The sequence below is a fragment of the Hyperolius riggenbachi genome, chromosome 6 (genome assembly GCF_040937935.1).
Source record: "Hyperolius riggenbachi isolate aHypRig1 chromosome 6, aHypRig1.pri, whole genome shotgun sequence".
In the NCBI taxonomy this organism is placed as follows: domain Eukaryota; kingdom Metazoa; phylum Chordata; class Amphibia; order Anura; family Hyperoliidae; genus Hyperolius; species Hyperolius riggenbachi.
In genome coordinates this window covers 268,814,882-269,103,239 of record NC_090651.1, presented here as the reverse complement: position 1 = coordinate 269,103,239, position 288,358 = coordinate 268,814,882, and the positions used below count along the sequence as shown (strand labels likewise).

General features: G+C 42.9%; 1 protein-coding gene across 1 annotated transcript; it reads left to right on the top strand.

Annotated features, from left to right (window-relative positions):
• The first annotated feature begins 55,711 nt into the window (after nucleotides 1-55,711).
• ZBTB16 (zinc finger and BTB domain containing 16) lies at nucleotides 55,712-243,062 on the top strand. Its single transcript, XM_068242792.1, has 7 exons — nucleotides 55,712-55,765; nucleotides 76,825-78,125; nucleotides 166,769-166,866; nucleotides 192,083-192,169; nucleotides 222,188-222,358; nucleotides 241,726-241,893; nucleotides 242,583-243,062. The coding sequence occupies exons 2-7, from the start codon at nucleotides 76,897-76,899 to the stop codon at nucleotides 242,810-242,812; spliced, it is 1,983 nt and encodes a 660-aa protein (XP_068098893.1). The 5' UTR covers nucleotides 55,712-55,765; nucleotides 76,825-76,896; the 3' UTR covers nucleotides 242,813-243,062.
• The last annotated feature ends 45,296 nt before the right edge of the window (nucleotides 243,063-288,358 follow it).

Genomic DNA, 288,358 nt, shown 5'->3' with positions numbered 1-288,358 from the left:
CGGTACTGCCTAATAAATGTATGCAGGCTCTTTAAAATATTACCAAAACAAAGCCCCTGATGAGTAATACTCTGACGAAACATGTTAGGTGGAGCTAGAATGATACGCAGATGCTCAAGCTCATATCTCTGCACATACTGGTAAGCATTTTGGAGATAAGTTGGTTTTGTTCCACGGCATAGAACTGCGTAGAGATATGTTGTTTTTTTTCTGTGGCATAGCCCCAAGTCCACCACTTGGTTGGAGTCTTTCCAATGATATCCTGTAAGCATTATCTCGCTTAGATTTTTTTTCTATTAAAGAGACTCCGTAACAAAAATTGCATCCTGTTTTTTATCATACTACAAGTTCCAAAAGCTATTCTAATGTGTTCTGGCTTACTGCAGCACGTTCTACTATCACCATCTCTGTAATAAATCAACTTATCTCTCTCTTGTCAGACTTGTCAGGCCTGTGTCTGGAAGGCTGCCAAGTTCTTCAGTGTTGTGGTTCTGTGATGCATCTCCCCCCTCCAGGCCCCTCTCTGCACACTGCCTGTGTGTTATTTAGATTAGAGCAGCTTCTCTCTGCTCTCTTATCTTTTACAAGCTGGATAAATCCTCCTCTGAGCTGGCTGGGCTTTCACATACAGAGGAATTACATACAGGCAGAGCTGTCTGCACTCTGCAGGAAGAAACAGCCTGACACTTCAGTGGAAGATAGCTGCAGGGGGAAAGAAACACACAAATGATCTCTTGAGATTCAAAAGGAAGGGTGTATACAGGCCTGCTTGTGTATGGATGTATTTTCTATGTGTGGACATACTGTACATCAACCTACTTCCTGTTTTGGTAGCCATTTTGTTTGTTTATAAACAAACTTTTTAAAACTGTTTTTAACCACTTTTAATGCGGCGAGGAGCGGCAAAATTGTGACAGAGCTTAATAGGAGATGTCCCCTAACGCACTGGTTTGTTTACTTTTGTGCGATTTTAACAATACAGATTCTCTTTAAAGACTTTTATGCATAATGGCAAGGGATATTCTTTAATGTTCTGGATAAGCAATGGGCTTCCATTACAGTAGCGGCATTCTACACTAGCTATTTTACTGACTTCGGGGCACTGAGGAGTTGCCCCTGACAACAAAATATGGAGGTAGGAGCTAAGTTAGTGATGTGATCAGAGTGATATGCATGCCGGACACGGCACATGGAGATCACTCAAGGCATTTGTTTATAATCACTTTCCAAGTGGAGTTAGTACAGGGGCGCTGAGTTTAAAATGAGCCAATAGCCTGGGACTGCTGGTTCCTCTTAATCCGTAGCAAACACTGTACAATGTATCCACATTTAATCTAGTCTGCACCAGCACTTGTTTAGTGTACTTTGTTTAATATCAATAAAAGAAGATATTTTAAGCTATTATCAACAATTTGTACTCTTTTTGAAGCGCGCTGATAATATATATATATATATATATATATATATATATATATATATATATATATACCATGCTCCTAGGCAATGATAAAAGCCCACTTTCCTGGCTTGTGCCTATTCACAACTCTGTTTGAGAGAGTGAGTGAGTGAGTGAGTGAGTGAGTGAGTGTGTGTGTGTGTGTGTGTGTGTGTGTGTGTGTGTGTGTGTGTGTGTATATATATATATATACAGTGGGTTGCAAAAGTCTTCTGCCCCCTTGAAGTTTTCCACATTTGATCACATTACTGCCACAAACATGCATCAATTTTATTGGAATTCCATGTGAAAGACCAATATAAAGTGGTGTACATGTGAGAAGTGGATCGAAAATCATACATCATTCCAAACATTTTTTACAAATAAATATCTGCATAGTGAGGTGTGCGTAATTATTCGGCTCCCTGAGTCAATACTTTGTAGAACCATCTTTTGCTGCAATTACAGCTGCCAGTCTTTTTAGGGTATGTCTCTACCAGCTTTGCACATCTAGAGACTGAAATCCTTGCCCATTCTTCTTTGCAAAACAGCTCCAGCTCAGTCAGATTAGATGGACAGCGTTTGTGAACAGCAGTTTTCAGATCTTGCCACAGATTCTCGATTGGATTTAGATCTGGACTTTGAATGGGCCATTCTAACACATAGATATGTTTTGTTTTAAACCATTCCATTGTTGCCCTGGCTTTATGTTTAGGGTCATTGTCCTGCTGGAAGGTGAACCTCCGCCCCAGTCTCAAGTCTTTTGCAGTCTCCAAGGTTTTCTTCCAAGTTTGCCCAGTATTTGGCTCCATCCAGCTTCCCATCAACTCTGACCAGCTTCCTTGTCCCTGCTGAAGAGATGCACCCCCCGAGCATGATGCTGCCACCACCATATTTGACAGTGGGGATGGTGTTCAGAGTGATGTGCAGTGTTAGTTTTCTGCCACACATAGCGTTTTGCATTTTGGCCAAAAAGTTCAATTTTGGTCTCATCTGACCAGAGCACCTTCTTCCACATGGTTGCTGTGTCCCCACATGGCTTGTGGTAAACTGCAAAGGGGACTTATTATGCTTTCTGTTAACAATGCCTTTCTTCTTGCCACTCTTCCATAAAGGCCAACTTTGTACAGTGCATGACTAATAGTTGTCCTATGGACAGAGTCTCCCACCTGAGCTGTAGATCTCTGCAGCTCACCCAGAGTCACCATGGGCCTCTCGACTGCATTTCTGATCAGCGCTCTCCTTGTTCGGCCTGTGAGTTTAGGTGGATGGCCTTGTCTTGGTAGGTTTACAGTTGTGCAATACTCTTTCCATTTCTGAATGATCGCTTGAACAGTGCTCCGTGGGATGTTCAAGGCTTTGGAAATCTTTTTGTAGCCTAAGCCTGCTTTAAATTTCTCAATAACTTGATCCCTGACCTGCCTTGTGTGTTCTTTGGACTTCACGGTGTTGTTGCTCCCAATATTCTCTTAGACAACCTCTAAGGCCCTCACAGAGCAGCTGTATTTGTACTGACATTAGATTACACACAGGTGCACTCTATTTAGTCATTAGCACTCATGAGGCAATGTCTATAGGCAACTGACTGCACTCAGATCAAAGGGGGCCGAATAATTATGCACACACCACTTTGCAGTTATGTATTTGTAAAAAATGTTTGGAATCATGTATGATTTTCGTTCCACTTCTCATGTGTACACCACTTTGTGTTGGTCTTTCATGCGGAATTCCAATAAAATTGATTCATGTTTGTGGCAGTAATATGACAAAATGTGGAAAGCTTCAAGGGGGCCGAATACTTTTGCAACCCACCATATATATATATATATATATATATATATATATATATATATATATATTTCAGGTTTATGGATTAAAGTAAATCACACAAGTGTGCTCATAGGAATGGCACACCAAGGAAAAAAAAAACAAGGCTTGAAATGTTATGTCTCCATTTACACAGATTAAAAATGTACGTTGCTGATTTAAATCCTACAAAGAGATGAGGAGCCGACATTAGCTGTAAACATTAGTTCTTTAGATCTTGATGCTGATCAGCATTTCAAATCATGTTGCAAATTTGCACATTATAAGAGCACTCAGAACGACCAAGGCTTTGGAATGAAGTATAAAACAATAGCCAGCAGGGTAAACAAGTATTTCACAGTCCTGCTTCCAAGCGTAAAATATTATTTTAATGAGACTGTGACACATTTGCAGGTGATTATCAATCTGGATTTGCAAATTAAACAAATAAAACACATTGCTGTTTTTCATTATTTTGAAGACATCTTTTTTGTTCTTTCCAAATAAAGTTAATACAGAAATATACTAAAGGATGTGTTTAAAATTTGGCATGTTGCTTCCATCCCTGTTGCATCTAGATAAAATAAGTCAGCTGTAAGGAACAACTAAAAGTATAAAGAATCAGCGAGGAAATGAAAAGGATTTCTTTCATGTAGATGATAGATTACCAAATTACTGGAAAGCAGAAGCTAAGAAAGATATTTACGTTTGCTGATACAGTTTTACAGTGCAATAAGCAATGCATGCTGGGACTAAAATGGGGGGATAACTCGCCCTGTCGAGGTGCGTTGTATGTAAGTATGTAAAGATTCTGGTTCTGGTCCGAAGCATTTGGAACGCCATTCTGAAAACCGATCCCTATTCAAGATTAGGGAAGAACAGAACATTTTATTGACATTCTTATTGGCAAGAGATGGTGAATGACATGAGAATAGTTCTGCAAAGTTGCACATCTATGCATCTTGGTAATTTGAGTGCCAGTTGCATTTGACTGGTCCGTTTTCAAGTTGCATAAATGTATCACAAAATGTGCACCACCTCAGCATGTATCTCATTGACCATGTTTATTTTTGGCTGAGTCAGGAAGTGGATGCAATGCTAACAAATGAGAGCCACTAGCAGTGATAATTAATCAGCCACCAGCTACAGTAAGTAATTGACAGTTAGTGGTATTCATTTGGCAGCCTTCTGAATCTTTGGTTGGTGAAGATTAGGATAATTTTCACCTACATAGGGTAGGTTTACCTTAAATCCATTGCCATATGTATGGGGCACATTTCAACAGATTTCAAAGTTGGCCTCTCCCGGTATTGCATGTGTGTCAATGCCATTCTATTCATTCATAATGCAGGTGTGCACGTTGTCTGGTAGTGCACAGCTCAACTCAGGTTGCTACAACAGAATCTGACACTCTGTGGAGCCAACATACTGGTGTGAATGGGCCCAATGTGGTACCATTGCAGCACTTTGCTGTGCAATTATAACTTACATTATAACGCACCTCAATAAGCAAAGTGTGAACGCTCCCTAACTTATTGATCATTTGCTTAGTTTAAATAACACCTGCAACAGCCATTGCCAACTTCCTATTTTATTGAGAATTTTAAAGATAAAGCTATAAACATTAATGTGGATCAAAGCCAGGGATGGTCGTAGTCAAAAAAATAACAACAAAACCTGAACTCAGGTAAATACAACACAATATCCCTCTACGCTGAATCTAGTTAAAAATTTACTTTTATTGATCGCCCGCTGCTGTGATGTTATGAGCCTATAGGCCATACTCTATATCTGTATAATTATGTAATTTTGCACCTTATCACTAATTGCACTTTTATGTCACTTTACCCTTGAAAAAGCTCCGTTCAGGAGTGAAACATGTCGGGTTATTTGGTGGGGGTTGTGTGATTTTAAATAATTTGTTAGTATTGCCATTGGGCCTGGGTTACTTAGTGACCTCTTTTAACACTGACGCAGTAGGCCCGACAATACTTTAGAGTATGTATAGTGCCAGTCAGACCCTTTTTTAATCGATCAATGAAAGTTAATTTTTAACCAGATTCAGCGTAGAGGGATATTGTGTTATGGTCGTAGTCAGCCAACTTCGCTATGCTGGAACTACGCGTAGGTTTCCGCAACTACGCGTAGTACAAATACGTCTACGCGGGCAAAGATAAAAATTAGCGCCATATAATCAGTGCAGGCTTAAATAACTTTTTCACTTGAATTCTGGCATTCAGAATTACTGCTAGACTACATAATTAGTCAGCTGGTCATATTGATGGTCCTCTGGCTATAATATTTTCTGAGCTGCTCATCTGGAAATAAGTATGCAGCTAATAAATGTCAGAGCACCTGACCAGAATACTTGTTCAAGATGAGTTATTTAGAATTGATTATAGCCAGAAGACCAGAATTATAGCCAGAGAAGTAGCATTGTTTAGAGAGAGTCAGCCATGGTGGGGTCCCTCTGAAAGGTGTGCTTTCACCTTCCCATCTGAGTAGTGAGCCTGTGTGTCTAGCAGCTTCCAGCACAGCACAGGAGACTCATTGTAACAGATTGCAGAGGAATTGAAGAGACCTTCCTCAATAATTGTATTTAGTTATGTATAATATATAAAAGTGTTAGAACTTATTTTTGTTTTGTTTTTAATTGCCATCTGTGTCTCTCTTAAAGAAATGCTCCCTAAATTCCTTTCTCTGGGACTCCTATGACTTTAAATTTATATTCCACACTTAGTAAACGATTTCTAAAAAGCAGAGTGAGTGCTACACAAATATTTTTGCAGTTTACTGGTGCTAAAAAAAATTACCTCTCCATTACAATTTACAGTCAGCTATTAATTTCTAAAACCAACTGTAAGCCCATGTATTTCAGAATCAGAATCATTTATTTCGGCAAGTACAACGGGGGTTGTACCCGGAATTATTTTTGGCTCATACAGGGTCGGTGATGGTACAAATACATATGCGCGATGGGTCAACACATACAATCAGGTACAGTATAGTACATAAGTAAGCATATACATATATAATACAGCACATGACTAGTGAAGGATGCGTGGGGCGGTCTGGAGTGCTATGTGAGGGGAGCAGCTTGGTGCCCAGTCTGAGTTGGTCAGGTCCAGAATCCATTTAGATGGTGGTTGCAGGCAGAGGGGACCCGGTGCTCCTGGGAGCTGAAGTACACAGAGCCAGGTCTGATGGAGGAAAAATTAAGCCTTCCAAAGTCTATGGGGATCCAGGGCTAGGCTGGTCTGAGTGGCCTGGTGGATGAGAGCAGAGGGGACTCCAGAGCTGCACTGTGCTGCTGGTGACTGCAAGGCTTGGTGGTGAGGAGCAGGGTCTGGCTTGTAACAGTGGCATACATGGAGCAGGAGAGAGGAATCAGGGTGAGCGGAGGCGCACATACCCCTACGGGTCGCAGTGGTGGAGCAGCTGGAGCCCTGATTGTCAATGGTCGTGAGGGAGCAGGGAGAGCGGTGGTGCACATACCCCTCCGGGCCGAGGCGGTAGAGCGGCCCCGCATGTTTCTGTGATGGAATCTCCGGGTAGCGGTGGATTAGTGGCCCCACATGGAGAGAAACAGTGTGGATCAGGAAGCCCCTGGGTCCTCAGATCCTGTCAGGGCAGCTGCATGTCCCTGGCGGCGTCTTTTTACCCTGGCAGCGGTGCTGCAGCTGCGCCAGTGTGGGACAGGCAGTCACTGGGTCCTCAGATCGTTGCAGAGCAGCTACGTCTCCTAGGCGGCATCTGGTTGCCCCGGCAACAGAGCTGTGGCTGCACCCTGTGGGATTCTGCGGTTCTCTGTTCCTCCCATCGCGGCGGTCCAAAGGCGATGTGGCAGCCAGCGGAGATGGAGTCGGGATAATCGTTCGAATTATGGTGAGACAGATCGCTTTTCCATCATGGTGAGGGAAAACTCTTCTCCATCCTGGTGAGGGCAGGCATTCTACTAATCAACCGAATGTTTCACGATCAACTGATCCTTACCCTGCAATAGCTGTATAAAAAGGAACTACGAGCACTGACTATCATCCATTAGAGGCTGATGCTAGTGTAGTTAGGTGTAGTGCTGCTACAAGCTGTGGGTTAAGTTAGATAGAGTAGGAGACAGTGCTAGGAGGTTTGAATAATAGCACTTTTCCTGCTGCTGTGGTGTTTCCCTCAAAATAAGGTCTTATATTAATCTTTACTCCAAATGATGTGCTAGGACTTATTTTTTGGAGATGTCTTATTTTTTCATGTTCAACAATCTACATTTACAGAGAGTTTGGACTTACCAACTCTTATTGTTTAGGGTCTAGTGGGGTCTCTTGAGTGTGATTATTTTGGGGGTGTCTTCTTTCCTTGAAGGGTCTATCTGTTTTGCTGCATTGTAAACTGATTTCACTTTTTTACATGTATTCTGTAGCTGCCTGATCACTGTTTAAATAGACTTTTTTTATGAACTACTGTATAACGAGGGCTAATTTCTGGAGTAGGACTAATATTTCAAGCATCCTCAAAATTCCACAAAAATCAGGGTAGGTATTATTTTCAAGGAAACAGGGTATGTGCGTTTAGGGAATACGTTTTCAGACCCTTTCTCTGCAAAATGTTATTACTCTGCTAGATACCTCCTCTTCTGTGCAAGATGACTTAGAGTTTTAAAGCTTCATGTGAAAAAATGGCAAGCAGGTTCTACTGTCCAAACCACCTTTTTAGAGGCCTGGTGCCCACCAAGCGGTTTTTGTAGCGTTTTCCAAACCGCTTCCGCCTGTGAAAACGCTTGGCTAATGTATTTCAATAGGATGGTGCACACCAGCGGTTTGAGGTTTTTAGCAAACAGCAAACATGGCTCCTGCAGCACTTTTGCAGTTTGCAGAAGCGTTTCTGCCTCAATGTAAACTATAGCAAAAGCTCAAACTGCTCTGGAAAATGCTAGATTAGAGCAGTTTTCCAGGCATTTTTGTTACAGAAGCTGTTCAGTAACAGTAACGTCTCTAAACATGCCTAGAATCACTCTGAAATCTGCTCCAAAAACTGGGCCTTAGACACCAACCTTCTCTATTGACCTTTACTGCCTGAGTAGCAGAAGACAGTGGGCCCGATCCATTTCACTTTTTTCCCTAGGTTTCTCATAGGAAATAATTTTTCATCTTCTGTTTAAAATAACTTTTCAGCACTCTCCAATCGAAAAAGTACCACTTCCATTCCCGCCATGTGAGTCGCAGAATCTGTAAAAAGTACCGGTTGGTGTGAAACAATTGTTGTATTACTGGGGCTACCTGTCTGTGGGTCATCGGATCGGTGAAGTATTCATACAGTACTGTTATGTGCATTGGCGTTGTTGCTGTTACGCTGTTTAACACAAACTGTGCTGGAATAAACAAAAGTTGCTGGTTACATCGGTGCCCACGTGTTGTCTTGCTGCTGGGGATATAGTGTTGGACTTTGTTTCTTTGCATGTGGAGGCACGATGGTATGTACAGGAAAAGCAACATAGACAGTTTGAAGATTACCAGCCAGACGTTTGTGAGTGTGGAGATTGCTGTTTATCTTTCACTGTGAAACAAAAAATGGAGGGCATATGGTAGCTGCTGTTCTTAACTTACGTTTTTTAAGTTCTTTTAAACTCAAACTCGTTTGAATCGCATCCAGAAATCCGCATCAGTTTTTAACACGGATACATGTTACGCATACTCTTTTTTATGCGAAAAATACGCGTTTTGATTTGAAAACTGCCTGGCAGCTACACGTTACATGTCACGTGTCATATGTGCTTGCTGAGTAAAATTCCCATTCGCAATGCAAATTTACGCATTTGTAATACAGATATATGCGGCCCAAATGACTTACATTAGCCGGGATTTGCATCCAGATCGCTCCTGCATGTGAAATATTGCAGCATACCATCCAGATTTTTTAAGCACTGCATCGCATCCAAAAATTTGCATTGAATGGAAATGGCTCCTTTCAGAAACGTGTTGCATTTTGGATGCGGAAATTCGCATCCGAAATCCGTAGTGGATGTAGTGGAAATAGGCCCTTAATCCTATCGTGGAAGACTAAAGCAGCTGGCAGAGTAAAACAATTTCTGCCTGGAAAAAGCTTTACGCACATTGTTGATATTGATTTTCAGTAAGCCAACTTGCTGCCTGCTTCCGGATTGAGGGGGATCACCAGCTGAAACACCACTAGAAACGCTAGGTAGAAGTTGCAAGGACTAGCCATTCATTCTCAGAAATGGCACATAGGATTCCTCAACTACATACTTTCTGTTCTGTTCCCGAAAAGAAAGTAGGCTTCCCTCTCCCTAGGAAAGTATTTACCTTTTGACCTGAAGTTCACCTTGGGTACACTTTAAAGGACAACTAAAGTGAGAGTGATAGCGATATAGAGGCTGCCATATTTATTTCCTTTTGAGCAATACCAGTTGCCTGGCTATCCTGCTGATCCTCTGCCTCTAATACTTTTAACCATAGCCCCTGAACAAGCATGCAGCAGATCAGATCATGTGTTTCTGACATTATTCTCAGATCTGACAAGATTAGCTGGCATGTTTCAGGTGTTTTCAGACCCTACTGCAGCCAAATAGATCAACAGGGCTGCCAGGCAACTGGTATGGTTTAAAAGGAAATAAATATGACAGCCTCCATATTCTTCTCACTTCAGTTGTCCTTTAAGGAAATAGCAAAGAAAAAAATATGTATACACAATACATATTTCAAAGTACCAAGTAGTATTACAGTAATACAATTTAATATATACATACAGTATACGTATTATAAAATACTGATCAGTGGAAGAGATATTTTAAAATAATGGAAAGGTTTTTAATTATTTTTACTGTTCTTATTTTAATAATATAGCTATTATTTATAACCATTACGTAGGGTTAATTGTAATATATGTATTCCACAATGATCGCAAAGGCAAAGAAATGTCAGTCATATAATTTAATTGTTCTAGTCTATTGCCAATGGCTGTGTCATTTATTACAGACACTCCAACGTATTACTCAGTCCTTATAGCTTATAAGAGGCATACGTAATTTACTTCCTACATCTGATCCACACACTGGTCCTCTTATGTAAATGCAAGTGTAATGTCATACAAAAAGCCTGGCACAATTTCTGTTATAAACAGCTGATAGAATGGTCTGCTGACAGTGCTGTACTCCAGTCACACTGGCAAACTCCAGGGCATGGCAGATGCCAGCATTCACAATCACTTTCTAAATGCAAGGAGCACGCAAAAGACAGGAGACAGCAAAGCTTTGCACACGCCTAAGATTTCCGTGCTCAAAAATAATAATTTGTGATTATTTAGGTAAAAATCTACTGCTATTATGAAGTGTCCCTTAAACTTCCTGGTGTCCAAATACATTAAAAAAATTAAGCTCGGCTCCAGCATACCAAATCCATTTCCTGACAACTTGGTAAGCAGGGTGCCAAGATATAACCTTTTTGTAGCAAACCAGATGCATGCATGAAATAGGGGCACAAGGAAAAATGGGTGGCCGTTTTCGTTAGTAAAATTATCCTCGTTTTTAAAGTGTAAAATATAATCAAATATTGATATATTCTGTACTAACAATATTTTACTACAACGTATCCTAACCCTACTCTTCCACAAAACCCTTCTTTTCTGATCCCTAATCCTAATCCCCCCTTTCTGTTGCCTAACCCTAACCCCCCCACAACTTAACCTAACCCTACTCTCACATAGAAACCCTCTCTATTGACACCTAATCCTAACCCCCCCCCCCCTTCTTGACATCTAAACCTAAACCCCCCTTCCAAACCTTATAATAATGAAAATGATACATTTCAAAAAGATAACTTTCAAAAATGAATAATTTCTAAATACTAAACATTTAAAATGGCAAAAACTATAACGTTTTTTTTCAGACGATATTTATCGTGCACCCAATTTTCTACTTTTGGTGCCGATATTTGCATTAGTGCCTGTGGGGCGCCTAAATCAACCATTAGCCGCCTGCACCCAAATTTCATGCTCTGAAATAGACTACTTCAGGTGAAAAATTTCACAAATTTGTTCATGTCACCTGAAGAAGCCTAGCAAAATAGTTCACAGCATGCTGTGCTGCTGACTTACTCAGCACCATCCTGCAGTTCAGACTGCAAGAAAACAAAACTCTCTGAGCAGACTGATATCTGAACATCGGCTGGACGAAGAAATAATATAAATAGACTACATCTCCCAGCATGCATTGTACCGGGCAACCTCCTATACTACGGCACTGTGACAGAGAAGATGGAGGCCCTCCTATAGACAGTGGGCTATGGAGCAGCATCCCGTACGTAAGTAAATGCACGCTGCCCACCCAAACAACCCACCGCCTTTACAAACCTCTCTTAGGGGTAGGTTTGTTTTATATATGTGTTATATGTGGTGCTTCGGTCTATTTCATCAGAAAATCAAGGATCATATAAACAGATAAAATAAGCTCTTCCACTATACGCCTACGCAGGAATCAGAAAACAACTGTACCTAAAAGTGGCCATATACTTATTGATTTTTCCGTTGAATCCCAGCAGATTCAATCACTCTGATCAAATATGCCAGAAACTGATGTCCCAACGTGCTGACCCGATCAATAATTCCATCAACTTCTGGCAAAAATCGATTAAATCGGTCAATCACAGTGGACAGAAGATATCAGTCGATTGTTAGCGGGGCAGGAGCGATGGCAAATCAATGGTCTATAGCGTTGCTCTACATTGTACAGCGCAACGCTACTGTATGATATGTTTTTAATAGATCTCATGCTGAAATCTATTAATTTCAGCATGAGAGTCTGAGAGGGATTGCTATTTTGGCCACATCTGGTGCCAATGTATGATGGTGAATACTCACCTGAAGACGCAGGAAGATGGATCACAGAGACGCCACCTGACAATGAGCATTCCCGATCCATCTTCCTGCCCGTGGGAACATGCGATGCCACTTTGCGATTGAGGCACTTTGCGCAATAGCCATCGGGGATCTTAAAGAGGAACTGTAACATCAAACTGTCCCCTGGGGGGTACTCACCTCGGGTGGGGGATGCCTCCGGATCCTAATGAGGCTTCCCATGCCGTCCTCCGTCCCTCGGGGGTCTCGCTGCAGCCCTCCGTACAGCGGTGACGTAAATATTTACCTTCCCGGCTCCTGCGCAGGCGCTCTGGTGGCTGTCAGCTCCGAAGTAGGCGGAAATACCCGATCGTCGTCGGGTCTGCTCTACTGCACAGGCGCAAGTCTCCGGCGCCTGCGCAGTACAGCGGACCCGACGGAGATCGGGTATTTCTGTCTAGATCCGAGCCGAAAGCAGCCACAGCGCCCCCGCTGGAGCCAGCAAAGGTAAATATTGAAATTACAGTCGGGTCTGTCGCCGGCTGCAGCGAGACCCCCGTGGGACAGAGGACGACGTGGGAAGCCTCATTAGGATCCGGAGGCTTCCCCCACCCGAGGTGAGTACCCCCCAGGGGATCTTTTTAATGTTACAGAGTCTCTTTAAAGATCCAATCCACTGTGACGGTTGTTATATCCGCACATTGCAAAGCGCCATTCACCTAATTGTGCACTCGTACCTACGTCACGAGATCGCGGGAAAAATTAATCATCACTCATAAAATAGCTGGTTGTCGAAAGAATCATGCACAAAACATGATGTGAGTGTGAGCCTTAAGTGTATGAGCATCTTAATTGTTTAGTCATTTATGCTAATGCATAGCTGGGGCTTTGAATATGTTCATCATCATTTACTTAGAATAAAAAGTTCAGAGTGACTTCAATGTAACTCGCAGCAGTACGTCAGGAAACTACCAGCAAGAGTAATACTTCCCACAGGTTGTGAAACTTTCCTCTCGGCCAGTGAGCTGCCTCGAGTCACCAGCCAGGCAGAAACAGCAACCAAATGGCCTAGAATTTGTCTCAGCATCGATGAAATAAATGATAGTTTCTTAAAGGTCAGCCAGTGGAAAGACAGAACAGAGAATGGAAGAAAAATCTCTATTATGTCACTGACAATATTGTCATTCGATCATGACTAACGGTCAATATGAGTAGCTCTAGATGAAATGAATTAAAGGTGGAGAGAACAGAAGAGTGGGTGGGGACTGCCGGCAGCCTTGACTCTTACATCACTTCTTTTGTTATTAGCCTATGGCAGCACTTGTCTGGAACATACGTATAGACTGATTTGCTTATACTGTTAGCCACTGCCAGACATTGCAACATGACAGAGGAGGCCTGTGTTCTTCATAAGAATAGTATCACTTCAGTTATGAGGTGTAAATTTGCATTTTGTGTACATTTTAAAAATTGTGAGTTTCAAAAAAAAAAAATACATATATATTTTACAGCAACATTTTAATCTCCTAAAAGAAAATTCCAGTACGGAACAAAGTGGTCCTCATTTCCCTCGTGTTTTTAACGTAGATTTGCACTAGAAGAAGAATTTAATTAGGCTGTGGTTCACACTGCCAGGAAAACTTCCTGAGTTCACACTTCCTTTTGCATGAAGGATTCCCATTGGTTTAGTAGTGGACCAATGAAAATCCTCCTTGGTGCCCACACAGGATTCCCATTGATCTTTTGCGAACGGAAGCCTGATGGGGTTCTGGAAGTGCGTTTCTAGCATGCAGGGACTCAAATGGCCGTGCCAGAGGAACGCAAACATGGCTTTGACAGTTACCGATTGGGTGGCAACGCAAAAAAAGAATGGTCGGATGAAAAACTGACGCCATTGTAGAAAACTGATATGTTTAACCATTTCAGCCCGCGGGGATTTTTCACCTTATGCATCGGAGCAATTTTCACCTCCCATTCATTCGCTAATAACTTTATCACTACTTATCACAATTTATTGATCTATATCTTGTTTTTTCCGCCACTAATTAGGCTTTCTGTGGGTGGTAAATTTTGCTAAGAGCCACTTTACCGTAAATGCATTTTAACAGGATTAATAAGAAAAAATTGGAAAAAATTCATTATTTCTCAGTTTTCGGCCTTTATAGCTTTAAAATAATCCACGCTACCATAATTAAAACCTATGTATTTTATTTGCTCGTGTGTCTCAGTTTTTATACCATTTAAATTTTGTCCCTATCACAATGTATGGCGACAATATTTTATTTGGAAATAAAGGTGCATTGTTTCCGTTTTGCGTTCATCGCTATTTACAAGCTTATAATTTAAAAAATGTTTGTAGTATACCCCTTTCAAATGCATATTTAAAAAGTTCAGACCCTTTGGTAACTATTTATGTCTTTTTTTTTTTTTTTTTATTGTAATTTTTTTTTTTCCCATTAAAATTTTTATTTGGGGAATATTTTGGTGTGGGGCATAAACAGTTAATTTTTAATGTTGTTATCTGTGTAAATTGTAATGTTTTAAATGTGTAGCTGTAGTTTTACTATTTGGCCACAAGATGGCCACCTTAATTTTTGTTTTCCATCCTTGTACTTCCTGCTAAGCGGAAGTACAAGGGCGATGCGAAACTCTCTCCGGGCAGAAGAACTGAAGCCTCACAGGTGAGCGCTTCGGTTTTTCTGCACGGGAAAGGGATCGGTGATCGGGAACCATGTTCCCTTTCACTGATCCCAGGGCTACCGGCGGCACAGCGGGGATGCGGGGGCGCGCCCGCGATCGCGGGCGCGCCCAAGCGCGGGAGCGCTGCAGAGCTGCCGCCCGGACGTGAGCTTCACGTCCGGGCGGCGGAAATGGTTAAACAAAAACGGATCAGTTTTTACAAAATCAGTTTAAGGCTCCCTGCACACTGCAAATCCGTTTTCCGATTCCGATTCCGATTCCGTTTCCGATTTTCCTTGAATACATTCAACAGAAAAACGGATCAAAAAACGCAGCATGCAGTTAAGATTAAAAATCTGAATCGGAATCGGATGTAAAAACAGATTAAAAAGCGGAATCGGAATCTGAAATGCATGCAGTGTGCAAGAGGCCTTAGGCTCCCTGCATACTGCAAATCCGATTTGCAATTCCGATTTTCCATGGATGCTATCAAAACAAGAAGAAAAACGCAGAAAAAAACGCAGCATTCAGTAGCGATTGAAAATCTAGCCTTATGCATTTGTCTGTTTGCATTTATTCATAATGGTCGAACCGTGATCATATAACTATAATACACTGAACAGTTGTATGTAAAATGTAAACTATAGCAACCATTGATGAACTATTGTCTCAATGAGCAAAGCATCATGGCAGATCTGTCCAGGTGTTCATCATGCACATTAGGCACATTGCTAGCCCCATAGATCCATAGCATGTGCTACAGATCTATTCTGCAGTGTGCACCCCCAGCAGCACAGTCGTGCAGCAGACGTCACAGTATTCACCTCCAACGGCTTGGTCTCCGAGCCTGCAGACATCTTCACTTTTGGACTTCTACCCCTAGTGTCCGAGAATGAATCAGACTCTAGAGCTCCTAGGGTTTCACTCACAGACGCTAGGGGGAGAAAGGCGGAAGGGCAGAGTTGGCACCATTGTGTGTGTGTGTGTCACTACCAGCCAGAATAACTTCCAGCCAACCCACACACATCCCTGCCAGGCCAGCCAGCACAGCATTGCCACCAGGTCAGCTGTTCACAGCACCTAGACCAACACAGAAGCTAAGTGAGGGGACTCTCTGCCTATTATTGTGAAATGCTGCCTATTTATATTGTTATGCGGGAATACACCTGCCGCATTGTGATTGTTGCTGTAGGTAGTGCATTACAGTGGCACAAGCCACGTTACAAAGCATCCGCTATGCCGCAACACAGCACACCACTGTAAATGTAGCCTGGGTTACACTGCTGCTAAGTTAATGTACATTTGGCCACACCCATGACCATGCCCACTTTTTATCACATGGCCACCCCAGTAGTGCTCACAGGTGCCCTGGATCTCCCAGAACCCTAGCAATGTCCCGGGTTCATACAAATATTGCTAGATCGCAAACAACCATTGGCACACATAAGCATGCACAGCTTCTCGCCATCAATTTTGAATGAATGCCCCTAGTCTATTTCTCTGCATCTAAACAGTGTTGTGAAGGACCAAGTCATATCAGTACATACAGCAGCGTTGTATGTACTGTACCATTTGCAGATGCCGTCCATTTATCAGGAATACACAACGACTTTCATGTAATTCGTGTCGTAGTGTGTGTGCCTAGCTTGTTTTATGTAAGCCCAAAGGATTTATCACAGGCATAGCAGATAAGAAGCACAGCAAGCTGTCTACACAAGAGATGAGATAAAACTAGCAGTGTATCTGTCTGACCCTGAGAAACACACAAGTAAAGAAGAAACTGGGCTTAGTAAACTGTATGAAGAACTCCGCTCTCTGCACAGTGCAGCCTGCTGCTAGTGTTTTCATCATCGGCACAGCAATAACTCTGCATGGATGGGCTTCCCAGGAACGCTTCTGAATCATTTAAAGTGGACCCAAACCAAACATTTTTTTTAATTCAAAATATGTAGTTGCACCACTCTGACAAATACAAAGATAAATAAACACTCCTTCAAACCTGTGCATGCTTTTCACCCTTCTCTTTTCATAACTAGGGTTATACAAGTGGCAGCCATTACTTCTGAGCTTCTGTACCGGCAATATGCAAGTAAGGGAGGGGTTCCTCCAATAAATGTAAAATATTTTATATTTGTCATCATGCGGCTGAAAAAAGGCTGCTATTTATTATTGTAATTTAGAAAATAGATTTTATTTCTGAAATCTTGTATCTTCAATGTGGGTCCAGTTTAAGGAAAATAAAATTTAAAAGGACCAAAGATGTTTTAAAATGGACCAAAAAATGCTTTTACTTTGCACTTATAGAACCACAGTAAGGTATATGACACTTTGGGGACAATATTTATACAATATCTCACAAAAGTGAGTACACTTCTCACATTTTTGTTAAAGAGGAACTGTAACGTCAAAACGCCCCCTGGGGGGTACTCACCTCGGGTGGGGGAAGCCTCCGGATCCTAATGAGGCTTCCCACGCCGTCCTCCGTCCCTCAGGGGTCTCGCTGCAGCCCTCCGTGCAGCGGTGACGTCAATATTTACCTTCCCGGCTCCTGCGCAGGCGCTCTGACGGCTGTCGGCTCCGAAGTAGGAGGAAATACTCGATCGCCGTCGGGTCTGCTCTACTGCGCAGGTGCAAGTTTCTGGCGCCTGCGCAGTAGAGCGGACCCAACGGAGATCGGGTATTTCCGTCTATTTCCGAGCCGAAAGCAGCCACAGCTCCCCCGCTGGAACAAGCAAAGGTAAATATTGAATCTACAGTCGGGTCTGTCGTCGGCTGTTCGGAGGGCTGCGGCGAGACCCCCGTGGGACAGAGGACGGCGTGGGAAGCCTCATTAGGATCCGGAGGCTTCCCCCACCCGAGGTGAGTACCCCCCAGGGGAGGTTTTTAATGTTACAGAGTCTCTTTAAGATTGTATTATATATTTCCATGGAACAACACTGCAGATAGGACACTTCAGAGTTGATTCATTTAACCACAGTAATATTAATGTGCACACGCAGTGTCCAGCAATATCATTATTATTGATTTAGAAAGCGTCAACATATTCCGTGGCACTGTACAAAGTAAGACACAAACATGGGGTACAATATAATACAGACAATGATATACACCAATATACAAATACAGAGTTAGTACAAAATACAGAATCATAACAGTGACAGAATGAATATGAATAAATGTGTAATAAAATCTCAAACACAAAAGGGTGAGAAAGCCCTGCCCTTACGAGCTTACAAACTAAAGACATAGGGGGAAACAAGAGGTGGGGTAGTATACATTATTCATACCTAGAGGCTGTGTGTTTTAGGTTGTTTGGTAGGAAGTACAACTTGGCCAGAGGTCAAAGGGTGAACTGGCCTAAGGAAGAGCGTATGCTTGATGAAAAAAGTGAGTTTTGAGGGCACGTTTAAATATATCAAAGGTTGGAGAGTGACAGATTTGTTGTGGCAAAGGATTCCAGAGGAGGGGTGAAGCACGTGCAAAATCCTGTATACGTGAATGTGAGGAGGTGATTCTAGGGGAGAACAATAGAAGGTCACATGCAGATCTGATTGGTATTGGGTTGGTATCTGGAAACTAGTGAGGAGATGTACACAGGAGAGAGATTGTGGAGAGCTTTGTAGGTTAAGAGTTTGAACTGAATTCTCTGGTTAATTGATAGCCAATGAAGAGCTTGGCGGAGAGGAGCAGCAGAGGAAGAGCAGGAACAAAGATGAATGAGACCAGCAGCGGAGTTCAGTGCAGATTGGAGCAGGACCAGTCTGTCAGTTGGTAGTCCACAAAGTAGTATGATACAATAGGCCAGGCAAGATATAGTAAGTGCAAGTATTAGCATTTTAGTTGTGTCCTGAGTGAGAAAAGGTCGAATGCAAAATATAATTTTGAGATGGTGATGACAGGAGCTGTTTAGGGAGTGAATGTGAGGAAAAAAGGAGAGAGAGAAGTCAAATATTTCCCCTAAACTGAACTGAAGTTATAGGGGTGTTATTATTTTGTCAGGCTAGTCTGGTCAATGACTATAGGTCAGGCTGTATGCCCATATGACTGACCTCTAGCCCAGCCATAACACCTGCACAAACTCCTACCTAATGCAATTCTACAATACCCTGCAGGCAGATGTAGCATACAGACTGGCAGATAGTATTACCAAACAAGCAGTAAGGGTTAAGCACAGTATGCAATATATAGTCACCTGAAGCCTGGGGGTAGAGGCAGTCCAGATGATAGCAGACGACAGCAGGCAGGAGAGAATTGGTAGTAAGCAGTTCAGCACTGATGCGTCGTCAGTTCAATCCAGAGTCAGGCCAGGCAGAGTTCATGAGAGTAACCTTTAACAAGCAGGGGTCGATCCAGGCAGCAGTCAGGTATATCCAAGCGCAGGTAGAGTCAGCAACGGGTAATCCCATCAGAGAGCAAGGTCAGGAACAAATCAGGGTTGGCAACAGAAGATCAATCTGGAAATAAACTTGGTCAAGATACAATTGGCACAAGATCAGCAGCTGTGAGCACAGTCTCACCAATAAGCCCAGCAGAGGCTATCACAGGCAATGACTGAGGGAGCTCACCTTAGTTTTATACTAGAACTAACCAATCAAAGGAAAAGGAATCCAAATTGCCCAGTAGTTTTGCAGCGTGTCAGTAAGTCTGCTGACACGCCATGTACGCATGCTGTCATTGTTTACAGCGGCGGAGCGTGTACTGAGGATACATCCGCTGCTTAGTCAGTGGGGAGTGAGCTCCGTGCGCTCCACTGACATCAGATCCTCGCCGAGACCCATAGGCTTGCGCCTCAGCGTGGGTCTCTGCGTTCCGCCGCCATGAGCAGCGAAATGTTACACATTTATTGTTATATCAGGCAGAGTAGTGGACAGAAACAGTGAAAAGATGATTAGTTCCGTTTTACTCATATTAAGTTTTAAGAAGCAAGAGGTCATGAAAGAGGTTATAGCAGACAAAGAGTCAGGAACACGCGTGAGAAGGGAGTTAAGGTCTGGGGCCGAAAGGTACAGTTGTGTATTGTCTGTATATAGGTGGTATTGAAACTCAAAATAATAAAGTTACCAAGACTGTGCATGTAGATGGAAAAAAGGAGACGGCTAAGGACAGAGTCTTAAAGAAGAAAAAAGCAAGTTGAAATTCTGTTCACCACAGTTAGGAGTAGGAAATAAGGTACCCCACCTACCCACATAGCACATTCCCATGCTGCTGTAACTTCCTTTGGTTCAAGTATGCTATTACTAGCATTAGTTGTGCCGTTGACTAACCTAAATAGGACAACTACATTTTGACCCTGCAAAAGTAACGTTGGAACCATTGCTTAGTTACTTGTATGTATGTAACATAAAAATAAATTACAAAAACTACTGTAGTTTTTTTTTTATTAAGGTTGTGTGCTAATCAAATCAAACATGATGTGGATGTAAAAACTGCACCTCCAGAGAGACAGAATAAGATCTAAATCCATATAAATAGAGGGCATTTCAAAGAGGACGATATTGCAGAATGAACATTACATATCAGCAATTATGAAAAAATATGAGAAACATTCAATACCTGCTATGTGACAAATTCATAAGAAATATGTCTGAAAGTCTATTGCTGTATGGGTGTTCCTCCTTATCCCCCCACCTGTCCATGTGGGCATGGGGTACCACAGCCTGGAGATCCCTGTGGAGCTGTCATAGAGGCTCACTACCCTTGTGCTTGTTTTCCGTATGGGAGTAGGCTTCTCAGAAACTTCTGGTGAATTTACAATACAATGGGCACTGAATGTGTATTACTTAATACACACAACTGCTGACGCTCTTGATTATTTATTAAGTTCTATTTATGAAGTGTCAATTGATTGTTGCTTTATATCTTGCATCGCATACCTGCTGCTTGCAGCCGTTCTCAAAAAGAAACAGCAGCCTATTTTAAAACTTCGGTCAGATTTTGATGATAGTTTGTACCCCCAATGGAAATATTTCTTGTACCGGTATGACTTGGAGAGGAAGTACTTAGACATGTAACTGCTCTTTTTGCCATAAGTGCAGAATACTGCAAAATATGTTTCATTTTAAAGAGGGATTGACAGCCATAAATTACCCATTACTCTTTGTTTATTAACTAGTGTACATCCTGACTCTGAGTTGCAAGCATTCCAATATAATCAAAAATGTGTCTGCTGTAATAAATCTTGTCTCAGCCAGCCTGGCTCATTTCTCATTTCTGGTACTCCTTTCTGAAGAGGGAAGCTTGTTATCCCCCCTACCACATTCCTGCTTCTCACTGATTGGCTTAGGGCAGTTCAGTGTGACACAAGGCTGAGAAGGGAAACACACCTTGCCCCTCTGCAGAAGCTGCTGAAATATGATCTATGCTGTGCTCACGTGTTTAGAAAGCAAGCTAGATATGACAGAGCAGTTTTTATTACAGAGCGCAGTGGGGAGAAGGGCTGGCAATGCATTCACCATTTCAAGCAGAGGAGAAAAAAATAGTAAGGGAGTAAATGTCAGAGGCAGTAAAGATGGAAAATGCCTTGAACAGTTTTCTCCATATTTACTATATAAATTTCACTGAAATCAAAACATGGACAGTATAATACATATGTTATATAAGTAGAACAAGTATTTATTTACCTATTGGTGTTTTTCTTTTTTCTGGGATAGTATGGCTGACCCTAGTGCTTTAAAGTGTTACTCCATTTTCCCTAAGAAAATACATTTCTTATCAAATTATCCTACTACAGACCAGCTACTTTGACCAGTAGCGTTGCAATAGAGGTTGTAGTGATTGCAACTGCATCAGGGTCCTTGGAAATAGTAGCCACATGGGACCCTCCACTAGTCACTGCATTAGCTCTTTATTGGTAATAACAATAACAATAATATTTATATAGCACTTTTCTCCCTGGGGACTCAATGCGCTGTGACCCTGCATTATGCAGTCTCAAAGGCTAGGGAAAAGAGGTGAGTTTTTAGCCTTTTTTTTAAAGCTGTCCAGAGAGGGAGCCTCTCGTACTGATTGTGGAAGTGAGTTCCATAGAGTAGGGGCTGCGTAGGAAAAGGCCCGAGCACCAAATGTTAAGTGTACCCTGGGAATAACCAGCTTCATCTTGTTGGCAGAGCGGAGGGTGCGTGGAGGGGCATAAAGTTCCAATAGATCTGCTATGTATTTGGGTCCCATGTGGTGTAGAGCCTTGAATGTCAGCAGGCAGATCTTAAAATTGATTCTCCATTTTACTGGTAACCAGTGAAGAGTTTGCAGTACTGGGGTGATGTGTGAGCTGCGGGGGGCATTGGCTAGGAGTCTGGCTGCAGCATTCTGTACTAGCTGTAAGGGGCGCAGAACCTTTTCTGTAGATCCGATGAACAGGGCGTTGCAGTAGTCTAGGCGGGAGGATACAAATGCATGAACCAGGGCAGGTCGGTCTTCAGCTGGGATAAGGTGTTTGATTTTCGCTATATTTCTTAGATGGAAGAAGGAAGACTTGACGACAGCTGATATCTGCTGTTTGAGTTTTAGATTTCCATCCAGGATCACCCCAAGGTGTAAGGGGCGCAGAACCTTTTCTGTAGATCCGATGAACAGGGCGTTGCAGTAGTCTAGGCGGGAGGATACAAATGCATGAACCAGGGCAGGTCGGTCTTCAGCTGGGATAAGGTGTTTGATTTTCGCTATATTTCTTAGATGGAAGAAGGAAGACTTGACGACAGCTGATATCTGCTGTTTGAGTTTTAGATTTCCATCCAGGATCACCCCAAGGTTTCGCACAGAGTCTTTATACTGTACAGTATCTCCCCCAGTTGCTAGTTTGAGGTGGTGAGCGTTTTGAACTTTATCCATCATGTGTGGACCACCTACCACCAACACCTCTGTTTTGTCAGAGTTCAACCTCAGCCAGCTGGTGTTCATCCAATTTTGTAAATCCACTAGACACGCATTTATGGATGCTGATGGGTCTTGGGTGCCAGGCTTGAAGGACAGATACAGTTGTGTGTCATCTGCATAACAATGGTATCCTAGGCCATAGTTCTGGATTATTTTGCCCAGTGGGAGCATGTAGACTGCAAAGAGTAATGGTGATAGTACAGAACCCTGTGGAACTCCATAGGGAAGTGGCACTGGATTTGAGTAGTGTGTGCCCAGACATACTTGCTGTGTCCTGCCAGATAGGAAGGTCTGAAACCAGCTAAGAACACTACCCCTTAGGCCACAGTAATATGTTGGTGATCACCTTATATGTACTTCCAGTTTTGGCGGCCTGTATCATGTGATCATTTGGTGGTCTGTATCATGTAAAATCTACACAGAGGCCTATAGCTCTGTAGCTACAGAAGTAGGATGAGGCTGCTGCAATTCCTTCTGATCAATGATACCATTGGGGGAACATGCGTTACATGGAGGAGAATCCACACCCCTATACTGATGAGCTGAACACAACCCTGGCAACTGCATGGACATTTGTTCTTCTGCCCAATGTCACATTGGAGTCACTCCAGTGACGCTACAGACACTGCAATGGAGGAAGAGGAGATGTGACATTTTATTTCCTGCTTTGAGGAGATGTCTGGTTAAACAGACAAGCTCCAAAGCAATGTAAAATCTGAGGATGTCCTATATACCAAACCATACACTGTAGCCATGGTTTCCAGTAAGTTTACATGGATTTTTTTTTCTTTACCAGTAACAAGATTATAGCAACAACTGATTGAAACTGAAGGCTTATATTTAACGACAACCTGGAGGTAATTTACACAATAAAAAGGTAGAACAGTTTTGTACACAGAAAGGAATGGTGGCGCATCTAAACCAAGCTGCACCTGACTGACATTAGCTGCATGGAGCTGAAAGGCCTCTTAAAGACACAACTGCGCTCATTACAGATAAGTCAGGTGCTATACACCTACACTAATAGAGGATGTTTGTTTTCAAAATAATTTGTTTGGAAAGGATTTTGTACTAGACCCTTCTACCACGATGAGGTTATCCTATTGGAAGGGACTCTAACCACTATTTAAAATGACCCAAAAACTGACATGCAAACTTAAGTGTAAACCTGGAAGCAACTTGCCATTAAATGAAAGGAAAGGGGTGCAGTGTGGAACGCGTACACCCTTCCAGATTTTTTACACAATACAACGGTAGAACTTATAGTTTTGTACTCAGAGAGCAATGGCAGTGCATCTAAACCAGCTGAGACATTTAAGAGGCCAGATGAGTTGCGTCTTGAAGAGGCCTTGCAGCTCCATGCAGCTAATGTCAGTCAGGTGCAGCTCGGTTTAGATGCGCTGCTATTCCTTTCAGTGCACAAAACTGTAAGTTCTACCTTCTTATTGTGTAAAAAACCTGGAAGGGTATGTGTGGTCCACACTGCACCACTTCCTTCCGTTTTAATGGCTAGTTGCTAGCAGGTTTACACTCATGTTTGTGTCAGTTTTTGGTTCATTTCAAATAGTGGTTAGGGTCCCTTCCGATAGGATGACCTCATTGTGGTGGAAGGGTCTAATACAAAATCCATGCAGCTAATATCAGTAAGGTGCAGCTTGGTTTAGATGCGCTGCCATTCCTCTCTGTGTACTAAACTGGAGGTAAGACTGCACACAATGCAGATTTTCCTCTTTGCATTGCCATAAAGGGATCTACAGGATTACTTTAACAGCACTAAGTTGTAACATGGCTATACTTGGATATATAATAGGGTTCAGCTTAATTTTCTGTTGTACTCTAGGGGCACATAGACAACTGTATTTGTGTGTAGAGGTATCATTATGATTTAAGCATTCAGTGGAAATACATTGCTATGCTCATGAGTACAATAAGAGGGAATTAGAAGAAAATCAAGATTCATTATACTCCAGGAATATAGTTAGTAATACCCCCATCCAAGCCACTTATTCATATAAACAAGTCCTCCTTTAAAGAATGACACACGTGCCTGTGTTCTGCGGTGAATTAACCTAGAAAATAAACTTCCAGTTAATATTACTAATAATTACAGCCTAATCTTCCTTAGAAACACCGGCGTTAGCTTCCGTGTTTACAGCAGCTGTCAGGAATTCTTGCTAGCTCAGTTCATCGGGGGAATAGCGAGGGCAAGTCTTATTTGCATTACACATTACAGCATCAGGCAAACAACATAAAAGTTTTAACACATCACACAGTAAAGATAAACACATACACTTTTATAGTAGATTCAAATGAAACAGAGATCACTTTGAATTTCCGTCCTGAAGGGACATAATATAAAAACATACATCACTGTCACAGACTAGACATTTAAAAGGAGAACGCCACTAAAAATGTTCTTTTGGTGGATGAAGAAGTAAATTACATGAAATGAAAATAAAACCACCGTTGCAGAGGTGCATTATTAATCTGACCTTCTAGGCGAAGCGAGTCCACTGATGGATCATTGAGATCAGGGCTTCCTGTGTGGAAATCTGAAAAGAATATCATCAGATTTAAAAACATATTTTCTGATTCATAATCTACATGCACTGCAGGAATGAATGAAGAACTGATTGGTTGCTGTGGTCAGCATCACCAACTCCTTCAGGGCCTGAGCCCACTGACATAGTTGTGTCCGCTTTTCAGTTAAACATCAATGTTAGAGATGCTGAAAAGCGGACAACAGTGGATACGACTGCATCAGTGGGCTCAGGCCCTCAGGCAGGGATCACACTTGAGTCCATGGGAAATGGCAGTTGATTTCCGCACACTTCAGCCAGGGGACAGCAGCTGAGTGTCAGCAATAGGAATTGCATGCAGTGTGAAAAAAACGTAGAAAAAAGCACATTTTAACACTTGACTGTGAATGTCCATAGGAAAGCTTTACTTGTGTTTTTTCATGTGAATTTTCATCTTGGCAAAAACACAAGTGATTTCACCAGGTTTGATCCCTGCCTTACACATTCACAAAAGAGTGTTAAAGAAATATGAAGTGAGGGGGGTGGGGGAGGGTAATCACTTGTGGTCAGTACACCCCTGCAGTGATACATATTAAGTTACATATATATTTTATTAAAAAAAACAAAAAAAAAAACCCTTTGTTCTGTGTGTGGTGTTAATATGGAAGATTGGGTTCATATGCTGACCTCCACAGAGTTCCCAGATAGTTTATGGTGACCCAGAACCACTAGGAAAGTGTAACAGGTTAAAGGGAACCTGAAGCAAGTACAATTATTTAAAATAAACTCATGATTTAGCTGCAAATGAATATTACATACTAACCTCACCATCAGTTCCTCTCAGAAGCTCACCATTTTCTTCTTACAGTGATCCCTTCTCGTTCTGACAACATTTTGTCAGAACTGAAATATACCAGTTGCTGTCAGTTATATATCAGCAGCTGTCAGGCCTAGTGCACACCAGAGCGGTTCTGCTGCGGTTTGCGATCCGCTTGCGGGTTCGGATCCGCTAGGGTAATGTATTTCAATGGGCTGGTGCACACCAGATCGGGAGGCGTTTTGCAGAAACGCATACTCCCGGGCTGCTGCAGATTTTGGATTGCGGATGCGTTTCTGCCTCAATGTTAAGTATAGGAAAAACGCAAACCGCTCTGAAAAACGGCACTTCAGAGCGGTTTGCCAGGCGTTTTTTGTTACAGTAGCTGTTCAGTAACAGCTTTACTGTAACAATACATGAAATCTACTACACCAAAACCGCTTCACAAAACCACAAAACGCTAGCTGAAACGCTACAGAAAAAGAAGAAAAAGCGTTTCAAAATCTGCTAGCATTTTGCGGATCTGCTAGCGGTTTTTGGTGTGCACCAGGCCTTTGTTACAACTGAATGTGCAAGGTAATGTCCATGTTTCCCTATGGCTCAAGTGGGTGATATTACAGTTTAACAGTGTGCTGACCAGGAAGCTGTTATGGGGTAATGGCCATTTTTAAAATGGAGGACAGAGAATTTCATAGATCACGGTGGACAAATGGGACGCAGGAGAGGAGAAAGAGATTGAGGAGTAGATTACACAGGAGGTAAGTATGACCTGTGTATGGTTATTTTGACTCTTTATTTTCAATTCATGTTCTCTTTAAAAGAGACCGAAGTGTTCTCCTACTGCAAAGCAATGTAGAGTATAATTTGCCTTCTTGAAACAGAAGGTATTTGCGATAATTCAACTTTAAGTGACCAACTGTATGTTGACCTCTGTGATCCTTGGAAGTTGTATTAAATTTATAAAAAAAACTAAGCACTCTCTGGACGCTCTTGAGATGTATACTGAAATAATTCTGAAAACATACCTGGCTTTGCCTTATAGAAAATTAGGTAGATTAGCATAAAATTAGAACTAGCATTTTATTTTCAGAGATCCCCTAAAAACACTACAGTCATGAAGGATCACAGCAGTCCTGCCTTTATGCCACCCTCCGGTGGTTTCCTGTTGCACTACCCAGTGCCTTGTATGTAGCTAGGACACAAGGGGGTCGAAAAACAAACATCTGACTGGCCACTCCAATGACAACACAGGTGCTGATTACCTCGCAAACCAAACTGCTATAGAAGTCTCAGATTGAGTGACATACTAGTCTAGCAAGAATTTCAGTTTCAGCAAAGGCCTCTTCTTCTATGGTGTATATGAAGATAATAGCCAAACTCACCTCCACCCACATGACATGGCACTTAGTAGTGTTCTTCTTTAAACATCCCTATTAATAGTGCTGCATAATATGTTAGCATTTTATAAATAAAGTTTAATAATGATAATAAGAGTGTCGCCAGTAACGGGGAATAGGAATGATCAATGAGATGCAAATATTTCATTGCAGGATTATATAAATTTGTTTGCAAATATATACAGCTTGAAAAAGGACCAATCAAGTCCCACCCAGGTTTAAATGGATTGGTCAATTTTCAACCTGCATATATTTGCATACACATTTACATAATCCTGCACGGACTCAGAAATATTTGCAAATCATTGATCATCCCTAACTGAAAGGTAACACCATTACCGCTAGTTAGAGCAATATTGCTCCCATTGCTAACAGTACATCTGAATACAGTGTAAATAGCAACTGTGTAACCAGCAGCAAAATTGTCTCTGCTCAATGAATTATATGCAGCAGCAACAAAGTCTCCAGCTTCTGTAATTACAATTGTAAACAGCACAGATGCTCATTCATGTTCTAATGATGGCTGGTTGAGGCAACATCAGTATGTCTGTAAAGGTGCCCCTTGATGTATGAAGTTAATCTGCTAGAGAAAATGGCTCCCAACTGCCCCTTCTTGAGGAGCAGTCCCTCTTTCCTCCTCATCTGTCCCTCTTTCAGGAATGATGTACAGACATGTAAAATGTAAGCTTTTCTCTATTTACAAATGTTTATATGGCTCTAAACTTTATTCCCATCCTTTAGACTGATGTATTGCTTATTTTAAAATGTTAACATGAAGGAAAGGTAGTAACAATAGAAAGGTTGCAATTATAAGAATAATGTATTTTGCTCATGACTGGGGGTGTGATGAAGGCATCTTATAGCAATCCTGAAGCATCTAATAAAGAAAGTTAGATAGTCACCTATGTAGAGGGAAGAATCTGGATCCAATAGTGTCTCCCAGTCCTTTCTCCGTGCCCTCGTTCCAACACCGTCCCCCCTTGGGCAGGCTTTGGAAGTACTCGTGTCCCCAATAACTTTCTGAAGACAAGCAGAATAATACTGTGCAAGAGTGAGTCCAGGCTCACGTATATGCAGTATAGATGCACCAGATTTTGGAAGCATCCGGAACGCAATTGCTTCTGAAGCCTGTTGAGGAGTTCCAGTGGCACATAATTTCAACAGGGGACAGCGGTGGAACGAGGGCACGGAAAGAGGACCAGAAAGACTCTATGTGATCCTTCCCACTACATAGGTGAGTACCGTACATATATATTAGGGACCAAAAAAGTGGCCCAAAAGTGGGGGTCACCGCTTATACTTGAGTCACTACCCCCACTATGCCCGAATGTAAACACCTCCCCCTTCCCGAGTGCACCCCCGCCATAGGCACAGCGGGAACTGTCACCATCGCAGGTGTGATGGATGTAGAGCATGTGTTCCCTCTAGCATATGGAGATTAATGTGTGCTTAAGCTCACCGATCCACGCTGCCAGTCCCGTCTCATTGCTATGATGACCTTTAGTGGTGCCTCTCATCACATGTGCTACTGCAGGGGTCATAGAGATGTGACTGGACTGACAGGCTAAGGATTGCAATGCAGCGCAGATTGGTAGAAGCACTCACCACTCTGCATTTGCAAAGGCCCATCTCCCGACCACAGTGTTGCAATGACTTTGGAAGTTAAAGAGGATCTGTGGCATGGATGTGTGAGTCTAAGAACCATGGATAGATCTCCATATGCCGGAGGCCAGAAGTGTGCAGGCACTTACCCGGTGGTGCATATCCTTGATTGCGTGGCCAGCACCTGCACACTACTGCCTGGCATTTAGTTGAGAGTGCAGGGGGCAGAGGAGAACATAGAGCGTGCCCTAGTGGCTGCAGCTCTGGCGCTTTGAGTCCACCAGGAGAAAAGTGCAATATAAATGTTCTGTGTCTTGTCTGTAGTTTAACCTGAGCTGATTATCTATTTTATGCACTGGGTGGTGCTCTGTGAAGAAGAGGACCATTTACTGAATGTCCCTGTAGATAGACCCTAAAGGTGGCCATACACTGGCCCGATTCGCCGCCGTTTCGACAGCAGATTCGATCACTGGGATCGAATCTGCTGCCAATCGTTTGCGCTACACGCCGAATTTCGATCCTTTTCGTCCGATCCCGTCGATCGCTCCGTGCGGAAAATTAGCGTGGATCGCCCGCGGGTAGGTAGCCCGTCGCTAGCGGCGTTCGAGTACCCGACGACCGACGCAATAGAGCCGCATACATTACCTGCTCCGCCGGCACGACTACCCCCGGTCACCGCTGCTCCGTGTCCGCGCTGGTCTCCGGCATGCTTCAGTTCCTCCTGTCCGGCAGGAAGTTTACACAGTAGAGGGCGCTCTGTTTAAACTTCCTGCCGGGCAGGAAGAAGTAAAGCATGCCGGGGCCGGAGACCAGAGCAGAGATGGAGCAGCGGTGACCGGGGGACTGGAGTCGCGCCGGCGGAGCAGGTAATGTATGCGGGCAGGAGCGGCGGCAGCACCACCACCACCACAACAGATTGTGAACGGTTTCAGGCTGAAATCGGTTCACAATCTGTTTGCAGTAAAGGTAGCCATACGATCCCTCTCTGATCAGATTCGATCAGATAGGGATCTGTCAGTTGGTCGAATCTGATGGCAAATCGACCAGTGTATGGCTACCTTAAAGGGGCCCATACACAGATTGATGACCCATAGAGTTGCATTGGATCTAATGGTCCAATAATGCATTTAGATTAATTTCCAATAGATTTCATTCTGAAATCTATTGGAAATCTGTTCCTAGTGTATGGTACACATCAGATAGATTCCTGTCAAATTCGACCTGGCAGGCATCTCACAGATACAGGTATCTATCTGATGGTCGAATCTGCTGAAAATCTATAAGTGTATGGCCACCCTTACTCATGGCACGGCATAATCAGTTGAGATAAGGCAATTTTATTTGCACTTCTTGTACTTGTAACTATTTCTACTGATAAAAGTTTTAGAACCTCCCCGTGACACTATAGTACAAAGCAATTTACTAACCATCCAAGCTCTAATTATTATTATTATGATTCTCAAAGAACCCAGAATACTCTATGCATGTGTTGGCATTAGAGGTGGGCCGAACGGTTCGCCTGCGAACGGTTCCAGGCGAACATCGGGTGGTTCGCTTTCGCCGGCGAACTTTCCCGGAAGTTCGATTCGCCCCATAATGCTCTATGAGGGTCAGCTTTGACCCTCTGCATCACAGTCAGCAGGCGCATTGTAGCCAATCAGGTTACGCTAAGCCCTGGAGCCCCACCCCCCCTTATATAAGGCAGGCTCCGGCGGCCATTAATCTCACTCGTGTGCCTGCTAGAGACAGAATAGGGACAGCTGCTGCAGACTTGTTCTCCTAGGGACAGATTAGTCAGGCTCTTGCCTTCTTAGCTTGCTTAGCTGAATCTTATTGCTATAATAGCGCCCCAGAAAAGCTCTTTTCAGAGCTCATCCTGCTGTGATCAATTTTTTTTTCTGTGTTTGAAACTGACACTTGTGGTGTTTAGACAGCATTGCTAATTCATACTGTGTGTCCCACTGCCAGCAGCAGCAGCAGCACATTCAGTGACTAGTACTACCTGTGTGTGTGTGATACACTTGTGTTGTTTAGACAGCATTGCTAATTCATACTGTGTGTGTCCCACTGCCAGCAGCAGCAGCAGCACATTCAGTGACTACTACCTGTGTGTGTGATACACTTGTGTTGCTTAGACAGCATTGCTAATTCATAATGTGTGTGTACCACTGCCAGCAGCTCACCAGCATTCAGCAGCACATTCAGTGACACCTGTGTGTGTGACAGGGAGCTGCACATTGTACTACCTACCCAGTACTGCATTTACCTACTACTAGTATCTGTTGTGTTTAGTTAACCCACCTCATCACTGCATACACCTACGTTTTTGTTGAGTGAACCCACCTCGCTGCACATAACTACCTTTTGTGTTGAGTGAACTTGCGTCACTGCATATAACTACCTTTTAAGTTGAGTGAACTCACCTCACTGCATATATAACTACCTTTGGGTTGAGTGAACTCAGCTGACTGCCTATAGCTACCTTTTGTGTTCAGTGAACTCACCACACTGCATATATAACTACCTTTGGGTTGAATGAACTCACCTCACTGCATATACCTAGCTTCCCCCCGAGATGGACAAAATGGACAAACCAGGTAGAGGAAGAGGTAGAGGCAGACCCAGAGGAAGGCCACCTGGCACTGGCAGGTCTGTGCGAGGTGGTGTTGCTGTGATTTCGTGTGGACCTGGACCAAAGTACAGTGCTCAGAAGAAGGCACGTGCCATCACTTCCCAAAATTGTGAGGACGTGCTTGAGTATTTAACACAGAAAACCTCATCTCCCACAGCCACCAGCGCTACAACAAGCGCCACATCCGCTGCATTTGACACTTCGCAGGAGTTATTTGGTGGTGGTGGTGGTGAAATCACTGATTCACAGCCACTACTGCAACAACAAGAAGAAGGCGCAGGTACACCACCTCATACGTCAGAGTTAGGTGGCGATAGTATGGACGTAATGTGTGAGGAGGGACATGATGATCCACCTGAAATTGGTGCAGTTGAGGAGGTGTCTGAGGAAAGCGAAGCTGGGCAGGAGGATTATGATGACGATTATACAGATGTCACGTATGTACCCAATAGAGGAGGTGACCAGGGGGACAGTTCAGAGGGGGAGCCAGAGAGGAGTAGGAGGAGACGACTCCATGATAGAAGCAGAGGGAGCTCGTCCTCAGAAACAGCTGGGGGCAGTGTCCGGCGCCATGTATCGCCAGCTATGGCCAGCCAGCCAACATGCCCTTCAAGGTCAGCTGTTGATGCCACCGTAGTGCCATCACCCCAGGGGGCTCTGCGGTTTGGAAATATTTTACGGTGTGTGCCTCAGATAGGAGCAAAGCCATCTGTTCTCTCTGCCTCCAAAAATTGAGCCGTGGAAAGGCCAACACTCACGTAGGGACAAGTGCCTTACGAAGGCACCTGGAGAAAAGGCACAAACAGCTATGGGAAGAACACCTGAGGGAAAGCAGCACCCCTCAAAAGACAAGCCACCCTCCTTCTCCTTTTCCTCCTTCAGGTGCATCGTCTTCATCCGCTTTCTCCCTTGAACCTTCACAGCCACCCTCCTTCACACCACCTCTGCCCTTGAGCGGTTCCTGCTCCTCTGCCCACAGCAGTAGCCAGGTGTCCGTGAAGGAAGTCTTTGAGCGGAAGAAGCCAATTACGGCCAGTCACCCTCTTGCCCGGCGTCTGACAGCTGGTGTGGCGGAACTATTAGCTCGCCAGCTATTACCATACAAGCTGGTGGAGTCAGAGGCTTTCCGTAAATTTGTGGCCATCGGGACACCGCAGTGGAAGATACCAGGCCGCACTTATTTTTCAAGAAAGGCCATACCCAAACTGTACCGTGCAGTTCAGAGGCAAGTGGTGTCATCTATTGCAAAGAGCGTTGGGTCAAGGGTCCACCTGACCACGGATGCCTGGTCTGCAAAGCACGGGCAGGGCCGCTACATTACGTACACAGCCCATTGGGTCAACCTGGTGACCGATGGCAGCAAGCAGGGAGTACGTGGCTGCGCAGCGGACCGACTTGTCACACCTCCACGGCTTGCAGGCAGGCCTCCTGCCACCTCCTCTCCTTCTCCTCCAGCTACATCCTCTTCGCTGTCAACCTCCTCCTCCTCCTTGGCTGAGTTTCAGTTGAACTCTAGCAGTGCTGCCATCTCCTCTTCCACTCCAGCTACACAGCCCCATCTCCCCAGAGCCTACGCTGCATGCCAGGTACGACGGTGTCACACAATTTTAGAAATGTCTTGCCTCAAAGCGGAGAGTCACACTGGAGCAGCTCTCCTGGCTGCTCTTAACAAACAGGTGGAGCAATGGCTGACCCCGCACCAGCTGGAGATCGGCAACGTGGTGTGTGACAACGGCAGCAATCTCCTTTCCGCTTTGAATTTGGGAAAGCTGACACATGTACCCTGCATGGCACATGTGCTGAATCTGGTCGTGCAAAGATTTGTCTCAAAGTGCCCAGGCTTAGAGGACGTCCTGAAGCAGACCAGGAAGTTGTGTGGGCATTTCAGGCGGTCTTATACGGCCATGGCACGGCTTGCGGACATTCAGCGGAAAAACAACTTGCCGGTGAGACGCTTGATATGCGATAGCCCGACTCGCTGGAATTCCACCCTGCTCATGTTCTCTCGCCTGCTAGACCAGGAGAAAGCCGTCACCCAGTACCTGTACAGCTACAGTAGAAGGACACAATCTGGGAAGATGGGGATGTTGTGGCCCAACAGCTGGACACTGATGCGAAATGCATGCAGGACCATGTGGCCGTTTGAGGAGGTGACCAACCTGGTGAGTCGCGCTGAAGGCACCATCAGCGACTTGATCCCCTACGCTTACTTCCTGGAGCGTGCCGTGCGTAGAGTGGTGGATGAAGCTGTGGAGGAGCGGGAACAGGAACAGCTACGGCAGGAGGAGTCGTGGGACCAATTTTCAGCCGAACCACAGGTTTCCTCAACACCTGCGGCACCACAGAGGGGGAAGGAGGAGGAAGAAGAGGAGTCGTGTGGGGAAGGAGAGGAGTCAGACTCAGATGATTATGAGGAAGGTGTTTCTGTGGAGGAGGAAGAGGCGGCAGAAGAACAACCACAGCAGCTGTCACAGGGGGCTTCTGCTACTCCACGTTCCCGTGTTATTGTCCGTGGCTGGGGGAAGGAAGAGGAGTTGAGTGACGTCACTGTGGAAGAGCAAAAGGAGATGGAGAGTACGTCTGGATCTGACTTTGTGCAGATGGCCTCTTTCATGTTGTCCAGCCTGTTGAGGGACCCCCGTATCAAAAAACTCAAGGGGAATGACCTGTACTGGGTGGCCACGCTACTAGACCCTCGGTACAGGCACAAAGTGGCAGACCTGTTACCAACTCTACACAAGGCGGAAAGGATGCTGCACTTGCAGAACAAGCTGTCAATGATGCTTTACAATGCATTTAAGGGTGATGTGACAGTACAACGCAATAAAGGTACCACTGGCAGTATTCCTCCTCCTCCTCACCAGTCCACGCAGGCAAGGACAGGCCGCTCCAGCGATCTCGGGGTTATGTCGGACATGCGGACATTCTTTAGTCCAACGCCTCGCAGTAGCCCTTCGGGATCCACCCTCCACCAACGCCTGGACCGGCAGGTAACCGACTACCTGGCCTTAAGCGTGGATGTACACACTGCGACTGCGAGCAGCAAGGATGAACCCTTGTTCTACTGGTTGCGCATGCTTGACCTGTGGCCAGAGCTGTCACAATTTGCCATACAACTTCTCTCTTGCCCTGCCTCAAGCGTCCTGTCAGAAAGGACCTTCAGTGCAGCTGGAGGCATTGTCACTGAGAAGAGAAGTCGCCTAAGTCATGACAGTGTTCAGTACCTGACCTTTATCAAAATGAACGAGGCATGGATCCCTGAGGGCTATTGCACGACCGAAGACTAAGTCAGTCCCCACACACAGCATCTCTGCCTGCAGGCCGTTTGACTGCCTTCTCCGCCGCCACCACCACCAGGGTCCAGGACTGTAGGCGGATTCCAGAATTTTTAAGGCCGCTGCTAGCAGCGGCCGCTATACTAAGTTTTCTTGGGCATGCACATGCCTGCCTAATTTTTATGGCTGAACTGCAGGCGGCTGCAACAATAAACAAAAGGCATGTACATGTGCCCATCCCCCTTCGTGATCATTACCTTGCCGCGGTGAAGGGGCTTGCGTATCACAATGAAGCAATGACCGCCGGCTATATGAGTGTCTCGGGTGGGGGTGGCACACCAAAGATAATAAGGTCGTTGTTTCATTGTGGTCAGACCAAATTTGATCAGCTGGACAGTCGCTGTTCTGTCATTCAGCTACATCAGCCGGGCGACCATATGGGCTGAAAAGCCACCATCACCTGCACTCTCGTCATGGTGCGCACCAGTCCAGTACGGCCGTCACTACACAAACGGCTGTTTGCAGTCACTGCATACCTTTCACTGCATCTGTGACTGCACATTATACCTGGCAGTCAGTGCATAACTTGCACTTGAATGGATACAGTTTCACACAATTTAAAAATACAACCATCTAAAGTTTCAAACAATTTAAAAATACAACCATCTACATTTTCAAACAATTTACAAAAATGCCAACAAAAATTGCCCTCCGTAAAACATTCTTGGCAAATGCTTTCGACTTGGTTTGTCTTCCGCTGGCTCAAGGGTCCATCTGACCACAGATGCCTGGTCTGCAAAGCACGGTCAGGGCAGCTACAGCATGGGTTTTAGCAGGCTCCCACTTCGGGCCGGAATCCAACCTTCATTCCCCACGGTGACAATGGCAGACTTGCCCTCCATAACGGATTCCTGTTAAAGGATTTAAAGTTGATTCATTACAATTAGGGCCTCAAAGTCCTGTATTGCATGCCTGCCTGCTGCCCTCCTTGGATGTGCAGTGGTAGCCGTTGCTCAGGCTCCACACCGGATTCCATACCTCATTCCCCGGCCATTACCCGGGGTCACAAATGGCAGACTTGCCCGCCTCCATATGATTCTCGTGAAAGGAATGTGGTGTCATCTTTGCCCGCCATAACTGGTTCTCGTTAAAGGATTTAAAGTACATTCATTTCAAATACACAGCAGGGCCTTGAAAGTCTTCCTCCTGTATTGTTATTTTTGGTCACTACCTCGGGGCGGGCGTGCATGCCTGACCGCTGCCCTCCTTGGATGTGTAGCGTTGCTCAGGCTCCACACCGGATTCCATCCCTCATTCCCCGGCCTTTAACCGGGGTCACAATGTCAGACTTGCCCGCCTCCATAGGATTCTCATTGTAGCGGTACTGAACAAGTACACAGCAAGTAGAAAATGTAATTTAAAAATAAAACGTAAGCTTTTTAACAGTGCCATGGAAAGTTGAGAAGGAAGTCATACATTACCTGACATCACTGAGTGACTGAGGAAGAGCAATCTCGCCATGTTGCGCAGTAGTCCAGTACGGCCGTCACAACACACAACAAACAGCTGTTTGCGGTGCGTTACACAGTGAGTTTGGTGTGTCAGTGTGAAGCAGTACTCTAATTACACTCCCTGATTGATGTATACACATGCAAGATGTTTTAAAGCACGTTAGGCCTGCAATTTAGCATTCAATGTGATTTCTGTCCTTAATACGCTGCTTTGCGTCACATCCAGATTTTTCCCTGGGACTTTTGGCATGTATCCCACTCCGCCATGCCCACCTCCAGGTGTTAGACACCTTGAAACATCTTTTCCATCACTTTTGTGGCCAGCATAATTTTTTCTATTTTTTTAAAGTTCGCCTCCCGATTGAAATCTATTGCGGTTCGCGAACTTTTCCGCGAACCGAACCTTCCGCGGAAGTTCGCAAACCCGGTTCGCGAACCTAAAATCAGAGGTTCAGCCCATCTCTAGTTGGCATGAGCTGTGCATCACAGCTGAAACATCTTCTGTGCATGATGTACAAAACCCTTTTCATTCAACGGGCAGATGGAAACACCCTTTCACTGTGCCTGGACTATGGATCAGTTTGGTTTAGGCACTTGGTGAATGCTTCAGGAATAGAGTGATCTGATCTAAGATCAACCTGAGTATTTATTATTATGTTGTATCTACACTTTATACTACTTTTAGATCTCAAGTTGTAGAATCATACTTTGAAAGAAATATGGGTAAGTGTGTATTATACCATCTACTAAATGTGACTGTCTGCTATTTAAATGTACTCAATATACTATCTAAATGACTGGATAGTGTACTGGTTAAAGGCACCACCTTTGACAAGGGAGACCAGGGTTTGAATCCCGGCTAGGGTCAGTACCTATTCTGTAAGGTGTTCAAGGCAAGACTCCCTAACACTGCAGGGTGGCCTCTTGAGCACGTCCTTAGTGGCAGCTATTGAGCGCTTTGAGTCGGACAGGAGAAAAGCGCTATACAAATGTTCAGATTATTATTATAAATTACATTTACTCCCCTTTACAAATCTACATAGTATCAGCTTCCATTTGCACTTAGCCTTGCGTCGCTGTGATGCACCATTCCCCAGTTAAGGGGTATTAAACAAGGGGCGTCTACTTCTTTTAAAGTAATATTCCCCGCTTTACTGGAATCATTGTCCCCTTGCCTGCTTGCTGGGCTGTGGGCTTGGGCCTCGATTCGCCCAGATTTTTTATTTTAAATCTATGTCCACTTGGATAGTGGATATTGCACACAAGGGGGCATATGCAATTTACTTGTTCACCTGAGTTTTCTCCTAGGAGATAATTTTTCATCTTCGATTTAAAATAACTTTCCAGCACTTTTCAACTAAAGTACCACAACGTAGGTAAAAAAGTAATGCCAAAATGATTTTGAGTATGTTCTTGCTTTCTGGTGTCTTAAAAGGCATTGTATTGACAAGTTTTAAAATATCACCTAGAAGAAAACTCAGGAGAAAACCTTAATTGCATATGGGCCAAGGACTCGTTTCGGGCTGAAAACTCGGGTTGCCATGTTAGTGCTGCTGGCAGTCAGGTGCAATGGAAACACCCCATAACTCAGGAATGGTGCATCGTACCGACACGGGACAATTGTGCAAATGGAAGAAATGATTCGCTTTCCAAAAATATATACATTTTGGTAGGGGAGTAAATATCTTTTAAATGGGGCAGTCAATGTCAGTAGATAGTACAGTATAAGTATCAAAGCATGCTGTCTTCTCAAGACTTGGTGATTCTAGAAATCTGCTTAAGGCCTAATGCTGGGCATACATGGGTCGATCCGGCAGCCGATTAGCCGCCGGATCGACCCCCGCCGCGTCCCCGCTCATCCGCGTGTATCGATTCCCGTTCGTCCCCACCGGCGGTCCTTATCAGCCTCTCGATTCCCTGCCATTGTCCGCCGGCGGGAATCGAGCGGCTTGATCGGGCCAGCTGAATATTATCAGCTGGTCGATACACGGTACAGAAACGTACCGTGTAGCCCCAGCATTAGTCGCATTGTAAATCACCAGCGCAATCACTGAGCGATTTTGTTAACACTTTTCCCTGCACTTTCAGAGTGATTTATGCTTTGAAAAGCGCCTTTCAAGCACTTTTGTGCAGCTATTTTTTTTTAACTTCCTGACGTCAACCAGGAAGTGAACTCTTTGACCTGGAAATGAATAAATACAATGGGCTTGATTCACAAAGCGGTGATAACTCAGTTATCACGCCTAAAAGACTTTAGGCGTGATAAGCGGTGCAAAGCTGAGTTATCACCGATTTGTGCTGCTCTTCGCGCGAAGCTCCCGCGCGCAAAGTTTTGCGCGCGTAGCGCACCGCGCTGCGCGCGCAAAGTCCCATAGGGCTCAATGGACGCTGCGCGCGAAGCACGGCACACTGCGCGCGCAGCGCGGTGCGCTACGCGCGCAAAACTTTGCGCGCGGGAGATCGCGCGAGTTTCATCTTATCACTCCTAAACTGAGTTTAGGCGTGATAAAGGGCTTTTCACAGGCGTGCAAACACTTTGCACCGCTTTGTGAATCAAGCCCAATGTATTTATTCATAAAAGCGCTCAGCAAATTGCTTTTTAAAGAGCTTTTTCAAGCACTTTTTTGCTATACTTTGTATTGATTCACAAACGCTCTGGAATGGTGCAGGAGCCGTGTTTGCGATAGGAAAGAAAGCTCATCGTTTATGTGACTCACATAAGCAAACATTGCACAAGCACATTTTAAGTGATTTTTAAAATCGCCTGCGCTTAAAAAAGAAAAAAAAAAAAAACTAGATCTCTCCTAAGTGAACAAGCCCTTAAACTCCAAACCTTGAAGCCCCTTTTACACTTGGCCATTTTATTTGCGCTGCGTTAACCTTTCCACGAATATGGCAGGAAAGCTGGGAATCCCAGTGTTGTACTTCCTGTCCAGCACTTTCTCTGCACTGCGTTAACCTTTCTGCACGCAGGGTAACGCAACAGCAAATAAATTGTAAGGGGCCCAGTGTGTGACAATGTGTTGTTGGCGCTGAACAGTTCTGACACAAGCTAAAGCTTCGCTGGTGTTCACAGGGCTGACCACTTTCTCTCTTCCACATGGTTTCTTTGCCAGTTGCAAAGCTATACATTTTGCTGAAGACAGTTGTGCATGACAGGACACCTTGCCACATACAGCCACTGATGCTTATACTGTATATACATTATTGCCTTCCTTACAAAGGAGTGGTCCACCTCTGTCCATGATATTCTACTTCCATGCTTTGACGACTGCAGCCTACATAGTGCTGTAGTCACTCTAATGCTTGCAAATCTGATGCTTCTCCACAGGTTAACACCCTTTATTAACCTCCTTAGCGGTAACTCCGTGTGTGACACGGGGTAAGCCGCCGGAGGGTGCCGCTCAGGCCCTGCTGGGCCGATTTTCATAATTTTTTTTTTGCTAGACGCAGCTAGCACTTTGCTAGCTGCGCCAGCACCCCGATCGCCGCCGCCACGCGCCCGATCGCCGCTATCCGGTGCGGCGCGCGCCCCCCCCCCCCAGACCCCTGCGCTGCCTGGCCAATCAGTGCCAGGCAGCGACAAGGGGTGGATCGGGTCTCCCAATGACGTCGGTGACGTCATCCCACCCCGTCGCCATGGCGACGGGGGAAGCCCTCCAGGAAATCCCGTTCTTTGAACGGGATTTCCTGATCGCCTATCGTCGGAGGCGATCGGCGGGGCTGGGGGGATGCCGCTGAGCAGCGGCTATCATGTAGCGAGCCCTGGGCTCGCTACATGATTTAAAAAAATAAAAATAAAAAAAAAAACTGCTGCGCTGCCCCCTGGCGGTATTTTTCATACCGCCAAGGGGGTTAAATGCAGACATTCCTTTCCCTGCCATTCATAGGACCCGATTTGGGGATGGTCAATGAGATGCAAATAATTCTGAGTTGATACATGATTATGCAAATGCTGCCGCTTGAAAATGGATCAATGGAATCCTGCAAAGGCAGAATTTGATGAGACAAGTAATTTGGGTGCTGCACGGTACCTGGCCTCATAATATTTAAATGCCACCAACCAAGCGATCATAGTTAAGCTACATGAGTGAAGGCAGCAGCCTGAGCCAGGGATGTTACCGTAGCTCAGCGGCCAAGGGCTGCGGGCAATGGCCCTGGTGTGCAACTGCAGAGGCTTTGCCCCGCCCCCAAAATACCCAGTGCCTTTTTCACATGAACAAGCCCTGATGGCTGTTTCACAAGGGCAATTCACAGCAGTGAGTCTGCCGCCTGCTCGCATCAATATACCAGGCATTTGCAAGCAGACTCCAGTATCTGGTGTGGAAGGTGGTATGGCACCATACCCCTACTCTGTGTGTCAACCAGTGTTGCCAACTCTCTCCTTTAATTACTGACACGTGAATAATGCAGGTCTTGTGGCTAGCTAGATGTACTTAAAAGACTACTGTAGGAGGGCAGGGGGAAAAAGAGTTGAACTTATCTGGGGCTTTTAATAGTCCCCCACAGACATCCTTTGCCCGCGCAGCCACTCACTGATGCTTCTGTTCCCACCTCTGGTTCACTTCTGGAATTTCCGACTTTAAAGTCGGAAAACCAATGCGCCTGCACAGACGTGTCCTCGCTCCCGCTGACGTCACCAGGTGTGTACAGCGCAGGCTCAGACTGTACTGGGTCTGCGCAGTGTGCTCCTAGTGACGTCAGCAGGAGCGAGGACACGGTCGCAGTGGTTTTCCGACATTAAAGTCAGATTCCAGAAGTGAACTGGTGGCGGGGACCGGAGTATCGGTGAGTGGCTGTGCGGGCACAGGACGTCTGCTGGGGACCATTAGAAGCCGCAGGTAAGTTCAACTCTTTATCCCCTACCCTCCTACAGTACTCCATTAAAGCAAACCTAGGAGGTTTGCAATGCACTTTTCTTGATACTTACCTCGGGAGGAGTAAGCCTCCCAATCCTCCATTCCAGCATCAAGACCCTCAAAGTGTGGCCTCTCTGTGTAGAGAGGCCACACATCAATCTAGGGCTCTAGCGGAAACAGCCAAGCCCAATCAGATCCATGCTACTGTGCAGACACAGACAGCTCACGTCTGTGCTGTACCTCGGACCTGATCTGGCTGGCCTTTTCTGCAGAAAACCAAGCGGGATGTGGTCCCAGCTCTGGAACAGGGCTGTGGAGTAGGAAAAGGGAAGCCTCATTAGGATCCAGAGGCTGCCCCCTCCCAAGGCAAGTACCACTAAGGGCACTTTTTTCATTTCAAGGTCACTTTAAAGGGAACTCGAGGTGAGAGGTATATGAAGGCTGCCATATTTATTTCCTTGTAAAGAATGCCAGTTGCCTGGCAGTCCTGTTGATCTTCTGGCATAAGTAGTGTCTGAGTCAAAACCCTGGCACAAGCATATGGCTAATCCAGTAAAACCTGAGTCAGGCCAGAAACCCTCTAGGAGCGATTTTATATGCGATCTGAAAGCTCTTGATAATGTAATGTTATGGGTGTGATCCCACTTGAGTGATGTGAATTTATAAAAATCCCCTATAGCATTGCATTAGTAAGAGCTTTTTCAAATCACTAGCGATTATAAATCATTCCTTGTGGGGTTCTGGCCTTAGGGCCCATTTCCACAAGAGCAAATCTGCATGCAGATTCGCATTACCAATACAAGTGGATGGGGCTGTTTCCACTTGTGCGGGATTCTGTGCGGTCTGTTGTGCAGAAAAAATCTGCACGGCAGTGCTGTCAGAATTCGCATGCTGCAGACCCGCACGCGAATCGACGGTAATTTAATTGAATAGGTAAACCGGAAGCGTACTAGTCTTGCGGTTTTCCCGACGTTTCCGGGTGCGATTCCGCAGAAAAACGCATGTCAATGCTTGCCAGCATTGACATGGTTAAAATCGCATAGCGCAAACCGCGAGCGATTCCGCATGAAAACGCAAACGAATCCGCACCCGCATGCGGATTCGTTGACGTGTTTTCCGCAACAAAATCGCAACACACAAGTGGAAACATACCCTCAGAGTACCAGATCTGCTGCATGCTTAGAGCTGGAACCCACTAGAGCAATTTTTTGAGCGTTTAGGGAGCATGAGAAATCGCTAAACGCTCTGCCAATGTAAATGGATGGTGCAAATTCCACAGAAGCAATTGTGATTAGCGAAATCGCAAACGCAGAACATGCAGAATTTTGTTAGCGTTTGTGCTTCAATGTAAAGTATACAGTATAATCACTGGCGTAATCGCTCATCAAAACTTGCACGGAGCGATTTTGCTAGCGTTTTAAAGTTAATGTACACTGTAACAAAATTAAAAATAATTGAAAGGACCAATCAGATGTTAAAACGCTAATCGCTACACAACCGCTGGCAAATTGAGTACACTTTCTAAAATTGCTCCCTAAAACGCTCATGAAATCGCTTACAAACTGCTCATACAAATGCTAGCGATTGCGATTAGCGATAGCGTTTTGTAGTGAGTTCCAGGCCTGATTCAGGGTCTGTGGCTAAAAGTATTAGAGACACATGATCAGGAGGACTGCCAGGCAACTGGTATTGTTTAACCAGTTCACCCCCAAGGGTTTTTACCCTAACGGACCAGAGCAATTTTCACCTGTCAGTGCTCCTCCCTTTTATTTCCAAATAACGTTATTACTACAAATCACAACAAAATGATCTATACCTCGTTTTTTTCACCACCAATTAGGCTTTCTGTGGGTAGTACATTTTGCTAAGATTTTTTTTATTCTAAAATGCGTTTTACGGGAAAAATATGAAAATAATGGAAAAAAATAATTATTTCTCGGTTTTCGGCCATTACAGTTTTAAAATTAAACATTCTCCTGTGGGTAAAACCCGACACACTTTATTTGCCCAGTTATCCAGATTAATAAACTGTTTAAATTATGTCCCTATCACAATGTATGGGGACAATATATTATTTGGAAATATAGGTGTTATTCTTCTGTTTGTTTGTTTTTTTTGTCCAGTCCGTAATTACAAGCCCCTATGTAGTACAGTAAAGGTAATTTTCCCTAACAAAACATATATTAAAAAAAGCTCCCTAGGACAACTATTCATGTATTTTTTTAGACTGTGTTTTTTTTTTTTTGGGGGGGGGGGGAGCTTTGGAAGTTATTAATTTTATGAATATTGTGTATGTACAGTATGTATGTGCCTGTATGTGTAATTTTACTTTTTGGCCCCAAGATGGCGCTAGTGAACACTTTCCCGGTTTATAGGAAGTGTTCACTTTTTTTTTTTTTTTGCATTTAACTAGCTGTGACAGTTTCCTGTTTTATGAATGGACATGGCCGCTGTTCGCGGTCAGGTCCATTAATTCCAGGCATTGGGATTGGGTAGAGGATCGCTCGGTCCTCTTCCCCAACCATGGAACACGGAGTCCTGACGGAAACGGCGGCAGGAGCGGCTTATTAAAACGTCCTGTTGCCGTTAACAGGCTCAAACAGGCCGTTTTAATAAGTTAGGTTGTCATTAACTGGTTAAAAGGAAATAAATATGGTAGCCTCCATATACCTCTCACCCATACACAGCCCCGGGTGCAGCAATGGCTAGGGGTGCCACTGTGGTGCTCAGTCACTGTGTTCTTCCACCTGCAACCTTTTTTCATAGATTGAGCAACATTCAGTAAAATAGGAGCAGGCAGTGGCAGGGGACTGTACTACTTCCTGCACTAGATGTAGCACCCCTGCCCCTTCCTGTCCCCTGGGCAATGTGTCTTCTTGCTCTCTACACACAGCCTGCAGCGAGTGAATGTGCAGAGCAACAGGGTGAGTAGAGGGAATGATTTCTGTGCTGCAGCTGGGACATCAGCAGGGAGAGGTGGCAGGATGTGTTTGGTTCTGCAGAAGTTGCCTATCATTAGTAGCCATATGCACTGGCTGCTGTAAAACCAGAGTGCCCTGGACTATTGATTATTTATCCGGATCAGAGTAATTAATTAATAATGCAGGGCAGTATGCTGTTGCTGATACAGGTGCTGACAGCCGACTTCTGTAGTGAGCAGAGAAGCAAGCTCCAGGCAATTTAAATTAGCTTGATTGCAGGTAATCTTATCTCTTTTCCCAGCTCAAGCTCCCACCCTGTTGTCTTCCCCCATGACCCCTTCTTCTTTTCAGATTTTAGTGGGTTCTTTTAACAGCATGGCCATGCCAAACAGCACTGGTGAAGTCTGCAGTCCTGGTGAGAGGTCTTCCTGCCATTTCTCCTCTGCCACTAGGCTCTCTGGGAGTCTTGTGCCTCTAATGATTTCTCCCCCCTCCTCCTCCTATGCATCCCCCTCTTTCGTATGCCCCTTTTTTCTGACTGTCCTCAGAGAAGCACAAAATCTAATCGTAGTCTAATGTCTTACCATATTATTATTGTGTATTTATATAGCACTGACATCTTCTGCAGCATTGTATAGTGTACAGAGTTTCATAACGATTAGCTCCATCCACATCCTGATGATTCCTTTTCCCCAAAAATCCCCCAACACGCCCGTGCTCCAACCTGTCAACCCTCCCATCAAAAAGATTGGTTGTTTTCAGGGGGATGTCTATCAATAATCAACACCGGGTGTCAAATTCCCTAGATACGCCACTGACCTCGGGTTCCCTTTAAGGTACTGATTATGTGTTAGAAGTCCCGGAACATGCATAACTTTGATGTGTCAGTATTTACAGGGATGGTTTATCAACCTCTGACACACGTGGCTACACATTCCTCCATTGGGTTATATTACACAGCAAGCTAATGGCACTGCTTTAGTGGCTGAGCAATGCAACAAGTGCACAGTTCAGCTGTCCATATGAATTATCCTGTACATATTAATTCGCTCATATAGCTAGCACTGACACATTTCCCAGACACAGTTGTTTGCTGTTCATACCTCTTAATGTAATAAATATCTGTCCAGCTGGATATAGAGATTTTGTGGTGTACACAAAGAGCAGGCAGCAATTCACCTGCTCTGTACAAATATGCCCAGAGACACAGTTGGCTAGAGGTCTGCTACACAACCTTTGAATCAAGTCCCAAATGGTGTCCCAAAATCTGTTTTGGAGATCACAGAGTTTAGATGTGTAAATGTTCAGAGCCCAAATCATTAGAACAGCCATTAAAAGTGAAATCGCAGCATATTAAAAAGGCCACATCACATTTGCCCATTATGGAGTTGCTGTTTTATTAACACTAGTATTACTTCTGTCCAATCCAAGCTATAAAATCTGGTGTCTGGGCTGGCTGATGTTGGGCATTGTGGCTTTTGGCATAAGGCTCCTTTCTCACGGTGCCGGTTTCCTCGCATCGGACAATATGAACGCATCACAGCGGGATGCAATGATATTCTTATGGGGCTATCACATGAATTGTGGTGCGTTCAGTTGGGAACAGCATACAGTGTGTTTACTGGACAACTAGCGCGTTTACACTGGCAGTGAAGCATACTTCCATTGTACTGTATGCTTCACTGTATGGCCACACAAGAATGGTACTGTGCAATGCGACTTTTTGGCTACACTACAGCGGAATTATGAGATTAAGGCCTGAAACCCACTAGGAGCACTTTTCTGAGCGGTTTGTGATTTGAAAAGCTCTCTTGCTAATGTAATGCTATGGGTGTGATCCCACTTGAGTGATGTGATTTTATAAAAATACCCCAAACAGGGGCGTAACTAGAAATCACTGGGACCCCTGCGAAACTTTGGATGGGGCCCCCTCTCACCAAGGGGGCTGGGCGCTGTACACAAGAGCCTGATGCACACTGAATAGGGACTGTCTACAAATCTTTGTCTGCAAAACTTTGTATGATTCTTTATCAGTCGCTGACCAGATGCAGTCATTAGAACAATTGTGCAGAAAGCTTCTCTCTCCTTGCCCATGGTTCTCAGTCTCCCAGGATGGGGTCCCCTGTGGCTTCTGGGCCCCCCTGCAGCTGCATACCTTGCAGGGTCTATTGTTACGCCCCTGACCCCATATCATTGCATTAGCAAGAGCTTTTCATATCACTTGCGCTTAGAAAAGGCTGCTAGTGGGTTTGAGCCCTAAGCTGGATAGGTGCTATTTAGAGATAGTCATTGACATATTAATAGTTTCAAATTGATGCAAAATTATGCATCTTGAAAGTAAACAAAACTTATCCTATACTTGATTAGTCCTAACATAAAATGAACATACAGTAACGTTTGCATTAAATTAAATGTATTAGCATCCCACCAACCATCTCTAATGCTAGTATTTAGTAGGGATGGTCAATGCGATGTAAATAATTCCAAGTTGATACAGGGTAGGAACACACTAGGCAGAAACGCTAGCTTTGCGTAATACACTAGCGTTAACATGCATAATAAAAGTCAATGTGCCGCATGAAAAATCGCATTTGTTAGCGTTCTGCAATGTGCATTTTTGAAACGCAGAACATGCTGCATATTTTTCCAAAACGTATCTAAACCGGACATATTGTATGTCAATAGTGTTGCAGAGATATAGTGTTTTATTGCGTTTTTATAAGCATTTTTGTATAAAAACCAAGTTTGAATATGTGTTTCTGCTCCCTGTGGACTTCCTAGTGATGAGCCAGAGAGGACATTGAAAAGTGTTTTTATACTGGCCACTTTTCCAAAAATTTGTATAAAACACATATCAGAAATGCATACAAAACCGCACTTGCGATTCATGTGAGAAACGCAAACACAGCAAAACACAAATGCACTCAAAACGCACTTCATTATGACAAAAAACGCACAAACGCATATGCAGCAAAACACAGCCCTTCACGCACTGTCTACTTTGTTCCCAGCCAGAGGATTAGTGTTCTCCCCAGAATATTTTCCAGCCAGGTGTCATGAAGAAGTAGCTGGGTGGGGGGCAACAAGGGGAATACAGAGCTGGCACAACCCTGCTTGCAGGATATGAGAGGAGGCCAGCCAATGACAGCCGGGTGCTCCCCAAAATTAGCTGGGTGGAGCACCAGGCTAAAGGTGCGTACACACGTCAGATAAAAGTCTTTGGAAAATGAAAGATCACAGACCAATTTTACCCCCTTCCATGTAGTATGAGAGCCATGCTCTACACAGTCTATTCTATGGAGCTGAACTCCACATCAGATAAAAATCTTTGCAAGATGCTGCACACAAAGATGCTGTACACATGCAACAGATCAGTATCTGCAAAAGATCAATCCCTGCAAAAGATCCATTCCTGCAAAGTGCATTCATAGTCTATGATATCTGCAGATCTCATACACACCTTGTTTAACAGACATTCATCTGCAGATCAGACAATTATCTGCCGATCTGAAGATCCAACTTGGTGGATCTGGTCTACAGATAATTGTCCGGTAAACAAGGTGTGTATGAGATCTGCAGATATCATTGACTATGAATGCATTTTGCAGGAACGGATCTTTTGCAGGAACTGATCTTTTGCAGATACTGATCTGTTGCATGTGTACAGCATCTTTGTGTGCAGCATCTTGCAAAGATTTTTATCTGATGGGGAGTTCAGCTTCATAGAATAGACTGTGAAGGTATGGCTCTCATACTACATGGAAGGGGGTAAAATTGGGTACTTATCCGTTAGCCGGGCGCATCCTCTAGGTGGCGACAAAACTCCACCAGAGTTACATCTTTCCCTACTATCCATGTCGGCCTGGAGGAGGAATAGTAATTAGCGCCACCTGCCGGATGCGCCCGGCTAACGGATAAGTACCATAAATTGTTCTGTGATCTTTCATTTTCTATTAGAAAAGTAGTTAAAAATTAACTTTTATTATAAATTCATTAAAAAGTAATCAAATTGCTGATCATGTATTAAATGCGATTAAGTTGACTGGAGGAAAGGTTGGGGGTCAACAAGACCATCCTCCTAGTTCACTGTAGTATTACTAAAACCCTACACTAAATTCAACATGTTTCATTTCCTTAATTAGAAACTTCATCAGGAAAAGTGCGTACCCTAGTGATAGAGTGATAAAGTGCTCAACATAGTAAATACATAGTATAAATCACATATTAAGAACTGATTAGCAACTAACAGAGTACTGGCCGCAACAGCAGCCTGCTAAGAAGTGAGCGTTAAGTCTCTCCTTTTATACCATTAGTAGGACCTCAAGGGACGCTGGGAGGGGTGGGAACGACCACAGAACTCCTCCCAGTGCCTAAGTAGATTCCCATTGGATCCTGCCAGTGTCCATTAAATGTTTAGACCAATAGTAAAGATGGACTATCGATTGCCATGAAACTAAAAACGTTATTACCCAGTACTTGTATAAGGTTAAAAAACCAATACTGTGTACCCAGAAAGCCCCCAATCATTACCTGAGAAGCGCATTCTCTCCACTGCCCGGAAAACAGTAAAAAACTTTATCTCCGTATTTTACTTGATTTGATTGGTGGATGCGCGGCTATAGGGGGCGGGAATACGCGTCCCTATGAGGAGGAAGACGGACAGGGAGATAAGCCAATGAGCACACCAGCCACGCCTCCTCCTAGGCGTACCATTATGCCGCTAGATGGTTAAAATAGAAGACGTCAGCGCGTATGAAACACCACCCAGGCTACTGCGTGGTTGCCATGGCGACGTATATACTATACGCAGCGTGCAGTGAATAAATTAGAGGGCAGATTGCCATTGGTTAGAGTGCCATTACATCACTGTTACCCCGGAGATGTGTATAAACAATCTCATGCGTACTCATGGCCGCATACTGGTTGAAAATACAGGTATAAATACAGATCCTTATGCGCAAAGATAGCCATATCCTCTATAGTCACAGGAATGAATAGATATAGAGTGACATATAAGAGACAATGTTAGCATAAGTCTCAATAGACCTCTGAGATGGAGGAGACCACCCTATCAGCCAACATATTAGTACTTTAGTACTTTACTACAGACAAATATAACATAACATTTATAATGAAATAACCATCATTATCAGTTTTATTCAACCCCCAAATGACATTCATTCTTAGTACTTAGTACAAAATCCTTTTCCAGTTATAACCACTTTTAAACGTGAAGCATAGCTTGACACAAGTGTCTTGCAGCGATCTATGGGTATCTTAGCCCATTCTTCATGGGCAAAAGCCTCCAGTTCAGTCACATTCTTAGGGTGCATACACACATCAGACCATAGTCTTTGGAAAATGAAAGATCACAGACCAATATTACCCCCTTCCATGTAGTATGAGAGCCATACCTACACAGTCTATTCTATTGCGCTGCACTCCCCATCAGATAGAAATCTTTGCAAGATGCTGCACACAAAGATGCTGTACACATGCAAAAGATCAGTATCTGCAAAAGATCTGTTCCTGCAAAAGATCAGTATCTGCAAAAGATCAGTTCCTGCAAAAGATCCGTTCCAGCAAAATGCATTCATAGTCTATGAGATCTGCAGATCATCATACACACCTGGGCTTGTTTCCACTATTGCGGTGCAGAATCGCCTGGATTCCACTGCTGATGAAATCGCATGCGGATATGATTCCCCATGCGCATAGGTGAGGGTATATGCGATTTTAACCATGTCACTGCCTGTGTGAATTTACATTGGTACCTACCTATGCGAATTCCCATGCAAATTCGCGGCAAAAAACGCATGGGGAAACCGCATGCGATTTCCATATTAAATACATTGCATGCGATTCGCATGCATTCCACTCGCAGGCGAATTCTGCGGCTCTTTTGTGCGTTTTTCACGCTGAAAAAAAAGCACCTCAACAACACTACAGTGGAAACAGGCCCATCCACTTGCATTACATGTGCGAATCCGCATGCGTTAGACGCATGCGGATTCGCAATAGTGGAAACAAGCCCTAACAGACATTCATCTGCAGATCAGATCCACCAGGATGGATTTTCAGATCTGCAGATGATTGTCTGATCTGCAAATGTCAGTTAAACAAGGTGTGTATGATGATCTGCAGATCTCATAGACTATGAATGCAATTTGCAGGAACGGATCTTTGGCAGGAACAGATCTTTTGCAGATACTGATCTTTTGTGTCTGTACAGCATCTGTGTGCAGCATCTTGCCAAGATTTTTTTCTGATGGGGATTTTAGCTCCATAGAAAAGACTATGAAGGTATGGCTCTCATACTACATGAAGGGTGGTAAGATTGGTCTGTGATCTTTCATTTTCCAAAGACTATAGTCTGATGTGTGTATGAGCCTTTACTGTGCAGTTTAATGGCTCTTTTCCACAAGCAATTGATAGGCTGTAAAAACTCTCACAGCTGTTTGCTGCTGCCTGGCAACTGCTCACTGAGCGCACAGGTTCAGCGACCTGTGGAAAAGGGCCCTAAATGTGAACTGGCTGCAGTGTGTCCACACCATGCATAATTACAACATTTAAAGAGAACCCAAGGTGGGTTTGAAGAATATTATCTGCATACAGAGGATGGATCTGCCTATACAGCCCAGCCTCTGTTGCTATCCCAAACCCCCCTAAGATCCCCCTGCACTCTGCAATCCCTCATAAATCACAGCCACGCTGCTGACAAACAGCTTGTCAGAGCTGGCTGTGTTTATCTCTATAGTGTCAGTCTGCTGCTCTCCCCGCCTCCTGCAGAACTCCAGTCCCCGCCTGCATCCCTTCCCTCCCTGCTGATTGGAGGGAAGGGACGGGGGCAGGGACTGGAGATATGCAGGAGGCGGGGGAGCAGCTGAGACTGACACTACAGATGTAAACAGAGCCTCACAGCATTTATGAGGGATTGCAGAGTGCAGAGGGACCTAAGGCCCTGTTCACACTGCACGCGTTTCCAGCCGCGTTTTGGAAACGCATGCAGGTGGCCGACACGCACGACATCAGACATTGCATAGAGTGCAATGTCTGATGTTCACATTGCATGCGTTCCGGACCAGGGCGGTCCGGGAACGCATGCTGCATGCATTTTTTGTAAAAACGCATGGCTGTCCCATTCACTTTTCAGTGATGGGATCAGCCACGCAACGCACACAAACGCGGATGGCGTGCGTTCGTACGCGTTGCGTTCCGCACGCATGGCCATCCGCGTTTGTGATGTGAACGGGGCCTTAGTGGGGTTTGGGATAGCAACAGAGGCTGGGCTGTATAGGCAGATCCAGCCTCTGTATGCAGATAACATTCTTTAAACACACATCGGGTTCTCTTTAAAGGAATACTGTAGGGGAATACTTTTAAACATTTAAAGGAATACTGTTGGGGAAAATTAGTTGAACTTACCTGGGGCTTCTAATGGTCCCCCGCAGACATCCTGTGCCCGCGCAGCCACTCACCGATGCTCTGGGCCCGCCTCCGGTTCACTTCTGGAACTTCAGACTTTAAATTCTGAAAACCACTGCGCCTGCGTTGCCGTGTCCTCACTCCCGCTGATGTCACCAGGAGTGTACTGTGCAGGCCCAGTATGGTCTGTGTCTGCGCAGTACGCTCCTGGTGACATCAGCGGGATTGAGGACACGGCAACGCAGACGCAGAGGTTTTCAGACTTTAAAATCTAAAATTCCAGAAGTGAACCGGAGGCGGGCCCAGAACATTGGTGAGTGGCTGCACAGGCACAGGATGTCTGTGGGGGACCATTACCCCGGGTAAGTTCAACTTATTTTCCCCCGACCCCCTACAGTATTCATTCAAACTGTAGCACCTGTTAGTCAATGGAACAGTTTCCATTGACGCAAATTTCCTGACATAAAGCGGCGCGATGCCAAGCGGGGGAAATTATGGATAGCATGCTGCAGATTTCCGCAGCACGTATCTGAATCCCCATTGCCACTAACTGGCAGCCGCATGACGTCTATCCAGTTGTTCAGATGCCAACAGGAAGTACCCACGGTGGGATGTGATGTGGCAATCGCATTGCATTCCAAGCGCCAGTGGAAACGGGCCCTATAGGTTGACCCACTCCGATAGGTACTGAACACCCTGCCTGATTAAGGCCTCTTTTCTACGGACTGTTGAGCTGTGTGCTCAGCAAGCAGTTACCAGGCAGCAACGAACAGTTACCAGGCAGCAACAAGCAGTTGTGAGAGTTTGAGAGTTATTTCACTGCCTATCAGCAGTCCATGGACAGAGGCCTTAATCATTCAATTTCAATCAAAGCCTTCTCCAAAAGTTCTGACAGGTGATTTTAATCAAGAAGGGTGTGAGTAGAATACTATGGACCACTTAAGCAGGGGTCAGGGCTGTGAGCAGTTTTTCTGCTGACTGCCAGCAATTGACAAAGCGCTAGAGCAGTATCACCCTATGAGGAAGTTCTCACTGAAGCTTTTTAATTTTGAGAAAAACAAGAGCGTGCTGCTTTTACCATTTTTAGACCGATTTTTCTTGAAGGAGTCATCAATTAAATTATGCTACCTCCAGTATTACTTACCCGGGGCTTCCTCCAGCCCCTGGCCGAACACGCTGAATCCAGCGCTGGAGACTTGGGCGCAGCCGGCGCCACCATAGGCCATAATAGGAACTACGGCTATCACAGGCACAGGGAGTAACTTCAGCGCCGTCAGAAGACGGAGCTGAAGTTGCTTTTAAAGCAATCGCTGGGAGCCGAATTATTTCATTCCCCCATTATCCATGGCGGCCTGGAGGGGGAATAGTAATTAACACAGCCCGGACTTGTGCGGCAGCAGGATCAGCCATATACAGGCTGAATCCTGCGCCCAAGTCTCCGGCGCCGTTCTCTCTCGTATGCGCCCCTGGCAGCCGCTATGTCCCTCGCCGCAGCTCTGCTGTTCCCTGACTGTGCGCAGGACGACCTCCAGGTTGTCAATCACCTTCACGTGGTCCGGAGCGTATTGCGCAGGCGCAGAACTACTGTGGAGGCCAGTGGAGCTGCGGCGAGGGGCATAGCGACTGCCTGGGGCTGGAGGAGCCCCGGGTAAGTAGTACAGGGGCAGCATAATTTGATGACCTTTTTAAAGGAAAGTGAAAAACCCACATTCCAACAAACAGATATTGCTGTATTGACCAACAATCCGTACATATTTTATTTAGCCAAACGACAATGATAAGCAACTGATATTGTATATTCTGCCCTATCCAATTGGCTGTTTAACCACCCTGGCGTTCTGATTAAATCGCCAGGGTGGCTGCGGGAGGGTTTTTTTTAAATAAAAAAAAAAACTATTTCATGCAGTCAACTGAAAGTTGGCTGCATGAAAGCCCACTAGAGGGCGCTCCGGAGGCGTTCTTCCGATCGCCTCCGGCGCCCATAATAAACAAGGAAGGCCGCAATGAGCGGCCTTCCTTGTTTTGCTTATATCGTCGCCATAGCGACGAGCGGAGTGACGTCATGGACGTCAGCCGACGTCCTGACGTCAGCCGCCTCCGATCCAGCCCTTAGAGCTGGCCGGAACTGTTTGTTCCGGCTACGCTGGGCTCGGGCGGCTGGGGGGACCCTCTTTCGCCGCTGCACGCGGCGGATCGCCGCGCTGCAGCGGCGATCAGGCAGCACACGCGGCTGGCAAAGTGCCGGCTGCGTGTGCTGCTTTTTATTTCATTAAAATCGGCCCAGCAGGGCCTGAGCGGCAGCCGCTGGCGGTGTTGGACGAGCTGAGCTCGTCCAGACCGCTCAGCTGGTTAACAGAGCAGATATCATGCAACCGACCGGTGTGAACAATGTTGTTCAAACGTTCTGGAGCATGGATATGTTGTGTGAAATGCTTCTACCACTTGCACGCGTAGTATTCAAATGACTTAATTGTTTGTAATATATCGGGGGGGGGGGTTAAACTACTTGCTGTTTCTTTTTGGAGGGGAATGACGTTTGACTGGCACTCAGTGGCGTAGCTATGGGCTCTGCGGCAAGTTTTACATTGGTCCATCCCCCCCAAGCACTCTATATGTAACACTTGATACAGCACAACAAAACCTGCCAAGGTCATCCACAGTATTAGAGGTGCAAGAAGGGGATGGGAAACAAGTTTAATGATTACTGCTATTCAAAGAATCTATAGAAGTGATTATTACCACCACAGGACCAATAAAGAGCTAATACGTTGGTTGAGGAAGAGCCCCAAGGTGGTCGCTACCTCTGCAACCCCTATTGCTACGCCACTGCTTGTTTCTGCACGTTGGCTTAAATCTAGCATGTGTACAGATCTTTATTCCGGATAAAAGGGACTAGCTGAAGTGGTTTGGGCTGCTTACTATTATTTATTTATATAGCACTGACATATTATGCAGTGTTGTACAGAGTATATTGTCTTGTCACTAACTGTCCTGCAGAGGGGCTCACAATCTAGTCCTTACCATAGTCCTATGTCTATATATGTATCGTGTAGTGCATGTATCATAGTCTAGGGCCAAATTAGGGAGAAGCCAATTAAATTGTGTTTTTGGGATGTGGGAGGAAACTGGAGTACCTTGAGGAAACACACGCAGACACAGGGAAAACATAGGGTGAAAGCGCTAAACACTATGCCACCGTACTGCCCTGCTATTCCCAACATTAGGTGGTCCACTAACTGCTCTCACTCTCCAAAGGAATAATCAAATGCTCATTCATATCTTTAATTTCTGATGTGGTCCTTTTCGCAGTGTTCCCCAACCCTGTCCTCAAGGCCCACCAACAGTGCATGTTTTGTGGAAATCCCCAGAGGTAAGTAATCAGCTCTGCTGAGACACTAATTACCTCACCTGTGCATGTGTGTGGGTTCCTGCAAAACATGCACCGTTGGTGGTCCTTGAGGACAGGGTTGGGGAACTTGTCCTATAGGATGCAAATTCTGATGGGTTGCAAACGATGCTTGTAATTGCATCCACAGTGTGCGCTTTCCCCTTTACACCCGAACCCTGCTTCGCAAATCTACTCTGCACTTTACTGTATGTAACTACTCTTACCTCCTGTCTTCACTTCTATCTAACCTGTAGCTTGTCAGCAGCTGCTGCACCACAAGCCCCAGCATGATGACAGATAACAGTGACAGCCAGCAGAAGGGCACCCCTTGTAGGTGTGCAGCTGCTGAGTGACGGACGGGCTCGCAGCCCAGCGCCCAGTCCCCCATCCTGCTGGAACTACTCGTTCCACGGCAAGCTCCCCCGTATGTGATGCAGCCTCCGCATGACAAGTGACTAGCCTGCTAGCAGCAGCCCGCCCAGTCGCCCCTCAGCTGCCTTCCCTCAGCGTACGGGACTGACTGCGCTGCTCCTCTCCTGCCAGCACTAAACATGGCGGCGGCGTGACCACTCCATCCAGCCAGCCGGGGAGGGAGAGAGAGGCATGTGCTCCAGGCGCCGGCCTGACGTCACCACTGTGTTGATTTGCTAACCTTAAAGGAGAGAGGAGTTAGTGAGTATGAGAGCGGGCACTGCGAACTGCCGCTGCAGGCTGCTGCTTTAACAGCCCATCTGGACTCCCATACATGCCTGCGGAGCGAGCCGGGGACAGCAGCACCCAGCGCAGGTGAGTGCCTCTCCTCTCTAGCTCCTTCCACGGAGAAGAAGAAGTCTGTGGGTTAGGAAATGTTCTTCCCTGAACTTCAGCTGTGTGATGCTGGGAGAGCAGCAGCAGCGCAGACAGTGATTGGCTTTTGTGTGAGATGCAGATAGATGGAGAGGGGCATCCTCACTATTCCCCAGCCTCATCATGCCGCTATCCTGTAACCCAGGTCAGATCATGGCAAGGTTCATTCATGGGAAATCGCCCGGTGCCCAGTGTCAGGCTCTCTCCTCCTGCACAAAGTTCATGCTCCCCCATTGCCCGTGTACATGTTGCGCTCACACTTCTAACTTCTCTCGGTCTTCCTACATTGCCCTCAATCCCAGTTATAAGCGAACGGGCTGCAGCCCTGGAGGCACTTTTGTGTGCCACAACTTGAGATGTGATCAGTGTGACTGGTAGGAGAAACTTCATCTCCCGATGTATGAGTGCATCCTAAAGGTGGCCACTAATGATCCGATCTTTTTCATCCAGTTTTAACAAATCTATGTAGAATAAGGGTAAACTCGTGAATCTATTAAATGGATAATAATATTTATATAGCGCTTTTTTCCCTGGGGACTTAATGTGGACAGTACCTTAAATTACATAGAGATGGAAAGATTGGATGAAAAACATTGGATCTTTAGTAGTCAGCATTAAGGTGACCATACATCTAGTGATTTGGTTGCACAATTGATCTTTTGAGTGGATTATTTTATTGACTCCAGTGTTTTCTAGTGGCATTAGTGAAAATTATTAAGTGGCTGATATCATGTTGAATTGACCAGCTTAGTCTATTGAGCAGGATGGAAGATATCGGTCGATTGGCCAGGAATCGGCCACTGTTTGCATATCATTTGAACCACCACACTGAAGTTGATTGCCTCATAAAGTCGATTGCTTTGTCGATTGACTCAGAATTGCTAGGTGTATGTCTACCTTAGTGTGGCATTGTGCAAGGCAGCATGCTATGCTTGCAGTGAGTATGATGGGTGATGGATGCAGGTGAGCGGTGAGCTAGGTATGGTTTTGGAATACTAATGTGTGATGAGCCATTGTTAGCAGATATCAGGGATCTGTTGCCTGGCATAATATTTCTGTAACATAACACACATAACGTGGTGTGATTTCCCTAAGCATTGCCTTCAGACAGTGTCTTGCTATTTAGATTCCTCCTGCCGCTTGCTGCTGTGCTTGCCAGTGCTGTGAGATAGGGGGACAGTGAAATGTGGCATGCATAATTATGACTTGTTTATGTCTGCTAAATACAAAAGTGGAGGAACTGCGAGAATATGTCGCTTTTGATCCACAAACCGGGGCTAGGATGGAAAAACGGTGACCAATTGCACTTCAATGATCGCTTGCCTTTCACAAGGGGGATGGAAAATAGTGGTTGATGTGTATTAGATTGTACCATCAATATAGTACATTCCCTCCCTGTCTGTCTTTTGTATTCATCTGTTGAATTTTAAGCCTCTTCTTGTCTGGTGATTCATTTTAGCCTCTTGTTCCTTTCTCAGGGTTATTGCATCTATCTTACACTTTTATCTTTACATCAGTTCCTATATTATTGGCAGACTTTATTTCTTTGTAATAATGAGACCATTGATTATTTTTCCTAATTAACTCATTAGTGTTTAATTCCTGTTCTCTTTTGCATCCCTGGATAAATTCTTTTCGCCCTTTACACCAACTAGTTGTGCTTTCTGTGTGTGTGTGTGTTTTTGTGTGCATTCTATATTTGTTTTATCTGTACTTGTTTGTAAGCTGTCTGGTTGTGAGCAAGTTGACCAGCAGCAGCAGCCTAGATCCAGCATTGGATGCTGTGTAGAGTACTTAATATTCAAATATTCATTTCTTCTTGTAGCCAGACAGGTCTGAAAATGCATCCTAAGCCTCTGTTGTGCGTGAAATAAAAACAGACTGTGTGACAGCGCTGGGGTTTTTATGCCCTTTTTCCTGTTCTTAAACACATTCGAAGTTATTTTTGTTTATTTCTTTATTATTTTAAACCCCCCTTTCCCCCCCCCCCCCTTTCTCAGCTGCCCCCTATTCGTCCATTTTTTTGTCATTGTAGGGTTAATCACCCATTCATCCAATCTTAGTGTCTTTATGCTAACTGCTAACATTGATTATATTTATTTTCTTTAAACCTCCTATGATTTTCCCAAAAACTAGCCATGCCTAGGATGTTAAAGGGAGCTTAGCCCCAGCAATACACAACTGATAAAAGACTTTTAATAGTTGACTAATTAACCCTTCCAAGTCATCAAAAGAGCCTCTGTCAATGGATTTCTTTCCTTCCTCCCCCTCTTTGGCTAAAGAAAACTAAAGCGTATCAAGATGAAATCAGCTTTTCTGCAGCACCCCCCTATTGTCTGTACTTTTTTTTTTTTTTTTTTCTTGCAAGGTGCAGTATACACTTTTTTTTAAACCTTACTGATTTTAATTTTAAGTTGTTTATCGTGAGTAGCATGTTTATCATTTTTTTTGCCTGCACTACAGAATGTGTGTATTTGGTTATCCAGGCATTAAGATTCTCCTGTAAAAGAAAGAAAGCTTACACATCTCTAAAAGATGCAGAAATAGGATTCTTATTGATAGAACTGAACTGTAGCCCATATTTTAACACTTCATAAATTATGTGTAACACTGTTTTCATTCCCGCTCTACCTCTCCTTTTACTGTTTTTTTTATTTTTTTAAAGCTGGTGTTCCAGACAGCCTCCCTTCCACAATCAGTGATCAATTACCTTGTATTATCTTATAGACAGATTGATAAGCAGGGCAGGTGTTTACTTTTTTAGAGCTGTCAAGGTATTTTAAAGCACCAGATGAAATATTTGCCTTTTTCCCCTGGGTGACATCACTGAGAAGAGGTTGAGTTTGGGGCTCTATGCAGGTCTGTGTTTTATCCCTGTGACCCTCACACTGTATTAACTGGTTTCTACTTTGCAACAGACAAAAACATTCCTGCGTTTGCCCACACAATAGGACTAGCCGCTATTGTGGAGATCTGTTTTCTTAACCGCTTTATCCTGACTTGTGTTTTGTTGCCATTATTGATGTATGTGGTGTTTTCACTATGTACACCAGTTCTTCTGCATCCCTAATGTTTGATATTTTTCTTAGTTCACTGCTGATATTCTCAGTAGTTTTGTGTGTGTGTGTGTGTGTGTGTGTGTGTGTGTCTGTGTGTGTCAGTTTCACTTAAACAAAATGACCTGTAGGAATGCTGGCTAAGTTGAGACACACAATAAATTCTCAGCTGATCTTAAGAATAAACCTTGCGCAGGGAACATGAGACTGACAAATCTCAAGTCAACATTGACGGTATTCTGTAGTGTCTGAAGCTGGGAACTCTAATCTGGACAATATTGGCATCTTCTCATGAGTTTTTATGTAGGGACTTCTTTGAACGTCCTTACACCATTTAGCAGGTGAGTATTAGAGTCAGTATCCTCATTCCCAATAGATCACAAAGTTGGAATCTCCATTTAGTACATAAGGGCATGGCATATGCTGGTCCTCAACACCAAGCTTTGGTGGGACTGCTGACCACCAAAGATGTTTGTACTAAAAGTGATTGATTTATTTTTCAAGGCCACTTCTGTACTACTTTTTATACTTTTCGCTTTTAAATTTCTCCCTATCTTTTTTTGTTTTGTTTTGTTTTTATGTCCGTAGAGTTTACAATGTGGTCATGCACAGAGTGAAATGTTTGGAACTTTTTCAATAGTGTACAATGTTCAGCAGTGCATTGGTTTCACCACTTCCAGGACTTGTTGCTCCTCTCCCTGCCATGAGGAGGAGCTGTGTAGCATTCTTACATTTTGTGCAAATTTTGTTACAAACCTTGGCAGCGCTGGCCAAACCGGATGCAGGTAGTTGCTTGGCGTGAGTTTAAGGATTTTCATACCAAACGTATGTATAACTTCTTTTTATTTTTGCTTATTGGCCATATTTCTTTATTAATCTGGCCAACTAAGTATTTCAAGGCAAGAAGTTCTAAATCAGGATGATACCATTTATTGGCTACTTTAAAAGAGAAAACGTAAGCTTCCAGCTAATGAGTCTTCTTCAGACTCAATTCCTGTACGCTCGGAAGAAGGCTTATTAGCTGAAAGATTACTCCTTCTATTCAGTTAGGCTATAAATGGTATCATCCGGATTCAAAACTTTCGTTTACTGATGGCTAACAAGGTACAATACTGTACTGCTACTACTCAGTCTTTCAATCCATACTTCATCTAAGCATGCTCATGAGAACTGTAGGACTCCTTTTTAGAGGACTTTTGATGTTGCATGAATTTATATTCTATGTAATTGTGCCTCTCCTATCCTCTGTAAGCTTATACCAGTAATGCCAAACAAGGAACTAATAATCTGCTAAATTAAACTCTAGGCACCCTCTACTGGATCAATATGTTGAATAAAAATTACAGGCTTGGCAATATATTGCCATTTTGGGTCTTCCATATCACTTTGTATTTAATCAGCACAGTTGGATGCTGGAGATGCCAGACATGGGGTAAAGTATCCTGCAGGCATTCTACATTCAGTAAGTTTTTATTCCAGTAGAATCCTATAGGCTGTGTGTCCTATGGACCGGCTATTCCTTATCCCCTCAGCACCCGGAGTTCCTGCTACAGACAGAACAGTAGGTGCCCACAGTGTGAACTAGATTGTATTGCAGTGCAGGGAGTTTGGGAGGTATCCCGTGTAATTATATACTGCTCTTTGGAGGGTAACCCCTTTTGCTTAGGTGGAGCTGCTACAATAGGCTTAATGTTAAAGCTTCACGCTTTGTACTTTGTTTCACAAACCTTAATTCTCACCATTCTTCGAAGTCTGACAAGTACAATAAAGCATCCTCACAGACGGCATGTTCTTTTGTTACTGAGTAAAGCAAACCTATGTTTATGGCTGTTGCTGGTTTGTATTAGTTGTGCTCAAAAATAAATAGCCGCCCTTGTGTTATTTTATCTGTTAGGTGGCCTCGGACAATTTACAGTTGAGCTTGGCAGAAAAGGAGATTGTTTAGAATGTGTACAGTATATACTTTCAGGTTTGACTGTTGGGCTCGCTTTTTTCGGTGGTGGTTAAGCTATCCAAAAGTGAAATTGACCCTTTTTTTTTTTTTTTTTTTTTTTTAATACAGTACTTTCCTATAGAAGTACAGGATTCTGGTGTGTTTGTTTTTGTAAGACTTGTTTTGGTTTTCATTGACTGTCATCTGAGTAGCCTTCTAGAGTGCTGTACTAACCTTCCAGAAGGCAATGCTGTACTAACCTCCTAGGAGGCAGTTACGGGGATGTATGGTGAACTCTATAGGCTCTTTGGAACTCAGGCAGCATGATGTCTGCCAATTTACAATTATCACATTTTTACTCCCCTCATGCACACCTGTGTGAAATCGGTATGTATGTGAGTGTTAACGTTGTAGTATGTACGTACATTTGAATGGTTTCGAAATAAACCTAGCATACTGCATTTGGGCCAACTTGCCCACAAGACTAAACCGATCGGACCTTCTTGTGTCACAATTTCTAACTCTTGTATGTTTCTTGTACATTGTTCTCTGCTTTTGGTAATTGCACGTTGTGACTATTTATTACCTACCTCTATCTTCTACTTGAGCTATGTATTGTGCCAAACCGAATTCCGGGCAAGACCCAGTCATGCTTGGTGAAATAAACTATTCTGAAAACCAATGTGAAAGCCTTACAGTCAGTCTCCTGCATTTCTATACTGCTGTTTTGTTTTCTTTCCCAAGCATTATAAAAGATGCCCTTGTATAAGCCTAAACGGTACACACATCCAGTCTTGTCGGCCAATTTTACCATGTCCATGTAGTATTATTATTGTTTTTATAAAGTGCCAAAATATTACATTGGCCAATAGCTCTTTTGAGGCTGGATTTACAGTGGTTTATTGCATAACGCATGTGTAATGAGTTAGAACTGCAATGGAGAATGGTCGTAGGCTTTAACGCAAAGCCTGCCTGCAACAAGTTAGAATAATGTGATCAGTTACAACGCAGTACTGTGAACGGGCCATAGAATTGTATGAGCAGTGAGTTGACATGAAGAATTATTCTGTGATGCAACAGAGCACTGTGAATTAGACGTATATTCTTTGGTCAGACTACATGGAAGTGGTAACATTCGCCAGTCAAAATTGGATGTGTGTACCATTTAGGCTTGTACAGGGGCAGTGGCCATAGTCTTTCTTGGCTTCTTGTGAGGGTTCTGGGGCTGAGTCCCACCAAATACAACACTCTCAATAGATTCTTATTTGTGTGTGTATGTGTGTATGATAGGAGTATTGGATTGTTGGCCGAGGGTTTTTTTTTTCTTTGTTTTTTAGGTAATAATTCTCATGTGGGTACTTGATTTAGCTACAACTGAGCTGCTTGTCCCATTCTGTGGAGAGGGGAGGGCGGCAAGGGGAAGTGCCAATCTGTTTTCTGGGGGGTCTGGTGTGTTAGATTTTCATCTGACACTATTTGCAATGTTAATCTTGGGCAGCAAAAAGCTGCTTTAGGCTCCTTTCAGGCTATGCCCTTACGGCGCAATAGACAATATAATCACATTGCAACTCAGTTCAGTTGTATCTCAAAGGGAGCCTGCGCGGCATGACTATTTCCGATGACCTAACACACAGCATGCAGTGTTACCGGGTGGCGCATGCGGTGCAAGCATAAAGTCTGTGGGCTGTGTACCACACTGTGCCGGTTGCAATCACTGTTGCGATCCTATTTTTTTAGGATAAGCAATGTATATAGTGTGAAAGTAGCCTGAATCTCAGTATCTAACAATTATGAAGAAAATTTGGATGTAGTTTGAAAACAAGAAACGTGAAGTTTCCAACAAGTAGTTTCCCCAATATGAGTGTTACTTATTACCACAGGAAGCTTCCAGTCCACTTCTACAGGCAATATTCAGTTAGCCTTGGCTGTGTGTGGATTGTGTATGCTGTGGATTTGTATTAAGCCTGGTTATACACTGCTCAATACTTTTTCTGGTTTTGTTTTGTTAGATTTGATTAAAAAAAAGGAAAATCACATCTAATGGAAATGTATGGACAATAATGGCCCCTCCCTCCGTCTGATTGTTTTGTTGACTGAGCAGTGATTGGGACGTGCCATTCCATCAGCAGACTTGGAGGATCTGGGGTAAGACCCGAATGGTATGCAGGCGAGTTGCGTTAGCATTGTACTAGTATTTCTTCTGTAGCTTAATATACATTATCAAATGTACAAATCATGCTGACTAATAATGATGCTGCTTCCAGAATCTGATTAAAGGTCTACAGAGGTTGGAACCTCAACGCAGCTTCTGCAATGCTATTTGCTGTTAAGTGAGCTGGTGCTGGTTTTGTCACAGGTTGTTTTTCAGCCAGTTGGTTTCTTTTTAGAATATGGTTTTTGGTTTTGTTTTTTCAAATGCTTGCATATGTAGCAGTTACTCGGCTAAAAGTTGTCATTGACCAGACTGTTGCAGTGTACTAATTGTTTACAAGTTGTGGCTATGTTGCATGATGCACTGCTATGGTGATGAGAAACGTGGGCTGCTGTGACCTCTTGTGGGAAAAGAATGGGTGGGTGTGGGGTGCAGCTGACCCACGTTATAACAGATGCTTTTTGTGAATGGCAGCTTTACATGTTTTTCATGACCGGTTAATTTTTTTAAGGAGCATTTTGTGACGGGGAAGTTTTTCTCTACTTGCTAAACAGGGCTTTGAAACCTTGCTTTGTCACATGATCACTAGGACACATCAAATACACTTGCTACAAATTTATGGTACAGTTTCTGTGCACACAACTGTTCAGTTTCCATTCCTGTCCTTTAGATCAGCTTACAATCTAATGTCGGGTACCTCTTGGTTAGATGGCAGTTAATGTAGCAGTGTAGTTTAAGGTTGAGATTGGAAATGGGACATTCATACAGACTTGGAGAGCATGCATGTACTGGATGAAAAGTGGAATTCGGGGAAGGGGGGGGGGGGTTAATGCTCTGCTGTGGACTGGGTGATGAGTCAGGGCTGGTGCACACCAGAGTGGTTCTGTAGCATTTTTAAAAACTCTTGGGGATTGAAAAATGATTGGCTAATGTATTTCAATGGCATTTTTTTATTTATTTTATTTTTTTGATTTCTGAGGCGTTTCTGCCTCAATGTTATAGTATAGGAAAAGCTCAAACCACTCTGTAAAACGCTAGATCAGAGCGGGTTTCCAGGCGTTTTTGTTACAGTAGCTGTTCAGTAACAGCTTTACTGTAACAATATATGAAATCTGCTACACCAAAAAACACTAGACATATTTAGAAAACCTCTCTAAACATGCCTAGAGTCGCTCTGAAAATCTGCTTCAAAAACCTCTAGCGTTTTGCAGATCTGCTAGAGCAGTGGTTCCCAACCTGGGGGCGATCGCCCCCAGGTGGACAATTTGGGTTCTAAGGGGGGGCGGTAAATTTGTGGGGGGCGACAGGGGGACGATCAGTATGAAAAGGCAGAAAAAATAAAGTGTCGCAGTGTCACTCGTTTTTAAGAAAATTATGGTCAAAAAATATGATCTGTATAAAATATGCAAGTGTGCATGATAGAGTTGCGTAATTCCTCAGGGCTCGTTGGTCACGCGCCGGTGTAATGTCAGATATTGCAGCCAGGAAGCAGCCTTCCTTACTGAGTATCGCGCATGCTCAGTGGGAAGTTAGATATTATTTACCTGAAATATCTCCGCTTCCGCACCACGTACACTCCCGAAATTTTCAGGGGAGGGAGGGGACCCCCAGATCTAGCTCTGTCGAATTGCAGCCCCCGAGCCCCGCTAGTTCCCGAGATAGGTTTGCTGCAATCAGTCTCGGGAACCAGCGGGGCTTGGGGGCTGCAATTCGGCACAGAGCTAGATCTAGGGGTCCCCTCCCTCCACTGAAAATTTCAGGAGTGTACGTGGTGCGGAAGCGGAGATATTTAGGACGTTTTACGTGGCTGCACAATTTGATGGGACGCAGGCTCCTACTGCGCATGCGGGGCTGCAATAGCTGACATTACACCGGTAAGGGAATTGGCGCAAAGTAGTTGAGTCACCGGCTATTTTTAGCTGGCAAGGTCACAGCGCTACCCCCTCCACTGGTACCACCACCTGGCGTAAGGGTATACCGTACTAAGAGAAGGGGGGCGACGGGTAAGTAGTCTTCCCCTAAGGGGTGATACCTCATAAAAGGTTGGGAACCACTATGCTAGAGGTTTTTTGTGTGCACTGGGCCTCAATCCTGCATGTAGTTTTAAGGTTTCCCGGTCTGCCACAGGTTTTTTTTTTTTTTTTTTTTTTGCCCTTCACCTAGCCCACCTGATAGCCATGCTGCAACCTAGATTCTGAGTTTAAGCCTCTTCTTTCTTGAACCAACCTTCCACCCATGGCTAACCCTAGTTTACACCCTTTAAGTGATCCCTAGCCAATATCCTTATCTACCACTAATGTATCCTATTAATTACTCTTCACACCTAATCTATCCTGTACTTGACTCTGATTTTTTTTTTTTTTTTTTTTTTCCATCCAACCACCACCCTCAGCAGGATTTCAGATTTTATTTTATTTTTTGTGGAATGCTCAGTGCTGAAATTATTGGTTTAGGCAGGGAACACACTTGACTTTCAGTTTTCTGCACACATATTTCTGCTTTTTTTTTTTTTTTTTTTTTTTTTTTTTTTTTTTTTACAGCAGCTAATGTAATTGATAGAGAAAAATTGTCAGAATGTACCTAGTCATCATGCAGAATGTCAGGGTGTTGTTTTTCTGCACTCAAAACCAAGTGTGAACTAGCCCATTGATTAACACGAGTTCTCAGTTTTTCTGTACAGAAAATGCGCACAAACAGTCTAGTGTGTTCTTTGCCTTAAGAGAACCTCAACCTCCATTCTAATAGAGCCACACATGGAACTGAAGGCTAGGACCCTTGAGCTGTAAGTCAAGACTGCTCACCACTTGACCACTACACTTCACTATCAGGCCTACAGCTGTGGTCAAGTGATTCTGGGTTCTGAGGGCAGACTATTTGCAAAGCATTACACTAATACTGTATATGCACACCTATTAACCTAAGTAGATCTGGTAAGGCTACACCAGCCTAGTGACCACTGGATAAGTAGAGGTATAAATAACATGCTGTAGTTTGTGAAACATCAAGTTAAAACATTGGTTAATTATGTTGAACAATTTTGTTAACTGGCTTGAGGAAAAAAAATGTTTGAGCGCTTGATGTGTACAAATTTCAGTTTTTAGGTATATAGAGGCTGCCATATTTATTGCCTTTTTAAACAATACCAGTTGGCTGATGTCCTGCTAATCTTTCATGAATCAGTAGTGTCTGAACTACACATCTGAAACAAGGCATCTATAGCTTAACCTCCTTGCCGGTCTAATTCCCGCCGGCAAGGAGGCAGCACAGCACTTTTTTTTTCAAATCATGTAGCGCGCCCAGGGCTCGCTACATGACAGCCGATGAGCGGCGGCATCCCCCCACCCACTCCGATCACCTTAGCAGGAAATCCCCGTTCAGAACGGGATTTCCTGCAGGGCTTCCCCAGTCGCCATGGCGACGGGGTGGGATGACGTCACAGACGTCATGGACGTCATAGGGAATCCCGTTCCACCCCTCAGCGCTGCCTGGCACTGAGTGGCCAGGCTGTGCAGGGGTCTGGGGGGGGGGCGGTGCGGCGAATCGGCGGGTAGTGGCGGCGATCCCGTACTACACGTAGCTACCAAAGTGCTAGCTGCGTGTAGGGAAAAAAAATTATGCAAATCGGCCCAGCGGGGCCTGAGAAATCCTCCTGCGCAGGTTACCCCGAGCTGAGCTCGGGATAACCGGCAAGGAGGTTAAAGGATCAGCAGGCAAGTGGTATTGCTTAAAAGGAAATACATCTCAGCCTCCAGATCCCACTCACTTCAGGTGTGCTTTAAGGAACAGACCTGGAGCGAGATGATTGTGATTTAAAAGGAATCCGAAATGTGAGACCTATGGAAGCTGCCATGTGTTTTTTTTTTTTTTTAAATACCAGTTTCCTGACAGTCCTGCTGATCTTTCTGGTCAGTAGGGTCTAAATAACACACCTGAAATGAGCATGCAGATAATCTTGTCAAATTTATCAGACACCTAATCTGCTGCATTGCTTGTTCAGAGTTTATGGCTTATAGTATTAAGGGGCCCATACACCTAACGATTTTCCCGCCGATATACAGCCGTTTCGATCACAGTGATCGTAAACGGCTGTGAAATCACCGAGCACACCGCTGACAGAACGATCGATTTCCGTCCGAAATCGATCGTTCCCGTCGCCCCCATCCGTGCGGAAGATTTTTCTCGCAATACAGCGGTAATACATTACCTGCTGCAGCCATCTCGAGTCCGCTGGTCTTCTTCTCCGCTTCGGGCTCCAGAGCTACACAGAACTTCCTGTCCCTGCAGGAAGTTTAAACAGTAGAGCGCCCTCTACTGTTTAAACTTCCCCTGGACAGGAAGTTCAGTAGCCGGAGCGGAGAAGAAGACAGCGGGGACTCGTGCCGGCCGGAGCAGGTAATGTATGCAGGGGGGGGAGGGGGCAGCAGCTCTACAGATTGTGATCGGTTTCAGGCTGAAATCGGTTCACAATCTGTTTGCAGTAAAGGTGGCCATACGATCCCTCTCTGATCAGATTTGATCAGAGAGGGATCTATCTGTTGGTTGAATCTGATGGAAAATCGACCAGTGTATGGCGAGCTTTAGAGGCAGAGGATCAGCAGGACAACCAGGAAATGTGCATTGTTTTAAAAGGAAATAAACATCTCAACTCCCATATCCCTCTCACTTTGGGTTCCCTTTTTACATGAAGCCACCATTCCCCTACTAAAGTGCTGTCTAGTCCAGGTTGGTGATTCAGTGAACAGATTAAAATGTAACTCTTCAGAATTGTCTACATTGCCACGGAGTGAAGGAATGATTCTTCCATCAGTCTACGCACCCAGGTGTTCTGCTTTATACGTTCAGGCAGGGTTACGATAGCAATGTTATCCAGTGTGTTAGAAGCAGCCTCAGGATAGCCAATCAGGCTCTGTACAACAATTGTATTTAGCTGCTTTAGTGTTTAGATAGCCAGGTTAACCAGATTGCTCTGCATAAGTTTCCTTTTTTTTTTTTTTTTAATTGCAGTGCAGACTATAAAATGCTTTCATGTGGCAGGGAATATGCAGTGTAGAATTTTGGTGACATATTGGGGGTATTACTGTCCATTTACTCTTCCAAAATTCCTGCATGACCTTCTGGAAAGTGTTTATTTTTCTTGCTGTGGATTGGAATGCTTTATTCTGCAAAAACTAAATGGACTCCCTCTCGTTGCTTGGAGAGACTGTGGTCGAATGCAGAGGCGTTCATCTGCTGGGGCTTATTTCATAGAATGCATAGAGGGGAGATGTAAACAGAGGCAGCCAATCACAGGCCAGTTTTTATTGGTGACATTTAGGCCTCTTTCACAGTGGGACGTTGTGTTTGATGTGACGTTAAAGTCGCACAACGTGCCCCTAACGTGCATGTAGGTTATGAAATTGGATGTTATTTTGCACTGCGTTGTCTTAGTGCGCCGTTTTCATTGCATACTGATGGAACAAAAACGGCACATGCATTACATTTACAAAAAAAAAAAATTACTGAGCATGTGCAACACACATAACGCAGCAAATGTATTGCTAAACGCACAGCATGCAGCACTTTCTAAATATTGTTACACAAAACGCAACGTGTGCACTGTAAATGTCGCACTTATTGCTATGCGTTAGTCTGCGTTATACATTTTTATAACGTGTGACTTTAACGTCCCACTGTGAAAGAGGCCTTAGTGTGATGAATAAACAAAAATGGGAGAGATTTCCCTGCTCCTATACAATACTGCATGTCCTGCAATTGCTATTTGCCTAATCACAATCGCTGTAGTGGAATCTGCCCCATTCATTTACATTGGCAGAGCGTTTAGGGAAATGGCTAGCGATTTGAAAGCGATCCCTAAACGCTCAAAAAGACGATCTAGTGTGTTCCAACCCTGGGAGGCTGATGTATATATTTGTTTCCTTTTTGTGCAATACCTGTTTCCTGGCTGTCCTGCTGATCCATTTGCCTCTAATTGTTTTTGCCATAGACCCTGAACAAGCATGCAGCAGATCAGGTGTTTCTGACATTGATTTTGCAACTGACAAGATTAGTTGCATGCTTGGTTCTGGTGTTATTCAGACACTACTGCATCCAAATAGATCAGCAGGGCTGCCAGGCAACTGGTGTTGCTTAAAGGGAAATAAATATGGCAGCCTCTATATACCTCTTGCTACAGTTGTTGTTTAAACACTGTGATCACCCCTAGCCCTTCTATGCTTCCATAGTGTTGGTCATTTCTCCTCTGGCTGGAGAGGACTGTATGCTACACAGCATTGTGGAATATGTATTCATGTCTGAATGTATTAAAATCGAAGGCTCCTTTCACACTATGAAGATTGTTGCAATGCTATTGTTCTTAAATTGCAATGGATCTGAAAAGTCGCATCACATGTTAACTGTGTGACGTGACGCATGCAGTGCAAGGAAAGTCTGCCTCACTGCCACTGTAAACCCATTTGTTACACTGTTCAGGCAGTGCATGCAGTGCATTATCCTGATGGGACCTGCCACATTGCACTGCAATGAGCCCCATTGGAATACCATTGCTTATGCAATGCAATAATGTCCAGTGTGAGGCAATGGAAATTGTGTGAAAAAAAAGCCTAAAGGTAGGTGTGTTTTAATGCAGAATATGGCAAATTGTCCTTTTTCACTCACTCACTCACTCACTCACTCACTCACTCACTCACTCCCTCACCCCTTCCTTTCCAGACCTTAAAAGAAACCTAGGGTGAGAGGGATATGGTGACTGACATATATATTTTCCTTTAAACAGTGCTTGTTTCCTGGTTGGCCTGCTCATCCTCTGCCTCTAAAAAGTTTAAGCCATAGACCCTGAATAAGCATGCAGATCAGGTGCTCTGAATTACCGCAAGTCTGACTGGATTAGCCACATGCTTGTTTCAGGTGTGTGGTTCAGACACTGCCGATGCCAGAAAGATCAGCAGCAGGACTGTCGGGCAACTGGTATTATTTAAAAGAAAATCAATATGGTAGTCTCCCATATGCCTCTCACTCCAGGCTCCCTTTTTATATCTTTTCTACTCTGTGTCCTAGCAGCGCCCACCCACCCTTTTCTCCCCCTGTACCCCTATCCTTCTCATGCTTGGAAGAACAAAGAGAAATCGAGAGCCCGATATGGTGTAGTATTAAGTTGGTTGTGGTTAAAGGCAAAATATTTAGATATACTCACAAGCATGGGTTACCCATAGGCAACCACTTCAAGTGCAGGTGGGGAGTATTAGAACCTGACCCCACTCAGGTTTTTACGATGTCGCTCTCTGTAGATAGGAAACGGGGTAGCACCCCTCCACCGAGGCTGGACTCAAGATTTCAGCAAGGCTTGGTGTACAGAGGCGCCAGAGTAGAATAAAAACGTTTAAAATCCGTCTAAAAGAGGGGGATGTTCAGGTGGACTTACCTCCCTCAAAAATATAAAACTCAATTGAGTCACAATATATCAATACAAAAATATTTTATTGAACTCCACTTAGTGCAACGCATTTCGCAGGTGTGGTCCTGCTTCATCAGGCAAACAGGAGTATAACTCAATGGGTCTAGATGCAGAAGTGAGCGCCTCTGTCACTTCTGCATCTAGACCCAGGCGCTCACTTCTGCATCTAGACCCATTGAGTTATACTCCTGTTTGCCTGATGAAGCAGGACCACACCTGCGAAACGCGTTGCACTAAGTGGAGTTCAATAAAATATTTTTGTATTGATATATTGTGACTCAATTGAGTTTTATATTTTTGAGGGAGGTAAGTCCACCTGAACATCCCCCTCTTTTATACTGATTTTAAACGTTTTTATTCTACTCTGGTGCCTCTGTACACCAAGCCCTATCCTTCTCAGTCCAGAAGTGAAAAAAAAAGTCACAAAAATACTGAAGTAATGAAACATGCCAGTGGCAAAACCACCCCTCTCTGAAATGAACTGCCACAATTGTACCTAATTTATTCAGATCAATGGCATACTTACTGCCAGCAAGTGGTCTATTGCCAAACTGATCCGATAGCAAAAGTGAATACAGTGTATGTAACAAGTTCAGCAATGTAAGCCAACTATATCCAGGTACATTAAGGTATAGTAAGCCAACTATCCCAGGAAACAGCAAGGTACATACAGTGCAGACTAGGCAAAGGCTCACACCTTTTAAAGCTACAGATTGAGAAAGTCTGCCCCAGGCTGTGTGTGTAACATTTAAATATCCTTTATTGAGACATCTGCTGAATACTGTAAACTTGCTTCAGACTGCACAGTGCCAGGTGATAAAGGCTCTTGATTTTGATGAAGCATAGTTATGTTTCACACAGGGTATGGAGTGCACTTTCTTGCTGGTACATTACACAAGTTATTAAGGCCCTCACCAACAAAAGCTTACAACACTGAAAACAAATCATTCACTTCAAACCACTCCAGTGAATTACAACTGAGTGCCTTCATAGAGCTAGGGAGAGACTTGTGCTCCTAGTGTAGCTGTAAGTGACCACAAACGGCTTTTAAAACCTTAACCAATGGGGTACAACCCAAAACTGACCTCAGTAGAACTGAATCTCAGATCCCTGTGAGAATAACCCAGTGTCCTTATTTAGAAGTTTAGGTTTGTTTCCAGTATCATTGATATGTGTGGAATGTCTAGTCTAATGTGATGCAAATAATTATTGCTGTAGTACTTTAATAGTAAGATTAATCGTTTACACAAGCAATAGGAAACTGGTGTGATGAGGGGGAGATTTATACAGTAAAATCTTGCTATCCTCTGGTCCCAGCAAATCCACCTGTTTCAATATACAGTTATGACCAATTCTGATATAGTAAACTACTTTTCTTGGTCCCTTGGAGTTTACATACTTACGGGCAACTTTTTGGCCCATCGCCAGCACACGTGAGCGTGTGCGCAACAGGCCGGCGACAGCTCGTCGCCAGGTCCCTCTGCATACACACGGCGGAGGGACCTGGCAACTGATGCGGCGGAAGTTGTCGCTGTTGCGCCTCCCGTCCCCCCCCCCCCCCCCAGGAAGCCCAATGGAATACTTATCTTGTTGCTGTCGCTAGTCCGCGTACTCACGCGTACTAGCGACAGTTGCGGCGGAGTTGCGGCGGCGACTGTCGCCAGGCGATTGAGCGGTTTAATCGCCCGTCGACATGAGCCACGGTTCGGGGTGTGCGCCCGTGCAACGCCGCATACTCACGGGCGACCTGTCGCTGCAACACAAGCGCGCCGCGTGTTGCGGCGACATTTGTAGCCCGTGAGTATGGGCCATAACGCACAGCAATACTAAGTCTTTGCAACATTTCACAGTGCACACATCGCGTTGTGTGTAGCAATATTTAGAAAGTGCTGCATGCTGTGCTTTTAGCAATAAATTTGCTGCGTTGTGTTGCACATGCTCAGTAATGTATTTTTATTTTTTTTTAATATGTAACGCATGCGCCGTTTTTGTTCCATCAGTATGCAGCGAAAACGGTGCACCAAGAGACACAACGCAGTGCAAAATAACGTCTAATTTCATAACCTACATGTGCTGCTTTAGGGGCAGGGTGTGCGACTTTAACGTCGCATCAAACGCAACGTCCCACTGTGAAAAAGGCCTTAATCAACAAATCTCAAAATAACGGGATTATCTGGCGAATAAGTAAATTCTTCTGCAGACCTATCTAAAATGGCTATATCCTCAGTCGCTGAGCAGTCATTTGCTAGGGCTGTTCATGAAAATGTGAACACGTTGGTCATCCCCGCCTTATGGGACACATTCTTTCTCAGTCATTTTGTTATGCCCCTAATGAAGACATTACACATCATTTCTCCTGTCACAAATCCCTGTGGAACGCCACTCACTAACCTCTCCTTCCTCTGAATTTGTTGCATCTAGCAGAACTCTCTGACCTCTGTCCTTCACCAGATTTAATGTCTGTTCTCCTATCTTCAAGTTCCATCATGTGACACTGACTCTGAGGTCAAACTTTGCAAAGCTTAACTAGTGGTCCCATTGAAACATACTTGTTTAGAAAAGTAGAAGCAAATGTATGTTTTTAAATGTGCATATATATAATTTCATTGGGGGAAAAAAAAAAGATAAAATATTTTGTGTGCTATCTGAAGGGCAACTGAAGTGAGAGGGATATGGAGGTTGCCATATTTGTTTCCTATTAAGCATTACCAGTTGCCTGGCAGCCCTGCTGATCCTCTGCCTCCAATACTTTTAGCCATACATCCTAAACAAGCATATCAGGTGTTTATGTGGAAATAAATATGGCAGCCTCCATATACCGCTCGTTTCAGTTGTTCTTTAAGGTCTGTTCCACACAGTCAGTTGATTATTTCTATGGAGCATTCCACATTGTGTGGTACAGTACCTGAGCTATGCATGTGTTTACAATAGCAGTGAGGCATACTTTGTACTGTATGGCCCCACCTTATCGGTATCGTGCAGTGCGTCTTTTCTGCTATAATGTTGTTGCCCCCTTCGGGCAAAACTGCATTTGATTAGCCCAATTCCAAACTGCACACAAAATGCAGCAAAGGTTGCATTTGCTAAGAAATTTGGTATCTTGCTGGGCATCTTAAAAAAAAAAAAAAAAAAAAAATGCCAAAGTTGGAGCGGTTAAGGAAAGGAAAAGCAGTTTCTGCCTCGCTTTTGGGAAGGTAGTACAACAGCAATCCGCTAATGTTGAGCCAACCCAGTAAATCGCTTATGTCTAGGGATGGTCAATGAGAGGCAAATAATTTGGAGTTCATGCAGCATTATATGAATCTTGTATGCAATGTATGTGGCTCGAAAAAGGACCAATCAAATGAACCACTTGAGGACCGTGGTGTTAAACCACCTAGTGACCAGACCATTTTTTACTAAATGGGCCACTGCAGCTTGCTGCAGGGCCGCACAACTCTGCACACAAGTGATTTCCCCGCCCCCCCCCCCCCCCCCCTCTTCTCCCCACCAACAGAGCTCCACCAATATTTTATCTTTTTTTTTTTTTCCCTTCCTCCCCCAGTCAGCCTATCACAGCGGATCGCTCCTGTGTCCCGTGTCACATGGCTGTCCCCAGTACAGCAGTGCTGTAGATCGCAGCGCTGTGCATAGTTATTAGACGGCGATCGCCACTGGGAGACTGAATGCGGAGCTCCGTCATGAGAGCAGAGATGCGTGCGCATCGGCGCGCGCTCTCCTGCAAGTCCCATAAGGGGCCATTCACGCCAATCAGCATGGAGTGGTCCTGGAGCTGCCGCCGAGTTTACGCCAATTGGGGTGGAGCGATCGACAGGTAGTTTAAACCTTGGTGGGATTTGATTGGTCCATTTTCACGCCTCATACATTTACATTATTCTGCATCAACTTGGAATTATTTGCATCTCATTGACCATACCTACTGTACTTCTGTCCATTACATTGTGACTAGAATTTTAACCAAGTCTGCAATATCTTTCTATATGTTGGTTTTATTGCTCTGTGTATATTTAACAAGCTGACACATCATTGCATTCCAGCAGATCTGAAGGGGTTTAGCTTACAGGGACAACCATGGATGATTTGCATATTCAGCAGTGATGCATTATGGGAGACATCTCAGAACTCACTCTAACATGAATAATTGCAAAGTCTTAAAGAGAGTCTGAAGCGAGAATAAATCTCGCTTCAGACCTCATAGATAGCAGGGGCATGTGTGCCCCTGCTAAAACGCCGTTTTCCCGCGGCTTAACGGGGGTCCCTGATCCCCCAAATCCCCTCCGTTCAGTGGGGGAGCGCTTCCGCATTGGGGCAGGGCTAACCGCCGCAGCCCTGCCTCCCGTGCGTCTATCAGACGCGTACCTCCGCCTCTCCCCTGCCCCTCTCAGTCTTCCTTCACCAGTGGCGGCTCCAGGAATTTTTTTTAGGGGGTGCTAAGCAGGTGCTGGACCAATTTCCGGGGGAGCCGACTACCTGCGGCGTGCAAAGCGCGCCGCGGCAAAAAATGGGGGTGGCTACAACCTGCGGCGCGCTTCGCGCGCCGCGGCGAAAAATGGGCGTGGTCATGACCGGATGAGGGCGGGGCTAACTGTAATTAATTTAAAGTGAACCCAGGGTGAGAGTGATATGGTGGCTGCCATATTTATTTCCTTTTAAACAATTCTAGTTGCCTGGCAGCCCTGCTGATCTATTTGGCTGTAGTAGTGAACTGAATTACACCAGAAACAAGCATGCAGCTAATCTTGTCAGTTCTGACAATATTGTCAGAAACCCCTGACCTGCTGCATGCTTGTTCAGGGTCTATGGTTGAAAGAATTAGAGGCAGAGGACCAACACGGCAGCCAGGCAGCTGGTATTACTTAAAAGGAGATAAATATGGCAGCCTCAATATTATGCTCACCTCGGGTTCCCTTTAAAAGTGCAACGCAAAGACAGAGGGCCCAAGTATTGGTGCCCCTTTCCCCAGAAAATTCACATAATTGTGCATGTTTTCTCAAGAAAATAGACGTAATGTGCGCAGATTTGAATAAAAAAACATGTTCAATAACCCCAATATGCACAACCGGTAGCAGATATGGCCCCAATATGCACAATCGGTAGCAGATATGACCCCAATATGCACAATCGGGAGCAGATATGACCCCAATATGCACAATCCAGAGCAGATATGACCCCAATATGCACAATCCGTAGCAGAAATGACCCCAATATGCACAATCCGTAGCAGAAATGACCCCAATATGCACAATCAGCACCACCTGAAAAAGAAAAGAAAAACCCATTTACTCACCTACAACCAGAAGACCTTCTTTCCCGACCACTGGCACGACCTCCTTGTGGCGCGAAGCGCCCGCGCGCCCACGATCCTCTTCCTTCCCGACGTCACGACGAGACTTCCTGCCTACATGCTGAGAGCAGGGCTATGGGAAAATGGCCACCCGAAGTCTGCAGAACAGGGCTTCGGGCGGCCATCTTACCGTAGCCCTGCCTGCTGCTCCGTGCTGCCGCTGTGTGAACTGACTTGGCGTCTTTTAGACGCCTGAAGTCAGTTCACTCCAGGGGGTGCTTTGGGGGTGCTTGGACAATTCTAGGGGGTGCTCAAGCACCCCCCTGGCGCCGCCCCTGTCCTTCACTGAGAGGGGCGGGGGAGAGGCGGCGATGCGTGTCTAATAGACGCGCTGAGAGGCAGGGCTGCAGCCGTTAGCCCTGCCTCCAGGAAGAGCAAAATTTATGACCAAGTTGGTCGTTGATTTTGCAGGGGTAGGTTTGGGGGTGAAGGGACCCCCGTTTAGCCGCGGGATAGCAGCGGTTTAGCAGGGGCACACCTGCCCCTGCTAACTATGAGCTCTGAAGTGAGATTTATTCTCGCTTCAGAGTCTCTTTAAGAAGGCAAACTTTTGTTTTCCATAGCATGTTAGTAGAAGTACTTTTTGGTCCTTTGTAGCCCATTACACACTTCTAGGATTTGTGGTTCACCATGAGCTTACTGAGTACTCTGTAGGGCCTGGTGCACACCAGAGGAGTTTTTCTGAGCGTTTTGAGTTTTTAAATCTGCTGCTAATGTTATCCTATGTGTCTGTGCACACTGGAGCAATGAGGTTTTGTAAAAAAAAAACCCATAGCATTACATTGGGAAGAGCTTTTAGAGGTTTCAAAAGCACTTCCCAATGTAATGCTATGGGTTTTTTTACAAAACCTCATTGCTCCAGCAGATTTAAAAACTCAAAACGCTCAGAAAAACTCCTCTGGTGTGCACCAGGCCTAACTATACATTTGGTGATGCTGGTTCAGAACACACGATATGATAGGTGGTGATACTGAATATTTTTAAGGTTACATTTGTGTAAATGATATGATCATGTACTTTCGCTCCTATGCTATTGTTTCAAAATGTTTTTCTTGTGTTCACAGGTCATCCAGTTCCAGTGTTTGGCTCACCATAAGAAGAAACAAACATACTAATGACTAGACCCCAGGAGCACTATGGATTTGACTAATATGGGTATGATACAGTTGCAGAACCCTAATCACCCCACAGGTCTTCTCCTGAAAGCCAACCAGATGCGGTTGGCGGGAACACTCTGTGATGTGGTGATCATGGTGGATACTCAAGAGTTTCATGCCCATAGGACAGTGTTGGCTTGTACCAGTAAGATGTTTGAAATCCTTTTCCACCGTAGCAGCCAACATTATACTTTGGACTTTCTGTCGCCAAAGACTTTTCAGCAGATATTGGAGTATGCTTACACTGCCACTCTGCAGGCTAAGGTGGAAGATCTAGATGACCTGCTGTATGCTGCAGAAATCCTGGAAATAGAGTATTTAGAAGAACAGTGTCTGAAGATCTTAGAAACCATACAAGCTTCAGAAGAAAATGATGGTGAAATGTGTACGGGTGACAAGGCCATGGATGATGAAGAGGAGAGAAAGGCAAGATATATAAAGACTATGTTAAATGCAAAGCATTCCAGTGAAGAGAGTGGTTATGCCAGTATGGGTAATCAAAGTCTGGTGGATCAAAGTCCATCAGTGTCGACGTCTTATGGACTTTCGGGCATGAGCCCGACCAAGGCTGCAGTGGATAGCTTAATGACTATTGGGCAATCATTGCTTCAAGGAGCACTGCAACAAAATGCACTAGATTTGCACTCCACAAGCAGACTTCAAAGCCTGTCAGAGGTGAAAACTGAAGTCATGCAGGTTGATGAAGTCTGCAACCAACACAGCCCACCAGCAGAAACTAGTGGTTCAGGAGGTGATAAATCAGATGATAAAAGCAAGGAGAGCCCAGGAACTCCAACCCGCAGTAGTGTTATCACAAGTGCTAGAGATCTCAACTTTAGCAGAGATGAGAATGCTTCTGAACAAGCTCTTGAGTTGGGTCAAGGCTTCAGTCTTGGACCAGAGCACACCCTTTCCCACTCAGAGAAACAGCTTAGTGTCTACTCCGTCCTCCCACATCATAAGGGTGAATCACTGATCAGTGTGCCAACCTCCATGGCATCTGCCCTACACATGCAGCCAGCTCTGGCTGTTTCTATGGACTTCAGTGCTTATGGAGGACTTCTACCACAAGGTTTCATTCAACGTGAATTGTTCAGCAAACTAGGTGAAATTGCAGCTGGGATGAAGACTGAAGGTAGAGGCATCGGTGAACGGTGTAGTGTTTGCGGAGCAAACCTGCCAGATAATGAGTCTGTGGAGCATCACCGGTAAGAGTGCTTTAATTTATCAAGTGGGTTTAAAGTAGAACTCCTAATAAAATGACCCCCCCATAATTTCTTATTTTGTGCTTCTGGACAGAGCAGAGCCTTACTTGTGCCTTGGTGGCATTGAAACTTGAGTGTAGTAAGACAATTTATTTTTGCCCGTGTATGCTTATGGGGAAGAGTATAATAAATTGTTTAGATGCTGCTTCAAACAATTCCCCTCATTTACTTAGAACTGTAGAGCCCTAAGTTCCATGCAGTTTGTGAACTTCCCTCTAGTGTATTCAGGACATATTTATTTAGACCACTTGTTGTGGGGCTACATCAATGGTCTGGGCTTCCATTGGCTTTTCTCAAGAAGGTTTTAACTTCTATAGGACGATAAGTTCACAGCTGAGTCTTGGGGTCATGAAGAGAATAGAATTTCTTTCCGGTTTTCTTTACTTGTTTAACACCCCCTTTATGCTGTAGTCTGTGTGACTGTTGACTAGACTTAACTAGTCCCTTCGCTTTCCAGCAGTACAGAAAGTTTTCATTGACGTTATGCATTTTACATTTTCAGTTAACCTAGTTGACACCAATATTAACCATCGACCTTCTTTTCTAAAGTTTTGTGGAACTGGAAAATGCTTGTGATCCTGTAAGCCTGACCTGCTACTGGGTATCAAGAGTTTGCAACTCTTGCCTCTCTTTTTGGACCCTAGAAAGAACTGCTGAAACTTTAGTGAAATGGGCTATTTTGGGATTTGTTAAAGGCTTGGTTAAAAACAGACTATGGTAGCGCTTGACTAAGTTGGTAATAGTTCCTAGCTCCCCCTTAACACCCATACCCAGCACACAATTTTTTTTCTTTTGTGGAGGTAGTGGAAGCCACTGCCCTGTTAGGCTAGTTCCACTGATTTTGATTTCCCATAGACTAACAGATGGTTCTAGCTCTTGTTTTGATCATAATCTTTTACAGGCATTGAAGTGGGGAAGACATCTGCTTCTGTTTCTATAAGTAAAACTAATATTGGGGGGATTAAGACCTAGTGGTGGTTGTGTTGACTAAATCTTTGTGGAGAAGCATGTGATCAGTTTGGTCAGCTGATGGAGCTACAGGTAACGGTTGTTAGCTGCTTTAGTCCCTTTCTAACATATGGAGATCACTGCTGGAAGATGCGATTGGGTGAGTTAAACCTATCATTGCAAACCGCTCGCAAATCTGCAGCGAGGGAGACTAGGCATGCCCAACCCTGGCCTACTGAGAGTGGGACTACATACCAATATAAAGCAAACTGTTTCTGATGCTGAAACAAAGATAGTCAGAACCCTTACTAATTGCATTCCACTCTGTCATTATGATTCCATTTGAACTAGTCCTCCTAAGCCCAATAGTTTTCACTTTAACCTTTTGTGTGGGTTTTACATTTATAAACTAACAAAGAATCTCAGTTGCATGCGCCCTATGTCACTAAGTTTAAACCAGTTGTTTTAACCAGTTACGAATCTTAACATGGCATCTAATAATAATCTGTTATAACCATGGCACTTCCATGCAATATTTCCACTGAGATATTGATTGGATCAGTGTCGACCCTGAGGGTTAAGATAGGTGGGAGCAGTATATGAGAGATGTTTGCCTAGCAGTGTACTGCATGGGGCAATACAAAGCTGCTGGCTTTAGTGATGACGTTGATATTAGGTTTCTATGGAATCTGCTGGTATGAAGCGGTATACTAGGTGAATGATCAGTATCTAGAAGACATTGCCTGTTTACCTGGGCTACCACTAATCCTATGTTTTCTAGGCTTAACTTTACACCAAATTTGCTGGCCTGCTGAAAACTTTGCAAGGGTTGAAAACGCTAGTCCCCTCCACCCCCTAAAAGCAGACCAATTTTAATCCCAATCCAGGTTTTCAGGATTATTTGGGAATACTTTTTCTATTAGACCTAAACTTTGATCTACCTAGCTGTGGGTTGAGTTTTGATTATTTTGGGAAGATACTGTAGCAGACACAAGCATTAACCAAACAGGCAACTTTTTGCTATTGCTGAATGCTTTCTTATTGGTTCTAACTTATGTTTTGTTTATGTACAAAGATTACAGTTACTGTATTTCACAATGACTAATCTTTAAATAGCATTGTGTTGGGTACACTTTTTTTTTTTTTGTTCCCGCATTGGAGGCAGGACCTGCTGCCAGACCTAGTATTAACACCTCTTCTGTACAGTACAAAGTGTCACATCCGTGATCAATTGCACAAACTTCTTAATCATAGGGAGCAGGGAACTGTAAAAGGACACAATGTACTAACTAGTTAAACACAGCCGCTTATTGGTCATTCATGAAAGTTAATCATCACAGAGCATTAAGGACAGTGCATAATGAGGTGAAGCTGGGTGGAGGTTGGCAGTACAGTCTTGCCACACGTGTGAGGTGTGGTGTTTGTGTGTAACATTTTGTACTTTTCTATTCCCTGCTATTAAAGGTACTGTACTCTAGCTGAACATTTGTGGGTGTGGACTTCTTTCATTAACATTGACTGTGATGCATTCTATAAGAATTAGCAGTAATAATTAAAGGCTGCTTGTTGGCTTGCTGCATACTTTCCATGTATGGATCAGAGAGCCGATTGTAGACTACAGTGCTGTAGTTTTATAGAAATGATACAGTACAACTGGGATGATATAAAGTACTTATTGCTTTGGAGAAATACAGTCTCAGGATAATTTTACTGTTTAGTTTTTGCCCAGGGATACACTTTAGGGCCAGTAATTCTATGGATGCAAAACTGCATGACCATCTGATGGCAACTAAAGTCCTTCAGCAGTGGTTTGTTTTACACCGAATACCTATACATGTTCTGGTTTCACCAATCTGATCTGTAAATAAAAGCGACCTAAAAGTTGGCTGCTCCTGTAGAATAGGCATCTGGTCACTGTGTAGACTGGGAGTGAAGAGTGGGTGCATTAGTGCTGATAAGAGAGGAGTGAAACACATCCTGCGCTCATTCAGCCACAGAAAAGAGGACAACCACTTTCAAAGACTATGTTCTGCCTGCTTTTGATCTTTTTCATTCCTGGTGGTTCTGGGTCTTTATGCCCTATTGGCAGTACTCTGTAGGGCTCTTTTACACAGACCTACAAACTGCATGCTTGGTACACCGTTCAGCCTCTGCACTGGCAGTCGCTGAGTGCCTTCTGGCTGCAATTTAATGCAACAGCATGTGTTGTGCGGTTACCAGGCAGCAAAGAACCACCTCACGCCACATTTTGGTCACACTCAGATATGCCTCCATGGGACTGATACATCACAATTTGCCCATATAGAGTACTTCTAAGTGCCCAGCAGGTGCACCAGAACAGCTGCTCTGATCACCCCCTCCTCCCCCCTGTTCTGGGGCAGTCAATTGACCAAACATGCATAATCAGATATCGATTAAAGGTCCCTCCAATTTTACTAAATTGGTATATTCAGTGTCTGAGTCTAAAATCTTATCTATTTAAAACCATCTTCTATTTGTTTTTGAGCAGCTTTACTCCTAGTTATTTTGTCAGGCCTAGCTAACTGCCATGTTTGGCTGGATTCTGTTGGTTTGAACAGTTGACTTCATTGACATGTAGTTGTCATTGATGAGCAAAACATTCTAAAGGTGCCCAATCGACAATGAATGATTGTTCTATCACCAATCTAAATTTCTGAACAATTATCGTGGTCTAATCAAATTGCTTATTTCCCTCCCTTGGTGGGCCTGAATGATTGTTTGCAATCGATTGGACGGTCGATAGTTCAGGAAATTGGATAGTTACAGGGCATCTTCTATGCCAGGAAGAGGGAGAAATTAAAGAAATCCAAGCAAACTGCTGCTAATCAGCTAGCTTATTCCGCTGGAGACTTTGATGCGCTAGGTTTCATGCAGGAGAGCTGAATGCAAAATATTCCCCACTTTACCTTTCATTGCTGACTCTGATCCTCCAAATAAAATGCTCTGTCATTTACCTGGCAGAAGTATGAAGAGAATACTTTGCCCAATCCTCTATAGATCTCTCCCTGATGAGCAAATGCACACGGCATCTACATTTTTCCTCCATGATATCGGCAATTTAAGTCCTCAGCTGTCCTGGGCATTCTTGTTGGACCTCTGGCAAAGTGGGTGCCCTTGATATTGTGCCCTGGCAAACAGAATTCCCAAAGGATGAGACTTTGAATCCATTATTATTATTATTGATAAAGCGCCAACATATTCCGTGACGCTGTACAAAGTAAATGCTTAGTTGCTTCTACATATATAGGCTGTTGCCAGTGCAGCCCTCTAGAGGTGGGAATGTGATGCACCTGCCAATATCTAGTTTTGGTGGAACTGGCATCCTCTACTTTAAGCCTCTGGTCAGTGTTCTCTTGTTGCTTGACTACTTTTGTTATGATTGTTGTATGATCACGAGTGGGTGGAAGGCTTGAATTGTGGGTTAAGGTACAGCTTTTTTTTTCCACCCTTCCTCCGCCCCCGCACTGAAAATATTGCTTTCTTTTCAAACCAGGTATTGAAAGTAGAAAAGAGTGGTTTTTGAAAGTGCTTCTGCGAGGATGGGGGGGGGGGGGGTTACTTTTTGTTGCATCAGTAGAAAATGATAAACTTTGAGCTTAGCACAACATTTCCTCTGCTCAGTTTAACAGCAGTATCTCTCACCATTTCACATAATCGCATATTTGTGTGTTGCTCACTTCGTACAGTGCTGTGCTCTTAGATGTGGAATGAGATGTTCGCCTTGTTGCTGTACAGTAAGACTACAGTAAATTCTTCAGCACTGACTCAGGTTTTTAGCAGCCTGTGGTTATCTTTCTATACACCAGCTTCCAGCATTAACTGTGTGGGAAGGGTTAAGAAAAAAACAATATAATACAGTATATACAATTGTTTTGTTTTTATATTTGCAGCGCACACACTTACTGGTTTTGGCATCCAAAGGTGTAAGGCTGAACATAGTCTATTGAGTTGATTTAATCCTTTTTTTTGGGGGGTGGGGGGCCTTATTTTTGTGTGTGTGTGTTGATTTTATTTTGAAAGTTTACAGATGTTATGCTTTAATTGCAAAACTGGGGGCTTAGTTCACATTTTAAACAGAGCAAAATGGCCAGTCTGGTTGGGAGTGGACCAGTTCTGTGTCCGGTCCACTGTGCCTTCTCCTCCAATTGGCATCTGGAGGGGTTGAGTTTCCACCATAGGTTGCTATGAGAAACCCATCCACTCTTGGCCTAAAATACAGCCGGTTGGGACTTGCCATTCTGTGGCCTGCAACACAGTCAACACACCTGTTTTAATCACAAGGAGAAGTGGACCCTGTTTTTAGAAAACCTGCTAGATGGGTACGTTTTCTGCTCAAGTGGGAAACGAGCCTAAGAATGCCAACTGTATGGCTTAGTAAACGCTCTACACATTGCATTACATTAGAATTCATTCCAGTGCGCACAGTTCATGTTTATTGGACCTTTTCACATTCTTGTATTTTGTATTACAGCCGGTTGCATCTTCGGACTGTTAGTGCTGTCCCCCATGTCATCATTGCCTCCCCCCCCTCCCCATGTGTATGTTATATTGGAAGGGACCAGAGATGCATCATAACCTGCACATTTCATACTGAATGCGGAATGCTTTTGAAAACCATGTGTGTTTATAATGTGTATTGTTTGCAAAACCTATACTGTAAACGGGCATCTGGTGGGGGCTCTTCTCTGAGATGGATATGGAGGCTGCCCTATTTATTTCCTTTTACACAATACCAGTTGCCTGGCAGCTTGCTGATCTTTCAGGCATCAGCAGTGTCACACACCTGAAACAATCTTTGATTTTTGTCAGAAAATCTTCATGCTTGTTTAACCACTTAACAACCTCTGCCACGCTTATCTACGGCCCTTTAAAATTCACCTGAGTCACAGGGGCGTAGATAGGCAACTCCTGTTTATTTTCCTGCTGTGCGCGATCGCGTTCGCGTCCGCGTTCGCGTGCACGCGGACGTGCATACGCGTCGGGCACCCGCTGGTCTGTGATTGGCTGATGTGAACATGTGTTCACAAAGCCAATGACAGTGCTTATTCATGCAGAATGTGTGTAAACATTGTATCAGTCTCTATGCTGTTACAGTTACTAAGATCACTCGTGAGAGGATCTCAGATAACTAACACAGCATTAGTGGCTGATCAGCATCAGTGAGGTTTTTCTTAAATAAATTATACCCCCATTAAGCCCATTAACCCTTGCCTCCCTTAAATGTGAAAATTGCTGTGGTTTTTAGGTGAAAAACCCCGTGGTAGAGAAGTGGTTAAAGTCCATGGCCAAAGCTAAGTATTCACGTCGCGATATTCCCGCTGACTGTCGGGTTTTTTTTTTTTTTTTTTTGCGCCGAGTGGTTGTTTCCGGGATATCTCGACATTGGTACAGGCGAACAACCACGTAACATCGCTTAGTGTCGTGTCGCAGTACCAACCGTCACAGTGCATCGGATCACTAAGACCCCCGATGACTCCCATGCAAAGTACCGCAATCGCTTTAAGTCTCGTTCACTCCCAGCGTGTAGCATCACGTCGCGTGATGTCATGCGCACCCGCTGACAGGAAGAGTTGTAGCTGACGATTGTCATCAAGGGGATGTCGCAGGACCTGTCTGGTGGTGAGTACGCAGCTTAAAAGTATTAGGGGATCAAAAGGATAGCCAGGCAGTAGTCACACTTGGTGAAATGGCATTAATGTCGCTGCAATGCAGAATCGCATGAGAAAACACTAATGATGCTTTCCTGTGGTGCCTCTGCGGTTTTAAGAACCATGTGCGATTCTGTATAGCGGAGAAAAAAAAATACAACCTGCACTACTTTTCCACAAAACACATGTGATTCTTTTGAAGTGAGGGGTATGCGGAGGCTGATCCTCTGCCGCTAATACTTTTAGCCATGAACACTGAACAAGCATGCAGCCGATCAGGTGCTTCTGACCTATATTGACAAGGTTAGCTGCATGCAGGTTTCTGGTGTGTAATTAAGACACTGTTGCAGCCAAATAGATCAGCAGGATGCCAGACTGGAATTGTTTAAAAGGAAATAAATATGGCAGCCTCCATGTACTTCTTGCTTCAATTGTCCTTTAACCACTTAGGCCTCGTTCACATCTGAGGAGCGCAGATGGGCGTGCGATCCAAACGCAGCGCATCCCATCGCATGCCATCTGCCCCGCTGTGCTGCTGATCCCACCCATTGACAGTGATGGGATCAGCTCTGCGCTTGCGGGCAAAATGCAGGCAGCAGTATGCAAGCGCTTCCCAGCGCATCATACTGCTGCGCAGTGCAGTAGATGTGAACGGTAGAAGGGCAGTCTATGCCCTTCTGACGCTCCTACGTTTCTGCACATCATACGCACTTCCAGATCCACACGGAAGCGTGTATGATGTGTGAACAGAAAGCGGAATCCCGAAGGATAACGACGAATCGTCGCACATACCCGCCACATTCGCCATCACCACCGCACGTCGGGAACCTGGGCCGCTCACTCTGCCGTCTCTGTCGGCAGAGTTCCTGTGAGCCAGTCAGGAGCCAGAAGGGGGTAAAGAGGCGCCCAATGAAGTGTAAAGGTTTAAAAACACACTTAAAACTAAAGCTTGAGGTGGCTTACCTCATAGAAGACAACTCACTTAGAGTAGAAAATATTTATTAACAAGCACAGGCAACGCGTTACGTGGAATCTCACCCACTTCCTCAGGCCAAATAAAGTGCTAATGCAATCTAACAGCCGCTTACATTGGCTTCTGACCGTGTCTATCAATGTAAGCCAATGGGAGTTGCTTACATTGATAGACACAGCCAGGAGCCAATGAAATCTGCTCCTGACCCGCTCACAGGGCTCTGCCGTCAGAGACGGCCAGAGCGAGTGAGCTGTGACAGGACACGGTGGGGATTTGGTGGCGGGAGCAACGAAAACGGCAGATGTGCGCAGAGGCGGCTGATTGAAATCTACGCCCTGCCAGCCAGGTAACCACCAAAACGGCGTAGATTTCAATCACTGCCGTCCTTGCATAGTTAAAATCACTGGCTAGTAAAACAAAAACAAAGTATTAAAATGCATTGTGTGGAAAAAAGCTTGCAAGGAAACGTCTGCGTTTCCCGCAAACAAGTGTGGTGTGTTTTTTTTTTTTTTTTTCTCCCTCCCTCAAGACCCATCCGTATTTGTTTGTCTGTAAATCCCCTTTATTTTCCCATGGCTACTTTTTTCCAAAACCCTCACATTTTGTACAGAACGCTGTGTGATGTCATGACCAGGGGAACCTAGAGATAGTACTGCTGCTTTAGCTTTTTCAAATGGCCCCTGGCTAAATAATGCTGGAAATTGTGTTTGGAGCGGGAACTCCTGATTAATGCCAGCAAAGGAATGGTCCTGTTTATTGGTGGCACCTGGTATCGCAGTCTCTGTAATGGAAGCCAGTCCCTTGGCCTGGACTCTCTTTGTGATGAAGGCCCTGATTAGTTCCCTCCATCCTTGCTCGGCCCTTGGCCGGGCTCAGGAAATGAAGGTTCCCCTCCCAGCTGACCTGAGCTGGCTAACCTTTGCCAGTGACCTGTCAGAGGCTTCTGGGATTTGGGACTGGGCCTCCTATGCTAGAGTAAAGCTGGGAGCACTAATAGGCTGAGGTGACTTATTTATGGGCTGCTAGAAGTGGGATCTGGAAGGGGTGGGGGGATATTTTAACTGGTTGCATCCCATCTTGAATTAAAATACATATGAATATCTGCATATTATTTTTGGATATCAATCAGTGTAAAGCAAGCACCCAAGGAGGGGAGAAAAAGATAGATGTGCTATGGCTTGTAGCGTCTCTGCACTCCAGACGTTCCAATGCTTCCTTCACAGTCAAGCCAGCACCATCCGTAGCTGTGATAAGCTTGTCATGCTTTTTAAAGAAAAATAAAGGGCTTTAAATACTACGGATGGTGCTGGCTTGACTGTGGAGGAAGTATTCTTTTTGGATATGTTGTGAATATTTTTACCTAAAATGTCACTATTCGGTTTTATTTTTATTTATTTTTAATTTGGCTTATAGTTGTATTTGTTTTCAGTGGGCCAGGCAAGCTGTAAACCTTACTTTTTTTTGTTTTTGAATTTTCTAATTTGTTACAGTAAAACATTGCAATATTTTCTACTGTACATGGCTTATTTCACCTAACCCAAAAAAAGAAAAAAAAATTAAATCTCTATTTTCAAGGTGTGTGTGTATGTATTACACCCCCTTTCCCGTGGATGTCGGTGAATAATTAAATAATCTGTATGTATGCTGGACAGGTAGGTTTTTGTCATAAGGACAAGGAGTCGCCTCAAACAGTTAAGTGAGGCTTTTTGCTCCACCGTTAGCTGAAACACTACTGTATGTCCGTTACCAATAGAAAAGTAACAAGCCACTCATTGCTAACCTTTTTGATTCAGATGCTAGGATGATCCTTTTTCTTCTGACAGATGCCCATGCTATATTACTGTTTCTTAAAGAGAATCTGTACTCTAAAATTCTTACAATAAAAAGCATACCATTCTATTCAGTATGTTCTCCTGTGCCCCTCTGTGCTGTTTCTGCCACTCCCTGCTGAAATCCTGGCTTGTAATTGCCATTTTTAGGCAGTGTTTACGAACTAAAGACATGGCTTCTAACTAGAGTGTGATAGGCTTAAGAGTAGCTCAGTCTCTGACTCATACATAGCTTGGAGCGGGTGTGTATAGCTTCTGCCAATGACAAGCAGTGCAGCGCATTCCAGCCTCAGCCGACAGAGCAGACAGAAGAGCAGACAGAAGAGAGAAGATTAGATCATATAACAGAGATAACACAGCCACACTGCAACTAGAAAAGGCTGCAGTAACACAGAGCACATTAGAACATGTATAGGAACTTATAGGATACAAGAAATAAGGCAGAAAATTTTGTTAGAGCCTCTTTAAAGTGGTACTTTAACCCACGATTGAATGTCTTACCAATCAGTAGCTGATTACCCCCTTTCCCAAGGGAAATCTTTACAGTTACTTGAATAGCTCATCGGGGGGGGGGGGGTTGTCTGTGTGCTTGATATTGTGGTGAATCTCCTCCCATGGTTTGTTGTAGTGACCTTGGTCCTGACAGTTTGCGGTCTGTGAACTTCATTGCATTTTGGGAAATAACTGCTCTTTTAAACTGCCAACCAACCAGTATATTGTTCTGTGAATAGAACTGTCACTAAACAAACCATTCTGCACAGATCACCTGGCAGAACTAAAGAGGTCACCACCAAGTGATAAATGTCTGAATGTAAATCGGGGAGAGGAAAGCTTTTACAATAAGCAAACTCTGACTATATAATCTATAAACGAAAATTGTAAAAAAATATGCAATTTTATTTTCATTATAGTTCCTCTCTTTAAAGCCAATCTATATTCACTAATGTATTTGCCACCCTTCCTCATAGCTAAACACAGTTTGGTTTCAGACCTGGTCAATGAGATGATAATACGCGTTCATGCAAATTGTATGCAACTTTGGGGCCAGTGAAATTAACTTCCTGATGATTTGATTAGCCCGATTCTAAACTGCATACGTTGTGCATTAACTTTGTATGCAAGTTTGAATTATTTTCATCTCCTTGAATAGATCTGCTGAACACCACTTCTTCAAAGCCTTCAGCTACACTTGCTGGATCTTCTGAAGTTCCAGCCATGAGGTAATGTTGGGGATACTGAACCGTTCTCTCCTGGAGACATGCCACCATATCATTGCAATGGCCTTATGTGTGGTCATTTGGAAGCTTGGCACTGTCCGTCAACTCTTCCCTTCAGTACAGATTGAAGGGAAGTTGTAGCTGTTGCATTCCCTGGCCTCACCCCAGAACATTAGTTGGTGGGCAGCATTGCTTCAGGAGTTGGTAAGTAGGTGGGAGTGCTGCAGGGGCTGTGGGAGAGGAGGCAGTCAGGACAGCACAGAATGGGCCCAAAGTAGCTTCCGTTGTGAGGACGAGTGTAAAAGGAGGCCTGAGTTCAACTTTGCAAATATCCTTAGCAGCTTGTATCTAGTGTCATGGGTCCATGTGTATGCAGCTTTTTGTTTGTGTTTTTTTATTTTCCACACGTTTTGCCTATTATGGCACAACCTAAGCCCCTAATCTTATGATTGTGCCAAAGCCCCACACTTTCCTCTGATCATGTGATTATGTCTACAGCTCCAAGGCTTTCTTCTAGAAAAATGCTATTACAGAAAGAATATTCTTTCTACTCATAAGCAAACTACGTATGTAAGAAGACGAGACTTTGGGGGTGATGTTTACAGAAGCAGGTTATTTCGGTGCACGCTTTTCCACGCGCTGCGCCTGACCCTGGTGCTACCATAGACATAATGTTGTTCTGACTATGGCTGCGCAAGGGTAATTCAGGTTCTGGCTACAACTCGGAGGGGGAATAGCAATTAAAGCTCACCTTGTGCCAGAGTGACCGGGTGGCAAGAATACTCGTATGCAATATTTTCACCTAAGGGAAAGGTCCATATTCCAAAGTACTTTTGTCTTGGTTGTAAAGATATACAGTACAATTTGAACATCCACTTAATTTTGAGAGATCATAGCTAGCTGTAAATGGCAAGGTTTTTTTATTCATTTTATAGCAAACTCCATGCAGATAACAGGGTTTTTTTGTTTGGGGGGGGGGGGGGGGAGAGAGGGAGGGAAGTATTTCAACCTAGGACCTTGGAGCTTCATACTGAGAAAGATGGAGATATAAATAAAATGTTCACATACAATCTGTTTCCTTGCTTTGGTGTGGTTTAACCCTCCCCAGTCCTCAGGGCAGAGTGGCAAGTGTCTGTGTTTTGGGGTTAAAGTTAGTGGCAGGCAGATCTCTTTAATAGCCTGTAATTGTTTCCAGACCTGGCAGGAGGGGGGGGGGGGACCAAGGCGTGTGGATTAAGGTGCTGGTAAACCTCTTCCTGCTAATGTACCCGTCATTCTTTTATTTATTCCAGGAATCTGTCACCTTGTCTTTGAGAGAGAGAGAGAGAGAGAGTGTGTGTGTGTGTGCGCGCGCACGCGCCTGTGTGTGTGTTGTCATTTTTCACCTTTTTGGGGTTGTTGTTTTGTTAATTACCACTATTCAAAGTATCGAAGTGATGATTATGAGCGCAGGACCAATAGAGGGCAAATACTGTAGTTGAGAGAGGGCCCCTCTGGCCCAAGGGCCCCGATTGAGGTGGCTACCTCTGCAACCCCTATTTTTACGCCCCTGTGTACAGTATTTATTTATCTGGCAAGGTTTTTTTTTTTTTTTTTTTTTTTTTTTTACTACCTAAATTAGATGCACAAGTACTCCATAAAGAACAGTCAGTACAGAGAAATAGAATGTAAACTACAGTAGCTGACTTGTTTGCCTTTTTTCCTTTTGCTATGGTGAGTGTATGGTTTTGTTACTGGAAATTGAACAGAAGGTACTGATGGTATTATCAGTGATGTAGCGTTAGCTCATAACTTCATTTGGTTACCGGGCAACCTTTATTTCTTTGAAATTCTATGATTCACTGCTTTAGTTACCAATAGCTGAATGCAGCTCACTAAAAGTGAAGTTGTACTGGAATTCTATCTTGGTCACGCAGTGATGACAATGGTGTATAGTCAGAGAAGTTGTAGTGTGCATTTCTGAGCAAGAAAGGTCAATACACTTCGGCAGGAAAAGTGCGTTGTTCCAGCTCTCGGCCTTGATCTCGCACTGAAGAGTGCTATTAAGTATCCATGCTAGTGATCCAGAGGGTATCTAGCAGGCCACTGGACCACCCATGAAATCCTTTCTATGGGACTTGATTATGTGAGTCTGTTTCAAGCATGGATTTATGTCTACAGTGGGATATGAATTGATTTTTTTTTCAACTTTGCATCCTTTGCCTGGGTCATATCAGAAAACGGGTACAGCAAGGATTATTGAAAGGTCAGTGAATCAATATAGCCCATCTATAGTCAGCAACCAATATAACCGGTATATAGTCAGTAAGAAACCTAGACAAAACTCATGTTTTGCCTCCTGCTCCGCTTCCTTGTAGAAGTTTGATGGGTGAGAGTTGTCTATCTGCAGTCCGCCATCTGCATCACTTCCCTTTCTGTACTGCCATTTTTTAATTGGTGCTTAATCAGTTCAGCTGATAACCCCATGGTCTGATTTATCAGGCAATTTGCTGCACATATACTATTTTACACCTCTTTCTCAATTGTACACAAATAACAGCTTTAATTGTTTGAAAAAGCAGAGGAAGCTTCTAGCTGAAAACAAAAGCATAGATGCAGATAAATAAGAAAAACAAAACCTGCTTCAGCTCTTTCAAAGCACTTTTGTTTCCATTTGTAGTATGGTTTCCTTAATGCTGTTCAAATGCAGTGCTCAAGAAATTAAATGCCTGAAGCCCTAATTCAGCTTTCCTTTTCTGCGGTTTGTGGCTCTGCAACCGTTTCTGAATTGGAACCCCAGTCACCCAATGGCCTCTGCCATTAACATTGTAAGAATGGCAGCAATTTAAATATTCCCCTTGAAAATCAATAGGTGACTTTTTGATTTGGTGTTTTTTTTAGGGTCCACCCACTTTCCTGAATATTAATCCTAGTCACCCGGTGGCCAACTTTGTCAAGTTTTGAGAACCCTGCGATTAAGAGTCTAAAGGTGCGTACACACATGCAACTATAGTCGTTTGAAACGATCGTTCCCCGATTGTTTCAAATGACGATCGTTAAAAAAAAGCAACCAACGACCATTAAGTCTAACGACGGACGAGCTAGATCGTTAAAAACGAACGATCTAGCTTGGCGGATTTTTTCCAACGACGATCGTTTGCAAAAGTAGTACATCGTTGGAAACGGTCGTTCGTACTAGGCTTGACATGCGCATTTCGCTATTTCTCCATGAAACTTCTCATTTGTATGCGCAAGCGCAATAGTTGCTTTACGTGATGTAACGTTCATTCTAACGATCAGATCGTTACACACATTTAAAAACTAACTTTACTTAGGTCGTTCTTTCATCAATTAAAAGTTCGTTCGTCGTTCAACGAACGATCGTTGTCGCATGTGTGTACGTAGCATTAGGCTGTCTGCAGTTCACAATTTTAATTTTTTATTTTAAAATGGCTGGAATTTGCTTGGCTGTTTTGTGTTCTACACACTTTCCCTGAATGTTTAACCTCGGTCATTGAGTGACCAAATGTGCCAAGTTTGGGCTCTCTGGCTTTACTACTGTGATTCAGAATGGCAGCCTTTTTTCATTTTCCCATTGCTGTGAATGGGTGATATCTGACACAAAATATCTACTGCCTTTAAACATTGTAAAAATGAGTTTTTGAATTTGCATTGACTTGTGGTCCTCTCCAGGAGCTGTGTGGGAGGGGTCATGAAATTACATCACTACACTCTTCTGCTCCTCAGGCAGACATACCAGGGGGAGTGTCTGAAACCTGACTTTGAGGGATTTCACAGCGCTATAAAGACAGCAGTTCTTGACAAGCAAAACTTAAAGAGAAACTCTGACCAAAAATTGAACTTTATCCCAATCAGTAGCTGATGCCCCCTTTTTACATGAGAAATCTATTCCTTTTTCACAAACAGACCATCAGGGGGCGCTGTATGACTGATATTGTGGTGAAACCCCTCCCACAAGAAAAGCACATACCGTATATTCCGGCGTATAAGACGGCTGGGCGTATAAGACGACCCCCCCCCCAACCTTTCCAGTTAAAATATAGAGTTTGGGATATACTCGCCATATAAGACGACCCCTTTTCCAATGCACACCAAATTTAATTTTTTTTTTTTTTTAAATATCATATACTGGTGCTGTGTATGAACAGATACTGGTGCTGTACTGTATGTGTTACCCAATATATAACAGTATATAGTCAATTGACTTGTTGCATTGGTCAACTCTCCTTAAGCGGATTGGTCAGCTCTCCTTGTCTACCTGTTTATCAGAGCGGTACGGAAGAATAGATTGCGCTCCCTCAGCAGGGAGATCTGAGAGGCGGTAACAGGATAGGGCGTATCACCTGGCATCAATGACACCCGGCTTATAAGACGACCCCCAACTTTTCAGAAGATTTTCAAGGGTTAAGAAGTAGTCTTATACGCAGGAATATGCAGTACTTTTGTTGGGGAGTTTCCTGTCTGTGAACCTTGTTGCATTGTGGGAAATGGCTGTTTACAGCTGTTTCCAACTGCCAAAAACCATGCAGCAGCTACATCACCTGCCAACAGTAAAATGTTCACTGGAGTTCCTCTTTAATACTCCCTTTCTACAAAATGCCAGTAAACTTGAGGCTAAATTTGTTGTATTTGTAGAACAGACAACGCACACTAGAGTTCAGTTTCCCACACTTGTACGTCCGCTGGCAATAGCTCATTAACGTTTTTTTTTCCTCCTCTTCCATCTGCTTATGGAACGGTAAACCTATATATTAAATCCGTCCTGCAGATCATTCTCTCCCGTGTCAGAGGCTTGGAAAGCTCATGTACTTTCTTTTTTCTTTTAACTCTGGGAGACAAAAGTTACCCAGTGAGCTGAGTAAAACAATTAAAGCTCACTCTCTTTATATCACTGGGTAGAATTGATTCAGGCACCTGTGCTTTAGAATTTCAGCTCTCCCACCGTCTAACGCGTCTCGATTTAGCACACGCTATCTTTACATGTGTAACACATCAGCATAGCTCAGCTGTATTAATGTCTCAGGCTTCTGGTTCTTAATGAGAGGAGGAGGGTGATTCATTAGCACATTTCTTCTAATTTGGCTCATTATAAATAATGTATGATGAGTAAGAGAATGAAAAGTTTTGCTGTAGTGGAAGGTAACGGTACCAGAGAGGTATATGCCTCAGTAAAGGATTCCAGGCAGCTCTAAATTGGGTACCTCTTTTATTTGCACGGTTTTTACTTGCTATATTTTTTACCTTTTTTTTTTTTTTTTTTAATGTTAATGTATTGGGCTGAGCCACTAATTAGTGGTGATACCCCTGGGGCTTTGTATAGCAAGGACATGATAACCAACAGTAAAATTGCATTTTTTTTTTGGGGGGGGGGGGGGGGAGTTGGTGGCTTTAAGCAATTTTAGTTGTACAAGGACTTTTGTGCCCACAGATGCTTTGCTTACATTTATTTTCTGGCAAGTTTATATGTTTTTATATGTGAAATTAAGTATATGGGAAAAGGAAAGAGGGGTGGGGGGCAGCGGGGGGACTATTTGCCTAATTCACTTTATTTTGTTTATTTATTTATTTATTTTTTTCCTTCCTGCGGCTCCTCTTTTTTTTTTTCAGATCCAAATGTAAGTGCTGCCATACGTAGGCCTCTTTTCCATGGACAGTTGATAGGCAGTGAAATGCCTCTCAAACTCTCACAACTGCTCACTGCTGCCTGGTAACTGCTTGTTGCTGCCTGGTAACTGCTTGCTGAGCACACAGTTCAACTGTGTGTGGAAAAGAAACCTGATTTTTACCCCCTTCCAACCACCTGATCCCACTCCCACGCCTATGATGATTGGCTAGCAAGTGGCGAAGCTTACGCAGCTAGGCAGCCTCACATAATCAGTTCAGCAATGTTTTTTGCAGGTGGTGCAAAATGGTTTTCAGTTTGTTATATATTTGTATTGGCCACTATAAGAAACGCAAAATCAAACGCAATCGGGCACTTATTCAATTCACTCTTTCAAGTTTTTTCTCCTAGGAGATGTGTGTTTTAATTAAAAAAAATAAATAAATAAACATTTCAGCACTACTTTTTCAAATGCAGAGTATTTTCATGCTTTCTGGTGGCTTAAACTGCACGTTTTTTTGATTAGGTATGAAATTCTCACCTAGGGGAGAAAAAGCGAGTTGAATAAGGGGCAATCCGTCTCTTTCTCGTCTGTATGTTGCCACATAACCATTCCCCATACTGAAGCTGGTCTCTTGTGGGAGGGTGACTGGACATGTAGGCATGAAATAGCTGCCCTCAGGGCACTCTTTGTACTGATTGGTGAAGTGACACAAATTGGAGCCTCTTCTGCCTCTCTTCCCTCTTTCTTCACAGAAGACAGCTACAGCATTACAGCAATCGGCACATTCTAGAGACTGTCACCTGATCTGTGACTGTTTCGGCTAACCTTTTCTCTATTGGTCACAGTACAGGTATGGCTTCTGTGTTCTCTGCTAAGCAGTATGGGGAGAGCCAGAGTCCTGCTGCAAGTTAATGCTCAGTAACATAACAGTTGGCTGACGTAATTCAAGACAACATGCAAAACGGTTATATCACTTTTCTCCTGACAGACTTGGGCCCAGTGCACACCAAAACCGCTAGCAGATCGTCAAAACGCTAGCGGTTTTGGGAGCAGAGAGCAGATATTTGCCGGGTGCACACCGAGCGGATTTTGTATGAGATCCGCCGGCCGCATCCGCGTGGCTAATGTATCTCTATGGGCTGGTGCACACCGGTGGTTTGAGGTTTTAAGCAAACTGCAAACGTGCAGCAAGAGGCTTGCTAAAAACCTTAAACCGCCGGTGTGCACCAGCCCATAGAGATACATTAGCTATGCGGATTATCAGGCGGACTCGGCCGGCGGATCCGCCCGGTGTGCAATGGGGCTAAGTGCTTCAGATTGCTATAACAGAGAAGACAGACATAGAGGGGGTGACAGTAGACTGTCACCTAAAATTATCACAGACCATTTCTCCAGTGAAAGTCTACTGTGAAGTATGTGGCTTTATATAAAGCTTAGGCAAAGGAGTCGGAAGCCTTATAAAATTGCTCTATTTAACATTCATCTTCAACACTATAACACAAGCTAAAACTCTGCATCCCCGCGGACCCCCAAATCCACTGGGTGAAATGTGGGAAGCACTTCCTGGTAGAAGCAGAGCTTTAGGGCTATAGCTCTGCCTCTACTCGCAGCAATCCCTGCTGATCGCCACCCCTCTGTCTTTTTTCACTTAGAGGGGCTGGAGAGGAGAAGATCTGCACGGATTGACGTAAATGGAGGTAGAGCTACAGTGGTAAGCTCTGCCTCCCTAGGCAGCAAAATCCACGGCTTTGAAAGTAGTGGATCTTTGCCCCAGGATTTGGGGGGTTTAATTACAGCGTTCTGCCGCAGGAATGCATAGTTTTAGCTTGGGTGATTGTGTAGACCAGGGGTCCCCAACCACCGGGCCGCGGCCCACTGCCGGTCCGTGGGCAGTTGCCAGCTGGGCCGCGGCGGGTCTGACCTCTCGCCCCTCCTCCCCCCGCAGCCGCCGCTCCTGTCATCTTATGAGCTGGGGGCCGCTTCCTGTCACTGATTCCCCGTAGCTGCTGTCCTCCGTATAGCATCTCCTATTACAGCAGCGTTTCCTGTGCGGCTGCTGAAAGGAGGCGGGGCAGCGGCTTCCTGTAGCGGCGTTCACCGTTACCATGGGAACCGCTGCCTGCCTCCTTCCCTCCTTACAGCAGCCGTGCGACGCGCTGCTGTAAATAGAAGATGCTGTACGGAGGAGAGCGGCTACGGGAATCTGTGACAGGAAGCGGCCGCCAGCTCATAAGGTAACAGGAGCGGCGGCCGCAGGGCGGAGGGTGGCCTACACTGGGGCACATGAGGGGGTTATACTGGAGCACATGGGGCGCTACACTGGGGCACTATTCTAGCTATACTGGGGCACATGGGGCACTATTCTAGCTATACTGGGGCACTATACTAGCTATACTGGGGCACTATACTAGCTATACTGGGGCACTATACTAGCTATACTGGGGCACTATACTAGCTATACTGGGGCACTATACTAGCTATACTGGGGCACATGGGGCACTATACTAGCTATACTGGGGCACATGGGGCACTATTCTAGCTATACTGGGGCACTATTCTAGCTATACTGGGGCACTATACTAGCTATACTGGGGCACTATACTAGCTATACTGGGGCACATGGGGCACTATTCTAGCTATACTGGGGCACATGGGGCACTATTCTAGCTATACTGGGGCACATGAGGCACTATTCTAGCTATACTGGGGCACTATACTAGCTATACTGGGGCACATGGGGCACTATACTAGCTATACTGGGGCACATGGGGCACTATACTAGCTATACTGGGGCACATGGGGCACTATACTAGCTATACTGGGGCACATGGGGCACTATACTAGCTATACTGGGGCACATGGGGCACTATACTAGCTATACTGGGGCACATGGGGCACTATACTAGCTATACTGGGGCACATGGGGAACTATTCTAGCTATACTGGGGCACATGGGGCACTATACTAGCTATACTGGGGAACTATTCTAGCTATACTGGGGCACATAAGACACTATTCTAGCTATACTGGGGCACATGGGGCACTATACTAGCTATACTGGGGAACTATTCTAGCTATACTGGGGCACATAAGACACTATTCTAGCTATACTGGGGCACATGGGGCACTATACTAGCTATACTGGGGCACATGGGGCACTATTCTAGCTATACTGGGGCACTATACTAGCTATACTGGGGCACATGGGGCACTATACTAGCTATACTGGGGCACATGGGGCACTATTCTAGCTATACTGGGGCACTATTCTAGCTATACTGGGGCACTATTCTAGCTATACTGGGGCACTATACTAGCTATACTGGGGCACTATACTAGCTATACTGGGGCACATGGGGCACTATTCTAGCTATACTGGGGCACATGGGGCACTATTCTAGCTATACTGGGGCACTATACTAGCTATACTGGGGCACATGGGGCACTATACTAGCTATACTGGGGCACATGGGGCACTATACTAGCTATACTGGGGCACATGGGGCACTATACTAGCTATACTGGGGCACATGGGGCACTATTCTAGCTATACTGGGGCACATGGGGCACTATTCTAGCTATACTGGGGCACTATACTAGCTATACTGGGGCACATGGGGCACTATACTAGCTATACTGGGGCACATGGGGCACTATACTAGCTATACTGGGGCACATGGGGCACTATACTAGCTATACTGGGGCACATGGGGCATTATTCTAGCTATACTGGGGCACTATACTAGCTATACTGGGGCACATAAGACACTATTCTAGCTATACTGGGGCACATAAGACACTATTCTAGCTATACTGGGGCACATGGGGCATTATTCTAGCTATACTGGGGCACTATACTAGCTATACTGGGGCACATGGGGCACTATACTAGCTATACTGGGGCACTATTCTAGCTATACTGGGGCACATGGGGCAATATACTAGCTATACTGGGGCACATGGGGCACTATTCTAGCTATACTGGGGCACATGGGGCACTATACTAGCTATACTGGGGCACACTGGGCACTATATTAGCTATACTGGGTCTCTATACTAGCTCCCTATACTGGGGCAACTGTGCTTGCTGTGCCGCCGCAAATATCCACCCCCCCCCCCCCCAACCCCCGCGGGCCCCAGAGAAAATTTTGGACGGTTACCGGTCCCCGGGCCGAAAAAGGTTGGGGACCCCTGGTGTAGACGATGAATGTTAAATGAAAAGAGCAATTTTATATGGCTTCAGAGTCTCTTTAAGATATCCATTAATGATCCAATTTTACCGAACCATCCACCTTCTGATCTGATTGTGACTGGAAGGAAACTCAGAAAGCATCGATTGGATCCATAAATGGAATAAGAATTATAACCAATCTGATTTAAGATGTCGCTCAATGATCTCATCCTTTATTGATTGGCACTATCGACCGCATCCAATCTGATATCTATCGGAAGGTCAATTGGAAGGTAAAATTGGATAATTAGTGGTTACAAACAGGCACTGGTTCCATAATCTGTTCAGCCTTACGTGTGCATTGGCATGAAGAATATTCCCCCCCTCAGGCATTGGTACTCAATCCCTCAGACATCAAGTTTAAGGCTGAGTGCTGTATAGACATGTTAGGTTGTAGTCTTGTGACCTGTTCCATTGCTATAGAACAGGGGTCAGGAATATTTTTGGCCGAGAGAGCCATACTCTCCACATATTTTAAAATGTAATTCTGTGAGAGCCATACAATGTTTCAAACTGGGACAGTGCGCATGCGCAGCAGAGGACTCATGTCCCTGTTGCCATGGTGATGTGTATACATTTGATCTGCCGGGCAGCGGAAGTATCAGACACGTCTTCAGCTTCTTTTAGGTTTCAGCAATTTCCCAGACAGGAGAAATACCGACTAACAGCTTGTACAATTAGCTAGCTGAGTTGGGGGTTGATTCACTTTGTAGGACGAGATCCCTGCACTTTGGCCCAATAGGCTGTCTGTCCAGTGACGGGCAGCCTATTGAGCCAATCAAAGTGCGGGGATCTTGTCCTACAAAGCCACTGGACCTGATAGGGTCCACAGTGGGACAACTGGAGCAGCCATTCGTTTTGGGGTAGCGTGACTAAGATAGTAGTGCATGCTACAGCATTAGTGTGCCTACTTTGATGATTGTGCTGCTTGATCAGTGTAGCTCCATGAATCAACCCCTACTGATTTGTATGTGAGCCAGATGTAGCCATCAAAACGGCCACACCTGGCTCCCGAGCTATAGGTTCTCTACCCCTGCTATAGAAGGTGGAGGAGAGACCATGTGCATTGTTTAAAAGTAAATAAATGTCAGCCTCCATATTCCTTTCACTTCAGGTGTCCTTTTAAACTTAAATAGGTTAGATAGCATTTAGCATCAATTGAAGAAATAAAGCTGAATATGCTTTTTTTTTTTCTTGGCACAACCAAACTGTGTTCCTTAAAGTGAACCTCCGGACTAAAAATCTACTCAGCAGCTCTGAAAAGGCTCAGTGTTTAACAGTTTCACAGCATCAGAACTTTGTTTCTCTTATACAAGCCTCATTTTTAGCTGCACAGAAGAAAACTGCCCGGGCTTTTTTCCCCCGATGCTGTGCAAAGCATGATGGGATTTCTGATGTTGTTGCTCTCGTTCTGATGTTTTGGTGCAATTTTTTTACATTTTGAATTTGACATTTGAATCCTAGTGCACGCAGCTGGGAGAGGTGATCAGGACACAGGACAGTTGGAACTGTGTCTTCTGCTCCTTGTCACCTCCTTTCAACCAAAAAGATGGCTGCCCCCATGACAAAGATGGCAGCCCCCATGAATCACAAACATTTGCCTGTTCTTTTAAAACAGGGTGGGTAAGAGATTATATTACCTATCTATTCTAATTACCATAACTAATGTAACTTGATGACAGTATGTTTGTTTAGGCTGAAGTTCCCCTTTAATTCCTGTGTTAAAATCCGTTTCAAAGTCCAAATTCTGTTGTAGTGATTGTATTGTCAGTTGACAATTCATGTCAAAATGTAGTGGCAACCTAATTACCTCAAACAAGGATTTTTTTTTTTTTTTTTTTTGGGTTACCACAGCTTTGGCTTGACTATCTAAAATCTACTATGTCTCCTAAAGTTTTAATTTGGCCGTCTCTTAATAGAGGTTAACTGTCATGGGTGGTTGACTTGAGATAAGGCTGTGGTTGAAGCGTGCTGTGTTACGTTGAGACACTGTGTAGGTTTCATGCAATTTGTGTATCGTTGGGTAATGTGCATTAGGTGTATATGTGTTTGATACTCTTCCTCCTGTCATACCCGCTTTTCAAACTGTTATACCTCCGCACTAGGCTTGGGCCTTCTGGCCTCCCACACTTCACTATCTATAGCTGTGGTTTGGAGAGGAAATCAGTAAGCATCGCTACTAAAGGAGCAGTAGGAAATACTACAGTCAAGGAGCTGAAGGGTCGGTTTTTTGTCTGTGCTGATTTGTTTTCTTTTTACCTAACGGCTGCAGTTCTTTTCTTGTGGCTTTTTAGTATAACTTCTGTAATGGGTACTTTTTTTTTTCTCAGAAACTTTAGTCTTTCATAATTTTCCTAGAAGTGTCACCAGCAATGATTAATAAATGTCATGAACCATACAAAACTGAGTGCTACCTAAAGCATACTGTCCTCTGTAAAAGGATGAAAGACGTGGCACGTGTAGAACTCAGATGACCTAGAACTTGACTTCCTTTCGTGGGCGGTCATTTTTGTAGCCTTCATGGCTTTACTCTGACACGCTAACGCCACAGTAGGTGGGTGGAGAGTTTGTTGATATGAATTTGTGGGTGTTTGGATCTGGGTTCTTTTGATCAATATTTGCTTACTGATTCTATCTGCCTACATTTTACAATAAAGTATAATTTGTTAGTTTCTTGACGAGCAGTGGTTTGCAGAATTAGTCGCAAATACCAGAAGCGAGCCGTGCTTGGGGACCTGGGGATAGTTTTTGTCCTTGCACGAGCAGTGGAATTGTTTAATGTATGGTATTGGCATATAAAACCTTTTATTTTCCCCTTTTATGGCTTCAGCAGCACTGCCTTGATGAAGGAACCCTGTGTAACCCTGAAACATTTTTAGGTGAATGGGCTCTGAAGCTTTGCCAGTAATGAGCTGCAGTGATGATACTGCTGACTTTTTTCCAGTTGCTTCAGCAATCTGCCATCAGAGGATGGTTCTACGGACTGCTACAGGACACTCATCTGCCAAGGGGTTGGACTGCTGACTGTTACAGGGGACTAATGGGACTGGAAAGCTGGTATGCTGACTGTTACAGGGGACTGATGTGATCAGGGGGCAGGAATTCTGACTTCTTGTGCTTCTCCAAGGGCCTCTGTTTGTTCACCCTTTTTTTTTTTTTTTCTGGATACTAAGGGGTGCTTAGAAAGTGGAGCATTTCCTTTTTGGAGCAAGTGTTTTTAAGTCCTTAGCAGTACCCTGCAAAACAAACACACAAGAAATAAAGCCAAGGAACACACACTGCCACAGAGGCAGGTGAACGCTTATAAACTGTTTCCTCCTTGTAAATTTTTATTTGGTGTTTTGACCTGACGGGGATAGTTCAGATTCTATTCATGCATCTATGCTGAGCTCTTCACATGTCCCTGCTGAGAGCTCCCAGTAATCAGGGTAGCTCTGTACGCCGTGTACCTTCCCTTTACAAAACACAAACTGTTCCATGTGTCTGTCAGCCTCCCCAAGTGTAGTTCACACCCCATTTTCACCCAATGCCTATTAATACTCCAGACAACAGTTGTAGCTAATGAGATGCAAATGAGCATTTTGTTGATGATCTAAGCCTTATGTGACACTTTCTTTTCATTATGCAAATTTAGAATCAATATCCTTTTAGGAAGAAAATATATATGTGTGTGTGTGTGTGTGTATATATATGTGTGTATGTATATATGTGTGTGTATGTATGTATGTATGTATGTATGTATGTATGTATATATATATATATATATATATATATATATATATATATATATATATATATATATATATATATATATATATATATATATATATATATATATATATATATATATATATATATATATATATATATATATATATATATATATATATATATATATATATGTATATATATATATATATATATATATGTATATGTGTATATGTATGTATATATGTGTGTGTATATATGTATGTATGTATGTATGTGTATATATATATATATATATGTATGTATGTATGTATGTGTGTATATATATATATATATATATATATATATATATATATATATATATATATATATATATATATATATATATATATATATATATATATATATATATATATATATATATATATATATATATATATATATATATATATATATATATATATATATATATATATATATATATATATATATTTTTTAAAATCATACCAGTTGCCTGGTAGCCCTGTTAGGGACAGTGCTAATCGATATATATGGACAAAAAAAGGGAAGAGGGGGGGGGGGGGGGGGGGGGGGGAGCTAGTGTTATTTAAGACTACCCATCACCCAATATAAACAAAAGAGAGAAAAAAAAAAAAAAACATTGCACTGTGCAGAGCTGAGAGAAGAGGATGGGGACACCTGCGCGCTAATAAATAGAATATATATATATATATATATATATATATATATATTCTATTTATTAGCGCGCAGGTGTCCCCATCCTCTTCTCTCAGCTCTGCACAGTGCAATGTTTTTTTTTTTTTTTTTCTCTCTTTTGTTTATATTGGGTGATGGGTAGTCTTAAATAACACTAGCTCCCCCCCCCCCCCCCCTCTTCCCTTTTTTTGTCCATATATATCGATTAGCACTGTCCCTAACAGGGCTACCAGGCAACTGGTATGATTTTAAAAGGAAAAATCCATATCCTTCTCAGTTTAGGTTCCCTTTAAGGCCTCTTACACAGTAAGACATTGCGTTTGATGCGACGTTAAGGTCGCACAACGTGCCCCTAACACAACGCATTGTGCACTATAACTTGGACGTGTTAGTGCATTCTTTAGCCCTGCATTTGGTGCGCCGTTTTTGTCGCACAGTGATAGAACAAAAACTGCACATGCGTAAAAAAATAAAAATTACTGAGCATGTGCAAACAGTCTAACGCAGCTTAAAACGTGTATAACGCATAGCATGCAGCACTTTCATTTAACGTGCAGCGTTAGACACCAACGCAACGTCTGCACTGTGAACAGCCCATTGATTTTTCATTGCTGTAAGTTATTGTGCATTACATGTTGTTGTAACGTGCGACTTTAACGTCGCACTGTGAAAGAGGCCTAAAGCTCAGTTTACACCGAAAATGCGCTGTTGACACTCACTCACTCCACTTATTTTCCTCCCCTACCATTCCTTTTGATACATACCAGTCTCCTCCGCCAAGAAGACATGTGTGATGATTTTTAACTTGTCAGTAGATTTTCAGTATGTGGGAGGAAACTGCAGTGCATGGAGGAAACACAAGGAGACTATACACAAAGTACATTATAGGCTTTCTAGTGGGCAGGCAAGTAGCCACCCCTCCTGCTCTGCTGAAATCTAAGCTAAGGACCTTTGTGACCAAAGTCTGTAGTTTTACACTTAGCGGTCCAATATAGACTATTTATAGCCACATTACAGTAAAAGAAAAATACTCTCTAGCATTGATTGAGATTTTTGTTGAACAGGATGTAAAAGATGCTTTTGTGTTGCACAGAATTTTCCCAGCAACAAAACATTTTTGCTATCTGCAAACTTTTACTACATGAATCGGACAGCTAATCTATGGGTTTGAAGGGTATTGGGACTCTTGAGTTCAGTCATGTTTAACATTCAGTATGTCAGATCTGTGGTGTCATTTAAACAGCCTTTTGGGGTCTTCCTACTAGTGCAGGTGTGTAACAGTAAAAAGAAGTCAAAGATCAGGAAAACCATATTATGAAGAAGCATTTGAAGTGGCAGGAATCTATCTGTATTTCAGTGGTTGTCTGTGTGATCATTGAATAACCAAGTATTGACACTTTGATCTTATCACTGCTAGCATCTGCTGTGCATAACTGCTTGAGTATGAGGTCATATTATGGTCCTGTTTCATGCTGAATGTGTCACTTAGGGGTCCTAGGTAAATCTTGTTCAGAATCCCCTCCTGGGGCTTTGCTCAGAGCACTTTTAACAAAAGCAGAGCAATTAAGTTACCAGTGGTTTATTTAATGGTAGATCCCAACAAACATTTGAAGACCACCATTACCAGTCAACGTAAATTCTATTATTTATTATTATATTTTTTTTTTCACCGTAACCAAGGGAATAACTAGCCAGTCAAGTCCAGGGCTTCCTCCTCCAATTTAGTGATGTGGTTCAGTGTGGGGATTAGATGTTTCTCCCATATAATTATTTATTTATACCTCCTTTTTGTAGGTCTTTGCTTATAAGCGTTGATGAGATTACCCTTCATAGTCTGTCCCATGCCCTTTGACCTCACTGTACCTCTCTTGTGGGCTGATAGGATGAGCTTCCACAGAGATATGTAATATATCACTAAAATTCAGTGTTAATATGGCATCCAATAAATAGGCAAAGCTGTTTAAACTCTGCACTCACAATTCCCCCCCCCCCCCCTTTTTTTTTTTTTTTTTTTTTTTTTTTTAAATTATGGTCGCCACTTTTAACGCCTTATTTATTAAAAGCCCTTGTTTTGATCACTGGCAATCAGTACTTGGTAGCTAGCTAGTGACCCACAGCTTGCTTACTAGAATGGAGTACTGGCTCGCCATCCATCTTTGCTCAATAGATGTAGCAGTATTGACACACTGACTTTGATTGTGGTTGTGTGTCACTACTTCTTAAAGTGGCGATCCATGGTAACTGTGGTGAATTGTGTGTGTGTGTGTGTGTGTGTGTGTGTGTGTGTGTGTGTGTGTGTGTGTGTGTGTGTGTGTGTGTGTGTGTGTGTGTGTGTGTGTGTGTGTGTGTGTGTGTATATTATAATATTCTCAATTCTAATTCATTGAAACCTATGGCATTCACTATAGGGAAAGAAGCAAACCCTATTGTGCAACCTATAAAATGGCGATCGTGCTTACACCAGCCCAGTCAGGATGTTATTTGTGCCTCTAATAAAGGGATCACCGGTTTCTGTGATCATGACTATCCCTAATAAAGTAACATACTTCTAAAATGTCTCAGTCATCTTAAGAATTGCTAATCTAACTATTTCTGCACAAATCATGACAATTTATTGGTTAGCTGAAATTTATAGAAGGATTCTAATTATAGCAATTTGCAAATGTTGCTGTTACTTAAGGATCATTCGTTATGGGCCTCATTTTATAGATAGTGTTTTTGCCAGACTGTCTTTTTTACCAGAGAGGTATTCAGAATTTGTCATTTTTATAAAAAAAAGGTATACAGCATTAGAGATTTGATTGTTGGCAGCTTACGTTCGGACGTAAATCTTGTATTGCTGTATAAACCTGCCCAGTTTATAATGCTGGCTAGATGAAGTCTTTCAAAACAATAGGCAAAGGTCAAGAAAAACCTTTGGTTGCCTTAAATCTATCTACAGTAGGTCTTTCACTGGCCCCACTGAAGGGGGAGGATGATGAGTAGGGCCTTGTGCACAGGACGCTGTGTTTGTTCATTCAGGCCATTACAGGCTGGACTGTGTACAATGATGGGGAGGAGGATTTGCAGTGGCCCAAAGGAGCTTATTGTAACTTTGTCAGGCTTGACTGAGATGGGGATGGGCTTGGGTGAGGATGATGGAGGGAAGACTGGGTGGGGGTTGAGTTGTTGTTTTTACCCTGTGCTCTATGCTAGCTAGTGAAGTCTCACACTTCACCTCTCTGTCATTCTCTCCATCAACTAGCATGCTTTAAGCAATTTACCTGGTGGGTTTTTTTTTTTTAAAGGATTGACCACTGCTTTTAAATGGTTATGCTAGTTTTAGGTGTGTGTGGTGTAGATTTGTAGCTGAGCTCAATCCCCACACACAAACTGCCAAATAATGGAAAATGGGGGCATTCAGAAATATGACGTGCTTTTTCAGTATAGAAAATGTGTTTTTGTTTTTTTTTTAATTCTAAAATGCATGGCAAAGAATATATAGATTTCTTAAAACAAAAAAAAATCCTTTATGCTACTGTGTAGTAGTATGAATAGCAGACGTTCTTACTAAGCTGTAGGTTTTGTTTGTTGCAAAGTCAGACTTGTATATAGTTTAGTTTTTGAAAGCAGAGAACCACTTTGCTTTACGCAACATTGCGTTAAATGTTTAAGTTAGGAAATTATATATTTTTCATATGTTCTTAAATGTAAAAATTAACTTTTAATGATTTAAAAAAAAAGCCAGATTGTTAGAAATGGAGCATTATACTGTAACTTTAATTTAATTTAGTTATCGCTTTTAATTAAAGGAGACACTTCTCTCTCTATACATCTAGGCATGAATTGTATAATGTTTTTTTCTTTCTGTATTTGTATTTCAACTGCAGGTTTTTAAAGGCCAATTTGCAAATGCACTTTCATAAAAAAATACACTTCTTGAAGAATCTTGATTTTGACTTTGTTTAGAACTTCTTTTAACCATGTTTAAGATGCAGGACTGCCACTCCTATTGTTTGTAATAATATGGCTCCTGGCTTCCCACATACTACACGGTGTGCATTTGAAGTGCTGAAAGAATCTGCATGGGGAGGATTAAGCATTTGTTGCGACAATCTATATCCTGGGAGAGGAGAAAGGGAGAACACCTTAACCTTTTTTTGTTTTTGTCCCCAAAGTCCAGCATACACCTTAGAGGGAACCTAAACTGAGAAGGATTTGGATTTTTCCTTAAAAAAAAAAAAAAAAAAAAAAAAAAAAAATGCCTGACTCTCCTGCTGATCCTGTGTCTCGAATACTTTCAGTCACAGCCCTTCAACAAGCCTGCAGATCAGGTGCTCTGACTGAAGTCACAGGATTAGCTGCATGCTTGTTTCAGGTCTGTGATTCAGCCACTACTGCAGCCAAAGAGATCAGCTGGACTGCCAGGCAACTGGTATTGTTTAAAAGGAAACCTCCTTATCCCTCTGTTTAGGTTTTCTTTAAAGGGAACCTGAACTGAGTAAAATTATTTAAAATAAACACATGAGTTAACTTCAAATGAAGACTTTGCGCATAGAAACGGCTACTAATGTTTTCTAATGGCCTCGTTCGCATGTATGTGTATAAGACGCATACATTTCTCATCCGTATTGCTGCACGCAGTTCTGTGCGTCACGCACAGAAACGTATGCAATAAAAGTCTATGGACGCGTATCAAAAACACGTACTATTGCGTTTTTTCTATCGTAAGTTTCCCTCTACGTTTCCCATTGTTTCCTGTGTGACGCACTTCCTTTCAACATGCAAAAGCGCAATAGAAAACTCAAGAAACTCATATAAACGCATGCGTTTTTCAACTTGCGTTTCTTTTGCTTTTATATGCTTTCTTCAAACGCTGACAGAATGAACAGGGCCTTAGGGCCTGGTTAGAAGCATCGTCCAGGCGGAGAGACGGTTGATTTCCTTGCAAAAATTGGATGATAGTTTGCAGTTAAGGTCAGAGTAAAGATGCAATATCTGAATATATTCCATTCTATGGCTGTTTTTGCATAGATGTTTCAATATTAAAACCAGGGATTTGCTGTATGATGGCTAATTGGCCTACTTCTGACTCGCAGCTCGAAAGTATTAAGTTTAATTCCAAGGATGCTGCATGCATAGACAAGACAAATAACATTTATATTGTGTTTTTCTCCTGGCAGACTCAAAGCCCCAGAGCTGCAGCCACTAGGATGCGCTCTATAGGCAGTAGCAGTGTTAAAGGGAACCTAAACTCGGAAAAAACCCCATGAGTTTCACTTACCTGGGGCATCTACCAGCCCCCTGCAGCCATCCTGTGCCCTCGCAGTCACTCATGGCTCCTCTGGTCCCCCACCGCCAGCTAGTTTGGTTTTTGCCGACTCTGAGTTGGGAGGCAGCCACACGTACCTTTGCATGCATTCCTGCTGGTACAGAAAGCTATCGCGGACATTGAGTACAAATTTTACACGTTACAGGTGTCATGCGTACATTTTTACGTATTGCACCCGTAACGCGGAAAAATGTACTTGTTAATGTCCACAATAGCTATCTGCACCAGCGGGAATGCGTAAAAAGGTACGCATGGTGGCCGGCCGACTCCCAGTCAGCAAAAACAAAACTAGCTGGCAGCGGGGGACCGGAGGAGCCATGAGTGACTGCTAGGGCACAGGATGGCTGCAGGGGGCTGGTAGATGCCCCAGGTAAATGAAACTCATGGTTTTTTTTTTGTTTTTTGAGTTAAGGTTCCCTTTAAGGAGTTTTGCCCAAGGTTTCCTCACTGAATAGGTGCTGGCTTACTGAACAGGAAGAGTAGAGATCCAAACCCAGGTATCATGTGTCAGAGGCAGAGCCCTTAACCAGCACACTATCCAGCCACATACAACTTGCATGTTCTCTCAATGCTTCTCTAGAATTAGGATATAGGTGATCTGAAAACACACTGACTGTCTGATTGTCTTTTGGCCACATTGCTCCTAGAATTGGTGCTTTCCTGTGCTTTATAAACATGGGAAGTACAATTTTATTGTGAATATTAATGTAGCACGTGATTTTGGGACGTTGAAGTTTGTAAAACCCAAGCCCTGATTTGTGTACGCTCTAGCATCTAATTGCATAACATCAGGGATGAACAACTGATTTATCGTAAGTAGTTTAAATAAGTCTACGTTACTCTATAGCTGAAATGTTCACTCTGCTGCTGCTCGCTGCATGAAAAAGTAGGTTAATTCAAGGATTAGTCACTTCCAGTTTTCATGTGTTTTGAAGCTTGTACATTTCGTAATTTTACTATGGTTTTATTGTGCAATAAGTAAACTATTGCTATATGCATGTTTGCGTTTTTAGGTGAAGTATGAGGTCAGAATGAGGTGTACTTGCAATGTTCCAAAGAAGTATGGTGAAAAATCAGGATTTTAAACTATCTTGTTTGTGTAGTATTTGGATCCTTTTCAAACATCCTTATCTGTCTCTTTGCTCGTTCCAAGTGTGTGCACTTTACACTGAGTGTTAAAGCCCATACCCACTGCGCAACTTTTCCAATGACTTTTTTTTTTTTTTTTTTTTTTTGTGAGTGATCGTTTTTCCCTGTTCTCCCATCGTGGGTACAGGTGCGCGATAATGACCATCATGGTGGATCAGACCTTTAAGATCCCGGATTTAGCACAAAGAACTGCAATCACTTGACTTCCCGTGCAAGCACACTGTGTAACGTCAAATGTACCCGCCGGCAGGCTGATGGATCGGGGAACGCTCGTCGTCAGGGGGGACATCGCTGGATCCATCTCCCTGTACCGTTATAAGTATTTAGATTTAAGATGCCCAACATGAAATCTCTTGGGAATCTACTGCATCATCCGCCACTTCGCTTCTGCCCCAGTGTAAAAAAAAATGTGAACACCCCCCCCCCCCCCCCCCGGTGTGTGCATTACCCATCTTGGCCTTCTTCCTCTTCTATTTGCGCCACACACGCTGCCGTTTAGCCGAGGGTTTCGTCTGTTGTCATTACTGCCGCTCCCCCGATCTACCACAAAGGCCCAACCTCTTGCAGCATGTCCGATAGATACGTGGGACCAATTTCGGCCCGAAATTGGCCGCATCGTCGATCGGGCATGCCCTTGGCGGCACAGATTTTCATCCGCTTTGTCCAGTGTCCCTATTGTCTAAAGCTAGCCACGCACGTCTCCGTGGTGAATCTATTAGAACCTGATCAGATTGTGATCGATTCATCCCATACAAAAACCACCACTTTTCAATAGATTCCAGCAGCTGATCAATTGTTTCTGAATTTCCACGAAGGTATTATTTGGGCAGGTGCAGGAATGAGATGTGTGCAGCAGCCAGAGACTTGGCCTGTCCCAATACAATTGCAGTATTGCCTCAGCTTCGGGGATACTTAAGCTTGGGAAAAAATGAGTTTAGCTTACCTGAGGCTTCTTGCAGCCCCCTGCAGACATCCTTTGCCTGTGCCATCCTTCTGGGACCCTCCAGTTAGCAGCAGCAACCCCCTCAAAACTGGCTGCTCATGGCCAGCCGCAGGCTACTGTCCCTTCGCGGCCACGTCCTGCACCCATCCTGATAGCGTTCCCGCTGCCGGGAGTGTTGTGCGCAGTAGTAATTTCCCCGTACTACGCAGAATGCTGCCATGTATGGGGATGGGATGAGGAGATGCGTAAGCAGCCAGCTTTGAGGGGGTTGCTGGTCGCTGCTGACTGGACGGTCCCAGATGGATGGTGCAGGGGGCTGCAGGAAGCCCCAGGTAAGATTACTTTTTTTTTTTTTTTTTTTTTTGGCTTAATATTTCCTTTAAAGCAACCACAGGATCCAGCCAGCCTTGTACTTTTTAATATGTTTATTGCAAGAACAGGAGTACAATGCACAGGACCTTGTGCATTGCTGACTAATGTAAATTTACTATCAACTGAAAAAGTAAAAGGTTAACCCGGGACTTTAAACATTTACTACTTACACACCTCTGTCTAGAGCAGCTGGGAAGAACTCCTGCAGGTCTACGGGAAATCCAGGTCATTTGAGGCTAGTCCAGTGTCCAACAATGAGACATCTGTTTGTCTATGGGCCTCCTAGAAAAACTTAGATGCTTCACGTAGCTATAGCTCTTTACCTGTTCCACAGGGCTACATCCTTGGCAACACTCTGACCCAAGTTCACTGTCCATTTATCTCCCTTTTCATCAAATTGACCTTTCAGTGCTAATCTGTCCTTTTCAGATGCTACTCCACATTATATTGTAGTTTTCTGTTTAGGATAATCTGCTTTGGAAGTTACCTGTGCTAGTGCCCTGCCCCCTCATCAGACTATATTCTGGCAAGGTTTGGAGAAGAGTGAGGGCTGGTGCACACCAAAAACCGCAAGCAGATCCGCAAAATGCTAGCAGATTTTTAAACGCTTTTCTTTATTTTTATGAGGCGTTTTGCTAGCGTTTTGCGGATTGCTGCTGCGGTTTTCAGTATAGTAGATTTCATATATTGTTACAGTAAAGCTGTTACTGAACAGCTTCTGTAACAAAAACGCCTGCAAAACCGCTCTGAAGTGCCGTTTTTCAGAGCGGTTTGCGTTTTTCCTATACTTAACATTGAGGCAGAAACGCATCCGCAATCCAAAAAATGCCTCACCCCGGGAGTATGCGTTTCTGCAAAACGCCTGCCGCTCTGGTGTGCACCACCCCATTGAGATACATTGACCAAGCAGATCCGCAGCCGCAAGCGGATCTGAAAACGCCCAAAAAGCCGCTCGGTGTGCACCAGCCCTTAGTGCAGGTTTTGTGAGTTTGGCATGGCCATTGATCAGTGATGAGTGACCCCATTGAAGGTCCTGTGTACAGCCTGTCCAAGCTTCATAATGTTTCCTACCTGTGCTCTGTATACTGTGCTGTATGTTTAATCTAAATTGCACTAGATTTTTTTTTTTTTTATACTATATGGTGGCAAAAAAAATCTTTGTACTGCCTTCTAATGTTCAAATGTATGTTGGCTGTGCTTTCTAACTTTTTTAATCAGTATATCAGGAATCACATTTTGGAGAAAAAAAAATAAAAAATTGAGATTTGGATCAAAGGTAAAAAATCCTCCAGATGCTTCCCACATCATACGTGGACACTCTTCCTTGTTTCAGGTTGCTCCCCTCTGTGTACAAGCGCCTGCAGGTCAGACGTCTGCCTGACCCCTAAGCGTATTGTTCACCTGCTCACCCCACCCACAGGAAGCTGTTCTGTGCATCACGGGTCTTTCTCCCACCCACCATAGCAACATGCGTGTCGCTATTCTCTAGGCTGCTGATGCATCTGTACAGCACTCTGCCCCGAGCTTGTCACTTAAGGCACAGAGACCAATCATTGTGTGTGTGATTGATTCTCGTAAGTGTACAAGCCTTTACGCTTTTGACACTTTTTTTTAAAAGATGGCCAATAAATTGTATCATCAATGGTGTCCCTACCTCTCCCTCTAGATTGTAATCCTTTGGGCAGGGTCCTCCTCTTGTGTCCTACCTGATCATGCACCTCCATTACTGTGCACCCATGCTATGCATTTGAGTGAACATTTGAGGGCTGCACTTGTACTTTTTATACACTGTGGAGCTACAACCAAGGTTTTGAAACCAAGTAAAATTGGGGACCAGGGACACTGGCCACTCAGGCCACTCAGGTTCTATAGGGTAAAATACTAGTCCTAAAGCTACCCATACACTATTCGACCATGGCGCCGTATGTCCTGCAAATCTACCAGTGATCAATAACATTATGACAAATCTCGCAGGTCAATCTCTTACAAAAAAAAAAAATCCTGATCATATGATGTCAACATTGGGACGGTTGCAGTAATGTGGGCTGCCACGGTGTATGCCCAATTCGACATTTAAACTTTAGCTTGGATAAAAATTGTGGTTTTCCCCTCCTTACCATAATCATCCTAAAGTCGACCTGCGGCTTAAAGAGACACTGAAGCGAAAAAAAATATGATATAGTGAATTGGTTGTGTACTATGAATAATTACTAGAAGATTAGCAGCAAAGAAAATATTCTCATACTTTTATTTTCAGGTATATAGTGTTTTTTCTAACATTGCATCATTCTATAATATGTGCAGATTACACAACACTCAGCATTCAAAATGAGTCTTTCAGAGCAGTCTGTGAAGTAATGACATCTCCTCTGGCAGAGAAAAAGTAAACAGTTCACTTACAGTTGAGATAATAAAAGTCAGATAACAGCCCTCTCCATGACTAACTTAGTCGGAGAGCTTAATGGCTTGTTTGCATAGAGATAACTGGAGTTTCTCAACTCTTCCTGTGCTGGAAACAATTAGACTGATGTATCTGATCTTAATGTTTTTTCTTAGCTGTACTACACATACAAATCATAATATCATAATTTTTTTTCGCTTCAGTGTCTCTTTAACCCCATAATCAGGATAGTCTTTTTTTTATTTTATTTTTTTAATTTTATTTTTTTTAGCAGTCCATCTGTGATGTTAAATTATTGTATAGTGTATGGGCTTTTTTAGGTTGCTCATTGCTTCTCCTGCAGTTGAATCTTTGATGTGTGTGGTACTTTGTGCTTCCACATGTGCAGTCCAGTACACAAGAAGGCTGACAAATGGTAGCAAGCCTGGCGTAACAGGTCACCATTGAAACAGAGGAGACTTGCATGATAACCCACCATTCTTTATATTGCTTTGAAAGTGAAACAGATCATTACATTTCCTTACAATATACAGTACATCTATCCAGGAGGTGTGTAATCTTACAACCTTACTGGAGTCTCCTTTTATAGGACACTGCTTTGATTTGAATTGTTCTTCCTGCTTGGGTGCATTTATGGGGGCAATAACTTTTGAAGAGAGGTGCAGAGCTGTGCTAAATTCTTGGTAGAGGATGATTTGACCGTAGAATTGTGTGCTGTTGCTTCTCTTGTGCTCAAACTTTTTATGTATCCAAAAGATGCAAGTTTTTAGAATTGAAATGTACGGAGCCTTTTTGGTAGCAATTTATGGCATTTTTTTAATTGATTTTATGCAAGCGTTTTGCATAGCTTTTGTGATTTCCTTAGCTATCTGCGATTTCCATAGGCTTGGTAGTAAAAGCACTGCAGAGTCGCTTTGTACAGGGATTGAAAAGGTTTTTGGTGTGTGTGTGTGTGTGTGTGTGTGTGTGTGTGTGTGTGTGTGTGTGTGTGTGTTTTTTAATTTGCGTTTAATACAAAATATAGGATCTTAGCAAACGCTCCAAAAGTCCTGAAGGCACAGCGATTTGCAAATTCTGGAAATTGTGTGATAATCTCTATTGACTTTAACCTAGTGCTTTTGTAATTGTTGGCAATTTCGAAAGGCTGTTAAAATAGTTCTAGTGGGTCCCATGCCTAATTGGGCCAGCAAATGAAAGCCAATTTTAATCTGATCAGTTTTCACTTCTTAAATAGGTGGCGATTTGCATCTTATGCTGGGAATACACAGCTCGATTCTGAGCCATTTGGATGGCTCGATAATTTCCGACATGTCCGATCTCCAGCCTGAACGTTTCCGCGCCTCGATTCTGCATGGAGGACAATGGGAAAAGATAAGAAAAACAAGCGGAAGATAAGAGAATCGCCTGCAGAATCAAGCGGGCAAAACGATCGGGTGCGGAATGGAGCGGCAAAATCGAGCCGTGTATGCCTAGCATTACAACTCTCTGGTCATCCATGTTCCCGATGAGAAGGCCCAGAGATTAGAGGTTTTAGTCATGCCCATATATTCACTTCGGATTTGGCTGGGAGCACACTTGCATGTGTCTTGCCGAAAGGAAACCGCATGCAAAAACGCATATAAGTCTATGGGGCGAGCAGAAATCACATAGGTTTGAGATTTGATGTGGGTTTTTTTTTTTTTTTCCCCTCTTTTATTACTTCCCCTTTTTCAGTGGAGAAACATACAGTATAATTTTTTAAATTTCCCAACTAGGAAAGCATTGCATGGGAATCTCATGCAATTCACAAAGAGCCAACGTGTGCTTTTTTTTTCCCTTCCCCTAGACCCTACTGTGTTGTAGATTTTAATTTTCTTAATGTTTTTTTATTTATTTGCATTCCTTGGAGTCGAATAAATTGCAAGTCTCCATCACTTTCAATCTGCAACTGTCCAGTCCACTTGAGTTTTTTTGCCCTCTACACAAGCCAGCTGACCGTTTAGTGAATGAGAACTTTGTATGCCCTGAGGCCACAGCTTATTGATCCCACTGCTAAGACTATTGCTCACTTGTGATTTAAACCTACTTTATAAAAGGTCCACCTACTTTATAAAAGGTCCACTTAAGAAAACTTCTTTTGCAGGGTCTGTTCACTGCTGCTCCTAACTATCTAACGCTGGTTTCGACTCTCTCTCCCTAGATATCTTAGCTCCGTTCCTGCATACATAAGTCTGCAGATTTCTTACATCTGTGTAGACACCACATGTTGCTGATTAGGATATCATGTGCTTTAGGGTAAGCTTTCATTATTGCTTACAAGCTCTTTATCGTAGTCTGCGTGTAATGCACAGTTTTGTTTTACAATGTTGAATTGGTGATTGTTTTCACCTCATGGTACTGAATATTATCTGTGTTTTTTAAGAGCACATCCTGTTCATTGAGTTTTATGTGGCCATACCTCTTCTTCCTCGCATGGTGGTTACAGCTGTAATGGGGTTAACGTGATTTTCTGGGCACAGGGCCAGAGCTGTCTCAGTGGGACCCCTGGCAGCTGGGCTACCGCTCGCTGCGTACTACAAGGATACTGGCACGTGCCGAGACCAGCCTCCCTAGGAAGCCCTGTTTCCTCTCGACCTGCTGACTGACCGATTCCTCCGCAATGTATGTCCAAGTACCATTAACCCCTTGTAATATGGAAATGGTATAAAGTGTCCGTCTGAGAACAGATAACTTTCTGCTAGATTAGCTTAAATATTCATGCTCCATAACTTTTTTTTTTTTTGGGGGGGGGGGGGGGGGGTAGTAATGATCTGATGAACTGAATTATGAGCAATGAGCAGTAGAGTAGCAGCCCAGAGTGATGAAATGGAATTCTTAACAACTGAAGCCTGATTAGTTCAGAAGTCAGCCAATTTTTCTTGCTCTGGTTTTAAGTTTTGTCCTGGTGGCCTTAAAGTGAACCCAAGGTGAGCGTGATATGGAGGCTGCCATATGTATTTCCATTTTAAACAATACCAGTCGCCTGGCAGCCCTGCTGCTCTATTTGGCTGCAGTAGAGTCTGGATTACACCAGAAACAAGCATGCTGCTAATCTTGTCAGTTCTGACAATATATTTTGTTAGAAACACCTGATCTGCTTCATGCTTGTTCAGGGTCTATGGCTGAAAGTATTAGAGTATCAGCAAGACTACAAGACAACTGGTATTGCTAAATATGGCAGCCTCCATATCACTCTCACCTCAGGGTCACTTTCATTTCACAGTGCTACATCCTTTATAGTTATCAGTCTATTAATAAAAAAATAACATGTTGACCAATATTCCATGATTTTTATTGATGTGAAGTCTCCATTCTTTACCTTGCCGGGGGCGGGGCATCTGTGCAGCAGCAGCCGTAACACATAAATTAATATCTCCTAGCTTTGTAGTGCATCGCAAAGTTAGTAGTGGCAGCAGCACGAGCAATATTGTATGATGGACCAGATTTTCTTCAGGACTCTTTTCTGCAAAGTGGTAGTACAACAAAACGCTCAATGCCAGAAAATCTCAATCTTTAACCTACGGGGCAGCTTGGTGGGTTAGTGGTTAGCACTAAAGGCTTACAGCGCTGGGTCCCCGGTTAAAATCCCAGCCAGGGCACTATCTGCACAGTTAGTATGTTTTCCCTGTGTCAACCCAAAAACATACAGATAATTTAATTCGCTTCCCCTAAAAATTGGCCATAGGCTCTTTAAGTATCGTGTAGTGTATGTATTTTAGACCTGTGACTATGGTAGTGATTAGATTGTGAATCTTTCTGAGGGACAGTTAAGAGACGAGACCATATACTCTGTACAGCACTGTGGAAGAGGTTGGCGCTATATAAATATTAAATAATAATTAATTAACCTGATCTACCTCATTGTACAGTGTATGGTCAACAAAATGAGCTCAGTTGGTCTGGTCATTAGCCTTTTCTCCCTTGTCATTTACTGAGACATAGGTGATATGTTGCGTGCTTTATAAACAAAAGATGCTGTCATGACCTGTGAGTGTCTTTGACAGACAAATGTAAATGATTCTGTGTAGTCCATAAGGTGGTGTTTAACATCTCAGTGCCATAAGTGATCAGGAAAAGCAGAGACTTTGCTGTGCAGAGTCTCAGCTAAAAGTGGTGGCCCTGGCTTTACTGCCCAGAGGCAACAAAAAGTGTTTTTACAATTAGTGTAAATTCTCAGATATCCAGTCATAGATTTGTGCTCTGAGATTTACAACTTTTGCAACGTTTGTTTTCATGCTTCTGCAGTAACAACCTACTGAGCTAGAGGACTTTTATGCTGTTAATGGTATGCATCTCCCCCAAAGAAATGAAGGCCTACTCTAATACAAGTGTACCTGTAGTCAACATGTTTGTGTATAAAGCTGTTGCCACCTAGTCAACCTAGAATTCTCCTTTTCATAATGTACTGCCTGCAGTTAATAGTGAACTAGAGTTAGCAAAAACTAACCTGTAAGTGATCTTGTGGGTTGCAGTTTCAACTAGGCACTTTAAATGTTATCCTAAGGATTTGCATGATTTCTCAAGCTGAAAAGAATGGAGTGAAAGTTTTTTTTATACCCGCCCAATGTTGACAAATATTCTGTTTGACTATACAAAAAAAAGCAAAAAATAAACTCCGTTGAACATTAAAGATGGAAATTTTCAGTCATTGTGTATATTTGCAGATTGTTTACTTAGAAACCAAACATGGTGAAACTGTTAGCTGATAAACGTGTCTCTTTGTAATGTACCAACTTGAGTTTATATAAATTACTAGTACAAATTTGAAGGATGATGTGATTTCCCCCCTTTATTTTATTTTTTTATTTTTTTTGATCGGTGTACTTTTACATGCTTTTTAGAAGTGCTTCTGAATTGTTTTAATGACATTTTTCATAGGTTTCTATGCAATATCTCACTATCCTCTGTTAGCTGGCTCATGTGTGTAGAGTGAAGTGTTGTTCTTCAGTCCAATAAATCCTTATCTCGTTCTCACTCCCTTCACCAATTTTAAGTCCCCTTAACAATCCACACTTGTCAGGTTGTATATAGGTATATCCTTGGCTTGTTTGTGCATTCTTCAACTAGGGGGATAAGAGTTACAATGCAAAAAGCTGGGAGAGGGGGAGAGTGCTGTTGACAGGAGCCTAGAGCCATATAAACTGCACACAGGATGTTTTCACTGCTTATCAGCTCATTTTAAGGAACATGATGAGAGGTAACGCTGACCTCTCACCTCTGGCCAAATTCCTTTCTGTTCAGTCTACAAAAGTTTTAGCCTTCAACCCTCCCCTAATGCTTGCTAACCCTTTCATTGTCTCTTGTCCTTGGCTGAAAGAAACCTTTTTTTAGTTTTTATTTTTTACTTTTTTACCGGGTTTTCCTCATGCAAATGTGACTTTATTTATAATGCAGCTCTACAACAACCCTCTTAACCCTCATTATCTACATATAAGCCATTTTTTATTGTATTTACTACTTAAACTTTATGAAAACTTTGCTTTATGTATTTTTAAAAGGTCTTTTTTTATATTATGAAAATATATATTTCTAATGTTTTTAAATGTAATATTTTCCTTTCTTGCATTGTGTTGTATACGTATATCCGAAGCTGTAGCGAAGCTCTAATAATACACAGTAGAGGTATGCCTGTAATTATACCGTGAATGTACAGTGTGTGTGTGTGAGAGCGGCCACATGGAGTGGAGTTCTCCCTACCCATTCTATATAATGATGTGATGCTTGGAGGCTTGCCAAGCACAAAGACCTTTGGAGCATTAGTGTTTTGTACAAGCAAACTGGGGAAACCTGCATTTTAATAGCAACAAAAGGTCAAACAAGGCTGCGGGAATTCCCTGCTACTCCATTTACTTTGCGTGCGTCTACATATTTATATAGAATACTGAGCTGAGTTATTCCTCCGCTGCTTTTCACAGTGAGGTACTGGAAATGCATTAAACGCAGGCTTGTGTGGACTCTTGTTTCCCTCCCTCCGTATTACTTGTCAGACTGTTTCTTTTATTTCTGTCAGGATCAGGCTGTCTTTCTGTCTGCCTCAGTTCTTTCTGTTTATGTATTATTTCTGCTGATCTCTTCATCAGTCCTGTAGGTCCCCTCCCTCTCGCTTTTTATTTTTTTATTTATTTATTTATTTTACTCCTCTGCCCATCAACCCACCTTTCTCCTGGACCGGCAAACTTTATTGATGTGACAAAACACAACATTTCTATTGTGTTTTTTCTCCTGGTGGACTCAAACAGCTTTTAGAGCTACAGCCACGACTCTTTACTTTTATATACCAGCTTGAGCTGGGATTTGAATCCGGGTCAAATGTTCAAACCCCACATCAAAGCCAACACCCTTATTAGCTGGACAGCATTGTGCCTCAATTTTTGTATCTTGGCCTGTCCTTTTCTCTCCATCTTTAATATCATCTCCTGTTTTGCTTTTTCTAGTCTGAAACTTTTTTTTTTATTTTTCATTCTATTCGGTCTTTCATTCACTTAGCACCCAGTGTGTGAAATGCACAGCAAATGTGATACTCTTGCTTGTCAGTCAGTATAGTTATGTAATTTTAAAAGGGTTAAGGCTGGATAGACCCTATAGGCAGTAGTATAGGTGATGATTTTACTGTGTGTATGAATGGTTAAAAGTGGGCGTCATATGTAAAATTTTCAGCTATTTTAAATTTCCCTGACTGTTCAGTGATATGACTAAAGTAGAATCCCTTTTATAGTAAACTCCAAGAGACTGGGAAAAGTAGTTAACTATATTAGAACTTTATTACAGTATATCTGAAACTGGCATACTCGAGCACATAAAGTATACTTTAGTACTGTATCATAATTCAGTCAATAATTGGAAGTAGTACTTTTCCTTTTTTTCTTTTTCCCCAACGCATCAGCAAACAAGAAAAAAAAATGTTTTAAAGGATACCAGAGGTGAAACCCTTAGGAGAAACTGGGGTAGCCAGCATGTATGGCGAGCTGACCTGATGGCCAGCGCTTCAACCCCCCCCCCCCCCCTGATTCTCCTCTGCTCTTCAAACCCCCCCCCCCCCTCCCCGATTCTCCTCTGCTCTTCTCCTCCTCTGCTCTTCTTCTCCTCTGCTCTTCTTCTCCTCACATACCTAAAGCCCGTCTGGTAGCCTCTTCTGGGTCGCCCCAGAGTTGGGCTCCACTACGCAGGTGCTAACCTGGTTTGCGCATGTCCCTCAGTGCGCAGTCAGGTGTGCTCTGTGCATGGATAGTTCTGGAGGTGTGTTTAGCTTCTAAGGGTACAATGGTTAATTTGCATATATTCAGCAGTGGTGCCTGGGAGACATCTCGAGCTCACTCCAACCTGAATTATCGCAAATTCTTTCTGTTTTAGGAAAGCAAACTTTTGTTTTTCTTAACATCTTAGTAAGGGGGCTTTTAGGACCATTGTAGTCCCTTACACACCCCAATGAGTTCTGGGTCACCATGAGCTTGCTGGTTAGTCTGTGCCGTTAGGATTACCACGAGCATAGAGGAGCTTTAGGTATGTAAGGAGGGTGACACAGGAGAACGGGGGGAGCTGTGGGCATCAGGACAGCTCGCCATAAATGCCCCCCCCCCCTCCTTTCTCTTAATGGTTTTGGCTCTGGCTTCCTTTAAGGGCTGGTTCACACTCCAAGAGCTTTTTAAGCGCTAGTGATTTGAAAAGCTCTTGCTGATGCAATGAAATGAGAACAAACTCATAGCATTACATTAGCAAGAGCTTTTCAAATCGCAAGTGCTTAGAAAAAACCTCTTGTAGTGTGAACTAGCCCTAAGAGATCAAAATGTGCAGTACTCAATATGCAGGGATTTGCATGCAACAATCACACAACCGCTTGCACAGGAAGTGTAGGTCTCGCCAGTTAATGCACCTACATAGTGTGCGTTTCTGTACACATTTCTGCACAGCCTGGATAATACTGTAGTGTTGCAGCCATGCACAAGCAAGTCCCAGATGACAGGCAATTCCCTCAGTGATCAGTCAACAGAAAGTATGTGTCTCACTGGCTGCTGCTTTTGAGATAATCTACCTAGGCCCAGAGTAGTGTACATATAGCAAGCAGGTTACAAATGGCTGCCAGCTTGCCCGCTGACCATGGGTCTCTGACTGATGCATGATGCATGCTCCCGCCCACTTACCTCTACAGTGGGATACAGAATACCGCAGGGGCCAAAAAACAGGTTTTCTGTAACAGAACTTCTATTATATCAGGGTTTACTGTACCATGCATTACTCCCATATACTTATAATGGCGCTTGGCCGGGACCTGGACATTTGGTTTACTATACGAGAATGTTTACTATACTTTGAGTCAGCCAGGAGAAAAGCGCAATGTAAGGGCCTGTTTCCACTGCAGCAAAAATCGGGCCAAATCCGCAGGCAAATCACGCGGGGAAACTCTGCCATAGGGAATAATGCTACCGCCGTCTGAATCATTTGCCCTAGAAATTCGAACGGCATTGCAGCATTTTTTTCGTGCGGATGGCAGCGAATCCCATAGCAGTGCTTGGCTTTTGGGATTTGTCTGCGTACTCGCAGACCGGGAAGTGCCCTTAGGGCTCTTTTCCACTCTGAAATGCAATCGCAATCTCGTTTCAATTTCTACCATGCGATTGAGCTACTATACTAAGTATAGTAGAGCTCAATCGCATCCAAAACGCTGCAGGAAGACTATTGCGCTTGGACCAAAATTGCATTGCAATCGGATCGCACTAGTGGAAATTGCTGCTGCCGTTTCCATTAGTTTAATGTACCTTGCGTTTTGCAATCAGAATCAATTCGCAGGTTAGTGGAAAAAGACCCTAATGTTGTTTGTCTTTGTCTGTGTCTTTGTAGTGCTTTTATGTGCTGAAAGAGCTCTAGTGGGTCTCAGGCCTTTGGAGCTGGCTGCCTCTCTCACCCTTTACCTCTGCTAGTCCTTTCACTACCATTTCAAACTACAATAGACTGCTATGAGAGTGCACACCACCTTCAGCAGGGATAGGATAGCAGTGGCCTGGGACCGGTCATGTGACTGCATTTTTATGTCTTCACACAATCCTCTTATGTGATGTTTTGAAGGGGGGTAGAAAAAATAAACTGTGAGGAATAGATATATTGTGTCATGGGTAGAACATGAATTTACAGTTACTGCAGATTTCAACAGTAACTGCTGCTAACAGTAGGACAGCAGAGAACTCTATATAATGGAACTTTATAGCACAGGAATAAATGTCCATTTTTATCCTTTTTTTTTTTTTTTTTTAAATTTGTTTTTTTTTTTTTTTTCTTCATATGGTACTTCCTGCTGAGGTGATTAATTGATTTATGTTGTCTGTCTCTCACTTGCCATGTGCCAGAGTCATCCCTGCCAGTTGTGATTTGTGAGTTTATGTTGTTGTTGCCCCTTTTATTGTACTTGTCAAAATTCACCCCCTGGTTTCCATGTTGGTAAAATGTAACACCTTTTGTTTTACTATTATTCCTTGTCTTTTTCCTTGTTTGCTTACAAACTGGACCCTAGTGGGGCTTTTGTTCCAGTGATCGGCGTTTGTCTGCCTCAGAAGGATGGCACATTCTCCTGCTACAGTTACCCAGGGTATCATAAAAGAGATTTGGACACGAACTCCATTGATATTCCTGCCTGTCCTCTCGGCTAATACAAATCTTCACGGCCCCGGCTAGGCAGCACGCTATGGCAGTTTTTCTTCATTTAGCTTTTAATTGCTTTCTTTCTCTTTTATGGATAAAAGACTGTCCATTTAATTAACTCTAGAATGCAATTTCAAAACACTAATGCGTTTACACATGATAGCTTTTAAAATAAAAGTGGTTCTTAAAATTGCACAACAAGGCTTAGTGTGTCTGTGTGTTAACCTTCCCCGCTAGGTCAGAGCAAAGGTAAAGAAGCTGCACCTGCATGTTCTGGGTCAAACGCTGCCTTTGGAGATTATACAGATGGTGCCCTCGACAGCGTGCAAGCAATTCATAGAGGTCCGTGGATGCCGGCTCGCCAGAAGCCCTCGCACACACCTGGGCACTTACTCCTTCACAAGGCTTATTTATCAAGATAAGAGATAATCCCACTGGTTCTGGCACTCCATTGCTTAACTGCAAGTGCTCTGTAAGCACTAGGCCTCGTTCACACTAGGGACGTTGCTGTACACTTTTTTCTCAGCACTTTGCACATTGCGCTGAGCGCTTTGCTAACTACAGCTTTTTTTCATTGATTCCACATCTATACGCTTTATTGCCCATATGAGAAACTTGGTGTTCCATACATTTCTGTGCGTTGTGCTGTGAAGCTCGCAGCAATGCAACTGAATGGGTGCACTTTTTTAGCGCATAGCATTAAAAAGAAAAAAAAAAATCAAATGAGAACAAATCTTTGAAAACTGCTACCTCAAATAAGCAAAACCTGCTGAGCAAAAAAATGCATTTAAGCGCATGTAAAACTCATGTGTCCACTTACAAAAAACACTGCAACACAGTGAAATGCGTTATGAAATGCGCATCAACACATGCAGATTTTATCATGCGCTTAAATAATTAACGCACCGAATGTAAAGGCTCATACACACATCAGACCATAGTCTTTTGAAAATGATAGATCACAGACCAATTTTACCCCCTTCCATGTAGTATGAGAGCCATACCTACACAGTCTATTCTATGGAGCTGAACTCCCCATCAGACAGAAATCTTTGCAAGATGCTGCACACACACATGCTGTAGACATTCAAAAGATAATTATCTGCAAAAGATCTGTTCCTGCCAAAGATCCGTTCCTGCAAATTGCAGTCATAGTCTATGAGATCTGCAGATCATCATACACACCTTGTTTAACAGACATTCATCTGCAGATCAGATCCACCAGGATGGATTTTCAGATCTGCAGATGATTGTCTGATCTGCAGATGAATGTTAAACAAGGTGTGTATGATGATCTGCAGATCTCATAGACTATGAATGCAATTTGCAGGAATGGATCTTTGGCAGGAACAGATCTTTTGCAGATACTGATCTGTTGCATGTGTACAGCATGTGTGTGTGCAGCATCTTGCAAAGATTTTTTTCTGAAGGGGAGTTCAGCTCCATAGAATAGACTGTGTAGGTATGGCTCTCCTACTACATGGAAGGTGTTAAAATTTGGTCTGTGGTCTTTCATTTTCAAAAGACTATATGGTCTGATGTGTGTATGTGGCCTAAGAGGTCTTGCACCTCTGCCAGTTACTTGTACTCCTGCAGACCGCTCCAAAAAAGGATTACCGCTATGTGTATAATTTTTAAGAGGCAGCAGGTGTGCTATAAGCCAGAGATCATTTGTGTGCCTGGCTTTTCAGGGACATAATGGAATAATTTGCATATTTATTCACCCAAAAGTGATGCACTCTGGGAGTTGAGCAGACTGTATGTGCATTGATTCACGGCAGATTCAATCACTCTGATCGAATCTGTTGGAAGTCTATGGGTACAGCATAACTCGTCAATTGATCTGCAAAGAATTGATCGAATTTACAATCCAAATTATTGATTAGGCGGGATGGAAAATATTGATCGGGAGCAGCGGCGGCAGATTGACGGCCCATAATGTTGCACTGCATCAAACAATGCAGTGCTGCAGTTCGATAGATTTTGTGCTGAAATCTGTTGCATATATATGTGCTGTGTGTGAAGGGATTTGATTCCTCTCTGATCAAAACACAGGGGCGAAGAGGCGCACAGGATGAGATATCAAATTATTAAAAACAAAATTAAATGGAAAAAGAGAAGTAGCTTACTACTCAAATTACACAATTAATAAGACAAAGTTTTTTTTTTTTTTTTTTTATCACAGGCAACGCATTTCGTGGGTGCAAGCCCTCTTCCTCAGGCCAAGTGAAGTGCCACTATTTGTGCAGCCAAAAGCTTAGTGTTTCTGATCAAATTCACTACCTTAGAGCACACCTGAAGTCAGAGGGCTGCCATGTTGATTTCCTTTTAAACAATGCTGATTGCTTGGCTGTCCTTCTAATCCTGTGTCTCCAAAACTTTTTAGCCATAGACCCTGAAAAGGCATGCAGCTCAGAGGTTTGACTGATGTCTGACTGCATTAACTGCATGTTTGTTTTCTGTGTGATTCAGACGCTACTGGTACCAAAAAGGACTGTCAGGCAACTGACCACTCTGCTCTGATCATATCCCTCTCAGTTCATGTGTAGTTTAACTTGAAGTAACTTCTTCCGTGTGATGAAGTTGTATGTTTGCAAATGCCTTCTGTTGTAGGAAGGCAAGGGGATTTGCAGGCATGAGGGCATTTCAACCACTGAGTGGTGAGGACTGAAGAGGGTAATTTAAACACGAGCATCTGCACAACTCTGGCATGGCACATCGTTTTGGTGCTGGCTTCTGCCGTACATTTTATACAGGAAAATTCAGGCAAAGGTTGCACTATCTTGAGCAAGGTCTGTTTGTTTTTTTTTTTTTTTTGGGGGGTGGGGGGGGTGGGGAGGGGGGTGGTTAAAATGCTCTATGTGGAGTTGCCCCTTAAGGGAAGAGAAATGGCCAAAAGCACAGTGTTTTTTTTTTATCTTGAAACAAGTTAATTTGTTGAATTTTTTTTTTTTTTTTTTTAAATAAACTTTTTTTTTTTTTTTTTGACCTGCTGTGCTTAAATATTTATCTCCTATAGAGAAAATTGTCTTTTAACTGTGCTTTATTTGCGTTCATTAAGAGTATAATTTAAAAGCTCTGTAATTTGCAAGGCACCTCTTGACTTTCCTGGGGCGAGAGACAGACTCATTTGCTGATCCCCAGGACCCTTTGCAGCTCTGGAATCTGCAGACACAAGCTATGAAATTCTGGGAAATTTATACTAGATCAGGTAATAACATTTTCTGATGTTACGTGATTACATCATAAGCAACAGAGCCTGTTTATGTGCACATTGTCTTTTTAGGTGTTTTTTAAATAATTTTGGAAGTATAGATTAAATATTACATGAGTCATTTTGCAAACTGCAAATAGTTGGCCAGAGCTACCGGTAATAATATTGGGAACATTTCAGAAATACTTTTGTCCATTAGAAATAATGCGTACTTATCCATTTTCAGAGTCGCTCATTTGTAACAGTCTGTCTATTAATTTCAGTGGACTTTTAGCGGACATAACTTAACTCTGCACTGATATTAGGCGTTTACCAGCTGAAATGAACAATTCGACTGGTTTGGTCTGGCAGTCAGATGTCTTTACAAGCGTTGCCTGTCGCATGTCACTCGAGAAGCAATGAGCCAGACCGGATAACTTCAGCTGATTGTTTTATGCCTGTGTGTAGTTGATAGAGGATCTCATTAATGCCAGTTTTCTATACTGATTTTTTTTTTTTTTTTTTTTTTTCCTGCTGAAAATGCGTTGGCAACAAAATATACATCCGCTATGAATATTGACATTTAATTGGTTATCTTTTGTAATGGGTATTGTAAATGGTCAGTAAGCTGCTAAAAATTTTAGCTTGGCTGCAGATTTGATGCAAACTGTATGCAGATGGGAATTGAGCCAATTTTGGTTGGCCCAATGTCAAGCTGAGTACAGGTTGCGTTAAATTTTGTTTGCAAATAAACGTTATTTGAATCTCATTGACCAACTACATTGGGCAGCCTCCTGCTTCTTCCACTCTCCTCTGGGTTGTAGACTCCTCAGTTTATGAAACGACTGACTCATACTCCACCCCAGGTACCCAAATTTACTCAAACTCCTAGACTCTGACTCCTTAGTCTAATGCTTAACAAGGCTGTGGAGTTAGTACAAAAATAATCCGACTTCGACTCCTCAGTTTTATAAAACCACCAACTCCAGGTACCCAAAATTGCTTCGACTCCAGCTCATCCAGACAGACCATCACATTAAGCAATCATGATTGACTGTTGGCTGACAAATTATAGTATCTGTTTGGGGCTTTACCAGTTTGGTAACTTAACAGACTAACTTTACCTGCTTATGGTGCGTACACACATACAATTTTGATTGGCAAATTGCTGGCCAGTTTTATCACCTCTCAAGTAGTGTGAGAGCTTATCTACACAATCTGTTGCACACTCCTGGAGGCCTAAATATTTTTATAATATCATGAAGGCACTGGGAGGTTTAATTTGAAAGTAAAGGATCAGCCCATAAATGTCCGACGAGGTAATTGTCAGTAGCAGCCTCCTTGCTTCTTTCCATACAGGTTTCCATTAAGGCTGAGAAGCCCAGATGTGAAATCCTGATTGATGTTCAAGTTCCACTGATTAAGATTATAGGCTCGGGATGGGGTAAGGGTGACTCATTTTTAAACAATGTGACTCTAAGAGGAAACCTAGGATATAACCTCTGAGTCCCTCCATTATTGTCAAGCCTGCTTCTCGTACAGTGGTTAAATCTATATGATGGATATGCTAAATGATGCCTTTAAGTTTGGCCAGCAGGAGATAGGTTAATCCTGATTTTATAGCTTGTGGAATGCCAGGCGCTGACGTACAGTGGAGACAGTGTGATGCATTAATGAATAGTTTGCACAGTCATTTGTGATGCTCTTTTAATTGTTATAGCCCTATACTTTTATCTCTTCCAGTAAAGATAGCAGCATAATTGGTTTACCCAAAATAACCAAGAAGAAAAGCCATAGCTTTAGATTGCCAGTTTTCAAAGTTTATTATATTGTTTTGCATCCTACTTTTTTTTTTTTTTAGTTGGCGATTCTACACATGACTAGGTATTCAGTGATGATTATTATTATTGTTGTGTAGTTGTAAAGTTCTGCAGAAGATCTCAGTTCTATATAGAGTACATAGTCCTAGAACAATGTAATTCCTACTACTGTATTGTCATAGTCTTATGTCTAGCTTTGATAGAACCAATTCAATTTCTTGGTTATTGATATGTGGGAGGAAATGCACAAAAAGAACATATAAAGACCAGGCAGATATTGTCCTGGCCAAGATTTCATCTGGGGATCCAGTTCTGCAAAACTAGGGTGCGATCCAATGATCCTTTAACAAGAGCCAAATATTACTCTTTTATTACCGTATTATTATTAGAAGACTAACACTTGCCTAACTTTACTTAACTGTTAAAATGACTAAGGTAGACCCTGTTGAGTGGTTGGGGCTTCATTAGGTGCACAGTCTCCATACTGAGCATGGGTTGAACTGCAAGCATTTCTACCACTCAATGCATAGAGCTCCATCTCACTAGTTTCCAGATACCACCCCAGCATAACTTCCACTCACAACCTTCTTCTGTCCTCTAGAATCACCTTCTCGCACTTGCATATACAAGACTTATCACAAGCCCTTCTCTGAAATTCCCTTTTAAAAACACCTCCATTCTCCATCCTTTGAAAAGTTTGAGCTCACCCTTAAAAATCACCTTCTCAGGCAAGCAAACAATCTAATCTTGGCCATTCCCCTTTTGCCTATGATGAAACCTCACAAAATAATGGTGCGATATTTTTGTCATGTATGATTGTTCAGTTATCTTGCATCAGTAGCAAAGAAGATAAATGTGTAGAGCTGGAAGATCCTTTAAAGCTCCTTTTCCACAATAACTATTTGTACGAATCATCATTTCACTAAATTTACTTGGTGTTTGATACCGAAGATTAACTAAACACTGCTTCTTTATCAGGTTATCTGCACTCTATAAATGCTGTCAATTTTCAGACCTCGGTTTCTTGGGTCCACCTGCACTATGTACAGAACTGGCCTGCTATACATATTGGCACAGCATGCTGACTTTTAGCAGCTCTCGAAACTTGCAAACTTAAGACACTTTTATGGGGACCCTTGCTGTGAGTGTACATTACTGAGTGTCCCCACGCTCTGCAAACTGCTTAGCACACATCTGAAACCAATGACACATACCTCCGAAGCTGTAACATCACCGAGTGCTTTCTCTTTCTTCTTATTGGGACAGATTTCTAGTAATGAGGGACGTGAGTCAAAGCAGGTGTGTCATTTCCTCTCGCTTCACTGAAATTCTACCCAAAATGATATACCTTTTTCATACTCCTATTGCCATCAATAAGACTGCATGTCCATTGGATTAGTCTGTCCGACTTGCATGCAGGTGAAATCTGAAGCTATATTTATTTAGACCATACATGTCAAACTGACTTTGCATTTTGTTTGGTCCACTCTAGACCACTAGGGAAGCTGTACTATATTGGAGGTGAAGCCCTAGATCACCAGTAAAGCCATAAGGGGAATGGAAGGGGGTCACTACTACCCAGGGATCTGTATAGGGGAGGTAGAGGGACCACTGGAAACCAGGGAACTGTAGGGGGGGGGGGGGGGGGTTACTAGACATTAGAGTGTATGTATATAGGGGAGGGGGGGCACTAGACATTGAGGTTGGCCTGCAACTTGGTCCCACTTGGCCCAATATTTGAGTTTGACAACCCTGATTTAGACCATTCAAATATGTGTGATGTTTGGTGTCTGCCAATGTTATGACTTGCTCAGTTTTTGCCTTGTTTTTCTATACTTGTTTATGGATTGAAAGAAGGAACATCTGCCCATTTTATGCATGTTCTGGTTGTAGAATATGCCACTGCTGATGTGTTCAGTCCTAGGAACACAATTTTTCTTTGTTTTGGCTGATGTAACAAAGCAGACTTTGTTTTGTAGTCACATTGAAGATCAAGAAAAGAGCGAAGCCTAATTTCTTTCAACCATATTCATACTCTAACAGAACACATTCCATCATTAGTCACTGAGAAGCATACCTGTAGCAACACATTAGGATGTTCTAGCAGCCGGTCTTGTCTTGATCTCCTAAGAGAAAAAGTGAATTGAATAAGGGCCTTGGTTGGTAAAACTAGTGTACATGTAATCAGATGTAAAAGAAGTCTATGCCGGCCAATTATTACCTTCCTTAATTTGCACAGAAAATTAAAATCCAATAGAAGCATTGTGGCCAGTTGACATTATATGAAAGATGTTCTTACACTCTGTCCTCAAAACTGAACTCCAACAAACTACTGAATATAAAAGAATGAACGTCTGTCACTAGATTAATACAAGAAAACGAATGACAGACTTTAAGAGAACTGATGCGCTTTCCATCTACTCCCTTGTGGGTTCTGTCTGAAGTTACATTATGGAGATCTGCCATGCATTTCAAGTATGGTCAACATGACCTGCTACATAAACTGTATCCTGCCATATAAACTGTATGCAGAATATCTGTTGCCTTGCCTCATGCCTCCAGTGTTTAGAACAGGCATGGGCAAACTCGGCCCTCCAGCTGCTACAGAACTACAAGTCCCACAATGCATTTGCCTTTGAGTCATGACTGTGGCTGTCAGACTCCTGCAATGCATTGTGGGACTTGTAGTTCCTTAACAGCTGGAGGGCCGAGTTTGCCCATGCCTGGTTTAGAATGTTTGACAGACCTAAAGAATGAATTTTCTGATTAACTTGAAGATGCGCCAATAGTATAGTCATCTGTTATTTCAAAAGAGCCTGCCATTTTATTTGTGTAAAGTAAGGGACATGAGTACTTGAGTTTTTACATTAACCAGTTCCATGAGTCATACAAATCGCTCAAAACACAACCCAATCAAGATGGTGACTGTACTCTTTTCTGTTGCAGTGTGGTAAAGGTATTAAAGAGTTTTGGGTTTTTTTTTTTGTTTTTTTCTCGTGTGATAATTCCGCTTCCTAGGATTTGTTGAGCAGACCCTGAGCTTTAGAATACCTTACCCAAAAGAAGTATACAGATCAGATATTTGAATGCCACTTTGAGTTATACCCCTGACACAAGCGTGTAGCCAGTAGTAGAATGTAGTAAATTATTCTGGATACGTCGTCATTCATTAGCCTGGTTTCATCTTCAGAAACACTTTCTATAGCCATATATTGCTGTATATTGTAATGTAGCCCTGCCCTTCCAGGGATGTCACAGCCAAGGCACGGTAGCTACTCTGAAGTCTCCTCCCAGGGCATTCTGGGAGACCAGATATTTATACTTTTTTTTGGAATACAGTAAACATTCGTTAGATCACTCTGGTCTCTTCTGATGTTTGGAAGTGTTGGTACTACTTCACAACATGGTGGGGATGTCTCTGGAAAGCCTGTAGGCCTTGGAGTGGTACATGCTTTGAAATGCTGAAGGGAGGGAGAGTAGTGGAAGAGACGGTGGCCACTTTTAAGAGACCACTTTTAATTAGTAAAGCCTCATTATGAATTCACCAAATAATCAGCACCCACTGATCAGGCTACTGTTCTCATTTTTTTTTTTTTTTTTTTTCTTATTAGAAAATTTTCAGTGATTCAATCAGCAGGGCCTTAGTGCATCTAGGGTTGGCCTTCTCATTCCAGGTTTGAGTCCCGATCTCAATTGGTTAATACAGTATATAGATATTCGATTTAATCAAATGTACGGTAATTTTTTTTCTTTGGGAAACCATTACAAGATCTGCCAGAAGTCTCATGTAAAGCTCCTTATCATTCTCAACTATAGGGATTGTTTAAAACGTGCATGAAGTGACACAATACAGTATACTGTATAATCATGAACTGTAACCCCCTCATTCCTTTTGTACGTTCCTACGTAAGGCCAGCGTGTTCCCCTTGTTTATCTGTGATCCCAGTACATGCAGATGCTCAGAATTAGTCTACATGATGCTGAGCACTGGTGTAAAACCCCAGTATTTCAGCTGAAAGCCAGCTCATGTAATTAGGGGGATGTTGCTGATAAAATTGTTTTTCTCTGCTGGTGCGTAAGTGAAAGGAACTGGTTTAAACCAATAACTGTAGTGTTCTCTCAATCAGAAATGTTAACTGTTCAGTTGCTTTAGGAAATGTGTAATACAGGATTTTTGTCTTTATTAAAAATGTATATTTAAGTCAAACTTGAGAAAGTACGAAGTATTTGCTCTACTGTAAAACATATTAACGTAAATCTGCGTTATAACTTGACATTCAATTGTAACTTATACAAATTTCTACAGCTTGAAAAACAGACCAATCAAATCCCAAGGTGATTGGTCTATTTTTAAGTTGCATACATTTGCAGTCAGCTCCATCTTAGTGGGATTTGATTGGAAATTTGCAGAAATTTGCACAATCCTACAGCAACTAGGAATTAGGCCCAGTGCACACCAAAACTGCTAGCAGATCCGCAATACGCTAGCAGTTTGGGGAGCAGATTTCCGAGCGGTTCTAGGCATGTTTAGAGAGGTTTTCTAAACCTACCTAGCGGTTTTGGGTGCATTTTTGTGTAGCAGATTACACATATTGTTACAGTAAAAGCTGTTACTGAACAGCTTCTGTAACAAAAACGCCTGGCAAACTGCTTTGAAGTAGCGTTTTTCAGAGCGGTTTGCATTTTTCCTATACTTTTACATTGAGGCAGAAACGCTTCTGCAAACCGCAAATGTGCAGCAGGAGGCACGTTTGCGGTTTAATACAAACCTCAAACTGCCGGTGTGCACCATCCCATTGAAATACATTAGCCAAGCGTATTTACATGCGGATGCGGCTGGCGGATCGCACCTAAAACCGCTCAGTGTGCACTGGGCCTTATTTGCTTCTCCTTGCGTGTCCCTACTCTCTAGTTGTCAAATGCATAGGTGACTTCCTTTTTCATATTAAAGCTTTAATTTTACCTAAAATAGCAGATCCTATCAAGAAGTAGATTGCACAGAGCAGATACCGTATGTTAAATTGCATAAGTATTGTGAATCCATAGCATATTAGGCAATGTTAAAATAATGCAAACTGCATGGCTGTCTTGCTGATCCTCTGCTTCTAATACTTTTAGTCATAGCCCCTGAAGAAGCACGTCGATCAGGTGTTTGCCTGGATTTGCTGAATGCTTGTTTCAGGTGTGATTGTATCATCAATGACCTCCTTTTTAAAACACACAGCTGAAAGTGGACCTGTATATATCATTTGCATTGCATATATAATTCCACATCAGAGGGCCTTAAGCCTTGTACACATCCTAGATGGTTCTTGGCTGATGCGGATGGGTCTACGGTCACTTTGCATAGGGAGTGACCGGAAATATTGGTGACTATGTACAGCCATGAAAATCTGAAAAAGGGTCGGTCTTCTCCCGGTTTAGAATCTTGCCCAGGGCACTAATTGCATGGTTTATACAGTATGTTCTTCTGTCTGCATGGGTTTCCTCCAGGCACTCCGCTTACCTCTCACATGCCAAAAACTTACAAAAAGAGTTAATTTACTCTCCTCCAAATTGGCCTTTGTCTGTGATAGAAAGAAAAGCTTTAGCTCGTCAGTTAGTGACAAGATTATACTGTACACTATGTAAAGCACTTTGGAAATTGTCTATCTATGGAAGTCCTGTGCGCCATGACATTTATGTATCTACAGATGTTTCTCATTATGGTAAATTCTATAGCCCCATCACCTATGATGGTGCAGGAAGAATTATACAAATAAGCACACATGCGTGAGTACAAATGGAGCAACAAGCACCACAGCTTAGCAATACACGGGACTATGGGATTCCGAGCTCTGCCTCTACATACTTACATTCTTTGTTAAACCTTCATCTTCCCAGTAACATGTTTGCATAGTATTGCATACTGCAGAAGCTGATTAGAGTGAATCACAAGTTTCTATTATAGGTGTACCAAATCCTGGATTTAGTTTTGAATTTCCTGGAATCCTAAGTGTTTAGAAAGACTCCTGAATGACTGACCTTTGAGTCATTTCACCAATCGTATCTGTAGCCTTGTTATGTTTATGTCACGGCTAGGTTCATTTAAAGTAGAACTAGGTCTAGGACATGTAAGAAGGGACGGGGATAAAGAAGATGTACTCATTTTGTATAAGCTTGTCCCTAACTGGAGATGATAGCAGAACATTGATTGTTTTACATACCTGATCAGAATTTATTTAATTACGTTCTGGTGTGACTTACAATTAGAAACCGGTCTCCCAACTTGTTGACTAAATAGTTATCCTACATACCATTGATTCAAAGTATTGTCGTCTTTATGAAAATCTCAATTGCTGACACCACCATTCACAGTGGTTATTACTGAAAGCTGCCATCATGCATAATGTATTTTTCACTTCAGTCTGTGGGCATCACACTGCTGTGTTTCTGTACAGGTGTCTGTTTAGCTTGACCACAAAAGCTTCCTGCCATAAATGAACCTTGTCTGCTGCATAAAAAAAATCTATTGACAGAATGGAGGGCTTTAAGCTACACTCATAAGCTGGTTGAACTCAGCCATGGTGGGCGGACAGTAATGAGAATCGGGAGTCAGACCAGTGTATTTACTGCAGCTGCATGACATCTGCTAAAAATTCAGAATGCCGGATCTTAAGAGAACCCCAGCGCACACTGAGCGCGGCCCAATTGCATTTCTCTTCTTCCCCTCCCCCCCCCCCCCCCCCCAGGGATATTTGACTCCATTGTGTACACGCACACACACACACGCACGCACACGCACACACACAAAAACTCACTCCCCCAGGCATAGTAGCAACAGAGGCAATGCTAGCCATTGGAACATGATCCCTTGGGTGACTCCACCTTCCCCGTAGATCCACCCTCCCCATGTGTTTGGGGATTAAGAGCAGTTTAGCGCAGCAAACTGATAAGGCTCCAAGGGGAAAATTAAACCTGATAACTTTGTCATGCATTTTTGTTCTTAGCATTACTTCTTTGATTCAATAGACTAGCCTCAACATTCTGACTGTACTTCTGCTTAAAGTGACACACTAGGGGGCAGCTGTAAAGACAGGGTTAAGTCTAGAGATGAGCAAGTCGTGTAAAAGGCTAGGGCTAAGCATAGGGCAGGGGTTGAGGTTGGCGTTCTGCTGGAGTCTTGGGTGCCATCATGGGGTCAGAGGTTTTACAAGGATACTACATTTTATATATACCAGGATATTGCTCATACCTCCAATAACTTGTGCTCAGTGAAGCGCTAGTGTCAGAACTCTGCTGTACCAGCCATTCTGTGTGTCTACTCTATACCTCTGAACATGAAACCTGGGCAGAGGGGTGGCCCAGATCACATTCAGTGGATTATGGAAAGTACAGACCAGGGTGGTCATTGACTTTTCAGTAGGAGGGGTGGGGAATGGGGGGGGGGGGGGGGGTTGAGCATGGGTGGATGCAGAAGATACAAACCCTAACGACTTGTGGTATCTATTCTGCAATGGCCAGAGGAAATCTAAATTCCATTTCTTGCACAGAACGATGAGCTTTCTTCATGTGCAATAGATCTGCTTTAAAGGGAGTTGTGCTGTATACATTAGGAAAGATGACGGCTTCACTTTAAACAGAGATATATTGTATAGATTACTATAAAAAGCAATTTACAGTTGGTGTTCATAATGACATAAAGACCCAAAAGTCAATTGGCAGATTTGTTCTTAATGAAATACTCTAGGCATTGTGGTTGGTGGTCAGCATTAATCTTCCAGCCGGTTAAGCATGGAATGATCACTCTTATAAGCTTGTATTATGACTGTCACCCAGGCTGGAGGAGGGGAGCAGGATTTTTGTTTTCTCTTGTATCTAACGATTACCAGTTGACAGAATCACAATTCTAACCACCCCACACACTAAAGGATTAATTATAGAGACAAGAATGGCCGCTGGGCATAAGAGATGAGTTTTTCAAGGAGGGGGAAATGTATCAGAGCTTTGCTGATCCTCCCCGTCCAAGCAGAAAAGAATACAAATGATTACAGTATGCTAATAATTAAATTCCCCGCTGTGCACCAAGTACCATTCCACTTAATGTGAGCTGCGGAGCTGGCAGAACTACTACTACTTGTAGCATTAAACATGTAGGACTTCAAGAGAACCAGTCATAGATATTTTGTCATCTTTCATAGTTATAAGAATGCAGCCTTACGGACCAGAAATAGCGGTTTCATTATTCTTCTTTCTTTTTGAGGGTCACTCCTCTCTGTGGAATTTTTCTATAAATCTCTTTCCCAAGATGTAACAAATAGTTCTGAGGGTTGTTTTTTTTTTACACACTAGTTTGTTACCATTCCAGGAGTCCTTCAAAGTGGGTGTGATCTCTTGCACAGGACAGAAGGAAAACATAGAGAAATGCACCCTGTATTTATTTAGAGCTTAGCGTGTCTAATTTCCCCTCATCTGTGACTAATAAGTGTAATTTGATCTCTCGGCTGTGTCAGCTTGCTGCCTCAGCAGAGCTGCTAATTTATAAACACAGGATGTTAACCCTATGTCTGCCTCCATGGAAGCAGGAAGTAGACACACTGGAGATTTATTGCAGGATTTGTATCAGCTGTAACAAATGTTTTTCTTTAAAAGTTGTTGCTTATCTAATCTAGAGCAAAGAGGTAGGTTCTGAGATCATGGCAGCTTTCAGTGTAATGTTTTTGTTTTATTTTTGTTTGTTTTTTTACCCAAGGAGTAGTGAGGATGCTATCTTTATTTATTTTTTCTTTATTTTAAATGCACTTTCCCTTGCTGCTACACTGATATACAATGCAGCTGCATTACCCCCCTAGTTGACCTTTAGTCCCAGCAGCCATAGTTGAAGTTGGAGGGGGGTAGCTGCCTGGGGGGGCAGTCATTGACTACTTGGAGGGGGGGGCGCCACCTAGCAAGGATCATAATGGCATTTCGGAAGATGTTTTTGCAGCGGGGTGCCTTGAAAACTTTCAAAGCCATCAAGGGCGCCCTCACCCTAAAAAAGTTTGAGAACCACTGGAATCTATTAACCTTACCTAAATGAAGCCTAGCAGATACGCTCACCATGGGACATGCATATAACTATGCGCAGTGTTTGCTCCAGTAGGTAACTGTTTGCACATGTATGACGTGTTTGATACAATCCTAGCAAGACTCTCCTCTTGATGCTTCAACTGGATCCAGTCCCTATCTCCTCTGTCCTGAGTGATCTTGCCACTCTGTGTCCTTTTCCCACCCGCTTTGTCCTTGGCCACCTTATGTCCATTCTCAGTGCCACTCTTCCCTTCTCTGTAAACCCCTGCAATATCTGTGTCTTTGCATTGTTTTAAGACTGATTATCTGTAGTGCTGAGGTGACAGGGGGTTGCTTTGTGTATCAGAAAATGCAGTGATTGTAAGTGGAGGGTAGATTCACAATGGGGTCTGGGGGTAATGCATGCAAGAAATGTGACTACTCTACACCAGGGGAGGCTCTGCTGCTTAGAAAGGTGAGGTGAATTAAAAACAAACCTAAATCCCTAAGGCCCCCACTCAATTTTTGTGGTTGCTTTTGATTGAACATTGATCAGGAAAGGCAGATAAATGTTGAAGCATGTAGGACCATTACCAGTATGCCACTGACAGCTGCATAGCTTTGCACTGCATGAAGTAGTAATCAACTGGCACCACAGTGTTCCAGTTGATACGCAAGACATGCTCCACCTGCAACAGAAGATACCGGTATACAATAGACATTTTTATAATTTTGTTTTTGCCATCATTAAAGCGGAATATAACCCTGCATTTCAACTTTGCTCTAAAACATTATTTACAGCATATTATATGCAACCAGCATTTTTTTTTTTTACTAGACCAGCATTGGAAGGGTTAAACACAGAGGTTTAAAGTTGTGGAGAGATATGCAGAAGTTCACATAGATACATTTAACTAAATAGAATGTAACAAGTGATAAATGTTACACACTCTTTGGCTTTCCTCCAGCTCCTTCTCAGTCAGAGAGAGTGAGTCACATTCAACACTTAGATACATTTATGTAAACAAAATGTATCTATGTAAGCTTCGGATGCGTCTGCAGTTCTGTCCAGGAACTTTAAAGCTCTGTGTAACCCTTCCAATGCTGGTCTAGTAAAAAAAATGCTGGTTGCATATAATATACTGTAAATTATGTTTTAGAGCAAAGTTGAAATGCAGGGTTAAATTCCGCTTTAAGGCTACCTCCCACTTATCAATATGATCGTTTAGCAGAACGACTGATTTCATCATTTGGTTGAGTTGATTGTAAAATCAATGTAAAATGTTTTCCCTGCATCATCATCAATTAATGCTCTGAGTGGTTTGAGTAATGCCTGCAGCTTCTATCACACTTTGCCTCTGATGTTAAAGGGAACCTAAAGTGAGAGGGCAATGGAGGCTGACATATTTATTTTTAAACAATTCACATTGCCTATCTGACCTGTTGGTCCCCTGCCTCTACTACTTGTAGCCATAGACCCTGAACTAGCATGCAGATCAGATGTTTCTGATACGAACAAGATTAACTGCATGCTTGTTTCAGACATCACTGAAACCAGTAAAATCAACAGGGCTGCCAGGCAACTGGTAATGTTTAAAAGGAAAATATGGCAGCTCCCATTTCTCTCACTTCAAGTTCCCTTTTCAATAGGTAGACCTCCCTAACAGTAATGCAAGCCCCATCCCAGGACATGGTCAATACAGGCAGCCTCTGCAGATGTTGTTCGTATCCCCTGATCGAAAACCTGGGTATGTCATATAATCGGAAATTTTTTTTTTTCTTTTTTAGAATAGATTTATATTTCTTAGTGTTCTATTTTTTTTTTCTTTTTTTTTTTTTTCTTTTTTCATCCTATAAATGGAATGAAGTTTAGTTTGATAAAAATGTGACATTACCGGTATATGAAATCAGTTTCTAGTTGTTTTGTATTATGTGTATCGGTTTTTAAATGTGTAATCTATTTAAAAGATCTTTGTAGTTGACTACAGTGCTAGGTGGCATCTGACAGGTACATTATATCACGTTTAAACCAACTTGGCAAGCGTTGGGAATCCAGCTGCCAGCTACTTACCCTGTAATTGCTTTCTCCTCCGACTTGTATATCTGCCTGTCTGCGCTCTTTTTGCTCACTTTCTTGTTTTGCTGGATAATCTGCCCTCAAATTTTAGCATGTTTTGGGGTGACCTCAGCGTGCAGTACTTGCTGAGAACCAGGGTGGTGTTGATTCTGATAAAACTCAGTTCTGAGATGAATTGATTTTTTTTTTTTCTTATTTTCTTCTATTGATTGAGGCAGCATCCATGGGTGCAAGAAAATACACCTTGATTATTTGCTTTTGAATACCTGGGAGGGATTTCTTTGCATGTGTTTATATAGCTATTTATGTATATTCTGCTGTAGGAGGATTTTGGTACAGGTGTCTGTAGCTTGTATAATCGGTAAAGCCGTAAAAATAATACAGCTGCTCAGACTTTAGTATAAAACAGGTCCACGGTCGGTCACAAACATGATTTGCCTGTTTTAGTTAAAAGCCCTGTGTACAATGCTTCTTGCCTTGTTGAAAAAGCCCACGTTTAAAGCAATTAATATGATATAGCCAGTGATCTTGTATATTGAGGTTCTGTGATGTAATCCAGTTCACCTAGGCAAATTTTGGCTTCAAAGCAAACAAACCAAGCTATTCGGAGAACGTTGACTGCTGTAGCTCTAAATCATAGATGTCAAACTCTGGCCCACGTGCCAAATCCTGGCCCTCAGAGCCATTACATTTGGCCGTCAAGTGGTTTCCCCACTTTGCATTATGTTTGGCCCACTCTAGACCACCAGGAAAGCTATATTGGAGGTAAAGCCCTGGAACACCAGGGAAACCATATGGGTAGGTAGGAGGAAAGCCCTAAACACCAGGGATCTGTATAGAGAGGGTGGGGGCCTCTAAACTCCCGTAAACTGTATAGGGGAGGGAGGACCACTACATACTAGAGAACTGTATGGGGAGGATGGGTGCCTCTAAGCTCCTGGGAACTGTATAGGGGAGGGTGGGGGAATACTAGACTCCAGAGAACTGTATAGGAGAGGGAGGGCCACTAGACACCAGAGAACAGTTTGGGGGTTAGAGGGGGTCCATTAGACATCTGGGAACTTTATAAGGGAGGAAGGAGGCCAGTAGACATTTAGGTTGGCCCGCAACTAGGTCCCAGTGTACAATTTTTGGCCCTCTTTGTATTTGTTTGACACCCCTGCTCTAAAGAGAACCTTGTGCTCAGCTGAGCAGCCTCTGGCAATAAGCGAGAAGGCCATATCTTTACCACAGAAAGCAAAAGCTGATTTAAAAAATGACATGTAAGCATCTACATATCAGGGCACTGGCTGCTTATATGAAAATGACCCTTAAATGAGACTGAGCAAACTGTCATTAATTAGCACAACACAGAGGACATGTCATAAGGACTGGAGTGGATGTTAAAAATTACAAGCTTTACTTGTAGAGGAGACGATCAGAACTCCTAGAGCTGAAAAAATGTCTAAAAACACTAAAGTCTAAGAACGTGTGTGGCTTAAAGTAGGAGTGTCATTTTTGTATTACGAAAACATGTCATAAGCTTCATCTGGAGGCGACCATACTGGACAACCTCCTATAAAATTCCAATTTTATGGCTGACCTTATGATACTTGCCTCCTAACATTTTTTCTTCTCTCAGTTCGGTTGTCCTTTAACTACAAATTCTAAAGGCTCCTTGAGGGTATGATTTATGAAAACTCCAGGGTCACGGAGAAAAGACTGGTCATGAGGAATAGACATGAGACATGACCATTATATTTAACCTTTTGAAAGAATAAGGTAGTGCTTGTTTATCTTATTTTGAATCTTAATTAATGGGAATCCACCAAACCAATACTGTGCTGCAGTCCTGGCCATGATTGGGACAACTGCTGCTGTGGCTAAAGACTTGTGCCCACGTGGAACTATTCTGCCCAACTATCATCCAATGTTGGTCGATAGTTGTGGACGACTAGCAAATGCCTAGACGAGTGATAACAGGTGGTTGCCTGATTCAACCAGTTGTTCAACTCACATGACTTGGGCTGAAATTGTACAGTTGGCCACGTGTGTACAAGTCATTTCAGCGACTTGTACTTGTTTAGAATGTGGCCATATCGTGGAGTCCATCATTCCACTTTTGCACGCAGTATGCAAATAATTTGGCCATTCAGTTGGTTAGTCTGTGAAAAATAAGTGTCATGCATGCGCTTGGTCGTGTGGTTAGTCAAGTCATTGGGTTGGTTGTGCGCTTTGTTAGATGTGTGTACGAGCCTTAAAGGGAACCTAAACTGAGGATATGGATTTTCCCTTTTGAAATAATACCAGTTGCCTGACTCTCCTGCTGATCCTGTGTGTCTAATACGTTTAGCCACAGCCCCTCAACAAGCATGCAGGTCAGGTGCTCTGACTGAAGTCAAACTGGATTAGCTACATGCTTGTTTCAGTTGTGTGATTCAGCCAATACTGCAGCCAAAGAGATCAGCAGGGCTGCCAAGCAACTGGTATTGTTTAAAAGGAAACCTCCATATCTCTCTCATTTAAGGTTCCCTTTAAGAGAATGCCTCACGTAAGTAGCCTAGTTACATATTGCCCAGAAAACTCACGGTGAATCAGAACCTAGGAGTGTGTAAGGGACTGAAAGAGAACAAGAAAGCCTCCTTTATTAAAATGCTTATTAAATTAAAACGGAAGTTTGCTTTTGATTATTCAGGTTGGAGTGAGCTCTGAGGCGTCCCACAATGCATCACTGCTGAATATGCCAATCCTCTTTCTTGTCCCTGATAGCCAAACACCTCTAGAAGTGCTGGAATGCTATGATGTGTCAGCTTGTTAATGTTACTGAGCCAAACTAATCCAACATGCATAGGGCATTGCTAAGCTGGCAAAGTACTAGCCCTGAACCAGGTGTGGGTTTTTTTTTTTTTTTTTTTTTTTTTGTATAGGCAGTTTTTAAATTGGACTTTAAAGAGTTAAATATCTGCCGAGTGCCCCCAAACAAAAGTGAGATGGCCAAGTAAGCAATTATTTTGGTAGATGTGAGGATATAAAAGCGGCTTTTTTTTACTCATCTACTTTAAAGCAGCACGGGCCGGTTTTATATATTGTACATGTGTGTGGACGCGCTCACCAGTGTCCGTATAACCTTATATTTATAGGCGGGTATAAATAAAAGGAGAAGGATTCAATAAAAAGCCTGTTATTGCTGCAGTACAAAGTTAGAAATGTTTGAGGTCTCAGTTACTTGGCTCACACACGGGGTAATGAATATTTTATAGGAAAGGAAATACTTACACTCCGAGCCTTTTTATAGTCTGGCCTCTCATAATGCTGCTAACCTGCCAGAATAGAATGAAGGAGAAGACAGCACAGTGAAAAATCCTATAGCCACCGCTGACATCATAGCGGCTGGGGAGGAATGTGTGCTGCCTGTGATGGAACATGTATTAATGCATGAATGTGTACAGCTTACTGCTCTATAGTTATGTCATGTGTCCTGCTGGCCTTTTATATACATAGAGCTTCCCAGAGACTTTTTCATGTCACTGATGAAGCTGAATTATTTTAGCACTAAGCTGATTCACAATCCGTTGAGTAAGGCTGAGTACCGAGGAAGATGAGATGGGAGACAGTGTTGTCACCTGCTTGGCTATGCAATGTGCGTGTGCAGTGCGTGTGAATCACAAATCTGGCCAGATAGGGTTACAGACACTTGGCCAGGTAAAATGGTTTTCGTGTATTTAATAATGTACTCTGCTGTTTAATAGGAATTTGGGTTTCCCAGAGTTTTTCCACTCCGTCCCCTACACCCTCTGAATAAGGTGAATACAGCATATGGGGGAAGGGAATGAAAAACTTTCCAAATACTTTTTATTAGAAATTGCTGACCCGTTATCAAAGGTCGGCAAATCTTCTCACTGGAGGGTACTCTTGTCTACACCCGTGCTCAATTTCCTTATACCTGTCCTTGAGGGGGCGGAACTAAACAGCACTGTTCTGTTGGTTGCAGTGTAATGACAAGGGGTGGAGCCAACCACAAAATACTTAGAGGAACTCCAGTGAAAATATAATGAAAGAAAATGCTAATTTTTTTTACAATAAATGATTTCGTCAGTGTTTGCCCATGGTAAAATCTTTCCTCTCCCTCATTTACATTCTGAAATTTATCATATGGCAACATTTTTACTGCTGGAAGGTGATGTCACTGGAAGGAGATGCTGCTTGCTTTTTTGTGTGGAAACGGCTATTATTTCCCATGATGCAAAAAGGCTCCCACCATGCGATGTCAGCCCCTCAGTGCTGTGAGGCGGTGACATCCCACTGTGGGAGAGGTTTCACTACAATATCAGCCACACAGAGCCCTTTGATGATCCATTTGAGAAAAGGTAAAGATTTCTCATGTGAACTGGCTATCGGCTACTGATTAGGATGAAGTTCAATTCTTGGTGGTTTCTCTTTAAGGGAGCACACTTGTTCCAATTTCACAGGCTTTGCTCAGGTCTGTGACACTGTATGAAGTATGAGAGTATTGTGTACTTAGCTACTCTTTACGGTTAGTGCTATTGCCTTAAAGGCAGCGTTCACACTTAGCAAAAATGCGAAAACTCCGTCGTGGCACAGGCAATGGAAGTCACTGGTGATTTGTGTTTATTTTTGTCTGTGCAATAAATTTCCATCTTGCAGAACAACCTTGCACACTGCATTTGATTTTTCATTGACTAACATTCGCTATTGTGAAAAACGCAGGCTAACACTTAGTTTACAAAATATCATGTGTGAAAAAAGCTTGTGGTCATCACGCTATCCAGTGTGAACCCTTCCTAAATCACGCAAGTTGAATTAAGAAGTTCAGATAGCATAAGTACTGTGAAATTTGCTATATTTTGGGCCACTTTATTTGACTTAAAAATGTAATCTTAAAGTAAAGAAAGACCTGCTTTTCTGTGATCAGGAGCAAAGTAGGCGACTTCTGGTTCCTGACCATACCATGTAGTCCTTCAATTTTGCAGACAAGACTCTTTCCTATTCCTTAGATACAGGCCTTTAAAATGTAGTAATATCTTTACTTAATAGTTTGGTTAGCCAATCGGAGAGTCCTTTCCTTCCTCTGAGCTTCCACAGTAACCCGCTATACTATAGCATGCAGGAGATTGGGATCCAGCTTTTTGCCCTGTTCTTACTCCAGGCACAATCCTTTCCCATTTTTAGCAGATGTCACTGGACAGAATTCTGTAACGGCTAGATCTTCTATATTTACATAGTTAATAATAATATTTCCATTATCCTCGGTGGTTGTCAGTCTTGTTAGCAAGGTTTCCAATTATCCCTGCGTCTTCGGGCTGACTTTCCCCACCTATGCCGTTAATTTGCGCTGCATTAAGAGTTAAACTGCCCTGATTTATATTTCTCTCAATAGCCCCAGCCCTATAATCTGCTTTCATTTCAAACGGAGCTGTGATTTATAGGGGAGCCTGCTGCTTCTGCTTAGAAATGAGCTGTTAAACATATGCTATGTTTGACATAAATTTGGAATTTATCACTGTTGTCAAAAACTGCCTGTTGGACAAAGGTGCTTATTAAGGCAATAAATGACCTTAAATAGGTTTCTGTCAGACTTCCTAAGCATTGTGCTGGCAGTGTGTTGGAAGGAAAAAAAAAAACTAGTTACTCTGCTTGTTTAAAGAAACGTATGGATTTAATTCATCTGAAGCAGTGGTGTGTGTGTGTGTTTCTGTGTTTAAATAAAAGCAATTCTGGGCTCACGTTTTTACTTGCAATATGACTGTGCGTTTTGGCCACATATGTGATAGAAGCTCTGATAACAGGTGAGGGTCAATGCCATCCTTGCCTTCAAACAAGGAGTCTAGTTTGTTTGGAGAGCAAATCTAGTTATTTCAGCATATAAAATAGAGTGGGTGATCATGTGACCAATACCAAGGCATTGGTCACATGGTCCAGAGTCTATGGCAGAGACTCTTAACTCTTTTCTAAGTGCTTTTGCAGAGCGATTCAACTTTATTTCCTGACGCAAGTCGGAAATAGACTGTTTGACCCGGAAATGAATAGATACAATGTATTTATTTATCAAAGTGCTGGGGAAATCGCTATACAAAGCGCTTTAAGCGCTTTGCGATTTTCCTATACCTTCCATTGAGCAAAAACGCTCAGAAAATGGTACTGGCAGCGCTTTGCTGAGCGGATAAGAAACGAACCGCTTAGATGAGAACACTCTCATAGGTAATCCTTGCACAAGCATTTTAGGGCGATTTTCAAAATCGCCAGCGCTTGAAAAAACACCCTAGCAGTGCAGTTCCACAATACACTTAGATTTTTTATTTTTTTAAAAATAGATTTAGCATTTGATTAAAACATCAAATGTAACAAAAACCTACTATAGGATTATAACTTTGATCTGAAAATGCAGTACAATTCAGTTGGGGTGTTCTGATGGGGGCCTGTCATGTCTAATCTATTGGCTCATGAAAAATGATATAAAGTCTTGCTTTCTCTGCTCACTCAAGCTTGCTGCTCCACCATGGAGGAGTAGACTAAGCACTGCAGTTTAGGCTGCACATGTCTCATTGTGTGATTTTGAGTTGTGACTGGTTGATTTGTGTGCTAGTTGAAGCAGTAGGCTTGAGTGAGTAGTTAAAGCTAGGCTACAGGTATAAGGAAATAATGGTTACTTAAACAGTCTTTTGTAATATTGCAGCCTTTTAGTTTTTGATTTGTATGGAAATACATTCTGCATGGTTTTGTACTAATAGATACATTACAGTAATATTGATCTAGTGCACATGTTGGACGTAAATGGGATGGGAAATTTTGGTCGACTGTTACTCAAAATCAGATGGAAACTGTCAGTCAATTTCAAGGAAGTAAAAAATATTATGGCAGATATAATTGCTCCTTTTAAACAGCATCTGCCACCTTTTTATTCCTGTGTTACGCTGTGTTCTACTTATTACTATGGAAGTCTGATTCTAGTTCAAGCTATCAATTTTAACTCTATTGAAGTACCCTTTTTCATAAAATCATATTTTGAATCCGTAAAGCTAGCCAAAGTCTAACTGCCACCTGATGTGGAAGATGATCAATGCTTCTCTAATCGGAATCTGATCAGAAGGGAATCTATTCCTACCACGCGCTGCAGATCGATTTGCAATGGATTTCAGCAGGATATGCACTATCGGTCGAGTCAGACCCATTGTACTGTTCGAAGCAACGCAGCCTTATGGTTCGTTAATGGACTGCCACCCCCTGATCTACAGATTTTTCTGACTTGTCTGATAGTTTTCATCAAGTTTTTAGTCAAAGTGATTGAAAGTTTAGGGTGCAGATTTCTCTCTGATCAAAACTGCCAGGAATCTTTAAATTTAGTGTGTGTGTGTCTGTGTGTGTGTGTGTGTGTGTGTGTGTCTGTGTGTGTGTGTGTGTGTGTCTGTGTGTGTGTGTGTGTGTGTGTGTGTGTGTGTGTGTGTCTGTGTGTGTGTCTACCTTGAGGGACATACCCGTGTGAGTTTGCGGATTGTGTAAGAGCCTGCTTTTATAGTTGTGCCTTAATTCTACTATAATCTCAAGTCTCATATTTATCTCTTCCAGACAGGTCATATCTGATTAAAAACAATAGACTCTGTTTGTTCTGCTTATAGTCTCTACTAAATGATGTTAAACACTGTGCTGGCCAACCCTAGCTCCAACATGGAACTTTTTTAACTAAAAATCATAGTTCTGAGCCTACTGCATTACGTTTGCTCTCAAGTTACTCAGTAGCCAGCAGGATCTGTTAATAAATATGGATGAGGATGACAGTTCACAGTATGCCTGACCAATCAAAGCTGTTGATCTTTTTATCAAATGGCACCATCCAGTGACTGCCCTTAACCCTTTATCAGCAAACACTAATAGGTATGTGTGCAGATACTTGATGAACACTAATGTTGGGTGGAGAATTCCCATAACCTGCAAATCTCCATTCATGGGAAAGCAGAAACCTATAAATTAGAAGCACTAGTTGCTTATCTGGCAGCTGTGTTGATCAGATGTTGGGTAATTGTCAGCTAGCATCATCCAGCTTCTGCTTCCTGTGAATAGAGATGATGGGCCTGACATGTTCATTCTCCACCCAACATGAAAGCTGGCAGGGCTTGTTCTATTCAGTACTCTGCCTGTCATGCAGGTGTCTTCAAAGGTATAGGTCCCAAAACTACTTAACTAACTTATTTTTATTTATTTTTCTCATTACAAATGTTAAAGTAAACCTGAGACCAAGGCAACACAAGGAATTTTACTTACTGGGGTTTTAGTCCAGCCCCCTGTAGTCCTTGGGCTCCCCTGTTCATTTAATTTAACTTTGGTGTTACTTTAAATTCAGATTGTTACATTAGAGTTTCACATTTAGATTGTGGCTTTAGTTTGAACATGTCTAAACCCAGATATAAGACTGACCTATCATGGATGCAGTTTATTAGAAGTTCTCCCCAGCAGTGGAATGACCTATAGTGAGAGGAGTATGTGTGCTGGTCTCGTCATGTAGCAATTAGATCATACTGTAGGAATAATCATGTGGAGTGTACCTGAGCAAGTGTCTGTTTAGGCTGTAATAATCTCACATAGAGCATCCATGCCTGCCATGTTTCATCTTCTCCCGCTTACAAACTGAAGCCTGTAACTAGATATTGATTGGTACGTTACCTCCCGACCTCATGTCTGCAGCTGCCGTATCTGCCTCTGCATCTGTCATGTTCAAATGCGCAATCCGACTAATCTTGGCAGCAAGGGAATGTGTCCTGAACCCGCTCTACAATGTATTGAGATATCCATCGGCGTAAGACACAGGCAGGTTCACTGCTGCCTGCTCAAGTGGCACTTATTTAATTTTGAAAAAAAAAATATAAAAAGGGGGAAAAGCATTTCTCTTATAGGATGTATGGAATAGCCAATATATTTTTTTTACTGTTGGTAATATTTTCTTTAGTCCTTAGACACATGCAGCTCTTGCGTCCCTCCTATGTGGGTCGTGTTAAAGCTGTACTCTGCAGCTAGATGTAAAGCTGAATTACAAACATGTGAAATGAGTTCCCTTCTATATGTTATTTGGTACTGTTCACCCATTATCCAGTCCTGAGAGCAAGCAGGCCCTAGAGAGCCCAGAAAGCGCAATCTGCTTCCCGACTTGTCAGCTCTACAACATGCTGATTGGTCTGTGAAGAGCAGCAGCACATGGATGATTCAGCAGTGTGATATTTTTTTCCTGTATGGCCTCTGGCATTTATGCAGTTCTGCCACTAGTGATATGAGTAGGGAATGCCCAAATGTTCTTCACATCAGCTTACCATTGCTAGTATCAGAGCAATGTGCTGTTCTGTTGCTCGCCAAAATGCTACTGATCATCCTATGCTAGCAATAGAGCGTGACATCCTTCTGTGGCGATCAGCGCTATACTTGGCTATTGGTGCCATGCTGCCTGGTACATCGATAAGAAATATCCTGTTTCACAGACCTAAAGGTTGCAGTACTGGAGTGAATCCCCACTAAGTTCTCTTATTACAAGGCACCTACATGCCTTTACATTACAGCCAGAAGTCCTATTGGCAGTGCCAGAGCCACAGTACTATATGACTACCTGGAATATTTAGATAATAAATGGTCATGAAAGGGATGCTCTTCTATCATTAGTTGAAGACTGTGATCGGAAACAAAAAAAGTAATTCCACCCTAGTGTTTCAAGTCACTCAATGGGAAACTATCATGGCATTGTGCTGTCTGTCTCTCCATCCCCAGTTTCCTACTTCCAGAGAAGGAGCATTCTCGAAAAGAAAACCTTGCAGCTTCCCTCTGTAAGCTAGTTGATGGCAATGTCTACATAGAAAAGAAACCTTGCAGCTTCCCTCTGTAAGCTGGTGACTGGAAATGTCTACACAAGGCTCCCGCCACCTTCTAGCAATAAGAAGCTCACCTGAATGACCGCACAGGTCGTGGATGGTTTGAGGTTGATGCTTGACATTGACCCTGCCAATTCCAAATACCAGTAGGGTCAGGGACATGGTGCAGGTGTTTTGTTAGCACTGGCAATTTTATTGCTGAGACCCAAGACTTTCATCCCTAGGGTTTCTCCAGTTAAAGACCATAAGAGGTGAGTATTCTGTTAAGTTAGGAGTTTTGTAGGTGGTTTACAGGGGGGTTGGGTTTAGATGTTTTTATGTTGAAAGGTTAAGGGTCAGGAAGAGGAGGTTGTAGCTGGGACTCAGAAAAGGGAGCTTAGGATTAGACAACAGGAAGGAGATTGCCTACAAATGGGTGATATTCAGGGGACTAGCACTAGAACACAAGTTAGAGCCACATTGCATACCCAACGCATTCTCAATACCTCTTGCTCTTACCAAATTTACTGCCGCTTGCTCCAAACTTATCTGCTGCATTGTCACACTTATAACGCAGTCAGAGAATCCATGGGATTGTTCAGATCTAGCTTTGCACCTGTATGGTCCTATAGGCAGCTTATCAAATGATTGCACAAGACTTGTCAATATATGTTCATTCACATACCTAAATCCTTCTAGTCATTAAGTGGTTAAATCTCCAAACCTTACTGGATAATTAAAGCTTTCGCATACATGTCCCTGTAAAATTATCCATTTACTGACCTTGTCTGGAAGATGTTTGCACAACTTGCAGTAAAAGAGTTTGGACTTTGCTTTTTTTTATCTTTAACAGAACTGCTCTTAAAAACTAAAAGAAAAATATCTTTAGCTTATCTTGTGTAAGCACAGATTTGGGGGGAAGAGTTTGGTTTTACTACCAAGGGACTAGAAAACATATTTTTTTTTTTTTTTCAAATACTAGTTAAAGTAAAATTACTGATTTGCATGACCTGGGAACCTCTTGTCTTGTTTCCCTTAAATGTATTTCCTTCTAACATGATTGTGTATTTTGCACATTCAAACTTTGCTGCCTCAGTATATCCAGGTACAGGTGGTGCCCCAGTGTAGGTAGCGAGCTTTAGGTGCTCCAGTATAGATGGCCAAGTACAGGTGGTTCCCCAGTGTAGGTAGCGAGCTATAGGTGCTCCAGTATAGATAGCCAGGTACAGGTGGTGCTCAGTGTAGGTAGTGAGCTATAGGTGCCCCAGAATAGCCAGGTACAGGTGGTGCCCCAGTATGGATGGCCAGGTACAGGTGGTGCCCCAGTGTAGGTAGCGAGCTATAGGTGCTCCAGTATAGATAGCCAGGTACAGCTGGTGCCCCAGTGTAGGTAGCGAGCTATAGGTGCCCCCGAATAGATGGCCAGGTACAGATGGTGCCTCAGTGTAGGTAGCGAGCTATAGGTGCTCCAGTATAGATAGCCCGGTGGTGCTCCAGTATAATCTTACATAGCCCCGTTCCCGTGTGGACTCCTCTCACTGGGCTCTCCAGAAGTTTGCCTTCTTAAAACGGAAGGTATTTACAATTATTCAGGTTGGAGTGAGGTGTCTCCCAGTGCATCACTGCTTAATATGCAAATCATCTCTTTGATGTCCCTGAAAGCCTCCAAAACCAATAGAATGTAATGTTGTCAGCTTGTTGAAGCAGGCTGTAGCAGTGTTATGGAGTCTTGCCCAATGTCTCCTTACTGAATAGGTGCTGGCTTAATGAACCGGAAGAGCCGAATCAAACTCTGGTCTCCTGTGACAGAGGCAGAGCCCTTAACTGTTACACTATCCAGCCACTACAGGCTGAAAATGGTAAATACTGAATATTCAAGAGCCATTCCCCATACATACCAGCACATAATAAATACATAACATCAAAAAAAATCCTGTATAAAATGGCTGTATATTCCTTACAAAGTAGCACCTTCAAGATCCTTAGAAATTGCAGTAAACAATCCTACCCTTTAGCAGCAGGTGAATCATTAGAAATACTTTACAAATGACTGCAATTCTCAATATGCATTTTGTTAATTTGAGGTACCTTTACAACTGGAAGAGATTCTATTAAAATTCTGTATCATTACCACAAGGCAGCTCTGCTGTTGAGAGACTTATTGCAGTAACAGACTCCAAATTATAGCTATTTCCTAAATCATTAGTGCTTTCAGATTCTTCCCCAGTGGGGTGTTTCAGATCCTAATCCATGATTATTATTCATGGCTCTGCTGTAATTCCAGATAGATCAGTCAAATCTGTCAATGTAATCTGCGAGTTTTATCAGTTAATTGAGACAAGTAGATCCCACTATCCTGTATTTGTTTCCCTTTATTGTACAGATAAAGTTCTTTGTCCTCTGGTGGAAACTGTTGTGTCTGCTCTATTTATCTGTTTTCGGAGGAGATTTAGAATGACGGTTAGCTGTGAAATGTAAAGAAGGTAATAGAGCCTTAGGTGACGATAATCCTATAGCATGCGGAATATTGATAGTAGGACATTGCCCAACAATACAAATCTCTCAGTAATAAACTCTGATAGAGCTTTTGAGCCTCTTGCATACTCCAAGTAAAAGGTCAGCTCTGTTAAACAGTGTGACAGCGTGACTTTTTTTTTTTTTTAACAGTTGAGTTTAGGGGCTATAAAGAGAACCAGTCAAAAATGGATCTATGTAATAATTACACTGTTTTATTAAATATGCATACAAAATACACCAAGCTCCACATCCCTCCTGGAAAAAAAAGTTTGAAGTGGTCCTGAACTCTTGCACAGGACAGAAGGGAAACCTAAATGCACCCTGTTTGTATTTGGAGCGTTTAGCCTGTCTAATTCCCCCAAGCGCAAGTAGTAATTTGATCACTCAGCTGTGTCAGCTGACTGCCACAGCAGAGAGCTAAATGGTAAACACATGTTAACAATGTCTACTTCCATGAAAGCAGGAAGTATACACTAGAGATAGCCGAACCTCCGAAACTTTCGCGAACCGCAATAGACTTCAATGGGGAGGCGAACTTTGAAAACTAGAAACATTTCTGCTGGCCACAATAGTGATGGAAAAGATGTTTCAAGGGGTCTAACACCTGGAGGGGGGCATGGCTGAGTGGGATAGATGCCAAAAGTCCCAGGGAAAAAAACTGGATTTGACGCAAAGCAGCGTTTTAAGGGCAGAAATCACATTGAATGCTAAATTGCATGCCTAAAGTGCTTTAAAACTTCTTGTGTGTGTGTATACATCAATCGGAGTGTAATTAGAGTTCTGCTTCACACTGACACACCAAACTCACTGTGTAACGCACCGCAAACAGCTGTTTGTGTAGTAACGGCCATGCTGGACTGGTGCGCACCATGGTGAGATTGCTCTTCCTCAGTGATATTAGGTAATGTCTGACTGCCTTATCAACTTTCGATGGTTCTTTCTCTACCATTGTTAAAGCTTACATCTATCTTTTTTTTTTTTTTTTTTTAAATTACATTTTCTGCTGGCTGTTTAGTATCTGCAACGAGAATCTGTTAAGGAGGGCAAGTCTGCCATTGTGAGTGACCACGAGTAATGGCCGGGGAATCCGGGTTCGATTCCGGTCCGGAGTGGGAGCCTTAGAACCAGCTACCGCCACCACACATCCAAGTAAGGGCCCATTTGCTGTATAAATAATGTACCTGCCCTGACCATGCTTTGCAGACAGGCATCTGTGCTCAGATGGACCCTTGACCCAGCGCTGTGTGCCAGAGATGACACCACTTGCCTTTAATGAGAAACGGTTATGAAGGGCAAGTCAGCCATTCATTCAACTGTGTGAAACTTTCGATGGTACTTTCTCAGGAGCATGGTGACCATGGGTAATGGCCGGGGAATCCTGGTTAGATTCCGGTCCGAAGTGGGTGCCTAAAACTGCTACCACCACCACACATCCAAGGAAGGCAGCAGGCACGCTTTGGGCAAAGGAGCAGGAACGGCTACCACACATCCAAGGCAGGCAGCAGGCATGGCATACACCTCCCGAGGTAGTGACCAAAAATAACAATACAGGAGGACTTTCGAGGCCCTGCTGTATATGAGATGAATCGACATTAAATCCTTTAACGAGAATTTTTGTTATGGAGGGCAAGTCTGCCATCCATTAAAGTGAAAGGTATGCACTGACTGCCAAGTATAATACAATGTGCAGTCAAAGATGCAGTGAATGGTATGCAGTGACTGCAAACAGCTGTTTGTGTAGTGATGGCCATGCTGGACTGGTGCACACCATGACGAGTGCAGGTGATGGTGGCTTTCCAGCCCATATGGTCGCCGTGCTGAAATAGCTGAATGACAGAACAGTGACTGTCCAGCTGATCAAATTTGGTCTGTCCACAATGAAGCAACGACCTTATCTTGCCTGTCCCCCCCCCCGAGATACTCATATAGCCGGCGGTCATTGCTTCATTGTGATACGCAAGCCCCTTCACCGCGGCTAGCAGCCCCTTCACCACTGCGGCCAGACAAATTTAGGAATCCACCTGGAGTCCTGGACCCTGTTGGTGGTGGCGGAGAAGGCAGTCAAGCGGGCAGTGGTGCTGTGTGGGGAGCGACTTAGTCTTGGGTCAGGCAGTCACACGGCGTGCAGGCAGAGATGCTGTGTGTGGGGACTGACTTAGTCTTGGGGTGGGCAGTAGCCCCCTGGGATCCATGCCTCATTCATTTTGATAAAGGTCAGGTACTGAACACTTTTGTGACCTAGGCGACTTCTCTTCTCAGTGACAATGCCTCTAGCTGTGCTGAAGGTCCTTTCTGCTAGGGGGCTTGAGGCAGGGCAAAACAGAAGTTGGATGGCAAATTGGGACAGCTCTGGCCACAGGTCAAGCCTTCGCACCCAGTAGTCCAAGGGTTCATCGCTGCTCAGTGTCTACATCCACACTTAAAGGGAACCTAAACTGAGAAGGATATGGATTTTTCCTTTTCAAAGAATACCAGTTGCCTGACTCTCCTGCTGATCCTGTGTCTCTAATACCTTTTAGCCACAGCCCCTGAACAAGCATGCAGATCATGTGCTCTGACTGAAGTCAGACTGGGTTAGCTGCATGCTTGTTACAGGTGTGTGATTCAGCCACTACTTCAGCTAAAGAGATCAGCAGGACTGACAAGCAACTGGTATTGTTTAAAAGGAAACATCCATATCGCTCTGTTAAGGTTCCCTTTAAGGCCAGGTAGTCGGCTACCTGCCGGTCCAAGCGTTGGTGGAGGGTGGATCAGGAAGCGCTAAGGCGAGGCATTAGACTAAAGAATGTCTGCATGTTCGACATCACCATGAGATCGCTGGAGCGTCCTGTCCTTGCCTGCGTGGACATGGGAGAAGGATTACTGGCAGTGGTACCTTTATTGCGTTGTGCTGTGACATCATCCTTAAACGCATTGTAAAGCATAGTTGCCAGCTTGTTCTGCATGTGCTGCATCCTTTCTGCCTTCAAGTGAGTTGGTAACATGTCCGCCACTTTGTGCCTATACCGAGGGTCTAGTAGCGTGGCCACCCAGTACAGCTCATTCCCCTGGAGTTTTTTTATACCGGGGTCCCGCATGTACAGGCTGGACAGCATGTAAGACTCCATCTGCACAAAGTTGGATCCAGACGTACTATCCATCTCCTCTTGCTCTTCCTCAGTGACGTCAGGTAAGTCCTGCTCCTCCCCCCAGCCACGGACAACACCACGGGAATGTTGAGCAGCACAAGCCCCCTGCGACGCCTGCTGCGGTTTTTCTTAGGCCGCCGCCGTCTCCTCCTCCAAAGAAATGCCGCCTTTATCGTCTGAGTCTGACTCCTCTTCCCCCTGCTCCCCCCTCTGTGCTGCCGCAGGTGCTAAGGAAACATCTGGTTCTGATGCGAATTGATCCTACAACACTTCCTCCCGTAACTTTTCCTCTTCACGCTCCTCCACAGCTTGATCCACCACTCTCCACACGGCACGCTCCAGGAAGTAAGCGTACGGGATCCAGTTGCTGATGGTGCCTTCACTGCGACTCATTAGGTTGGTCACCTCCTCAAACGGCCACATGAGCCTGCATGCATTTCGCATGAGTGTCCAGTTGTTGGGCAAGCACATCTCCATCTCCCCAGATTGTGTCCTTCTACTTAAATTGTAGAGGTACTGGGTGACCGCTTTCTCCTGTTCTAGCAGGCGAGAGAACATGAGGGCTGACTTCCAGTGAGTCGGGCTATCGCAAATGAGGTGTCTCACCGGCAATTTGAACTGCCACTCAGCCGAGGAGGAGGATGACGACAGCGAAGAGGATGTAGCAGGAGGAGAGGAGGTGGCAGGAGGCCTGCCTGCAAGCCGTGGAGGTGTCACAAGTTGGTCCACTGCACAGCCACGTACTCCCTGCTTGCCATCGGTCACTATGTTGACCCAATGAGCTGTGTAAGTAATATACCTGCCCTGACCGTGCTTGGCAGACCAGGCATCCGTGGTCAGGTGGACCCTTGACCCAACGTTGTGTGCCAGAGATGACACCACTTGCCTCTCAACTTCACGGTACAGTTTGGGTATCGCCTCTCTAGAGAAATGCGGCCTGGCATCTTCCACTGCGGTGTCCCAATGGCCACAAATTTACGGAAGGCCTCAGTCCACCAGCTGGTATGGTAACAGCTGGCGAGCTAACCGTTCCGCCAAGCCAGCTGGCAGAAATTTGGTTTCTTCCGCTCAAAGATTTCCTTCACAGACCCCTGGCTTCTGTGGGCAGAGGAACAGGAACCGCTCAAGGTCAGAGACGGAGTGAAGGAGGGTGGCTGTGAAGGTGCGAGGGAGAAAGCGGCTAAAGATGCTGCACCTGAAGGAGGAAGAGAAGGAGGGTGGCTTTTCTTTTGTATGCTGCTTTTGCTCAGGTGCTCTTTCCATTGCAGTTTGTGCCTTTTCTCCATGTGCCTTCGTAAGGCACTTGTCCCTACGTGGGTGTTGGCTTTTCCATGGCTCAATTTTTGGAGGCAGAGAGAACAGATGGCCTTGCTCTGATCTGAGGCAGACTCATTAAAAAATTTCCAAACCACTCATCTCCATTGGGGTGATGGCACTATGGTGGCATCAGCAGCTGATGTTTAAGGGCATGTTGGCTGGCTGTACATAGGTGGCAATACATGGTGCTGGACACTGCCACCAGCTGTTTCTGACGGTGAGCTCCCCCTGCTTCTTTCAGGAACTCGTCTCCTCTGACTCCCCCTCTGAACTGTCCCCCTGATCATCTCTATTGGGAACATACATGGGATCCGTATCATCATCGTCCTCATCATCCTGCCCAGCTTCGTTTGCCTCAGACACCTCCAAAACTGCATCAACAGCATGTACTACAACAACAACAACAAATAACATTTGTAAAGCGCTTTTCTCCCGTGGGACTCAAAGCGCATAAGCATGGCTCCGACCATCGTGGTACAGAGGAAGAATTTTATAAATCTGGAAATGCCAGGCTAAACAGGTGGCTTTTCAGTCTGGATTTGAATAGCTCCAGGGATGGTGCTGTCTTTACTGGGTGTGGTAGGGAGTTCCAAAGAGTAGGGGCAGCATGACAGAAGGCTCTGTCTCCAGATTTTTTGAGGTGCACTCTGGGAGTGATCAAGTTTTTATAGAACTTGCTGATCTGAGGTTGTGAGAGGTGTGGTGCAGCTTCAGCAAGTCCTTCATGTATCCAGGGCCCAGATTGTGCAGGGATTTGAATGTCAGCAGTCCAATCTTGAAGAGTATTCTCCATTCTACTGGTAGCCAGTGCAGTGAGCGAAGGGTCGGTGTAATGTGACAGTGGTGAGGCTGGTTTGTTAGCAATCTGGCAGCAGCATTCTGCACTAATTGCAGGCGACGCAGGTCCTTTTTGGGGAGGCCAGCATAAAGGGCATTGCAGTAGTCCAGTCGTGATGTGATGAAGGCGTGGACTAGGGTTGGAAGATCCTCTGGGGGAATTAGATGTTTAATGTTTGCAATGTTCTTCAGATGAAAGAAGGAAGATTTAACTACAGATGAAATTTGGTTTCTGAAACTCAATTCCCCATCGATTAGTACGCCAAGGCTGCGCACAAGGTTGGAGCGGTTTATGTCTGAATTCCCAATCCTGATTGGTGTTGCTTTAGGATAGAACTGTTTTGATGGCGAGCACTGGCTTTGGACAAACAGGACCTCAGTTTTGTCAGCATTCAGTTTCAACCAGTTATCATTCATCCATGCCTGAAGCTCAGCTAAGCAAGAGTTTATTTTTGGGGTAGGGTCTGTTCCACCAGGTTTGAAGGACAGGTATAGCTGTGTGTCATCGGCGTAGCAGTGGTACGTCAGGCCATGTCGTTGGATAAGTGTACCGAGTGGCAACATGTAGATTGCAAACAGCAGAGGGGATAGGATTGATCCTTGTGGCACTCCGAATTGTTAGAGGTGCAGGTTTGGACATTATAGGTCCTAGGGATACTCTCTGTGTTCTGTCAGTCAGGAATTATCTGAACCACTGGAGGACTGATCCACTGATGCCACAGTACTCCTGCAGTCTGTTAAGCAGGATTTCATGGTCAACTGTATCAAAAGCCGCTGAGAGATCCAACAGGATTAGGATGGAGCATTCCCCTCTGTCCCTTGCCATGAGCAGATCGTTGCAGACTTGGATGAGGGCTGTTTCACAGCTATGGTGTTTCTTAAAGCCAGATTGTAGAGGGTCCAGAATGTTGTTTACTGACAGCATGGTTTCAAGTTGCAGATAGACGGCCTTTTCAATAACTTTACCTAAGAAGGGGAGGTTGGAGACAGGTCTGTAGCTGCTCATAGCATCTGGATCCATGGAAGGTTTTTTAAGAAGGGGCTTGATGATTCCTTCTTTTAGAGAGGTAGGAAACCGCCCTGCTTGCAGAGAGCAATTTACTATTTTGTGAAATGCTGGACCAAGCAGGTCAGGGCATTTCAGCATATGTTTAGTTGGTCCAGGGTCCAGGTCGCAGGTTGTCTGGCGGAGACGACAGAGAATGTCTGAGATCTCTTCCTCACTAATACTTTTGAAGTCAGTCCAGGGTGTTAGGTTGTTTTTGCAGCTATTTCCATTAGTTGCATGAGTCTTGGGTGCTGTGGACTGAATGAGAGACCGAATAGAAGATACTTTGTCAGCAAAGTAGCAAGCAAATTTCTCACATAGCTCCTTTGAGGGAGTTATAGTGGGTTTTAGACAGGATGGATTACATAGTCTATCAACTGTGCGGAATAGTTGGGCTGGTCTGTTGGCGGCCTTTGCGATCTCCTGTGATAGGTAGGAGGATTTTTTCTTGGTGATCGCATTTTGGTAGCTTTCCAGGTGAGAGACAAGGGTGTGTTTATCTTTTGAATTCTGAGATTTTCGCCACTTCCTTTCTAGTCTGCGCACTTCTTTCTTTATGTCCTTTAGTGAGCTGTCAAACCACCGTGCATGGTGAAGTGGTGTAGATCGTTTGATGCGAACTGGAGCGAAGGCGTCATAGGCAGATGACACTGCATGGTTGTATATCAGGACCATGGAGTCTGGGTCTGCGCAATGATTGGTTAATGCGTCGAAGTTGAGGATATTCTGAACGTGCTGGGGTGAGACCTCTTTCAGTGAACGGTATTTTATGAGTTCTTTCCCTCTGTGTTTTATCGCTGGTGCTGTCAGAGAGAAGTGGATGGTGTGGTGGTCTGACCATACCACTGGGTTTATATCCATGTGTGATATTAAAAGTCCGGAATGAAATATAAGATCCAGGGTGTGCCCTTTCGTGTGGGTGGGGAGGTTGACAGCCTGAGAGAGACCCAGTTCACTCATTATGAGAAGTAGTTCACTTCCTAGCTGGGAGTCGTGATCATCCACCCATGCATTGAAGTCTCCCAGGATGATCCATCTAGGGTGTTCCACTGTTACGCAGGATAAGAGTTCAGATATTTCCTTAAGAAAGGCTGGACCATTTTTTGGGGGGCGGTATATGAGCAATATGTTTACTTCTGCTGACAGTTGAGCTGCAAGACATTCAAAGGTTTCAGTGGGGCCTATGGGCAGGGGCCTTATGTTCAGAGGATCTGAAGCATATGGCAACCCCCCCCACCCTTGCGGACTTGTCTCTCACAGTGCAAGACTGAATAATTGGTCGGCAAGGTTGCTTCAAGAGTTGGGCCTGCATGCTTCCCAAGCCAGGTCTCTGTCAAAAAGGTCAAATCAGAGAGCTCTATTAGGTCATGTATAGTTGCAGTCTTATTATTTATCGATCTGATACTTCATCATCCTCCGCACACGTTACGTCCATAGTGTCGCCTAACTCCGACATATGAGGTGGTGTCACTTGCTTAGTGCCTTCATCTGGTTGTAACAATAATGGCTGTGCATAAGTGATTTCCCCACCAAATAACTCCTGGGAACTGTCAAATGTAGCGGATGTGGTACTTGGAGTAGTGCTGGTGGCTGCGGAAGATGAGGTGTTCTGTGTTAAATAGTAAACCACGTCCTGACAATATTGGGAGTTGATGGGACGTGCCTTCTTCTGAGCACTGTACTTTGGTCCAGGGCCGCACGAAATCACATCACCATGACCTCGCACAGACCTGCCGGGTGGCCTTACTCTGGGTCTGCCTCTACCTGTTTTGTCCGGTTTTGTCCATATCTGGGGGGATGAAGTGAAAGGTATGCACTGACTTGAGTAATACAGTGTGCAGTCACACAGGTGCAGTTAACAGGTATGCACAGAGTGGTATATCACACTGCGTGCACTCATGTAGGTAGATGGGTGCACTGAACACAACAGGTAGGTATATGCAGTGATGGGTATTGCAATGTGCACCTGTCACATACAGACAGGTACCAAGCAGGCACAGTGACACTGCGTGCGCTCACGTAGGTGGGTGGGTGCACAGTGAATAGGTAGGTATATGCAGTGATTGGTAATGTGCACCTGTCACACACATAGGTAGTCACTGAATGTGCTGGGCCTGGCAGTGGCACACACAGCAGGAATTACCAAGGCTATCTATGCAACACAAGTGTCAGTGGGACACACACACAAAAAAAATCACAAGAACAAGATTAGCTCTCAAAAGAGCTGTTGTGGGGTGCTTTTGTTAGCAAGAAGAATCAGCCAGGAGCAAACTAAGAAGCCTACAAGAGCTTAACTAAGCTTTCCCTATGAGAGTCTGCAGCAGCTTTCCCTTCTCTAATTAATGCAGGCACACGAGTGAGTCCAAAGTGTAGGGAGGAAGTGTAGCCTGATTGGCTACAATGTGCCTGCTGACTGTGAGGTAGAAGGTCAAAGTTGACCCTCATGATGCACTATGGGGGCAAACCGAACTTCCGGAAAAGTTTGCTGTTCTCCGTGATCGCGATTTGTATCAGTTGTAACAAATGCTTTTTCTTTAAAGGTTAGTATGCTGTTGCTTATCTTATGAAGTTCTGAGTTCAAGTCAGCTTTAAGTAAAACAAAAAATGCATTATTTTAAAATTCTGTTATTTTAAATGCATTTATAAGTGTCGGAAATTGTAATTTAAGTCAGTCAGGCCACGTTCACAGTGGAGACTTGGGCTGTGTCGTAATGGCTGTAGCGGTCCAAAAGAGTGCGCTATCCCAACACCCTACATTCAGGGCGCTTCCCATATAATGTTGGTATTAACCATACAGTGACACATGCTTTTCATTGACTGTATGCGGAGCAACGTCTGGATAACGTGCAACACCACTTTCCCATTGCGTTGCTTTCCCGCGGTCACAGGGAACGCAATCCCAACTGTGATCCCAGCCTTACACAATGCAGTCATTTCTAATGATCCTTGTAGGCGCATGTCTGCCTGTGCTCCCAATACAGACACGATAGCTTGGCTACCTGCCTCTGGAGAGTGGAAGGTGGTTAGAAAAGTCTTCTTTCAAGGGACTATGACGGCAATAATAATGTTAGTTACTGAAGCTGCAGAACAGGAAGAGCCTGTATAGGAAATAGAGCTAACAAACACTGTGTCACCACTCCGGAGTGTGCATAACTGTGTCAGCTAATAACCTCCAAGTTGTTTATTATATTTACTGTGGGAAGTTATGTGATGTGTGATAGTTATGCATGGTGTGAAGCCAAGACATTCCTACTGGCTGGAAATTGGGCTATTCACAACACTGAACTTAGATGGCTAAACAGAGAGTACATACTGTTCAATTATAGAACTGAAGTTATCTGTGACTATGCAGACTGTTTCTCAAGGCTGTCTGGTTCTCTTTACTCTCTATAAACCTATGACTGTGTGGTTGTCCGTTGTTCTGAAGCAGAACTTGCAGTATTCCCATTGAACAGGCTTTTGTAAAGTTTCTTGCACATATGCATGATTGTATAGCAGTGTTTAATACGGTCATTGCATATAGAGATACTCCACTATTGTCACATTTGAGTTAGCACCTTTAATGCATCCAAAGTTGTCTTCCTGTATAAGCTGCTTTAATGTTTTTATTACATATTTTTGTCAAAAGTTGCAGTATAAACTGTAGCACATTGAAAACCACCCAAAAATATTTGTTTACAGTGTGTCCAAATCCAGTTAGCTGAAAGTAAAACCTCTGTCCACAAGTACTGGTATGCACTAGGCAGGCTGGACTTACACATACGGTAGGTTCTGATCCCAGATGCAGTTTGTAAATAGAGGCAATCCATACTCCTTTATGGTGCCTACGGTGGCCAGGTACCCCCTATTGTGCGTGACCTCTCATCTACTCTTTGATACATATGTAAGGAGTAGACCTAATTTGCTTATAAAAGCTTTTCAAACAAGAATGCTTTTAATTAGTTAGTTATAAATACTTATTTTGGTGTTTTTATTTTTTTTTCATCCATTTATCCTCAAAACCTACAATGATTTGGTTTATATGTTTTAAGGCCCCCTGAACACAAGTACCTTACCTGTTAGGTATGCACACAATATGCTACTATGTTACTAGGTAATAGGTCACGAACATAAAATTTTCTGTTCGAGAACGCGAACTTCCGCAAATGTTCGCAAATCTGGTGAACCGCCATAGACCTCAATGGGCAGGCAAATTTTAAAACCTACAAAGACTGTTTCTGGCCACAAAGTGATGCAAAACTTGTTTCAACGGGTCTTACACCTGGACAGGGGCATGCTGGAGGGGGGTCCATGCCAAAAGTCCCATAAAAAAATTACGAAGTTGACGCAGAGTCAGGTTTTAATCCCTAAAGGGTAGAAATCGCATTATGCACAGCTCTGGGTGTCAGTGGGCTGTGGAGTGTCGCACACAGAGAAATGCAATAGTACTATCAGAATACAGTGAAATAATAATGCACTGGAGTGGTTCTGTGCCTGTAACTTAATGAGGCAACAGCAGTAGTGTGCACACAGCTCTGGGTGTCAGTGGTGGAGTGTCACACACAAAAAAAACACAGGAGACTGATGTGCTACCTGAAAAGGCCTGTTTGGGGTGCTTTCACAGCTAGTGAGGAACAAAGCTAATGCTTTCCCTACTTATCTGCAGCAAGTCTGACCCTGCTCTCACTAACGGCCAGAAGAGACTTAATCCAATATGGCCACCACTACTGCTGTTTGATGGGGCGGTGGGGAGTCCAGGAAGGAGTGCTAGCAGATTGGCTGCGATGTGTCTGCTGACTGTGAGGTAACGGGTCAAAGTTTAGCTCAATGATAATGTTTAGGGGGCGAATCTCTGTTCACCGTTTGCCGCAAATGCGAACAGCCGATGCTCGCAGAATACTACTCACCGGCGGACAGTTTGCCCATCTCTACAGGTAATTCCCCGTGGTGTTGCTCTCGGGATTTTATCTGATTGCCATCTTGGATGAACAGGGATATGAGGGTGCAGGCTGGTGTTTTACTTTTACTTTCTGGTTGAACTCCATGGACTTTTTTTTGTTTTTTTTTTTGTTAATCCAATTGGCTATGTAACCTAGTTTTATAGACTTTGCTCCTTTTTATAAACTGATTGCTTCATTTGTTTTTTGCACCTCAGAGTTGTTGTTTTTTTGTTTTGATGTTACTGTGTGGCAATTTATGACAAACCTGGGGGGGGGGGGGGGGGGATCTGTAAGGGTTAGCCAGATTGCAGATAAATGAGAATCTGTTGCTTGGGTAGAATCTGAAACTACATAAATGACCCTAAAAATGGATCATCCTACTTACGCCTCTTGCCGGTGCTGGGTTACAGGTAGATGGGCACTGAGAGTGATGCGGTGCTCAGCTGCTGTCGGTGGCAGCCAGTCCTGGAGGAAGCAGGCAGGACTGTGTATAGGGCTTATTGTGACTTTCTGTAGAGCTTCCAGGAGTCCAAAGAAAAGCATCTGAAATTGAAGCTTGCCCTATTCCGCTGTTTTCTAATGCCTTTGAGCCCCATTGACTACCCCCAACAGGTCCCATGGTTAAGTACCGTAGTGACTGGCCTTGTGTACTATTTAAATATTTTAGTGCCTTTTACTTTACTATGCAGAAAAAGCACAGTAAGTTCTTAGGGTTTCTTTCTCCTTTTGACTTGGGAAGTTTTATAGATGACTGGCGTAGACACAAGAATGCCTTCCTCCCCCTGCCAGCACTTTCTCCTGCAGCAGAGTACACAGTGTTTTTGTCACTTATGCTGGGTCTGCCAGCAGTTCTGTCCTGTCACTGTTGCTGTCTGTTTGTGTTTATTGCTCGGGTCTGTCTGTAGCTGAGGCCTGTTTAGCTATTTTCCACTTTACAAAAATAGAACAAAAAATGTTTATGTAATAGCCGTGTTTGTGTAAGGATTTGGAGTAAGATGTTTGGAGACACTGGAAGGATAGTTTTATTAAAAGTATGTTGACCTCTCAATCCAATAGCCACAGGCAACGAAAACTGGTACAAAAGTAGTTGTGTTACCTGTAGACCCCAATTAGACTGAATTCTAACAGTGTGCTCTCGGTATTGCATTCACAAGCTCATCCATTGGATTTTATGTTGTGAAACATGGATGGGGCCTAGTGTGTGTGTGTGTGTGTGTGTGTGTGTGTGTGTGTGTGTGTGTGTGTGTGTGTGTGTGTGTGTGTGTGTGTGTGTGTGTGTGTGTGTGTGTGTGTGTGTGTGTGTGTGTGTGTGTTGCTGTTAATGCAGAGATGATCCTACACCTGTCATGCTCTGCAGAGAGTTAATGCACCTGACCCCACCCACTGCCTCTGACCTCACCTACTGCATCCCAGAGATAGTCAGAGCGCTGTCGCTGGTACCACCCACTGCCTCGGTTACTGACCCCACCCACTGCCTCCCAGTGACAGTCCCTCCAGACAGTCCTTTTCCACCTATTGCCCTTAACCACTTGAAGACCAGAGTTTTATACCCCCTTAGTGACCAGGCCGTTTTTGAAAGTCCACACTTCACAACTTTCCGGACCCGGTTCCATAAGCCACCGCGCGTGGCTGCGAGACCCACGGTGGCACTTCCTGGTCAGTGGGAACGCTGACTAATCCCAGAAGCCGTGCCATGCATGGCTATGGGATTCGCAGCCTCCTGCACAGAAACTGACAGCAATGTCGGCCGAATCACTAAGGTAAGCGATTCGGCCAGCGGCACCATAGTTTCCTATGGCAGAGTTCCCCCTCGCGATTTGCCCGCGGGGAAACTCTCCGAATTTGCCCCGATTTCCGCGCTAGTGGAAACGGGCCCTAACGGTTTATTGCTCAGTCGTACAACTTGGCACCCAAATGAATTTTACCTCCTTATCTTCTCACAAATAGAGCTTTTATTTGGGGCTGTTTGATTGATCCTGCTATTTTTAGTGATCTTTTTTAAGTAAAATAAAAAATCTAAATTTTGTACAAAAAAAAACAAAAGTTGGCTTCTGCTTTAATTGGCCCTAGACTAATGTTTCATACACACTTGAGATAAGTCTTTGGAAAATGAAAGATCACAGACCAATCTTACCCCCTTCCATGTAGTATGAGAGCCATACCTACACAGTCTATTCTATGGAGCTGAACTCCCCAACAAATACAATCTTTGCAGGATGCTGCACACACAGATGCCCGTACACACTCAAAAGATCAGTATCTGCAAAAGATCTGTTACTGCAAAAGATCCATTCCTGCAAATTGCATTCATAGTCTGAGATCTGCAGATCATCATACACACTTGGTTTAACAGACAATCATCTGCAGATAATCTGCAGATCAGATCCACCAGGGTGGATTTTCAGATCTGCAGATGATTGCCAGATATGCAGATGAAGTCTGTTAAACCAAGTGTGTATGAGGATCTGCAGATCTCATAGACTATGAATGCATTTTGCAGGAATGGATATTTTGCAGGAACAGATCTTTTGCAGATAATGATCTTTTGAGTGTGTACAGCATCTGTGTGTGCAGCATCTTGCAAAGATTTTACCTGATGGGGAGTTCAGCTCCATAGAATAGACTGTATAAGTATGGCTCTCATACTATATGGAATGGGGTAAAATTGGTCTGTGATCTTGCCTTTTCCAAAGACTGTTATCTCAAGTGTGTATGAAGCATTAGATACATAGACATATGGCTATGGCAGGGATTAGCTGGTGAGCCGCTCCGAGGGAAAGTTAAGTGACAAGACTATGCTCTGTGCAGTGCTGCGTAAGATGTCAGCGTTATATAAATGATTTTATACCAAAAAAAAAATTCCTTCCAGCCCCAATCGCTGGTGGTAGGCTGATCGCTGCGGCTCACTGTGTTTACGGAAGAGAGCTCATGCGAGCTCAAGCTCCCGTCAAATCTCGCTCCTTGCGAGATGACTCCATATTGCGCCGCTGAGGAACAGACCCTCTCTGCCGTCCCATTCCTGCACTAGGCAGTTGGCAAGAGGTTAAAAAGACCCTGTCAAGAATGGGTTTCAATAGAAGCAGAATCCTAACTGTTGTGACACTTTGTTGAAGCACTGCAGTTTCTTTTGACTGACATATTTTCTTACCTTATTGAAGTACTAATATAACATAGATGGTGTCTGTCAGACACATATGGAAAACAAACTAAATGCTTACTTGACAATTGCGTACAGGAAAGAATTCCACTATAAGCGCAGTTCAGACCGTACATTTAGACACCATTGTTGGGGTCCATATATAATGGGAGTTGGCTATTTTTGTGACTGGTAAATGGTTTGATTGATCTGTAATTGGGAGGGGTGTGGGAAACGCTGGTGCATGGTGTTTTGTACCCTCTGGAATAGGTTATATAAAAGGACCTATCAAAGATATGTACGAAAATTATTTTTGAGAATCCAGGCTGGTAAGGCCACCTACAGTGCAGCTCTACATTGGAGAGTGCTGTCGCAAATATGACACTAGCTCATTTTACGTTTTTAGGAGCATTGGTGACAATTTTGTGACTAAGGTGTGTTGTTAGAAGTATCAGACTTTTTCTCCCTTGGGAGCTATTAGGTCAGTCACAGTAGCACATATGGCAATCAATGTACAGTTGACTTTTGTGCGAAGAAAGCAGGGCTGAGGATTCGGAGCAATTTTGGGTACCTGGAGTCGGATGTGTTTTTTTTTTTTTTTTTTTTTTTACCAACTCCACAGCCCTGGAAGAAGGTTCCAACAGGAAAAAGCTTAGTGAAGGAAAGCCTTTGCACATGGTACTAAATTTGATTTTATCAGGTGCTTTTACAATCTATGTAACTTTTTTTTAAAGTTTTTTTATAATATTCAATTGTTCAGAATAACGTAAAACTGGATAACTAGAAAGGAATTAAACAAAAGTTTTGTGTATTCCATATTCACATAGGTCTTCCATTGCAAAACTCTTCCAGAAATGGTAAGGATGTTCCATGGTTGGACCAAATGTCCTTTGTTAGAACATCTGAATTGTCCATGCACGATCCTAGTAAACATTGGAGACCTTTTTCAGTGTATGCTAAACCCACAGTAGTCTACCCATGTGTGGCCTGCCTGATGTCTGTTCTTCTTTATGTCCTGCAGGAAGCTGCACAGCGGGATGAAGACCTATGGTTGTGAACTTTGCGGGAAGAGGTTTCTGGACAGTTTGAGGCTTCGAATGCACTTGCTGGCTCATTCAGGTAACCCCGGCTTGATTGCCCATAATGTAAATGTGATACACTATATTACAAGTACATGATGCTGACTGTCCAGCTCTGTACATTGCACATAATGAGGTTGGTAGTAATAATAAAGGGAAGTGCGGCATACAGACATGCCAAGAGCAGTATAAATTGATTGACGTTAACATCTGCCAGCTGGGCATCAGCAGCCCGCACTACGCCGGAACCCGTACTTCAGTGCCAGATTCATATGGTAAATTGCACTGCGTAAGTTGAAAATTTGCATGTAGCGTAGCCAACTTTCCACACAAGTAATTGTTGATCTTCATGGGTCCAGTAATGATTCATGGTTCATGTCCGGTATTTAGCTTCCAACTTCCGCAGACTGTTAATAACACTCTTATGTCTGTTGATCAAAGCCGCGGCCGTACTGTCGGCTAAGTTTAAAAAGGAGCTCTAGCCCACTAAAAAAAAAAAAAAAAAAATGCATTGGTCTTAATTTAGTTCCTTTGGGCTGGAGTTCATTGGGGTTTTGTAAAGGAAATGGAGAAAAGACAGCACCACCTTGGTTATTTGTAGCTGTTCATTAGAAACAGAACCGTGCCAACCTTTCAGGACCTTGCAGGGCCCCTTTATCAAAACATGCAGTTTAAAATAATCTGTTTGGCTGCCAAAGAAACCTCTGAAAAAGTCCAACCGCAGACAGGGTGAATACACCTTCGGAGACATACTACGCTATCGGTGTCAGTGATTCAGCAGCTGTGGCAGGTCGTCTGGGCATTCTGCCGCAGCTGCCGTACCATTGACACTGCTAGTGTCCTGAAATGTTGCGATTGTTCTATTTCAATAAACTGCTGCAACTTACCAAGGAGGTAATAGCTTTTCCTCTATTGACTTGATGATAGGAGTGGTCTCACTAACTATTCAGACTGGGGCACTACATAGAACAGCTATAGTCTACACTGTTTCGAGTGCAGGGTAATCCTTTTTAATATTTATTTATAAAGGAAACCTGTATAGAGAGATACTGTATAGTAGCAAGAGAAAGTATGTGAACCCTTTGAAATTGTATGCATTTCTGCTCAAATTGGTCATAAAATGTAATCGTCTCAACAATAGACAGTCTGCTTAAACTAATACCACACAAATAATTAAATGTTTCCATGCTTCTATTAAGCATAGCATGCAAACCTTCACAGTGCAGTTGGAAAAAGTATGTGAACCACTTGCCTAATTACATCTCCATGAGCTAATTGGAGTGAGGTGTCACCCAGCTGGAGTCCAATTAGATGAGATTGGAGGTGTTGGTTATAGCTGCCCTGCCCTTTAAAAAGACTCACCAATTTTGGGTTTGCTTTTCCCAAGAAGCATTACCTAATGTGAATGATGCCTCACACAAAGGAGCTCTCAGAAGACCTACGATTAAGAATTGTTGACTTGCATAAAGCTGGAATGGGTTATAATAATATCTCCAAAAGCCTTGCAGTTCATCAGTCCACGGTAAGACAAATTGCCTATAAATGGAGAAAGTTGAGCACTGCTGCTAGTCTCCCTAGAAGTGGCTGTCCTGTAGAGATGACTGTAAGAGCACAGCACAGAATGCTCAATGAGGTGAAGAAGCATCCTAGAGAGTCTGCTTAAGACTTACAAAAGTGTCTGGCATATGCTAACATCCATGTAAAACACTAAACAAGAATGGAGTTCATGGACAGCTGAAACCAAAGTTGAGTTGTTTGGAAGAAACACACAACACTGTGTGGAGAAAAAGAGGCACACCAACATCAAAACCTCATCCCAACTGTGAAGTATGATGGTGGGGGCATCATGGTTTGGGGCTGCTTTGCTGTGTCAGGGCCTGGACGGATTGCTATTATCAAAGGAAAAATGAATTCCGAAGTTTATCAGGACATTTTGCAGGAGAACTTAAGGCCATCTGTCCACCAGCTGAAGCTCAGCAGAAGATGGGTGTTGCAACAGGACAATGACGCAAAGCATAGAAGTAAATCAACAGAATGTCGTAAACAGAAGAAAATACGCCTTTTGGAGTGGCCCAATCAGAGTCCTGACCTCAACCCGATTGAGATGCTGTGGCATGACCTCAAGAAAGCAATTTACACCAGACATCCCAAGAATATTGCTGAACTGAAACAGTTCTGTAAAGAGGAATGGTCAAGAATTACTCTTGACTGTTGTGCACAGCTGATCTGCAACTACAGGAAACGTTTGGTTGAAGTTTGCTGCCAAAGGAGGTTCAACCAGTTATTAAATCCAAGGGTTCACATACTTTTTCCACCTGCACTGTGAATGTTTACATGGTGTGTTCAATAAAAACATGGAAACGTTTAATTATTTGTGTGGCATTCGTTTTAAGCAGACTGTGATTGTCTATTGTTGTGACTTAGATGAAGATCAGATCACATTTTATGACCAATTTGTGCAGAAATCCATGTAATTCCGAAGGGTTCACATACTTTATTGCTACTGTATATGGTGGCTGCCAGTTGTACTCACTTTAACCAATGCTGCTCTTTAAAGCCTCCTGGATTTTTCATTGTTGGTAAAGGTAAATCGAAGACTATGCCGTTATTCACGCAGTTTTCATACCTGATGCATCTATTCTGAAGACATTTCCTGTGGAAAAGTTAGTCACATGACTCAGATCTGTCCATTAAGTACTGAGCTTTGTCCATTAAGTACAGAGCTGCCAGGAGAGTAGGGTGTATGCAACAACTATGTTAAGCAGGATTACGTGTGTAATGTCTTTCCACATGATGAGTAGAGCAGAATGCAATACATTACATTGAATGCATTCTTCTCTACACATCAGGCAGTAAGACTTTACGCACATAATTCTGCTTATCTCAGTTTATCGCATACACCCCTTGGTGTTTTTACCTCCTGCACAAAGTGATCACCTAACTCACCTTCTCCCTCTGCTTTCTCCTGTATTGCATAGAAAGGTGGGTGGGGTCATCTGTGTATGCAGGGAAAGACTAGCTGGTGCTCCCTCCCAGTTCATTGCTGGTGGTGTCCTGTGAACAGAGCTGACCCTGCCCTTCCTATGTGCTAGACTCTCTAGAGTAGTAACCAGAATGTTCAGTCCAGCTAAATGGCATCATTAACACAGGAAGTAAGCATTGCAAAGCCAGTTGGGTAACAAAAGGAATAATGCAGTAATACTGTAGTTTATTTGCATTTTATGTATATATGCTATATATTCCACACTCACAGCATCTGTGTTTTTAAAAACTCTTTCATTCACTTGAATAAGTATAACGGCAAAGTCACAGTGACTTCTCTAAATTGTGGCAATTTTACTGTGATTCTCGTTCAAGTGAATGAGTGAGTGTTTGGTTTTTTTTGTTTGTTTTTTTTCAAAAGGCTGGCCAAAGAGCTAAAAGTAGGTCCCAGGCCTAAGGGGGCATACACACATCCAATCACTGGCCACTTTTACCACCTTCATGTAGTATGAGGGCAAACTGATATTGATTACTATAAACAGATTGTGCAGGTAAGCTCGCATACTACATGGAATTGGTAAAGTTGGCAATCTTTGACTAACCAAAATGATCCAATCTTTTTGTCCAATCTTGCTAGTAGAAGGGAAAACTGAGTGACTCTACTTTGACTGGATTATTAAGTAGTCTCTCCATATTGTATAAAAGTCATAAGATTGGGCAAAAATGATTGGATCATTAGAGGGCACCTTAAAGGTGGCCACTAACAAAACAATTTGCAGAATGATCGTTTACGAACAATTCTTCGTATGAACGATTGGAAATGATAGTTTGTGGCCACTAATGAAAAAAAAATATCCTAATCTATCCTAACAGATTAATTAAATTGATACGATTTTTGGATCTATCCCGCCAATCTGATCAAAGCAGAATGCAATATTGGTTAGATTTTTGTAAAAGATCGTTCAGCAAATTGTATGGTTAGTGGCCACCTTAAAAATAGTACTTGGTGATCGCTCCTGATGAGGAATATGTACATAAGCAGTTTTTCTAGTTTTTTATTTGCTTAATTAAACCTCTACTTTTACTATGTTACACCTCCCAAGTAGGACAGGAAATGCAAAAACAAAGCACAATTTGTAATTTTCTCAGTTGCACCCTAATTATATTGTGTGTACATTAGCTTCAGTTTTACATTTTTTACAGTCTACCTTCCAAGGACCAGAAAGTAATGTTGTTTAACATAAATGAAGCAATTGTTCAAATGTGTCAAAAGATTTCCTCTTCAGTACAGAACGTGTAGTACAGCTATCTCTGCATTGTGCAGGAACTGCTGTAATCTTTCTATTTTGATTTGCTTCATTGTGGCCAGTTAAAGTACTGTCCCTTTTTATTTTTGTTTTCTCCCTCGCTAACCTTTTATTTTTCTTTCCTCTTCTCGCTGCTCTTTGCATTCTTTCGGCAGGCTGCTTGCTTTCCTTGCTCTAATATTTCTTGTTCCTTTTATTGTTTTGTTTTTACGCTGGTGGTTTGGGTTTGTTATTGTGCAGCTGGCACAGTGCCCGCCCTGGGATCCTGCCAGAGCTCTGGTACAGTATGTACAGTGCTCGGAGCCAAGTGTATCATCATGCAAGATTACAGATACATGCTTTTTCTATTTTCCTCCCTGCTCGAGTGTGACCAGTGGGTGGAGCAGAGAGTGCATAGCAGGGGCAGCGATTTAAAGCGTCCAGTCTATTCCAAATTGCTCAACACAGACTTGCACTTCCCTGACTGACGGTGCAGAGAACTTTGCTCTGAAGAAGCAGAGACTCTGATCGGAGAAGGGAATTAAAAGGAAACGTGTGCAGCTTTGAACTTTCGCTCTGCTCCTAATAAATATCAAGTTAGGTGTGGGAAAATAAACACGACATGGGAACATCCGAGCTGATGTTGAACCAGAATAGTTATTTGCAAAGTACATCTAATTTCTGTTACTCATCAAACCAAACCCCAACTTGCTGTTCTCATAAAGTATCCTTGCCAGACCTGGGCTATATTTATCCCTGTTTCTGTTTTTAAAGGGAATGTGAAGTGAAAATAGACCTTATGATATAATGAATTGTATGTGTAGTACAGCTAAATAATAGAACATTAGCACAGATATGAGTCTCACATTGTTTCCAATTCTGAAAGAGTTGAGAAACTTCAGTTATTTATGCAAAAGAGCTTCTCTGAGCTCTCTGACCACCTTGGGTCGGAGACGGTCCTACTTTTTTGAAGAACTTTTACAAATTAAAGAAACCGTGAGAGGCAGTTTCAGATTAGGTTTTACTGCAGGGGAGTTCAAAAGGTCATTAGCTCAGCACGGTTTCATAGTTTAACTACCTGCCGACCGCCCCAAGCCAATGGGCGTGGCCACGGTGGCAGCCCCAGGACCGCCTAAGGCCACTTGGCGGCAGGTCCTGGGGCCAGCTACTGCAGGAGATCACGTGCAGGGTGTGCATGAATCTCCTGCCTTCAGTCTCTGAGTGGCAATAGCTGCTCGGGAGACTGTTAGATGGCATAATCGCTGTCTATTTACACCAGCAGCGCTGTACTGGGGACAGCCGTGTCACACAGGCAGAAACCTATGACAGACGATCGCCAGGATTGGCCGGTGGGGGTTATTAAAAAAGAGAAATGGTAAAAAAAAAAAAAAAAAAAAAGCACAACATAAATATTTGTAAAAAAAAAAACACAATGGGGGCGATCAAACCCCACCAACAGAGAGCTCTGTTGGTGGGGAGAAAAGGGGGGGGGGGAGAAATCACTAGTGTGCAGCTTGACCTTAAAGCTGCAGTGGCCAATTACACAAAACACAGCCTGGTCTTTAGAGGGGTTTAGCACTGTAGTCCTCGAGGTGTGGTTTGTAGATGCAAATTGACAGATGCAATGTTATAAAAAAAATGTGTTTGTTTTTTCCTTTGCAGTGTCACTTTAAAGCACGTTTGAAAATGAGAGGAATATAGAGGCTGCCATATTTCCTTACCTATACCAGTTACCTGGTTCTATTACTTTTAGCCATAGAGCCCTCAACAAGCATGCAGATCAGATGTTTCTGACAAAAATCTGACTAGATTAGTTGCATGCTTGTTACAGGTGTGTGATTCAGACACTTGCATTTCCTTTTTAAACCATACATGTTGCCTGGCGGCTGTCCTGCTGATCTTTTCTGCCTCTAATACATTTAGCCATAGACCCCAAACAAGCATGCAGATCAGACGTTTGACAGCATTTGCCGCATGCTTGTTTCAGGTGCTTGATTCACACACTGATACATGAAAGATTGCCAGGATGCCAAGCAACTGGTATTGTTTAATCAGGAAATAAAAATGAGAGCTTTTATATACCGCTCAGCTCAGTTGTGCTTGAGAATTCTGTGTTGCCAGCAACAGTGAAGTGGCTAAGGGTACATACACACATACATTTTTGATTGGCTAATGATTGCCTGGCAGTCCTGCTGATTTCTGGCTGCAGTAGTGTCTGAATCACACACCTGAAACAAGCATGCAGCTAATCTTGTCATATTTTTGTCAGAAACTTCTGATCTGCATGCTTGTTCGGGGTCTATGGCTAAAAGTATTAGATACAGGATCAGCAGGCCAGACAGGCAATGTGCACCACTTAAGGACCAGCCGAATTCTGGCTGATCTGTGCTGCGTGGGCTCTCCAGCCCACAGCACAGATCAGCAGGCAGCCAGGGCGACCTGGCAGCCCTGCTGATCTATTTGGCTGCAGTAGTGCCTGAATCACAGCGCAAACAAGCATGCAGCTAATATTGTCAGATCTGACAATGTCAAATGCCTGATCTGCTACGTGCATGTTCAGGGTCTATGGCTAAACGTATTTGAGAATCCGCAAGACAGCCAGGCAACTGGTATTGCTTAAAAGGAAATAAATATGGCAGCCCCCATATTCCTCTGGCTTCAGTTGTCCTTTAAACACCTAACCTTCTCACAGACTCCATCAGCACAGTGACTGATCCAGCACCTGGGTTTCCAGTGAGCCAGAGGAAAAATAGAATAAACAGTTTGCCGTTAATGCATTGCCTCTGCCACTGGCTTCTTTTGTGGGAAGATCACAGCTGACCCTGGCAGTGAGGCATTGCCTTTCAGGATGAGCATGTGCTTGTTGCTTCTAGTGAGATGTTTACCAGTCTGGCCATCGTAACCATTTGCATCAGGGAGAGGGGAGCAAGAAGATCAGCACAGACGTAAACAAATTAAAGGGAGCTCTGTGTACTCTTTCCAGCCCATTCCTCCTCCCATCTCCTCTTGCCATTGCTTTGACCACGCACTCTGTACGCTGTGTTACTCTTCCTTGGCACCTGCATACTTCCAGTATAAAGTCCTGATTGTCCCTGTGTCATTTCAGCACAGTGCTGGGTACATTATATTCCTCTGAGTTGAATGACACAACATTTATATTTTTGTGTATTGCGCACAAGCCTCACAAGACCAGCTTGGGTGAGAGCTCAGCTCGTTTTTCCTGCCAGGCTGAACAGACAGGCTTAAACATGCAGACTTTAGCGTGAAAAAGACAAATGCACTTTCTTTATATAATGTTTAAAAAGTACACCCTGATTAAAGTGGTATGAAATTCAGCAGCCCCTCTTTGCTCTAAAAGATTTACAGCATAAAATCTACTACTTTTTTGTGGTAGTAGAACATTCAAACAGTTAAACACAGCACTATGTCCTTCAGTGGAAAACTCCTTGCTTTAGTGGGTAGCTTCTGGCTACATCCAAAGAGGTCATCCCACTATCTTTTGTTTACATTCCTTTGTCAGATACATTTAGTAAACCTTAGCAAACTGCCTAAACTGATCTGTACTGAGCTGAGAAGCAGAAAGAGCTGAGAAGCAGAGCAGAGAAGTGATCACTAAGTAGATTTTAATATATAAATACAGCAACTATGAAATGCAATGTCAACTTTAAGGGCAGATAAACTGTACTTTGGAAATTTGTAGACAGACCATATTACTTGTGCACAAAAGCAGATAAAACCATATGGGTAATATAAAGTAGGGGAAAAAAAAACACATTTTTATTGAATGTTATGTCAGTTTTATCACAATAAAAAAAGAGATATGTGAACACAGTAGAGACACAAGCGAGACCCATTCACTGCATCCAGTTTGCAAAGCTTTGAAACTCCAAAGCAATTGCCCTGCAAATATTACTGCCTCGTAGCTGTAACAGTGCTGAGGATCAAAAGTGATGAACACACATTTTCTAATAACTAGTCGCCCAGCCTAACAGTGCATTTCCCATCTCTCCCAATGACTTTGTTAGAACACCACCGGATTTTACCTGCTTGGCCAATATCTTATTTTTTGGGGATGGCTCTTCTTTGATTCTAGTAGCACTCTTGCACTCTTTTGACTCCATAGCTAAATTGTAGATCAGGGGTCCCCAAATGTTTTGGGTCGAGGGCCGGGTCAACATACCTCAGACTGCTGGGGGGCCGGAGTATACATAAAATGATGTAGAAGTCTTTGCAGGCCAGACAGTGAAGCATACCCATGTGACAACCTGCAGTGGACAGCAGTGTCACCTGATGTGGAATTTGATTGGAAACCAGCAAATTACTGCTTTCTGGCTTCCATGTGGATGGGTGGTGCCAGCACTGCTATTCTATAGGCGGACCACCAATATTTAAAGATGTAGCTGACCACATCTATAAGTAATACATTTTGTGTGTGGGGGCCGGTAAAAAAGCCTCAGAGGGCCACATTTGGCCCGCGGGCCTTAGTTTGAGGACCACTGTTGTAGATGAAGCATTCATAGTCAGTGTTTTGCCAAATCCATCTGCATGGTACGTAGGTCATAAACAGTCGTCAAAACCAACATATGAGTCCTCTGGATCTAAGTATAGTGAGGAGATGCTTCTTACTAGATCAGATTTTGTGGCATCCCTTTCAGGGGATATCTCTCATCTGGACCAAACCTAGATGCAGTTTACAGGACTTGGCAGAAAGGAAATAGGAATTTTCCAGAACCAAAGTGAAAGTCTGCAAGTCCCCTTCTCCTGTATGGGTTTTGAAGTTACTTGGATCACAAGCTATAGATTCCTTCGCTAGTAGCAAACAGTCCAGGGCGGTGGCTGGACACCTAAATATGCCTTAGGGTCAAGTTTTTCTCTGTTCAAAAATCCAGTACTAAATTACAACAAATGTCAGTTGGCTCCAGCCCCTTTGGAATACAAGAAAGTTGAACACCATTGGTTAGGTATTGAATTCCTTTTCTTTACAGATCTGGGATGGTCTTAATCAATCCCTTTCAGACAATGTAGTGGTGGTGACTTGTGCGAATGAAGAGCCCTGGTAGCAAATTCAAATTTGCTGAATGCCAATGCCTCCTATACTGTTATATTGCCACAAGGCCAGTGTTCTCAAAGCAGTGTTCCCTTAGGAACTACTTTTGGTTGTGCGGGTGTTGGACATACAGTAGTAGCTTAACATGTCCTCTAAAGCAGTGTTCCCCAACCCTGTCCTCAAGGCCCACCAACAGTACTGCCTCAAGGCCCACCAACAGTACATGTTTTGCAGGAAACCACACACAATCACCGGTGGGGTAATTCGTGTTGCAGCAGAGTTGAGTAACTACCTGTGTGGATTTCCACAAAACATGCACTGTTGGTGGGCCTTGAGGACAGGTTTGGGGAACACTGCTCTAAAGGTTTGAAAGGCTCCAACTCTAAAGATGGTCTTTTTTATGTCAATGTGCTCAGATAAGGCACAAGGACTAGACCTCTTCCTTATGCACGAAAAGGCCCCAAACATGTCACAGCTAAAAATAACTTTGGATCCAGCCTTCTACCCAAGGAACGGTCAACGTTTTCCAGATAATGCATTAAAGTGAGGGTAAAGGAGTATTTCATTGTCTAGATATCAGACATTGTTCTCTCAAATTCCTGGTCATTAGTCCCTTTAGCAGACAATTGCCACCCTTCAGTCTTGTCCTCTGAAAGGCATAAGAAGCTGCAGGAATCATTCTACAGCAGGGTGATGGACAAGGCTTGACCGTCTTCTAAATTACAACAGTTAATGTGGCCAGTAACAGTTCAATTTCTAGTGAAAAATAATTTGCGCGATCAGAAATTCTGATCAGAAGTGAAATGGTTTACTATACCATGAACAAACCAATCTTTTGTTTTTGTTGTTAATTTTATAGCTTGCATTTTCTTATACATTTTATTCATCATATTACATCTGTCATTGCAATTGCCAATTCTGTATTTTGTACCATTGTCTGTATTGGATGTATATCATTGTCTGTATCATTATGTACACCTGGTTTGTTTTCCTACTTTGTGCAGCGCCACAGAATATGTTGGGGCTTTATAAATCCTATATGATAAAACCATCCTGTCCCTTTGTCCCTGTGTTGCGCTATTGCCCATGTGCAGGACAGACAGCCGTTGGGACAGGAGGACAGGGCCAGGGAGCTGGGCGGACGGGTGCGCGCGCATGCGCACTGACTGACTGGCGGCATGAAAAGACCTAGAGCCCGCTTTTAAACGGGCTTAGGTCAACTAGTCAATAATATGTCCAATGGTTAAACAGCTGGTCGTATGACCATCTCCAGAGCTGAAGAGAGTGGTTTGCTTTAACGTGGTCACTAACGATACCATTCTCCAGATGGATAGTTTTTGATCGTTCGTATGATCGATCAGAAACGATCATTTGGGACCACTAACTGACAAAAATCCCCTATCCAATCGGATTAATGGATTCATTCCGAATTTTGGCTCGATCCCATCAATCTGAACAGATTTGTTAAGAAATCCCCCCCCCCCCCCCAAAAAAAAAATTCCCTTCCGATCGATCACACGAATAATCAAGTGATCAATCGTTCAGATGATTAGCCACCTTTAGTTAAAACTTGCCACTAATATGTATTGGCAGGAATTTAAATGTCAGTTTTAACACCCTGGAACTGCTGGTTCTTGTATAAGCATTATGCAGCCTGTACATCGGCTGACAATTGGTGCATGGTAAGGAGCGTTTCTTTGGTGCCCGGATAAGGCACTATGTGGTTGATTCACTATCACTATAGCCCCCCTTACTGCACGCTTAGTGTGCCTTATCAGAGTTAACATGCATTATCAGAGTAGCATTGCCCAATAGGCTGCCTGTCAAGTGACAGACAGCCTATAGGGCCAATCAAAGTGCTGGGATAATGTCCTTTAAAAGTGATTGGACGCGCAGGGGCTCAGGGTAGGACGAGTGGAGCTCTCATCATTGCCAATTAGCAGGCATAAGTTTGTAGCGCTCGCTATGCTACTCTGATGAGGCATGTTAACTCTAAGGCACGCTAAGTGTGCAGTAACGGGAGCTTTAGTGATGGTGAATCAACCCCTTAGAGTAAAATATTGACTTTCCCGGCACTTTAACCAAAAATGGGAGCACAGGCAAGGCTTCTGAGAAGATCACAGCCTGCAGCTCTGCGGTCCATGGTGCAGGATGTTGCTGATGAAGGGTGCTGCTGACTGACTGATGACCTATAAATACTTTCTGAAGCATCTAGTCAATTAATTTGCAAATTCATAGAACAAAGCCAGTTATTAAGGACCCACATGGAACAAGGAAAAACATTTTCTGCAGTTTGCCTTTAACATAGCAAAAGAAAAAACCCTGCAGGACAGAGGTTTGTTTTGGAACATGATTATTTGTTTGAATAGTTACTCCGTTTCAGACTGCTGCACAAGTTACATTTATCAATGTGCCCAGCAGTGTTTCTCTACCAGCCTACGCTGTCTGCATGTTTTATGTGTGTAAATATATATTATTGGAGATGTGTATAGTTTTATACTAAACATAAATGTTGATGGAACGGCTTGCCGTTTGTACACAGCCTCAGGCCAGAGCCTGGCCCTGGGCCGGCACCCCCAGCCTTTTCCCAGAGTGATGTCATGGGCGCACTGGCAGGTCTCGATGTTCTGCCAGCATTCCACAGCGTTTATGATCACTCGCAGATGTGAATCCAAGAACACACTGTACCCAGAGACGAAATTAATGCAGGCTTGAGTGCTGTCCAACCCCGATACAGAGGAGGGACTCGCAGGAGGGAGGGGGGTGACAGCGCAAACTATTTAATGCTGTTTATAAATTATACACCGCCTGATGAAAAATACATCCCCCCCCCCTCCTCCCTTCCTCCTCCCTGCTTTTATTTTATCCGTGCCCTGACAGCCGGAGAGAGGCTCAGTGTGGTTTGAGCTCCTGTTTTGGCAGATCTTGTAGAAGACATATTTCATAAACTAATACATGGGGTGATGATTTTAACCTGCTAAAGGATGGGGAGCCAGTCCCTGGGTCTCATCCGTTCATCATTTCCTGAGCATTAGGATTTGTTTCCCTCTATTTCAGTGCTAGACTGTTCATACTTCTGTCGTCTGTGTTTCCCTCATACCTCATCAGGTGCCTATTGATCTTCCATAAGCTATGAACTGGGAAGGGGGGGGGGGGTCACAACACAGTTTAAGGGTTTTTGGCCCTTTGAATAATCAGAGAACTTGTTTATTGCCCTGTCTCCTTCCTTGTTTAACCTCTATTGTGTTTTTTGTTTTGCCTACTACACTTTCTATTTTTTTTTATTTGTTTTAGCCCTATTTAAACCCTCAGATCAGGTTTAGGAAACTGAACTGCGGGTCCTAGTTATTGTTAATCTTGCATTGTGGTAAAAATTGCAGATCAGCACTAGTAAACCCGGATGCTTACTGTGACATTCAGTCTTCATCTGTAGATTACAGAAGAGATAAGGGGATGTCCTGTGTGCGGATGATCACAATGTCACAAGACTGTTGGTTTCCTACAGGCAATGCAGAATAGTGAATAGTCCTAACCAACAGGTAGCTATAGTGCAGTTCTCTGTCCTCTGCTAGCAGCAAAAGCATGGCAAATAATTTACAATCCATTTTTTATTTTTATTTTTTATTTTTTTTTGTCAGTATGACTGTTACTGGTGTCAATTTTAGCTTTTGTGTTCCATTTAGTGTGGAATCTAACTCCTCTGAAAGTTTGCTTCAGTAAGTACAGTGTCTCATAAAAGTGAGTACACCGCTCACATTTTTGAAAATATTTAATTATCCTCTTTACTCCTTATCAGTATAAATAGGGCATCCTCCATATAACTCTCAATACAGTTGTCCTTTAAAGCAAGGGCTGAACTCAGAACTTCCTCTCTGCAACAGCATAATATCCTTTACAGAAAAAAAATTCTTTGTTAAAGCCGATACAAATCCTGCAATAAATCTGCAGTGTTTCTACTTCCTGCTTTCTTGAAAGCAGACATTGGGTTAACATCCTGTATTTGCAAAATAGCTGCTTTGCCGAAGTAGTCAGCTGACACTGCTGAGAGATCTGATTACAGTTGTGATTAGTCCCAGATGAGGGGGAATTGGACATGATAAACTCTAAATACATACAGGGTGCATTTCATGGTTTTCCTTCTGCCCTGTGCAAGAGTTCAGGTCCATTTTAAGAGGGGATTATAGAAAGGTGAGACCACACCTAGATGTGTCCCTTGAAACTGAGCAGGTGATTTATTCTTGGCTGAGCAAGTGCTTTATTCTTGGCTTTCCATTAATCTCTAGAATGTTCTCACAGGTTGTGTCTTATGATCCAAAAACCACCAAACTTCTTTCGTCTCATTTTCTCAGCAGACATTGCCTCCATTTTCTATCCATCTCACCTTCTTCTGCCTGCATTATTTTTCAGACAGGAGGTTTTGTCTGCCCCTGTGCTATTCTTGTGCTGCTACCTTGCCAGGCTGGCTCAGCAGAGCATGGCAGTGAAGGAGTTAACTCACCCATAGTCCTAGGTATGGCAAAAGCATCTCCGCTACTAATGTTTATCGCATGCCCAACAGGCAGCTAGGTTTAAAGCTCTGCGTTGTTGCTAAGTAGCAGCTCTTCTCCCCCCGTCTTTTCCACCCTCCCGTACTGTAATGGGCTTATTTTGTATTCCATACAGCTCTGGGTCTTATTTTTGTATGCAAGACAAAGTGTTTTGATGGCGGATGGAAGCAGCCTGTGTCTAGAGGCTGTTAGGAGTTTTTATGCTATGTACAGTACACACTGTGCTTTTGGAGTAGAACACAGTCTGTTCAGTCCTGTATTGTTTCTCCTCCTTACACTGAGAACATCCAGCAGTTAGGACTGCTCTGTCCTGAAATGGTACAATGCTTTCGTCTTGTTTACAGCCAATGATGCAGCTTCTTTACATACATTTCCTGCATATTGGACATTTTGTCATTTGAATTTGTACAGGAAAACTTAGATGATGGATATTTCATAGAAAATGCATATAGAGAAATAAAACATACAGCCATTACTTTCAGATGGTGACATTCAAGCATCTGCATTTGATGTTGTGATAATGGGCACTGATAATGGAGGCATTCATTTTTTTTAAAGCGTATAAGTCATGGGTTAATATTACTCATCACATTATGGTGCGTCTCTCATTCCAAGCGATTGAGATTCAGACCAGTCATGACAGAAGCTGAAAACCATTGTTGTAAAAGCTCAGTTATTCATCTTTTTAAGGGGAAATTCTACTTTTTTGTTAAACAGCTTTCATGAACCAAGATTGGTGCTGCACAGGTCCCTTTTGTAAGTTATTGTTGTTATAAAGCAGTGATGGCTGTGACAAAACTACAAATCCCATCATGCCTCTGCCTCCCCGAGTTCTACTTAGAGCTGTCAGAGTACTGCAATGCGTCATGGGACTTGTAGTTCCACCACAGCTGGAGTGCCAAGGCTAGCCATCACTGTTATAAAGCATCTTCCTATTTCCATCTCCAGCCAGATAAGCATTCCCAGAAGCAGTGGCGTAGCTAAGGAGCTGTGGGCCCCGATGCTAGTTTTACAGTGGGCCCCCCAAGCACTCTATACATAACAATTGATACGACGCACCAAAACATGCCAATGGCAACTGCAGTTTTAGAGGTGGAAGAAGGGGCTGGGAAACAGTTTAATGATTACCACCATTCAAAGTATCTATAGAAGTGATTATTATGAGCACAGGACCAATAAAGAGCTAATACTGTAGTTGAGGGAGGGCCCTTCGGGGCCCCTCTGGCCCAAGGGCCATGATGCGGTCGCAACCCCTATTGCTATGCCACTGCCCAGAAGTAACCCGAAAGCCTATACTGCTCTTGTTTGCAACCTTAAAGTAATCCTTAAAGCAAACCTGCACTGAAAAATAAGTCAAAATAAACATATGCACATGATACTTATCACCCTTGTAGTCTACTCATCAATCTTTCTCCTCTCCTGTGTCCTACTTGTCCACTGAGATCAACGGAATTATCTGTTCTCCATATTGAAAATGGCCATTACCCCATAACCGCTTCCTGGTCAGCACACGGTTAAACTGTAATATTACCCACTTGAGCCATAGGGAAACATGGACATTACCTTGCTCATCCGTTGTCCTTTCATTTATAACTGACAGCAACGGATGTTTCAGTTCTGACAATGTCAGAACTGGAAAGAATCGTAGTAAGAGGAAAATGGGAGCTTCTGAGATGAACTGACGGGAGGTAAATATGTAATATTCATTTGCAGGTACACCATATTTTAAATTTTTACTCAGTTCAGGTTCACTTTTAACGATACAATCCCGCAGACAATCGGTTCTGCTTACTAACTCGCAAATACTCTCTAACCTATTCAATCAGAGTAATGTAATTGATCTGTGTTTTGGCTCAATCCCATCAATGTGATCAGATTGGTTAGCGGGTTACAGGCCATTAATGCCCATGACCAATTGTTTCCGATCAATAGCTGTGGTGATTGATCGTCCTTGGGATTGTATCATTAATGGCTACCTTTAGCACCAGTACTTTAGTGGTGCAATCTCCTAAACAATGGACCATAGGATTGAAAGCTGTTACTATTCTCCATACAGCTACTGACCAGTCAGTTGCTGCAGAGATTAAATTGCGGACTGAGGGTTTTGTCGGGTGAAAGAGACCAAGTGAAGAGGGGGATCCGCATCCCAGAAAGAAGATGCTGAAAATAAGTGTTTTTTAAATTTGGATGGAAACCTGCTTTACTTAACTGGAGGAAGTGGGGTGTGCGGACAGGGCTACTGTTGAGGCATTAAAAGGAAGGGGGCACTTTGTTGGAGGAGGAGCAGAAGGTGATTTGTATGGTCCAAAAATAATGGTGTGCTTAGCCAATAAACATCCTGCTTACTTACCTTTGTTGGCATATAATTAGGGAAAGTATAGGTAGTGTTAAAGGGTACCTGAACAAAGTATAAACATACACAATGGCCTTACCTGGGGCTCTTTCTATGTTCCCAAAACTCAGTGGCCCCTCAGCTTTGCCAGCCTTCCCTTCTGTCTTAGTGCTATGCCTGTGGTTCAAAGCTCAGTCTGACCCCTCTTCAAGCCCCTTTCCATCAGGCTCCCAACAGACGGTGCACAGCAGCTCCAGTCGGGACTGTTCTGCACAAGGATAGTTTGGAGGTCCACTCCATACCTTCACCACATTTATGTAGTGTCTATCTTATTCCAGGCGTTTTAGATACAAACCAGTCCTGACTGAATTGTATCATTAGTGGCCCCCTTTAGCAGGAATAATACTTTATGTATCCATGTTTCTTATGTTGCTTTGGGTAAGCTTTAGCAGTGGTTCTCACCAAAGAAAAGATTTTATTTGTTGCAGTTTGTCTGTGTTGAAGAGGGGATCGCAGTCCCAAGACAGAACGGTAAAATCTTTCATATGGGGCCAGAGACCACAGTCATGGTAACTGCCTTCTGTTTTCATAACACAGGAAGTGAGGCCATTCTGTTTTTGTGTATTTTTTTTTTCATCAGCAACTTCTAAAGGAAGATGCAAGTGAGACAGATGCAAGTAAATAAGCGTCACTATATTCAGCTATAGGGAATTTCCCCTTTCGTTTTAGAATGTCTATAACCTTAGGGTAGTACAACGGCCTTTTTGTAATGCAATGCTACTGAAAACTATCCTTTAGGTTGCAGCCATCAGTGAATTTGCAAAACTACCAATAAGCTGAAGTTGCTCTGATTTGCAACCATGGCAGCCACACTCTGGAGTACAGCACACCCAGAAACTCCTACTTTACTGTATTAGTTGTTACACAGAGTGGAAGCCATTATTACTCATTTTTGACACATGGACTGGCAGCACACCCCAACCCCACCATCTGCCAATTAACACTGCAAATGATGTGTGTGTAAAGCACCATTATTCCAAACAAGCTAATCTAATGGCCCATACACACGGGCTACAACTGTCGCTGCATCCACGTGGCACGCGCGTGTTGCGGCGACAGGTCGCCCGTGTGTGACGCGCACGCCCCGAACCATCGCTACCTAGAGCTGTCTCCGGGCGATTGACTTGGTCAATCGCCTGCAACAGCTGTCGACGCAACTGTTGCTAGTCCGCCGTGTGTATGCGGACTAGCGACAGCAACTCCATACACAATGTATGGAGCTTCCGGCAGGGGGGAGGAACCTTCGGCGACAGCTTCCGCCGCATCTCTGTCCCTCTGTGCGCTGTGTGTACGGCTGTTGCACAGAGGGACCTGGCGACGAGCTGTCACTGGTTTTTTTTTTTTTTCCCCTGGTGTCTTGCTACATTTGTGCCTCGTGAGTACGAGGCTTAATGGTCACTATTATTCCTTGTAATCTATAGGCCTAAATTGAATAGGTGGTTGTTTCTTCCTCTAACCATCTTACATCAATGGTCAGATTTCATGCATTGTTGAAAATGGTTGTCTTTTGTAGCCAACGTCGTGTAATGAGTTTGATATTATCAGATGGAAATACCAGCGTGCACAGGAGACCCAACGCTGGAGCAGGGACTGTAATTACTACATAGCGCCACTGCACTACTCTGTAATGTGGGAGGTTGTTGCAATTATAAAATTGCCAATATTCAATACTAACTCTGATAAACTCTGATAAAAAGTTGAAGATCCGTATATATTCTGCTGTTTTGAATGGGGGGGAAAAAAGAGTGGTCTGCCATCCTGACAGCCACCAAGCATTTGATAAGACAAATAACATATTTATATTGCGCTTTTCTCCTGGCGGACTCAAAAAGCTTGAGCTGCAGCCACTAGGGTGCGCTCTATAGTCAGTAGCAGTGTTAGGGAGGCTTGCCAAAAGGCCTCCTTGCTGAAAAGGTGCAGCCTTACTGAACAGGAAGAGTTGAGATTTGAACCCAGATCTCCTGTGTCAGAGGCAGAGCCCTTAACCAGTACACTATCCAGCCACATTGACACCAGAGCCTCGTCTTTCTGCCACAAGCTTTCCTGAATCACCTGTTTAGCATAATGACTGATTTGCTTTAATCACAAATGACTTGCCCGTGTATGGTGGTGCACACATTGTTAATGAAGAAAAGAACCCCCTTTTTTTTAATAGTCAGTATAATAACAGGTTTTATTCCTGTAACAAAAATATGCAGATCCCTATGCGAATTTATACAAGTGTGCGCTTTATTGCTATTCTCACTTGATTCCTCTTCACGCCATAGCTTATCCGATGTGCTGATAGCACATGCCTCGCCGCAGCTGTGGCACTTGAGGAGTTAACTCGCGGCACCTCTAAAACGGGCTCCACACAGGGATGTGTATTATTTGGGGGGTGCAGCAAATATCCAGGGAGGGGTAAACGAGTTCTGTCTGAAACCCCAAAGAACAAGATAAATTTAAAATTGTAATTGGCTGACTTCCACAGGCTTGCGGCTCTTTTAATGAGTCATAATAACTTCATTTAAAGCCAGCTGAGCAGAAAATAGATTGGAAAGAAGCCGGGGGCCATTATGGATTTCTCTGTGTGTGTGTTTGACAGCTCCTCTTGTAGACAGTCGTGCAAGGGAGGCATATTTATTAAAGCTTGAGGACTTGAATGTAGGTGCGATTCACTAAATCTAGCATTCATAGATTAAGTCTAGACCTAGTATTGGCCAGTGACTGGTTTTATGGTAAAGTAGGTGTCATATACATACAGCCTACGGTGGTGTTACGGATTGCCTGATCTTTATATGCATTTCATAGAATGTGACTAATGCACTCCGTTAGTGAATCTGATGTTTCGGAGGAATGCAGTATTGTGGCAATTGATCGCTAGCAGCAGTACCGTTTTAACGAGTCATTATCTGTTCTTCCCAGCATTTTCAATTTCCTCATCTTGCATATAAAACAAACTACATCCACAGTGCTGGCCACAAAATACAGCTGTATTTATGAAAGTGTTCTTCTGTCTTGGACTTGTGGGCAAGTGTTTAGAGTGGTGGATCCTCGGATACCCCATTCATGTCCACCACACCATAGAGCTGCATTATAGCACCACCTGGGTGTTGAAGTAGTGTTGGCCTCAAATTATATGAAATGTCAGACAATATTTCAATAACCTGCTAGAGCTTTATAGACATGAAATCTAACTGTACGTTTCCACCCACCCACGTGCCTGGTGATGATCACTTCTCCACCAACCAGTCAAGAGAAGGAAATGTCGAAATAGTAGTCCTTCCTGTTGTCTGGAGGAAAGTTCATAGATAACTTGGTGAATGGTCTCTGCTCAGTCTGGTTGATTGTGGTCAGATGGGGAAAGACTCATGACCTCCCAATCTGGAGAACACTGAAGAACATAAGTTATCCTGCAATCCAGCCCTAGATTTATTTAAATAAATAAACCATTACAATTGGGAGTTTGGCAATTGCAGCTATCTGCAACTAAAGTTCTTCATGAGGATCCATGCACAACTTTAGCAACACAAGTGCTAATGCACCAAACTTTTAAGACTACCATACAAGTGGACCTTCATGTATTCACTATGAAGAGGAGACGTGGCACTCCTCACGTTCACCACCTGTTGGGAGTTGTTCCCGCCAATTACCATCTTCTCTAAACTTGTTCACCATGGTGAGGGGAAGGCACATGAGTATGGTAAGAGAGACACAGTAGTGTCCTGGTATATTGTGGGGTGTGCCAGTAGATCTCTAAGCCTTTTTCACACCAGGACCATTACCCAGAACAATTGTCAGTTAACAAAACTGACCTGAAGACTGGACTCATGCTTTCTTATAGCCTCATTTGCTTCTCTCTTCCCGACTTCTAGGTTTGTCTGTTGCATTTCTGCACACAAGGTCAACCTGCACATTTTTTTACAGATGGGATGTTTTACCAATCACTCAGTAGACCATCACACATCTTCTCCCAAGTGCAAAGGAATTATTTGACTGCTTTCTGGAGCAACATATTGTATCTGTACTATTTGGATTTTCTACCTTATCAGCTGGTCCCAGCCCAATGCTCCAGTTTTGAAGAGGTTTTGTCAACAACCAGGGAACTGCCCTTTAATAGCTTTTTCAGCATCCCCTCTGAATATTACGTCTTAAAAGAATAAAAATGTGAATGTTTAACAGCTGATGAGTTGACGAGCGTAGCCCTATATTACATAGCATATGAGCTTTACATCTCCTCTATTTACTACATGCTTTGCAGGGATAGCAAATAAGACATTCAGGATGTTTGCTGATGTCACCAGTCAATGGGGTTTGCCAATGACTGATGTCATGTTGAAGATAACCTGTTAGCAGAAAGAACACACATTGCTTGCCCCAGTATATCCATTATGACCTCCCTCTGTCTAGCTAGCTGGCATGGTGTGACTGTTGGGCACAGTTTGTACCAGGTCACTGGCTCCTGTCCCAGCAATAAATCTCCTTGTTAGTAAATTTAGAGTCTCCAGTGACACAGAGCATCGTAAGGCTCACTCTCAAATAGCGAATGCTTGGCAGGACACTTCAATTCAGCCTGCGATGTGCTGCAGAAACAGAGCCAACATACTTAACCAGTTCTTCGACAAATATTTTTGTATGGGACAAAATTTTTGTATGGGAGAGGCTACAAAAAAATTACACTTTTTTTTTTTTTTTTTTTTTTTTTTTTTTTTTTTAGTGCTTCATTTTATTCCATAGTTTAGACTCTTGTTTGGTTGTTTTTTGTTTTCCTATAGCTGGCAGGTACTTTTGAACTGAACAAACTGGTAGAGGCTTAGAATTCCATCTAGTGTAGTATGTAGATTTATGCAAATCGCATGCGGCTTGGAGATGGACCAGTCATATTCAGCAGAATGTGCAATTGATTAGCCCAAATCCCGGCTGCACAAAATGTACATTCAATTTGCATGAAAGTTGGAAGGAATATCTCATTGACCATCTCTAGAGATTAGTTAGATGCCTCACAGAACATATAATGGCGAGCTTAATGACATTCAGTGCCTAGAGGCATGAAGCTGTAGAGTAGTGGAAGAAGGTGTGCTTTACTATTGCAACTTTGTTGTAATAACAGTTTAGAAGCTGAGGGTTACATTCTTATAAGTGCTCCTTTGTGGACTTCACATAAGACCGAATGAATACCAGTATAGTTGCCTTCAGTTAAACACTTTATAGGTAGTGTGTGTGCCTGTGCTCCAGTACCAACGACCAATGGAGGTTGCTTCCGTGTCTTAGGCCTCTTGCACACTGCAAGCGATTCCGATTCAGATTCCGCTTTTTAATCAGTTTTTACATCCGATTCAGATTCCGATTTGCAGTTTGCTCCCTGCACACTGCAAATCGGAATCTGAATCGGATGTAAAAACTGATTAAAAAGCGGAATCTGAATCGGAATCACTTTCAGTGTGCAAGAGGCCTTAGACATACTGTTCATGTGGATTAGTCCTGCTATGAGCCAGGGCTGGAAAACACTAGATTAACATGACTAAAAACAAAAACCTACCTCAAATTGATTAATTGCCAATTAGGCAGCAAAAATTTGCATTCCTTGCCTTGATCAAACATTTTGGGTTGGCACATTTGCCAAGTGGTCAACATAGCCACCTTGCAGTACTAGCGTTCCAGCTTATAATTAGTCAAAACACATTCTGTATTGGGCTTCTATGTTTCCCTGTGTTTGTAGGAGTTTTCTCTGGGTGCTCTTGCTTTCGCCCACAACTCAAAAACCCATGGGTAAGGAAACCCTGTTTTCATGGGTAAGGAAACCCTGTTTTCATGGGTAAGGAAACCCTGTTTTCATGGGTAAGGAAACCCTGTTTTCATGGGTAAGGAAACCCTGTTTTCATGGGTAAGGAAACCCTGTTTTCATGGGTAAGGAAACCCTGTTTTCATGGGTAAGGAAACCCTGTTTTCGTAACTTGGCTCTAGAAAGCAGTTAGGTCAGTAGACTGTGTGCCCTAATTAACTGTGCAGTTATTTATGACTAGGGATGATCAGTTAGATGCAAATATTTCTGAGTTCATGTAGATTTATGTAAATGTTTTTATGCAAATATATGAAGCTTGAGAATGGACCAATCAGTTTAAACCTGGGTGGGACTTGACTCGTCCATTTTCAAGCTGCGTATAGTTTCATAAAAATTTACATAATTCTGCGTGAACTCGGAAATATTTGCATTTAGTTGATCATCCCCATTTATGACCTCTAGAGTTTATTTGCTGACCACAAATCTGGGCTTAAAGAGAACCCGAGGTGGCTTCCTAAGAATGAAATCCGCACACAGAGGCTGGGTCTGCCTATACTGCCCAGCCTCCGTTGCTATCTCAATCCCCCCTAAGTTCCCCCTGCGCTCTGCTATCCCCCATAAATCACAGCCGCGCTGTTGACACGCAGCGTGTCTCAGCGGGCTGTGTTTACCTCTGTAGTGTCACTCTGCGTGCTCCCCCGCCTCCTGCATAGCTCCGGTCCTCGCCCACTTCCCTTCCCTCCCCGCTGATTGGAGGGAAGGGACGCGGGCGGGATCTGGAGCTATGCAGGAGGCGGGGGGAGTGGCAAGAGTGACACTACAGCAGTAAACACAGCTTGCTGCGTGTCGACAGCGTGGCTGTGATTTATGAGGGCATAGCAGATCGCAGGGGGAACTTAAGGGCGATTGAGATAGCAACAGAGGTTGGGCAATATAGGCAGACCCAGCCTCTGTGTGCGGATTTCAATCTTAGGAAGCCACCTCGGGTTCTCTTTAAGCCTGGTAAACATCCAGTCTTAAGTGAACAGATTGTGTAAGTAAGCTCTCATACACCTGGAAGTGGTAAAATTGGCCAAAGTATTCCAAATCTATTGGTCTTCTAACTACATGGAAGTGGTAAAATTGGACAATCAAAATTGGATGTGTGTATGCACCTTTACACTTTATAGTTCACCAGAAGCAGGTGGGAAAGAGTCCCACTAAATCATGTAGCAGAGACAGATGGTATCTACTGTAATACTGGGATTCTGGTAAATGTAGTCTGGCATCTATTCATTCTGCTGGACCACCCAGCAACTGAATCCAGAGAGGAGAGTAACTCATTTTGTACTGATGTTCCAAACACATTTAGCCCATACAAAGGCATGAAAGGTATTCTGTCCAGCTCTTTGCTTCTATAATCTGTCTATATATTTACGTATCCTGATTGCTATTAGAATTTTATTTGTTCTGAAATCCAGACCAAGTTTCCAGCACTGGATTACAGTTCCCCTTTTCCCTCACAGTCTACAGTAACCTGTTTGCCTAAATGTAAACTTCACATACTGATCCCTGGGATGTACTTGGATCAGGGCATCAGTGGGCATGGAACAGCTCTCCTAGGTACTTGTGTCTGAGCATAACAAGTGAAACAAAAATAGAAAAAAAAAATAGTAAAAAAAAAACCTCAATGATGGCAAGTACGGAGAGTCGGCTATGTTCCAATTAGATTAGGTAAGCTCTTCCAAACAAACATGTTGTCCCTTTCTGCAACTAGCCATTCAAAAGGGGGGAAAAGTAAAAAATAAAAAAATAACCTTGAAACTATTTCTGTATCCACTCATTCGCTGTTCTAGTGGAGAGCGTTTTTTTTTCTTTATCCTCCTTGCTTTGTTGACAATAATATAAAAAGAGGCACAGGGAACACTCCGTACTAGCTATTTGAATTTGGCAGGCAGGGGCTGTTCCTGTACTGATAAGGAGTACTGTAAATAAGACTGTACAAAGAGGCTGCCATAAAGCAAGCTCTGTCTGTACTTATTGTTCTCTCTCCCCCTCTAGTGTGTGTGTGTGTGTGTGTGTGTGTGTGTGTGTGTTGTGTTTTTTTTTTTTTTTTGGTTTTTTTTTGTAATGTTTTTGTGCATTATTTATTTAATTTTTTTTTTTTCGGAAGACTGTTTTGGAACACAATGTTCTTCCTAGTCAGACTGAACATGCAGATCGTGTTAGCGAATTGCTGGCGTGTTTATTTTTGAAAGCCGCAGGAATTTTTATGACACATGTATTAAAAACTCAGTTTATGACTATTATTATCCCCTTATTTATTTTTTTCCAAAAGTCAGAGGATTATGATTTTTTCCCCCCTTTCCTTCAAATATACTTTTCTGCAAATTATCTTTTATTAATAAAGTGCTGTTGACCTAAGAATCGTTTTTTTTTTTTTGTTTTTGTTTTTTTTTTTTTGGGGGGGGGGGGGGATGTGTAGTTTGACAGGGTGGTGGAGCTGCTTCTGCTATAATTTTGTTTCAGATCTGCTTATGGGCAGGAGGTTTTTTTTTTCTTGTTTTTTTTTTCACTTTAAATTGTGCCTGGTTAATATATAATTAGAGATAGATATATAGATATATGGTCAATGAAATGTCAATACCCCTCCCTGTCATGCAATAGGAATTGGGCGAATCGCATTCACTTCCTGTTTATTTTGATTGGTTCAGTTTCAGGCTGAATACAATTTGCAGACAGAATTATTTGCATCTGATTGAGTTCTGATTATACACTATCTACCTATTTGTACACACACCCCTACCTGCTTACAGCTCAAGAGGAAAGGGGGCTAGCAGCCTATCACATAACTCAGTCCATCCACTAGTATATGCTCCTGCTGCACTCTCCAGCCACTAGATGGTGCAACTTCATACACTTTAGCTTTGTTGTGTATAAACCCGCTATCAACCTAATGGCGAAGTGGTACACAGGCCTGAGAGGCTATCTGAAGCATTTAAGTAATGTAAGACTACAAATCTTGTATAGAAGGCATCTATGCTATTTTATGCATGTTTTGCAATTGCAAGAAGAGTGGAGATTATTTTTTTAGGAGTCTACATTGGTGTCCTTTATTAGCGATCACTCTTTGTATGCCCTTACTGTTTGTATATTGTTTGTTTTATGTTTTATGTTCTTACTTGCTCATAATTAATCCACTGTGTATTCTATAATTTTGACATATTCCGATAACCTAATTTTTTTTAATTCTTTTTACTAGCTGGAGCCAAAGCATTTGTGTGTGAGCAGTGTGGGGCGCAGTTCTCTAAGGAAGATGCCTATGATGCTCACCGACGGACGCACAATGGTTTGTACCATTTTATTATTGGTTCTACTCCCGTTTTTGTTGCTTGGCCAGAATGGAAATAGAAGGCAACCTACCAGTTTCCCGGATGTTTTTTTAAAAAAAAAATGAAATGATTGAAAAGTTGTATGACAAATGATCAGTGTAGATAATGGTAGGCATTTAAAGAGACTCCGTAACAAAAATTGCATCCTGTTTTTTATCATCCTACAAGTTCCAAAAGCTATTCTAATGTGTTCTGGCTTACTGCAGCACGTTCTACTATCACCATCTCTGTAATAAATCAACTTATCTCTCTCTTGTCAGACTTGTCAGCCTGTGTCTGGATGGCTGCCAAGTTCTTCAGTGTTGTGGTTCTGTGATGCATCTCCCCCCTCCAGGCCCCTCTCTGCACACTGCCTGTGTATTATTTAGATTAGGGCAGCTTCTCTCGTCTCTCTTATCTTTTACAAGCTGGATAAATCCTCCTCTGAGCTGGCTGGGCTTTCACATACTGAGGAAATACATACAGGCAGAGCTGTCTGCACTCTGCAGTAAGAAACAGCCTGACACTTCAGTGGAAGATAGCTGCAGGGGGGAAGAAACACACAAATGATCTCTTGAGATTCAAAAGGAAGGCTGTATACAGCCTGCTTGTGTATGGATGTATTTTCTATGTGTGGACATACTGTACATCAACCTACTTCCTGTTTTGGTGGCCATTTTGTTTGTTTATAAACAAACTTTTTAAAACTGTTTTTAACCACTTTTAATGCGGCGAGGAGCGGCAAAATTGTGACAGAGGGTAATAGGAGATGTCCCCTAACGCACTGGTATGTTTACTTTTGTGCGATTTTAACAATACAGATTCTCTTTAAGGTCTGAAAACATGAATTTCAAAACCTAATCTGGGTGTAAGAGGGGGGGATTCAACAACCTTTTTTTTCTGGTGGCTATAGTAGACCGTTCCCTAAAAGAACAAAATATGGATTGCCACCCTCATCTCCGATAATACCTCAATGTTTATCCAGGGATATGTGAAAAAAATATATTGTGTACCTTTTATAAGGCAAATGGGTCCACACTCAGTCTTTAAGGCTAGGTTCACAATAGGAGCTGCATTGTGTTCCCTATAAAACAGGAAGGCAAAGGAACCGCCACCACACGTTATGGGACCTTTTGCGTTGCATACAGTCAATGAAAAGTATGCTTCACCACCACTGCTAACGCACACATCATGCGGTAGCTCAGTGCATGCACTGCGTTGGGATACTGTTGTGTGTTGGAATGCATTGCATCGGATGCACTCTGAACATCACGTAGACTTACTATTGCATTGCGACTTTCTGGGTTAAGATGCCTCCATAAAGTTGCACTACAGTGACCGGGGCTATTTGTCTTCCTTTGAATCAACCTGGGCGTGTGAAAGTGCAAGAATGTTATTTTACCCTTCAAATGTCTGTCTTTTGTGTTAAAAAGTACCAATCTTGGCTCTTTACAAAGTGGAGACTTAGTGATGGAGCTGTAGGTACCAATCTTAAGGCCCATGTTAATAACTATGCGTTTTTTTTTTTTTTGCATTGATCGATTGTTTCCGCGATCTCATAACATGAGTACAGATGCGCAATTACGCGAACAAGGTTTGACTACAATCAGGGCGGATTGGATCTTTAAGGTCCCCAACAACTCCATGCGGAGTACCTCGATCGCTTGACTTCCCACTCGTGCCTTTCCTGTGACATCTGTACCCACCCGCATGAAGATTGATCGGGGAACGCTTGTCGTCGGGACATCACTGGGATCCATCTTCCTGGGTCGTCAGGTAAGTATTCAGCTTCATGCTGGGAATATACAGATCGATTCTGGTGCTCGATTCGGCGCCCGATCGTTTTTGCCCGCTCAACTCTCTTTTCTGCTCATTTTTCTTAGCTTTTTTTCAATTCACTTCATTGATAAATCGAGCGGCAAAACTATCGAACAGTGATCGGACATGCTGGAAATTATCCATCGAGACATCTTATCAGCTCAGAATCGAGCTGTGTATTCCCAGCAGAAGTACTTTACAAAGTGTAGACCATAACTTTTCTATACGTAGTCGTACTGCTGGAGCTGCTTGTTTGCAGTGCTTGCCTCTTTTGTTGCTGGACTTCATGTATGAGTTTGAGTCAGGTCTGTTGGCCTCTGTATGCCTGTGAATCGCCCCTTTTTTTTTTTTTTTTTTTTTTTTTAGAGAGATATGAAAAACACTTATTGAGCAATGGACATCACCATGCAAGGATTAATTTCGCAGTGCTTTTGAAGCATTTTTTTTCACTGTGTTTAAAATGGAGAGAATGTTTAATAAGGGCTTAACATACAGAACATTTAACTTGCTATCCCCAAATTCTTTAACCATTTTGTTACCGAGATACAAGATTAACCTCTTTGGCGGTAACCCCGAGCCACTGTCAGGGTGGGAGACCGCAGCTAAAAGCGGGAGCCCCGACCTGCACACAGGGTAGCCTCCATAGGTTCTATGCAGAGCAATGCGCACAGCGGGCGTTTCAACTTACCTCCCGGGGGATCCCGACATCGACCGCCATTCTTCTTCTCCTCGGAGGCTCTGCTTCCCCCTGGTGAGATCGCCGTCTGTCATCATGAAGAGAGCCGGCAATCTCACTATAGGGTTACAGTTCCACCCGGAGGACAGAGGTAAAATTGCAGCGTTGAAGCCCAGGGAGGTGAGCAAGTGCTGGGGCTGCTGCAGACTCTCTTGTGGTATGATTTTTTTCGTGCTTTTAGGGTCTAAAAACACAAGAGAAAATTGTACCGCTTTTAGACCCTAAAATCAGAAGGAATCCTACCGCCAGGGTGCTTAGAGGGAAATTCTGCTTGTTCTAAATTTGCATAAACAGATTGGTGCAACATGAATCCTACATTATAGAATCTCCCACCTTCTCATCTTGCTGCAGTGGCAATTTAGTTACATGAGGCAGAGATTGTTGCTTATTTTCAACACCTGGACAAATCCAGTGGCAGTAACTAGCCTATATATCTGAAGGTGCTTTCACACTAACTTGTTGTAAGAGACACTGTTATGCGCGCTGTAATGAGGTGCAAGTCAGTCTATATGAACAGTTCACACCTCATCAGTTTTCCATTGTTCCAGGAATTCCATTGTTAACCGCTTCCGGACCAGGTTGGTTGAAATCTAAGTCTTGCAGGTGGCTACGCTGCTTTGACAGGACATATGATTTCTCCTTCCCTGCCACTCATTCACGCCGATCTCGCCTCTCTGCACCCGCTGCAGTTCACTTACCCTGCCATCTATAAGGCAGCAGAGTTCTGTGAGCAGGTCAGTAGCCGCTTTCATTGGCTCCTGACCGCATGATCACTGTGAGCCAGTCGCATTGGCTTACATTGATAGACAGTCAGGAGCCAATGAAAGCGGCTCGTGACCGGCTCGCACAGCTCTGCCATCCTAGCGACAGCAGAGAGAGGTGCCTGCAACGATGGGAGAGCGTCGGGTATGTGCGGCAATTTGTTGGTAAGTGCCGTTTTCTGGTAGGGCCTGAGACTGCTGGTACGCAAAGGGTTACAATACAGAACATGCAGTAACATGCAGTCTCACACGTTGACACCCATGATGTTGGTCAATAAAGGTGCACATTGATCAGTTGATTCTTTGTGTGCATTACACTGCATGCCACCGCAAATTATTTTGGTTGCATTACATGCACATTATAACACAACACCCCAATATGAAACATGTTACTCCTATCAACAAGCTCTATAAGGCCACATTCACAGTGGCCATTGCTTCCCCAGTGACAGCAGGAATGCAACACAATTGCCAAGTACAGTGAAGCATACGGTTACTGTAAACTATGCTTCACTTGTCCTGCTAACACACACTTTTACCAGTAACACACTGCAGTGCATTACAATTAATCAACCCATTACACCGCAACACTTGCCATACTAAACATTACTAAACACAGTTGCATAGATGAAGCATTGTAGTGTAGTTAGCTGCGTTACATAGCGGCCGTTACACTGCGACGCACTACTGGGAAACGTGACCTTAGATGTACTGTGAAATTACCATTTTGTATGTACATTAAAAAAAAAAATCAAGCTGAAATAATGCTTTCAGTTCTATATACAGTACTGCATGACTAATGAAAAAATTGTTTTGTTACAAAAAACAAACCGAAAAACCCTTTTAATGTCATGGCTGCTCTTATTCCAGCAAAGGTTACATATGCAGCTTTGTCTTATGATTGCAAACTCGATGCCTTTCTGTGACTGTGACCTTGTAGTTCATCTTACCTCTGAAATGCCTGCAGGAAACATGAAGGGATCTGACAGGCCAGTGCCTGCTGCACATTTCCAGATACCTAAGGTGAAATCATCTCCGTACTGGTCACTGTGCAAATAGCGCACATGGGTTTTTTAGTCTACATCTTCTCTACACAAGAGACCTCGTAAAGAGTCCTGATTACTTTCACCAAAAAGAGGCAAACTAGACTCGGATGATCCAAGTACAGCAACACGTTTGATCACCTCCTCATAATCTGTCCAATTACTCAGTAATGATTAAAGTACTCCTGAACTGAGGGGTATGGTGGCTGCCATGTTTATTTCCTTTTAAACTAATACCAGTTTCCTGGCAGCCTGATCTCTTTAGCTGCAGCAGTGTTTGAATCACACACCTGAAACGAGCATGAAGCGAATAGTCAGACTTCAGTCAAAAACCTTATCTGCATGCTTGCTTCGGGTCTATGGCTAAGAGTATTAGATATAGGGGATCAGCGTTACAGCCAGGCAATCTGCATTGTTTAAAAGTAAGTAAATGTCTGCCTCCACACCCCTCTGTCCGGGCTGGAACCCACTACAGCGATAATTTTTCTTTTTCTTTTAGCGTTTAACCCTCCTGGCGATCTATTAAAAACTGGCTGGGGGCAGCGCAGCAGTTTTTTTTTAAAATCCTGTAGCAAGCCTGGGGCTCGCTACATGATACACGCTATGCAGCCGCATCCCCCCACCCTCTTTGATCGCCGGAGGCGATCAAGCCCGTCCGGAAGTCCTGTTCTGAACGGGCTTTCCATTAGCGCTTTCCCCGTCGCCATGGCGAAGCTCGGGATGACGTCACCGACGTCGTGACGTCAAAGGGAGTCCTGATCCACCCCTCAGCGCTGCCTGGCACTGGCGCGGCGGCGATCGCGGTGCAGTGCTAGCTGCGTGTACCAAACAAAAAATTATGCAAATCTGCCCAGCAGGGCCTGAGAAATCCTCCTGCGCGGCTTACCCCGAACTACGTCGGGGTTACCGGCAGGGAGGTTAAGGAGCGTGAGAAATCGCTAGCGATTTCCCTAAACGCTCTGACAATGTAAATGGATGGTGCAAATTCCACAGAAGCGCAGGACATGCAGCCTTTAGTTAGTGTTTGTGCTTCAATGTAAAGTATATAATCAGTGGCGTAATCGCTCAGCAAAATTTGCAAGGAGCGATTTTGCTAGCGTTTTTAAAGTTACTGTACACTGTAACAAAATTTAAAAATAATTGAAAGGACCATTCAGACTTTAAAACGCTAATCGCTACACAACCGCTGGCAAATTAAATACTTTCTAAAATCGCTCCCTAAAACGCTCATGAAATCGCTTACAAACTGCTCATAGAAAACGCTTGCAATTGCGATTATTGATAGTTTTGTAGTCAGTTCCAGGCCTCCAGGTGTGCTTTAAGTCCTGAATAATGCTTGCTGCAAATTCCAGATCAGCTAAATGTTGAGTACTGCTAGCATTCCCTGTCATAATCCACTTGAGAATTAACCCTTCACCTGCAGACTTTCTGCAATGGGAAAAGTGTGTGTGTGTGTGTGTATAGATTTGTTATATATAGATGTTCTAAGCGCACATTAAATTGTGCAACAAACTAGTATCGTTTTTAAAATTAGCTGTTCTTTTTATTGCTCACAGGACACATTGTGCAAGCCAGCGTGTGCTTTTAGCTATAAAATGACACTGATGCTGCTGGTATTTACCCTTTATAGACAGCAGGTGGCAGTATCGATAACCTGCTGGAGCATACAGATTGAGCACAGTTACACACAAATATTCAGAAGCTATAGTGTATCGTAAGCCAAGTCTTAATCATAGAAAAGATTTGAAAACTGTAATACTGCATTCCAGAATGAAATAAGCCATGGTGGTGGGTACAAAAATAATACAACTATTTTGTGTTTATGTAGCCAGAAATGTACTGTTAGAATAATAAGTTAATTATAATCCGATAATCCGAACATTTGTATAGCGCTTTTCTCCTGTCGGACTCAAAGCGCTCAAGAGCTGCAGCCACTGGGACGCGCTCAGGCCACCCTGCAGTGTTAGGGAGTCTTGCCTTGAACTCCTTACTGAATAGGTACTTGACCTAGCCAGGATTCGAACCCTGGTCTCCCATGTCAAAGGCGGAACCCTTAACCAGTACACTATCCAGCCACTACAATTAGATATTACTGTACCCTTTTTGTGCCTATTTTTTGTTGTAAGAACATTACAGCTTTTGCAAGCATTAACAAATTCTAGTTTACTAAAGACTCAACATGTCTTAAAATGGCCTTGGTCAACAGTGCAATAGACTTGCCCCATTAAATGACACTGGCATATCACTGCCCAGTATATGAAGTAGAAGCTGTTGCCTAGTGCCTATATACTGATAGTAAACTAGCTGCAGTGTGTTCTGCTACCCATTTTTTATATTATTATGGGGCCACTTGACTGCTTGTGGGCAGTGAGTGAATCCTGGTTTACATTTTTCCCGAAGGTCACACTGCATAGCAGAGCTCTGAACCCAAATGGCCCAATAATGTTTGGTTTCAATAGAATTGTCATAAATGCAGTCAGTCAGAGGTAACCAACACCAAATGACTCTTTTTTTCCACCCAAACCACCATATTGTTTAAAGAGCTTATTCTTAAAGGACAACTGTAAAGAGGGGGATGTGGAGGCTGCTATATTTCCTTTTAAACAATACCGCCTGCCTGGCTATCCTGCTGATTTTCAACCATAGACCCGGAACCAGCAAGCAGCAGATCAGGTGTTTCTGAAATTTTTTGTCAGATCTGACGAGATTAGATGCATGCTTGTTTCTGGTGTAATTCAGACACTACTACAGCCTAATAGATCAGCATGACTGCCAGGTAACTGGTATTGCCTAAAAGGAAATGCATATAACAGCCTCCATATTCTTCTCACTTCAGTTGTCCTTTAAAGGGATACTGTGATATCACCGCAAAAGAGATTAAAGAGATACTTAAGCCTAAGCTGAAAATCCGTTTTACTCGCCTAGGGCTTCTAACAGCCCCCTGCAGCTGTCCCGTGCCCTCGCAGTCACTCTCGGATCCTCCTGCCCCCGCCTCCAGCTACTTTCGTTTTGCCGACAGGCCTGGACACGCATAGCATTCTTTGTGTGGCGTAGGACGCTATTGCGGATGGGAACACGAAGAAAGAGGCACATGGCCATGCCTGCGCAGTCGCAGTAAGCCTGTCAGCCAAAAATGAAAGTAGCTGGTGGTGGGGTACAGGAGGATCTGAGAGTGACTGCGAGGGCACGGGACAGCTGCAGGGGACTGGTAGAAGCCCCAGGTGAGAAACTGATTTTTTTTTTTTATCTTAGTCTTAAGTATTCCTTTAATCTCTTTTGTGGCAATATCACAGCCAGCAAATGTGCCATTTCTCAAAGGACGTTTCCATTTAAGCGTATTTGCTGCCTTTCCCCGCATGCTAATTCAGACAGGGAAAAGCAGCCTATTGAAATCAATAGGCTGCTGTCTGATTCACATGTAGGGAAAAAAATCAGACGGCATTCTGCATTCCAGGCCCGGATTTCCATCTCAGAAGCCTATAGGAGCAGATGTCCTAGCACCCTAGATCTCACCTCTATGAACCTACAAACCCCCGCCAAACCGCACTGCAAGAGTTCTGGCTGACCCAGCTCTCACTTCTCCCTTACTTCCCTTGCCCGTCGTAGGTAACTACAGGTGTCCCTTTACATTAGGTAGCCAGAGGTACCCTCAGTATTAAGTAGCTAGAGGTTCCCTGGCTGAAGGAAGATCTCAATGGAATGCCGAGAGCTGGGTGAGTAACCTATCATTTACACTCTGCTCAGGCCTCTGCATAGGGAAGGAGGGGGAGGCACTAGGGGAGGGGAGTGAGCCACCTTTCCATCACCGGACGCCTGTAGGCATGTGCCTACAGTGCCTTATGGTAAATCCGACCATGTCGCATCCAGATCCCAATAGTTGTGTATGACTTAGTCTCTTATCACAGCTATGCCACTATCACATCTCGCAAGATGTTTGCCATATACAGTAGAAACGGGCTGTTATACTACACTGCTCCACCCAGGGTTCCAGAGTCTGCCATATTTTACAAAATAATCTTCTGATCATTCTGGTTAGTTACACTCTTGTTTCCCAGTGACCAAATATAATATATCTGATTTTATTAGTGAAGCCTCTACCCAATTTCCCTTCAGTTTGAGATGTGGTGACCAGGATGCTGAGGCTGCTGGGGCCACGTTAAATAGATTGATCATCCACTGGAGTCCTTCATTTCTGCAAGATCCCAGGTAGGAGTAGGTATGGATTAATGAATAGCTACATTAGCTGATGTCTGAAGACTGTTCCCCTCTCTTGAGTGGACTAGGAAATCATGTTCTGTGCATCTGTATATTTTGCACCAGCTTCACCCTCTGCTGACATTTATTCTTACCAAGACAGACCACAGCCAATCACTTCCCTCTCTACGGCCTACTACACACAAGCCAATATTCCCTCCCAACTAGCACAAAATCCATTCAAAATGATCAGATTGTACATTGATCAGAAGTGAATTCTGCTTCAGATTGTAAACAACTGATAGCTAAAGGTTTTCTTAGGGTCTTAGCGCACTTGTGCACGTCTGTGCATTTTTAAGCAACACATAAGTGTTAAGGTCCGTACACACGCCGGACTTGAGGCAATGACGGGTCCGTCGTCACCTCCCGCTGGGTGGGCGTTTCAACGACAGTCCGGCGTGTGTACGCACTGTCGGCAGACTGATACGGCTACTTCTGAGCGATCCGCCCGGCGGATCGCTCAGAGACATCCATCTTATACATTCATTTTTGAGTTTTTGCTGTTTTTGAAGTCTGGGAGTTTACTCAGGATTAAAAAGAAAAAAATACAGAAGTTTTCGATTTAGATCTTTTTTATAATATAAAAAATAAAGAAAAGAAAATCTAAAATATTTGGCCTTTTTTTGCACAAAAGTTTTTTTTTTTTATTTTTTGTGTTTTTTTTTTTTTGTATTTCTTAATACCCGAGCTTTATATATGTCTCTATCTACATTTTCAGTTCAGTATTTTAAGGCTGAGCAACCAGAATGTTCTGTTATAACTACTTGTGACCTTGATAAGTAAGTATCTCTTTTTAGAAACTTGTGGTTTCACTAGAAGCTGCTGGCTGTTTGTAGGGCATTGGTTAGATGTGCCCAAGTAGGCCAGAAGAAAAAAATCACCTCAATGACAATGCAGATGCTTAACTATCAAACTGCTGGCCGCTATGCCAATTTATGAAAAACAGAGGGTATAAAAGCATTGTGTATAATGCAACTAATCAGACATTAAAGAGACTCCGTAACAAAAATTGCATCCTGTTTTTTATCATCCTACAAGTTCCAAAAGCTATTCTAATGTGTTCTGGCTAACTGCAGCACTTTATACTATCCCTGTCTCTGTAATAAATCAATGTATTTTTCCCCTGTCAGACTTGTCGGCCTGTGTCTGGAAGGCTGCCAAGTTCTTTAGTGTTGTGGTTCTGCTATGAACTCACCCTTCCAGGCCCCTCTCTGCACACTGCCTGTGTGTTATTTAGATTAGAGCAGCCTCTCTCTTCTCTCTTATCTTTTACAAGCTGGATAAATCGTCCTCTGAGCTGGCTGGGCTTTCACATACTGAGGAATTACAAACAAGGGCAAAGCTGTTTGCATGAAGAAAAGAGCAGCCTGAAACTTCAGTGCATGGGGGAAAGAAACACACAAATGATCTCTTGAGATTCAAAAGGAATGCTGTATACAGCCTGCTTGTGTATGGATGTATTTTTCTATGTGTGGACATACTGTACATCAACCTACTTCCTGTTTTGGTGGCCATTTTGTTTGTTTACAAACAAACTTTTTAAAACTGTTTTTAACCACTTTTAATGCGGTGAGGAGCGGCAAAATTGTGACAGAGGGTAATAGATGTCCTCTAACGCACTGGTATGTTTACTTTTGAGCGATTTTAACAATACAGATTCTCTTTAACATTCACTAAGAATACAAAAAAAAAAAAAAAATTGCCATAGCAGATGACACCATTGTAATTATTTTTCACTCTTCATAAACAGACCAAGTTATGTCTTTTTTCATTAGGGGTTTCTTTGCCACTTTGCAGCTGATATATAACTGACCGCAACGGCTATATTTCAGTTCTGACAAAATATTGTCAGAACTGGAAGGGATCACTGGAAGAAGAAAATGGTGAGCCTCTGAGAGGAACTGACAGCGAGGTAAGTATGTAATGTTCGTTTGCAGCTACATCATGTGTTTATTTTAAATAATTTTCTCACTTCAGGTTCCCTTTAAGAAAATAAAATGTACTCTGATTTTATCAGCCTGGGTGGGTATCAGCTCTTGCAAGTCCTACACTTCTTCTAGACATCGATCTTGTTCTTGGACACTTTGTCAACAATTTTTTTTCTCTTAAAGTGAACCCGAGGGGAGAGTGATATGGAGGCTGCCATATTTATTTCCTTTTAAACCATGCTAGTTGCCTGGCAGTCCTGCTGATCTATTTGGCTGCAGTAGTAAACTGAATTACACCAAGCATGCAGCTAATCTTGTCAGTTCTGACAATTTTGTCAGAAACCCATGACCTGCTGCATGCTTGTTCAGGGTCTAGGGTTGAAAGTATTAGAGGCAGAGGACCAGCAGGGCAGCCAGGCAGTTGGTATTGCCTAAAAGGGAACAAATATGGCAGCCCCACATTATTCTCACCTCGGGTTCCCTTTAATGTACTGGATCCCAAATATATAGCTACATTTCAAAGAGAGGATTTGAATCCAATACATACATTTTCCAGTAGAGGAGAGCTGAAACTTTGACCTTGTATGCAAATTTCTTTTGAATTGAAAGTGAAACTAATCCTCAAAACCACTAACTGCTATGTAGTTGGCCTGCAGGTGGTTAACAGGTAGCCACTGGGCTTAATTGGGTCATGTTCAAAAATGCAGAACTATACATGCCTAGTCAGTGTGTATTGCACGGTTGTAGAACCAAGCAAGAATGGATTTATTAAAGTGAACCTGAGGTGAAAATAAACTGATCAGATAAACCATGGTTTCCTTTTATATATAAACCATTACAAAGTAAGTTAAAGTTTTAATGTCTCTAATAAGTGGGCAGCACGGTGGCATAATGGATGGTGCTCTTGCCTTGCAGCAATGGGTCATTGGTTCGAATCCCAGCCCAGGGCACTGTGTGCACAGAGTTTGTATGTTCTCCCCGTGTCTGTGTGGGTTTCTTCCAGGCAGGAGGAATTGGCCCTAGTCTGATACATTCGCTTCACTACACAACTCCTACATAGACATGTGACTGTAATTGTGAGCCCCTCTGAGGGACAATAAGACAATATATATCCTACAGCTCTGTGGAAGATGTTGCCGCTATATAAATACAAATATATATAAATATAAATTTATATAAATATAAATTATTATATAAATATAAATAATAAATATAAATAAATAAATAACCGTGACCTCTGTACTTTTCTTGCATCCTCCTGAAGAAGTTCCCACTTTCCCTTGTTAGAATGTGATTTATCTTGTGTTTTTGAAGAATGTAAAGTTGATTTGAGCACAGGGAAACGAGCGTGTTTTAGAATGCACTCATAGCAACGTATCGAAGTGTAAAGATCCACTTTCTATTGGAAAACTTACATGACCTCTAAAAAAAAAAATGGTACGGTTTCAAAATGGGATGTAGGAAAGCTCAGAGACAAAGTGCCCTGCTTGAAGCGTGCGTTCTCAGCCAACAGTGGCCAAGGGTAACCCCAGGGAATCCTCCCCTAATCTTTGGCTTCTCGTAATAATAGGCCGAGGAATTTCCTGAATTAGAATTCTCTTTCTGATGCTTCTTGTTTTGTCTGAGCACACTTCTGCATACTGTTAATTGTAGAGCTACATCTACAACATATATAATATCTCTTACCTCTAGGAAAAGAATACAGGTATGATTTAACCAGCCGCTCCCCCGACTCCATCTATGACTGAAATCTAACTTAATCTTCCAACAGAAGTACCAAACTATAAAGGGAATGTATGGTGGTCTCCGACTGTAGCTTTTTTTTTTTCTCACTTCCGTCTAATCTGTCCACTGCAAACAGCACAAGATTTTCCCATGCCAATGCCATTGGTTGGGGATTAGCAGTAATACAGATCTGACCTTTCACCTTTTGTCCACAAAAGTATTATGATTATGGGGCCAGCACCGTTCTTCCCTCTGTACTGTGCTATTGTGACCAGTTTCGTTAACCCCTTTACCATGGGAAGTGTCACACTGTTGTAGTCACTGATGAAAAAAAATTGCCATTCATTTATTGTTTCAGTTCAGCTTCAGTTAACTGTTTTTTTTTCTAGATAAAGACCTATAATAAACTTTGTGATTTGTTTTCTTGTCCGACTGTAATTTATTGCAGTTCTGGAATGTCTGACTATTGACCTTCCGTTGTTCTTTATTTCATATTTCATCCAGTCCACCCAGTCCATTCTATTTAGACGTGGAAGTGCAGAGTCTCTAGTTTGTGTGATTTGATTGTAGAAGTATTTTTTTTTCCTACTAACAAGCTTTCTCATGTTAAGTTATAGGGCAGATTTAAGATTGATTATGTGCTTTGTCCAGTCGCAGGGTCATCTCGTGCTTTGACCTGAGTCTCACTTCTTTGTACATCGAAGGTCTGATCTTTATGCAGACACAAAGCCCCCCTCCCCTCTTCTTTATCCTACTCTTTATTTTTCTCTCTCTCTCAGAGAAAGTGAGGGAGACGAGAGGCAACACAAGGGGATATCCCCTTTTCCCTCTATTTCCACAATCTGGCTGAAATGCTTATTTGCATCTCTTCCCCCAGGACACAGTTTGGCGAGGACAGCTAACACATTCATCAGAGGCTTGATATGAATTTTTAGTAGACTCCTTTTAGCTATTTAAAGCTCAGCTGATTTGGCAAACCTGCTGCATTAGGGAATATAAATCCTGTTGGTCAGCTGTATAGGAACCCATATGTGGAGTCAAATTTTGCATGATCCAAATGATCCTCAGATTGTGAAATAAGCTGCTGCAGCCAGCCAGTCCACCCGGGGACATCTTTGGGTTAGGTTCATATTGGGTGTGCATAATTCTAGCTAGCTTTTTAAGTTCATGGCAGATGCTGTTGTCCATATTTACCTTGTGAAGTTTTTGGCTCTCCCGGGAGTCCTTGAAACCTACAGCACTCAATGAGTACATGTTTCCAGTTTCCAAATCAAACTTTCCCCTTATCTTGCAGAGGAACATATGGTGCCCCTGAGCATGAATCTTCTAGCACTCTGAGAGTGAGCTATGTGCAGGAATCTCACTATGGCCAATATCTACATGCTAAATGCTCAGTTATTTCTGCATATGCACAGTGATTTCAAAGCTAATCTGGTACTTTGCACAGTACGGTGTGGATATCACTTCCCACCTACATTATACAGTTTATGTGCTTTTAGATAACCTGATGTGAAGATCTGGTCAGTAGGTCCATATTCAAAGTGCATGTTAGATTATTCTATGAGTCTAATGCCTAATATACAATGAGATTTTCTGGCAGATTTCTTGCCAGATCGATTATTTCCAGCATTTCCGATCGATTTTCTGATTGATTTCCCATAGAAGTGAACAGAAAATCGATCGGAAATCAGATCTGACATGCTGGAAATAATCGATCTGGCAAGGCATAAGTGACTAGTGGACTTCTGTTGTAGGACAAAGGTCCTGGGATCTTACTACTGGCAATCAATTTCTACATAATTTCTGTGTTTTTGAATGCCCTGATTACCTTAAACATTACCAAAACATACAGGAAGGTTAAATGGATACCAATGGGGATTTAAATGCATAGGTTTTAAACACCGTAGGATTATGAAGATCTCCATACCCTTCAAGTGGTCCTCCTCCATTCTTCTTGTAAAGGTCTACCAACATGAAAACTAACTATCCATTACAAGGTCTACCACTTTTCTCTCCATGGCTCAATGACTGAAGATACCAGTTGAGGTGGTCGTCTGTGTGTGTGAGCGACAATCGCTCTGTCATGTCTCTGTTATTTTCAAACCTTACATTCTAAATCCATTACCAATAAATTGCTGCACATAAGTTCTACATTTTTAAGTAGAGTGAATGCAATTGATGGGGATCAATAATTTTGATAACTGCTTTGGTGTTCTTACTTTGTTTCTATTCCTACAGGGTGCCTCATATAACGATAAAGCTGTCTTCTATAGTTAAGTGCCCAAGAAAATTGATGCTTCACAATTCTTTCTTTGTTCCTATTAGACATGCCAGTTTTCTATGAGAGCTTTGCCCCTTTAACCCCTTAGAAAAGGAGGAAGGGTTAAAATGTTTGTTACAGTAGGATGGCAGCTCCTCTAGTGTCAAAGGCTTTAACATCTCTCTGTTGCTGGCTTCATTCAGCCATCCATTTGGATGTTCCTAGCATGATTGTAAGTGGCGGCCCCTCTCTTCGGGACCCATTGGGGATGCAGACAATGGCCAGGGGAAGAAAGAATGAACCTTGGCTTGTCCCTGCTTGAAAAGACTAGGGACAGAGGGGTCAGGGTGAAGGGGGTGTGACAAATATGGCCTCTCATTCACAAGGGACAGGTCTTTGTGTTCACGCTGGCCAGATGGCCTCTGGAATAAATTAAATCCAGTCTAGCACTAAGCTACAGCTTGAGAAATATATGGTGCCTCCTTTTTTAAGGTCTAGAGGGATTGCTCACTTCCTCTTTTGCATTGGCTCTTAAAGATTGAAGTTGTTATGATAGAACTAAGCATTATCAGCCTACTATAAAAGACCTATACAATCTAAAGTCATACACTTCTTAGCGCGTAATAAGAACACGTAGGCCATTCTATGCACAATAAAGAATATGTACTGTTGTCGTTCTGACTATTAATGGTGGACATTTTATAAAATGTTGTTTTTTTTTAATCTATCTATATGACGCATATAGCTTTCTCTTTGTAGTAATGCACTAGTGCCGGTTTCAAGTATTGTACGATCTTAAATCTTAATTTTTTAAGTTTATCTGCCTAAATAAATAATTTGTACTAGGCAACTTAAAGCAGGAATGTGAAATCTTAAGAGACCCATCACTGGACTAGCAAATGCCCCCGAGGAACAAGCTGCGGTGTGTTCTATTACATTTATAGCTTTAGAATACTTGAGACTTGCTTGACTGTCGGCTGATACTGCCACTACAGTACATGGGGTATTTTTCCGGATGTTTGAGGCCAGTGCATGATGTGCACCCATTTATGATCGCAATGGGACGCCTCCTCACCAGATCTAAAGCTTGGAAAGTAAAATAATATTTGAGTAGAGTTAGTCTTTAAGTTTTAATCACTTTGGCCTCAATTCACTAAGCTTTATGGAACACTTTATCGAACGTTTGATAATTTACCACACAAGTAAAATCTAATTTTGAATTCACTAAGGTGTTATAGATTTATCTAATGTTTTATCGATAAAATGTCCAAAAACTTGTAACACCCTAGTGAATTCAAAATTAGGTTTTACTCATGAGGTAAATTATTAAACGTTCGATAAAGTGTTCCATAAAGTTTAGTGAATTGAGGCTCATGTGTCAGATCTCCACTCCCTTTCTTGTGGTCGAGTTTCCTCTTCTGCATACAAACCAAACCGTAATCTTCCCAGATATGACACCAAAGAAAATGTAACCTTTTTTTTTTTTCAATATACTTAAGATTCTATTTTCTTCTCATTGCAAGACAAAACACACGACAAATAACATTTCTCCTGGCGGACTCAAAGCGCCAGAGCTGCAGCTACTAGGACACGCTCCATAGGCAGTAGCAGTGTTAGGGAGACTTGCCTAAGGTCTCCTACTGAATAGTTGCTGGCTTACTGAACAGGCAGAGCCAAGATTCGAACCCTGGTCTCCTGTGTCAGAGGCAGAACCCTTAACCATTACACCATCCAGAAGCAGAAGCAGTAGTAGACCGCAAAATAAGCTGCAGTCTTCTAGTACTCCAAATTATCTACTCCTTATACTGTTGACCACTTTCAAATAATGCTGGTTGTATGCAGGTAATGTAAATCTGTTAACCACTTGCCGACCGCACACTCATACCATGGTAGCTGTAGGACCAGGTGCCTCCCTAATTAATCAGGAAAGGCCGCTCGCGCGAGCGGCCGTTTCCTGTTAGATCACGGAGCGGGTCTGATCGCGGCTCGCAGACTAAATGTAAACGCAGGAGACGTAGGTCTCCCTTGTTTAAATTGAACGGCGCTGCTGCGCAGCAGCGCCGTAAGGCAGATCGGCGATCCCCGGCCAATCAGCGGCCGGGGATCGCCGCCATGTGACAGAGGACATCCTGTCACAGGCTGCACAGGACGGTGCCGCCCCCCCCCCCCCCCCCGCAACATGCCTATCGACCGGAGCTGCAGAGCCCACCCAGCACAGATCACAAAAAACAGCGCTGGTCCTTAAGGGGGGGTAAAGGCTGGGTCCTCAAGTGGTTAATGCCTGTGCACTGTCACATTGCTGAGCTGAGTTCATCATCTTGTATCAATATACCAAACATAGGGACACATAGAGATTCAACAGTAGTGTGTTCTCACAGTGCACTGCATTTCTATAAAATACATGGCTGAGCAATATGACTGTGTGGGCCTTAATGGTTAGACCCTCACCTGTAATGTATACTCTGATCCTTAAAGGAATACTATCGATTCACATTTTTTTCAATTGACACAGGAATTGTTTGGGAAGTGCTGCTAAGTACTGGTGTATACATTTTAGTAGCAACTTCTTTGTTTACTGTTAGCAAAATACTTTCAATCTTTACTGACGCCAAAACTGATGGCTGACTGAGACATGAGGAGAGGGGAAATTCCCCACACACTTGATCAGTTAACTCTATGTGCAGCTCTGTGTGTGACAGAGAGAGAGAGAGAGAGAGCTCCCAACAGCTGCAGCTCCTGCGTCCTGTGTTTCTGACTGAAGTGTGTGAAGAGAGCAGGAAATGTAACTAATAGTCACAGCTTTTCATACTGTTTTTGCTTTGAGTTTGATATGTTTTATATTTGCTTTCTGTAGTCTGATATGCAACTCTGGCTGTGCATTGAAGCAGACACCCCTTCTGCAATTGATTTGTCCCAATATAGCTAAATCCTACCCTCAATAAATTACAGCTTTTGCCTCTGATATTTAACCTGAAAAGTAGGAAAATGTTTACACAGCTACTTAGACATTATTTGCACACTGTCATTTTTGAACACTTGGGTATCGATAGTATTCCTTTAAGAAGCTAGAAATGTGTTCCAGATGAATGATTTAGAAAATATATTCTAAACTGGATCGGTGATACGGCCTGCAAGTTAGCATCTTACCTTTTTAGGACAGCAGTGGCAGCTTCCATTCCTCTCTTGATAAGTAGTGTTTTTTTTTTTCCTGAATGCATAACTGCTCCCCACCATGCCCTGGCTGCGAAGATGTTTTTGCAGCTTCATTCTTGCTACAGATATTTTTAAGGCTGGATTCACAGTGGTCAGTTGCATAATGCACGCGTTATGAGTGTGAACTGCAGTGGAGAACGGACATAGACTTTAATGCAAAGCCTGCATGCAGCGATTTAGAATAGCGCAATCAGTTACAATGCAGTACTCTGAACAGCCCCATAGAGGTGAGTTGACCTGAAGAATTCTACTACACAACTGAACACTGTGAACTAGGCCTAAATAGTTTGAAAGTAGGGAGAACACAGGTACACAATATTCACTTTCACTGTCCTTTTAAGGATTCTAGAAATGTGAAGAGCAAATTCAGATTTCTAAGCATGTTTTCACACTTATGGATAACAATCATGCGCGTATTTTCACACGCTTTCATCAGACACCATGCACATTCATGTGCGACAATACATCTGTGATAGTCCACAATAGCACAATGTAAAAATGTAGAGAACACTTTTCAAAAAGTGGTGTAGGTGGTCTGAATTTTTTTCCTTGCATACAATGCAAACCTAAATCCACACCTAATGTGAATCTCCTTGAAACGCCCATTGATTATCATTGAGTGTGTGTTTTGTGTTTCACGATATGGATGTATGAATTCTGCTTAAAGAGTGAAATTGTAAGTGCAGTTTGTCGATTTTTATAGTAGACCGGTTCTTTGAGCAATAATTAAAAAGTGATTGTGAACCCAGCAGCATAAACTGAGAAGTTGATTGACATAGATATAATATAAAGTGACTTCCCAGTTCAGCATTGAAGTTATACAAAGGTCAAGGACCAAGGTGGTAGTCTTTTTAGAAGAGTTTGTAGAAATCTCCTGGAAAATCGATCCAAAAATCGATTATAAATCAGATTGGACCTGTCTGAAATAGTTCATCTGGCAGGGAAATCTGCCAGGAAATTGAATCATGTGTGTAGCATAAGAGTAGCTGTGCATATCTAGAAATGTATTTTGTGACTTGCGTACAATTTATCCGGGTTCCATAATGTGGCTTATAAGGAATGTGGAGACTGTTGTTGGAGTTATGACCATTTTCTATTAAAATAAAAAAAAAAAAACATAAAAAAAAAAAAAAGTAACCTGAGTGAAGTTCGTGTTTAATCCCCTAAGGGCCCTTTTCCACCTGCAATCGCTAGCGTTCAGGCTGAACGCTAGCGATTACTGAATCGCAAAACCGGCGATTCCCCCGACGTTTGCGGCCGCGATTTTGCTATGCACTGCATAGCAAAATCGCGGCAATTATCGCTCCGCCGCGCGTTCGCGTTCCCGACAAAAGCGAATCGCGGTAGTGGAAATGACCTACCGCGATTCCTATGTTAAAAAGCAAACCGTAGCGATTGTAAAATCGCTAGCGGTTTGCGGTTTTGCGATTCAGCCAGCGCTGGTGGAAAAGGGCCCTGAGAAAGATTCTACAGTTTTTTTTTTTTTTGTTTTGTTTTTTCTCTTCTGGATGTAGGTAATAGAAATCTTCAGCGTTTGGAGCTGTTATTTCTGCCAGGGTGCTCCTGCTGCTATCACCACTCCAATGCTGCTGCACTCAGCTGTCTGACAGCTGAGCTCTGCACTGGTCAGGAGCCATTGGCTTCTGACTGTGAGCCAATCACAGTGATCAGGTCGTTGGAATAGGGAAAGAGTCTCTGGTCCTTAAGAGGCACCTACTCCATGATTACTGTTAAAGGTGGGATCTCCTACCATTTAGGTGATGAGAGAAAATCTTTACACTGGAGACAGCCATAAAGTCCTAACCATTTGAAACCTGTTATCAATTCACCCAAACACTAGAGAAACCTTGCCTAAACTACTTTTCTAACTAAAGTTTGTGGATTTTCAGAATAATCAAACACGTTGCAGAGGTGTCAGTGGCCAATGGTGTAATTCTAATTTTGACAGTTGACACTGTGATTTTTTTTTTTTTTTTTTTTTTTTAATATGAATTCTGATGGAAGGGAATGCCATAAGTCGTCTTGACCATATTTCTAGCCTGTAAAGCTGCTAGTGTTTTCCTCTTGTCCAGTGAGCACAGCCAGTCAGGGATGATGTGGAGTGAAAGAGATGCTAAAAGAGAAGGTACTATGCAGAAGTCAGCCTGCTCCCCCACCACCACCTCCAGCCCCCCTTAACACTTCCACCCGTCCCCTCTCCCTTCCTCAGTATGAATCTGCTGTATCTCATTCCAAACACTAATTCCAGTTTAATTGCCACTGGCCCCGAAGCCTCTTCAATAGGAGCTAACAAATGGTTTGCAGCCCGCAAAGCTCCGTCAGGCTGCATTTTAAACGAGGCTCCCTCCGTCCGGCTCGCATGCCAATGAGCTAGCAGAGAAACGCCATGTTTACTAATTACCCGCTCTGACTTCACACCACAGACTGCTCACCGGCTCGCACGTCTCCACTATATCGCTTTTCTGCGACAAAAGAAATTGGACCAATGAATAACCCAAAGTACTTTTTCATCATAACCCTTGAGGTCCAGGCTAGAATAGTTGCTCTAGATCAAGTTCATGTTCCACATTTAGACTGAGAGGTTCGTTTTTTTATTTTTTTGTTTGACAAACCATTTTTTGTATGTAGAATTTCTATATTTTTATTTTATTATGCACTCTTTTTCTTTTTGAACAGCCAGCTTATGCACAGAACTATAGACTTCTACAACCTGGTCATTTCACCTTTATCAACCAAATTACCTGAAGGGAATGGGATATGGGGGCTGGCATATTAATTTCCTTTTATATAATGAAAATGACCTGGCTGTCCTGGTGATTCTCTGCCTCTTATACTTTTAGCCCTAGACCCCGAACAAGCATGCAGCTGATCAGGTGCTTTGACTAAAGTCTGACTGGATTAGCTGCATGCTTGTTTCTGGTGTGTGATTTAGACACTACTGCAGCCAAATAGATCAGCAGGACTATCTGTCAACTGGTATTGTTTAAAAGGATATTAACCTGCTGAGCGTTCTGGACGAGCTGAGCTCGTCCAGAGACGCCGGAGGCTGCCGCTCGGGCCCTGCTGGGCCGATTTAAACCAAATAAAAAGGAGCACACGCAGCCGGCACTTTGCCAGCCGCGTGTGCTACCCGATCGCCGCGTGCAGCGGCGAAAGAGGGTCCCCCCAGCCGCCCGAGCCCAGCGCAGCCGGACCAAACAGTTCCAGCCAGCGCTAAGGGCTGGATCGGAGGCGGCTGACGTCAGGACGTCGGCTGACGTCCATGACGTCACTCAAGCAAAACAAGAAGGGCCGCTCGTCGCGGCCCTTCTTGTTACTTCTGATCGCCTCTCCGGCGTTCAGAAGTGCAGATTAGGAGCGCCCTCTAGTGGGCTTTCATGCAGCCAACTTTCAGTTGGCTGCATGAAATAGTTTTTTTTTCATAAAAAAAAAAACATCCGATCGCCAGCCTGGCGATCTTAATAGAACGCCAGGCAGGTTAATATAGCCACCTCCATATGCCTCCCACTTTAGGTTCCTTTCCGCTATTGAATGTCAGCAGCTCATCCTTATGCAAAGTACAAACCTGTAAACACTGTCATTTGATGTGACCATGAATATGTGGTAGATATAAAAAGGGAAGTTTGCAGTTGCATGCTTGGTATGTAATAAAGAACAATATTTTTCATTAGGTGAACACAAATGCCAATCGTATCAGCATGCAATGAGCTATTGTTCTTTTGTTTGTGTTAGGAGATTGATGCACAGTACGGAAAAGGATAGTCTTGGATAATTTCAGGTTTAAGGTTAATGTTGGGCTTAAAGGACACCTGAACTGAGAGGGATATGGGGGATGCCATATTATTATTATTATTATTAATTGGATTTATATAGCGCCAACATATTACCCAGCACTGTACAATACATATGATTACAGACAATAACAGGAGTGACCAACAACACAGTAAGGTAATAAGCAATAAGATACACAACACATTACAGGTAATAAGCAATAAGATGCACAACACAGGTACCTATTCCGGCGTATAAGACTGGGTGTATAAGACGACCCCCCAACTTTTTCAGTTAAAATATAGAGTTTGTGATATACTCACCGTATAAGACCACCCCTCTTCCAACGTACACCAAATTAAAAAAAAAATCATATACTGTTGCTGTACTGTATGTGGTACCCAGTATATAACAGTATATAGTCAATTGACTGGTTGTATTGGTCAGCTCTCGTTCTCCCTAAGTGGATTGGTCAGCTCTCCTTGTCTACCTGTTTATCAGAGCAGTATGGAAGCATAGATCGTGCTGTGCCCATAAAATATGCCTCTTTCACCCCTCTGGCCCAACCTTGTATCCTATTTACCTCCCTCTCTGCCTCTCAGATCTTGCACATCTGCGCCTGTGCCGCTTCACTACAGTCCTCAGCAGCAAGATCTGAGAGGCGGTAACAGGATAGGGGGCATCACCCGGCATCAATGATACCCGGCGTATAAGACGTCCCCCAACTTTTCAGAAGATTTTCAATGGTTAAAAAGTAGTCTTATACGCAGGAATATACAGTAGGTAATACAATTCCAAACAAAGTTCATACACTGGAGTGGTAGTCCCCAAAATACAAGTTTACATTATTCTATATTCAATAGCATGGAGCCAAATACCATGCTAGGTCTTGTATGAGAGCGCAACCGTGAGTTTGAGGGGAGGGTCCCACCTACATAATATTGATTTCCTTTTAAACAATACCAATTGTCTGGCAGTCCTGCTGATCCTCTGCCTCTAATACATTTATCCATAAACCTTGAACAAGCATGCAGATCAGGTGTTTCTGAATGAAGTTTGATTGGATTTGCTGCATGCTTGTTTCAGGTGTGTGATTCAGACACACTACAGCCAAAGAATTCAGCAAGAATTCCAGGCAACTGGTATTGTTTAAAAGGAAACTGCCAGTATGGTGACCCCTCTTCTAGACCCACAAGCTTGACTGATTTTAAAGGACAAATTAACTGAACGGCTTCATGCTTTTGAGAACTGTGCATGCGCAGAACGCTCCCGGTGGTGGGAGTGCAATCGACACACAGATGGGACTGCAAATGCACAGTTGACGAGACTGGAGCTCCAGTTGCACATCTTACAGAGCCACCAGCTGGGGAATGGAGAGGACCAGGATGCTGAGGGACCTCGCAGACTAAGGGCCTTTTTCCACTAGCCTGCGATTTGCTTCTGATCGCAAATCGCAAGGTACATTAAACTAATGGAAACTGCAGCAGCAATTTCCATTAATGCGATCCGATTGCGATGCGATTTTGGTCAAAGCGCAATCATTGTCCTTCCCCGTTTTGTATGCGATTGAGCTGGACTGTGAGTATAGTAGCTCAATCGCAATCGCATGGTGGAAATTGAAACGCGATTGTGATCGCGATCAGGATCGCAATCGCGATCGCATTTCATAGTGGAAAAGAACCCTAAGGCCTCAATTCACTAAGATCATGCTGGAGATAAGGCAAGAGAAAACTTACCACCAGACAGTGAGAGAGTTATCTTATCTCTGCATTCCTTAAGTTACCTCCTCTGTAGTTATTTTCACACGCAGTTAACAACCTGTCTTTAACTCTGGATTCTCACTGGAGTGTCATAAACTCATTCAGACCATCTACAAAACACAGTGAACATCAGTAATGCAATTATACCTTATTCGAGACTCTCCTTGAAACCATCAAATCTGTTTATTGAAAAAGATACAAAGGAGCGCTCCAATGGTGCGTTGTCTGTTTTTTGTTTTGTTTTTTTTTTAATAAAATGACACACATTAAAGTTACACTTACACTGTTTGTGCAAGTAATGCACATGTGAGAGGCCGCCTGCAAGTCCTCTACAGTGTTTCTCAACATTTTATTAGTATGTACCCCTTTTAAAACCCTGTACTCACCAAATACACCCTAGTATAGTAAACATTACCACAAGTACCCCTAGACAAATTTATATTTAATTGTAGTACATAATTGGTTCTAAACAATTTCAAAGCATTAACTATTGCTTTTAATTAGCTAAAATACTAACTTGGTGTTGTTTAAATAAGATTTATAAATTTCTAAAAATCTAAATTTGTTATTCTTGATTAAGTATATTAAACCTGAGTACCCCCTGGAACCATCTGAAGTACCCCCTGGGGTACGCGTACCACATGTTGAGAACCTAGGCTCTACAACTCCTGAGCCTGGCCAGGGCTAACTGGGTCCGTGTGCGATGGTAGCAAAGGGGACAACCGCCGCCTGGGTCTCCTCACGGCAAGCTGTCTGACGTCACAACGCTTTTCATTGTATAGCCACGCCTTCTTCAGGTGCCCATCATTTTATTAAAAAAGAGTGAACGCACCATTGGCGCGCTCCCTTGTTCCCTTGTACCTTTTTTTAACCAGATCACTGGCACCACCCAGTGGTGGGAGCAGAGCCTGGAGCGAATAACTGAAGCTAAAGGACCAGAACAAGTTACAGCCAGCGCCGGCATAAATACTCTTAATCCGTTTACTGAAAATAGGTCTTGCAAAGGTGAATTGAAGAACAAAACCATATAAATTGGTGTTATTGGTTGAAAGAACATATCCTTATTTGAAAATGCACTTCAGTTAATATACAAGGAGAAGAAGAGGCATAGAACAGTGTCACCAGATCGAGTAACACAAATGCAAACTGTAAGGATCGCATTTTGATATTGGTGAGAGCAGGTAGGATATTGAATCATTGAAGTTCAGACAATCCCTATTAGTGCTGAAGAGATGTTAGCTGTATCGCCACATAATAGTAGTGTTATGAGAATAGTCTGTACAAGTGTTAATCAAAACTATTATAGCATATACCCTTTATCAATGGCTTGGCAAAGTATCCAGTGTGGGTAACCTCTCAAGTACCCCTTGACACCTATATTTAGGCACTCCTCATAATTGCTTTTTTAGACATTCCTCGATGTTTTTACTTAGACATTGTAGTAACATATAGTAGAATGCAGTACATTATTCAGGATGTCCACACTTTTTTTATGGTAATTTTTCCTGGTTTTATCATCAGAAACACTTCCTGTAGCTGTATATTGCTTTATATTGGTATGTAGCACCGCCCTCCTAGTGATGTTTAGCCTAGGCTGTTAACTATGCAGAGCTTTCTGGGAGCCAGGTATATTTTATACTGGCTTCAAAACTCTCGGTAAACGGAGCCTGAGAGGACTAACGATATTGCCACCTGTGAGACATTTCAGAATGTAAATCCTGGTGAGGAAAGATTATACACGAGCCAAGCGCTGACTAAATTAATTTGTAAATGAATATTGTGAAAAAAGCAATGTTCTTATTGTTTCACTATAGTTTCTCTTTAACTAACTGTACTTATTCAGATTTGTCTATCGCAGTGTTTTGAGGGGGTTTTTGTTTTTGTTTTAGTGGGGGTTTTTTGTTTTTGTTTTTTGTTTTGTTTTTTATCTCAAAACAAGTTAAAGTACCCCCTGGGCCTTTCTAGAGTACCCCTGTGTAGACATAACATGCGTTGAGGACCTAGGATCTACATCACTGGCATATATCTGTATACACCTGCTTCTATTAATAATGGTCTTTCAGGTGCTATTCTCTCTGGAATAACAGTGGTGATATTCTTTTGCCTTTGCAGCTTCTAAACAACTTTATTCCCCCTCATTTCCTGCATAATGAATACCGTACATTTTTGTTTTTGTGGCCATGTGGTACCATTGTTCCCAGTACAGTATAGACCTCTTGCACAGATACTATTTTGGTTACCGTGGAAATGAATAGCAGGCCTCCCTCTCGCATCTCCTGCAAAATGTCTTTAAATGCTGCTTAATTTGTAATCATCTTCTAAAAGAGAGAATGTTATTAAGATGTCAGTTTTCTGAATAAGCCTTGTGTCTGTGAGCTTATTTTAATTTATTGAATACAAATGTGTATTTTTTTCCCTTTTTTTTTTATCCTTGTTTTTCTATCTTTTCTTAAAAGAAGCTGAAGGAGGGGTGGGGGGAGTATCCATTGAATAGCTGAAACTACAAAGCAGCAATTCTGGGTAATTTCACTGTCAATAGTGCAGGGCGAACATTAATTGTCAACATACACCCCTTCTGATGTCATTTTTATCTCTTAAATTGTCCGGGTGTAGCAATGGCACCAAACTTTTATACTTGCCGCATATCAGGGACAATTGCGTTTCTATGACTTAGAATAAAATTCAAGCAGTGTACAGTGTAATGGTGTTTTTTATTGCTTTTGTTATAGTACAATTTTTCTAGGCAAGTTGTATTTCACTAAATGAAGTTCTTGTAGTCTACATGGTGGAGTGAATGGAAAATCCTATGTGCTATAGAGTATCACGCACACTAGTGTGCGTGGTTTCTTTCCCCCCCCCCCCCCCCCCCTGGTCTCCCATGTCAAAGGCGGTGCCATAAACATTAACCAGTACTCTATTCAGCCACTCAAAGGAAAAGTGCCAGTCCTTGCTATAGTCAGTGTAACATACCTGGTATATTGTAAGGCAGTCTAAAGGGGGTGGAGTTAACTTGCCAATATGTTATAGGGATGTGGGAGGAAAGTGGACTACTCAGTACTCAGAGGAAAGTCATGCAAACATGGGGAGAACCTACAAACTCCATATGCTACTTGAGATTTATTACAAATTAGTCTTTCTAATGAGAATATGTATATGACTGTAGTAGCACCACTATCTCATTACCTTTTAACAGTCTTAGCTGTGGTACACTATCACTCAGTAGAAGGTAGTGTTTCCCATTTAATAGTCGACAAGGTTTAATAAATTTGGCTAGGTGTTCTGGATTGCTTTCAGTGTTCCATTTTGGGAGAAGCTTAGTAAAGCAGCCAATGTGTGAGCGCTTTGTAATTGGCATGTCCTATATTGCCTTATTGCTACATGATTTCACAAAAATACGTTGTTGTTTTTTTTGTTTTGTTTTTTCCATCAATGTCTTTAGACATCCATTTTCCTTTCTACCATAAATTTTTTTTTTTTTTTTTACTTATTAAATTACTTTTAGGCCTCTTTCAGTGCGACGTTAAAGTCGCACGTTATAAAATACTTGAACGCAGAGTAACGCACAGCAATGCAAAGTCTGTGCGACATTCACAGTGCACATGTTGCGTTAGTGTGTAGCATTATTAAAAAGTGGTGCATGCTGTGCATTGTGCTGCACATGCTCAGTAATGTTTTTTTTTTTTTTTTTCTTTTTTATGTAACGCATGCGCCATTTTCGTTGCATCAGTATGCAACGAAAACGGCGCACCAAGAGTCACGTAACGCAGTGCAAAATAACGTCCAATTTCATAACCTACATGCACTGCGTTAGGGGCACGTTGTGCGACTTTAACGTCGCATCAAACGCAACGTCCCACTGTGAAAGAGGCCTTAGTCTTTGTTAAGCTGTTCAGCAATGTTTATTTTGAACTTGGTTAGCTATTTAATTTATTTTAATGTCTTGTGTGTTGCGCTTTTGATAATAAATACTTTTCAGCTAAGCCAGGTACTGAATTTAATTCCTTCTGCTATCTTTTTCTCATTGTTCTGCTATTATTTTCATTTAATGAGTCTTTTTCTTTGTCTTTTTTTTTTCATTTTTTTTAATCTGAATTTCAAATGCCACCGTTTACAAATCAGGGTTTTCATAATGTGTTTTTGTATTCTTAAGTGTTAACTAATACTTTTAAAAACAAATTATGCACCAGGTTTGCTGATTTCTAAAGAGGGGGAAAAACGACAAATCTTTAAACTGTGGCTAATGTGCACACACTTGGTTTTTGTTGTTAACGGGTAGGATTTTATTAATTTTTTAATATTACTATTTTTATATCTATATATTTTTATTCCTCCATGATGATTAGTCACATAGAATAAACAAACAAACAGAATCCAGTGTATAGTAGGAAACTTTGTCGTCTGATGAAAGCAAATCTGAAGTGAAAATAAACTTAATGATAATGAACTATATGTGTAGTATGGATATTAAATAGAACATTAGTAGTAAAAAAAAAGTCTCATATTTTTTATCTTCCCGTTTTATATAGCTTTGTTTATAACCTTGCATCAGGTTGTCACAGGTGCAGTTAAGAATTCACACTCTGGCCCATGCAATCCACTTTCTCTCCTGAGTTTTCTCCTAGGTCAGTATTTCTCAAACTTCTCCTTGTGACTCACCAACAGTTCATGTTTTGCAGGCAATCTCCCTTTTGCACTGGTGGGGTATTTAGTGTCTCAGCTACGTGGAATTTACAAATCTAAGGCACTAATGACCCCACCTGTGCTTAGGTGAGGCTACCTGCAAAACATGCACCGTTAGGGAGTCCCGAGGACAGGTTTGAGAAACACTGTTCTAGGTGATATTTTCACAACTTGTCAAAATACTGTACTCGTTAAAGCACCAGCAAGCAAGAAAATACTCAAAATAATTTTGATAGTCCTTTTTTTATCTACTTTTTAGATATTTTTCAATTGCAAAGTGCTAAAAAAAATATTTTAAATACAAAAGGATAACTAATCTCCTAGGTGAAAACGCAGGAGAAAAAGTTAATTGCATATGGGCCTCTGTCTTTTAAGCTGTAAAACAAAGCAGAAGGGATGACTCTTTGAACTTTCATTCAGTAAAGCCTTATCTCAAGCTGTCTTACAATGTTTCTTAGCTGTTTAAGTTCTTTAGATAACAGGACTTTATACATATGAACTGACACCCGGGAGACTTGGGTGCAGGATACAGCCGGTATATAGCTTATCCTCCTGCTGCACAAGTTCCCAGCGGCGTTAAATACTATGCCCCCTCTAGGTCCACGTGGATAGTGGGGGAATGATGTACTTCAGCTTCCAGCTATTGCTGGCGGCCGAATTACAGTGTTTTAAAAGCAACTTCAGCTGAAGTTACTGACTGTGCGCCTCTATAGCTGTTGTTCCTATTACGGCCTATGGTGGCGCCAGATGCACCCAAATCTCCTGCGCTGTAATTAGTGTTTCGAACAGGACTGAGTTCAACTAAGTTAATGGACTAGCTCAGAGAAGTTCTTTTGCAGCTCAGTTTTAACTCTTCCTATACTGGAAAACAAAATGAAGTAACGCTTACTGCAGTCAGTATGTCTCTATTCTTTTAAATTTCTGTGAAATAAGCATCACGGTTTGCATAAACAGTGAGGTTTTTGTTTTTATTTTTTTCCTGGCATAAAGAGCATTTTTAAGACAACCAGTCAAACATTGCAGAATCTGCCTTGAGGTGCATACTCTATTTTGCCATTTTCTGATGATTCCACCTTTTTTTTGATGCTTGTCATCGCTCTGACGCCAGTGACTAGAATGAAACTTTGAGTATTTCTACTCCTTAAAATGATATTCAGCAGTGATGCACTGGGAGACATCTCAAGCTCACTCCAACCTGAATTATTGCAGATTCTTTCTGTTTTAAGAAGGCAAACTTTTTGTTTTGTTTTCCATAGCATTTTAGTAAGGGGACTTTTAGGACCATTGTAGCCCCTCACACACTCCAATGAGTTCTGGTTCACCATGAGCTTGCTGGTTAGTCTGTACCTCTCTGTGTTTCAAGCCCTACTCCATAGAGCCAAATTAATCCATGCCATGCACTGATGAGGATCAAACCGTGATCCACATAAGAGAGCAGGACGTGGGCTTGATCAGGTAATGGCTTTGTGCAGAGAAAGAAGCCTGCATTCTGCTAGCAGCTTTGTACTTTCTACAAAGATCTTGGTCATGTATGTGACTGACTTTCCCAAATGGAAGCTCTCTGGAAAAGCTACACCAGATATGAAAGGTGTGATTCCTCTACTTGCCTTTACTGACACTTTAAAAAAAAAAAAAAAAAAAAACTGAAATCCTTGAGGACGAACCAGGGCTTTAAATACACTTTTTTTTTACCTTTTTATTTTTGGAAGGCGAAGACCATTTACTTGGAAGGCGCTTTCTTACAACCCGTTCTGATCCTGCAGTTGCTGTGTATTATGGCATACATTTTTACTGGCTTGTCACCATTTCCGTAGCTGCATCAGTAATGATTAAAAATGTCTTCCAAGCAGAAGCTGATTATTCATAAGTGTCAGAAGCTGTCCCTGTTATGTCTGGAAAAGGCAGCCAATCATTTGGTGAGCTACAGTGACAGCTTAGATAAGTTTGACTTTTTTGTAGCTTATGGTATACAATATGAATGCTGCTAACTTTTTCTGGAATTTTGAGAACATGTAAGTAATCTTTTAACTTTTTTCCACCCCTTTAGGCTCTGATATGGCCGTGTTCTGCCTTCTCTGTGGGAAGCGGTTTCAGACTCAGACTGCTCTTCAGCAACACATGGAAGTCCATGCAGGGGTCAGGAGTTACATCTGCAGTGAGTGCAACAGGACCTTTCCCAGCCATACTGCTCTCAAGCGCCATCTCCGCTCACATACAGGTAAGAGGATACCTCCAAAGGCCACCAGCCAGGATAGAAAAGGGAAAGGAGTGGTGTTGCCATCTCTTGAACTTAATATGTTGGTTGTAGACTCCTCCTTTTCTTCAATGTAGAGCTTAGTAAATAAGTTGAGTGTCCTGACAGATAAGTGAATTACTAACAGAGCTGTGGAGTCTCAGTCGAGGAGGCGGGGCAATTTTGGGTACCTGGAGTTGGTTTCATAAACTGAGGAGTCAGATGAATTTTGTACAAACTCCACAGCCATGGTAAGTATTAGACTAAGGAGTCGGAGCAACTATCAGAAAGCTGTCAAGATGGGAGCACACATTCCCCAGCCGCTGTTTAAAAACCTAATCTGCTCTCCTCCTTTCTCTAATGACCACAAATTTAGTGATCTGTCACACTTCTTTCACTATTTTCACTTCTTCCCTGTAGGATGCTTCCATCTCCCTCTTAAATAGAACTTAAACTGAGAGGCATATAGAGGCTGCCATATTTATTTCCTTTTAACCAATACCAGTTGCTTGGCAGTCCTGCTCATCTATTTGGCATTAGTAGTGTTTGAATGAATTGGCCACATACTTGTTTCAGGTGTGTGGTTGAATTAAGTGAGAGCACCTGATCTGTATGCTTGTTAGAGGCAGAGGATCAGCAGATTCACCAGGTAATTTGCATTGGTTAAAATCAATGTCCGTTTCCATATCCCTCTCACTTCAGTTATTCCTTAAAGGACAACTGTAGTGAGAGGTATATGGAGCCTAGGCATGCAAAAAATTCCCATGTAGGGCTCAATCCTAGGCAGGATTATTCTAAACTAGCGGTAATACAGCATAACCTTGGTTATGCTGTATTACAGCTATTTGATGAAATGAAAGAAGTTTGGAATAATCCTGCCTAGGGTTGAGTCCTACGTGGGAATTTTTGCATGCCTGGACTTGATTTTGAGACGTGAGATGGTCCTCTTGTCCCACCAGGACTCCCCGTGATGTGTGCACATCCCTGAGGTTGGTGGACTCCATATACATCCGGAATGGAGAGACAGATGTAACCAATGGTAACTTGCTCAGGTTAGGTTATCCTGAGTCGCTGGTGCTCGATCCTCCAGTGAGTCACCAGTCCACTTCAAGTAATCCAATAAACAATGGAGAAGGCACACAACAGGCTTTTCAACTTGCGTCTATGTAAACTTTAGCAAATACACAACATGTTTGGGGGTAACCCCCTTCATCCCCTGATGGAGGTTACCCCGAAGCATGTTGTGTATTTGCTAAAGTTTAGATAACGCAAGTTGAAAAGCCTGTTGTGTGCCTTCTCCCTTGTTTATTACATCAGATATGGAGGCTGCCAGATTTCCTTTTAAACAATACCAGTTGCCTGGCAGATCTGCTGCTCTTTTCAGCTGCTGTCATGTCTGAATTAGACCAGAAACAAGCATGCAGCTAATCTTGTCATATCTGACAGTTATGTTAGAAACACCTGATCTGCTGCATGCATGTTCAGGGTCTATGGCTAAAAGTATTAGAAGCAGAGGGCCAGCAGGATAGCCAGGCAACTGGTATTTCTTAAAAGGAAATATGGCAGCTTTCATATACCGTTCACTACAGTTGTCCTTTTACAGTTTAAAGCAGAATGGAACAAGGCAAATTTTAATAGCAGTAAGGTTAATAAGTAAACAGTGTGTAGAAGCAAAGTGATGCACGAGATTTGTTTCACTGACCAGATATGGTTCACAAACATCACTTAGCTGCAAGGGACAAGCATCAGATTAGCCTCTTCTCCATAAATTAACCATGCCTAACATTTGCAGTGTCCTGCTAATGTCGCTATGATGGTGGCGCTGTATGTAGCTACCACTTGTTCCTGTTACTTGAGCCTCAGACATCTCTATGCTTACAGCAAACCAAACAAACACCATCAAAACAAGACAGAAGGACGTCTATAGATAGAAATGTCAGTTGTGTCTGAAGTATGACTTTTGCAAAAGTCACAGCAGATATGTATTTTCCACTACTGGCCAGAGCTGACGTGATTCTCCAGGCGAAAGGGGTAGAAAGTGTAATAGGTAGACAATTGATCCCCCTCCTTCCAGTCTTGTGCTGCAGAGTGGCGCGTGCTTTCATTAATAATGCAAGAGGTGTCTTCAGCATGCGTGCCCAGTCTGTGTGCTTAGCATCAGCAGCTGTGTTTGATAGCAAAGCCACTGTCAGCCTCCTGGCATTGATTTAGAGGGACTCTACATGTACTATTATATTAGTCGTGCAATAGAGGCAAGAGATCCACAGGTTGCTGCTTCTCTTCTGCCCTAATGGTGACAATTCCTGCTTGATATTACAAAATAGAGAAGTGGTGTATACTGGCCCTAATAGCATTAATATTATGCTGGTATAGTGTAGTGTCAATGATATTTTATAGGGGCTTAGAATAATGTGCAAAGGTCCAACAGGTATGGACTATAAGATGGGAGGACAGGAGAGCTGATGCATGATTGAGTATAAAAAGCAGAACTTCTGTTGCCTATATGGATGTTTTAAGTAAATGGTTACATGCAGTTTTGATATGTACACGAGTTCAGGTTGTCACGTACCTTTACTTTGACTCTGTGATGTGACATTCCTGTACACTGGCAGCAATCTACAAGCAAGATCTATGAAAAATACATGTTCACAAACAGAAGAGAACATGTTTTTTTTTTTTTTTTTTTTTTTAATCCAAGGATTCGGTACCCCTTTAAGTAAAGGTTTTTTTTCCCCAATATCTTTATATCAAATTAAAGTCTGGATACAGGCTCTAAATAACACTCCACTATTACGTCTGTTAAGCATTAATGCTGTGCCTTAAAATCCTTTAGGCACAGAATTCATGGGGGGTTACATACTCGGGAGGGCTAAACCTCTTGGTCCTGAAGAGGCTTCCCCCCGCCCTCCGCAGTAAAGGAAATACAGTGCTGCGACCTCCAAAGATCTCCTTGTAGACTGCTTCTCGGCGTGTGTGCATGTGCACCAGTGGCTTCTCATTCGGGTTGTAGCAGAAATAGCCAAGCTCAATTGTGTCCACTCTTCTGTGCAGGCGCAGACACCTCGTACCTGCACAGTAGAGTGGACCCAGGGCTTCCTGCGACCTCCTTCAGGTCAATGGCTCTTTTGCCATCCTCCTGGTCCACTTCAGTCCTCCACTAGCCGGCCTGGTAGTCCCTGCAGTCACCTAGCCGGCCTTGTAGTTCCTGCGGTTGCCTTCCACGGCGCTCCTGTCACCAGGCGCGTTCTGCGTCTGCGAAGGCAGAGAATGCTCCTGGCGACAGTAGCAAGATGGGTGCATAGCTAAACTGCACCTGCACTGACTCAAGCCCATTAAAGAATTTACTGAACCGTCTAGCGGAGGATCGAGTTGGACTGGGGGGGATGGCGAGGGAACCCATGGCCTGAAGGTAGCCCCAAGTTATGAATACTTTTTTTTAATTATTATTATTATTATCTCAGGTACACTTTGGTGGTCTGAACTCTTCTCCTGTGATGCAGCAATCCTGTAATGCTCGGTGATAACCTGCACAGGTACTAACACAGTACCTCTGCCACTTCTAAGCTCAGCCCAAGCAGGATGTGGAGTGGTTCACAGTTGTACTTCAGTTAAGGTTCACTGACTTCTATGACTTCTATTGAGGAGCATGTTAGCAAAACACGCTGCAGTTTCTTACTTCTCACTTGCATGGTGGAAAGCAGTTGAAAAGGAACAAACCCTGTCCAAATGTCATGTACAATACAGCCTTAGGGCCTATTTCCACGAAACGTGCGGCGGCACTTCCTGTTGTGCGAGTAAGCTGCCAAAACCCAGGAGCGGTGCCATGCACGTCTATGGGATTCACTACCACTCGTGTGAAAAAAATGCTACAATGTTATCCGAATTGCTATGGCAAGTAATTTGGATGGCTGCTGCATTATGCCCAAGGCAGATTTTACACATGCGATTTGCCTGCGGGGAAACTCTGCAGATATGGCCTAATTTCCCTCACTAGTGGAAACGGGTCCTTAAGCAAAAGAGGATTGGGTATCGGTCTACTCATACCTTGGGCCATGCTGCTGTTCAACACATAAAGTTCAGTATTTGGAACAGTTGTCCTTATGCAAGAATTGTCTACATGGGACATACTCCTATTTCAGTCACTGATTCTGTAGCATGATCCTTAATGCCAGTATCATTGCACATCTGGCAAATCAGTGGAGGTAGACTGAAGCACCGTTTATACAACATTCATCCTGTTCCTTTGTAAAGGATACCTGAACCGACGTGATCTGATGAGATAAACATGGGTACATATATTACCAGTCCCACTAAGAAATTGTCTGAAGTCACTTTGTTTCCCTGTACAAGTGTTAAACTATAGCTGTTCCGTATGCCTAAGGTGGCACACAAAATTGAATTTAGCCCATTATCCTGAAAAGTGATTAGAAGGCATAACGCTTTTATCCTTTAGAGAAAACAATGCTGATAATTCTGGCAGCTGTTACCATAAATTGCACATTCATTGGACCCATTATAGATCTTGCTCCAAAAAGCTGAACACTTCTAGTAACTAACTAGGGCTGACTGCTGTATGCATCTTGCATTTGAGACTGTGGGCTACTCCTTCAGTTTACTACTTGATCTTACTAGACAACATTTTTTAGTTTTTTTTGTTTGTTTTTCCCGTTATTTACTAGCATGTATCTCACTGAAGCTCATCACCTCAGTGGTTTATTGCTGGATATGCAACCATCTTTTTTTTATTGTTCTTCTAAATACACATATGCACAGAGGGAGATATTGGTGGCTTGGCAGTTGAAAACCTCTGTTTCCCACAATGCAACAAGGTTTACAGACAGCAAACTGTCAGGACCTAGGTGCTGACATGACGCTGTGGGAGGGGTTTTACTACAATATCAGCCATGCCGATCCCCTTGATGATCTATTCAAGAAAAGGTAAAGATTTCTCATGGGTAAATGGGTATCCGCTACTGACTAGGATGTTACAGTCCCTCTTGAAGTATATATGTTTATATCATTTTGTCAGTTTAACCCTCTTTTCCGCTGTCTGGCCTTTTTTAGTCATAAGCTGACTCGACAAATAAAGAATATAAGTTAAATCTGCATTGCAAACTCAATGATATCCAATCCTGATTTGCACCTAAAATCTTCAGTACGGTTTAGAATTTCTTGCAAAGCATCCAGGGCTGGTTGAAGAAACCGTCCACTTCATTGGTTCTCTTGAGGAATCTACCATTTGTGATCCTGGTCTAGTCTCTTGCCCTTGGCAGTGAACTGAAGGATAATCAGAGTGGAGCAAGCACACATCTTTGTATGCCATCCATTAGGAGTTTTATAGTTCTGATCAATGATTTGCAGTTAGTTTTGGTTAGCCCCCCCCCCCCCTCCCCCCCCATAGTGTTTCAACTATTTTTTACCCCTAATATTTTACTACTGCTTGTGAGGTGTCTGTATATTGATGCTTAGAATAGTCATAACAATCTGTCCGTACACAACTTAGACGTCTTTACCTCTGGCTGAAAGATCGCTATTCATAAAGCTCAATTAGACTAGCCCTGCTCACTTTAATTTGGATACTTACATTGCCCCAACGTAAAGCGGACCTGAACAAGAACTTCCTCTCCTCTAAAAGATAAGCAACAGCACAATAACCTTTAAAGAAAAAAAATTATCTATTACAGCTTGCAGAACTCCTGCAATAAATCTGCAGTGTGGCTACTTCCTGGATTTTAGTTTTTTTGGGGGGAGGGGGGGGGGGGGGGGGTTTGACCCTGTAAACCATGTCCCATTTATCATCCGTATCAACAGGAATACGGACATACTAGGTCATTTCCACCAAGCGGCATGTACATTGCTATGAGAAAAAAGGGGTGATTGTGGAAAACTCTTGCTGTGAAAAATGCAATAGTGATTGACGAGGAAAAGCCAACTCTGTGAATGAATATGCTTAAACGGGGTCTAGAGGCAATACTTGTGAAGATGTGCAATTTTAGCTGAAGCACTTTGGTAGCTAGAGCAGAATTGTATTGGTGTGTAAAATGTTATGAAGCACTGAAATGTGATGTGGATAAAAGCCTTGTGGCGACACAGCCACACCAATGTACAGAAGCCAAAGGTCCATGTATAGACATTGTCCTGCTTCTAGAACAATAGGAGAAATGACTCTCCGGCCCAAAGTTTGAGAAAAACCTGTCCTCTTCTTACTCCAGTCTCCTATCCACTGTGCAGAAACAATTAAAAAAGTAACATTTTTAAGCCCCAATTCAACATGTTTATTATGTGCACGCACTAAATCATAGTTTTAAATTATACATAAACAAGGTCCCCCCCCCCCCTCCCAAAAGTAGGTTTTGTAAAATAAAATCCCAACTGCACCATTTCATCTGCTCCGACGCCTACAACGGTCTGCTCCTGTCTGGGCAATGTGAACCATGTTCTGTTTAGCCACATGGGTATGCACAGTGGATAGAGGATCATTGCTGTCAGAAAGCCTGGCAAGCCCCCATAGCCAGATGAGTACAACTCCATTACTGACTTCCTCTTCACTGCACATGTAATTGGCCTTGATATAGGTGGAGAAGCCAGAAATTTTTTTTTTTTTACTGGGGATTGAAAGGGTGTGGCTTGACAGGGCATGACTACTTGTTGATATACCTTGTTTGTGGCAGCTATCTGCACTGCTAAGGTGGACTGGCTTGCTTTGGAGAAAATGTGAATTGTATACTGGCCATTGATTAGGGGCCCCGTAAACGTTTCAGAATTTTCTCATAGATGGTTTTTCAATTTTATGTACAACTGTTTTCACACCAATTCTGAAAGTACTAAAAAAGGTAAGAAAGTGGTCAAACTTTAGGTAGTTTGGAACAACTTTTTTTCCACTCCTTGTAGCCAAAAAAGGAAAAATATTTTATTGATAAGGTATGAAAATATCTGTGAGATAACTCAAGTGAATAGGTGATAGTCAGAGCTGTGTGTTCTTTGCGACAGTAGTGTCCTTTGGTCATGTGGTATATCTATTTTTATGCATGTTGTTGGTACCAAATTCTGAAATGGCATTGGAAGATTTGGTATCCTGGCTTTGATAGTACCAGGTCACTTCAATGTATAGTGACTAAAGGGAATCCACAGAATAAATGCAGTGTTCTGTTAAGTTAAATAGACTTTACCTCTGCTGAGTGAAAATGCTAGGCATTGACACATGTAGCAATTGCTGTAGCTGTAAACTCACTCTGATCTTTCTTTCTTATATTTTAAAAGTCTAATTCAGAAAGTTCTTTTCTGAGCCTTACTTTTCTGCCAAATTAGATTGGTCCCTTCTTATGCTCTCCGGGTTGACCGTTATCTTGTCTTCTCTGTGGGTAAAGTCCGCCACAGTCTTCTCCACCTTGATTTAATGGCAATCACTATGGTTCAGTGTATACCCAGACTGAAGAAAAGGCTTTCTAGCACTTTTTTTTCAGTGTTTTTCCCTCATACCTTCTGGAAATTACTGTGACGGGTGGGTAGCATTGTTTGAAGATTTAACTATTTAACTCTTATTGTTAAATATATTATAAGGCCTAGATTCAGAAGGCTGTGTTCTTGCAGCTGTCTAACTGTAAATTGCAATTTAGTCACCTCCCTATCACTTGGTGATATGGATCTTAGGTACTGTAATTGGGTAAACTAATATGTTATATAAAAAAACAAGATTTGTGTTTTTCAGATATTTAAAAAAAAAGTCAAGAAAATCTTTAGTGTAAAAATGTGCAATAATACTTTTTTTGCATATTGACTTCTACTTCTCTGGAACTTTGATTTTAGTACAGTTGTCAGTTTAACATTGTCTACTGAATGTGTCCATTGCTGTCTCCCGCTGTCTGGTCTCTCCAGCCCAGGCACAGCCTAAACACGTGTCTTATTATTGCTCTCTCACAAGGAGACGATTATGCATTGCTTACGCTTAATTATGTATTGGGAGTCCATTAAGAATTACAGGGACTCGGGTAAATTTTTTGCCGTAGCGTGTAACCCGTTTTGGCATATTCATGGCTGCCAAGTTATTTTTTTCTTTTTCTTTTTTTCCTTTTTTTTTTAATCAAGTGTTTATAGTTTGTAGTTGAAAATAAGGAGTGTAATAAAAGAATACAAGTAGACAGAGCACAAGTAACCAGGAGGACAATTTATGCAGAGGCACAGCCGCGGCCTGACACCAGGATAATGAAAAAACGTAGGTCATTGCGGATGACTTAAAGTCTCCGGGAGTCGGAGAAAATGTATGAAGCAACGAGAACATTACACGCTTGGCAGGCCGGCTGAGGAAAAAATACAGGCGCCCCTGTTCCCCCGCCGTAAACGCAAGGGCCTCCGATCCGCAGCCCGCAGAAAATTGCAATTACAGTGACAAGTGGAATCAGTAATATTTTAAATATTCATGAGCTGGGGCTGCGGTGATCAATCTGGTTTTATTGTCCTTGCTCTGCCTTCTGACATAAATAAGGAGCCACGGGCCTGTCACCCTCTTTATTATATTTTCTGTCGCTAGACTTGGCTGACTGCTGGAAAGGATGTGTGCCACTTAAACTGTTATGTGTTTACGTATATATACTGTGTGAATGCACATTACATGCGTGTCTACGGCATTTGATTTCTGAAAATCTATGATAATCTATGCTTGATGTTTCATTTATAACCTGGCGTGTGTGCGCTGATTTGTATGTTATTTTAGGTCATCTGAGTGGCAATACATGTGCTTCACATGAAACTTAAATGGCTGTATGTAATAAAGAATCTTTCAGGCATGTGTAATTTGTAGAGTGATTACATACTTATTAAGATAGATCTCAACAAGAACAGCTGAGCTCAAAGGAAACATGATTGTCCAGTTTTAGCCCCCATATCTTTCCCTTGTGTAATGATGTCGTTGTACTGTTTGCAGAGCAGCCTCCATACAGATAGCCATATTGTATACCCAAACATAAATGTAGAGAGGGAGGATCTGCCTGCTGTAATCATTTGAGCAATCCTGGAGTTTAAAGGATTCTTTCAGACGATTAGGTGACAGGCGGTGAATTTACTGCCCATCAGCTTTTCTTCTACATTGTTGCTGGACAGCCAGCCCCACCATGGGGGTGACCTCTGAGCGTGGTTGCAGCTGTGCTTCAACGCAATACATTGCGGTTCTCTGCCGTAACGCCACTGCGTGTCAAGCGCCGACACGCATGGTGCTACAACTGCTGCCCTTCAACTGCACTTAAATGGCACCCGACTGGCGCTCGTGGTTGGCAAACAGGATGCTGAACTGCTCCACAAGCACACAGTTCAGCCTCCTGTCTGGAAGATGTCTTAATGAGACATGTCTGATATCCTGATAGATGTGCAGCCTTCTTCTGTATGTAGATGAAAAGGTCACTGCAGTAATCCTGACATATGAAGGAGGGTTGGGGATGTCTAAAGTTCTACCTTCAGCTCTTGGCAAGATTCACAGTTAAAGGTTCTGGAAAGTCCTGATCCTAAAGCTCTAGAGTACACACATTTGGTGTATGGCTTTATCTACTAAGTTTAGGTAATTCATCAGATTACATTATTGAATGGCCTGTTTTTTTTTCCTAACCATCCCTCAACTATGCTCTCGTCTTTCCATGGACATACCTATATAAGTAATCTCAAAATTGTTGCTGATGCTCCTCTTCAGTAATCCATCTTACTTGAGAAAGCCCACCAGCCTCCTGGGTGTAAGGAATGCTTAAAGAGACAATTAAGTCAAACAAAAAAAATGAGTTTTACTCACCTGGGGCTTCCAATAGCCCCCTGCAGCTGTCCGGTGCCCTCGCCGTCTCCCTCCAATCCTCCTGGCCCCGCCGGCAGCCACTTCCTATTTCGGTGACAGGAGCTGACAGGCTGGGGACGCGAGTGATTCTTCGCGTTCCTGACCACAATAGCGCTATCTATGCTGCTATAGCATATATCATATACCATATAGCAGCATAGAGGGTGCTAATGTGTCTGGGAACGCGAAGAATCACTTGCGTCCCCAGCCTGTCAGCTCCTGTCACCGAAACAGGAAGTGGCTGCGGGCGGGGCCAGGAGGATTGGAGGGAGACGGCGAGGGCACTGGACAGCTGCAGGGGGCTATTGGAAGCCCTAGGTGAGTAAAACTCTTTAAGTGTCCCTTTAACCACTTGCCGACCGCCCACAGCCCATGGGCGGCGGCAAAGTGGACGCCTAAAGGACCGCAATACGCCTTCAGGCGGCGCGTCCTTTAGGCATGCCGGGGGAGCGATCGCGTCATTGATGACGCGCGCTTCCCCCGGCAACTGGCTCCGCCTACCCGCCGTAACATCCCGCCGGCCGTACGGAAGCGCCGGCGGGATGTTAACCCCGCGATCGCCGCATACAAAGTGTATAATACACTTTGTAATGTATACAAAGTGTATTATACAGGCTGCCTCCTGCCCTGGTGGTCCCAGTGTCCGAGGGACCACCAGGGCAGGCTGCAGCCACCCTAGTCTGCACCCAAACACACTGATCTGCCCCCCCCGCCCACTGATCGCCCACAGCACCCCTCAGACCCCCCCCTGCCCACCCCCCAGACCCCTGTTTGCACCCAATCACCCCCCTAATAACCCATCAATCACTCCCTGTCACTATCTGTCAACGCTATTTTTTTTTTATATCCCCCCCTGCCCTCTGCCCCCTCCTGATCACCCCCCCCCACCCCTCAGATTCTCCCCAGACCCCCCCCCAGACCCCCCCCCCCCCCCTGTGTACTGTATGCATCTATCTTCCCTGATAACCTGTCAATCACCCGTCAATCACCCATCAATCACCCCCTGTCACTGCCACCCAACAATCAGCCCCTAACCTGCCCCTTGCGGGCAATCTGATCACCCACCCACACCAATAGATCGCCCGCAGATCCGACATCAGATCACCTCCCAAATCCATTGTTTACATCTATTCTCTCCTCTAAACACCCACTAATTACCCATCAATCACCCATTAATCACCCCCTATCACCACCTGTCACTTTTACCTATCAGATCAGACCCTAATCTGCCCCTTGCGGGCACCCAATCACCCGCCAACACGCTCAGATTGCCCTCTGACCCCCCCCCTTATCAATTCGCCAGTGCATTAATTACATCTGTTCTTCCCTGTAATAACCCACTGATCACCTGTCAATCACCTGCCAATCACCTATCACCCATCAATCACCCCCTGTCACTGCCACCCATCAATCAGCCCCTAACCTGCCCCTTGCGGGCAATCTGATCTCCCACCCACACCATTAGATCGCCCGCAAACCCGCCGTCAGATTACCTCCCAAATGTATTGTTTACATCTGTTATCTTCTCTAAACACCCACTAATTACCCATCAATCACCCATCAATCACCCCCTATCACCACCTGTCACTGTTACCTATCAGATCAGACCCTAAGCTGCCCCTTGCGGGCACCCAATCACCCGCCCACACGCTCAGATTGCCCTCAGACCCCCCCCCCCCCCCCTTATCAATTCACCAGTGCATTAATTACATCTGTCCTTCCATGTAATAACCCACTGATCACCTGTCAATCACCTGCCAATCACCTATCACCCATCAATCACCCCCTGTCACTGCCACCCAACAATCAGCCCCTAACCTGCCCCTTGCGGGCAAACTGATCACCCACCCACACCAATAGATCGCCCGCAGATCCGACATCAGATCACCTCCCAAATCCATTGTTTACATCTATTCTCTCCTCTAAACACCCACTAATTACCCATCAATCACCCATCAATCACCCCCTATCACCACCTGTCACTGTTACCCATCAGATCAGACCCTAATCTGCCCCTTGCGGGCACCCAATCACCCGCCTACACGCTCAGATTGCCCTCAGACCCCCCCTTATCAATTCGCCAGGGCATTATTTACATCTGTCCTTCCCTGTAATAACCCACTGATCACCTGTCAATCACCCATCAATCACCCCCTGTCACTGCCACCCATCAATCACCCCCTGTCACTGCCACCCATCAATCAGCCCCTAACCTGCCCCTTGCGGGCAAACTGAACACCCACCCACACCAATAGATCGCCCGCAGATCCGACGTCCGATCACCTCCCAAGTGCAGTGTTCACATCTGTTCTCTACCCTAAACACCCACTAATTACCCATCAATCACCCCCTGTCACTGCTACCTATCAGATTAGACCCCTATCTGCCCCTAGGGCACTCAATCACCCGCCCACACCCTCAGAATGCCCTCAGACCCCAGCCCTGATCACCTCGCCAGTGCATTGCTTGCATCTATTCCCCCCTCTAATCACACCTTGAGACACCCATCAATCACCTCCTGTCACCCCCTAGCACACCTACCCATCAGATCAGGCCCTAATTTGCCCCGTGTGGGCTCCTGATCACTCGGCCAAACCCTCAGATCCCCCTCAGACCCCCTTCCGATCACCTCCCCAGTGCATTGATTGCATCTATTTTCCCCTCTAACCACCCCCTGAGACACCCATCAATCACCCCCTGTCACCCCCCTAGCACTCTTATCCATCAGATCAGGCCCAATACAACCTGTCATCTAAAAGGCCACCCTGCTTATGACCGGTTCCACAAAATTCGCCCCCTCATAGACCACCTGTCATCAAAATTTGCAGATGCTTATACCCCTGAACAGTCATTTTGAGACATTTGGTTTCCAGACTACTCACGGTTTTGGGCCCGTAAAATGCCAGGGCGGTATAGGAACCCCACAAGTGACCCCATTTTAGAAAAAAAGACACCCCAAGGTATTCTGTTAGGTGTATGACGAGTTCATAGAAGATTTTATTTTTTGTCAAAAGTTAGCGGAAATTGATTTTTTATTGGTTTTTTTTCACAAAGTGTCATTTTCCGCTAACTTGTGACAAAAAATAAAATCTTCTATGAACTCGCCATACACCTAACGGAATACCTTGGGGTGTCTTCTTTCTAAAATGGGGTCACTTGTGGGGTTCCTATACTGCCCTGGCATTTTAGGGGCCCTAAACCGCGAGGAGTAGTCTAGAAAACAAATGCCTCAAAATGACCCGTGAATAGGACGTTGGGCCCCTTAGCGCACCTAGGCTGCAAAAAAGTGTCACACATGTGGTACCGCCGTACTCAGGAAAAGTAGTATAATGTGTTTTGGGGTGTATTTTTACACATACCCATGCTGGGTGGGAGAAATTTCTATGTAAATGGTCAATTGTGTGTAAAACAAATCAAACAATTGTCATTTACAGAGATATTTCTCCCACTTAGCATGGGTATGTGTAAAAATACACCCCAAAACACATTATACTACTTCTCCTGAGTACGGCGGTACCACATGTGTGGCACTTTTTTACACCCTAAGTACGCTAAGGGGCCCAAAGTCCAATGAGTACCTTTAGGATTTCACAGGTCATTTTGCGACATTTGGTTTCAAGACTACTCCTCACGGTTTAGGGCCCCTAAAATGCCAGGGCAGTATAGTAACCCCACAAATGACCCCATTCTAGAAAGAAGGCACCCAAAGGTATTCCGTTAGGAGTATGGTGAGTTCATAGAAGATTTTATTTTTTGTCAAAAGTTAGCGGAAAATTGATTTTTATTGTTTTTTTCACAAAGTGTCATTTTCCACTAACTTGTGACAAAAAATAAAATCTTCTATGAACTCACCATACTCCTAACGGAATACCTTGGGGTGTCTTCTTTCTAAAATGGGGTCATTTGTGGGGTTCCTATACTGAACTGGCATTTTAGGGGCCCTAAACCGTGAGGAGTAGTCTGGAAATCAAATTTCGCAAAATGACCTGTGAAATCCTAAAGGTACTCATTGGACTTTGGGCCCTTTAGCGCAGTTAGGGTGCAAAAAAGTGCCACACATGTGGTATTGCCATACTCGGGAGAAGTAGTACAATGTGTTTTGGGGTGTATTTTTACACATACCCATGCTGGGTGGGAGAAATACCTCTGTAAATGACAATCTTTTGATTTTTTTACACACAATTGTCCATTTACAGAGTTATTTCTCCCACCCAGCATGGGTATGTGTAAAAATACACCCCAAAACACATTCTACTACTTCTCTTGAGTACGGCAATACCACATGTGTGGCACTTTTTTGCAGCCTAACTGCGCTAAGGGGCCCAAAGTCCAATGAGCACTTTTAGGCTTTACAGGGGTGCTTACAAATTAGCACCCCCCAAAATGCGAGGACAGTAAACACACCCCACAAATGACCCCATTTTGGAAAGTAGACACTTCAAGGTATTCAGAGAGGGGCATGGTGAGTCCGTGGCAGATTTCATTTTTTTTTGTCGCAAGTTAGAAGAAATGAATTCTTTTTTTTTTTTTCTTTTTTTTGTCACAAAGTGTCATTTTCCGCTTACTTGTGACAAAAAATAATATCTTCTATGAACTCACTATGCCTCTCTTTTTGCACCATAGTTTGTAAACGCTATAACTTTTACCCAAACCAATAAATATACACTGAATGGGTTTTTTTTTTATCAAAAACATGTTTGTCCACATTTTTCGCGCTGCATGTATACAGAAATTTTACTTTATTTGAAAATTGTCAGCACAGAAAGTTAAAAAAATCATTTTTTTGCCAAAATTCATGTCTTTTTTGATGAATATAATAAAAAGTAAAAATCGCAGGAGCAATCAAATAGCACCAAAAGAAAGCTTTATTAGTGACAAGAAAAGGAGCCAAAATTCATTTAGGTGGTAGGTTGTATGAGCGAGCAATAAACCGTGAAAGCTGCAGTGGTCTGAGTGGAAAAAAAGTGCCTGGTCCTTAAGGGTTAGAAAGACTGTAGTCCTCAAGTGGTTAAGTTCACCATGACTTTTTCTATACTGTACAGGATTTTGAGTTCTGTGATCTAATTTTACGGTATAAGTAGTTAATAGATACAATATTTTGTGCTGTGTAGTCAGAGGGGGAGCACTGTCAAACTGGATGGAGATGGCCAATGAAATGCCGCCAAGTTCTCTTTGCATTCAACTGTAATACACGTTGTATATGCAGCTTATAACTGGACCAATTATATTTTGACAAAGTGCATTTGACTGGTCAATTTCCACGCTGCTTAAAATTTGTATTTAATCAGTGTTATGGCTAGCAAACCAGTATTCGTAGGTATCCGAATATGTGTACTTTATGGGTTATCAATACTTTGCTAGTTGCATGTGTTATGTTATGAAGTTAAGCTGTATACGGATGTGACATTGTTACGGTCAGACTGAGCAATGACACATATTTATTTGAAGCATTCCTGAGGGGGGAATAAAGGATTAACAGATAAACTTGCCTCAGCCATGTATAAATACCTCCCAACTTTTTGAGTTAAGAAAAAGGGACTCTTTAAAGAGACTCCGTAACAAAAATTTCCGTTTTTTTTCCATCCTACAAGTTCCAAAATCTATTCTAATGTGCTCGGGCTTACTGCAGCACATTCTACTATCACCATCTCTGTAATAAATCAACTTTTCTCTCTCTTGTCAGACTTGTCAGCCTGTGTCTGGAAGGCTGCCAAGTTCTTCAGAGTTATGGTTCTGTGATGCATCTCCCCCCTCCTGGCCCCTTTATGCACACTGCCTGTGTGTTATTTAGATTAGTGCAGCTTCTCTCTGCTCTATTATCTTTTACAAGCTGGATAAATCCTCCTCTGAGCTGGCTGGGCTTTCACATACTGAGGAATTACATACAGGCAGAGCTGTCTGCACTCTGCAGGAAGAAACAGCCTGACACTTCAGTGGAAGATAGCTGCAGGGGGAAAGAAACACACAAATGATCTCTTGAGATAAAAAGGAAGGCTGTATACAGCCTGCTTGTGTATGAATGTATTTTCTATGTGTGGACATACTGTACATCAACCTACTTCCTGTTTTGGTGGCCATTTTGTTTGTTTATAAACAAACTTTTTAAAACTGTTTTTAACCACTTTTAATGCGGCGGAGAGCGGCGAAATTGTGACAGAGGGGAATAGGAGATGTCCCCTAACGCACTGGTATGTTTACTTTTGTGCGATTTTAACAATACAGATTCTCTTTAAATCTAGCATGTGTACAGATCTTTATTCCGGATAAAAGGGACTAGCTGAAGTGGTTTGGGCTGCTTACTATTATTTATTTATATAGCACTGACATATTACGCAGTGTTGTACAGAGTATATTGTCTTGTCACTAACTGTCCTGCAGAGGGGCTTACAATCTAGTCCTTACCATAGTCCTATGTCTATTTATGTATCGTGTAGTGCATGTATCATAGTCTAGGGCCAAATTAGGGAGAAGCCAATTAAATTGTGTTTTTGGGATGTGGGAGGAAACTGGAGTACCTTGAGGAAACACACGCAGACACAGGGAAAACATAGGGTGAAAGCGCTAAACACTATATGCCACCGTACTGCCCTGCTATTCCCAACATTAGGTGGTCCACTAACTGCTCTCACTCTCCAAAGGAATAATCAAATGCTCATTCATATCTTTAATTTCCGATGTGGTCCTTTTCGCAGTGTTCCCCAACCCTGTCTCAAGGCCCACCAACAGTGCATGTTTTGTGAAAATCCCCAGAGGTAAGTAATCAGCTCTGCTGAGACACTAATTACCTCACCTGTGCATGTGTGTGGGTTCCTGCAAAACATGCACCGTTGGTGGTCCTTGAGGACAGGGATGGGGAACTTGTCCTATAGGATGCAAATTCTGATGGGTTGCAAACGATGCTTGTAATTGCATCCACAGCGTGCGCTTTCCCCTTTACACCCGAACCCTGCTTCGCAAATCTACTCTGCACTTTACTGTATGTAACTACACTTACCTCCTGTCCTCACTTCTATCTAACCTGTAGCTTGTCAGCAGCTGCTGCACCACAAGCCCCAGCATGATGACAGATAACAGTGACAGCCAGCAGAAGGGCACCCCTTGTAGGAGAGTGTGTTAGATGTCCCCTAACACACTGGTATGTTTACTTTTGAGCAATTTTACTTTTGAGCGATTTTAACAATAAAGATTCTCTTTAAGATACGCCCCTGCCATGCCACACCCCTATTCATGTATGTCACGCATATACATACAGTACATAAGTAAAATATGTTTATCATTCAAACCACACTGGTCCTTCCTATGATCACCAGTCTTATTTCATAACAGTTAAAAGTAAGAAATCTATTAATTTAAAGTATGAGAATAAAGTTTTTAAAGTCAATTTAAAACCTAAATTGAGGGGAAAAAATACATATATTTACATAAATCTGTACATTGGTAATGAAAAGGGCATACATTAGGAAGAGAGAGGGACAGAGGGATTTGGTTCCCAAAGAGGGACTGTCCTGCCGAAAAAAAACAGCTGGGAGCTATGCGTGCATAAGCTCTTCTGTGTCCAGCCTCTCCCTCCATCTTGTCGCTGTAGCCCCTGGTTTTGGCTCTGACTGAGACCCATCAGCCCAGCGCATGTGCAGTCCACTCTGTGAGCCCCTGTGTTTTATGCACAGCTGTTGGGGAGCACAGCTATGTGGCAGAGACTGTCCAGGGCATGTGTAGTTCAAAACCGATTGGGAGAGCATACAGCAGCAAGACTGGGGGGGTCAGACAAGAGTAAGGAGCTTGGAGTTGTCAGGAGAGCCTATACTTTTTTTTTTTTTTTTTGTGTGTGTGATAAGTATATCGGTTATCCCTTTTTTCCCCGCAAGTTTACTTTAAGAGCCACCTAAATAGTGGGACTGACTCTTCTTCGGGATTGGTTGCTAAAAGCTAACATTCTACTTTTATTCTTACACATCAGGAGGTGTCTATAGCCATCCCTTCATCCCTCCAGGAGAGTGAACATACCACTTGGCTGACATAAATAGACATGTTCATGTCTGTCTATAATTATTGGTGTACAGGTCACGCATTGCACAGTCTACAAATATTTACAAAACGTCTGTGCCTAGTAATAAGGTGCTGATGGAATTGTACAAATGTCGTAGTTTTTGTGGAATGAGTGTATAAGTAAGATGTCCTAAAGACCTGACACCAGAAATGACTGTTGTCGCATCATTCCCTTTGTCACGTAGAAAGAAGTCTATCAAATAAACTGCATAGTTTTGTAAAGAGTAGGAAATTGCTATTTGTATACTCCCTACTGTTTCTCATGGTTTAACTCGATGGACACATGTCTTTTTTCAACCAAAATAACTATGTAACTATGTATTCGTTTTATTTGGAAGCAGCAGTCACTGAAATCTGTCCATCCAGTGGCCTCCTTTCACATTCCAACACAAACTTAGGCTTTAATTCATCAAAGGCTGTTCGGGGGGGGGGGGGGGGGGGGCTAGGGGGGGTGTTGAGTCAGGAAAATACTGCATTCAGTATTGTAGACCTTTCTTTTTTCTTTTTTTATTTTTGTGTTAATTCGTGATTTTTCACAGGTGCAGTAGAGGTTTGGTAATTTACCGAAACCTATGGCCTTTAATTGACAAAAACCTGTTCGGTAACAGGAAAAGAGTGTAGAGCGGTCTGTTTTGTTACGTGCTGTTCAGTGCAGTGAGGGCATTACAATTGTAAGAGGCATCCTCGACATTCCTTTAGAATGTACAAGTTTTTTATACCCCCTCTGCTCTCTCTGAATCTGTCCATTAGTCTTTAACATTTTATCTAATTGCCACAGCTTAGATGAACTTCCAAGAGACATTACACACGCCATGCTTAGGTGGTTTCCCCACTTGCTCCTCTGCATCTTCAGTGGTTTCCCCACTTGCTCCTCTGCATCTTCAATCAGGAACCTAAAGTGTTAAACATCTGAAGGGCTCCAGGGGAAACATCTTTTGTTCTGCTCTTTCTCCTCCGCTGCCTAGTGGGTAGAAAAGCTCGACTCTCTGGAGAAGGCTTCGGATCCTATCAGCTATAATCAGTGGGACTTGCAGTAGACAAAGGCTGTTTCTATTGGCTCTCTGCTCCTGTCAGTCATAGGTAATCCCTCTCTGCTTCTGTGAGTCATAGCTCCTGCACAGTCTCTGCATTGTTTTTAACATACCAGAGCTGCTGGTAATTATAGAACATGATACTGGGCTTTACCGCATGCTGTAATCTTGATAAATTGACATGTACTGACATTTGTTGAGATGTTTACCGCACAAGTCGTTAATTTCCCTCACTGCTCTGTAATTTCTGCTTACCATACGGTAACAGCCTTGATGAATTGACCTTTTGCAAAATGTTCTCAAAAATCAGCTGTTTTAAGCATTACCGAATGCTGTAATGCTTGATGAATTGAAGCCTTGATGTCTGAAAAGTGGGTGTAAAGAGGAGTTACTTTCTTGAAACTTTTAACATACGGGTTTAGCCAGTACATTTGAAAAGTAAAGGATTTCTATTATTTTTCCAGGCGATCATCCATACGAGTGTGAGTTCTGTGGCAGCTGTTTCCGAGATGAAAGTACGCTGAAGGGCCACAAGCGCATCCATACAGGGGAAAAGCCCTATGAGTGTAATGGCTGTGGCAAGAAATTCAGTCTTAAGCATCAGTTGGAAACACATTACAGAGTTCATACAGGTAAATATATTCAATGTTAATTTCTATGACACAATCTGCTTGGTGAATTAGCTTTTTGTCCCTTATTCCATAGAGGACATGGATGATGCATGGAGGAAAGAAGAATCTACTATCTGTTTAAAAATGGTTCTTCACACTGAGTGGTTAAGATGAGGATTGGGATGTGGGAAGGGGAAACCACTAGACACCAGGGAACTATTAATGGAACAGGGGGACACTAGACACCAGGGACCTGTATAGAGAATGGAGGGGGCCAGTAGACACCCAGGGAAGTCACATTCAGAACATTTATATTGGGTTTTTTTTTTCTCCTAGCAGACTCAAAGCGCCAGAGCTGAAGCCACTTGGCAAGCTACTCAGGCAGCCAGGAACATTAGGGAGCCTTGCCTAAAGACAAGTTATTGTTTTACGTACTGGCTTGAGCCTGTATTCAAGGCCCTTTTTGAAGGGCTCAAATCCGATGTCAAAGGCAACAGCCTTACCATTACCAGTATGCTATCCAGCTGGTTCAGCCACCTGTGTATTTGAGTTCGACACCCCTGCCTTAGCATATAATTACCATAGGCACTATAATCTTGCTTTTAACCCAGAGCATATCCTGTCCTGCTTGTTCCAGCTTAGGATGTCAAAATAGATTGAATCATCCTAATGGTGATCACACATTTCTTTTCTCGCCCCATTTTCCTCAGGTGAGAAACCATTTGAGTGCAAACTGTGCCACCAGCGCTCTCGAGATTATTCTGCCATGATCAAACATCTCCGAACCCACAATGGAGCCTCACCCTATCAATGCACCATCTGTCTGGAATACTGTCCCAGCCTATCTGCCATGCAGAAGCACATGAAAAGTCACAAACCTGAGGACATCCCTGCTGACTGGAGAATTGAAAAGACCTATTTGTATTTGTGTTATGTGTAGTCAAATAATTCAGTATGTTTGTGGGGAAGATGATATCCTGATATAGAGAAGGCTGAGCAATACCGCTATGTAAAAAGAAAACAACCCACTTTAAAGCAAAGATATCAAACACATCCAACATTTTTGGCTTTTATTGCAGAATACTTGGTGGTTTTGGACCTCTTATCCAACTGAACACAAGCTTTTTTTTTTTTTTTTTTGTTTTTTTTTTGTTTTTTTTTGTTTTCCTTGCCTCGGCATTCTTTGTGACTTTACTGACATAACTTAAAAATTACATAAAAAACCATCCAGTTATTTATAGCTGTTACTACAATCTTTGGTAGATTTTGAAGAATGTGTATTTTCTTAGAAAAGTGTGAAAACATTCCTTCATAGTAAAGGCCTTGCAAGGGTGTGGTTTGTACATATACCAATAGATTCATTAAATTTGGCTTTTGATGGGGAAAGGAGATCAGTCAACTCTTAATAGTCAAATATTCCTATGTACAGTTGGTGGAACTATTCACAATTTCTGATTTAGTTCATGTTAGATTGACTGTTAGCTATCAGACTTTGATTCCACAAAGATCCTTCGGCCCAAGGCTCCCCCAAGATTTGAAAGCCTTATTTTGGTGGATCCATAGTTTTATATTCCTTTGCTCAATGTGGCTTGGCTCATACCAATAACTAATAGCACAGCCATACTTTCTTAAAACCAATTAAAATAACGGTATTGTGCTCTAGTGTGGAGCATAATCTATCACACCCTCTGGTGGTTTTTTTTATTTTGCATTTTTTTTTTTTACTTAATTTTGTAGCGCTGAAAGGCTTTTAAGCCTTAATTTGTGTAGTTGTATCCAAACTCTTTGTCCACTGCTAGTCTACATATAAACTTCAGGCTGCACATGTGTAATAGTGTAGTTTCCTGATCTATCTCTGTTCAGAGTATATCTCTTTTCACATAAAAGAAAGTCCATGGCTTCTTGTGGTGGCTATACAAATTTTGAAGCTGAGCACTTTGAAATATATTTACTTTCCCTTTGAAAGGAAAATTATTAGCAAATATAGGAACATTAATTGTGATGAGCCTAGCTGAGCTAAGCTGACCTTTATGGAACCCAAATATTGTCATGGGGCCCATATAGGCCTTTTTTGTAAATGGATCGAACAGGTCCTGAGGGTTATCCAAGGAAGGTAGATCAAATGTAATCACATCTGTGGTTAAAACAATTGGTTCTAAGTGAACATTTGATATGCCAGACTTTGCCTACATAAGAGCCACGATTCATGGATGTGTTTGATTAATTTGCTGGTTTTCCTTTCTTCACATCTAAAAAAAATGAATTCCCAGCATCCTCTTGTGAGTCCGTCTAAACCGGAGATGGTTGGGATGCTAAGTCCAGCTTACATGCAACTTTAAAACAGATTGTAAGCACCTTGGAACTGGGGTACTCAATACTCTTCTCAGGTACAACCTGTTTTACGTTTGCATGCAGACTGAAATTGGCAACTCACTGGCCATCTGTAGTAAGACTTTTTTTCACAGAGGTTAGTATGTAATTGGGGGCTGCTTATATGTACATAGTCTGTTTAATTGTGTTATGTTTAGCACATTGTACTTGAATTTTTCTTTTTTGATGACCTCATATTTACCAGTGCCTAATTTTAAGGCATTTTGTTTCCTTAAGACACATTGTATGTAAGGAACGTGCCAAAATAGAGAATAGGCAGGATAAAACATTGTGTCCTTTTGTTTTTCTTTGGTTTTTGTACCAAATATGGTATTCCGTCTAGGGTTGACGTTGCCCTTTTGCATTATGCTTGGGCTTTTTTTTTTTTTTTTTATTTTTTTTTTTATTCATGAAAGCTACCTCTTAACCTGTATGCTGAAAGAGCTGCCTACATCACATTTATCAATGCTTTATAGGTTCCTCTGACAGCGAATGGGTTAATTTTTTATTTTGTTTTGTTTTTTACATTACAGTTCCATGTTAATCTTGTGTTATGCTTAATGCTATCATTTGTTTTCATCTCAGTTTTTTTTTCTTGCCGTTTTTGTTTTTGACTATATGATTTAAGCTGCAATTTATATATAAAAAAAATTAAGCAGTTTAGGAGATATTGTAGATAGCCTTACTAGGGAAAAGCAGAGGAGAAATTTAACCTTCTTTACTAAAAGGTGGAGTTCCCATTTTGACCTCTTTGTCGTACAAAGGGCTAATATATACTGCTGTTTTTGTCTTCTGCCACTTAAATAGAATCTGTCCCAAAGGGGCATGTTGGAATGATCTGGATCATCAGTCTTAAATGGTACCAGTGAAATTTTACCTGTCAGGATAGCTGTTTGTCTTGTTGACTTTTCTTGCATTTCTGTGACCTCAAGGCAACGGGACTTAAGATATGTATACACAGTACACTACTGTTGACTAAATCGAAGATTTGTTATCATTGTAGGTGAGTCTGTGCAGGAATCACCTGGTCATCTGCTGATAACTAGACATCCCCGGTTATATTTTTTCCATTCGTCGTCCCCGCCCCCCGTATTATAAAACGTGTTGTTTAGCAGACAGCCAAGAATACAGGTCTATAGACCGACCACTGAACTATAGTCAATGAAAGCGATCATGAAGGATCATTTGGGCTTTCAGAAATCCTATGTGTACATAACTTAAGTGCTGAGGAGATGTCCTATATGTTAGCTGATTTTTTTATTGATAATTTTTGCAAAATTGTTGTAAATGTTGCTGTCAAAAAATACATCAAGACCTAAAGCCTTTAGGTGGCAGTTATCAGCTGGGAGAGAAAGTCAGCCTTCGAGTACTGGACTTTGGAAAGACAGTAAAGTTTAATAACAGGACAAACGATTCAGGCAGGTAAAATGTTGATCAGCTCAAGAGGAGATTCACATTATTACAAATGCCTCTTAGTGACTGGGTCTTTTTAAAAAGCTGAGAACGGTTTTCTGGTTTATTCAATAAGGTGGTTATGCAAATTTCAGTGACCTATAGCAACCAGTACAATTAAGGGGAGGCAAGTGATGATTACTGATCGCGTGCTATGGATTACTGCACCATGCACTTATATTTGAGCATTCTTATTGAATAAGCACATGTGAGTTGGTTAAATGGATTCCCACGTTTAGCTGTTTTTTATTGTAGTTCTGAGGGGTAGCGGGAGGGTAAGTGAAGGATCTGTGGTTTAAACTTGAAATTGTGAATAGAAAATTAGTTGTTTTTTTTTTTTCCTTAAATTCATAATGTGAAGGTGATGAAAGTATTAAAATATCTTGGCAGATGTACATTATATATATTTTTTGCAGTATGTACCAGATTCATGCAGTATCAATTTTACGCTGGCCAAAATCTTCAAAGCAACATTTTGGATTCTCTCACCAGACACAAATAAGGGATTTAAAAGTTATTCCATAAAAGCAAATACAGCCTTCTGTTTTTTCCTATCCCTTCCCTGAGGTTCTGCTCTGAACTTTCTCCTTCTTGTACATGAGAACTCAAAATACAAATATTGTAAGGGGAGGGACAAATCTTTGCAAAATTGTGATATTTTTGTAATATTTGTTAGTCTTTTTCGTCAGTTTTGGCCCTATATATATTTTTTTGTAATGTGAACAGGACTCTGTGTGTATGTGTACGCGTGTATGCACGCCTGGTCAAGTTGTGCCTTGCGTGTTTAGTTGTATTGAAAGTCATACAGTGTTGTGATTAATCAGAGACTCTGTTTCTCCTTGGTGTGGGAATGTTAACACTGCTTACACTCCCCCCCCCCCCCCCCCTATTTTATGCAACTTCCTGAAACCATATCATAGTTGGTAAATTGTTCTAAGCAATGAAATTTACAATGTGTCTGTCACAAAGTGAAATTAAGAGATCATTTTTAAAACAAATTCAGACCATATCTGAGCTTAAATATGTCCATAGACTTCAAGTAGCCCAAAAAAAACGAAAAATAATTAAACTGAATAGATTGAATAAATTGAATAGATTATTTTCAAAACATTGCAAACAAGCTACAACTCCTTCAAATGGATTGAATATATTTTTTTATTAAGTTGAGTATTAAAAAGAATAGTAGAATCATTTTTTATTAATCAGGAAAATATTAAATATCACAATTGAAGTGTATTTGTTGAAAGCTCCACCTGATGGTTTGACAACAGTTCATAATTGGATAGAAAGTATACATTTAAATGTTCTTAAATCTGTACCCTGCAGAGGTTTGGACAGAGGTGGCATACATTTCTGCATATACCATATTTTTATGAGAAAGGTGGAGATGGTCTGTAAAGCTATTGGCAACATAATGAATATGGAAACTGCTACCGTAAGCTGTCCAGTGGGTTTACAAAATAAAAAAATGTGCATGATATGCAGCATAATGCCGTTGCCTTGACCACTCCATCAGCATAACCGACCACCAGTGATCTCGTAACGTCCCTGGTCTGTCTTTGCAGGCAGTAAAAGAGCATCCCACCCTCGTCCAATGGGTATGTCTAAACCGGAGCATACTTCAAGGCTTGGTTATGTGGGAGCTATGGGGTGCCATGCAGATGGGTCTTATGCAGATCCAGATGCTAGTCAAGGTACAACTGAAGCCTCCTGACATAGGCAAGAGTGTAAAGATGCTGCCATTCAACTTTACACACTGATTTTTCTTTTGTAATCTCACATCCAGGTTACAGGTACTTGAGTCTAGGGCCAACAATATTATTTTTGGTAATTATGTTCACTATAGTCTACTGCAGACCCCAGGATACCTAAGCTCTATACAGTAGAATCTTGTTTATAGTAAACTCTGATATAGTAAACATTTGGATATAGTAAACTTAGTCCTCATGAACCCAGCAACTGTCTACATAAATAAATATACTATACTATATAAATATACAATGTATGACCAATTCTGATATAGTAAACTTATGATATAGTAAACTACTTTTCCTGGTCCCTTGGAGTTTACTATAAAGGGATTCTACTGTATAGCATTACATAAGCCATAAGTAATGCTATGTAGGTGTTGCAAGTTCAAAAATTACATTTATATGTAATAAATTCCAAAATCTCTTCATTTAACCTGTAAACTGTAATGTAGTATGTTATGTTCTCATAAATGCCAACTGCACATTGACAGAGAAAAAAGGCTTATTTCTTCTTTGTGCCTAAAATTTTCATTTTAGTTGAAAAAAAAAATGGAAAGGGGAAAAAAATGCAGTAAACGAGTCCAGCTATAAAATGTGTATTCACTAAGCCTGCTGGAGTAGGTCAGTTGTTCTGACTGTAAGAGCAGTGTGCTTTGGCTGTAGGCTCATAGGTGGCCAGTGGCTAATGTATCTGTAGTCATGGAGTTTGACAAATTTTCATTTTGTCAAATGTTTAAAAAAAAAAATGAATATTTTCAAATTTCGTGCTTTCCCAGATAATTGATAAATTGCCTGTTGCCAGCTCCCTTACACATGCAGTTTTGATGACCATTATTGGCTTACTTAAAGCGAACCTTAAGTCAACAAAAAAAATGAGATTAACTCACCTGGGGCTTCCCTCAGCCCCCAGCAGACGATCGGTGCCCTCGCAGCTCCGCTCCGATGTCCCAGGACCCGCCGGCGACGACTTCCGGTTTCGCCGTCACCGGCCGACAGGCATGGGAACGCGAGTGATTGTTCGCGTTCCCAGCCTGTATATCGCCCCCTATGCTGCTATTAGCAGCATAGGGGGCGATATACAGGCTGGGAACGCGAACAATCACTCGCGTTCCCATGCCTGTCGGCCGGTGACGGCGAAACCGGAAGTCGTCGCCGGCGGGTCCTGGGACATCGGAGCGGAGCTGCGAGGGCACCGATCGTCTGCTGGGGGCTGAGGGAAGCCCCAGGTGAGTAAATCTCATTTTTTTTAGTTGACTTAAGGTTCGCTTTAAGCACTGTGACTTACATTATTTTATTCATCTTTCCAATAACCCCTCAGCCTTTCAGATTGTCTTTCATTAATCAGTCTGTAGAAAGATCATTGTCCACAAATTGATGTTTAATATATTTTATTCATCTCTACTGTGCTTGACACAAATGAATATAATAAAAACCAACAATGAATTGCAAAAGGATATAAACTAAGAAATCTAGATGGCACAGAGAAGGTGATAGATAACAAAAAAATTGCAGTTGTAATACATTTTTAAGACCACAGGCTAAAATAAAATGCCTATGCAATTTATTTTGTATAGAGAGCCATGATGCAAAATAAGGCAAACCAGAGAAGAGAGAAGTGTTCTGAATGAGTTAATATTTTATAATACTGCTGAACTGGAAAGCGTATGCAGATCAGGAATGTTTGATCACCTGATCCATAGATTTGCTCCAGTATTCTAGCCAGGCAACTTGCATTAAAGGGGTATTTTAGCAGCCTTCGTAACTCTCTAATGCAAGGTGTATTTCACTCAAAGCAAATATTTGTTTTTGGTTTCCTTTGGAATGTTTTATGACACTGAAGTTGCCAGATGTGTACCCTGCTATTGCTTGTTCAGATTGCTGCTATTACTCTACTCTCTTTGTTGACTTTGAGTTTCTGTTCTAATGAATGCCACGGTAGGAGAAGGGATGCCCAACAGGAGGTTATTTCATCAAGACAACTGGAGCAAATATGAAGGAGTTGGCTAGAGGATCCAACCAGATTTGATAGATCTACCAACTAATTGGCTGCTTTGGACAGCTGTAACACATTGACCTCATTTTGATGTTCACGTGTCTTGATAAAACATCTTCACATACAAACACCAAAAACTCCACACAGCGGAGGAACAAATAATTCCAACAGGAAGAGCTCCCCAAGTCATGTACACCAGAAAACGTTACATAATGCCAACAGATCCAACCTCTAACTGAATAATCTATTTTAAGTTTACTCAAATTTAATTTTCATACAATATTTGCATATTCATATAGTGTCATGGTTAAATAATCTTCTATGCATTTTGGAATGCATTTATCAATTTGGAATGGTCTCCATTTTAGTAACAAAATATTATGTTTCAAAAGAATTAAATTTAATCGGGAAGCTATGGTTAAAACAGGAAGTTGCTCTTTTTAAGGTTATATTGATGTCTACATGGTGCTGAACTTACTATAAATTTTGTCTATTACAAGTGCCATGCCTGAAAACTCTTGTCCTTCAATGTTATAAATTTCAGAATTCATTTAATTCATGTTACTGATTCAAACGACATAACCCATAGTGCCATCACTGGACATTCCAAAGCAGTTTTGCTGCTGCATTGTCTTTGTTGTACTTCATGCTGTGTTTTGCATGTGCTCTGTAAGAGGCCTGGGTAAACAGCAAATAATCTGTCCGTATCTATTATACTCATGTGTACAATTGTCTTTGCATTATGGACCAACTGCCATGAGGGACCTAGCTTAAAGGCTTTCTTTGCCCTCCCCTTATTTTTTGTTGGTTTTGTTTTTTTTCCTCAATTTTTTTTCGTTACTCTGTTCCTTCTGCTTGCCTCCATGTTTTAACAGCACAAGTGCCAGACGCAAATGCTGTCAAAGTTAAATTAATAGAAAAGAAATTGAGAGGAAATAATAATAAAATAGTGTTTTATGAATGGATAACCGTTTTGTTGCTGGGAGGTGGGTGTCATGTTCATCCCCTCTAGCATTAAAGTGAGTAAGATTTAAGTCTACCTCAGCACCCTCTGCCTAAGTTTAATGGGTGCCCACTGGTTATGTTGCCTAAAATTCTTTGTCCTTTACTTTGTATGTCCCTCCCTTTTTGTGTTTCTTTTCCAGTCCTTATTATATCTTTAGTTTTAAACAGTGGCTCATCTAAGGTACTGAAGTATTCATAAAGCCGAATGTCACAGCAGAGTAAATTTAGACTTAGCTGCATAGTTTTTAGATTGTGGTTCCTACCAGACATGGGTCTACATGGAGTACAACACTCTAAACTTTTTGCTTTCATCAGCTGAACTTGGGCTAGACTGACATAGGCTTCTATCTATATAGTCGCTGTGAGCATAAATTAAATTTGTAGTGTTTTTGTATTTTTTTTTATAAATTGGGTGCTTACCTATAAAGGAAGGAAGGCCTTAAAAAGCCTTCCCTTTCCTCTTACGGTCCCCACATTCCAGCACTTTGGTTGAAGACACCTAATGCGGATCAAACAACCAACTGGTCAAAAACTGCTTCAGGAGCCCTTGAAAGCACTCGTGTCTCCAAGTACTTCCAAAGACGAGCGGCTCCATACTGCACATGCATGAGCATGCTATCACGTGCACTTGTCTGTGTGGTACGGAGCCACCATCTTTGGGAGCACTCGGAGACACAAGTGCTTCCGAAGCCCGTGGCAACAAATTCGAACAGAGTTGACGGTGCTGGAACACAGGGACCATGAGAGGAATGGGAAGGCTCTATAGGACCCAGAGCCTTCTCTCTCCATGGGCAAGAATCTGATTAAAAATAAAATAAGCACTGCAGATTTACTTTAAGCATTTAAAGCACCACTAGGGGTGAAGAGACTTTCTGCTTCCCCTGCCCTTCAGCTTGGGATTACCAAGAACCCCCAATGATTTCAGGCATTTACTCTAATGGAGTTGATTTATAATCATCCATAAATATTATAATCATTCCCAAAGAGTAGAGGAGTAGCAGCTTGCAACTTTTCTTTATTTTGCTAGTACGCCTTATTGCTTTGGGCAACCATATCATTTTTTTCCCTACTGTTTATTTTTTGGGATGTAGTGGAGGAGTAGATTTGTCCTCTCTTCCAAAGTAAAAAAAAGTGATTCAGTAACTCTCTACGAATGATCTGGCTTAGCTTTTACACAGTATAACAAACTGTCCACCAACTTAATACAAAGCTACATATAGAATAATACAATATGTATTGGAGCCCATTTGTCTTCACATAGCCTATGGGTTTCCTGTTATGTGGAGTGACTGCTTGATCCTTAATGGTAGCGTGTATAGTCATATATTCACTTGTAGTGTTTCTTGAAATGATCCAGCCATTGATATCTGGTCAGTCTACTTCAGTGCTCATTGGTAAGTCTTCTGTCATAAAGTGGGCTCCTTCAAGAACAGAACTTAAATTGAGCAAGCAATCTGTGGTGTCAGTCTATTGAAGTCTAGTGTTGTAATATTTACTCCCAATTCCATGTTTTCATTATTGAAGTGAATTGGAAATGTGCTGAGTTGCTGTTTGAGTCATTAGCACTTGCTTTTATGTACAGGGATATTATCCAAAATTACTAATTGCTCCAAAGCCTTTATCAGTCTGGCATTTACATGGAGCAGATCTGAGTTCACACATGTTGTACCAGACGAATATGGCTCCCTGCACTTCCTGATAAAAAGATGGGGCTCCTTCTTTAAACCAGTTATTTGTTATGATCTCTATAGAAAACTGATTCAGTTGTAGATATTTTTAGTGTGTCAAATTTAGAAAACACAATGATGCGGCTGGTAGGTAATGTGTATGTTACCACACTGCCTATTAGAATCTTACAAGATGAGGACATTATCTTCTCCTGTTGGCTCAGCCCTTTGGGAGTGTCCAACCAAAACTGACATTTTTATTAAGACTGGATGTTCACAGGTTGAATCACATAGTGGTTTACTGCAGGGTCTTTAGAGTCTGCAATCAATTTCCAAAATAATTCTAAAGATGGTTTACTGGCTGTACATATGGATTTTCAAACAATTTGATTTTGGAAATGATAGGATGAAGAGAAGTAGAGACATCCTACTGTGTCCACTTCAAATATCCAAACGTTTAGCAAACCTCTTTGTGATTCAAATAATTCATGATCAGCTTTTGGTTGGATTAAAAAAAAAATGAAGGAGGCACTTTTTTGGGAAGGCCGAAGTAATCCAGTGTTTGTATCAGAGTAGTATGTATCGTTCGTTACATCAACACATATAAATGTAACTGCTGGATTTTGCTTTGCTGTAGAATACACAATATCATTTTTGTTATTTTGATAGAAACTAAATAGTACACTGAATGTGGCAAAACTATCTTCTAATACTTTAATGTAATGGACATTGCCAAAACCTTAATGAGCTTCTGCCTTTCTAGTTTCCGTACTGCTTTTTCGTTACTTTGTGTTGCAAAGACTCTTACTTTTTGTTTTGCTGAGCAGATGCAGTAATTTCGAGGGCATAGCTACCTTGCTGACTCTCCCTCTCTCCGTGCCACTCTCTCTCGCCATGCTGTGTAGACAAGCATTTCTTTGTATCTACCGTGTTTCTCATTCTCCTGTTTCTTTTTTTTTTTTTTTCCTTTTGATGGAGAAAAAAAATTTGAATAAAATGCTGCAGGATTTTTTTTCTCTCTACATTGTCACTAAGTGAAGTTTGTGCCTTGTATAGCAAAGAAAATATTTTTTACATCCTACTAACAGTAAAATAAATTTTTTTGTAGTGAACATTTTTTGTATTTTTATTTATAAGTCTCATAAAAAAACAAAAATAGCAAATGTTTGGTTGTATACCTTAAATCTGCAGTTAGAATAAAGTTAATTCCATTGTCATTTTTGTATTTTGAAGTCTGTCTTTTTTTTCTTCCTGGTAAGCAAATGGGTTTATATTGTTTAACCACTTAAGTACCAGCGGTCTCTGCCGCCTTAAGGACCAGGAACCGCTGGTACAATAACAACGGAATCCCGACGAATCGCTGCCTATACCCGCCACAACCGCCATCAGCGTTGCATGCCGGGATCCTGAGGACATCTACTCTCCTGTCTCTATAATGGCAGAGTCATGTGAGCCGTTCAGGAGCCGCTTTCATTGGCTCCTGACCGTGTATCAATGTAAGCCAATGGTAGTTGCTTACATTGATAGACACAGCCAGCAGCCAATGAAATTCGGCTCCTGGCCCGCTCACAGGGCTCTGCCGTCATAGAGACAGGCAATGCAAGTAAGCTGCGATGGGACACCGCGGAGATCCAGCGCCGGGATCGACGAAAACGGCGGATGCGCGCTGCAGCAGTGATTGAAATCTACGCCCTGCCAGCCAGGTAACCACCAAAACAGGGTGTAGATTTCAATCACCTCTGTCCTTAAGTACTTAAGAATCCATAAAGGAAATTTCCACTGTTGGGGAATGCCACAGTGATTTAAAAGTCTGATACGCACATCCAATAGCCCTTTAAAGCCTGCTACTCTCATCCAATTTTGATTGGCCAATTTTACCACTTCCATGGCGTATGAGAGCTTACATAATCTGTTCAAAATATTTAAAGTTTGGGTTCAGAAAGACGTACCTAGCTGCAGTAAGTGATGCCTCAGGATCCTATTGAAACCTTCCTCTGTGATCTGCAGACCCTCCCTTGCAGGGCATGGACCCCTAAATATCGGGACCTCGCTCTCCTTCTCTGATGAGCGTGGCTGTGCAGTGGCCTGTCAAGTGCAGTAGCACATATCCACTTGTCCAGTAGCAGCTCTGGCTTACTGGGCAGGTGCGGCTGCTGCGCAACCACAATACTTGTTGCGGTGCCAGCCCCAATAAGATTGCTGCCAATCCGTTGCAACAATCTTTTGGGGGTTTGCGCTCAGCGTGGGGGGACAGGAGAAAGCCAAGGGAAGCCGCAATAGGATCCTGAGGCTTCCCTTACAGAAGCGAAGTATCTCTTTTTGTACCTGAGCTTTGGCTCGGTTACACCTTAAAATTTGTTGGATCTCTTACCACAAAGAAGCTACCATACTAGTTACCTGGTAGCCATGCTGATCTTTTTGGCTGCAGAAGTGTCTAAATTACACCAGAAACAAGCATGCAGCTAATCTTGTCAGATCTGACAATATCGTCAGTAACGCCTGATCTGCTGCATGCTTGTTCAGGGTCTAAGTATTAGAGGCAGAGTATCAGCAGGACAGCCAGACAACTGGTATTGTGTAAAAAAAAAAGAAAAGTATGGCAGCCTCTATTTATTTTTTTTTTTATTTTTTTTTGTGTGTGGTTGTCCTTTAAACAATGCTGATTGCTGTGCTTTCCAGCTGCCTCTTATGCTTTTAGCCATAGGTCCTGAAGGAGCATGAAGAATGAAGATCAAATGTTTGGCTAAGGGCCCTTTCACATGGTGTCCATTGTGTTGCTTCGCAACGGACAAAATCATAATGCATTAGTAATGTCAAACAAAAAGGGTATTCCTTATGATAAGAAAGAATCTAATTATCTAATAATAAAAAAACTTATAATAAAAAGTCTGCCAACACAAGTGTGTACAAGTGTTCAAAACATTGTCAAACTACAAATATTTGTACAGCAGCCATTCACAATCTAACTAGGACAGGGTACAGATTAATGTGTACTAAATCACTCTGGAATTCAGATTATGGGGGAAACCATTACATCAATTCAGTCAACCTTATTCACTAGAAAGTCAATCTGCAGTGTAAACTGGTAAATGGTTCTTTTCAGTTCTTACTAGTAGGGATGGTCAACAAGATGCTAATAATTCCATGTTGCTGTAAACTATAATCTAATGTACGCAGTTTGGAATGGAGCAATCAAATGCTGCAGCTACTTACTATCTGACTCCTAGTATACTATGGAATGTCTGTACTACTTCCAGACACACATTTGGTGAGATGGAAGTGGAAGTACCTGGAAACGTTTTGGATGTGGGGGGTGTAGGAGAGTGCGGAGTTGAGGGTGACACCCAGGCAGCGGGTTTGAGAGACAGATCACAGCTAGCCAGGTCAAGCCCATAATGACATCAGATGTAATTATTCACACATCACAAGAGATCCATGTAACATGTAAAATATTTCTTCAGCATTCATATGGCGTAATCCACCAGAACGGTCTGCTGAAAGGTGCATGTTGAACAACACGAGTGCCTGTGGATCTTCATTCAAACCTTCTTAATGAGAAAAGTATACATTCATCAACCAAAACAGGCTTTGACTGTAGATGTCCACACAACCTATAAGAAATTGTGATTCATTAGACCAGGCTATCTTCTACCATTATTTCATGGTCCAGCTCTGACTCTCATGCCCCTATTGTAGATGCTGTTGGTGGTCAAAGGGTGTCATTATGGGCACTTTGCAACAAACTGCAGGCCTGGTATTTATTTATTTTTTATGGTCCACATTAAGGGTACTTTTTACACTAATGTTTCATTGCAACAGACACTGTTTTGTGTGCTGTAATTCGGTGCAATTCAAAGTCTATGAACTGCTCACACTTCATCCATTGTGCTGCAATACAACGGATTCCGTTGTTACAATCAAAGGCCCCTTTCACACGAACAACTGACAGGCAGTGAATTCACCAACTATCAGCTGCTCTTTTGCAACGGGCAGGCGCCGCTTTCTAACGCTTAATACCCCCCCCCGACCCCCCCCCCCCCCCCCCCCCCCCCCGAGCATGGTCCTCAACTGTGCTCAGATTCGCCTTGTGGTTGTCCTCCGCCACCACCAGTGTTTGATATACATGGTGTTATGACCACTGCCTTTCAGCTGCATTTATATTGCACTGGCAGGGGCGGCAGGCTGGAGACTGACCTGCTCGGCAAATGCACAGTTCGGCCTCCTATCTAAAAGAGACCAATGACATGCAGTGTTTTGCTAGAAGTGCACACATTTACACTCACAATGTTTGTCAATGAAGATGCACATTGGTCAGTTAATTATTTGCGTGCATTACACTGCATGCCACCACGAATGTTCTTTTTGGCTGCATTATATGTACATTATAATACAACGCAATGCAACACCCCAGTGTGAAACTGTTAACGGCTAGGTTCTATATTTGCTTTTTTTTGGGGGGGGGGGGTTAGTGGTCATACCTTTTGTGTCACTTGTGCATAAGTGCCATTTACAGGGAGGTGCAATCATCTAGTGATGAAAAGTGACGGATCGCGCTTTTGCTTTCTGGATCTTTGTAAACCAGACTCTATGAATAGCTACGCACAAATCTGTCTTTTACAGACTCTAGTGCATTTGTTTTGTTAAATCTTTTTTTTGTTCTGATTACAACTGTGACATTTTAAATTAGAGCCTACTATAAACCTGTGTCCAGCAGACATCACTTAAACCTGCCAGGAAATACGGTGTACCTACGGTGTACCCCCCCCCCCCCCCCCGAGCATGGTCCTCAACTGTGCTCAGATTCGCCTTGTGGTTGTCCTCCGCCACCACCAGTGTTTGATATACATGGTGTTATGACCACTGCCTTTCAGCTGCATTTATATTGCACTGGCAGGGGCGGCAGGCTGGAGACTGACCTGCTCGGCAAATGCACAGTTCGGCCTCCTATCTAAAAGAGACCAATGACATGCAGTGTTTTGCTAGAAGTGCACACATTTACACTCACAATGTTTGTCAATGAAGATGCACATTGGTCAGTTAATTATTTGCGTGCATTACACTGCATGCCACCACGAATGTTCTTTTTGGCTGCATTATATGTACATTATAATACAACGCAATGCAACACCCCAGTGTGAAACTGTTAACGGCTAGGTTCTATATTTGCTTTTTTTTGGGGGGGGGGGGTTAGTGGTCATACCTTTTGTGTCACTTGTGCATAAGTGCCATTTACAGGGAGGTGCAATCATCTAGTGATGAAAAGTGACGGATCGCGCTTTTGCTTTCTGGATCTTTGTAAACCAGACTCTATGAATAGCTACGCACAAATCTGTCTTTTACAGACTCTAGTGCATTTGTTTTGTTAAATCTTTTTTTTGTTCTGATTACAACTGTGACATTTTAAATTAGAGCCTACTATAAACCTGTGTCCAGCAGACATCACTTAAACCTGCCAGGAAATACGGTGTACCTACACCAAAGTATTTATGCTTCATTTCCTGCCCTTGTAATTTACCATATCCCTACAACACAGTCACATAGAGACAATACCTTGGGCAGATGCTAACCGGGTATATCATGCATGAAATATAAGACCCAGGACAGCTCCGACAGATGGGCTACTGAAGAGATTTGGTTTAGTATATGCTGGAAGGGGCAGCATTTGCTAAAGCTGCTGTCCTGCACTGGGTGAAATATTGGTGCTTCATTACAGTGAAAACAGCATACCGTGAAATACAGTCATGATAATGTATTCATTCCAGTTTAACTCCTAAAAGGCATTGGTGCTCGTGGCCATAAAAATATGGCTATGTGCTTTTCACGATTGCTTTAGTACAAGCTTTTTAATGTAATTGTAAAGTGGAGAGGAAAGAAAATGTTAATTGTATTATTAGGAGGTTATATTAAACTGGACCTGTCATTAAATTGCATTTGAGGCAACTTGAAAGACAAGTACAGCTATTAAGATTAAGTCATAGTATTATTTTGAACAAGTCCTTTTTGCTGTGAAGAAAGGTCTAACTTCTAAGGTTAGACTTCATCACATGCGTAAACTTAAAGGGAAGGTTCACGGACATGTTTTAAAAAAAATAAAAATACAAATTCGCTTACCTAGGGCTTCCTCCAGCCTGTGGCAGGCAGGACGTGCCCTCAACGCCGCTCCGGAGGCTCCCGGTCTTCTCCGGTGGCTCATCCGACCTGGCCAGGCCAATTTCCTGGTCGGGCTTCTCCTTGCGCTCCAATGTGCGTCTCACGCGGTCGCACTGATGTCATCGGACGTCCTACGGACTGTACTGCGCAGGCGCATATCTACTGCTCCTGCGCAGTACAGCCTGGAGGACGTCCGATGACGTCAGCACGACTGCATGAGACACACGTTGGAGCGCACAAGAGCCCGACCTGGAAGCCGGCCTGGCCAGGTCGAGTGAGCCACCGGAGAAGACCGGGAGCCTCCGGAGCGGCGTCGAGGGCACGTCCTGCCTGCCACGGTCTGGAGGAAGCCCTAGGTAAGTGGATTAGTATTTTTTTTGTTTTTTAAAACATGTCTGTGAACTTTCCCTTTAAAGAGAACCTGAGATAGCCATATGGTATTTATACTTACCTGGGGCTTTCTCCAGTCCCATGAGGCATGGAGGGTCCCTCGCCACCCTCTCCCGCCCCCTCCGTTCTCTCATAATAGCTTCTAGTAATCTGGCTGGCTGTGGTATTCTGCAGATGCATGGCTTGGCCGCACGTGCACCCTCCGTAGGTGCAGAATGCTCCCAGGCACAGGAGCATGGCAGGGGAGTGCTTGTGCAGAACCCTACAACTGGCCAGATTACCAGGAGCTATTGCAAGTAAAAAAAGAGGACCACACACACACACTACAACTGGAGTTCTGGTTTTATGGTACAGTAATGTTTTCCTTAGACATGAGATGATAGTCACTCCCATCTCCTGTTTTTTTAGCGACTTCTGGCAAAGATCCCGTGTTTGAGTTCAGTAGATAGCCACCTACTGCTGTCCGTCTAGGGAATCTTTCTGAGATGCTAGTGCTCTACCTGGAGTTGAACAAGCAGAGCAGTGTTCACTGCATGCTATTTGCCCTCCCCTCTTCTATTTTTACTAAAAATACTAGGGCCTGTTCAGGTATGCAACAGTGCCGAGCAAGATTTGCACACAAAATCACAACATGTGTACGAGCCTTAAGGCTCCTGATGCATGGCAAAAGACATCTTTTGGGAGGCTTACGAAGGAATGCAGATTATCTGGGCGGATGGATTCAAGAAGAGAGACATGTGTGCACAGCACTGAAGTAGGCATGTGTGCTCCACTGCGCTACTCTGCATCTTCAGATGTGGGGAGAGGAGTGGGCTCCCTTAGCCTTTCCTATTATGATGTTGAGTAAAGGGCTACCTTATGTGGCAATGACACAGAGGGGTGTGCACCGTTCTGCACTGAGACTAGTGTATATTTTCTTTGTTTGGAAGACCAATCCTATTCATGATTATTACTCTCCAGTCAGGATGGCTAATGAGATGAAAAAAAAGTCAAGTTGATGTAAATGTTTATGGTAATTATATCCAAATTTATGCAGCTTGAAAACAGACTAATCAGTTGCTTCAGCTGCAGCATTTGCTTTGCCTATTTTGAGGCTGCATTCATTTGAACATTCATTACATTGAACATCCCTACTCCTCAGTCAAAATATTTGGGTAGCCGTGATTAATGGGGATGTCTGTTTTTAAGAGACATAAAAAACAAAAAAACTGGTGAAACAAGTCCGTACTGTTTCATATGACCTGACCCAAAATTATCAAAATACTGTCATTCTTAATCACGTTATCACATGATTCTGCCCTTGTAATCAATTGGACATCATTGAATGGCTTTTAAGGGACTCCTCAAATCTGCCTAAAATGATTTGGAATAATCGGTAGTGTTGAAGTTCCGAATGATTTGCATCAGAAACTGACTCTTTATTATGTGTACTGCAGCAGGGGGATGTTACCTCACCCTTGTTGCTGCCTGTGCCTGCTGCGCTCGACATCGCATTCCAACCCTCCAAATCGTCCTCCTTCACAACTGGAAGGAGAAAGTTTTGAAAAGCTGGAACACGATCTGGCACACAGCAGTCAGCTGCAGCAACAAAGGGGAGTTAATTCAGAATGTTGTTCTGAATGTGAACATATCAACATTAACAATCGGCTGAACTTCACCAGCAGAATGAACTGCCCTATGGTGTTGATTGGTAAAACCCAGCTAAACATTGATCAGCCAAAACATTATAACCAGTAGCCTTATGTTGTTTAGTTGTCCCTTGTTCAAACCAGAAAAAAAAGCTCTGACCCATCAAAGCAAATACTCTACAAGACCTCTGAAGGTGAGATGTGGCATAAAAGTGAAACATCTATGGACAATGGCATCTGAGACTAAAATCCTTGTTCAGGCCACCAGGTGATTGAGTCCCCCACCTGTCCATCCAAAAAGCTTCACGTCTCAGCAAGGTGTTTCTATGGGCCCTCCCCACCTGAAATTGTACTACTTCTAATGCCTGCTATCTACGTTGGCTCACACTGTTTAAATTCCACAATATGACAAGCCAAGGGAGGCTCCCTATTGTTGGTTGTCTCCCCATCTTTCGCTTTCTTGGGGTTTTGGTGTGACATTAGCAGCAACTCCTCTAAGATCTAAGATGTGGGGCCTCCATGGATTGTATTTATTTTTCTAGCACATGCTATAGATGTTCAATAGGATGGAGATCTGGATAGTTTGAAGGATGAAAAAATGTTTCATCAGTACAGTCCTGATGATTATGTGCCCATCATAAATGTTTTCATCAGTGGCCTTAGGTCAGAATAGCCATTCTAACTAATTTTTAGTTATACAGCCCCATAAACAAAGCTGCACTGCCTGCTCTGACAACTTTCTCACAGCCATCATAAAGATTTGTTTACAGTACGTGCTACACTAACTCTTCTATGAGATCGGACCAGGCAAAGTAGCCCTCACTTCTCACCTGCTTCAATGACCCTTGATCAGTCATGAATCTGTGACCAGTTCACCAGTTTTACTTTCTTTTTCTTGGACTGTTTTTGGTAGATACTAACCAGTCCATACTGAGAACATGGAAACAACCCAGAAGGGATGTAATTTTTATGCTTGGTCGTTGTTGGATCCTTTATGCACTACCTCCTTCGTAGCCAGTAATTCACCTCTGCCGTACAAGTTTCTGTGTATGTCCTGTGATTTCACATGGCATGTGTAAGTCCAAGACAGAGGAGACCCTAGTGGCTGCAGGGTGAGTGCAGTGGGGACCCGACAATGGAAGAGGCAAACTGTGCTTATCTGTGGGTCTGTTAAAGGGATGAGCAGTGACACCCAGGGGAGCATCCCCTATACAGAGGTTATTATTCATTACCACTACAGTATCAATAAAGAGCTAATACAGTGATTAGTGGAGGGTCCTATGTTGGCTCCTCTGGTCCAGAGATCCTGGTATAGACACAACCTCTGCATCCCCTATTGCTACGTCACGTGTAGGAAGTTTCACTTTGCTCCATAAAGCTGAATGACCCCCATCTCATCTTTTCCCAGCCAGTGACAGCCTCAGCCTCTTCCTCATTCCCTCTCAAGATAGGTAGCAGGAGGTGAGAAGTTTACTGCCTAAAAGTTGAGTTGGCTGGAGATTTTGATGATTGGCTTTGGGCAAAATTGTAATGCTTAGTAGAGTTAAAGTTGGTTTGGGAAAGATTTTTAATTCTGTGGGGCATGATTCATTTAGCAAGTTAAGATCCAGCTCAGGTTTTCTTAATTTTTTCCTCTACCTTTGAAAACAGAAAGCAGAAAAAGAAAATTTCCCATTTAGCAGCGGGCCACCAGGGGGAGCAACTAAGCGGAATGTGGTCTTCGCTAGTATTGAGCAAAAATTCCCTTAACATTAAAATTTAATCTAGCCCAGTAAGGGAAATACGTTCAAAGTCATATAAAAGGTTTTCATTGGCTGTATTTAATCCCCACCCTGGGTCAGTGGAAAGTGGCATATTACAATAATTTTTTCCCGATCGTTAACTTGTCTGTAAAATATAGCATTCTTGTTATTCAATACATTTTAGCATAGCACAGTAGGAAATAATGCTAATGCTTTTCTCTCAGCCTGACGAACCATCAAGCCAAATAAAAGTATTTCTGTAGATGTTATTGCCGAACGCCCATCTTTATGGTTGTTGCGTGAAAGCTGTAAATTACATCTGATCCATAAGGAGCAAATAATCAAGCACCAGTTGTTGCAGCTGTTGATCCCTGACAGAGAGACGGACCTATTGACACTCTGTATGTGTGCATTATACCAGTTTTCATGAAGACCTCTGGCAAATAAAGTCTTTCACCCTACAGAAGTCAAAACTGGACAAGGCTAACTCTTGTCTCCTCGCCATCCTGATTAGAACCCATTAGCTATTTCAGGTAGGGTGATCATGGATGAGAGTGAGATCAGAGTATTTCACCAAAGACGTGTGAGGGGTTTTGCCACTGGATGGTCATGAAAGGAAAAATGTTTTGAAGGGCTAAGAAGGTCGTGATGAGGGGATGACCTGCTAATGTTTGAAAAGCCTTTGTCATGGAGTCCAGGGGTTTATATCTATGCTTGCTCTCTGACCCAGATATAATCTTCTGGATGGGAAGGGCTCTCCTTGCAGAGAAGTTTTCAAAGCAAAACAAAGCCTCAGTGGCCTCCATTATGCTGTATTTAGACAGTGTGGGATACAGAGGGGGATGGGCATGGCAGTAGTGCTTCTAAAGCCAAGATGAAAACATTAGCAAAACTCCCGTGGCCACTTCTGTAATAAACAGCAAAATGGAAATGTGAAGTTTAAACTCGTCTGCAGTCATGATGATCCTCCAGTGATCTAGAGTGGTCAGTTTTGTAGCTCAATTTATTAAAATGTAGCTAAATCACTTCCTATAGGGATGTTGCTGGGAGTTGCAGGTGGTTTGATCAAATTATTTGCAGGTCGACAACTTCACTGGTAAATATTTGAGCAGGTGCCATTGACATTCATATACCAGTTTGAATATATTAAATATAGGCTATCATTCTCCAAAGAGATGTCCAAAAAAAGGATCATAGGGGAACCATGTAATTTTATACATAGGTTGATTAAAGGAAAACGTTTGAGTCTCGTAAATTGACCCGCAGCCTGAGAAGTAAAGTCTGCTTTACTATAAATGCTTCATTTTACATGTTGTGGGTTATGAAAGACATCCTGAGCTTCCAGTAGCTTTGGCAGTCACAGATGAATGTAGCCTGGACAATGGGAGGGGCCCATTCACCACCGGTTGGGATGTTATTTGTCATGGTTTTCCTGCACAGCCCTGCTGTTCTATTGCCAGTGGCATCTGCTGCATACACAAAAGAAATGTTTTTACCAGAAATCAAAAAGTTTGCGAATGCACTAAGACAAATAAGGCAGTCTGCATACACTATGACGTGTATTTATCATGAGGCTGTGCATGGACTTCTGCATGACTGTACATACTAAATGATTAACATAAATTCATGGAAACTGCTCTAACTGTACACAGTCTTGTGATCATTGCCATGTATGTGTACAGTTCACAAAATAGCATCTGATCACACTGTGAGAGTTGGATGGTGGCAACACAGTATCTGCACAGGAAAGTTTAATCTATACGTACACATTAAGCAGATTTTATGTAGCTTACTTTTAATTCTTTCTGGAGACAACAATATACACTATGCAATATGCCAAATTGATAAATAAAAGCAAAACGGACGTTGTTTAGGGCTGGTTCACACTACAAGAGCTTTTGTAAGTGCTTTGTGATTGTAAAAGCTCTTGCTAATGTTATCCTATGTGTGTGTTCACATTGGATCAATGTGATTTTGTAAAACTCCCCCATAGCACTGCATTAGCAAGAGCTTTTTAAAATCACTAGCGATTAAAAAGCTCTTGTAGTGTGAACAAGCCCTTTAAGTGGACCTGAACTCAGAACTTCCTCTTTGTTGTAAAATATATGCAACAGCATAACCTTTAAAGAAAAACATTTCTCTGCTGCAATCCTGCAATAAATCTGCTGTGTCTACTTCCCGATTTCAAGAAAGCAGACATAGGATTAACATCCTGTGTTTACAAATTAGCTGCTCTGCCTAGGCAGCCAGCTGGCACAGCTGAGAGTTAAAATAACAGTTGTGATTAGTCAAATATGAGGAGTATTAGACAGGCTAAACACTAAATACATGCAGAGTGCATTTCTCTATGTTTTAATTCTGTCCTGTGCAAGAGTTCAGGTCCACTTTAAAGCGGACCTGAACTCAGAACTTCCTCTCTGCTCTATAACATATGCAGCAGTATAATAACCTTTAAAGAAAAACATTTCTTTGTTACAGCTGATACAAATTGTGCAATAAAGCCGGTGTCCTCCCACATCCCAAAAACATACAGATAAGGTACAGTGGGTTGCAAAAGTATTCAGCCCCCTTGAAGTTTTCCACATTTTGTCACATTACTGCCACAAACATGAATCAATTTTATTGGAATTCCACATGAAAGACCAACACAAAGTGGTGTACACGTGAGAAGTGGAACAAAAATCATACATGTTTCCAAACATTTTTTACAAATAAATAACTGCAAAGTGGGGTGTGCGTAATTATTCAGCCCCCTGAGTCAATACTTTGTAGAACCACCTTTTGCTGCAATTACAGCTGCCAGTCTTTTACGGTATGTCTCTACCAGCATTGTACAGCTAGAGACTGAAAACCTTGCCCATTCTTCTTTGCAAAACAGCTCCAGCTCAGTCAGATTAGCTAGACAGCATTTGTGAACAGCAGTTTTCAGATCTTGCCACAGATTCTCGATTGGATTTAGATCTGGACTTTGACTGGGCCATTCTGTTTTAAACCATTCCATTGTTGCCCTGGCTTTATGTTTAGGGTCGTTGTTCTGCTGGAAGGTGAACCTCCGCCCCAGTCTCAAGTCTTTTGCAGACTCCAAGAGGTTTTCTTCCAAGATTACCCTGTATTTGGCTCCATCCATCTTCCCATCAACTCTGACCAGCTTCCCTTCCCTGCTGAAGAGAAGCACCCCCAGAGCATGATGCTGCCACCACCATATTTGACAGTGGGGATGGTGTGTTCAGAGTGATGTGCAGTGTTAGTTTTCCGCCACACATAGTGTTTTGCATTTTGGCCAAAAAGTTCCATTTTGGTCTCATCTGACCAGAGCACCTTCTTCCACTTTTTACTGTGTCCCCCACATGGCTTGTGGCAAACTGCAAACGGGACTTCTTATGCTTTTCTGTTATCAATGTCTTTCTTCTTGCTACCCTTCCATAAAGGCCAACTTTGTGCAGTGCATGACTAATAGTTGTCTGATGGACAGATTCCCCCACCTGAGCTGTAGATCTCAGCAGCTCGTCCAGAGAAACCATGGGCCTCTTGACTGCATTTCTGATCAGCGCTCTCCTTGTTCGGCCTGTGAGTTTAGGTGGACGGCCTTGTCTTGGTAGGTTGACAGTTGTGCCATACTCCTTCCATTTCTGAATGATCGCTTGAACAGTGCTCCGTGAGATGTTCAAGGCTTTGGAAATATTTTTGTAGCCTAAGCCTGCTTTACATTTCTCAATAACTTTATCCCTGACCTGTCTGGTGTGTTCTTTGGACTTCATGGTGTTGTTGCCCCCAATATTCTCTTAGACAACCGCTGAGGCCGTCACATAGCAGCTGTATTTGTACTGACATTAGATTACACCCAGGTGCCCTCTATTAAGTCATTAGCACTCATCAGGCAATGTCTATGGGCAACTGACTGCACTCAGACCAAAGGGGACTGAATAATTACGCACACCTCACTTTGCAGTTATTGCTTTGTAATCAACAACAACAAAAAGTGAGTACAACCCTAAGTGAAAAGTGTAAAAATTCTGCAAATTCAGACTTTTTCCCTCCCTGGGGTCAAGTTACTCGTTAATGTTACAAGATCTCAGATGTGAATGGGGAGCAGGTGTTATCGCTCTCACAATGGCCACTGGACATTCAACATGGCACCAGAAACTGAACTGCAGCACGGTGGCCAAGACAAGTCTGCCAGTGCTCAGACCATCTGCCCCTCACTGCATCAAATTGGTCTGCATGGCTGTCATCTCAGAAGGAAGCCTCTTCTAAAGATGAAGCATAAGAAAGCCAACAGTTTTCTGAAGACAAGTAGACCAAGAGCATGGATTACTGGAACCAGGTCCTATGGTCTGATAAAACCAAGATGAATGTATTTGGTTCATATGGTGTCATGCTTGGTGTGTGGCAGCAACCAGGTAAGTAGGACAAAGAGTAGTGTGTCTTGTCTACAGTCAAGCACGGTAGTGGGAGTGTCGTGGTTTGGGGCTACGTGAGTGCTCCTAGCACTGGGGTGCTACAGTCCATTGAGGGAACCATGAATGCCAACATGTATTGTGACATACTGAAGCAGAGTATGATGCTCACCCTTCTGGAACTGGGCTGCAGAGTTCAAACATGATATCGACCTCAAACGCACCAAGACAATGATCTGCACCTAAAACCTGCAATGACCTGCATCTAAAAACGACCTACATTTAAGTTAAATTTTCTTTTTAAAAGAGCCATGTATGTCAATAGACATAATTTGCAAACTGTATGGTAGAAGGAGCGCCCACAATCAAAAGTCAAGTGTGAGCCTCACCCTGGTACCATAGGGACCACAAATCCAATATGAATGAATGGGTCACTGTCAGTTATGATTGGCCAATCACTGACCAATTCTACCACCTCCATGTAGTATGAGAGTTTACCTACACAATCTGCTCATAGTATTCGATATCTGTTGGTCCTCATACTACATGGAGGTGGTAAAATTGGTCAGTGATTTGCCAATCATAATTAAAAGTGTGTACCAGGCATTAAATTAGCAGTATTCATGTGGCTAATTTAGAAGTTTGCTTCTCATCTATTGCAAAAATAAATCTGAGCAGTAATGGGGAGGGGGGAGGTGTATAGCCCTAAGGCCTCTTTCACACCAAGATGTTGCGTTTTAGGGGACGTTAAGGTCACATAACGTGCCCCTAACGCAACGCATGGTGGTGTTGAAGTTGGACGTCAGATTGAGCCGCGTTATGCAGCTCTTGGTGCGCCGTTTACGTTCTATCCTGGGAAGTCCGGATCTTTTCAATTATTCGGATGATTCGACTCACAAAAAAGATCCGGATCAAAGATCCGAATCGTTCATGATCTGGACAACACTACAGTGCAGTGAATATTAATTAGCCATGTGGCTAGGAACAATAGCGGACTCTCCCCTTACTAAGCATGTGCAAACAGTCTAACGCAGCTAAAACCACCTATAACGCACAGCATGCTGCACCTTCATTGAACGTGCAGCGTTACACTGTAACGCAACGTGGGCACTGTGAACAGCCCATTGATTTTTCATTACTGTGAGCTGGGCTGCGTTATAGGCTGCTCTAAAGTGCGCCTGTAACGTCCCACTGTGAAAGAAGCCTAATACTCTAAATACAGTGTATTTATATCTCTTTGCAGTCACACATTACACATCACACTACTATTACTTACATTCATAAGTCCACTGATCTGATATTCATCACATATCTTAACCTCCTTGGCGGTCTGATTCTTTCCAGATTTTAGGGTCTAAAAGCGGTGCAATTTTTTTTCACTCTTTCAGACCCTAAAACCTGAAAAAAATTATTCTGGCAGGGAGTACCTTCCTGGGCTCCTGTGCTGCAGTTTTATCTTTGCCCACAAGATGGCGCTAATATACATATAAACGAACTTCTCTATATTTCTCTAATATAGAGAAGTTCGTTTTCAATATTAGCCCCGCCCCCGATGACGTCACGCTGCCACCACTGCTCTGCTGCCACCACGGCTCCGCTGCTCCAACTAGCTGCCGGGTCCCCGGAAGAATAGCGGGGACATGGGGGATCCCGGCGGCCAGGGACAGACCCCACACTGCCGGGGAGAGAGGCTGGAGTCCCGCTGCGCAGCGAGATTGCGCGCGGGACTCCACAACTTCAAGTAAAGCTCTGCAATGCATACCCCGACCTGAGCTCGGGATCACCGCTAATAGCTTGTTTTTTCTACCCCGAGCTCAGGTCGGGAAAACCGGCAAGGAGGTTAAGAAGTCATAGAGTTGCATGATTCCTCAAATGCAGTTAACAATGTACTGTATTTTTTGGACTATAAGACTCACTTTTTCTCCCCCAAAAGTGGGGGGAAAAGTCACTGCACCTTATAGCCCAAATGCCGGGAGTTCCTGACTTGTGAACGCCTGCCAATACGAACCTCCAACCTGTCGCAATGTCGGGGGCTCCATGTACTGTGCTCATGCAGAGAAGGACACAGGGGGACAAACGGAGGACGCAGAGGGACACAAAAGGGTTTAGAGGACACAGGGGCATAGAGGAGGACAGAGGTGGACACAGGAGGACACAAGGGGGGATAGAGGAGGACACAGGGAGACACAAGAGGTACAAGAGAGCATGAGGTACAAAAGGGGCATAATCCACAAGATGCCCCTTCACCATGGATGCACCAGGTTTAGCATATATATTTTTCCCCTGCTTTTTGTCCTCTAAACTTAGGTGCGTCTTATGGTCAGGTTCATCTTATAGTCCAAAAAATACAGTATTTATTATTTGATCTCACTGTATAGTATCGTATATCATCTTACGGTTTTGCAAAATTTGTTGAAAGTTGGCTATAGTGAAACCGATATGTTTCTGCTCTTTTAACTATTAAAGTTTGCTTATCCGCTATAGTTATCCTCTGCTTATGTATTGTATGGATTGTATCCTAAAATATATACTGTATTTTTTGGACTACTATAAGAATGACTGTTTCTCCCCCAAAAGTGGGGTGGAAAAGTCACTGCATCTTATAGTCCAAATGAAGGAGTTCCTGACTTGTGAACGCCTGCCAATACGAACCTCCAGCCCGCCACAATGTCAGGGACTCCCTGTACTCTGCCCATGCAAAGGAGGACACAAAGGGACAAACAGAGGATAAAGGGGGACACAAAGGGGCATAGAGGACACGGGGGGGGGGCACAAAGGGTTATAGAGGAGGACATAAAGAGGACAGAGGCAGACACATGGGGGACACAAGGGGGGCAGAGGAGGATACAGGGAGACACAAGAAGTACAAGGGAGCATGAAATACAAAGGGGGCATAATCCAAAAGATGCCCTCTTCACCATGGATGCACCAGGTTTAGTATTTTCCCCCCTCTTTTTGTCCTCTAATTCTAGATGTGTCTTATGGTCAGGAGCATTTTATAGTCCGAAAAATACGGTATATTTTTTGTTTTAGCTCTGCTGAATCAGGAGATATGCATATGCATTGAAGACTTGCTATTAGACCTACTTTTTGTGTTTTGTCTTTGCTATATAATGTCTGTTTTTTTTCTGTGTGTTCTCCAATGTCTGTCCTTCAGAGAAGGCCTGCCTCTTTCTCATGTTTGATGCCGACCATGCGAAAAACTATGGACAATTGTCTAGCCAGATCTGACCACCACTGATCCAAGTGGTAGACGACTAGCTGTGAGACAAAGTAAATACCTGCTGGGAGAAATTTCATATTTGTTATCTGTAGCCATACCAGGTCAACTCTGGGTGAAGTCTTCTAGTTTTTCCAGAATCTGATTCAGTACCATCATCTAGGCATTGTTTAGCAGGTATATGTTGACCTATAGCACATCACAAATCATTTCCATTCCTTGACGGCCATAGTCATGCCAGTGTTTAGGATTGGCTAAGAAATAGAGAAATGTGTTCTACTTGTGTTCTACTTGATGAACCACACTTTTCCTGATTCAGTCCCTTGATCAGTTAGTTTAAGGTGTACCAAAAATGTGTGAGTTAGACATCCCTGACCTACATGAAGATTTCCTGATAAAGTTTCCCGGTTTAACAAAATACATCTATTTTTTTTATTCATCTGTTGTATGTGGTCCAGTGTTGTTCTTTCATCTGTTGAAATGTAAGAGATGAACTGTAAAGGCTCATACACGCGGGGCCGTCGCCGCAACCACGTGGCACGCGCGTGTTGCGGCGACAGTTCGCCCATGTGTATGACGCGCGCGCCCCGAACCGTCGCCCGTCGGAGCTGTTGCCAGGCGATTGACATGTTCAATCGCCGGCTACAGCTGTCGCCGCAACCTCGCCGGAACTGTCGCTAGTCCCGCATGTGTATGCGGGCTAGCGACAGCAACCCACACACAGCACACGGAGCTTCCGGCGGGGGGGGGGAGGAACCTTGGCGACAGCTTCCGCCGCATCGCTAATCCCTCTGCTGCCGTGTGGATGCAGAGGGACTTGGCGACGAGCTGTCGCGCACACGCTCCCGTGTGCTAGCGACAGCTACAATTGTCCCCCCTTGTGTACTTAGCGACTACTGTGGAACACCACGGTCACTCACTATAATGGGAGGTTTTTAAGTCCTTTTTTTTTTTTCCTTTCCTTTTTAGCTCTGGGAACTGTGTCTCCTGGGTAAGGTGAATCTGTTCCTCACAGTCTAGCATAGGGTAAGAATTAGGGAAAAGTTTTTCATTAGTAATGGAAATTATTAGGTGTATGTGTTGGGTGGGGGGAAGGGGTGGCGGGCATAATTGCTAGATTAATTTAAACCAATAATACCAAATCAGGAAATGACTGACAATTGCATGGCAGAACTATAGCACCAGTGGCAAATCCCCGCCATGACAAATTTGCACATGTGCCTTCAGAGAGGACTTTTGGGTTCTTTCAATTGCTCTGCTAAAAGTTCCTACTGATGCGTAACAAATTATCGTTTTACCAAAACCAATCAAATGTGAGTCTTTAAGCTTGTCAAACACGTGCAGTTGGCATAGTTTTTTAAAGTGGTATTTAAATGCCCAGCTTTCTGTCCATCCTGCTACAGGCTTCCTTAAAAGACATCTCCAGTCATACAATTCAGGCAGTACTACTTCCATGAGGCACCTGTCACAGCTGAAATATAATAGCATGTTCTTAAAAAAAAACAAAATAAATAAAGTATTCAATTTTTGTCTGAGTACCCTTCTTCTCTTGCCTGCCCCAAATTCCTGCTCCTGTAGTCTCTCCATCAAAGCACTACTTTCCTAGACTGTCCTGTGAGTGTTATATCTTGTGCCATTAAGTACCCATCACCTGTGTCTGATAAATCAACACAGTCTATTAACAGCTATTTAAGTCACTGTATACGGTAGACTGTTTAAACATGGTTAGGGTAGGGTTGAGTCTGAGAAAAAATTAGAGAGTCCAGGTCCCTCTTTAGCTTCAGTTCATTTATTTATTTATTTATTTTAGTTTAGTAAAATAAATGTATTTATTTATTTTAGTTTAGTAAGATTATATAATTACTAGTGGACCCTTTTTTTTGTTACATACCCTAAGTGGACCTAAGCCCATTAATATAACAGACTCTAGGCCTCCCTCACAACCCCCCTCCCCTCGCCCCTGTCACCACCGCCGCCGCCACCGCATGTCAGCATGCACGCGTTCGCAAGGCCGGCGCATGCGCCCATGCCCGCACACCGCCCCTGCACACGCCCGGCCCCGTCCTTCTCCTGCTCTAGCTGCCGCCCGCGTGTCACACTTGCATGGGGACACACAGGAAGAGGACGCAGGGACACAGGGGTTTCATTGTGTAAAATGACCTCTTTGGACAGACATTTATATTTATGTCTATTTATCTATGTATGTTGATTCAAAATTTCCTTTCCCTCCCTCGTGTAGAAGCCGAGGGGAGGTAAGGCATTAATATCTAGGGATGAATCCATAAAGAGTAAAGAGCCAGGAAGCAGTAAGTGAGGGCACCTTCTCTATTCCTTACACCTTGCAGTGGTATAAAACTCAGCAATTCCTCTTTGCTCTAAAAGATTATTTACAGCATAAAATGTACTACCACAAAACAAATTGTAGCAGAACACCATTCAAACCGTTAAACACAGCACTTTTTTTTTCAGCGGAAAGCTCACTGCTTCAGTGGGCAGCTTCTGGCCACATCCAAAGAGGTGATTAAATTATCTTTTGTTTACATTCCTTTGTCAGATACATTTAGTAAGCATTAGCAAACTGCTTAGACTGAGCTGTACTGAGCTGAGAAGCAGAAAGAGCTGAGTGATCACTAGATAGATTTTAACAACTTCACCCCAAAGCGGTTTTTACCCTAACGGACAAGAGCGATTTTCACCTTTCAGTGCTCATCCCTTTCATTTGCCAATAGCTTAAGCACTACTAATCACAATGAAATGATCTATATCTTGTTTTTTTCACCACCAATTAGGCTTTTTGGGGTTGATATTTGTTTTCAGTTACTACATTATTTTCTATTCATTTTAAAGGGAAAAAATACACTATTTCTCCAATTGTATTCCCTATAGTTTTAATATAAACACTGCTACTGTACATAAAACCCACACATTTTATCTGCGTATTTGTCCTGGTTATCACATTTTAATTATGCCCCTAGTGCAAAGTATGGTGACAATATATTATTTGGAAATAAAGGTGTATTTTTTCTATAATTTTTTTTTCTCACTAATCTCACGTGCACACGCACGGGAACGCGCACGCGCACAGCAGCATCAGCACTGTTTGACTTATAAAAACGTCCTGGAGCCATTAAGAGGCTCTAGCAGGACGTTTTTAAGGCTACTAGCAGACCAAGACGTTGCATTAGGTGCCACGTTAAGGTCGCATAACGTGCACCTAACGCATCGTATGGTGCTGCAAGAGAGGACGGTAGAGTGAGCCGCGTTAGGCGGCTCTATCCCTATAAGGTCTCCCAGAGTGGCGCTGATTGGCAGGCGGGACCACGTGATGCGGAGCGAAATCAGCGGCCGCCAGTGCAGTGAATATTAAGTAGCCATGTGCGCGGCTACTGTAGCTGGTTCTCCCCCCCTCCTCTCCGCCCCCCACTGCGCATGTGCAAACAGTCTAACGCGGCTATAGCCGCTCTAACGCCGTAGCATGCTGCACTTTCCCGACAACGTGCAGCGTTACATGTAACGCAACGTGGGCTGTGTGAACAGCCCACTTGTGTTACATTGCTGTGCATTGGGGGAGCGTTACAGGCGCACTAACGTGCGCCTGTAACGTCCCTGTGTGGAAGCAGCCTAAAAGTCTGGTTGTCATTAAGTGGTTAATATATAAATATAGCATCTATGCATTAAAATGCAATGGCAGCTTTCAGAGCAGATAAACTGTACTTTGGAAAATTGTAATTTGTAGACAGACAATATTACTTGTGCACAAAAGCAAATACGATAACTTTATCAGTAATAATAAGCAGGAAAACACATTTTGATGAATGTTATGTTAGTTTTATCCCCCTGTAAGTAAGAACTGAACCAGAGGGAGGCACATGCCACTGCATTCCCTGCATTATGGTTGATATCCTACTCTATTTTCTCATCTCAATGCTTTAGCCTTTTTCATTAGCTGTTGATTGCTTTGTGACATCTATCCTAAAGAGCTTGCAATTTGGCTGCACAGCCAAACAGAACTAATAAATATGGTTGCTTTATTTTAATAATGATTCAGCTGCAGTAGAGAAACAAGAGTCCAGGAATGTTTAATTTCCGAACCATAATCTCCCCCAGGGAAAGTGCACTAGCAAGTCTTCCATTCAATGGCAACTTGTTCATTTAAACCTGAGTGTGGAGCACTTTGAACCCCTGCTGTGTTAATTATGCCATAGTTCCAGCTGATTGCAGTACACTAAGTTTAAGGCTTCCGTTATTTATTTACTGACTACATTAACCAAAGAGCCGCCCTTGCTCTTATCAGCCTTACACACACTTCACATCTGAATAGGGGCTTGCCCTATAAACCCCTTTCCTTGCCATGCCGGCTGTCATTAATTAATTTTATACCCATCTCTTTAAATAAACAATGATTTTTTTTGTCTGATAGAACACCTATTCACAGATATGTATATGAGAACATTATGTTTATTTAAAGCCCTAGTTTAGGCTCATTTTAATGCAGATTAGGTTTAAATATCTTAAAGAGAATCTGTACTGTAAAATTCTTACAATAAAAAGCATACCATTCTATTTATTATGTTCTCCTGGGCCCCTCTGTGCTGTTTCTGCCTCTCCCTGCTGCAATCCTGGCTTGTAATTTTTATGCAGTGTTTACAAACAAAAGACATAACAAGTGATAGGCTGAGAGTGTGAGTCATACAGAGACTGCAGGGAGCCTGGAGAGGGTGTGTATAGCTTCTATCCAATCACAAGCAGCACAGCACATTCCAGCCTGACTGCCTGAGCCCAACAGACCCTACAAAGGAAAGAAGATTAGATCATATAACAGAGATAACACAGCCACTGTTCAACTAGGATAGGCTGCAGTAAGACAAAGCACATTAGAACAGCTGTAGGAACTTATAGAATAGAAGAAATAAGGCTCAAAATTTTGTTACAGAGTCTCTTTAAATATCAATTCACAAAATTGTTGTGCATTGCAAATGAACTATTTATGCACTGCTTAGATCAGAGCGGTTTTCCAGGCGTTTTTGTTACAGAAGCTGTTCAGTAACAGCTTTACTGTAACAATATTTGCAATCTGCTACATAAAAACGCTCCAAAAAACGCTAGGCATGTTTAGAAAACGTCTCTAAAAATGCCTAGAGTCGTTCTGAAATCTGCTTCAAAAACCTCTAGCGTTTTGCAGATCTGATAGAGGTTTTTGGTGTGCACTGGCCCTTCCTGTGTATATGTCATATGCAGCTTATAGCCTTGCAAACTCTTCCCTCTTTCCTATAGTGACCCACATAAGTTAGTCAGGAAGCAGCTGGGTGGGTAGGCCAGAGCAGTTGAAAAGGGCACAAGATGCAAAGCGCTCACTTTGCAAAGCGTCTGCAAACTGTTTTTTGCTATTTTAGCGGACACCTTTTTCAACAGGCTGCCGGTGGGGGGTGGGTTAAGGTCAGTTACCCACCAAGGGTTAAGGTTAAACATTTCTAAAAGAGGTATGCGCTCACAGCTATAATGATATCAGCATAAACCGGTTTACCTCTTATATACAATGAAATGCATTTCTCAAGAGGTAGCACTCACAGTTTGCATATGCTATCCACTTAAATCCAGTCCATAAAACAGCATCTAGTATATTATATCCTAAAAATACCAATTGCACTCTCCGCATAGACAGTTCAGCAACAGCCAGTGTGAACCAGTCCTCTCAATTCCACTTGCACCACTATTTTATTTTATTCTAAATGCATTTAACAAAATAAGAAAAAAATGAAAGAAAATAATTTTCCCACAGTTTTCAGCCATTATAGTTGTAAAATAATAATACATGCTACCATGCTACGCACATTGTTTGCCCTTTTGTCCCGGTTATTACACCATTTAACCATTACTGCCGCCCAGACGTGAAGCTCACGACCGGGCGGCTGCTCTGCTGCGGTGCCGCGCTTCGATGCGATCGCAGGCGCGCCCCCGTGTTTTCCTCCGGTAGCTCTAGGATCAGTGAACGGGAACATGGTTCCCGATCACCGATCCATGTCCCCAGCAGAAAAACCAAGCGCTCTTACAAGAGGCTTCAGTCTTTCTGCACGTAAAAATTTCCGCATCCCCATTGTGCTTCCGCTTAGCGAGAAGCACAAGGAGAGAAAAAAACTCAAGGTGGCCATCTTATGGCCAAATAGTAAAACTACATCTACATATGTTTTACATTACAATTTACACATATAATAACATTAAAAATAACTGTATATTTCCCACACCAAAATATTACCCAAATAAAAAATTTTATGAAAAAAAATTACAATTAAAAAAAATAAAAGACATAAATAGTTACCTAAGGGTCTGAACTTTTTAAATATGCATTTGAAGGGGGTATACTATGAACATTTTTTAAATTATAAGCTTGTAAATAGTGATGGACGCAAAACTGAAAAAATGCACCTTTATTTCCAAATAAAATATTGGCGCCATACATTGTGATAGGGACAAAATGTAAATGGTGTCATAACCGAGACAAACGGGCAAATAAAATACATAGGTTTTAATTATGGTAGCGTGGATTATTTTAAAGCTATAATGGCCAAAGACTGAGAAATAATGAATTTTTTCCATTTTTTTCTTATTAATCTTGTTAAAATGCATTTATAAAAAATAATTCTTAGCAAAATGTACCACCCAAAGAAAGCCTAATTAGTGGCGGAAAAAACAAGATATAGATCAATAAATTGTGATAAGTAGTGATAAAGTTATTAGCGAATGAATGGGAGGGGAAAATTGCTCTGATGTATAAGGTGAAAAATCTCTGCGGGCTGAAATGGTTCATTTACGTCCCTATCACAATTTATGGCGACAATATTTTATTTGGAAATAAAGGTGTATTTTTTCCTTGTCTGTCACTAATTAAAAGCCCATTAATTGCACCCCCCCCCCCCCCCCAAAAAAAAAAAAAACAACAACAAAAACCAGAAGTATACACTTCATGTATATATTAAAAAAGTTTAGACCCTAAGTTAGCTATTTATGGGGTTTTCTTTTATTGTCACTTTTTTTAATTAATGTTGTTATTTTGGTAACTATGGGAGGGAAGGTAAGGCTTAATTACTGCTATATTATATGTATTTTTATTTATTGGGAAATTTGCAAGTGTAATTTTACTTTTTGGCCACTAGATATCCCCCACACTTTATTAGGATTCTTTACTTTTGATGGCATTCACGCGTTACAGGAAGTAACACGTGTATGCTAAAGTTCATTTTAGTCAATGAATGCCAGCATCTCATTGATGCCGGTATTCATTGATATTGGGCACTTAGATCAGAGAATGGGAACTGCGTTCCTGTTCGCTGATCTGTTCACAAATGGATTGTGACGAGAACAGTGCATGGGAACCAATGGGAGCAAGCACAGAGGCGATAGACTAATATCTATGTCCCTGGGACTTCAGATGAAGTCCTGCAGGGCCATTGATATACTGCCCGCGATGCGGTAACTAGCTAAAGCACACCAGAAGTGAGAAGTAAATGGAGGGTGACATATTTATTTTGTTTTAAACAATTCAGATTGCCTAGCTATAATTCTGAGCCTCAGTTTCTAATTCTCTTAAGTTGGCCATACATCAGTCGACTTGGCGGCCGATCGAACATTCAATTATTATAATGGGAATCCAATGAAAATCTGTGCCGCCAAGTGCATGCCCGATCGGCGATGCAACCAATTTTTAATCTGTAATTGGTCATATTCATTGGAAGTCAACTTGCTCAATTTGGTGCACGTCAGTAATGGTGAATGATGTCAGGAGGAGCGACAAATATGGCGAAACCCCAGACGCTGTTCCCGCAATGTGTATGAATGCATGTAATGTGTAAATGTGTATGTATGTGTGCGTTTATACATTACCTGTCCTGTGTCGTGGTGCCCGTCCGTCTTTTGCCGCTCTTCTATAGACGCTGCCGGCACATAGCACGTTGGTGCATGATATCACACTTGCACAACACTGGCAGCATGTATGCGGCTAATTGAAGAGAAGCAGAAGACAGACGGGCAACACAACACAGGACAGGTAATGTATAAACACACATTACAGCACATATACAGTACATTACATACATAAACACACATCAGCAGATGCGGCTGACTCAACCGACTCCTGAGAGATTTCATGCTGAAATTGATCGGGAATCGACATGCGGTGTGTGGGCAGACAACAGATCTCTCTTTAATCATGTTCAATTAGAGAGAGATTTGTCTCTTGGTCGAATTGGCCCATCATCGCTAGGTGTATGGCTACCTTGAGCCAAAGACCCTGAACTAGCATGCCGATCAGGTGTTTCTGACTGAAGACTGGCTGGATTAGCTACATGCTTGTTTCAGGAGAGTGATTCAGACACTACTGCAGCCAAAGAGATCAGCAGGCTACCAGGCAACTAGTATTGTTAAAAGGGAACCTGAAATTAGAGGTAAATTCTTTTTAAGCAATAGTAGTTGCCTGGCAGTCTTGCTTGACCATTCTAGCTTCAGTAGTGCCTGAATCACAAACCCGAAACAACCATGCGACTAATCCAGTTAAGTCAGACTTCATTCCCAAACATGTGACCTGCATGCTTGTTTAGGGGTTATGGCTAAAAGTATAAGCAGGACAGCCTGGCAAATTTTATTGTTTAAAATAAATATTTCCTGAGAGACGGGGGGGGGGGGGGGGGGGGGGGGAGAGCCAGGAGGGAGTCGGTGGATGGGGATTATAAACAAAATGAGGGTGGGTTGCTGACATATGTTGCTATTCCGAACTTATTTGGACAATAGTAAGCTATTGTTAGATTTATGACATGTATTATAAGTATTAAAGCGGATCCGAGATGAAAAGCTAACTATAACAAGTAACTTGTCTGTATATGTTACCTAAAGTTTAGATAGTTTACACAGCATATCTATCTGCAAACAGCTTCAACAGAATATGATTATTTCATCCTGTGATACAATGAGGGCAGCCATGTTCTGTTTGTCACAGGCTGCTATCAGCTATCAGGAGATGCTATCAGTTTGCCTCTGTGTAAATTCAGCCAACTCTCCTATTCCCTCCTCCCCTCTGCCTCTGAAATCAATGGCCGGTAACCTCCTCCTCCTCCTGCCCAGACTGAGCTCCCATAAGCCCTTGCTACAGTGCCAAGGCACAAAAGGAGCAGTGGGCGAGGCTTGTTTAGTTTATAGGGAATTAGAGTATTAAAACAAAACAAAAAAGTATTTGGCTTGAGGAATGTCCTATAAACTATATGAAAGGAACACAATTATCCTTCCCAGCGTTCAATTTCCCCAGGATTTCTGTGCAAACAGTGATAAAATTTATTTTTAAAACTTTTTTTTCCCTGTAACTTGCCAAAATGTGTCAAGCAAGGGTCTAGTATACAGTGCAGGAGAGTATTGATGTGTATGTATGTTTATACTGTTCACAGCATGTTTTTTTGAACGGACATTTCTGTCCATACCGCTGGGGAGGTTATGCAATGTGTAGAAGTTTATATCAGATTATTTTTCTTATTTACTGCTGTATGTGATAATCTTTACATTTTTACAATTCTAAGCTGTTGTATCTACGCCACGTAGATACAACAGCTTATACAACAGCTTAGAATTGTAAAAATGTAAATTGCCTACCTGATCAATAACGAATTTTGAAATAATAATTAAACAAAAATAATACGTCAGCCTCCGTATCCTTCTCACTTCAGGTTGCCTTTAAAAGGAAATAAATGGCATCCTCCATATGCTTCTCAGATAAGATGCACTTTCACATGTATTTGTTCTTTCTCAACTATTTACTGCACTTTCTTTATTGTCTCTGTTATATAATGATTTACTTTGGTTAGGTTTTTTGGGATTGACTTCCTTTTTGCGTCTGTCATTACTATGAGAACATTACTTGTTTTTCCTACGTATCCCACACATTAGAGTATAATGTGGCTGTAGCTGTACCATGCCTCTGCAAATGGATTATTGCTTCTTTAGTTATGAGGGATTGGCACACCTGAAACCTTGCTACAACTCTACATGAGGGGAACAGAAATGCATTACGATGTAACCAGGCCAGGGCAGCCATCAGAGGGGGACAACTGACAGGGCTTCAGGAGGCCCAGCCCCCCCCCCCCCCAAGCGCTGGAAGGGCCGCCTGTGCTGGCTGTGGGCCTGTGGCCCACTAACCAGCACACCACGCTCCAGTACTGACAAAAGAGGCACAGGAAGAAAAGGGGGACAAAAGAGAATAGATAAAGAATAAGAACGGACCTACAAGTCCCTATCTCATTTGTTAACCGGGGACTACCTGTATTTTGCTAGTATTTGACTCCACCCACAACATACCATGGCCACGCCCACTTTTTGCGGCATCTTGCTGTGCATGCCGCTTTCTTCAGTGTCAGAGCCATGAACTTTTTTTTGCCTCAGCGCACTTCGGGCACGGACACGGGTGGGGTGGCTAGTGGGTAGGCCCAGCAACCAGTGGGTGGGCCCAGGGAGGAGGGCCCCAGGCCTGATGATGTGTGAGGGACCCTAAAATTTCTGATGGCGGCCCTGAATCAGGCCCTAGGCAAGGTAGTATGGGGCTCTCTTGTGGCCCTTTTGGTAAGCTACAGTGGAGAGAGGCCAAAAAAGGTAGCAGGTGATCCCCTTGACTCCCAATAGGCCCCAGGTACCTGCATAGGTAGCTTGGTGTATGATCCTGCTCTGGAGGGGAATATACATTAACCATAAATGGACCCCCCCCCCCCCCTCCCCATTGAGTAAACTTTAGACTCAATGGGGAGGGTTTATTAAAACAGGTCCAAAGAAAATAAGAACAGAAGTGGAGCATTTGTCCAGAGCAACCAATCAGGTTTCAGCCAATAAATAAATCAAAAGGTATGACGGTTGCTCTGGGCATCCATTTTTGCACAAGGTTTTTCTTTACTCATCTTGATAGATTTACAGCACTTTACCAAGATTATAGCTATCTGGTGAACATAAAACTGCCTTCCTATACATCCATTACAGATACACATTCTGCTGCCTTGACCCCCTACATTATTATTATTATTATTTCATTATTATTATTGATTATAAAACAACATATTCTGTGGCACAGTACAAAGTAAGTAATAATACAGACAATAGTGTACACCAATATACAAAATACAGAATTGGTACAAAGTACATAACTAGTACCGTAGTTTTCGGACTATAAGATGCTCCTGACCATAAGACACACCTAGGTTTAGAGGACAAAACCAGGGGAAAAATATATACTAAACCTGGTGCATCCATGGCAAAGGGGCATCTTGTGGATTATGCCTCCTTTGTATCTCATGCCCCCTTGTACTTCTTAAAGAGAGTCTGAAGGGAAATGTTTTTCCTATGTTTACCTTTTAATTCGCTTCAGAACTCTCATTAGCCGCAAACTGCCGCATTCCGCCCGGGCAAATAAACGAGGGCTGCAGACCCCCCAAATCCCCCGGGGTGAATCTGGCCGGCGCTTCCTGAAGAGGCAGAGCTCTCTGCTGTAGCTCTGCCTCTTCTGATGTCAATTGCGGCGGATCTCCGCCTCTTCCCGCCCCTCTCACTCTTCCTTCACAGAGAGGAGCGGGGAGAGGCAGCGATCCGCACGGCGATTGACGGTTGGAGAGGCAGAGCTACAGCTCATAGCTCTGCCTCTCAGAGCAGCAAAATCGACGACCAAGTTGGTCGTGGATGTTTGCCTGGGGCTTTGGGGGGTCTGCAGCACTCATTTTTCAGCGGGGATGCGGCGGCTTGCGGCTAATGAGACTTCTGAAGTAAATTAATAGGTAAATATAGCAAAAGAAATTCACTTCAGAGTCTCTTTAAGTCTCCTTGTGTCTACTTCTGTCCCCATTGTGATCTCCATGTGTCCATCTCTGTCCGCCCTTATGCCCCTTTGTGTCCCCCTTGTGTACACCTCTATGGCCCTTTGTGTCCCCCTGTGTTCTCCGTTTGTCCCCCTGTGTCCTCCTCTGCATAGGCACAGTGCAGGGAGTCCCTGCGGCGGGTTGGAGGTTCATATTGCCAGGCATGTACAAGTCAGGAACTCCCAGCATTTGGACTATAAGACGCAGTGACATTTTTCCCCACTTTTGGGGGAGAAAAAAAAGAAGCAACACAGTGAATAAAATGTATAACAAAATCCAAGACACAAAAGGGTGATAGAGCCTTGCCCTTGCAGGCTTACAATCTAATAGAATGGGTGGGGGGATGGGGGACAAGAGGTGGTGTAGTATACAATAATAATACCTAGAGACATTGAGGGTGTTTTTAGAATATCTGGATCAGTGTTTCTCATCATTGATCATTGCCAAGCTCCCTGTAAGGAAACAAGGGTGATCGTTGTGAACCGTGTCAGGCCACTGCATGCATTCTATTCTTATTACTGTCCAATACATTTTTATTACTTACCAGTTGGCCCAAATAGCCTGTGATTTACTAATATCCCGATCTGGCCGAGAACGGCTTTCATGTTGGATCCCTGGATGGTGCTTCCACACCGGTGGGACAATAGAAATTGAGGACATATCAACAATGGTTGATACACTAAAACTAACTATACTGTTAGTATTGGCATTTTTAGGCAACTAATAATTGGAGCCGCACTCTGTATAGAAAAAAAAGATGTAGTTTAGACTTTTAAACACAAGGAGTGCTTCCTTCTTTTCTTTTTACAGTTTCAGAGCCACTTGGGGTACCATGTAAAACTCATACTGGGGCCTTGAGCTCCTTAGTTATACCACTGACTCCTGCTGCATTATCTAACATACTAGGCATGAGCCCGCCTGTTTTTCAAATGGGTGCTAGGGATCAGCCGCAACCCCCTCACCACTAACTTGCCCATGCCGCGCTCCCCGCCTCGAGTGCGCACGGCCGCTCTCCCTGCTGCACGTGCTCACACGGCTGCGCTCCCCCTGCACTCGTCCTCCTGCTCTCCAATGGCCGCCCACGTGCCACACATACGCAGTAGCACAAACGCATGGACACAGGGACAGCAGAGGACACAGGGATTTTATTATAGAGGATATATTTTTCTCGCAGATTTATTTTCCCCATAATCACAGCTGCAGTATGGTAATATATATCCAAGTAGATTACTCTTGTTCTGCATGATATATACCTGCATATTCACAACAAAAGAAGACCCTATTTTTTTATTTTAGAAATGTAATAAAACATTTTTTTTTATATAACAGAATAGTTTAAGACAATAGTAAGTGACTATAACACCTCGAAATACTCATAAACTCCAATAAATCTTGAATTCCATACAACCACACTGAAATCTCTCCATCCAGACTCTTTAAAATACACAGTGTCATGCTAGGATTGCTTCTCAGAAGAACCTTGCTCCAGCACTGTCCCTAGCAGTGATGAGAAGAGAGAGTCCTTCACAGATCAGCTGTATAATTCTCGTAAGGGGTTTCATGTTCTACCAATGATGCAATGTTCCTGCAGTACATAGAAATGAGCCCACGTTTTGCTCTAAGCAATATTGGTTCATCTTCCAAGCTCTGGGATTCTTGATAACAGGAATTGGAACCTTGGAAAAAAGATATTCAGTCCATCATCTGAGGTCAGTGGCATAACTAAGGAGCTTGAAGAAAGTACCACTTACATTACCCCTAGTCCTGCAATTGCGGTATAAGAAAGCTATGCCCGAGTTGAACAGCTTTTGTTGTTAGCTGTGTTCCTGCCCAACTCGCACAATTTACTGAAAGAACTTTGACCTGTTCGTATGCCTGTTCAGCAAACTGAATATATATACAGGAAGTGGCAGCCAAGCATAACATGGCCCAAATTTAAAATGGACTTTTAAAGAGAATCTGTATTGTTAAAATCACACAAAAGTAAACATACCAGTGCGTTAGGGGACATCTCCTATTACCCTCTGTCACAATTTCGCCGCTCCCCGCCGCATTAAAAGTGGTTAAAAACAGTTTTAAAAAGTTTGTTTATAAACAAACAAAATGTCCACCAAAACAGGAAGTAAGTTGATGTACAGTATGTCCACACATAGAAAATACATCCATACACAAGCAGGCTGTATACAGCCTTCCTTTTGAATCTAAAGAGATCATTTGTGTGTTTCTTTCCCCCCTGAGGGGGGAGTGCATAGCAGAACCACAACACTGAAGAACTTGGCAGCCTTCCAGACACAGGCTGACAAGTCTGACAAGGGAAAGATACATTGATTTATTACAGAGACTGTGATAGTACAAAGTGCTGCAGTAAGCCAGAACACATTAGAATAGCTTTTGGAACTTATAGGATGATAAAAAACAGGATGCATTTTTTGTTACGGAGTCTCTTTAAGGTGTGCTAAGATAATACTGTATGTGGGCTTTTCAGCAGAGCTGTGCTGCATTCTGCTGAGAAATCTAGCTCCTCTACTGCTGCCACTCATGCAACATCGCTGACATAAATGGGAGAATCCTATAAAGCTCTGTCTGCATGAAATGCTGAATTAAAAGCCTGCAGTGGAAATCCTGGTGCTTTTGTATAATATTATTTTGCTTTACTGACATTTTTTACTTGGCTAAAGTTCTAATTCCGGTAAATGGGTTGAACCCATTTGAAAGATATTTATTCCAATATTCCCAGATCTATGGTAGTACATATTGGTGTAATTACGGCCAATGCTGGATGCACATTATGAGCATTTAGAGTTACTTTTTAATCGCTAGCATTTCTAAAAGGGCCGTAATAATGAAATCCTATGTGAGTATTCTGTCGTGAGCGATGAGCTTTTTTTTTCAATCGCAAACGTGGGTCCTGCAAAATTTTCTTTGCAATTGTGCTTTAATGTAAGGTATAGAAAATATTGCAAATCAATTTAAAAACGCCTTCAATACAATTTAAATGCGCTTTGAACAGAAATTTCGTGAGCATTTTTCAAACAAATTTACTTTAAAAGACATTCAGTTTGGGGTCAAAGAGTGCACTTCCTGTTTGTCTGCATACACAAAATTCACAAAAACAAACACGCAAACAAAATTGTTTGCAAAAAAACCGCAAATCGCTCAAAAAATGCCAGGAATCTCTTAACAAAATCACTCACAAAAGCGCTTATCGCTTGCGATTTGTAGTGTGAAATAGGCCTTACAGCTTCTAATGGTATAGACACACTGATCCTTGATAGAATTTTTCTTTCACTTACATGTTTTCCTTTCAGTAGCAGAAGGGTTAATCTGTACCACCCCTGCTTTGCCAACAGAACACCCCATGTCAAAAGCAAAAAAGAAATACCAGCGCTTATAGATAAAAATATACCTAGCCCTCCTCCCTCACCCTGGTGTTGGCCTCCCACGGTGCTTGGCATTATATTAAAACATAGTTTAATGCTTCATATTAAGTGGCACTAATTAAGCTGCGATGAGAGTGGTGTAATTAAGTTTCCTCCAGATTATGGTCTGATGCAGGATCATCCTCACTTTGTGCCGCTCCACGTCAGCAGAACGGGACCTTCTCAATGCCGTCTAATTGCAGGCCTGGCTCCGGTTCAGCTTATGTTGCTGCTTGGGGTGAGTTGGCAAAGCGCTAGACAGTTAAAGTGGCACGTGTGAGTTAACAGGATTCTGATATCATACTGCGTAGTTCTTATTTCACCCACACCCCCTGAAAATAAACATCATGAGCCTTTCAATAATGGCGAACAATGCCATTGTATATTTCTAGCTTTTGAAATAAAAGGGATTTTAACTGCGCTGATTTTCAGTTGCTGCTCTGGTGCCATTTGGATGTGCGATGCAGGAATATGTGGAAAATAACAGCTATTTCTGCTGGAAGCTGCAGCGCTGAGAACAAACACCGGGTTGGAGGATATGGGCAGATTTCTTCCATCCAAACTATATTTTAGCTCTTGTTTTTATTTGGGATAATTTGTGGTCTTTTATCATTTCTTAAAGGGCTCCTGAACTGGGAGGGATATGGTGGCCGACATATTTATTTCCTTTTAAACAATACCAGTTGCCTGGCAGTCCTGCTGATCACTTTGGCTGCAGTAGAGTCTGAATCACTGACCTGAAACAAGCATGTGACTAATCTAGTCAGACTAGTCCGACTTCAGTCAAGAAATAGTGATTTTATAACATGTCTAGGATTGAGAGAGGCCAAAGGATTTGGGCCTTTCCCACATTGCCCTTTTAACCACTTGATTTTGTAACAGCATGTCTAACATTAAGGGATTTAAAAAAAAAACCTATATTGAGACTTGTGACTTTGCCATGTTGCCGTCAAAGCCGTATACAATTATCCTCTTCCCAATACTGTACACATTACCCCTCTTTTTATAAATATTTATTTTGAATGCAAGTTGTGTAATTTTGTCCATATTGTGGAGCTTTGCACATCTATTGCAGGTAGTTAATTCGGTTGCAGCCTCTGTTTGCAAGGGATGTCTCCTGCTTTACAAAACTAATGTAAGTATGCGTATGGCTAGCTGCATCCATGTGCTTCAATTTGCATTCAAATTTTAGATTAGGGACTAGTACATAATTTGCATCTGATTTGCATTCAAGGCATGTATTTAGCCCCTGTGGGGCTCTGCATGCCTCTGTTGGTCATCATTTCAGTTGCAGCCTATGAGCGCTGCCATTTGTTTGATGTCTATAAATGTCTACATATGCTTCAGACATTTGGTGGGCTTTTCCTTACCAGATTGTTTTCCATTATTTACTTCAGTGGTGTTCAGGTTCAGGAACTGCAGAACCGAGAACATTTGGACCAGAGTGGCTAAATGGGCCATGAACCAAACAAAGCATATCCAAGCATCACTGTTTGAGTCACATGGATGTGTTAAAAAAGTGTTACAATTTTATAGCACTATTAATATATATACCACTAAAGGGGGCCAGGAGTATCTAGATATATAATAAGACCCCTGTAAGAGTGTGGTATAGTGCAAAGAGCAGCAGTCTCCTTTATCTAGCCATCATTTTCTCTGGTAACCATACTATAGACATTTCAGATTCTAACTGTAATGAATAGCGGAGATACCGCCGCGCGGGCAAGCGGCAGGGCGGCGGTCTCCGCGTTCAAGCCGGCGGCCTTTTCCACGCAGCAACATGTCACTGGTTCGCCTGGTCCTTCTAGTGCACACAGAAGGAGAGCTACGCGCGTGCGCGCCAGGCGACAGGACCTTTATGCCAGCAGAAGGGAAATCAGCTGATCAGGCCGATCAGCTGATCCCAGCTGGACTCCGGATTGGCTGAGTGGCTGGGGCGGCGCTGCGGAGCGCTGCAAGTATATATAGGACTTTCTTGTCAGTTGCAGGTTGTCTGCCATTGCGAATACTCGCGTGTGAGCACTCAGACCTCAGTCAGATCTTACAGTGTGTTAGAACTGGCTGGAGCTGGGAATTCACACTTAACCAGTTTCCGCTTTAGTCTCTATTGTGTTATTGTACTGTTATACTCTAGACTAGTTCCCGGGTGTTGAGACCAAGGACCTCACACCTAAGACTAGGAGATTGCTGTGTCACTACTGTTATTCTCTAGACTAGTTCCCAGGTGTTGAGACCAAGGACCTCACACCTCAGACTAGGATTATGCTATACTGTTACCTGTTATGATCTCTGGCTTTGTTGACCACTCTCCTGCTTACTGATTCGGTACCTTGCCTATCTGTCTACCCGTTGCCAACCTTGCCTGTACCCGGATACCGTATCAGTCTTCTGTCTCTGTACTTTATCTGCTCATGTGTTGCCGACCTGGCCTGTATGACCCTTTTGGCTGTCACTCGTCCCTTGGGTGAGCAGCCTCACTGTACTCCTTGTGACACCAACTCTCTAGGTGTCCATTAGCTGTAAAGGCTACCTGCTCCACAGGAAGACCTCCTTACAGTCTAGTCAGTAGACTTTACCCCATAGGAGTCCACTGGCTGCAGTACAGTCTGATTCCCAGCCCATCAGGGAATCCTTGGCTGCAGTACAGTCTGATTCCCAATCCATCTGGTAATCCCTGGCTGCAGTACAATCTCCATCTCCTCCTTTTAGGGAGGTTAGTTTCTACACAGTCAGAGGCCACCTGCACCCCAGGTGTCCACTGGCTGCAGTGCAGTCCAATTCCCTGCTCTTCAGGGAATCCTTGGCTGCAGTAGTGTCTGTATCTCCCGCTCCTCGGGAGATAACCTTACTTACTGTTGCACCAAACACTCACACTACATTAGGTGTCCTGTGTCAAGCTATACTTGTATTATTGGTGATTCTGCAGATCACCATATAATCAGGTATAACATCTGTATTATTGGTGATACTGCAGATCATCAATAATCAGATACACTCTGTGTGCTGACACCATTCGTTACACTATCCCTATAGGACCTTTAGCATGAAACACAGTCTCTGATTGTCTGCTTCATTGTTTGATTAGATGGAACACAATGGCCTAGTTGTGATCAGATCAGTCAGTCAGAAGCTTTTATTCTCTCTGAAGGCCCACTCTTGGGTTAGGTTATGAAAATGAATAAATATGGTGACCAGACTGGGATGATGGCTCTACAATCCTTTATATCATGGCAAATTCCAAAATATAAAACCTCAATAATGGCCACCAATATTACATTTTCCTATTCAATTCTGACCGTTCACAAACAGGCGACTGCTGCTAGTGATGCATTTGACTTTAACAAATAACTGCACAGGAACACTACTCATTACATATTGAAAGTAACATGATATACTGTATATACAAGATTATATCAGATATTTAATCATAGA

Bases quoted from the DNA above. Each gene is read 5' to 3' on its own strand.
- ZBTB16 (XM_068242792.1), top strand. From the start codon at position 76,897: ATGGATTTGACTAATATGGGTATGATACAGTTGCAGAACCCTAATCAC. The intron at 166,867-192,082 runs GTAACCCCGGCT...TCTTTTTACTAG, and splicing joins GCACTTGCTGGCTCATTCAG to CTGGAGCCAAAGCATTTGTG. The intron at 241,894-242,582 runs GTAAATATATTC...CATTTTCCTCAG, and splicing joins ACATTACAGAGTTCATACAG to GTGAGAAACCATTTGAGTGC.